Here is a 276,009-nt window from a genome sequence, read left to right on the forward strand (position 1 = left end):
TGTTTTTATGAATAACACAAGCGATCATCCAATTTTTTTTGAAAAGAATAAATAATACTATCGACATTTAACGTTGATTGTCGAACTTATTTTTTCTGCTTAAGTCTTCTTTTATTTATGAGAAATTCGACTAAGAATGAGGCTACCAGATTTGTATATCAATGTTGATATTGAGGAAATTTCATTTAAACTTGTTTCAAACATAAAATAAATGAAAATTTGTTTGTTTGTTGTGTAAGATGTCATTCTATTTTATCACGGGAACTTTAAAAGCAGTATTCTCACAAACAAACAAATATCTATCTATTTATATAAAGAGTGAATAATTGAAATAATGCAAAGTGTTTTTGATTACTCTGCCTTATCGTGATCTAAGAACATTATTCATCGCAGATAAGCTTCTATACACATCAGGCTCATATTTCTGTTTTGATATTTAAATCGAAATTATAAAACATATCTCTAGCGCAATAAAGTAAAAATCAAACAATTTCAAATCTCATTTAGGTGGCGTCACGAAAACTTGCGTTTATATATTTACCATCACAGACAATAATAGTATAACACGGCTGTTGTACTTCGTGTATAGATAGAAGGAATACACATAATAGAATAACGGAACAATAAAGGGCCAAAAATAAAAATAAATGAAATGTTTGTCACAAAAACGTGTTAAATATTATTATAGCTACAGAATTAGAAATGAGAAATTGACAAAATTATTGCTCCTCCTAGAATTCAAATTATCATGTGTTTATGAAAAACGTGCCGTTATGTTTTGCAATTAAAGGATATTTAGACTTTTTATTAGCTTCATTTATATGTGTATGATACTCCTTAAAACGTTGCATGTTTAAAGATTATCACATTTTAACTCAATATTATTGATGAAAGCCAGTTTGGACATTCAAGAAGACAGTCGTATTTAGCGACTTTTCAATAAAGATTTTCACACAAAAGTAATTTAAACAAAAATAAAGCAAACTTTGATCCACGACAGGAGTAAAATAACAAATTACGAATTTTGATTTAAAATGAAATTAAGGTGTTGCTTGCGCTTTAACACCCACTTTTATGTGCAAATATTTAAAGAAAATGAGACCTGCATTTTAATAGATATATAAAATGTAAGAAACATGATGCTTACATATTTTTCTATTGCGTTAAGTCTATAGTAGTTTCAATATATTTAATTGTCAAAACATCTTTCGTATAAGTATTTTATATATAGATAGATTGCATTCGATAGTATTTTAATTTAACGGTTTATAATACTTTTTTAATGAATACCAACGTCCTAGAAACGTATATTCCTTAGAAATGAGGTAGTGTGATAAGCAACATTTGTTCTGGTAAGCAGTCAAATAATGTACTTAATTAATGCAAGACATACACTTATAAATTAACATGGTAAAGGTATTTGTAAGGGAATCATTTATGAGAGTGTCTAACGGGTTAAGATTATTTAGCATGGTTTACTGTTCCCCCTATATCAGTCAATAATAAATTTCTACAAAAATGTATTATTGTCAATTACCTTGCATGTCCATATCATTTTAGCGTGCGAAATAGAAGTAGGTAATTTAACAGTTAATTGTCACAAGCTCCAATTAGATTTAACAAGAGCTCTTTCTGAATCTAGTGTATCAGATAAGATTTTGATTAGAATGCCTGATTAATATTTATAGTAATAATCAACTCATAATATACGAGTTATTGATGAAAACGTTTCTTCAATATTTCATATAAGTTAAATGATGTTTAAAGTAACGTGACGAGACGGTAAAATGAAAATACCATGCGACGGGCGACATTGAGGGTATTTTGGAACAAAAATGATCGAGGTCTTAAGGTCGTGATATTTTGCTGTTGAAAACACCCGAGATGCACCCCAGAACATGGTATTTTCTAGATAACAGTCAAGTTCGACCTGCCCTAACTGTTTGATTGCGTGAAAATATAGAAATAAGAGCTTCTTGGCTTCTTTTTATGGTGCATATTGATGACCGAATTTAATTTTTGTTATTGTTACCCTAAACATAAGAGCGAAACAGAAGTATGATTGATGTTCCTGGTTGGTTGAATTACCGCAGACATGAACAAAATATTGCTATTAAGAGTTACAGAGTGACGGCGCGTAAGCACTACGGTAGCAGTCGTTTGATAAGGATTTTCAAGATTTTTAATAGGTTGTCAAAAATATATTTTGATATTTTTTCTTAAGTGAAAACGATTAATTATTATTTTCTTTGGGACTTGCAATTGATAATATTTACAAGAATTGCGATACAGGAGCAAGTTAAGACAGGTTGTGCCTTATAGCACCAAATTACGTTCAGAAAAAATAAGATTTTAATGATAAAACGCAAAAAAATACTAAAGTTAACGGATATTTAACAATATGCAAAAGAGACTCAACTGTGATTTAACAGTTCAGTTTTTTTTCTTTATATATGAAAGGAGAAGAGCACTGTTTTCAGTGCAATTTTTAAATCATCATTGAAAATGTACTGGATACGGTTGAAGAAAGGAAAGAGCACAGCAATAATTCCAAGCTATGCAATAAAAAATATATTACACTAATGATTTAAAAATATATGATATAAGGTTTTTTACAAACACAAAGGATGCATTCATGGGATGAAAATATTCAAATAAACGTATACTCACAATGTTATAAATTTAAACTTTTGTTTTCATTCACGCTTTATACAAACACAGAAAAAAACATTCATGAGATAATTTATCGAAAGAATGTATACTCACAATATATATTTAAACATTTGATTTCATTCTGCCATGTTCTAATCCTACATCCTTGCATACAAAAGACATATATGTTCCTTTCTTTTTTCCCTTGTTTTCGCTATAAGACACTCACTAAAATACAAATATCAGGTTGAAACAGACTGTAGTTTATTAGCGAAACACTGCTGCTATAGCAATTGATATCGGAAATTCCGTAAGATACATTCACAGTGTGTTCAAACATCTGACATTTGTGCCTATGACAGGACATTCAATTGTATACTACTTTATTATTTTGAAAGACTCTAAAAACATATCGTTTAAGATAAACATATATATACGAAGGTTTTAAGCGCTAAAACAGATATGGGAGTTACACAATTTATTTTTGCAACTTAAGAGTCCAAAATGCTGTCGAGGTTATCAAACAAATAAATTTATCAAATTAATCAAAGATTTACACTTTAACAGATGGTTTATTTTTATTTTAAAAAATTGAATGATTAAGATAGAAATTACAAGTTTCAAACTTGAAAAATTAATACCGTTATTCACATCCGATACACTATTGAGCGTTACTTAATAGTTGCTTTGCGTACAAAAAAAACAATATTTTACAGACTGGTCTTACTTAAAGCACAGCATTTTCAAATGTTTGTATGTTTACTTGTCACTGTAAGATGAACCCTAATGGAACATATTTACATCATAATCTGATTATGTTGTTATCATACCAGAGTTATCAAAATTGCCAATTAAAGTTCATATCTTGTTATAAAAGTTTATGTTTAAAACCTAAAATTCCTTAAGTACGGTCAGGAATTTTACATGGTTATTAGGTTGCAGCATTTTTGCTGACTGTCACAAACATTCCAAATCCCAGAAATAATATAAAGGATATATGTTAGGTGATGGACTGGTGCAGTATAATAATAAACGAGATAATAAATCACATGTGGTAACTGCAGTAACACGAGCATATGATAAAGGTTTCCTGGATGGTTGTAGAAACAATCACAAATGCTATCATTGAAAAAATGTAGTAAATTATTTGACTTTGTTCACCTGTGTATCGTAAAAACATTAGCAGCCATATGTTGTTGTATTGATAGATGTTTATGTTTTTATTGCTTAAAGCAATTTCGGAACATAATTTTATCATGATAATAAAGCGGCATGTCTATTGTGTTTACCTAAGGTAATAGAAAAATATGTATATGGCCGTAGGCATAAATATATTTTTGCAGAATACTCACTGTTTGCGTTATAAACAACAAATAATGTAGTATATTTTAAGATCCTGTGTGTAGTAATTACCATTGTTTCCACATTTAAGTGAAATTTTATATATGTATATAATTTTGCTTCTAAAATATGTACCGCAAATCTTTAATTATCAAAATATATGCATTCATGTTTGTATTTGAAAAATTTACATAGACTTTATAGAAAATAAATTTCTAATTACCTCCCTTTATTAACATTAAATGTAAATTCGGTAATAATAATAATGTTTTGTTTGGAACAGAAAGAAATTGTAAATAATTTGAACATTATATTTATGATATAAAACCATTAAAAATGAGTCACAGGATTTTTAATTCAATACGTAGATGGAAGATGGAGGAACATTGTTTCTGCAGAAAGAAGACAAAACAGGCCATCAACAATACCCCTGTTTGGCATAAAATAAAAAAGACACATTTGATAATGATATTTCATTCAATCATAAATTACAAAGTAAATATGTTGTTTGTAACAAAAATCTGTTACTGTCGTACAGTAAAGATTGGCTAAAATCTAACAAATATTTTTTTGTTTCTATCTCCTGATTTATCTTTATAGCATTTAGATACATTTATAAAGTAGTAGAATAGCTCTTAACTACCAAATATAGTGTCAATAATTATGTCCTAATATATTTTTAAAATCCTTGACAAAAATCTTTTATATAATTATGCAATTCTTGTATACACTATTGTTTCATATGTCTTGTATATAAATATACGTATAAGTTTAGCTAAGAAATAATATCAACTCATTTGAATACATTTTATGACATTTTATGAAAGGATATCAAACTATTTCTTGTAGAAATATTGTTACAGTAGTAACATTTCGAACCAGTAAATTATGTTATTTCCATAACATAATATTAGAATCTCAAACTAGTTTTACGAAAGAATGTCTCATGGTTTTATATGTTTGGCATATTTTACATATAAATAAACCGAATAACCTGTCCTTAAATCTTAAATACCATATGCGCAGCTGTATATTTTTCCGCTTTTCAATTAATATGTGCGTGCGCCATTGGCTTCTATCGTGAACTTTAAACGTATTTTTTTCGAACCGGTATTTTGGAAATATTAGAAACAAGGAATAAAAAACAAAAAGGTAAACCATAAACAATTTGAATCAATACTGATGAAAACAACAAATCTGATATTGCTAATATAAAAAAATTATTTAAACTGAAACTGTTTGCAGGTTGCGGGTTGAAAAGATTACAAGTTTTGAAATGCGTTTTATAAAACCAGCTGTGCCCATGCTTTGGTGTTGTCAATGACATGTCCATAAAAACAGCCATAAAACTTTCTGTTCACATCCCGGCTTTTGATAAAATCGTTGATCTGAAAACTTGATGAAATGTAATTGTATACAAGTGCCAATAAACTGACAGTTTATATTATTGTGTACATACTATGTGGAAAAGGCTTTGTCGGATCTGAGAAAATTAATTACGTATTTGCCCTGATTCAAACATCCTCTTTACAAATTAAGACTGACAAAGTATATCCTTAAATATAATGTCAATAAAACAGAATACAATCTCATTTATATTTAAAGTTCAAAGACAGACATAGTTTATGTTGTAAGAACAAGTTTGACATTTTCAATTTTGTATAACGAAATTGATGTTTACTTTTAACTCCTTCGCACGTACAGATATCTGAAAAATTTATATTAAAACATAAATATTCTTTATATGCTTATCTCTTTAGAAATAGTGACGGTGTCTAAATGTCAGATTTCAAGAAAATGTTATATTGCGTTGATGGAATCATGAAAATAATTAAGAATTTAAAAGCTGAACTAGATGTGGTATCGAACAAATTGATAAATAGACAATGAGAAGGAAAAGACATTCTTACCGCTACAAACTTACTAATGGTCAAGCAAATATATAACAACAACAACTCTTCATATTACATTTGGACGAAAAATCTATATTGACAAAAAATGCAATAAAATAAATTACATAGGAATGACTCAAGGAATATACAGGAAATGTAGCTCAGATCAAGTACTACAGTAACTACATCACTGCTCGGAAGTAAAAAAAATGTTTATCGGAGCACTGTATCATTCTCGGCTACAGCATATTCCTACTAGAAACAGTGTTAATTAAATGAGTAAATTATAACAATGTTTAATAAACATAATATACTTATTTGTGCTAAACAGCATATTTCTTATAATCTATGTTACTTATAGCTAAATGAATGTATAGGTCTGTCAATTTTGCATGTTAATTTTACAGTTATTCAACAAACCATACAGATACAAACCAAATAATAAAATGTGTATTTTTATAACTTCCTATTTCTGCCGAATTGAACGCAACAGTAACAAGGCAAATTGATTTAAAACAAAACAAAAGAGGAATAAAATGTAATAAAACGAGACACATTGACAAAATGAAACGGCCTATGATTGAGAATAAATGGTTATTTAATCATTTTTCTGACTTCATATTAGCTTAAAGTACAAACATTATTAGATGTGAAGCTATTTTTGAATGTCAAACGTGATAAGAAAATTATTCTACGAAATAAACACATATGATTGCGAAGTTTTATTACACAATCTAAATAAAAAGCATATATAAATGGTTCAAGAATTCGTCATCATTTCATATAAAGTTTCCATTTAAAAGCATATTCTTTCATTAATAGGCGTTGTGAATATGTTGTATTCCTTGCCCCTCGCTGATAATATCGCCGTAATTAAAACCAAATGTAACATGTTTGGACTTTTCAAACAATAATAAATCTTAGATTTAATGACAGTTTGTAGTCTTGAACTTAATAAAGGTTCAGTCCAAGCTGTGATTAAGAATATTAAAATGAAATGAAAAGCATCAATGTTTGTGCTATTATAATACATTGTATTAAAAATCAAGTGTCCTGGACGAGTCGTAAAATTTATTTTAAAAAGAAATCATTTTAAATTATCAATAAAGAACCAGGGTGCGTTTGATAGAAAATCCTATGTCTAAAACATCAGGCTAAAATTAACAAAAGTTCTTAGTTGGTTGCACACATTGAAATATTTTTTTAGTTTTATCTTAACATTGCAAATAGGACTTTTCTTGTGTAGCCGAGTTTTTCACTAATGACTTATAAGGTCCTAAGTATTTTTATAAACGCACCACTGACTTTAACACAATAATAGGCATACACATAAACAGTATTATTATGAAAGGCAGATTAATTAAAATGATTATAATAACAATATTATTACAAAATATAAAAAAATAAAACCAATATTTAAAATTTGTTTTAACGGCTTTGCGTGTCATGGAATGACAAAATGTTGTTTATTTAATAAAATTTAGAAGTCATTATATGATGCGCCAAGACACAAATTCCCATTTGAGAGATCATAAACAACGGCACAGGATCATTATAATATCATGCAATAAAACCGAGATAATACCAGGAAATATAAGTGAGACAACAGACAATTTTATTTTTGTATATATACACATTGCCAATAAAATAAATAAACATGATATGCCATCGGCGATCGTACTGACTATTTTTCAAATAAATCTTTGTTTAACTAAGTACCATTTTTATGCTTTACTATGCGTTTTTATCACTTTAGGTAAACTCGTGTAATAAATTTAATACGAAAATACATAGATATAAGATCTCTAAACTAAGTTTCTAATAAACGTTACAATGTGTTTGTAATAAATAATAAGATTTACTTCCAAATGTATTCATTTAAAAATTGAATTCTTGTTTTTTCCTTAGACACTTAAACTCAGAGTTATGGCCCTTGATTAGAAATGCACTATGCATATAGAAAAATATTTGTTTCCGCGCAACTTCTCTGCAACCACTGTTTGGAATTCAATGAAACTTTATGGGAACCTTCAATACTAAGATGAGATATGTATATTGTCACCTTGTTCCGGTCAGATACTTTAAGTCAGAGCTATGGCCCTCGATTAGTTATGCAAAATGCATATAGAGCAATTATAATTTCCATGATACATTTTATGTAACTACAGGCTGAAATTCAACAAGACTTTGTGGGAATCATCTATAGCAAGAGAAGATGCGCATATAGTCGGTTTGTTCCAGTCAGACCCTTTAAAAACTCAGAGTTATTTCCCTTGATAAGTCATGCAGTATGTACATACGCAGAGCAAAAACCGTTTCCGCACTACTTCAATGCTACTACTTGCCTGAATTCATTGAAACTTTATGGGAACCTTCAATACCAAGAAGAGATGCTCATATCATCACCTTGTTCAAGTCAGAACCTTAAACTCAGATGGGTTATTTTGGCACTTGATTAGTTATGCAGTATGCATATAGAACAAAAATCGTTTCCGCGCTACTTCTCTGCAACTACTGGCTGGAACTATACGAAACTTTATGGGAATAATTAATATCAAGAGGAGATGCACATATCGTCGGCTTGTTCCAGTCAGACCCTTAAACTCAGAGTTTTGGCCATTGATTAGTTATGCAGTATGCATAAAGAATAATAACAATTCTTTACAATCATGCTTGAGATATCGAGACAATACAAAACAAACTTAGCTTTGACATATCAAACATATTGCTTTCAGATGCATGCATTAAATATTCAGTGTAGAAGATGAAATCAACCATCTTATTATAAAGTCAGCTATGAACATATGATGTTATTAACAGACTGGATGGTTCGGGCGTAAGTATAAATCATTTGTTAAAACGTAAATACATATTTCATTATGATCAACCTTAAGCAAAAACGTAACAACATATGGTTATTAGATAGATGTCTTAATTTGCACAAATATTCCAAACATATTGCCTCGTAAATTTATTCATAACAATAACATGAATAATTAGTTGAGAATGACATTCAATTATTTGTATCTAAAATATGATTTCGTAAATGTTAACAATTTACTCCATGAAATATAAAACATTAAACAATAATATGGAAATATTTAAAGACTATTAAAAATTAAATGCAACGTAGAAAAAGATTTATACTCTCAAAGGAAATCAACTCAAAGTCATAACAAATTTGTTTTATTACTTCTGTCTTTTAAAATCTGATCTAACAATTATAATTATAGTAGCTTTGGATAAACTACATTCAAAAAAAGATATTTCTCTAACTCTTCATTCATATCATCGATACCATCTACACCTTCTGCATAATTTGTGGATTTGAATTTGCATTAGAACATGCAGGTGGTCAGGATTAAACGTTTACTAGATGAATTATGATTATAAACATTCCATTCCAACAAAAACTAGATCATCAAATAATAAGAACCCACATATCAGCTGCTAAAAGACAAAAAATAAATTGAATGAATCTATCGCACGAAAATTATACTTATTAAAATATTTAGAGCATTAATTATGTATCATGTTAATGAAAAGGAACACTCTTACTAGTTAATATATCATGATGATTAAAATAAAATTTCTAACTCGTCCATAGTTTACCAGGTTTGCATGATGGATAGTGAGATATTATTCAAACCTGTTGTACATAAAAGAAACTCGCTAGGGAAGGGAATCAAGAAGTCACAGAAGTATCAGAAGAATAGACTTTCTATCGAACAGCACTTGATATGATACCAGAGCAGACAATAATACCGATGCAACTTCATGATGAACTAGTATTGTGGGTTTTAACAATTCCGAATCAGCACGTAGGATATAAATGATAACTCGATCCATGAGAATTTGAATCTTACTGGAAAATGCAGGATTGAAGGTCATGAATAATATATTGACTATCTTGAAAAAGTCCAAAGTTAAAGCAGATAGAGAGGATTTCACGAAAGTCGTAAACAAAGTAGTAACAAATCTCAATTCTTTTGATACCGCACCCAATGATAATTTGTATTGTCTTACGACTTGAAAACATCGTACTTTAGAAACACGCAAAGACTTTGTTTATTGATTTGCCATTGGTGAAAAATAAAAGTCATAATTTATCAATCGCTGCTTTACATATAAAAGTGAAAGTCACTTAGATTATTTAATATTAGGAAGAAACTAAAAAGGCGTCAAGAATTGGCAGCAGACACTATAGTTGCCAACCTTAAAGAGTATGATTGCCGACATATAGAGGCCGTGACCAGTAATCAAAAGATAATCGGATAAATATAGCCTTGCTGACACGGCTAGCGCTTCGGCTCATTTATTCTCATTCAGACCTTATTCCCACGTATATCCCGTCGACATTTTGTCATTGTAGAACTTGACTATTCAAGAGTCAGTTCTAATTGTTAAACAGGTTTTTCACAAAACTTTTGTTTGAAATACTATGCTAATCCAATACGAGGACAATATTTTAAATTTAATATCATGGAGAATATTCTGAAGGTTCACTTAAATGTAATAGATTGAGGACATTGAAAAAGGTATGATTTTTATGATAAACTACATTCCAGATATAGAAATCAATTTATTAATAAATGAAACCAATTTATGGGAAAGCCTGTTTCGATAAAGTTAAATGTTCTCGAAATAGGTGCAACTTACTTCTGTGTGAGTACAAATTGTATGTAATACTATGTTATTGAAACGGCGTGAACTTTGAAAGATATAAAACAATGTTTTAAACAAGATCTTTGTTACGTTTTAAACTAGGTAAAGTAACATGTGTATTCGATATATTGATAACAATATTTGATATTGATCTACGCTTTAATTACAAATATGATATTGATCAATAGATGTGCGAGTATACTAAAATTTGATATAAAATTAGCATTTCCTTATTTGATCTTGAGCATGGCCGTTAATAATACTCATTTTGTAATTAAATCAACCAAAGCAGAAACTCAATTATAACATAGCATTGTAATCAACAAGGAAGAGCGGCATTCAGTGAACACATCCCCATATTATACCGAATGATACTCAAAAACAGAATAGGGCATAAATGTTAAGCACAAGAGTATTATTTAAATTACTCAAAATATCTTTTGGGAAATTAAGTGGTCCATGAAAGAATAGTCTATACTTTGTTTTAGATGTTTTCATTATTATTTAATGTTAATACTTTTAATTATTAATTTCAAACATTAGCCATAAAATAGCATATTTAAATAAACACAATGAATATAGATTTATTAATTTAATGTATTAACACACTTGACATCTAACAGTAGCGCACTATTTTTGATGTTTAATTACTTTGATGTTGATGACTAAAGTTTCAGGCCTTATATTGCACAGTAACGAATTCAGGGTTGCTTCCCTTATATGTATACAAAATGGAAAAAAAAACAGAATCCCTAAAGAAAGCTCAAAACTGAAAAGTTGTAGGCTCGGTTTGATTGAGCCTGTCCTTGGACAGTACTTGAAAGTGTAAGTTACCACCCACGTCCCCTTAGCACCGCCTTAAGCATAATTCAACATTCAAACATGAAAATGGTGAAATTTTGAATTTAATAACATCCGCAGATGTGTTCATACGGCAGTTATCATGGAACCTTCTACAAAACCCACCCACTAGAATTAACAGCAAGTATTCCATTGGAAACTTTTCTTTTCTCACAATGGAATTGTTGTATTGTTTTTTCTTACGCTTCGATTATAAAAATAAAATCAGACTTTACAACTGTATGTAGTTGTTTTGATGAAGTTTGACGATTTTATTTTGTTTACCCTATCATTTAGATTTTTCTCTTCATGTATTTTCTAACTAGTTGGATTATTTGAAAAACATACCATCAACTTTTTAGTAAGTCAGAATAGCAAAAATAACACTTTGTTATTGACCACAATATGAACAATACAGTAATAAACCGAATTTCGGTTGCCTTCAGACTCACCTGCTTAGCTTTGTTTCAAGAGAGATGTAAATTTTTCGTGACTCTTTGGAAAAATAAATTGTGCATTGAATGATTTGTCGTCCATCTTTCTTCAATCAAAGACGTTGGCAGAATTTTTGGAGAAAGGTTTTATTGCTAGATAATCTGGAAACGCCAATTTGGTTAATTTCCCACGGCTATATAATGGCTAATTTTATCTTAAAAAATAAACGATGATATCTATATGATTAGGGATCTTTCAATATATTTCATTATACTAAGAACACAATTTTATCCATTCATATTCGCGGTGTTATCAACAATTTTTGTAGTATTTATGTATCAATATATACATAAATAAGCACTGCTGCTGTTCAGTTCTAGACGTTAAGATTAACAAAAATGATATATTTATTAATATCTGATTCTAACATCATCAATACATTGTCTTAAAATAGCTTATATAAAACGATACTGCTTTACAATGAAATAAATGTTAATTCAATTACTTCTAATCATAACGAAAACACGCATTTGGTGCTAGAATAAAAGATCTAAGCTTCAATATTTATGCACATTAAATATGAATTATTAGCTGCTGAGAGATACTGAATTTTTTTTATTCTCATTACAAAACCCCTTCATCAGTTTTATCAGATTCGATCTGCTGCACGGATTATACATCAGATGCTAAAAATAATTTATTCCAATTCCCCTTGAGAGCCTTGGGCATAAATAATTTTTATGAAAAGTTAGATTTAGTTTGTAAGTATCACGGAAATACAGATCTGATTGAAGAACTTAAAAGAAAAATTTGATTATTCTAGATAGTGTTAGAAAAAAAAGCAATGAAGTAAAAGTATTTTAAACTTAGAATGCAATTCATTATTTGTATATTTGTAAACGTTATACATTACTTTAGACCACCGTTATGATGATAAAATCATAAACATTATGTTTTATGATATATGATTATATTTTTGCAGTACATTATTTAACTAAGACACATTAAGAAGTAAATAAAGCATAATTCTAAAATGTAATAATGATTCATAAAAGGAATATACATGGCATTAATGATGACTTTTGTTTAGAAAGATCGAGATAAATTATTCTTTAAAGAATGCCCAAAACGGCAAAATTGAACTTTTTCAAACACGATTCTGAATGACAACAGTTTGTAAATCTGTTTCTCTCCCAATTGAAGAACGTACAGATGATGTACTTGCATATGCATATGCTGTTAAACAAATAAATTTCCCATTTCAGATAATAAAGCTTATCACATGACATTAAAAAGCGTTAAAAGACAAAATGGAATTCAGCATTAACCAAATGTATTTACAGCCACAATATTCTTAAAATGCAGAATTTGTATATTCACATGTAAATCAAACACACGAGGAATTTAAATGAGTAGCAAACGAGTGGTTTCTGTTCTAATATACTACCAAAACAACCCCTGTCTATCTGAAGATTGAAATATAATGCAAAAAAGCCAATAAAGTAGGTGAAGTCAGACAACCAAAACAACTGGGAAACTGACAATGTTCCATAGCTATACTTTAATTTATTGTTTCTTAGTTATAGCTATTTAAATGAGTATTGCAGTTACAGAAGATAAATGCGGTACAAACTGTAACATGATTTCACCAGCGTTGAATATAGCATCTTTGGTCAATGGAAACAATCTGTATAAGACTGTAGCGATAAAAAATCACTGAAGAAACCATATATGATTTTAGTTCAATAGCTTATTCATTGTAATAGGGTATCTTCATAGATAGGTATAATAGATTTTATTGTTCTTTGGTCTTCGTCTGTCAATATTTTCTGTCAATATTGTCTAAAATAATTTATAGTTTACATTCTAATTCTTCTATTTGCTTAATCTCGAATTACAAATATTGATTATCTAAATCGAACATGTTCTAACTTTAACATAGATAAGGTTGAATAACGAAAACTATATCTGGTCATAAGCCAGATCCAATAATATTTTGTAATTATTTCCCTTTGTTTTTTAGTAATAAGAAAAATTAAAGTGATTTATCGTTCTGCATGGAAATCAAGAAATCATACTTTTTACTGTTATTGTTATGATACATTACACTTGTCTTTTCGTGAGAGGAACAATTTTAGTAATTTTTGAGACTTAATGTGCCTTTTAAGAAAGAGCATAACTATCAATAATGACTATTTGACTCAATTGACACAAATTGCAAGTATATCAAATGAAACATGTTAAGTTATTCAAAATAAAATTAATGATTATTTGTCAAATGTATGTAAATTTAGATACAAACACATATTATTAGACTTATCTATTGTATAGATTTGCCTGTCAGTTTTTTGTGTTTAATCTGCATTTTATTAGTTCAAAAGAACCGTTGACATGTTCCTTCTGTGAAATTAACATAAATAAAAGCGTGCATGTTTGCCTTAAGTATACTGACATATTAGAGATTTGTCTATTTCTTGGTTAAAAGACAGATGTTTGAAATAACGATACTGTTCATTCCAAACATAAGGTAGGTTCATCAAAACAATATCGTGTCATTTTTATTTAGATTAATTGGATTTACAGCAAACGTTTACACTTTAAACAGCTGAAATTTGTTCATTGTGTTCTTCTGTCTATTCTCAGGGAATATGCTTCACTATAACTGAATTGTATCATTTTTTTCAAGTGCAGTTTGAAACAACAAAGATAGTACATTAGAAAAGAGAAATAACGAGTTCGTGTTTAAATCTGAAATGATTTGTGCCGGGTGATTCGTCATTTACAATCTTTTTTCCGTATATTACACAATGGTTTTGATTGATAACATGTCAAGTTTATCTTGGTAAATCATTTTATTTATTCATTGTTTCCAACATTTGTTCTCAGAAAGTGTTTGGTTGCTATGTTTTTCAATTCGTTAAACGTTTGTATTTCAAAGTTTTAAAAATCTTCAAATATTATTTAACATCTTTAAACTCTAGTAAAACAAAATAAAAAAAACTACCATCAGTTATTTAAATTCAGAAAGAGATAACAATTTAATAATACTACAAAAAGAAATGAAACTTTGACAAATTTAGGAAGGATATTCAACTTCAAAAGATACAACTCTTATGTCATGAAATCTTAGTATCTAATTTGAAAACCGACTCCATTGGTATTAAAATCTGGTAAATAAAAAATAAATTTCTTTTGAATTTTGATTTGAAAATTATCTAGAATGATAGTAAATGGTCTAACTAGAAAATTAAATCCAAACACCTACATCTTGAATTTAGGGATTAGCCCTGTACAGACATTTGAAGCGTTGTCAACGGGATGTCACAATAAATTTACACAGTCAACGTTTTCAAAATGTGCTATTCTCAAAATGTTAGTGCAAACGGCTGATGGAACAGTCTTTAAAGGATGCTTGGGCGAATATGTATTATGCCACTATGGCCAACAGTTAAAACATAATTATCGCGTTAACTATCAGACTAACAATTTAGTTGTTCGTGTTAATACGATAAACATATATTTACCAGACTAACTTGATATTTTTTCTGTTATATAGATTAATAACATATCTTACTTAAAGATAACACAACATTTAAAAAAGCACAGAACTAGTTAAAATTTATAACAATTATTCCTTTTAATACTGTGTATAAAATTTATTTATAAACAGTTATTTATTTGATACGAAAATATTTCAAACAAATTTTGAATTCCTAATTAAGTTTGCAGTCAATGTTATGGGCTTCTTTTTAGATAATAGTAAAGGATAGTAGTACACATTTAGCGATATAATAATTGTCAACAAGATCCGTTGTTAGAATATCAATGACATTATCAACTTCTCAGAAACTTAAACTAAATAAAGCAGACACCATCAGACTGTTTACTGTGCATCTATTTCTGTAACTTGTAATAAATGATGAGGATTTAAATTTAATTGTTAGCAAACTGTATAATAGATACATTTGCAAGGTATTTATTGTGGCGTTTTGGACGTTCTTTAGAGATTTAATTCCTTTATTCTCTATTTCATAGGTATTGCTTGTTGTGAGGTATAAACTAATGTAAATGGATATTCACATTCCATTTCTACCCCTATAACGTCGTATAAATGTAAAGAAAAGACCGCAAAGTAATTCAATAAAAATCGATTTATATTGTATTATCAGAATAATAAATTGAAAGAAAGTGGGTCATGCGTGAAAGTTTAACAATACTTCAAGGAAAGCAGCAATACAGTTTTTTCCCGAACATCTTGTTTTCCTGTTTACATACAACATCCATCTGCATTAAATTACGTACACATTCTATGTAACAAATCTTTCAAGAAGCATCAATCATTTTATAAAAGATGACATAGAGTAACACTTTCAAACGGAAACGTCCTGGTGCCAATTCATAATGTTCTATAAAAAAATAAACTCCTACGTAGGAGATAAAAAAGTCTAATTAGGAGTTTGTAACTCCTACGTAGGACTTTTAAACTCCTACGTAGGACTTTGTAAGTCCTACGTAGGACTTTATAACTCTTACGTAGGAGATAAAAAAAGCCTAATTAGGAGTTTATAACTCCTACGTAGGACTTTTAAACTCCTACGTAGGACTTTATAACTCCTACGTAGGACTTTATAAGTCCTACGTAGGACTTTATAACTCCTACGTAGGATTTTATAACTCCTACGTAGGACTTTATAAGTCCTACGTAGGACTTTATAACTCCTACGTTGAATACATATCAAAGAACTGAAAGCACAAAGTTCGACGGACATGTATGCTAGAGTATAACCTAAGACAGCATATTATGTAGGAAAATAAATTATATGAGCCGCGCCATGACAAAACCAACATAGTGCATTTGCGACCAGCATGGATCCAGACCAGCCTGCGCATCCGCACAGTCTGATCAGGATCAATGCTGTTCGCTTACAAACCCTATTACAAGTAGAGAAACTGATAGCGAATAGCATGGATCCTGATCAGACTGCGCGGATGCGCAGGCTGGTCTGGATCCATGCTGGTCGCAAACCCACTATGTTGGTTTTGTCATGGCGTGGCCCATATGTGTCAAGTTGTAATTGTGGCAAGCCACTTTAGTAAATACCTTTAGTCTGTAGCCAGAGATGATTTTGTAATTCTCTGCATATACATGTATTAAACGATGATACTGTATTATGTACGTTTAGTTATATTTGTTATACACATGTACACAAAATGTATGGGTTAACCCCCCCCCCCCTGCCCCGTATAATCATTTGAAACGGCCGAAAATGAATAAATTGCTCGTTTTGTTCAGCTAGTTCGTATTGAAATCGTAATCATTAAAGCCTTTTAAAATTTTGATATATATGCTTGATGTCGAGTAAGTTTTATTCCAATAGCTGTAAAGCAATTTTTTTGGATACATTGCCAATGCTTACAGACACCTCACCCTAAGACACTGTACACTCTAGAAGCCTGTGACACTTTATTAAAAGATGAAGTGTTGCGGCATGGCCGTATGACTAGTAGCCTAATGATCGCTAGCCGCATGGGTTCAAACCCCGTTAGGCGCAAGCCGTTGTTTCCTTGAGCAAGAACTTTACACTCATTGCTAAGTACGTACTGGTTGGTTCCAGGAACGGATTCGAAAGTGTGTCTATAAGATTATAGCTTCCTACACAATCAAACTTAAATAAATTCTGTATGAACCAAAATGTCCTCTATATTTAAGGGGGGGGGGGGGTAAGTGTCTTGTTCCTTCGCCAATATACCGGTCCGGAATGTTGAGATTTGCATTTCTTAGAAAGTCATAAAGTCCTACGTAGGAGTTAAAAAGTCCTACGTAGGAGTTAAAAAGTCCTACGTTGGAGTTTAAAAGTCATACGTAGGAGTTAAAAAGTCCTACGTAGGACTTAAACTCATAATTACGCTTTTTTATCTCATACGTAGGAGTTTTAAAGTCCCACGTAGGAGTTATAAAGTCCTACGTAGGAGTTATAAAGTCTTACGTAGGATTTATAAAGTCCTACGTAGGAGTTTAAAAGTCCTACGTAGGAGTTATAAACACCTAATTAGGCTTTTTTATCTCCGACGAAGGAGTTATGAAGTCCTACGTAGGAGTTGAAAAGTCCTACGTAGGAGTTAAAAAATCCTACGTTGGACTTTAATCTCCTAATTAGGCTTTTTTATCTCCTACGTAGGAGTTATAAAGTCCTACGTAGGAGTTAAAAAGTCCTACGTATGAGTTAAAAAGTCGTACGTAGGAGTTTAAAAGTCCTACGTAGGAGTTTAAAAGTCCTAATTAGGCTTTTTTATCTCCTATGTAGGAGTTATAAAGTCCTACGTAGGAGTTATAAAGTCCTACGTAGGACTTTGTTAGTCCTACGTAGGAGTTATAAAGTCCTACGTAGGAGTTTAAAAGTCCTACGTATGAGTTACAAACTCCTAATTAGGCTTTTTTATCTCCTACGTAAGAGTTTATTTTTTTATAGAACATTATGAATTGGCACCAGGACGCTTCTGTACTTTCATGGGATTTTTTGTTGTTGTGCTGTTTGTTTATGTTTTTGTGGTTTTTTTCATATTGTTATTTTTGTCATTTTTGTCTGCTGTTTATTTGTAATACTTATAGAATACAAATAATGTATTTTGTCAGATACAGTCTTTTGATTTATTATTGTTGTTGTTTTGTCGTTTTTGTCGCGTTATGTTTTGTTATGTTTATAAATTATATTTCATCAGATGTAGTTTTATACACTTGAATCATGTGAGAACTGAGAATGTCGTCTGCTACTAGATAATATAAATATCGAAGTGATGATATGCAAGTGCTAGACTGTTTTATATAAATATGTTAACAGCTATGCAATGTACTGTTAGATGCAATAATCTTCTAAATTGTAGGATTACTCGAACACGTTATAGTGTTTTTATGACCAGACTATTTACATTCTTCGCATCAAGGAGTGACAGAGACAGCAATTTAGATATCAGTAGAGACATAAATGTACAGGATATGATCAATTCTCCAGAACCTCCTGTAGGGATTGTCATACAATATTTTCAAATTCATATTTTTATTTATCAGTTTTTTTTTATTTTCATTTATTTGCTTTTTTTGCCGAAGGCCATTTTAAACAGTTTGACTTCCTCTTAAACTTACAGAAGAAATGAATGTCACTATACATTACCAATTGAAATCTGGGAATCTTATTGACCGTTCTAAAATAAAATGTAAAATGCACAATGTCTTGATAAAATTCGAAAATACATAGCCAACAAGGGTGTTTGTAATTGATGTTAACCGTTGGCATTTAATATATTTCTTTACTATTAACATTATATACCTTCAGAGAGAGGTGGTACATATATCTGTAGAATATTAAATGACCGAGTCAGAAATTGGACCCATGTCTCTCGGTTTAGAGACATATAATAGCACGGCCACTTTCTATACCATTTCTTCCGAAGTGTCTTGGTCGAAAACAATGAGTCGTATAAATTATAAAACAGTTAGATGATCAATTGATATATTGTTTGTTGTTTTAAATAATCAAATTATTTGAATTAAATGATCATATATAAGAGATAATTTACATGATTTATCCATGTAATATAAAAGCTATTCAATGAGTGTAGATTCGATTATTAGTCTATTAAACGAGTTGTATAAAATCATATAATGCGAGCCTCTGACGAGCATAATGTTGTTGTATTCAACGAGTTCAGTAAAATCAGTATTGATTATAGAAGAGTATAAAAATCGCCCAATCGCATATTTAAATGAAGAAAGGCAATCAAAATAGGTAATAAGTTAAACACATAAAACTGCAAGAATGTTGGCGCATTTTCTAAAATAGGTAATAAGTTAAACATATAAAACTGCAAGAATGTTGACGCATCTCCTAAAATAGGTAATAAGTTAAACATATAAAACTGCAAGAATGTTGACGCATCTCCTAAAATAGGTAATAAGTTAAACATATAAAACTGCAAGAATGTTGACGCATCTCCTAAAATAGGTAATAAGTTAAACATATAAAACTGCAAGAATGTTGACGCATCTCCTAAAATAGGTAATAAGTTAAACATATAAAACTGCAAGAATGTTGACGCATCTCCTAAAATAAGTAATAAGTTAAACATATAAAACTGCAAGAATGTTGACGCATCTCCTAAAATAGGTAATAAGTTAAACATATAAAACTGCAAGAATGTTGACGCATCTCCTAAAATAGGTAATAAGTTAAACATATAAAACTGCAAGAATGTTGACGCATCTCCTAAAATAGGTAATAAGTTAAACATATAAAACTGCAAGAATGTTGACGCATCCCCTAAAATAGGTAATAAGTTAAACATATAAAACTGCAAGAATGTTGGCGCATTTTCTAAAATTAAATCGATTCATGTACACTATCAATTAAAACGACAGCATAAGATTTTGTTTCAAAACAGTTTTTTCTGTTTACAGGTTTACTTAAAAAATATTCATGTGTGTAAATAACACAACAAAATTATTCAGAACGACCCATTGGACAATGATATTATCGACCGTAAGCTCATAGAATCAAATAATTTTACTGTTTTTAGATTATATATCAAATATAGTTGAATACGCTTAAACAAATTTAAACTAAGTATTTTTAATTTTACATAAGGACGAATTTACTATTCATGAAAAAAATACCATATGAAAAGGTTTTATTTAAAAACTGTTGAGACTGAGCATTCTCATTCGATGACTTCATTGAAACTTACTTTACTAGACTGTACATTTTAAAAGAAAAGAAAAGAATATTTTGTTTTTGTTCAAAGGGACGAAAAGTCTTGAAAATCTAGAACTGTTACAGAGGATTCAGTTTGCAAAGATGGCTTAAACTGTTTCACTGTAACAATAATATCAAGATAAAATACATTTATATAATGATTTATCGTATTACAAGATCGAGATCATGACAAAAAATCATAGAAAAACAATTAAATTGTTAAACAAATGACTTGCTACTTTCAATAGGATTTCCCCCCTTTTTTGTCATAGAATTTTATTATATTTGCATCTTTTTGGCATTCAATTCAAGGCAAAATTAACATGCCAAACTTTGATATATCTTTTTAATACGATTATCCGTGATGATACTTCTTAAACAGATAAAAATACATAAGATGTCCCATTATCATACTAAATCTAATCAAATCTGCGATTTTGGCTCATTTTTCGGCTTCAATCCACTCGAGGGAAATGCATTTCCCTGATATTATACATTTAATGAGTAAATTTAAAACTGTTGTCTGTATAAAATAAGATTAGATATTTACTGATTATAAAGTTCATGGGCAGATTTCAAAACCTTTGGTCATTCACAGGTCCAGTACACATGTAAAATTACATTTATTAAAAACTATAATTGTATTTCATATCAAAAGTTTTAATTTTCACACTGCAGTTTGTGATCATGTTTTCGTACACCACAACTTTCCATTTATGTGAGTTATGGTGAAACATCTCATGTTATTTTAAGATTCCACTGCGATTGAATTGTCTTTGCTTACAATTTGTTGTTTTGATGAAACATATCATAAGTAATGTACAGATAACAATCCATGATGGCATAGGTGATATACCAATCTGTGGTGGCATAGGTCTTGTAAAAATATCAATCTTAACGTAAGATATTACAACCTAAGGCGTTAAAATTATGAGAATTTGCATGTCATAGATTTAATAATGTAAACATGAAGACTGTGGGGTCGCTAACGACCTCATTGATGATAGAACGTCTAGTGTGAATCAGTATTGCCATGTCGAATATGTAAATGATTAATCATCATATTAATTTTTTTCGAAAGATTTAACATTGTTTTAAGCGTTTCATTTTTACAAAAGTACAATATGAAAAAAAAATAATTTTTTTCTAACAAAATTTATCATAAAACAAAAATACAATCATCTAGGTAATTGAGACAAATCGAGGGGGAATTAAGAGACATGAATTCAGTAAACCTCTTATAATCTATTATCATTATTATCAACATCAGACGATTCAAGTAATTTAAAGTGACAGTACACGCATGCAATGGTATATAATGAGCGAACAGGTGAAAGTTAAAATACGTTTGCATTTGCCATAAGTACTATCAATTTCATAATTTACTTTGCATGAACGATAAATAACTTACGTGGCTACGATATCTGTGCACATACACCAACACATGTAGCAGCTTATTGGTAAAAAGAGTAGACAGGTTTCATATATATTAGGAATATTTATATGTTATCATTTTCCTTATTTTGTTGCCTTTATATTTAGTTATCGTATATGAAGGAAGTTATGCAGCCAAAATGAATCAGCTGTATACCATGTTTTTTCTCATTCTAATTTCTTACTTCCGGAATAAATTAAAAGTTGTTTTAACGAATAAAACATGCTGTTTTAAATGGATTGTACATACAAAGAACATATAATCATTTCCTTACGATTTTTATTATGTTTGAAAACGCTTTTATTCCAATGCTTTTTCTTAGAATGCAATTGAAATTATAATTAGTGAGGCATTCTCAATGAAAAAAAAAACTGTTTTACAAGATACATTTTAATGATGTGGCAATGTTGGTATGGTCATATTATATAAATTAAGCAAGTATTAAGAACATACATGTTATCACTACACTTGTATACTATACAATCGCAATACAAAGGAGTCGATAACGCCATTTGAGCTATGTATTATTCAACATCATTGTTTATTACTCAATTTGTTTGACATCCATCGTGCAATGCAATGTGTAACGAGATAAATTAAGATCAACAATTTATAAGAAAGAAAAAAACATTACGTAAACAATTTTCAAATATATAGTTTAAGCTTTCAATCTTGTTACTTGCAATTTGATTTAAATCGTATAAAAATTGTTAAAAAAACTTAAATTTCATGCATTTTAAAACGAACTTGTAAAAGATATGTCATCTTAAGACAGTTTATTGATTACAATTCATTTATCTCCGTGTTTATTCAAATGTATTGGTAGTGTATCTGTAATGAGATTTCGTCGGCAGTAACTGATGTTGATTTGTAGGTGTTGTAGGAAAAACAACAATCAAGAAACCAAACAGGCTTGACTACTCTTAGGAATATTTACAAGCATACTTATCTAAATATAAAAAAATATATACAACAAAATTTCATCTGTTTGTTTATCGACACACATTGTGATTTGTTCTCAGCGTAACAAAAATAATCATTTTCGCTATTTTAAGAGAAATAGAACTATATTGATTTATAAAATGTGTAATTTCACATCATAATTATATTATCTTAGGAATATTTAAAACATACTTATCTAAATATAAGAAAATATACAACAACATTCCATCTGTTTGTTTATCGATACACATTGTGGTTTGATTACAGCATAACAAATATAATCATTCTCGCTGCTTTATGAGAAATAAAACTTTTTTCTAAACTGTGTCATTTCGCATCGTATTTTATACGTATATAAATCAAACTAATAAGAAACGAGTCTTACGGCTGTTAATTTCTAAGTCATCACGTGGGCGATTGTATTACCATGAACAAAGAAAATCTTGAGGACAACTAAAATGTAAAATGTGAAATTGAACAGAAAATGGAAAGAACGTTGATTTTCTTTATATATTTCATAATGTGTACATATATTTCAAGTTTTTATATACATGTCTCACAGTAATAACATAAAACAGTATTGTATTGTCTTTTCAGTGTTTTCTTCTTCTTTTTCATTTTATCTATTACATATCCACACAAACACAAAGGGTATCCAAAGTGTCAAATGTTTATCTAACTAAATTTATGCAAGAATAAAGAACATAATCATACCAGGATATTTTGCACATACATGGGAAAACAATTAATACTTTCACAAACACATAGTAGAGTGATTACCAAATGTGTCAAATGATTATTTTACTAAACTTATGCAAGAATAAACAAATTATTCGCAATAAATGCAAAGATACGGCAACACACAAAACAAAGAATAGAAAAATAATGGTAGAAGCGTACAAATTGAATATAAATGGGTTTATACACAACATTCTATTTCATGATTATAAACCTTTTGATTTATTATCATCCGTGTATCAATATATTTTCGCTGTGGTCATCGTAATGATATATGACGTATTGATCGTCCCAATGGCAAGTCAGTTCAGACATTTATGTTTTTTTATTGCTATGTTATTACTGTCTTCTCCTTAATGAAGATAATCCCGAAATAATGCAAATTCATCACGAAATGTTAGTTGTTAGTTTTGAATATGTTTGTGTCGTGTGTCTTATTGGTGAAACAATGAGCATTAATAGAATATGATTATTATGAGGAAATTGTATCTAAGAGTTTTTCTTACATTCAACGTTGAATTTCACAAAATAGAGACCATTGAATTAGAAATCTTAAATTTGTGCATGTATTAAATCATTCGTCAAGCAACCCTCTCTGATACATTTATAAGAAACTTGTAACAGTATTATTGGAATATGATAACATGTTCATGATATATACTTGTATGTAAATCATTTAAGACAATATTTATTGTGAATTACAAAAACCTTTTTTAAAGTACATGCACTTTCTACTCAACTCTTTCATTATTTTTACAATATTAATTTATTTTAAGTGTCATTTACTCCATTTTCTCAAACGTTGTGCTAAAATTTCAAAATGCAGCATTAACATAAAATGTTTCAATCAAAAGGTTTCCTTTGCACACATTCTCCAAATACTTTTGTTTTTACGAATTAATATTTTTCGTTTATACGATATATTTTTTCGTAATAACGAAATAATATTTCGTAAAAACGAATTAATAATTCTTAATCACGAAATAATAATTCGTAATTACGAATTAATAATTCGTAAAAACGAATAAATATTTCGTAAAAACGAAAAAAATAATTTGTAAAAACGAATTTATATTTCGTAAATACGAATTAATGTTTCATAATTACGAATTATTATTTCGTAAAAACGAATTAGGTTCCGTTGAAAAAAGTGTGAAAAATGTCACCTTAGAGGGGGGAAGTATTAAAGAGCTTATTAAATGTTAACTAAAGTTAGTGTTAACTGCAAGCTACCGTACATGATCTTTAGCTGCGGCTTAAAAATGTTTAAATACTGGTTACTTAAACTTCAATAGTAAAAGCGCAATGCTTTTTTCTCGCTCTTTTTTTTTTGGCTTATGTGTCCGGACCCTATGAATTGTGAATTTATTTTAAAGCGCCGTATAACGTCATTCAATTGTTTGTAAATACAGTCCTTATATCATACTGATAAAATGTAGCTGCTAAATAGGGAAACAAGTTTACATCATGTGCTGGGAAATCCCTTAATTAATCAGAAACACTTTATTTAATGCAGTTCTATGTTTTACTGTTTCTTTTTCTCCTTTTCTAAGGGTTTGCAAACGGGGGCCTTATTTCGGTCCCAAAACTGCGAAAAAAAATCAATGTATTTTTTAAACAAAACCTTTTTTTTATTGATTTAAAAATAAAGTATACGATAATTATTAATGTTTCGATAAAGGAGTCGGAGCATTACAGCTAAAGATAGTAGCACTGGATGTTCAGTTTTGTGTCGTAAAGGTAGAAAAATGTAAAGAAAGAAGTATTTTGACTTTCATACAAAATACTTATTCACTATAATTAATACACTAATTGCCAACAAAGCAAGAAGGAGCAAAAATAATGCATTTATACGGGAAATGAGTATTTATTTTGAAACTGGGAAAACATACCAAAACAAAGGAAATATTTTGTGAAATAAAACTTGAATAAAGAATGTTAAAAGCTTTCACTGTAGTTAAACATATGAATCTCATACAGACAGGTAATCAATATGCTTATCGTGAATAAATATTTGCAGATGGAGTAACAATGCAGTCCCAAAGAACACCAAAATCGTGATGCACAGACTATGCAGATCATCCATAATGGTATTATTAATTAAATAGATAGGTTCACTTTGTTTCCTAGACAGTCAGAAATAAAAATGACATTTCGTAACAATAAAGATATTTTAGGCAGAAGTATAATGATAACGTTTATGCATATCATGACGACAACGACCTATTTATTTCAATAATTTAAGACAGAAGTATAATAATGACCGTCTAGGGAATTTCATGTCAATATCGACCAATTTATGTCAACAACCCTTAAGTATTCTGCAAACAAAGTAAACGTTATTCCTGATCAGAAGACACGGAGGTAAAATGTATAGTTTAAAGTTGATTTTATGTCAGAACATTGTGTCTTTGAACAGTTACTATCATCATCGTTTCTGATAGCTTGACAACAGTTATAATATGAGCAGGAAAAACTAAATGAAGATTTTCGTTAGGATTACATGCAATGAATCAAAGAAATGGAAACTTAAAGTATATTGTAAAAATATATGAACATTTTTATGGCATTTAATTATTTCAAGGTTTATGAATGTTGCTGTACTGTTAAACAAGATTTGAATTATATATCTGACTGAAATATTATATATCATAGGATATGTAACACGCGTTGTCCATGTTAAATTTAGAACGGCCCATGTTTACTTAGTATATACATGTATTACCATTTAATAAGACAGTTAACATGGTTAAAGTACGACATATTATTAGAAGCAGAGAACATTTTGAAAAAAGTTGCAGAGAGGTTTTGACAAATTGGTTTACAAAAGTCGACAGTGCGACAATACGTTATCTTTTAATGCTCTTGTCTACCATTGGCATCATGTACGTTGAACAAAAGGTTATGAGAAATACGTGTATCGTATTTTGATAAATTTTGATCAATAAGAATTTATCGTTTTATTTTCTTTTTTGTGCAACATATAAAATGCCTATCTTGATATCTAAGCATGTAAATTACATTGGGGCAAAAGATGCTCAAAATTTTGTCACTGTATCGTTTACACAATATCTTGACGTAAGTTTGTTATATTTACTTGTGATACTATTAAACAAATTTAATTGTCGTTATATTAAGTAATAGTTTTATTATATTACACCTTCAACTATTTCCTCACTGAGTTTCTGATCAAACAGAAGAAAACTCAACGTCGGACGATAATATCTAATTATAATATCTTCTGGTTTTTATTTATATAATTATTAATATGTGAAAAAAAACTTCAAAAGCAGATGAAACTTTGTCGACATAATGACGTTTCGAATTGTGAGCAGCAATTAAAATTTGAATGAAATAATTTAACTTTTCTTTTTTGTCTCACTCACAGTTGATGAACGTCTACTGAAATAATAACATGTCAAAAACGCGGCAACGCGCTATATTACATTTACGCTTAAAACAAAATAAAAATGCCCCTGAAAGTGATAAAAAATTAAAATTTATCATTTGGTGGGAAGTTGTTTCAACGAATACTTGCCTACAGTTGGCACAAACATTTGCGATATGGAAATGAGTCTCTGGATGCACCTGCAAGGAAAAGCTATCCACTCGAGTCAGCAACACAAAAGGCCGCGAACGAAAGAATTGCCGCGCTACTCCGTAAATGTAAAGTCAAGGTACATCAGCTCAATGTATTGAGTATGCTAAATGCATTTCAAAGTGTCACGTTGCAATAATGCTATATTTAAAGATTTACGTCCATGGTGTCCTTTTCATCTGTAAATGTTTTAAATAGCCTTTTTGTTATAATACAAATATTTACATAATACACTATAATTTTATTTGTCAATATGTTAACAGCTTTGGGTACTGTTCCCAAAAAGGGAGTTATAAATTCAGTGAACAACTTATTTGGGTCGCTCATTGAACTTTATTCGTTATTATTCTAGAAAATTGTTTCAATAGACATATGTACTATTTATGTGATGTGTTTTGTTATATATGCCACTTTCGTGTTGACTACTAAGAAATAAACATTTTGCAAAGTTGCAAATTTTAATTATTCTGTCCAAAACCAATATGACGTTATTGTAACAGTAATAGGCTGTTAAAAGTCAAACTGCTACCCATAGGGATTATTCTAAATTAGAATTGTTATGAATTTTCAATTCAAAATGTGCCAAACGTATATTTCAATGTTAGGAATTAGTATTGGACAAGCACTAAGGGTATTGTTTTTGTCTAACATAATATTTGTATAGTCATCTATTAAATTTCGCCTTATTTCAGGTTAAATTGTCTGATTGAAGACGTTTGTCCCTCGAGGTAGCAGATAGTATCTAACCAATCGTTGTAAAGTTGCAAATCCTTAATTTCATTTATGCATGTCTGCACAGATTCTAGTATTTTGGAAAACGGATGCTTTGCGTGACTTTATAAATAATGATGTGGTGTCTGACAATCTCCGTCTATCATCTGATTATAGGCCACAGAAGAAAACAGTGGTATAAAAAGAAGACGCTTTAAATTAAGAATGATAACAACATCAGCCAGTAGACCCCCATTGTTTTTCTAAATTTAATTTTAAAACCTTCAATGGTAAAACTATATCAAATGATAGAAAACCAATTTAAGACAAAGCTACATTAAATGTTAACATCTTTCGTGATTTCAACTCGTGTTTGGATTCATCAATATCTACTCTATTTCTTCGGAACTGTCATGATTAGGCACTCTTAGATTGTGTTTCGTTTGCATTTAAACACTTATGTCTTGAATAACTTGATCTGTAACAGGTTTGTGGTTCATTTATCTAGTAAATTTTCTAATTGAATTGTCTACTCAGACCAATCCAAAACCCTTATCACTTTAAGGAAATAAAATGTAATTCCGAGATTTAAACTTACGTGTTTAACAAATTTGTAACTACATAATTCAAGCTTGTTTGGTGTGGTATGCCCAAAATATGTGTCATTGTGTAGTCAAAAAAAAAACAGTATACATTACATTATTCATATTCTTATAATTATTATTGTAGAAACCATATATGCCCTTAACAATCCTTGCATAGTTGCAAATATTTAATTTTATATTAGCATGTCTGCAGAGATTTTGGTATTTTGGACAACGGATGCTTTGCGTGATTTTATAAACGAAAGGACGTCTGAAATGAACACTCCTGATGTAAAGGTTACACATAAATTATTTTTACAAAATAAATTACGTTTCGAGACGGACATAATTATGCCTAAATAATATATATTAAAAGATTGAGTTACAAGTGCGTGCTTGGTATTTTCGTATTGCAGATCTTGTTGCAACTTCATTAGTTAATCCTTTTTGCGAATAGCAAATAATTATGCATTACCGTTTATTACATTGGGGCAAAAGATGCTTAAAATTTTGTCCCTGTCTCGTTTACACAATATCTTGACGTAAGTTTGTTATATTTACTTGTGATACTATTAAACAAATTTAATTGTCGTTATATTAAGTAATAGTTTTATTATAATACACCTTCAACTATTTCCTCACTGAGTTTCTGATCAAACAGAAGTAAACTCAGCGTCGGACGATAATTTCTAAGTTAAAGTTTCTTCTGGTTTTTATTTATATAATTATTAATATGTAAAAAAAACCTCAAAAGCAGATGAAACTTTCTCGACATAATGACGTTTCGAATTGTGAGCAGCAATTAAAATTTGAATGAAATAATTTAACTTTTCTTTTTTGTCTCACTCACAGTTGAAATGAACGTCTGCTGAAGTAATAACATGTCAAAAACGCGGCAACGCGCCCTATATTACATTTACGCTTAAAACAAAATAAAAATGCCCCTGAAAGTGATAAAAAATTTAAAATTTATCATTTGGTGGAAGTTGTTTTTCAAACGAATACTTGCCTACAGTTGGCACAAACATTTGCGATATGGGAAATGAGTCTCTGGATGCACCTGCAAGGAAAAGCTATCCACTCGAGTCAGCAACACAAAAGGCCGCGAACGAAAGAATTGCCGCGCTACTCCGTAAATGTAAAGTCAAGGTACATCAGCTCAATGTATTGAGTATGCTAAATGCATTTCAAAGTGTCACGTTGCAATAATGCTATATTTAAAGATTTACGTCCATGGTGTCCTTTTCATCTGTAAATGTTTTAAATAGCCTTTTTGTTATAATACAAATATTTACATAATACACTATAATTTTATTTGTCAATATGTTAACAGCTTTGGGTACTGTTCCCAAAAAGGGAGTTATAAATTCAGTGACAACTTATTTGGGTCGCTCATTGAACTTTATTCGTTATTATTCTAGAAAATTGTTTCAATAGACATAATTTTTATGTACTATTAGAGCGATGTGATTTGGTTTATATGACAATTTCGTGTTGCCTACTAAGTAATTAACATTTTGCAAAGTTGCAAATTTTAATTATTCTGACCAAAACCAATATGACCTTATGTGTAACAGTAATAGGCTGTTAAAAGTCAAACTGCTACCCATGGGATTATTCTAATTAGAATTGTTATGAATTTTCAATTCAAAATGTGCCAAACGTATATTTTTATGTTCGGAATTATTATTGGACAAGCACTTAGGGTATTGCTTTTGTCTTACATAATATTTGTATTGTCATATATTACATTTTGCCTCATTTCAGGTTAAATTCTCTGATTGAAGAAGTTTGTCCCTCCAGGTAGCAGATAGTGTCTTACCAATCTTTGTAAATTTGCAAATCCTTAATTTCAGATATGCATGACTGCACAAATGTCAGTATTGTGAACAACGGATGTTTCGCGTGACTTTATAAATAATGGCATGGTGTCCGACAATCTCCGTCTATCATCTGATTATAGGCCACAGAGGAAAACAGTGGTATGAAAAGAAGACGCTTTGAATTAAGAATGATCACAACCTCAGCCAGTAGACCCCCATTGTTTTTCTAAATTTAATTTTAAAACCTTCAATCGTAAAACTATATTATGTGACAGAAAACCAATTTAAAACAAAGCTACATTAAATGTTAACATATTTCGTGATTTCAACTCCTGTTTGGATTCATCATCATCTACTCTATTTCTTCGGAACTGTAATGATTAGGCACTTAGATTGTGTTTCGTTTGCATTTAAACACTTATGTCTTGAATAACTTGATCTGTAACAGGTTTGTGGTTCATTTATCTAGTAAATTTTCTAATTGAATTGTCTACTCAGACCAATCCAAAACCCTTATCACTTTAAGGAAATAAAATGTAATTCCGAGATTTAACTTACGTGTTTAACAAATTTGTACTACATAATTCAAGCTTGTTTGGTGTGGTATGCCCAAATATGTGTCATTGTGTAGTCAGAAAAAAAAAACAGTATACATTACATTATTCATATTCTTATAATTATTTTTGTAGAAAGTTACCCATATATGCCCTTAACAATCTTTGCAAAGTTGCAAATATTTACTTTTATATTAGCATGTCTGCAGAGATTTTTGGTACTTCGGACAACGAATGCTTTGCGTGACTTTATTAACGGAAATGGCGTCTGAAATGAACACACCTGATGGTACAGGCTACACACAGATTATAATTACAAAATAAATTACATTGCGAGACGGACATAATTGTGCCTAAATAATATATATTAAAAGATTGAGTTACATGTGCGTGCTGGGTATTTCGATTTTTATCATAATGCAGATCATGTTGCAACTTCATTAGTTAATCCTTTTTCGCGAAAATCAAATGATTATGCATTACCGTTTATTACAAACACACCTCTCACCAGGGACTTTGGATTTTTTTTCATGAGGTGCATGTAGCCTAATGAACGTCAGTGGTCCAACTGAGATGCCCGCTCGCACCTAGTGGCTTCCTGCAGCAGTAAAATATGGTAATCAAGATCATCAAGTAAAAAGTGGCATTTAGGCCATCCAAGGACATACAATGACTATAATTTTTTAAATGTAGCTTTTGTACTTATAACGATTATGCTTGCAAAAATTGTGACACAATGTTGAAGTATACTTTCAAAAATACTGTCGCATAGAAATATTTTGTATGAAGGGAAAAGTAACAAAGTTTCACTTGAAATTCATGCACCATTGGTATCTGCAATTTGCTATGCATATTATAAGTCATGTTAACGATAAAAGCCATTTCATTAAGAATAGTGATGTTGACTAAAGTTATACTTTTCTCATTTTATACTTACTAGTTTATGTTATACGTAAAAAAATGGAAATAAACAAATGACACTTTACAAAATAAAATATCATTCACATAATAGAAAAAAAGTATAAGCCATTCACAAATCTGAAGAAATAGAACACCTTCAATTAAATATACTTTATAAAGTTTCTTTTAATCATAAAAGAATCCTTTAAAAACTTTTTATAACATTCCGTTTTAACATAAATATATACTTTTTCAGATAGCTACTTTTAATTCCTCGACACGGGTCAGCATAATTTATTTACATACGGCACAACATGGAACAATATTTAACACAATATACTCGCACACATGTTTACAAGTAATACCAATAATATGACTCTTATATATATATAGAATGAAAAATAGTAATGTTTATGAATTTGAGAACACATTTGTATTGAATGTGATCCAGTGTAAGATGTTTTCAACCAAGATCGGTACATTATCACTTATTACATCAATGATTATATTCAAAGAATTCATTTGTCAGACCTATGGTAGAATATAAATAATTATATGTATCTTACTGACATGGATGTCGCATATTAGCGGAATGAATGTTTAGATGTGAAATTTACCTAAATGCATGTAGATTTACAAATGGTCATCAACAGGTAGCGATGCTTTAACTAAAGACCACTGACTCAAATCAGCAGAGTCGAGTATAAATTAGTATATTTAGCTAATATATTTAGCTAAGTGTTTGCATGTTGATAACTAAAAAGAATAAGTCTCAATCGTATGTTCAGTAAATACCACTAATCTCGAGTGCATTCATGAGTGGGAATACGCAAGTATTTTGACGTTGCGTTACAAACGAGCCAATTGTGTTTTTCAATTTTCCCTTGTTGATCTTTGAGCTTTGTTCACATGTTCTATATGATTAACTTTTCATTAGAATAACGTATCCGTTACCTTATGTTTCATGTTCGCAATTGTTGTTGTCAAGACAACCGTGTTGAATTTGCTGTCCGGACAAAGAGCAGGAACTGATATATAAATATGTAATCATTTGTCCTGTCTAACACTGACGTATTTGTGATTGATTAAATGGTCATCCAGTTATTTGTGAAAGATAATGACGTCATAAACGTTGAGATGTGACCATAACAGGAATTAACAAAGAAAAATGTCTAAATATAACAATTGAACGTTTAACGGATATACAAAAAATATTGCATCCGACAATTTATCTGAAAGTTTGGCATAAGAATCAGATTGCGGCCTTTATTTAATGCAAAGGAACGCTATCGAGATACGTCAAAATATAGATTGGCATGGTTTAGGTAAATATAGGTCGGCACCAATAACTTGCATGAACAATTTTTGGTAATTGGCTAAATACGTACGAATTATAGGCTTTATTATGGAAACACTTTTAACAAAAATCTAATTAGATTAAATCATGCGCACGTTCTTTTTTTTTTGAATAACGACATTCTTCTAGGTGATGTGAGAGATTGTCATAAAAAGACTCAATAAACCCGAATTTACATGTTACCTTCCATATCCTTGCTTTTGTAGGATGCCCTCCTTTTTCTGAGTTTGGTGTAATTGCAATGTGATACAAATTATTAATAAGTTTGATAATAAATTTTGTTATTTTTTGTTAGTGTTTGAAAGAACTGATAATTACTAAACAGTCTTTCTTTGGAATGTAAAACACCCATCTTCTGAATACTCACAGGGAAGATACGTACAAGTATATATTTAACACTCTGCACACTATAAAAAAAATATTTTTAAAAAACTGGCAGTTTTGACAAGAATAGACCAAATTATTTTGACAAGTAAAAGAAAATGCAACTTCCAAAATAGAATTTAATCAATTAATGCATTCAAGAAGAAATTACTAGGTTTCAATAATATAATTACTCTACCCAAAGATGAGCTATGAGATTATCTTCAATAGTTAATCTTCTGTTTCACTGAAAAATGTGGACCTTACATTTTTTATTGTAATAATCAACAATACATTGCTGATAAACAAATCACATTGTAGCCTATAAGTTGTCTCAACGTCTTATCATTATTGTAAAACAGTTTTCATACTTGACAGTTGTTGAGCAGAGTAATAATAAGATACGGAATTAATTTTCTTGTCAATAGGAGTGGACTCAATACATTTACATAAAATGGTAAAAAATATGGGAATATTTGTACAGTCAATCTTAATTCTTTGAAAACAAACTATTAGTACAAGATAAATAGCAACTTGCATTGAAGCGCATAACTCTTAACTTATAAAAGTAATATTAAACATAATTATTAACACTTATGTCTTGCTTACCTTTCGTCAATCCCAAGAGCCGGAATCAATATTAATATTCCTATGAACAATAAATCCATTTATTATTTTTCACACTGACTAGTACGCGAGCACTTTTGATTTGTACTTCGATTTTTGACCACCCCGTTGCTTGGTTAGGCCGAAAGATCTTCAGTCTTGGCCCCGCCTACTTTAGATAATCTATGAATGAAAAATCGTGCTTCCTGTGCGCCAAGGACATTGATAGTTAAAGTTGAAAAAAATTACTTCTCAACGGTGTATTGATTTCAGTTTGTCCCGTTAGATTTTAATTTACCTTTTCAATTTGTTTTTATATACGAACATACTTTATTTATTTAGAAATAACAACCTTAATACTACCTTTACACATTCTATCTTGTTAAATTAGTACATACGAAAACTACTGTCCCCACCTGTTTATTATAATACTTTCATTATAGCTATAGACATTATCTGTTATTGGATATAGTTTGAAAATATAACTTAAAGGCCCACAATTAGAAAAAAATCTTTTTGATCATGGTGTTGCATTTATGTGACCCGATTCTAAATAAAAGTATTTGTTGTTAAAAAAAAACTAAGTAGAATTGTAGAACATTTAATTAACATTAACATTTCAGATTATTACAATGCTAACATTGTCACAAAGCCATATAAAAAAATGTAATTTACCTGATAAGTAAATAAAAACTCAATATCATTAAAAATCATAAAATAATTTATTGTTAAAACATAAAATATCAAGATGGACTAGTAATATACCAATCAGTTCCAAATTTAGTTATATATTAATATACTTCAAATAACATAGAATTTCTAGAAATGCTTAATGAGGGTCCACAATATATCCAAATATATCATCCGCCCGTTAAGGCACAAGGTTTCGCCGTCGAGTACGGTCACGGGACATGTCACCAGCCATGCCCTTAAATGGTACATTTTGAAGCACAAAGTAGAGATAAGTAACCTCCATACAATTATCACGGATAATCATGCATGGATATGAATTTTCAGCCAGAAGTAGGTCACTGTACGGCGGCCAATGGGAACCTAATTGTGCAGTTACCTGAGATAATATTAGAAGCAGTCCTGATAAGGACTGTTAAGCCAGCTCAGTGCTTGCCTTTCAAGGCATCATTCTCTGTAGAAGGGACTCACGTATCCTTGCAAACTTACCCTGTCTTTGCCTTCTTTGTAGAGCCACTCCCCTTGACCCGTACCAGGACACCGGCAGCTTATTTCATGTAAGCTCAGACATGCATGTGAGCTGTAGAATAGCATTTTAGCTGGCCATATTATAGAGAGGAATAGAGAAGGAATTCTCGTTAACATTTCAAGCTTCCTTATATACTTAATAAATGACAACACAGACATAACCGTAAAGATGAGTCTAAAACTAAACTGTTACAATGAAAAGATAACTCGTTTGCTAAACAATAAACTTTGTTATCAATCATTATACAAAAATTTAGTTGACAAGTAAACTTACGTAATAATGAAACAATTATATCTGATGCATCAATCGATACTAATACAAAAACTTGCTTTGTCAATACGAATGAGTGCATTGCAAACTTAAGAAACTTTTTATACCAATTACATGAAGATGAATTGAGTTTGTTTGTTCTTACCTAGAGTGCTCGTGCTAATAAAAACACTAAAGAAGACGACTTATTGCAATATGTTAAATGATAATGATCACGATATCTTGTGATTTATAACAATATGAATTAAGATTGAGTACATGAAAACTTTCATATATGTCTGAAATTCGTTGATAAATTACACCACTCTTGCTGTATATGGATAAAGGAAGGGACTTATAAGAACAATGAAACAATATCTGATATATACAACAAGCTCTGAATCGTAAATACACTGTAAGCTAATTACACACCTCATTACGCAGACTTCTGCAGATGACAACAGTAAAAATATCAAGGACATCTGAAGCTGTTTTTGTACAGCAGTGATTGTGTTATTATCAAAATAACTTTATGTGCAATTCCATAAAAAGATTGAGTTGTGCTATAATAAAATCGATGTTTCATTTTTGTTGTGATGGCGTAGTATTTTGCTTTTACATTTAACGGTATTGATTTAATGTGTTTGATAACCGATTTCATTAAAAGCAGTATTACGTAAACTTACAATTATAACATTATCAACGGCTTTTTTTGCTATCTAACTTAGATATAAATGTGTTTAAACTAATTGCATTATCATTATCAAAGTATATCATGAGATAGTATTCTAAATTGATTAATACTGCAGGTAATATCTTCTATGAAATTGGAGATTTGTGAAAACCTATTTTAATTCCTAAGTATTTAGATACCATTTCAATAAATTATTTTTAATAAACAACAAATGTGCAATTTGATTGTATGATGTACAACATTTTCGTTAATAATATTAAATGTGGTAGGTAAGTTATGTCATCTAAATGAGCCTTGCTTTAATACTATCACATATATTTTTACCCTTGCACCTTGTTGATGTTTAACTAATTGATTTTCATGCTTACAGTTACAAGTTTTATACCTTTGCAAAAAACTTAATCATTAACTATCATAAAGTGCGCTTTGAAGTTTAACTGATTTTTATCTCAGCATTCCGCATGTCAATAGAAATCGTGTTTCCTGTTTTCATCATAGATAACTTTATCTTTCTTACATAAATGAAATACTCCTTCACCAAATACTAATCAACAGAATTATCATTTGGACTTGGCTTTCATAAACATGAAAGCTTTATGCCTCCGGATGAGCCGATATATCCATGAAAAGCAAACTTTGGACAAATGGACTTGGACCTCTGGAAAAGTAAATAATTTAAGATTTCAGTGATGATATTAATGTGTTTGTGCGATTTATTTCTTATTTTGTATTATCAACTACCAGTTATCGACTACGTCACCAACGCATATATTTACCTGTTGTTTTTATTTGGGAGTTTACTTGAATTATAAGTGCCGTTTGCAATGTGTTAATTTCTTTCTGTCTTCATATTCACAATATTTTACTAATATAATTTTCATAATTTCCAATAAATTAGGCATGCAACTTAAGATATATAAAGAAAAAAAATAGCGAGACCTACGTCATATAAACAATATGACATTATCTTCAGTAGTTTGGGAGATACCAACTTCTACACAAAATCAAAGTATGACGCCAACGGCGAGTAGAATATCTCTGCTGATTGTTTGAATACTAGTAGTCAAGGTAAAACTGAGCCACATTGTTAGAATCTAGGACAACTGATTTCAGAATTTGATTCAACATGTAACATTATATATTTTGTCAAATTTTAAAAACTGGTAACAATATTTGTATCTCAACATTGACCCCATCATGGACCACAGACTACTTCGAAGAAAGAGTGCTCAGTATCAATTACATACAAATGTGTACGCGTTATCTTGCTTGTTTTGATATAGGCAGTGTGATATTTTCTATTTGCTGTAAATAATGTAATTTAGGAATTTTCTTTTGTAAAAATGAAAACAGACAAAGCAAGATAAAGCATTGAAATATTATTTAAAAATTCTGGTAAAGGGGAGAACCCTGTGTAAGAGGCATAGTGGTGTAATGTCATATACATGTATCGATTTAAATCACAGTTTAATAAAATGTTTACTTAGAAAGAAAAATTCATAGCGGTGTCTGACGGAATAGATGACAGATAATACCCTCAATAAATATGACCGGAGGGTTGGGACAAAAGAGAAAAAGATCCAAGAAGGCAATATATTCCGCCATACATATTGTTGCAGCTAAACATAAATTTAATAACAATGCAAATTTTAAACTTTCCAATAGATAAACAATGACTAATTGTTGAAAATATTCTATCAAGATTCCCATTTGGAAATCCTAAAAAGAGGGTGATCCTTCGGACGCATTGAAAAGAACATTATTATACGAAAAGTCTCAAGCCTTGCTTAAACATTTAAGAGATTTGTAATTAAACACACCTTAAAACATCTATTACCACTTACAGATGAAATAATTGACAGCTTTATTGACCACATTAATGTTTATTAAAGTTCTACCCTGATCAATTTAAAGACCTACAAAAGGACAGGGGGAAGGGGGCAGAAGGACTGGGTAGAGGGTTTAAATTGAAACCATCTACAGGAAAGTGGATATAAAACATTTTCAGACACTAAACGATTATGCAATTAAGTCAACGAGAAAGTACTAAATGATTTACCCTTTATCCAACAATTACATGTCCGTGATCCTAATTGAAACTAAAAATGCCATCATCATACATTTTGTTAAAATTGTGTATTTTGGAAGACATTTATTTTACATTTCATTTCCATTTTTAAGACTTTATGACGTTTATGTGGTTTATGTGACATTTCATTTCTCATAAAATTCCCATCTTCATCTTGTTTGGAATTAAAACCTTCCGGAAAATAATTTAATAGTTCTATTTTTGTTATACATCTATAGTAATTGGTTTAATCTTATAAACTTGTCTATAATTTAAGGCAGTTTATGTAGTTTTAAAACTATAATCTAAGGGAATGGTTGGTTTTTGCGACTGCAACAGTAGATATGTAGTATGATATAATTGGCAATTTCATATCACATTTATGAAAGAGATTTTATTGCAAGCGATTAACTAGGTCAAAAACAACGAGATCCTAATGATTATTTACCTTGCCAAGAAACATGAGACTTTTACCATTATACTATATCTCTTGGTTACAGATCAAATGTGAACGAATAAAATAGGTCAAATGTTGTACTGTTGCAATGTATAGAGGAAAATAATTTGTCAAAATATATTAAAATCTTCTTCATCTTAAATTGTTTTTGAAGGCTAAGTCAATATTACCGATAAATGATGTGGAAGAAGAAATCCAGGTGATATGATAATAAAGTTTATTTCCAGAATTTACCTACCAAATATCTGTATCTAAATAAAGCGTTATGTGATGGTATGAAACTCGTCGTTTTCGCACACGAAAAGTCACTGAGCAATGTTCCTTGAAAGAACCTAATTTATATAATTAATTTACCTTATGTCACCTATGAATCCCATTTTAGAAACATTGTGTTTCACAATTCTTGAACAAAATATTACATGCACAGAAAACATGGCAATAAAAAGATACAAACATTCAATTAGTCTTATCAATTTAAAAGAAACAGTTTCTATTGATGCTACACTTGAACTAAATTCTCTCCTAGATATGGAACGTAATAATAATAAAAAAAAACAGTTTTTTATTTAACAATTTGCGACAACATTGTAGGGATTGCATGATACTGACATTGATTACCACATTAAAAGACATTTTCCGTTTATTGCTGTACATTTGCATGTGACTAAAAGCCTCTTTATTGTAAGACATACACACGCTTATCGAAAACTCGTTATTCTCATAGTTTAATAATATCTCTTTAAATTGGCTTGTTTATGACCAACTGTTTGGCGAAAATGTCGAAGGAAATATATAAAAATTGTGGGATTAAATTATTATCAAAATATGCGATAAATTTCCATGGTGTTAAAAAGTATTATAATTATGTTATGTGTTTGTTTCTATTTTTTCGAGATTCACTACGGTTTGCTTATGTGTTTAATATGTATATAGTAATAAGGTCAGGTTGTCAAATGTCAACGTTGAAAACTTTTTTATGTATGGAAACTTTCACAAAATCCACTTTGAACCGTTTATGAAAGTAAACTATTTTTATTTGGTTTTGAACCTAGGTAAACAAATCTTCGTGGAACTAGCCTTGAATTCCGGCGTTGTTTTGTTGTTTATCCATAACATACACGCTATTTAGAACTCGTTCGTGTTTTTATAATATCGATTTTAATATTTTACTGACCTGGATGTCGTATACTTAGTAATATAGTCTTTGTTTAAGAAAGGTTAATATGTGAAATGTACTATTATTCATGTAGATTTAAAATGATGTAAGATGTTTTCAATAAAGACCACAGCCTAAATATTAGAAGAGTCGAGTATAAATAAATATATTAAGAAAGGTTATTGCATATTCATACCTTAAAAGCTCAACAGTCAATATCTAGAAAAAGTGATCCATCGAAAGCATTAACATCAGCAATAATACATGAAAAATGCATAACTCGGTTTGATTGAATCTGTTCATGAGTGATAATGAAAAAGTGCAACACACCTCACACCCTCGATTGCCGGCTTGAGTAGTACTCAATTGTAAACACTTAAAAGTGTTGGAATCAATTATCCCGCAGAACCAGAAAAGTATATCCACACTAAAGTGAAGTACGGGACAATTCTCTACGACTGAAACATGGCAATGGCCACCTTCTGTTGTGATGAACAAATATCTGGAAAAACTGTGATCCCTCAGTAGCATTGAAAATCAGCAAAAAATACATGAAACTGCAATGTCGGTTTTATTTAGTCTTTAAATTATTACTCCAATTTTTAGCATATGCATACCTGAATATAGCCCAATAGTCAGATGTATGTTAGGTAAATACTACTACCTTCGAGTACAATTATGAATAGGCATAAACACAAACAAACTTACCCATTCTTTTGGTCTAGTTGTCCTTGTTGACCTTTGTTTTCATGTTCTTTATGATAAACTTTTTGATACAATAACCTATCCATAACCTTATGTTGCCAGTCCGCTACTTTTGTTGTCAAGACAACTGTGTTAAATTTGCTGTCCGGACAAAAAGCAAGAACAGATAAATAAATATGTAGTCATTTGTCTTGTCTTACACTGACGTATTTGTGACTGAATAAATGGTCAATCAGTATTTTGTTAAAGATACTGACGTCATGAGTATTGGGATGTAGCCACAACAAGAATCTACCATACAGATTAGAAAAATATGTTATTATAACAATTGTTCTCTGCTTATGTTTAAACGGATATTCAAAAAATATTACATCCGACGATAAATTGAAAGATTGGCATACGATTCAAATGGTGGCCTATATTTAATGAAGGAACGCTATAGAGATACGTCAAAAAGGATAAATTGGCATGGTTTAGGTATAAATCATAAGACTGTGGTATAATTTGTGTACCAGTTTACAAAGGCTGGCACCAATAACTTGCATGAGCAATTTCAGATTATTGGCTCACTCCGTCTTTCCAGAATAATAAGTTCTATTATGCAAACGCTTGTAACAAAAATCGAAAAGAGCCGCACTTGAATCATATTCAACTTAATAACAGACAACTACAATCAAAACGATTATTCCAAAAAATAATTTGTTTCTACATTTTAGTACATTAAGCCGTTCTCTTTGATAAATATATGCTTTAAGACCATCCCTGTATATCTAAAAACTATCACATAACTATGTTATTTTACAAAGATACATTTTATAATTATGGTGACGTTTTCTTACCTTTATACTTGATAATATCTACTCGTCTTAGACTTAAAGCTAAACTTGACAAACTAACACTTTTACATGTGAATGACTAAATGAAACAATGCTTAAAAAACAGTTAACAAATAAATATTACTTCACAAAAAAACGATCATTTAATTTTTTGTGAGAAATAAACTTAAATCATATGATAAAATCATGCGACCGTTCATTTTCAAGATAACGACATTAAAATTATAATTTAGAGATAGAAATAACCAAAGTAACTTCTTTCTGTTCTCATTGCCAGGGCAGAGACAATTTAATCATGAATGTGTATATCTTCTCCAAGTGTCACCACAGGTCAGATAACTAGACCCATTCTCAGTCGCAGACATGCTTATTTCTTCTCTAACTTTAAAAAGAAATTCCCAATAGAACTGAAATTCCCGCTATCAAAACTGACACATTTGATGACATTTATTCCAGTACGGTATCAGACAGATGTTTCCACAAATCGTATTGTAATTTTGTGCTTTAAATGATGTTTGCATTGGTTGGAATAAACAATTTTTGCAAAATTCAAAACATTGTACAAATATACCAGAAAAATGTTTCAAAAGTTACCAAATATTATATCCAATTTATCAATTTTACGACGCGAAATTTTCCAAACTGAGCTAGGTACTTATTCCAATGGCTTAGAAAAGGCGTGCTGTATGATTTACTTACATCTCGGAACATACCTAAAACAAAAACAAAATCAATAAAAAATACTATGGACAAAACATTTGAATACATATTCATCACAACAATTTATTATTAATTCTTAATTTTTTAGTATCATTGTATTTTTTTGACGGTCGCAGTCCAGAATTGTTGAGATTTAGCATAGCCAATGCAACAGAATAGCTTGTAATGTAAGTCTTAAAAAACTCTAAAACATATAGAATGTGGTTCTGTGTTTACATAATAACTACCTATACATATAATATGAAAACGCTATAAATGTCATTATAAAAAGAATTAAGTATGTATTCATACTTTGTTGCATTTTAAGACACTCAGACAATTGTTAAAATTACAGAAATTATAGTCATAATCCAGTTACTGTTACCATGAAAAAGAGAGTTGTCAAAATTGTAAAATGTAAGTTGTTTTGAGAAGACATGTTTTATTTTTAAAAAGTTTGTAAATGGTTAATGTGTATGCTATACTTTCAGACCGTCATGTTGTAGTATCGTTTATTCACTGAAAAAAGTGCGTCAGACCTAATATTTTTATGGAACAAAGATAGAATAATTCATCAACAATGATTTGCTGTCAAATAAATCATATATAGCCTATAAAGAGTCTCAACGTCTATCATAATGTAAAACAGTTTTCAAAATTGACAGTTGTTGAGCTAAGTAGTAATCACGTATGGATATAATTCTTGTAAACAGGAGTAAATAAAATACATTAACCTAAATTGCAAACAAATATGGGAATATTTGTATATGCTTTGATAACAAACTCTAAGTACAAGATAAATAGAAACTTGCAATAAAGAGTATAACTCTGTTTAAATGCAGGACTGTAATATACATTTAAAATTATTACAATGCGAACACTGTAACAAAAGTCATTTCAAAAAAAATTGTACGTTTCCTAATTAGTAAATTAATACCCAGTATCATTAAAAATCATTAAATATTTTATTGTTAAAACATAAAATATCAAGGTGAACTAGCAATATATCAATCATTTTTGGTTTCAGAATATACTTCAAATAACATAGAATTTCTAGTATTGCTTAATGAGGGTCCATATCATCCGCCTGTTAAGGGACAAGATTTCGCCGTCGAGTACGGACGCCGGGCATGTCATTAGCCAAGCCCTCAAAGGATTAATTTTGAAACACAAACTAGTGAAAAATAACCCCCATGCAACTACCTCGGATTATTATCCATGGTTATGAACTTTCAGCCAGAAGAAGTTCGCTGTACGGCGGCCAATGGGAATCTAAATATACAGTAACCTCAGACAATATGACATTTAGTCCGGAAAAGGACTGTTATGGCAGCTAAGGGTCTGCCTTTCAAGGCGTCATTCTCTGTAGTAGGGACTCACGTATCGTAGCAAACTTTCCCCGTCCCTGCTAAAAAACTAATTTAAAACTGTTATAATTATAAGATAAATGGTTTGCTTAAACACAAAACAGTAAACTTTGTTATCAATCATTATACAAAAATCTGGTTGCCAAATAAAATTACGTAATAATGAAAATTATATCTGTTTTATAAGGCGATTCCAATACAAAAAAAGCTTGCATTGTCATTAGGAATGAAGGCATTTCAAAGTGAAGATCTTTTTTACCATTTACGTGAAGATGAATTAAGTTTGTTTGTTCTCATACATAGAGTGCTCGTGCTAACATAAAACGAAAATGATTTATGATATTATTATGTTAAATGATAAAGATCACGATATCTTGTGGTTTATAACAATATTAATTAAGATTGGGTACATGAAAACTTTTATATATGTCTGATATGCGTTGATAATTTATACCACTCTTGCTGTTTATGGATAAAGAAATAGACTAATAAGGACAATAAATCAAACAATATCTGAGATATACAACAAGCTCTGATTCATGAATATAATTCCATGTAACCTAAATACACACCTCAATACGCAGACCTCAGCCGATAACAACTGTAAAAATATCAAAGACATCTGGAGCTGTACAGCAGTGATTGTGTTATTATCAAAATAACTTTATTTGCAATTCAATTAAAAAATGGTGTTGGCCCATAACAAAATCAATGTGTGATGCATCTCAGTTGATTGATGAAATAAGTATTTACTTTTCTTTTTGTTGTGATAGTATAGTACTTTGTTATAATTACATTATTATATTTAACGGCATTGATTGAATGTGTTTGATAACCGATTTCTTTAAAAGCAGTATTACGTAAACTTACAATTATAACATTATCAAGGGCTTGTTTTGCTATTAAACTGAGATATAAATGTGTTTAAACTAATTGATTTATCATTATCAAAGTATTTCATGTGAATGTTTTCTAAATTTATTAATACTGCAGGTAATATCTTCCATGAAATTGGAGATTTGAGAAAAGCTATTTTAATTCCTAAGTATTTAGATACCACTTCAATAAATTACTTGAAATAAACAACAAATGTGCAATTTGATTGTATGATGTACAACATTTTCGTTAATAATATTAAATGTGGTAGGTAAGATATGTTATCAAAATAATACTATCACATACAATTTTTACCTTTGCATCCAGTTGATGTTTTACTAATGAATATTAATGTAGGAGATTTAAGTTTTATACCTTTGCAAAAAGATTTATTTTATCAATTAACTGCAATAAACTGCAGTAAAATGACATTTTATCTCAGCATTGTTCTTGTCAGTATGAATCAATTTACTTGTTTTTATCATAGATTAATTTATCAATCTTACATAGTTCATGAATTAATCCTTCACCAAATACTAATCAACATAATTATCATTTGGACTTTCATATTATTAAACATCAAAGCTACGCCCTAAAATGAGCCGATATATTCAAAAAAGCAAACTGAGTTGACACATGGACTTAGACTTTAAGAAAAATAAAATTATAAAGATTTCAGTAACAACTTATTTTACATTTTTGGCAATGTGTCAATTACTTTCTGTCTTCGCTTCACAATACTTCACTAAATACATTTCCATAATTTTTATAAAAATCAGCATGAATCTCGAGGCATGCTGCTTTAAGGTAGCATTAGAAGCGAGATATACGTCAAATGAATTATAGGACGGACGTTCCCTTCAGAAGTTGTGGAGATCAACTTGCACACAAAAGCTAAAACAAAGTGTGACGCCGACGGCGACGCAGAAACCCTCGTGAGTAGAATATATCTGCTGATTGTTTGAATACTAGTAGTAAAGGTAAAACTTAGCCATACTATAAGAATCTAGGTCAACTGGTATCAGAATTTGATTCAGCATGTAACATTATATTTTTAAAATTTTAAAAACTGGAAATTATTTTTGTATCTTATCATTATCCACGTCTTGAACCACAGACTACTTCGAAGACAGTGTGCACAGTATCAATAATATAAAAATGTGTACCCGTTATCTTGTTTGTTTTGATATAGACAGTATAATATTTTCTATTTTCTGTAAATAATGTAATTTAAGACTTTTCTTTTGTAAAAATGAAAACAGACAAAGCAAGATTAAGCAATGAAATATTATTCAAAAATTCTGGTAAAGGGAAGATCTACAAAAGGACAGGGGAAGGGGGCAGAATGACGGAGTATATGGTTAAGATTGAACCTATTTAAGGGAAAGCGGAGAAAAAAACATTTTCAGACACTAAACGATTATGAAATTAAGTCAACGAGAAAGTGCTTAATGATTTACCCTTTATCCAACAATTACATTTCCGTGATCCTAATTGAAGCTAAAACTGCTAGTCATCATCATACAATTTGTCAAAATTGTGTATTTTGGAAGACATTTATTTTACATTTCACTTTCATTTTTAAGACTTTATGACCTTTATTTGGTTTATGTGACATATCTTTTTTAATAAAATTCCTATCTTCATCTTGTTTGGAATTAAAACCTTCCGGAGAATAACTTAATAGTTCAATTTTTGTTATTCAAATGTAGTAATTGGTTGAATATCAAATAAAATGTTCTATAATTTATAGCAGGCTATGTAGTTTAAAAACTATAATTTAAAAGGATGGTCGGTTTTTACTACTGCAACAGTAGATGTTTAGTATGATATAATTGACAATTTCATATCACATTTATGAAAGAGATTTATTGCAAGCGATTTACTAGAACAAAAACAAGATCTTTATGTTTATTTACCATGCCGAGAAACATGAGACTTTTATTATTATACTATATGTCTTGGCTACATATCACATTTGAACGATTAAAATAGGTCAAATGTTGTACTGTTGCAAAGTATAGAAAAAAATAATTTGTCAAAATATATTTAAATCTTCATTATAAGTGTTCTTTAAAGGCTTTTTAAGTCAACATTACCGATAAATAATGTAGAAAGTGAAATCCTTGTAATATGATTATAAAGTTTATTTCCATAATTTACCTACCAAATATTTGTATCTAACTTGAGCGTTATTTGATGTTACGACCCCTCACTTTTTCGTAATGTTAATTTCCAAGAGGCCTCTGGAAGTTATCCTTACTGTTAATGCAAGTGTACCACGTGACTAAAAATTGTGTACTGTTACATAGGTAACAGAATTTTTTAACAGAGTATAAAATCTGGTCACGTGGTCTATTTTCTAAATAAAATGAAATAAAATGGCCGCCATTTTGTTCTCGATTCATTTTTTGACAATAGGGCATCGCCAAGGTAACTATTACTCTCATAAAATTTAGTTATTTGCACCCTAGAGTTCCTTTCGCGTATAAAATATCTTTTTTGTTGAATAGTCAACAGGAAACATCCGTTTTCAACGGAAGTAATTGTAATGTAAATAATTTTGTGTCCAACTGGAATATGCAGACAATTAAAGCATGCAACAAAGGATAATTTAACAATTTTAACCATTGAAACGTTACAGATAGAGTTGGTGGACAGACATCAGTAGGATATCATCGTTATTTTCTAAATGCACTTTGTCAAAAGCCATGCGAAGAATATTCTGGATGAAGAAGGATCAGATTTCACAGATCATAACCTTATAAATGGGTTAGTGTTTGTTTATCTATTAAAACCTAGCTTATTGTATGTTTGTGATTTGTAGATGTCATAACTTGCCTAAAGAATTAAAGAAAAAGAGAACTTCTCAAGTAGGCCTAAAGAACACTTAAAACTTAAAAGGTAAGGACAGTTTAAAATTAGTTATTGTTACTCTTGGTTTATTTTTGTAACAGTTAGATTTAGTTGACAATTTCAGATCATCACAGTATTTTTGTTCGGGGGTAATAAAATAAACAACACATGGGTTTGTGTGTAACAGTAAAAATATCATCTCTCGTAAAAATACTGTTACCCTCGGCTACGCCTCGGGTAACAGTATTTTCCTCGGGATGATATATTTACTGTTACCCACAAACCAATGTGTTATTTATATAATATCAAACGAGTCGTTTTACGCACACTGAATCACTGAGCAATTTCCTTGAAAGATCTTAATATAAATTATATATCCTGCAAATCTCATTTTAGAATTACTGTGTTTCACAATTTCTTGAACAAATTATTCCATGTACAGAAAACATGACATTAAAGAGATACAAACATTCGATTAATCTTTCAAATTAAACGAAACATTTTCTATTGACGCTACTTTTGGACTAGAGTCTTTCCTAGATATGGAAGTTACCGTAATAATAATAAGAACAATTTTTTTTATTTCACAATTGGCGATAAAATCGTTTGAGCTTTTATGAGATTGCATGATACTGACACTGATTACCACATAAAAAGACCTTTTCCGTTTATTGCTATACATTTGCATGTGAATAAAAGCCTCCTTATTGTAAGACATACAAACGCTTATCAAAATCTCGTTATTCTCATAGATTAATGATATCTCTTTAAATTGGCTTGTTTATGACCAACTGTTTGGCGAAAATGTGTAGGAAATAAGTATATATAATGGGATGTAATTTTTATTAAAATTAGCGATACTTCCTTAAGGCGCTAATAAATATTTGGTTTATACAGAATTTATTTTAGTTCGATTGTGAAGGCTATAAGCTTATAGACACACTGTCGAATCAGTTCCTGGAACAAACCAGTACTGAGCCATATGAACGTGTGTAACGTTTCGTGCTACAGGAAACAACGACTTGTCACTGATGGGGACATGCGGCTAGCGATTACTATTCCGACCACTTTAGTTCATATCTAAAGTGTTATGTGTTTACTAACTTAGCTTCAATGCTTTCTAGGTTCATTAGAATTTTCTTATAGTTGTTTAATATGCATATATAAATAATGTCAGGTTGTCACCGTTGAATACATTTCTATAAATGGAAACTTTTACAAAAGTCAATTTGATCTGCATATGATATAAAACTTTTTTTTATTTTGTTTAAGCATCAAGGTAGACAAATCTCCATGTAAAGTTATACACTCAACCTCAAACGAATCGGTACAAGAAATAATGATTTCAAAAAGAAAAGCTAGTTATAGTGAAAATGGGCAGCATAGGGCCTAAACACTATCCTGCGAAAGGGAAAATAAGCGATGATCAGTAAAGACTTATTTCAACAAACAGACTAAATAATTGGTACATCAAGATTATTTATTTCTGTTTTTGAAATATGTGAAAGGCAATACACGTACAAGGAATTACCAAATTCTCAACACGCAAGTGACAAATTGCTTAATCAAAGGTGAAAGACCAGTGAACATTAGACATTGTCCTAGACCATCACTTGCTACGAAGAACAATACAAAACTTCCAAGTTATTAATTGCGCTTTTAAATTATATATTTCTACTTAGTATTAACCTAAATTACATGGAAAGAAAAATGTTACAAGCATTTCTTATTTTAAAAGCAATAACAATAGTTTATATCTGCCATATTTTATTCATAGAAGTATGACGCAAATACAATTTCAACCAATAATCATCATTCCGCTGCTGTTTCCTTTTGGTACACTGTAATGATATTGAATAAAATAGACAGATTACATATAAAACACAATTAATTTTAGTATACTTAGAAAATGCCGAACAGTAAACTAAGAAAAGTAGCTGACATTGAAATTGGACTTTTTTATGAAGCTGGATAATGTCGGGGACTACGGTCTTACCGTTCTGACTGTCGCCTTTCCTTGAGTCCGTTTAAACCCTTGGTGTTGCTCTCTTAAGTTAACATACAATATACGTCATGTCGGGCCGAAACAAGAAAGTTAATTTTGACTAACTTCGAGTGTTACAACACCAGGGGTCAAAACAACCTCATCTGCTTTAGATAAGATATGCAAAAAGTCCAGTAATTCAAACCAGAGCAGGGATAAATGGTGAGTGCAAGTAGGGGCTTTGAAGAATTCTTTTAAAAAAATCAAACAATTGTTTCTGAGCAAAAATATAACTTAATACACTTAAGCTTATTGTCTTGTCTATTGACTATAGAAACTAATATAACTTACTTTTTCTCGCATAATGGAAACCCAACTTTCCTACTGCAAACTCCGTCACTCCAACAGAAATTGTATGCTCCATTTAGTGCGAGACAATCTTCATGATTGTCCACAGCCGTATTTTGTTTGCTTAGGTATGAAAAATAATGCATAAGAAAATGACTTTAACAATAAAGAATATTCCAGTAATTTTAAGCTTTAAAAGAAGGAAAATTATGGAATAAATGTTGTGATGCCCACCATTTCTACTCATGTGCCAGTAATAGTTTTCCTTTATTTCCGTGCGGTATTTATTTTTTTTAAAGAATGGCGATAACGCCGTTTTTTTTGTTGTTGTTCAATTCAATATCAACTGGAATCCTACTTTGTCTTTCTGTTACCCTATAGACCTGTCTAGATTCGAAATTAAATTCAATTGTCTAAAACCTTAGTCAGATGCGAAATGTGTATGTGCAAAGATAAACAAGAGGAGTGTCGTCCGTAGAGTCAAGCTTCCGACAACATTCAAGGTTTTAAGAAAATACAAAAAATGGAACCACTGATGAAAATTTAAAATTAATACATATAGAAATGCAAACCTTTGACAACCATCTGCATTCCATGCAGTGTATAGTAATTCTGAATCAGTTGCTATCCACTTCCATATACCTTCGATATCTGCATCACTAGCCCCTGTCCAAAATGCTGTGATGTTACGTTTTATATAATCTGTAAAACACACAAACTTTTTTTTGAGAAATTAAAACGGGGAAATAAAATAAACAATAACACATAATAGTGGGGCGGGAAATTGAGAAAATAGTGCAAATGGTGATACAAGCATGAAACTTTCAGGAAATCATCTTTAGACTACATAGTTTTCAAAAGTGAAGTGGGCCCAAAAATATCTCTGCTCATTCAAGATGGCCGCCATTTTCAAAATGGCCGCCATATAAATTTAACGTACATAAATAACTCATTCAGTCAAATTTTTTGTAAAGACCTGAAACTTACACCGAAGCATGTATAAAGTGTCTCCTTTACAAAAATTTAAATTTTACAAACTTTTCGTACCTCTTCTCAATCCAAGATGGCGTCCAATATGGCCGCCGATTTTACACAAAACTGTTATATAATTTCTATAGTATAATTTGTAGCACAAATTATGTTTATTTCTATAAAAAGTGTTTAAATATATCAAAAATAATCAAATCATATGTTAATCATAATGAAAATAAAGTTTTTTAAGTTTATGTCTAAAATATCTTTAAAGATATCAAGAAAAAAATCTCGTTTTTTGCATATTTCTCTTAATTTGGTTTTCTAACTCTATATGCAAAATTAAAAAAAAATACTTTATTTCTTATTTGTAATTCAATTCAAAATAGGGTTTGTTGTTAACATATGAGAGAACCATAAAAACTGTAGGTTTTATATTTTGTCAAAGTGGGTGGGGTAAATTTATCCTATAATTACAATAGAAAACCAACAAAATTTACACTGACCGTAAGTTTTTTCTTCGCTTTTTCTCTTAATTATGATGCAAATGCTCCCTATTAAAAAGTATTCTTTATTGGAAGAGTGTATTTTTGTCTTTCTTTGGTTTATACAGAATTCATTTTAGTTTAATTGTGAGGGAAGCTATAAAATATATGTCTTTCTTTGGGTCAAGTAGGTGAGCTAAAATATCAATAAATGCACATACATTAATTAGTATACACTCAGTTATTAAATTTGGTTGCGTGATATTACTGGTTTCAATATCTTGATATTGTTTATTAATTGTTAATTGTAAAGATATATAAGAAGACAATAAGCCAACAAACATGCTTTAAAGAGCAAACATGCACATGAATAAGGTTGTCCATTGACGCATATTATTAACTCCTTCACAATTTCATATTGAAAATATGAAAATGGCTTTAAAGCTAACTCAATAAGATAATAATTTTTGCATATATAAAAAGGCTACTATCACAGCATCTCATTCTATGTGTTGTGAAACAGATATATCAATGATATCACCTGACCTACATACAGTTTTTGATGATTTAAAATAAAATAATTGTAATTCATAAATTAATTATATCGATTTTTTATTTCAATAACAGGGCAATGATGACCCTAAGTCACACACCATTGTTGGGGAAAGGTCACAATTCTTTATAAACGTAGGTTATTGGGTGTATCAATTTTGTCATAACATATATATGATTTGTGAAATATTGTAAGGATGCTTTAAAAGAAACAGCCTAATATCAAGTTTCTCAGAATTGTTTCTCATGAGAGGACTTAAATAAGTATTAATATTCCTATATGAGTCCATATAAACTTAGTGACCCCTGGTGCATGATCAATTTTGACCATCTTGTCCATGATTTTTTAAATATTTGTAGAGTATTACAAGGTTATGATGATACATAATTTATTCGGTTACTGTAGTTTTAGAGAATACAAATTTATTGTAAAATAAGTGATATCCATTTCAAAACCATTTTAACTGCAGGACATCATACAATTTTTATGCATTTAGTTTAACACTAGAAGTTCTCTTATTGTGTTTTCCTACACAAGTCTATATACCCGGGTGGCTCTATGAGCAAGATTCATGACACAAGATGATGGTATACGCTTAGTATCTATGCTCTGTGCATTCTGCTTTTTGAGAAGACTTTTTAAACATTTTACTATGTAAAATCTATGTTCACTAAGTGACGAACAGAGAGTTTTATGTAACTTTTAAAGAGGTCTTCTCTACTTGACAATGTTACTGGAATATTGAATATCTAAGTTCAAGGCATTGTAGTTCTCCTAAAGAGGACTTACCGGTACATGTGATTTCCTATATAAGTCTTTCAAAACTAAGTGCCCCTCATGGCAGCCATTGACAGGCCTTTTAATCATGCTCCTGCAGTCTAAAATGGCTCCCTGGTATGTTACTAATGTTTGCATAGACTTAAAACTGTCTTAAAAGTCTTCTCCAAAACTAAAGTTCCCAGAGCAGAAAAAATATGAAAATTCACCCTGTGATACTCAATAAAAATTATGAATTATTGGCATAGGACCAAATCACTAAGTTCATATGGACTCGTATAGAAATATAATTATATGAGTCTTCTTGTGTGAAACAGTTCCTATGATATTGGGCATGTTTCCTTTGAAGCGAACCTTCACAAATAGTTCATAATTCATAACTGTATGTGGTGAAAAAATTGATACTCCTAACATGATCTTATCTTACTTCTGTATTAAAGAGTTATGTCAATTTTCCTGCAGTGGATCTTAGGTGAGTGGTCTAGGATTGTTTAATGGGAAACAGAAATTTGAATAATCTTTGACAGACAGTTAGTTTATATTTCAAATCATCAGCAACTATATGTGGGTCAAGCGATACTATTGATATACTTATTACACTTCACATAGATCATATGATGTATTAGTCGCCTTAATTTTACTTTGTATCTTTTGAAAATACCATGTCTAGATATGTTATTATATAAACAGGGCTAATTCAATTATACCTATTACAGTGACATGAAAGTAGATATAACTTTGAATCGTACTGTAACAAGCCTTCAGTAAGACTTTGATATCTAATGCAAACTTCATTTTTCTCATTGTGTTGACTTTAAAGCGATTTTTATCTTTTCGTAAAGAAACTGTTAAGGATGTAATTGTATTCGTAATTAAGACAATATTTAACGCATGTTTTGTAAATGTATATTCAGTCTACTGTCGTCAGAATTAACTGATAATATTAAAAATATTGAAACAAGTCATATCTTACAAACAAATTTTACAACTGACTGTATACACATGAATGTATATGCATTTTAGCTCTAGACCTGAATGAAGACAATAATTCTTCCTAAAAAAAAAAAAATATTTTTAACAGTAAATACTTTCCTCAGAATTCATAGAAAGTTTAACAAAAAGCAAAGAAATAAAATTAACTTACAAACTTCGTTGTATTTGTTTTTCAATTATCAGATATATTTACCCCACCCACTTTGACAAAATATAAAACCTACAGATTATATCTTTACAATAAACACATAGTGTTAATTAAATATCAAATACACTATTAGAAACTAAGTAACTTTTAAGTTTTGTACAAAGACCTATTAGAAAACCATGTTAGAGAAATATGCAAATATTGGCACTTTTTCTTTAATATTTTTAACGATACTTTTTGGATGAATAACTTAGAAAGCTTGACTTACATTGTGGTTTACATAAAATTTGATAATTTTTGATATGTTTATACACTTTTTATCGAAATATGCATAATTTGTGATACAAATTATATGACAAAAGAGATATATCAGTTTTGCATAAAATCGGCGGCCATATTGGACGCCATCTTGAATTCTGAAGAGGTATGAACGCTGATTTTGTTCACGATTTGAATTTTTGTAAAGGAGAAACTTTATACATGCTTTGGTGTAAGTTTCAGGTCTGTACAAAAATTTCACTGAATGAGCTAATATGTATGTCAAATTTATATGGCGGCCATTTTGAAAATGGCGGCCATCTTGTATGAGCAGAGATATTTTTGGGCCCACTTCACTTTTGGAATCTCTATAGTCTAAAGATGATTTCCTGAAAGTTTCATGCTTGTATCACAATTTGCACTATTTTGACAGGAGAGACCTTATTTCCCGCTCCACTATAAGTGGAACAGCAAACGGAGCTTTTTTAAAATTGTTCCATGTCAAAGTAAGCAAATGCGTCCTTTGGCGCCGAATGATAACAACAATAAATTATTTTAAATCCATTGCTTTGTTTCTTGCTAGTTTTTATTGCGTTGGCTTTTTCACCAGCATAAAACTATCTTTTTGATGAAAATTATATATTTTTATCAATGAGTGTTTTCATGAACGGGCAAGATTCCCACTTCTAATATGTGCAAGGATATTGTTAATAAACAGCGGATGACGAAATAAACGAAACAATTTATACATGTTATAAATAAAAACGACATTAACAGATAAGTACCTATTTTGAATAGCTTGCTGGCAAATTATTTAACAAAAAGGTTTTCTTGCTCCGTCTCGATGGACACAAGGTCGCTATTTCTCTGCCTACAGAAAGTCTGAAGTTGTTCATATTGGTTAATAATTTATTATTCATAACAAAACGCTATTAGTGTAATAAATATCTAACCAACACAACACGGCAGATCGGAATTCACTGTGAATACCAACCTATAGTATTACTGACTTCTTGTTCGGCTGACATCTTTAAAATTTAATCATTTGAATGAATGAATGAATGAATGAATGAATGAATGAATGAATGAATGAATGAATGAATGAATGAATGAATGAATGAATTATTATGATTCTCTTCTTGTTTGCTTGATCACTTAGCATCATGTTCTTTGTATAGTATCAACCCTTTGGGAAATAAATGACATTTGAATATTAAAGAGTTAATCCTTATATCAAATTATTGTAAAAAATATTGGTGCTAAAAAAGTTAATACAAGACATATTTGTACAATCAACTGTTCTTACCACAGCTTCATTCCAGTCTAATTTTTGTTCGTCAGCAAAAAGATAGCAAGAATCTTTGTACATTACCCAGCCATCGTGGCAGCAGGAAGATGCTTGCAGCACAAATATAAATATGATATAAATATAATATAAATATGATATAAATATGATATAAATATATATAAATGTGATAAATGTGACCAACAAACAGTTATTGTTATTTTAAACCAAAGAAGACAACATTATTGGAAGTATAATCATTTTTAAGAATTATATTGTACATAAAGACGACATATGACACATTGTGAATTGACTTTTAAGTTATGTAAAATCGGAACAAAAATTGTATTACGTTATTTTCTACACATTACAATTTTAACTGCAACAAAGTGATCGCAAACGCGCAAATCAAAACATGAATATTTTTATTTTATATTTATTATGTTATATTATATTTTTTATTTAACGTTTTGTTAAAGATACGGTATGTTGTGATTAAAGTGGGTAACCACTGTTAAGTGACATACTATATGTGTATATAATAATGCTAAAAAACAATTTTAAAACATCAAAGAATATGTAAAATATGTACTGCAAATATTTGTGCATATTATATGCATTCATTGAACTATATACATTCATTTCTTATTTGAAAATTTGACTCAAACTTTTTAAAAAATCTAATTGCTTCCCTTTGTTTACATGAAATGTTAAATTCGGTAATATCTGTATAAATAATGTTTTTTGGACCCTACTAGTATATTGATTAATCCTTATTTTAATATCGTATTTATGATTTCAACCCATAAGAAAATAGTGTTATAGGATCTTAAATTTATAGCTGAAATGCCTACTCAGGATTTTCATCGATATAATGTATTAGTTAGCTAAGGTTTTAAAAAAGCAGTTCTTTATATTTTAGATCTTTACTTAAGTAAATAAAAATGACTGTAAAAAGTGAATTCCTACACAGAGTAAAAAATCAAACAGAATTAATAACATGCTTTCAAAAACTGTGGATACAATTGTATTAACTCGAGAAAAGGACGTAAATAGAATATCCAATATTGTTCATACCTTCGAGTAAGCTTATAATTGTCGACCCTAGAATTAATAAAAACAGCACAGTCGACATTTTCCTCTTGTTTTATGACGTCATTGATACAATATAGCAGACAATTACAGTAAAGTTAAGAAGATAAGATATTTGGGATATATATTTAGATAGCAAACTTGAAAAGTGAAATGAGATGACCCCTATTTGACATTTGTGACAGAATGGTTAAATTGGGACTTCTTCTTTGATATAACTAATTTATTTCGGAAACCATAGAGTTTTATTTCAGAAATATTCTATAGGGTAAATGAGGATAACATTTTATACAGTGTTATATAATATATAATCATAAAATATCTGTCAAAGATGCTTATAAAAAGAAAATGACTTTAAAATAATATTTCAGATATCATAACTCAAAATGAGTAGATTAACACGAGATATTTTAGTATAATAAGATAATTAATAATTATGTTTTTATCAAACATAAACGAATTCAAATATTATTATTATGAAATGTCACAAAGTTTCTACCTAAAGCTTTACAATAAACACTATGCTTGCGGACGAATATTTCGATTGATATATGTGTGAAATCGGTTGTGAAAGAAAAACTAAAGGGAGAATAACCCTACAAGTCGAAATCATTTAAAAATCTTTTGTTATCATTCTTTCGTTTGAACCATTTTTATTGATACTTTCCACTGATAAGGGAGACTAGTAAACACTTCATAAAGCTATTTTACAAGTTAGATTAGTTTCCTTATATTGCAGAAGTCTGAATATTTCCGCAAAATTTCTTTTACAAAATTATTCAACTTATTTAAAGTCAATCATGGGATGAAGTTCTAACAATTAACCACTATTGTTACATTAACATAATATCAATTACCTTTAAATATACATAGACCAATTACACCTGTCTTAAAGGTTGCCAAGGAAAGTAGCAAAAAGTGTATTTGTCAACATCTTTTTACGATTAATATAACCTTAATGAGATCACCCAAGAAAAGACATATGTCAATGAGTGTAGGTTAATTACTAAATTACTAAATTTAAACAAGTTGAATGGTCTCTTCTGGCGAGAATAATATTTTTTATTTATTATGTCCAATACATTTAATTTTGAATCTACACTATCACAATTGTTTTTGTTTATGAAACTAAGGCATGTTTACACGTTACATATATATTTTTTCTTTTCATCTTAGCTGTTTGCATTAAATTCTGTTAAAACGTGTGTACGTAGTTTAATGATGTCATAATATTTATTATCCTGTTTTCCCTATATGCAATATTTCATATGTAATTCTTTTAATATTGCTGCCAATATTGCATATCATTAGTCAAACAAAACAACAAGTAATTAGGACACCTAGATAAATACTGTAAAATAGAAGTTGTCCTACTTTTAACATGTATCAATGATATCAATAGCAATATGCTTGTAATTACGAAATGTTTTTTTTTCTTTGCAACAAAGAATTATTTTTTTGTAATGAAATCATTGCTAATATTTCTAAATGTATCGCAAACTAGGAAATAATGCGAGCTAACCAGTTTTACATCGACCGAAAATCTTTGTTAAAAGATATATACTGCAACTGTCTGTTTCAGTAATAGGAGTGGCGCTCGTGTTTTCTATTTTAAAGGGATTTCGTTGAGTTTTGTTTTTGTTGTTGTTTTAAATGACAGACAAGAACTTATTTTCAAGATTAATGTTCAATTTGATGTACGCCCGAGCCATTTACTTGTTCAAAATTTCAGGTTAATCGCTCACTCAGTTTTTCTAGAATAAATATTCTTATTCTGAAAAGTTTTGCAACGCTTTTCACTTAACTCAGTCTCAGAATGTCACAAAAATACAACGTTCAATTTATATACGAGTTTATTTCTTAATTTTACTTTGCATATAGTTCTCTTTTAAGCAGATCAATGTAAGTAATTCATTTTTTTTGTATTTTAGCTTTCTGGACATCAGCGTAGTTCCTTTAAGTAGTGTAAAGTTATAGTTTGGCATAGGTTTTATCAAAGTGACTAAATTACAGTCTTATATAATTTATCAAAACATCTGGCATATTATCTAAATTTTAGTTCGTTAAACGAATACACTAAATGATAAGGATTTTATAACTATAAGGCGAAGTTAAAACATGACTGTGATAATGAAGACTCATTTATTAGTTTATCTTGTTTTTGGAAATTATATATGTTGTAAGTCTGTCTAAATGATCAATCATATTACATATCTAGAATTAATTTTTATAAATGTAAGAAATATGTTTCATTGTAAAAGACTTATTTATAAAATGATTTCAAAAACATTAAAACTCCAATTCTTTCGTATAATTTTAATTTAATAAGTAACTGTGTTGGAATTTTACAATGAAATTGTGTGACTTAAATTGTGTTGGTCCGTCGTTAAAAACAAACAAACAAAAACAAAATATTTGTATACTTATAAATAGATATATGCATAACTTTATTTCAAGTTGCTAAAGATTGTCCGGACATGTGGACAGTTGATGGAAACTCGTGCTACCTATTTGGCCACCAGAAACTTTCGTTCTTTTCGGCGGAGGTAACCCTAGCTTATACTGTTATTTATAAAGGAAGGTCTAACTAGATACTATCTAATGAAAATGTTTAAATTATAATGTGTTTTCATTGTTTAATCTTCAAATTAATGTTTGAAAGTGCATGGTCTAATTACAATGATAATTTATGTTTCGTAATAATAAAAATCTGAAAGGATGATAGATAAAATACATTAATCACGACAAAATTAAGTGAAAATTTCAGGCTTTATTCAATTAACTGTACATGAGGGAGAATGAAAATGTGCAACATCCCTCATGCCCCCAAGCACCGGTTTGAGCAGTTCTTAATTTTCAGCACTTAAAAGTGCTGGAATCAATAGTCTCAAAAGACCAGGAAAATATTACAACACTGAAATAAAAAGTAAGTAATTGCATTTTATAGTCTAAGTTTCATGCTTACGCACGTTCACCGACTTTACAGCTATTACCCCTGGTCATCGGGTATCTATCTATCAATCTCCCTGGGGAGTCTTTTAACTCCGCTTAGTGCAGCCTCGCAGGTACCCATTTACACCTGGGTGAAGTGAAACAATCGCAGGTAAATTCCTCTCGATTCCTAAGCTCGCGTCCTACCACTGGACTACTGCTCTAAAGTACGGAACAATTTGTTACGGCTGCCATACGGCACTTGAGATTGCTGTTTTGAAAAAATAAAAATCTAGAACTTAAAAATAATCCATGATTTCTAAAATACTTCAGAGCTACTGCAATCAGCACAAGGCATACCTCGTACATATAAACGATGCAACTGAAGATTCATTTATCAGGGAACACCTAAGGGACATGAAAGGTAACGATAAAAGAGATATAGTGAGCGAATGATAAGAAATTATGCACACAAATGTTTGGGTAAGACCTACATTAAATTGAATTTCCAGTCTCGACAAGAGGAAAATATGTGAAAATAGGCGTTCCTATGTTTTACACGCAGTGGAAATATGGTGATAAATTCTATATAGTCAAGGAACATACTTAACATGTAAATGATTATGTGAATCTTGATTCTTTTTATTTCCCTGAACTTTGAATTCTTTATTTATTTTTGAAGGCATTTAGCTTTTAAGTATACATATAAATATAACTTTAATATCTTTTATTGAATTTTTGTCATTTGTAAAGATAACTCCAAGCAGTTTTACAGTGTATTTGTGATTAATTGTTCAACTGCTATATATAGATAAAATGCAAAAAATAGTCCCTCTAATGTACTCAACACGAGTATTAAATGGCGGCAACTATTTGACTTGTCCTTTTTGTATCTCTTGTTTTTTTGTAATACATCAGAATATAATCTTTTAACAGGATTAAGCTGGTGGATTGGTCTTACAGATGATGACATAGAAAATACATGGAAATTGTATGGAACAAACGAGATAGCTGACTTTACGAGTAATTAATTATTAGTGTTAGTAAAATTGAGTAATACATGTATAGGATAATAACCGTCTTTGCTGCTTTGTTTTTATTGTTTCTTGTAAGTTTGTAGTTTTGTACTTTTGTATTTTCTTTTCTTTGTATTTGTGTTATTGTCAGTGTTTTTTTTTTTTTTTTTTTTTTTTTTTTTTTTTTTTCATTAACTGGTTTTACGTCGCACCGATACGTTATAGGTGTTATGGCGACTTTCAATCCTTACTGTTAGAAGAATATCTCAGGTGACTTTCCGTGCATTATCGAAGGCACAAAGGGACACCTTGGTAGAACCACCAGCGTTCTGTTAGCTAGCTGAATAGCTTCTTCACATTAAAGAAGTCCCTGTCAGTAATTGGTTTGAAGTCAATGACCTTAACCGCCCGTCCATGTACGCCCCTGCATTTATTATACCAATGTTTAAATAATCTATAAACAAAGAAAAAACTTGTATTTCTTTTGTGTAGACAATCGGCTGAAGATTTGTTTTTATTTTTTTATTTATTCATTAATTTTATTCATCTTATTACTTGCATTTTTTAGATTGGGCTCCAGGTCAACCAAACGATTATGGAAGTAATGAAGATTGTGCAGTATTTGAAATGACTCCTGGATATGGCGAAAAGTGGAATGACGCACCTTGCAGCACACTTCTCTTGCCTATATGCGAAAGACCGTATGTTTAATATGATATTCTCTCAGATCTAAATATTTTCTTTTCGTACTGCAAAAACAAATCTCTGACAATGAGTAAATGCATTTTTGGTTGGGCACAAGCATTAGTGTGGTCTAAACAAACTTGCAAATTTGTCTTAGCGTCATTTTAACTTTGAAATCAATAAAAATTATCGATTTTATTTTCTAATTTGATTTTACCCCTAGTATCGCTATAAGTTAATTTTTTCGAAATTGATATATACATATACGATGCTAGTTTTAAGTAAAAATATTTTACTTGTTGAAATTTATTGACATCAAGGTGAAGGTAAATTAAACTGAATATGTCTAAAAAAGTCAAACTAAGGAAGTCTTTTCTTTAAATAAGCCAGTTTTTAAACGACACTATTTATTCGTACTGCGTTATCCTGTAGATCTATGCATGTCTAAGCTCCGGCAGATGAGGTTTTTATTCCCGGTGTTAATCAATATAATATTCCCTGTTTGCGCCCTGCAAAACCTTAATAAATCATATTACAGATCGTTTATTGTAGACAAATTCATCTGAAAGAAAACATTTTTATATATTTTTCAATTAATATATAAATTTAACAAAGAATGTTTCTACTTATATTTGGATCTCTGCTTGTAATATTTCTCTAAATTTTTGGAAGGGTGTGTGTTTTTTCCACAACCATTTAAAGTTTTATGGATGTCTGATACTATTTTTTAGCCTGACATTTACTTTTGTTTGTTTTCCTTTGTAATTCAAACAATATACGCTTTTGATTCTTGCCTGTATATACGAGTACAATTACGCATCACTTACAATATGTTATAACAATTTGTAACTTGATTGCTGAATCAAAACATTGATACCTGGTCGAAATTTCTTTGCAATCGACTAGCAATCGACTGACAAATAATGTAAAATATGAATGTTACAGAATCAAGTATTCATGATAGTCTGTTGTACCCCCTCTGGCTCCTATGACCTCCTAGCATAATTGCTTCACCGACATTTTCTACCCAATTTCTTTGAATGTTTCCACATTCCCAAATCATTGTATTGTGTTTGACTTGTAGGTAACGAGGAGCTCCCGGCTAACTTCTTACAAGTCTGTTTTATCACCCATTAAATGTTCTTTGTTATAAAGGTCCGGTGACATTAAAGACGTTTGTAACTGGTGAATATTCTGTTTCTGTGGTAGTACTTCGGTCGATGTAGCCCTGTGCGCCAGTGCCGCGCCTTGCACCTCTCCGTCCATAGGCTGTGTTATTTCCAAGGGCTGTAAAATATCCTGCTTCTTCTTACCTGCCTGCGCCCTTGATAACTTATCCTCTAGCATACTTACAAAGTATGATAACAGATGCGTTATCTCTGGCTTTTGGTGTACGTAAATGTCAATGTCACACCTATTTTATATCTTTACTTTATCGATATACATTTTCATTTGTATGAATACATTTACATTTGTATTAAGTAATTATGTTTAACTTATTTAAAGAATTACGATTCTAATGCATTACCTTCGCTTTGGACAGTATTCAAATAGGCTAGAACTACTGTTAACTTCATTGAAAATGAAGGCCGTGGGTTCAATCCCCAAAAGGGTCACCTTTTATTTCTTTCCTATTTTCTTTTTACATTATTTCTGTATCTTTCATGTCCCACTTAGAAAGAAAAAGGGTTATTTTTTATTTTTTTATTTATTGATTTATGGGTAATTATTTGCTAAATTATGCTAAATCTAGTAATAAATATGGAACCTGATATTTTCAAAGTGTAATAAAATCAAAACAAGACGGTAAATGTATTTTCAAGGTCAACCAATATACTTCTTTAGAAATTGAGGGGAATTTTATAAACAGGCACTCATTTTGGTAAATCTGAAAGAATTTTTAAATTAGGCTCCCTATGTAGGAAAATAGTCAGACACGTGGTAAAATGGGTGGGGTAGGTTAACATTTTTATACAGATTTCATAAACTTTCAGTAGAAACCATAATTTTGCTCATGTGGATTGTTAGCTGAATGGAACTATTTGTTTCCTCCTAAAAATTAATGGCAGAATATTTTTCAGTAGAATGTTATTGCAGATTATATAAAGGTTCCTCATTTCTCAAAAATGGCCCCATAACATCCTAGCTGGAGTTCAAAAAAGTGGTAACAACTTGATTTCGGTACGGTAAACTTTGTTTAAATGTTGCATAAAGGTGTACTTAAAGGTATATATCTGACCTATGATGTAAATCTTTAGTTCCTGATAGTGCCCATTAGGGTGGTAATACCGTAAACCTCCTTTCGACCCTCCTTGTTTATTTCTCTTATTCATTTTCCATTTTAGATTTGACGTTTCGGGCAGTAGTATAATTGGCTAAACTTGTGTTTGGCAATTTAGCTTTTCGTGTGGTTTTCTTCGATAGTGCGTGTTTGTGACATACCAAAATTCTTTCTTTTCTTCTTTAATAAACATCTGAAGAAAGTTATTTACGTTCTTTGTTTTTTATATAAATTTATAAACGAATTTTCTCTTAACTTATTTTATTACATGTTGAATCTAACTGAAATTGATTCACTTTTTTCTACTACTGTTACCAAATAATACCATATTATCACCTTTAGGTATGAATGTATATCCATCATTGTTAAAATGGATTTATGCTTACTTTTTCATTGTAAAATTGACTTTAATTGACTACATATTTCAATAAACTGGTTGTCATATGGTGATTGACCAACACATGCTATTTGAAAATGTAAAGGGTAAAATATAAATCTACCCTAATGTATAAAAAGACTGCCCCACTCTTTTTATAAATTAAAAGCTACAGATTACTTTCCCCATTTTAGAACAAAAATGAACAACTTCTCCTCTAAATGACGCAAAACACAAGGCACAAAAAGGTTAAAACTTTTTTGAGTTTGTACGTGTGCAATGACTGTGCTGTTAAAGTGATATTTTAAAGAAATCAGCTTATCATCGGATTATCGTATTAGCTTTCTATATTGATTCATTTGCGTTTTTGCTAGCACCTCCATTATTCACGGAACCATTGTAATAATCTTTTGACTTTTGTTTATATTTGACGCTAAGTATTTCCTCAACGAATTACAAATCCGATATTACATTTTCTTACCCATTTTGCTCTTATATCTTGTTCAAAGGTGCGTTTTAGATTATTTCAAGACGACTTGCATTCGCAGACAATGGCTCAGTAAATCTTCGGTAAAATGTTATTTGAGAATTAAATGGACTCCTAACGGATGTATTAATTTTGCTCTTTTGAACTCGTAATCTCGGTGTTTTTATCATTTGCATCAGTTATAAGATTTAAGAAAAAGATGATGAAAAGCGCAAAATTTCCTAGTATTCTAGAAGGACGTAGGCTGAAAAATAGGGCAGAGTGTTTTTTCACAAAAAATTCGTTTTCTTTTAACTTTTTAAAGTAAAGATGCGGAATGAATATTTTATACTTTTATAGGGCCTCTGATGTTTAGAAGTCAAATCGTCGCCCTACAAACACCAAGCCATCTATTTAGTATTCGCGCCTTATTTAGGTCATTACTATTGTTTCTCATTTGTCAACAGTGCTGGTTAGTTAGAAAGCGGACCTAAGATTGGTTTATTACTGTTTATTACTGCTGTGGTTTACATTCAGTGAAAGCTTCTGTTGCTTTATCATGATAAATCTTTATTTTATATATTTAAAATAAGCTACAAAATTTCTGTACAATCAACCTGTAATTATAAATGTTTAGTTAAATGGCCCTTTTGTTGTAGCAATGCTTTATTCCGTTCTCTCAAAAGTTTATTTTTGAAGTACAGTTAATAGTTTCCTAAAATGTTATTACCCGATCCATCTTTCTCTTCTGTTACTTATTGACAATTTGTTCGTTCGGTTTAAGTAATTCAATATATTGTGCGGAAGTCAAGTTACTTATATCTTCTTTAAGAAAAACATATTTTATATTAAACGTTACATTCTGCAAGTAACAAGAATCTGACATGTTCTTAAACCACTTTTTAACGCATACGAAATGTATACAGAACAAACAATTAATACAAACAACAAATGAAGATATGGGCCAAAATGTGTCCCTTTGTTTTTGTGTTTATGAACTGTTCACAAACCTATCAAAATGTCTTGTAATAACGAAATACCGAATTATGAACACTCAGCATCACGTATTTCTACCGAATAAATGATTGAGTAAAATATGTCGTCGTTTTTTCCTTCATTGTGTACGTAAATACTTAAGATGTAAAGCATGTTTTTACTTATTAATTTGCCTTATTTGAGGTGTTGTAGAACAGCCTAGGTCATTTGAAACTGAATGAAATTGTCATGAAAAAGTAAATAGTTAATAGCAAGAATACAAAGTAAATAAAAGAACATAATTACCACTTTGTTTTAAAGGGCTGTCAATCAAAGTAAATGCAGTTTTTAAATTATGTTATAATATTCATCGTTCTTTAAATATTCAATATTCCAAAGTTACATGTCACAAAATGGTCGGATAAAAAGCTCATACATATTCTCGCCCGGTTTGTTTGAAAGAGCGACATCAGTCAGACGCCGGAAAGAAACTTGTATTCAAATGAGTTGTTCTATTATGTTAATTATGACACTAAAACAATTTCAATGCATTATTCTGTCGACTAACCTTTTAAAGTGAGTGTTTTAAAGTATTAGAGGAGACTACCATTTTAATCATATTCAATATATATATATAAAGTTAGCATGATATAAATTCATTCATGTAACTTGTACCATCAAATTCACTCATTTTTATTTAGGTGTGGATTCCTCCTCTGCATCTCTAAATGCATATTGATAAGACTTTTCTCTATTGCATATTGAAAAGGCAATTTTAATATTGCATTTAGATATAAAGTATTTTCGTAAAGCATAATGATAAAGGTGTGTTCGTACTGCATATTGATATAAATAATTTTCGTATTGCACATTGACTAGAACAATTTTGTATTGCATATTGTTGAAAACAATTTTGTATTGCATATTAATACAACATTTTCGTAAGGCATAATGACATAGGGTTTTCATAAGATATTAACATAAAAAAACAGTCTATCCCTACAATAAGAAGAAGATTTCATTGATTAAATATACTTATATAAGACATCTAATTTACGCACAGATATTTTTCCATACATTCTGACTGGGATAAGTAACCAGTAGCTACTAATTTCTCTTCGAGTGGCCGATTACTAAAAGTACTTATCCAACATGATTTCTAAATCAACGAAGAGAGAAATGAAAATATTTTTTGAGACACCATAATTATTATCAAAATTGAAATCATGTTTAAGATGCATGTTTATAAACTAAAGAAACCACAGCGCAGAAAAGAACCTCATCGGCGACGAGCAATTGAGGGTGAAACTGAACTGATTTATTCAAATATGGTAATAGGGGATGAACAAAACAACATCAAATATTTTTTACGTTATGTAATACAAATAAATGGAAGAATTAAAATTGCAAATACAAACATATAAGTTAGATTACATGTCACATTATCACATAATCATTGTTGTTTTATCCTTATAATTAGTATATACGTTCATCTTGAATGTCTTGTTTATCTAAATCAAACAAACGTCGAAATATAACCATGACATCAAGTCTTCCTTAAAATGTGTATGTTGTTTTTGAGTTTTGTAAGATATGTTGTTTGAGGGGTTTGTTTTACATTTTGTGACACATTTATTTGGTTGTGTTTATTTCGATACGTTAAAATGTTGTTGTGTACGTGCTGTTTTGTCGTTTTGTTCCTACAAATTCTTTTGTTTGATTGTTTGTGCGTCCTTTCGTTTGCATATTTGTAACAATTGCCTAATAACACAGGGCAATAGAGTTTGCCTGTACAAAATGGTTTAGATAGAGAAAAAAATGTCAAAGGCAGCAACACATTCTACTTAGTGAAATAGAAAATCAGGTCTTACCATAAATGTCTTTCATTCATTAGAAATAAGAAGCACTTGTTTACAGAACGAGTGGAAAAGTAGTAGAATAAAGGCGGGATGAGTCCAATTTACTTAAAGTAACTTGCAAGTTAAGCATTGTTTCTACTGTACAATTAAACAACCAACAACAACGACAGCAGTAACATCCACAACAACGACAATAACTGACGACAACAATTTACTTAAAAAGAGAAGAACTAAGATTAAAATAAATATGTATAAAAAACACTACCACCCTCAACAACAACACTAAAGAAAAGGGAAAAAATAACAACCATTAATATTTCAGGATTGTATGCAATTACGAAATACATTTTTGAGAAATATTACTTCTTTAAAAGAACTTTGTGTACTGATATAAGGTATCTGGAAAATGAACCTCTCATGAACTGACTCCATCAAACCAAGTCTGTTATGCTCCTCATTTCTCTCGATTGGTGTTTATTTTTATTTTGATATGTTATTCTTAAAAACGTTTCTTGCAACTAATCTTATACTTCATCCAAATATACATTTAAACAATTTAACTTGAAATGTCTAACTTATGATTAATCCAAAGATGCTCTAATGCTGTGTTAAAAATGGGGAAAAGTGTAATTTAACAAAAGTTTAAGTTGTCATTATATAGACAATTATCGGCTAGACTTACTTCGTTTTAATAAAATTTCATTGAATTATTATATTCAAACAAAGATACGCATTTCTTTTTATTTCATAAGACACTCTGTCGTCAATTCTAAACATATTTTGTACAAAATATGTGGAATGCTTTATGTATTTAGTAAATTGAATAACTTTGTATTTCAGCTATTATATGCATTTCAGCTATTATAGTAAACATAGATAACTGTTAGTCATCTAAAAATGCATCTATCTAAGATGTTGACTTTAAATCAAATACTTCCTGACCTGACCCGGACAACCGAAAACTTAGGAAATAGGCAAGACATCCTTCCTTTCATATAGTCTTACTATTCTGTTGTAATCTAATTCATACAGAGTAATATGCGGTTCGATGAAATGTGTATCTTGTTATGCTTGCAATTTCAGGCACCTTGGCGCCGGAAACAATCTTGTTTGACAAATGTTAGTAAAATCAATAAAAAGTTAATTATAATTATAAATAGTATAAAATAGTAATAATATCATTAATTCATGAACTTCTATTACTTAAAATTTGGTGTAAACTCACAATTTCTTTGGCTAAGATATGATAAGTTATACAATGCAAAAGAAAAGTACATAAAAAGAAACGTGTTTAAGCAAAATGTGCTTCGAAAAGAATTTGTCAATATATTGACAAGCCGGTAACCGCAATTAACTTCATGTCAAAGTGTAGGAAAAAGATCATAACATAGATTTTGTTTTCATTGTACTATTAAAGAATGCCACACTATTTTTGCAGGAAACGTGCATTGATATGAAACAAGCACACTATGTTTGCATGACACGTGCGTTGATATTTAACAAATATTGACATGCATTTTGCCAGAAATACTCAAATGATAAACGCGGGATGAGGCGCTCTTTTTTGGGTTTTATATACAGTCATAATAATTTATTTGTGAATTTTATTCATATAATTTGTCTATCGTGCGTGTATGGATTATATTAAATGAATACAAATCACATATTTCTCTTATATTTTTACAGCTATAATACCGTTTTATGATGTTTACTTACGTAGGTGGGATCGGATTAAGGGAGTGGAATATTTAGCATATTGTCAAATGCCAATAACAATGATTTCTGTCTATTATGATACTGCATTTTAAACAAACCATTTTTATTATGTTTCTTTATGTTTAAAATGCCCATTTTGACCTAGAAATGATTTATTTTTAATTTTTAATATTTTTTTTTATTTTTACTGGCCTGTCATATTTTCTAAAATGCATCTCGTTTGCCAATTGCCTGAACCATCTTCGGCTTCTGTTTAATTTTTACAATAAGTGCAATTATGGTGTTAAAGAATTTGGATACAAGATACTCCTTTGTTTACAATTTCTATGACATTGTCAAATATTTCATATTCAACGCTACATTTTGCAGTCAGCTGATAAGTATCTAAATTGCTCTGAAACAATTGTCTACACATTATAAAACACATGACTATGAAAACTTTATTTTTTCTGACCTATTATGTCGTTTGAAGAATTATTCATTTAACATCTGTTAAGTTGAATATGCTATAAATACTTGATTTCGAAAATCCCCAACCTTGAGGAATTAAACAGAAATAAGACAAGAGGGCCATGATGGCCCTGGGGTCGCTCACCTGAACATAGGCCCCCAGGGCCGGGCCAGTTTAAACCAAAGGGCTTTTATTTGAACAAACTTGGAAGACACCCATTAAAAGATATTTCATGATGTTAAGTTTTTACTATACACAAATAATGAATAACAATGACTTTTGCCCCTCCCCCTTCTCCCTGGCAGGGCCAATTTTGACCCAAGGGCTTTTATTTGAACAAACTTGGTAAACATCCATTAGAACATGTTTCATGCTAAACATCTTAGCTCTAGCTCTTTTGGTTCTTTAATAGAAGATTTTTAACTTTTTAATCTATGTATATAGGGAAAATCAATAACCCCTGGGACAGGGCCAATTTTGACCCCAGGGCTTTTATTTGAACAAATTTGGTAGACACCCATTAGAATATGTTTCATGCTAAATATCTTAGCTCTAGCTCTTTGGGTTCTTTAAAAGATTTTTTTTTAAGTTTTTACTATATGCATATAGGGAAAATCAATGACCCCCTGGGGCGGGGCCAATTTTGACCCCAGGGCTTTTATTTGAACAAACTTGGTAGACACTGATAAGAAGATGTTTCATGCTTAATATCTTAGCTCTAGCTCTTTGGGTTCTTTAAGAGAAGATTTTTTTGAGTTTTTACTATATGCACATAGGGAAAATCAATGACCCCCTGGGGCTGGGCCAATTTTGACCCCAGGGCTTTTATTTGAACAATCTTGGTAGACATCCATTAGAACATGTTTTATGCCAAATATCTAAGCTCTAGCTCTTTGGGTTTTTTAGAAGAAGACTTTTTAAAGTTTTTACTATATGCATATAGGGAAAATCAATGACCCCCTGGGGCGGGGCCAATTTTGACCCCAGGGCTTTTATTTGAACAATCTTGGTAGACACTGATTAGAAGATGTTTCATGCTTAATATCTTAGGTCTAGCTCTTTGGGTTCTTTAAAAGAAGATTTTTTTAAGTTTTTACTATATGCATATAGGAAAAATCAATGACCCCCTGGGGCGGGGCCAATTTTGACCCCAGGGCTTTTATTTGAACAATCTTGGTAGACACTTATTAGAACATGTTTCATGCTTAATATCTTAGGTCTAGCTCTTTTGGTTCTTTAAAAGAAGATTTTTTTAAGTTTTTACTATATGCATATAGGGAAAATCAATGACCCCCTGGGGCAGGCCAATTTTGACCCCAGGGCTTTTATTTGAACAAACTTGGTAGACATCCATTAGAACATATTAAATGCCAAATATCTAAGCTCTAGCTCTTTGGGTTTTTTAGAAGAAGATTTTGTTAAGTTTTTACTATATGCATATAAGGAAAATCAATGACCCCCTGGGGCGGGGCCAATTTTAACCACAGGGCTTTTATTTGAACAATCTTGGTAGACACCGATTAGAAGATGTCTCATGCTAAATATCTTAGTTCTTGCTCTTTGGGTTCTTTAAAAGAAATTTTTTTAAGTTTTTACTATATGCATATAGGGAAAATCAATGACCCCCTGGGGCGGGGCCAATTTTGACCCCAGGGCTTTTATTTGAACAAACTTGGTAGACATCCATTAGAACATGTTTCATGCCAAATATCTTAGCTCTAGCTCTTTCGGTTTTTCAGAAGAAGATTTTTTAAGTTTTTACTATATGCATATAAGGAAAATCAATGACCCCTGGGACGGGGCAAATTTTGACCCCAGGGCTTTTATTTGAATAATAGACACTCATTAGAAGATGTTTCATGCTTAATATTTTAGCTCTAGCTCTTTGAGTTCTTTAAAAGAAGATTTTTTTAAGTTTTTACTATATGCATATAGGGAAAATCAATGACCCCCTGGGGCGGGGCCAATTTTGACCCCAGGGATTTTATTTGAACAATCTTGGTAGACACTCACTAGAAGATGTTTCATGCCAAATATCTAAGCTCTAGCTCTTCGGGTTTTCTAGAAGAAGATGTTTAAAGTTTTTTCTTTTGGTTGCCATGGCAACCAGAGTTCTGCATGGAATGGAATTCTTTGAACAACTTTGTTAAGGCTTCAAACAAGGAACATCCCTGTGAAGTTTCATTATGATCTGCCTTATGGTTTCAGAGGAGATGTCGTTTGAAAAGTGTGAACGGACAACGTACGACGGACGACGGACGACGTACGACTGACGACGTACGACGGACGACGGACGAAGAGTGATCCTAATAGCTCACCCTGAGCATATGCTCAGGTGAGCTAAAAATAAAAAAGAAAAAGAAACTTTCATCAATTTTAATATTTTATACAAAAATTCAAATATCATGTTTGATTTAATATTTTGAATATCAACCAAAAGCGTGTATAAGTAAAACAAAACGTGTAAATAATAACGAAAGACATGATATAGTCTATTAAAGCCTAAGATATCTAAATATGTATGCGAATGATACAATTTGAACAATTTCAACTACATCGAAACAGTAGAAAGGAACATTTCAGCTCGGAAATGCTGTTCGCTCTTTTTACAATGCACCACAATTTTGAAACTGAGCGTTAGTTTGTCGGGCGTTACATGAGCCGAGAAGGGTAGCATGCTTTTACAGAGTGCTGTTAATGAACAAGCTTTTCATCGTTGTCATGTTTAGCCATTAAACAAATGTTTGCCAATAAGTTGACAATTACTGTTGGCATTTCCGGAAATATCCATGTAAATGTTTACGTATTAAATTTCTCAATTATTCTTTTTGAACAAAAGTCTTATCATGTATTAAGATATAACTTGCTCTTTTATGTAATAATGTAAATCTTTATTCAAGTAAAAATAGCTTTTTTTACTTAATCTGATCATTGGGATGCCTAAATTGCATAAAGCATATCCAATAACAAAGGCCAAATAATTCCGGTTAAATATTATCCGATAAGAGTTTTATCAACGCTAATGGACTGCCATTTGTTACTGCTTGAAATTTTGCACCAACTATGGTTTAACAGATGTATGTGCAAACAAATGTGATAAAAGATCAAAACCTTAGATTTGGTTCAGTTTAAAGCATTCCGTATATTCTGTTAAAGACTTCAAAGCAAGGGTATTACAGTAACTGTTCATTATAAAGTAAACGCTTTTGGGTAACAGTTTTACTTTTTCGGAATGATATTTTTATGTCATAATTGTTATATTTTATGTTATGTTATATCTTTATCTACAAATAATAAACGTGGAAGAAAATTGTGTTGTGCCTACGTGTTATTATAAAATATAGCCAATACATAAATTTTATTTTATAATCAAATTATATGGTATTCTTATTTACTTATACCGACACGATATTTGATAAGCTTCAAGTTCTTTTCTATATAATTCGAATTTCAATGGTTATTTTGTTTAAATAATCCCTAAAATGTACAGACACAAAGTAAATGGATTTAATTTTGACATTTTATACGTGAACCAGACACTTATAAAAAATAAATTGACATTGAGAAGTTAATTTTAGATGGAATTTAGTAAAAATATAACAGCGGCAATTTATGTTTCTATTCAAGAAGGCAATGTATTGGGTGTATTTTTATGTTAGAAAATTAACAAATTCAAACTGATAAAATGAAATTATGTGGAGAAGGCTAGCTTTCCCCCTCATTATATGTATATACAAAATCAATGCTAATGTTGGTAGTATGACAAATTATACATGGTACTTGAGATATTTTGTTCTGTGTAACAATGTTTTGCTTTGTATTGCTTTATTCTATACACCTTAAAACAAGTTAAGCACATCCATTATGCTACCAAAAATAGCGTCTAATACGATTTTGATGTTAACTTTGCCATTCTTGATGCAGAGGTTCTTCCAGTTGTTACAGGTTGACTACAGGTGGTTCGTACCATTGCCCAAATAAAACTTAAAATTTCAGTTGTGGTCTTGTCAAATTTGGGGCAAAATGCCGGATGTGAGGAAAAGTGTTGAGGCTATCATCCGGGCAGGTGACGGTTATACACGATATTATAACAAGGGCTACATAATGTCATTTTAGGTTATGTTATATTCAACATTGACAAAAAATATCCACCAGTAAATGTTTTGTAAACGCTCCAACACCACATTTATAAGCACTTTCTTTTTTACAAAAAAAGCAAGACATTTGCTTATGCTTTGATAATTTGGTTAAGAGTAAACTAAACTTATATATTAAATGGTGTATAATATACTAAATTGGAATCGCTACTTATCAAATTACTATTTCTTAGCTCAATTCTGTCGTTAACTCATGACAGTGTTTTCAATCACAACCAATTTTAAATTTCCGGGATGTGCTTAACTTATTTCCAGGTGTATAGATTGTTTTTAGGATCCATTTGATCTGAAGCCGGCGGGGGGACATATTCTATTCATGACATAAGTGTGGACCATGGTCAACTGGAATATCAGTAAATGAACGCTTAAATTGATGAAGACACGATAAATATTAATTCCGCTTTAATTTGAAGTTGTGTTGATGAGGTTATGATCCCTCGTTGTTTGAGAATGAACAGTTTGTAAGGCTAAGGCTTAAAATTTGTCCATAGATATATATTAGTATAAAAAACACACAAGGTACATAATTTGTTTTCAATGTAGAAATCTTGAAACAAAGTGATCCCTCGGAAGCATTATTCACAACAAAATTACAAGAGAATTGCTAACTCGGTTTGATTCAGTCTGTACATGAGGGATAACGAATACGTGCAACATCCCTCACGCCCCTAGCGACGGCTTGAGCGGTACTCAATTCTCAACACTTATAGTACTGGCATCAATTATTCCAAAGGACCAGAAAAATATAACAACACTGAAGTGAAGTACGGGGCAACGTTTAACAGCTGCCACACAGCACTTGACACCTGTTGTTGTGAAGTATAAAAATCTAGAAACATAGTGATCCCTCGGAAGCATTAATCACAACAAAATTACAAGAGAATTGCAGACTCGGTTTGATTGAGTCTGTACATGAGGGATAATGAATACGTGCAACATCCCTCACGCCCCCTAGCACCGGCTTGAGCGGTACTCAATTCTCAACACTTAATAGTGCTGGCATCAATGATCCCGAAGGGCCAGAAAAATATAACAACACCGAAGTGAAGTACGGGGCAACTTTTTACAGCTGCCACACAGCACTTGACACCTGCTGTTGTGAAGTATAAAAATCTGGAAACAAAGTGATCCCTCGGAAGCATTAATCACAACAAAATTACAAGAGAATTGCAGACTCGGTTTGATTGAGTCTGTACATGAGGGATTATGAATACGTGCAACATCCCTCACGCCCCATCACACATCTGTTTTTTCTGAAACGTACGTTTTACTGCTTTATTTTAGATTTTAGGAATTTGTTGTGTTTTTTTTACTTCGTTGTAAAGTGATTCCATTAAAACGGCCATTACATCTTTAACCTATATATGCAAGCATATCTCTCAAATAGCATTGTCAAAATATCAAAGTCAATATATAAATTATTAATTTGCTAAAATGAATTGTACAACGAAAACGAAAGTATATCTTTACATGCCTCACTTCATTGAATACTTTTACACTTTAAATAAATGACTTAACGATTTTATGCAAAATCACACTAATATTTCAATGTCCTTATATCTCAAATGTATGTCCTAAAAGAACTAATTTGTATGCACAAAACTCAATATCAATTGTTACTGAACTTCCGAATGCGTAAAAAAGTTGTTTCAAAGCTTTTGTGTTGCATCCTAATGCAAATAAAGCAAACATTTCTCTTCAATGATACATCAAGATGCATTTATTTGTTCAAGAGTGTACAAATTGGGTACATATGTTTATGTGTTAAAATACTATATACTATTCCCTTTATATAATTATGAGCGGATTTTCACATCATGTTGTAAACCTACTGTCAGTACAAGTACATAAATAATTATGTTCAATAATAACAACAATAAATAGCAGTTAATATTACATTGTATAAGCTGCATAACATAAAATATAAATACTTATGATTTTTTTCACCAAAATTAAAACAAAATTATGTTCTATTGAGTGGGTTATTGGTTACTTTCTAACATATATGCATGTCTTGCAGAAATATTTGTAAGAATGTTATATATCTGTTTATAGGTTATCAAGGTCTCTTTATGGAAATAAACAATAATGATTTTTTTATCTTTAAGATTTAATTAATTTATTTTGGTTTACGTCTTGGATTTGATCAGAATAATTTTACATCATTTCATGCACTATATTTGTTCCTATTTTTATAACAATTGAATTCGTTAATATTATACTTTATCACTTAAATATTACTTTCAAGCTTTAAACCGGCTCCAAATTTAAAAATGAGCACAGAATATGATCTTTTATTTGGTCTAAAGTGAAATTTTCACGTACAATAATTGAATTAATTGAAGGAAATTGCATCATCCCCGGTAATTATTGACTAGAAAACGCAGCCGTTATTCAGCAAGAATAGTATTTTTAAATTTACCATATCACGTAGGTATAATGTCAAATAAATTACATGTAATATTTTCAGATTTCACCACTTGAATATTTTGAAATATGTTTAAATAAATGCAAATTTTGAAGAGTTACGGTTATATAATTTAATTATTATATAAAACCTGTGTTAAATAAAGCATTATGAAAGTAATTCGCACACATTTATTTAGATATCATATTGAATAAACGAAAATACTCTCGTTGAAAAAGGCAGGCGTTTGGAAGGGATTGTATAATCTATAAATATTTGTCCAAAAATATATCCGGGCACAATATTAAAAATCAAACGAAATAAGCCTTGATTCATCAACTTATATTCAAGTAAGAATATAGCATCAATAATCAAATTTTCAAATCCATAGTACTTCCATCAAAGGATACTTAATTGAATGCCATTAAACAATCTAAACATGTCTTTATGGACCAATTCCTTTGGAAAATATATTTCAACATAATATAGTTTATGATATATTGTTTCAAATATATTGATTAATAGATAGTTCGAAAGTTCGATTCAAAACATGAGTTGAAACCAATTATAACGCATAAGGATGAAGATTAAATACCAAACGATAATTTCTAGATCAATTTTATATTGGATGGAACGCTGAAGTCGAGGTACGCAGGTAAAAGAGAGATGTATGTTAAGTGTATCAATTTCCGTGATACAATGTTTCACTACACAGTTACATATTTTTAATGATGGCATTTATTATAAAAATGAATATCATGACATAATCAAATAAATTACATTTTCAGTTAAAAGCATAAATGTGTTGCATTTAAATGCCAACTTACTTTGCCTGCAAAACATTGGATCGAATTAACAGGTGAAACGTGCAAAGAATGATATATCTGTATAGATATTTTGTTATTGTTATTGTACATTTGATATGGTAGAAAACATATTTTGTCCAAATGTTAAAATATGTACAATTGGTGTGGCTGTTATTGATAATTAGTGAAAAATAAGGTCATTTGGTGCAACAAAATGTCATATTTAGATGAAAATATCACGTGCAGAGCTCGTGTCACACAAGTTTGTAGTACAGACCTACATTAACATAATTTCAGTCCACCCATGACAAAATGCAAAGTGGTGTATTTTAAAAGAAAATCAGTCATTAAAACAAATCCCGAACAAATACACAAAAAATACAAACACATAATAATGTATTCCAGTTTGTTGGCAATATATCATAGCAGAAGTGGTAATTGATGCGTTTATATAAATTTTACAACATATTCAGTTAAACATTCTTATTATTAGGCTCACCTTAAACATAAATGAAGTCCGTTTTATATAAACATCTACATAATTGCACATTTATGTCAAATAAGTTTTAAAAAAATGTCATTTTTATCGTAGAAATCATCATATCTGAACGTTTAGAAGAAAGCAACATATATAGTCTCATAAGCAAAATTAAAGAAATGTACAAAAGTGTGGGGAAATTATTTCGTTTTCTTTATTAGCATCCTTATATTATCGTCGTCATCGTTATCATTATCATTAATACCATCATCATTAAATTATATAATTATATAAAACTTCTATCTTCTGTCACAAGTGTTGTTGTTTTTGAAGATGTTTTTGGTTTTGGTTCATTTTGGGGTTTTTTTTTCGTTTGTTTTTTTTTTTTTTTTTTTTTTTTTTTTTGGGGGGGGGGGAGGATTATTTGTATCATTTTTCTAATCGTTTTTGACAATCAATTTCAACTTCTTCATTACACTATTACATGAACACAACTGTTGTAGTCATGATAAACTTTTTCTACATTCAGTTCAACGATGTCAAACACCTAACATTTCGTGTAAGCAGCAAAAGCACAATTCTATTATTGCTTTGATCAGATTCTTTATTAATGAATTAAATCTAAATGATATCATTTTTAAAGCATTTGACGTACATCATATCCATTTATTACATAGAAATTCAGTTTAAACACGCACTTTGCACACTTTCATTGATACTTTATGCCTTTAATTTCAATATCGTGAGGATTTTAGAAGAAATTAGAATATATTTAACATCAAAGATGAAGGTCGGCTTTTCCTTAATCTGGTTCAAACTATTCAACGTGCTCTGAAATTAGAAGAATAAAAGAATATATTAATCTTGGAAAGTATTTAGAAATACAAAATGACGTCCTCCGAGATATTGGTTTCTTGTATATGTAATCAAATAAGACAATGTATGCATACCAATACATACAATATATACTGTAAATCAACATCTTTAAAACAATTGTTTTTGTTACTAGCATTCTTTCAACAAGTTCAGCTTTCTTAGTTAGCATTATTTTATTTGTGTCTATTTATTTTCGAGATGAGTTTCATCGCGTAAAATATTATTTTGTTTGAGACAATGCACGAATATTTATTTTTAAATGATTTAATGATCAGTTTTTAAATAAGCAGTCATGTTGTTATTATTATTTCAAAATGTAATATAAAAAATAAACTTATTTATAAAAAGTTAATTTAATGTGAAAAAAAGTCTCTTGGTACAACAAATTGTGATATTCAGAAGGTACTAACATGTGAAGAACCCGTTCAAGAAATTCAATATGTATATGTCAGTCTCGATTATAATATATCCCTTCAATAAAACGCTTTTCATATTTCATTTGAAATGCAAGAAAATGCAATGTCATATGTTATCATTGAGCAACGGCAACAGCACAAATACTACTTGACGTTTAAAAAAATGTTCATCTACTCAGACTGTAAAGCCTTAAAACGTAAAAATTGAAATTATTCCATAGATCATGTCGAGCACTTAAATGGAAAAATCTGTGAAAAAACAAAGAAATACACACCGAGTCTAATTTTAAAAAAAAGTTTTTTGTCCGGTTTCAGTGAAAATTGTTTCTTTTTTTTCTGTTTCTTTTTTGAATGTGGATAAGTTCCCACATAACGGAGGACTATTCTAGGACAAAAAGGTAAAGAAATTACATGAAATTTTACGCAAGACTTAGTGTTGAATCCAGACCTACATTTAATGATACACATTTCTGGAAAATCTATTCCAGTTTCTTCATGGCGAAAACCTCAGTGGTGTCCTTTTATAGAGGAACTGTCGTTTAAAATAATTTTCTGTAAAAGATACTCAAAATGAAATATATAAGCATAGCTATTCAATTTTGTTGGCAATATACCATTACATCAGTACATAGCAGTTGGAGTAATTGATGTTTTTACGTTAATTGTACAATATTATTCAGTTTTACAGTCATATTATTAGGCCCATCCAGAACATAATCCAAGTCTGTTTTATGTAAACATCTTAATAATTTCACATTTATGTCTTAATAATGAAGTACAAACGAAATTCATATTTTATTATGAAATAAAAAAAATGTTATTATTAAAATATATCGCATACGCCTTCAGAAAAAAGGGATAGTTACATGGTATCTTGAGCGAAATAAAAGAATAACTTAATAGTTGGGTAATAAAATAATATTAAACTGTAATTATATTTCATGATATGCATTAAACAAATTTTCATATACTTTCTCTTTAACTATCGTATCGGTAATTATTATTATAATAATAAAAATTAAAAATTATTATTATTATTATATTATTATTATTATTATTATTATTATTATTATTATTATTATTATTATTATTATAAGAATAATTACCGATACGATAGTTAAAAAGACATAACCCTAAAGTCATCCTAAATTTTCATTGACGTTATCCTCATCATCATCGTCGTCGTCATTTTCATCATTATTATCATAATATTAACAATCATTATATCATATCATTATACAAAACTTGAATATCATTTATCACACGTGTATTGGCATTACCTTTTTCCTTACCGTTTATGTCAATAAATTGTCAACATCTTTATAACCCTTTGCACTACCATGAACTTAATTTTCATCTTCATGTTCATCAGTTCAACTGTTTCATTGTACTTCAACATGAATACGGCTGCTGTACTCATGATAAACTGTTTCCTGTTTCTTTTATTCAATACAACGATTTCAAACACCTAACATTTCGTGTAAGCAACAAAAGCACAATTTTATTATAGCTTTGATCAGATTCTTTATGAATGAATTAAATCTAAATGATATCATTTTCAAAGCTTTTGGCGTACATCATAACCATTTATTACAAACAAATTAAGTTTGAACACGCACTTTGCTCACTAACATTGATACTTTATGCCTTTAATTTCAATATCATGAGGATTCTAGAGCGAATTACAATATATTTTACATCAAAGGTAAAGGTCGGTCTTTCCTCATACTGGATCAATTTAACTTGATTTGAAATAAGAAGAAGAAATGAGTTATTTAATCTTGAAAAAGTTTTCAAAAATGTAAAATTACGCAATATCGGTTTCTTCTGTGTTCTAGCTTTTTTTTATTAATACTGTTGAGACTTTATACACCATTTAATAAATGGTAAACGATGTTCTAGATACTTATAATTTACATTCTTACAACAATTTCTGCTTTTTTAATTAGAACTATTTTGTTTATGACTGTTTATTTTATGATTTGTTGCATAACGTAAAATATTATTTCGATTGTAACAAAGTACAAATGTTAATTTTCAAATGATATGACGATCAACTTTTTAGATAAACTAATCATATTGATATTGAAATTACACAATATAATATAGAACTGTATAAAATAGATTATAAAATAATTTTTAAAAATGATAATTGAATGTGAAATTATAAATGAGCCGCGCCAAGACAAAACCAACGTAATGCGTTTGCGACCAGCATTGATCCAGACCAGCCTGCTCATCCGCGCAGTCTGATCAGGATCTATGCTGTTCGCTTATAAACCCTAAAACAAGTAGAGAAATTGATAGCGAACAACATCCGTGCAGACTGGTCAGGATCCATGCTTGCCACAAACGCATTATGTTGGTTTTGTCATGGCGCGGCTCAAATGTGCTGTGTCTACGTATAACTACATTTTTGACTGACGCAGATTGAATTGTGTACCACACTAATTTATAAAACCTTGAACGAATATTTTCTTTGCATTTACATTATCAAATATATCACACTACTTTCTCCAAGAGAATATTCCGTTAAAAGTGCGACGAATACTTGTACATTGTAAAGTGGTTTTAATTTGACATAATTTATTATAAGTAAGTCTGCCAAACAGCATAAACTGACATTGTAGGACGTTCTCCAAATTATTGAGAGAACAAAAAATATAACGATTCTAAGTAGGAGTTGAAATCTATGATAGTGCATAAGGATAAAGAATATGCAGTTAAGTTACAAATGATAAATTTCGTATTAAATAAATAACCAAATACTATCATTATTATTATATCCTATGGTTTCAGAGTTTTGTCCGGGACAAAAAAGGGGACGGGCGAATATCCGGACGCACTGACGAACAAAACGACGACTAATGCTCTCCAAAACACTATTGGAAGTACAAAATGGTACAAAGCATAGATTAAATAGTTTTCTATTTGTTATCGGACAGAGTCATTTTAACATCACAACAAATTTCAGATATGTTTGTCTTAAAACCGACACAAAGTTTTTGAAGGGATTTTTAAGGACATCTCCAGATTTTTCATGTTCATATTTTGACATTGAAAGCGTGAAAATAACACGATGTGCGTTAAAGTTTACAAGGATGCAGGTACCTACAACATATGATGATTATGTGTAATTAAGATCAGTTGTATTGCAGCAGAATATCTCTATACTATTGTTTTATTTCTTTTCTTTAATATGTTTGTTTTTAAGGGACATTACAACATTATAATACATTGTCCATACATTCTTTTAAAACAGGTTACTAAATGTATTAAAGAGCTTTCTAAGGAAATACTTTTCAGTGTCAGATTATCTTATTTTGGCGAGTTTATCTATAAAATATCAAATTAAAATCAATTTACAGTGTATTCATACTATTTACGAAACATTTCTTTTCAGAATTAGTATGAAACATTGCAATTATGTAAATGCAATTGATGAAAATTGACGTTTGTCATAGATATTATTCGTTTAAGCAAAGTTTTTATAAAAAAAGATCTTGCATAACATTTAAACTGCGTAAATAGATGGGCACAGTACCATCAGATTTGCATGTGTTTTACTACATATTTTTTTATAAATATTAAGTATATTGTTTATATACAGTTTTGTTATTACAATAACAATACGTCTGCTTATTTAAGAATCTGATAATCATATTTTTTGAAAATGATGCTCATTTTCTTGTAGAATTTTAAAGACAAGGAAACGATTTTACTATTACGTCATTTCGCATTAAAAAAAAACTTTTCAAGATTTACTTACTCTCTTCCTCTTCTAATTACAAAGCATGTTAAACAGACTGATCCGAATAAAAGAAGACCGGCCTTTACCTTTGATGTCAAATATATTCTAATTCGTTCTAAAATCCTCACTTTATTGAAATTAAAGTCATAAAGTATCAATGTAAGCGAGCAAACTGCGTGTTCAAGCTGAATTTCTTTGTAATAAATGGATATGATGTACGTCAAATGCTTTGATAATGATATCATTTAGATTCAGTTCGTTCATGAATTTCTGATCAAAGCTATATAAAACTTTTGTTTTTGTTGCTTACACGAAATGTAAGATATTTGGAATAGTTGTACTGAATATAGAAACAGTTTATACTGGGTACAACAGTCGTATCCATGGTCATCATCATCATCATCATCATCATTATTATTATGATTCTTATTAATATTATTATTATTATTATTATTATTATTATTATTATTATTATTATTATTATTATTATTATTATTATTATTATTATAATTATTATTATTAACTATAGATACATAAAGAGACAATATTTTAATGCAGATCTTGAAATATAAATAGCATTGTTTAAATTGCCCAACCATTTTTAAAGTTATTTTTATTTTACTCAAGATACTATATTACGATGTATGATTAATTCAGAATGTCAAGATATAAGAATTACACGTGAAAGATAACATTTTGAATATCATGATAAAATAGGAATTTCCTATGTTCATCATTAGAAGCCATAGATGTGAAATTAAGTAGATGCTTGGATAACGTTTTGGTTGAGCCTAACAATAAGACTGTTAAATTGAAAAATGTTGTAAAATTAGCGTAAAACAATCAAGTACTACAACTGCTATTTTCTGTTGTTAGGATCTATTTCCAAAAAAATTGAATAGATATGCTTTTGTTCTAATTTTTTAGTTTTATTTTCAAGCATTTTTTTTTAAAAAGTCGTTTTTTTTTCTGTAAAAGCACCCAAATGAGATTTTTAACACGAAGGGACTGGAATGTTTTTTTCAGACTTGTGTATACGTACCATTAAATATAGGTCTGGAGTTATGCAACGTTTATGCAACATTTCAGGTAACTTCCTTACCCCTTTTTTCCAGAATAATATGCCTGAACGTGCAAATTGATCTCTCCAAAAATAATGGAAAATAAAAGCTTTTCTTTTTTCAATGAAACCGGATTAAGAATTGTACTAAAAGTATTTTCAATTGGACTCTGTATAATTATATTTCTCAGGATAAATTCTTATTAATGATAAACATCTAACACATGTTTTAATGGTTTTATATCATTAATATGATGCTCAAATTAAGATGTATCAATATTGTAAGCTCCAAAAAGCATTATTTATAAAGATAATATCGAATTTAACATTTCATGTAAAGAAAGGGAGGTAATTAGAAATATGTTTTCAATAAATTCTAAGTCAAACTTTTCAATATGAAATAAATGCATATATTTTAATGATTGCATATAATGTGCACAAATATTTGTAGTATATATTTTACATATTCTTCGCTGTTTGAAAATCGTTTTATAAGCATACTTATAAACATATATAAAAGTTCACTTAAGTGTGGTTACAACCTCAATTACAACATACAGGATTTTTTTAATTTATGATTTGTTCTATGGAGTAATTTCAATTTTTGGGTTTTAAGGCTTTATAGTGACAGTGGATGTCTTTAAATGCTCGTAATTTCAAACAGCAAAAAGTATATTTGGTATTGCTAGATTCTCAATAATAACATTTCACAATGTATTGTCTGGCATTTCAAGTGATTTATAAGACACGTTTAAATTAGGAGAAATGTTATAATCGAACCTAGCATATACATATTCATTTTTCTTGAAATGGTTTTGTGCATGTTAGTATCATCTGAATATATCATATTGTTATACCTAACGCCATTATTATGTCGCTTATTTCAACAGCCACGCCGATCTCAAGACACCTTTAACATTTGGAATAATATATGTTTTTTCTACCATATTGAATATACAATAACAACAAAATAAATGAACTTGTGAATCGGACGAAAGACATCGAATCTGCGTTTGAACAGAAATTTGATCTGGACACATGCATTTCTTAAGGTTAATGTAACAGCAACATCGTTAAATGCTAAAGCACTATTTATCCAAAATTCAGTTCAGTCAATTGAACAAATAATTTAGATACACCATTCCTTGCACGTTTCGCATGTTAACTTTATACAATGCATTGCAGAGAATTTTGATACAACACGATTTTCTGGAACAAATTGCTTTATTTATTTGATTTTTTTCATGAAATTTATTTTTTGATAAATGCAATTGTCGTAAATATGTAACTTAGCAATTATGTAGTGAAATATCTATATTTCTTTTACCTGACGTAGATATTAATAAATGTGGACACTTTTGCATCTAAAATAAAGTTTAGAGCATTTACGTCGATAAACCCATTATAATAATATTATTATACCAACCGTACCATACTTTCAGATGGCCCAGTTACAAACCCGAAGGTTATTTTGTTTTTACATGCTATGACGGTATGCAGTTATAACCATGCTATCAATGGAACATCAAATTAAGGTGATTAGACCAAAAAGCCATTGATGACGCTAATCAGGTTACTAGCAATTTGATTAGCACAAGTCACTATAATTATATTCTTAGCACTTAGCACAACAAAATAGCAATTTTATGAATAGTATTCTTAAAATAACTGACGGTTGTAAAATGTAGTTTGAGCATCCATATCATATATATTGAAAATTTATTTAGAGGTCATGAAAGCTCAGTTGACTTAAAATATAGTTTATAGTTTAAATGTTAAAAATGGCATCACAAGAAATCTTAAAAAGTAAAAGAAAATAATGTCCTAGCAAAGAGAAACACGAAAATATCAAATATTTTACTGTTTCGTTTTTACAAGTTCTTATGGTAAATGTATGAGACAACGTAAATTTTGGTCATTTAAAAAACATTACACAATATAAAACATATAAATGGGGCACGTAAGCATATTATGCACAATAAAAAGATGAATTGCTGCAAAATGCCTAACCGTTTTAGTTGAAAGATCCTGTATGTTGTGATCAAAGTGGTTATCCTTTCTTTTAATGCGTTTATTTAAGGTCGCCGCCGGAAAGCCTATATGGGCGACTGGCCATCCTAGAGCGTCCCGCCGAGATTTTTTCGTCGATTTTTTTTCAGCTTTTATTGGTAGAGGAAGACCCCAGGTGCCCCTCCGGGCATTATTTCAGGCACGAGCGGGCACATGGGTAGAACCACTGACCTTCCGTAAGCCAGCTGGATGGCTTCCTCACATGAGATATTTCGACCCGAGTGAGGCTCGAACCTACAGCGGTGAGGGGCCTGTGATCTCAAGTCAGCGACCTTAACCACTCGGCCAAGGTCGCTGACTTGAGATCACACACTAAGTGAAACTGTATATATCTACATAATTATGCAAATAAAACTATTTTCAAATATCGAAGAATCTGTAAAATATGAACTGCAAATATTTGTGCATAATATATGTAATCATTTAAATATATGCATTCATTTCTTATTGTAAAATTTGACTAAAACTTTATAGAAAATAAAATATTTGTATAACCTCCCTTTATTTACATGAAATGTTAAACTCGGTAATATCTTTATAAATAATGTTTTTTGGAACCTACAATATTAATAAATCTTAATTTGAGTATCATATTTATGATTTAAACCCATAAAAAACTGTGTTACGGGATCTTTAAGGAAAATGATTTCTTTTCGTACAGATTAAAATAATTGACTTGTTAAGCCATGTCAATAATATGGAATCAATCGCGGACATACGTTCAATCGCCAAGTTTACACAAACGAATATAGCACATGTGTGAAAACAAAACAACGTGCATATATGTCAAAACCAACAAAAAAAATGTTAATAAAACTTTTTTTTTGCCAGGTGCACTGTACGACACTGACTTGTAAAATGAAGATGTTCAGTTGTTCTCTCCGTGCTCGCTCTTGCTTTAGTAAAAACTTTGGTATCTTGACATTATTAAATTCAAATGAATCATCTGAAGTGATCATTTTGACCCTCTTAAAGCAGGAATGTGTTGCTTTTAACGCTTAGTAACTGTCCGCTACAAAATGAGCATAATGAACTTCGGAAACGTGCCAAGAATATTAAATAAATCTAAATTGTGTTATTGATGGATGATTTGAAATTAAACGACTTGCAAGGATGTCATTACAACCAGTTGTAAGGCATACTGTATTTGTACACACTATTTGTTCATAAAATGTCCACTTGTTTTGTGTGTTAATTATACATTGCTGTTAAAACAATCTCTCCCTGTATTGATTTAACAACAGTTTGCTCTTCAAATAGACTTAGAATTGTTTATAACACTTTATAAAAACATCAAAATATAAGCATTCATGATATCAGTATCATCATAATCATCAATATTATTATTATGATTATCGTCAAAAGTATAATTTTTTATCATTATCATCAACATATTGTACTCCTCCTCTTGCATAAACTTAAATATTTTATTAACATGTTGTTATCATCATATTTTTGTAATTATCAATTGTTGTCATTTTCGTATTGTTAATATTATCATATTTTGTTTCTATGATATTGCTGTTATTAATATATTGTTGGAACCATCATATTGTTATTATTTATAAATTTTGTAAACATTTGTACTTGTATAACACAGACACAGACACACATGCACAAGCACACACACACGCGCGCGCACGCGCACACGCACACACACATCCATTTTCCAATTCTCATCGTTTTGTTTGGCAAGGAGCAATGATCTCAGAGAGCAAACGTATCGTGTCAGCAACAAAAACAGTTGTTTTATTACTTTGATCAGATTGTATATGAATGAATTGAATTTAAATGATATCATTATCAAAACATTTAGCGTAGATCAAAAACGTATAGAGGAATTCCTTTTAAACACGCACTTTGTTCACTTGTTATAATACTTTATTCTTTTTAATTTCAGTATCATGAGGTTTTTCAAATAATCAAAAGATAAATTCGTTTGTTGCATTAATAGATTTATCCTGCTTTGAAGTAGGAAGGGGAATTGAATAACTGAATCAAATGTACAAGTTTGTTTTATTTACATAAGAATCATAGGTGGCAACAAGTTCTAGACTATAAAAACGTAGGTCATTATACAATCATTTACTAGTAAGCCATTGAATATGATGTGATATTCATTTGCAGATGACATATTGAACGAGAAGATAGCCGAGGTCAATATGACTTTCAGTCGATGAACATCAGATCATATGCAATGACTCACACTTTAATAATTGTTTATTTATATTTATCTTAAATCATAGAAAGTCCAGCCTTATATAACTTTTGCATGATTCATTGAAGCGTGGGGGAAAAGACGCACGTGTCAGGCGTTCATCGACCTCGCGAACGCTGCGCAAACAGATGTGTAATTTGTTGTCGTAAAGTAACGATATTTTAATCGAGAAATAAGCCATAAAGAACAAAAACGTTACAATTATTTTAGTTTTATGCGCACTCGTATGAGTCTCAGTCTTTTTTTAGATTCGGAAAATCTAATTCAGCCAGTGAATATGATACTACACCCTGTGAACATGAGTTTATAAATTGTTCGTTTGACTATTGTTTGGACCAATGAGATTGCAGCTATATTTCGATCATATAATAACCTACGATAAAAGCCGATGAATCTTTCATTTATTGTCTTTTAAATAAAGAATGTTTATTTAGCTTGTAATTAGACTATTTTGATAAGCTTGTTCCAAAAGTGTAGTTTTATAAAATCACATCAAATTGTCAAACGACAAATAAGTCAACTGAAGAGGACTCAAGTCTGAGATTTGATTCAACCCACTCAATCATTTTCATACAATATTATATTGCTTCCAAGGGATCAACCCTTTTTCAGATTTTAATACCCATTTAATTATATTTTTATTGGATTTATATAGCAAAAATATAGTTAACAGACATAAAAAAGATCATTCTTTGTAAGAAATATTTCTTTTTACATTAGAACATTAAGTACAAAAATAAACATAAAATGGCATTGTGTTTTACATACTTTTTTAATCAAAGGCTCATTATGACTCAAATATGCTATCACTTTATTTTTTAAACTTTTAATTTTTGGTATGTTGTTACAGTTTTCAAAAAGATACTCATTTTTTCCATACATTGCACATTTGCTTAAGTTGCTGTGTAAGCAATTCATTATAGTGAATAAGTATTTTGTATGTAAGACAAAAAACTACTTTGTTCACATTTTGCTACCTTAAAGACACATAACTGCAGGTTCTTTTTTCTTCAGTTGTTTGACATCTAACATGCTTTAATTCCACTATTTGATTTAACTCTTACACATTTTCAACAGAAAGGTCCACAAACTATGATACAAATGACGCATAATGTGCCTTAATGAAGATAATGTTGTGCAGATAATAGTGTATATAAATTCAATCATTTTCATATCATTTTTGAGAAGCCTCTGTTTTTGGTGTGTGTTTTTTTTTGTTTCTACATGCTTTTGATTTCCATTGTAAATTTATAAATTGCACGTTAACAGTTTGCTAAATTTAGAGATGATAAATTGTATGTAAATTGACATTGCCTAGTGATTTTTATTATTGTTGTTGTTGTTTTATAACAGATAGGCCTTAGATTTACATAAAAGAACTACATTTACATAAAAACTAAATCAATTTACACTTCCATCAGAAGCATGAATAAAAGTAAATGTGGACTTTGAAGGCACAGTATGCCTCAGAAATCCACAACTTTTTAATTCTTCAGAAATGTTAACATGTGTTTAAAAGTATTTTATTTTTGATTAAGAGCATGTTAGATGTTTAAAAACTAAAGAAGTAGACCTGAACATGCAGTTATGTGTTGTAAAGGTAGGAAAATGTTAACATACAAAATACTTATTCACAATTATTATACCAAATGCCAACATTTCAAAGGCACAATGGGCTTTACGGAGCCTTATATTTGAATGATTTGAATATTCTGTAGCTAGTTTATTTGAAATTGGCATCAAAGTAAATACATAGAAAGTAAATTTCACCATTTTATTGTATTATGTTTGTATCCGAAGTAATTGATTTATAATAAAAGTTTAAATGACATTGGCTTTGGTTCAGTGAATACATTATATAACAGTACAAATGTGATTAAGATAAAATGATGTGTTTTCAGAAATAATATACAATATACACTTAAACCGAAATAAAATGTAACTTTACTATTTCATACTATTAATATAATTCGTATTTTGTTTGTTTGTTGGTTGGTTGGTTTGTTTGTTCGTTCGTTTGTTCCTGGAGTTATTTAAAATAGAGTTTGTCATATTGTTTGTTAGCATGCCAAGAGGAAGCCTTACTATACAAATGTATAAACAGTTTGTTATTAAAGTATCGTATGTTGTTTTAAAATGTCAACCAAAACAATTTTACCTCAATGATCTTTTAAAGCTAATTAATATAACCAGTACATGTACTTGCAAAAACTTTTTCTTGTCTAAGTGAAATTCCATCTTATGGATTATTACTTTATCATGTAAAATACATTGGGTAGTCATATTGAATTCTCTGATGAAGTATAAATTGTTGATATATATAATAAAGTAATAAACGAGATTTGTATGTGCATGGCAAATAGCCAACAGAATATAATTTTATTTTATAAAATACGTTTCTTTTCTATGGTCAAAAGAAGGAATTGGATTTAGACATTATTACTCAAATGCCGCTTTCTTGCATATCTAATACCTAAATGCAATTATATAAATAAATGTGATTTAGAAACACAAAATTGTTGTAATTGTATTACTATAAAAGTATTCAATTAAAAATCTATATATCAGTTTACTTAGAAAAGAGGGGCATTCTAATTTATTCTTAATGAATTACTATTAATAGATTTTTAATTAATTATTTATAAAAAAAATCGTTTAGAATAAACAGGTATAAAGTCATCTATCTCTAATATCAGGAATGTGATCCTGAATCCTATTTGCATTGCCTTAAATAAGGTGGGTACAGCGGACGTACGCAACTGCATTTAGTATAAGAATTGACATAACCATGAGAAATAAACACTTTCCTCTAAAAACATGAAATGTCTATTAAGACCGACAGTGATACAATGAGTATAGCGAATGTGTGAAAACGTGCATAGAATAATGTATACAACTCATTCATATAATTGGTAGTTAGATAAAAAGCGGACAATGAGAGATTAAACGACTTGCAAAAGAAGATCTTGAAAGTGGGTATGACTCTAAAGCATTAATCACAACAAAATAATAAAATATTGCAGGCTCGGTTTGATTGAGCCTGCAAGATAATCGTCACAATAGCATTCTAGCACATTACTCATCAAAATCTTTAAATTTGATAGAATCATCATTGATTTATACATTAAACGTTTATACTTTCGTATTTGATATGAGATAAAGAATACTTTGAATTTATAAATTGTCAAACAGATCATGATCATTTGGGTATAAAATATATTCTTAAGTACGTAAGACCGCTTTTAATGAATATGACCGACAAAATACTTTAATCTCTGACAAACTTCTAAACCACGACCACTCTTACATAAAGTGTTTAATACAATGCTTCTTAAATCTATAGAATAAAATTGTTTTTTGTTTGTTTGTTCCTTTTTTTCTTTTTCTTTTTGAAAGGGTTTATGAAAGATATTCTTCCAAAGCATTATTCCATAATATGTCGTACTAGAAGAAAACCTGTTGAATTTATTTAATAAACATTGAAGATACTTTGATAACCGTTGTATGAACACATCTTCGGATGTTTTGCAAATAACATTTTACCATAATGGTAAATGTTGAATTTCGCTTAAGCCGGTGCTAGGAGGCTCGGACAGAAGCCTGCACTTTCCAGTACCGTCCTGTTTTATCGTTTTTGGGCGATCCTTTTGGGATTCTGGGATTCTATGCTGTTCAATTTTGTCCAATATCTGTTTATTTATTCATTTATCTATCCATCCATCTATCTATTCATTCAGTCATACATTCATTCAGTCATACATTCATTCATTCATTCATTCATTTCTTTATTTATCTATTTATTTATTTATTTGTATATTATCAATTTTTCGGGTATTTCTATTAAATCTTCAAGTGTATAAAGTTGTATTTGATTAAACATTAACAGTAAAATTAGGTTGTACTCATAATTTTTATGATTGTTTCTAAAACTTTTTGTAACATAGATAGCCTATGTAACTGAATATACATGAAGTTGACTATTGTACGTGCATAAACATAATAAAAATTCCGGTGAACAGAATATTATGCTGTTATTTAAGTAGGTTCGTCTTTCATTTGGCTATGATTTCAGCAATACCACATCCGCTTGTAATAAAACGTACTAAAAAGTTTCTATCATTCTAGTTTGTCTGAAATCATTTTAATCTCATTATAAACAATAAATTTGCAATCCACAGACAGTAAGTATACAGCTTTAGCTTTGAAGTTCGTAAGCCAACAATGTGAAAATGGTACAAAAACTGAACCATTTCGGTTCCATCAGGTTTTGGGTTAAGGTATATGTACACAACCCAATTATACAATGTCTGATTGTATGCTTAAAACAATAGTTGTATTTTTTTCAAAATCAGTTGTAATATATGGCATTATTATCAAAATGTGGCAACATTATCAACATTATAACAAGCCCATCCTACTTTTTCAACAATATGGCCATTATTAGATTTGACAAATTTATATCATCTGTTGACATTATAATTTTTTAACGGCATTCCTCTTTAATTTCTCTAACATTATTGTCATTATCAATATTTGTGAAGCTATTCTTTTTTCAGATTGTCTGTAGCTTTTCCAAAATAAACATTGCAACCCGTTTAATATGGTGTGGAGGAGGGGGTTACTTAATGTTGCACTGCCCAATATGTATCTCTTCAACATACCCAAGAAGACCTTATAAACATTTGTTGGTCTATTTCTCACGATGGTTCTCTCGTTTCAAAAAGATTTTGCAGAACAACGATTTTAAATACCGAACATTTTGTGTCACCAACAAAAGAATCCCTTTATTACTTTGATCAAATTTTTATGAAAGAATTGAATTCAAATGATATCATTATCAAAGCATTTGACGTACATCATATCCATTTAAATTCAGTTTGAACACGCACATTGCTCACTTGCATTGATAATTTATTACTTCAATTCTAAATGCATAAGACATCGGAAAAGAATTAAAATATGTTTAATATCAAAGGTATAGGTTCCCTTCTGGTATATTTGATAAAGCGTTTAAATTTATTCATAATATATTTTTTGCAATATAAAAATGGTTTTTAATGTACATGACCGAGAAAATCATAAAGATCTATAAACTAGAGACAACTTTACTAGCAACATTTTTATTTTCTATTTATAAAAGTTTGTTTTAAGGTATTGCATAAAAAGCAAAATATTATTTTCTTAAAATAAGAACAATGTATGATAACTAAAAATAAAGATATAACAATGAGAGTGAAGCTTTGTTTAACATGTTTATAGTAGTACTAGTTTAAACCGAGAAATATTTAATAAAAAATTTAAAACTGCAAAATTGTTTGAAGATTTAAGATAAAAGTAAATCAAAAACACGATAATAAGGTACATCAAGTGGCCAATCATTAAATATGTTACCACTTGTATATTTACCTTATCAATTAAGGATTACATTAATCACATGACATACAAATGCCACCATAAAGTGATCATGGTATCCTTAAATTTGTCAATGACTATTGCCTCATAAAATTTCCACTCCTAATATATCACGTACACATAGCCGCCAACCTTAAAGGGAATGCTGACAGTAAGGCGGTGTTTTTAAAACATTATGCGTCACACGGTCACAGCTATAGAAATGACAAATGATTTATCTAAGTGTCTTTTCTCTCTAACAACCATGACGATGGCACTTTTAAACGTGATGAAACTTCCGGCGACTGGTCGTCTGAATTTCCGGAAGCTTTTCCTTAAAAAATTATTTTTGTATAACCTCCATTGAGAAATAAGCCAACTTATTATCTTTACGCAACTAATGTTTTGATATCAAGCCAAACAAGGATTGGTAATAGTTCTATTTTTATGACATCAAACCAAGTGTATTCCTATATCGTGTCCATACTTAAAAAACATAATATGTTAATAAATGGGAATAGTTTTGTTTTAATCCTACCTATCACATTGGACAAGAAAAGTCATACATGTGTCACATGAGTAATACAATTTTTATTTATTTTAGCCAATCATAACGTCTATAGGATAATATTCAGATTAGTTTGCTATCTTTATGCCCTGGATATTAAGAGAATTTCTTGAATGCATATTGTTCTGTAATATTTGCTTTCTCTGTAAAAATCTTAAACATTATAGTCCTTCTATCTAAAGCTTCCACCCTACAAGTGTTGCTACTTTCATAAACTCTACACGTCAAATCCTCTTAACGGTAATGGGGCGTGATGTTCGTTCAAACGTAACGCTTGTTATTTAGAACGCTTTTTGCAGTTTAACTTTTAATTTTTTAAGGCAATTTTGAATTTGAATTTGATAATATAAACGTTTAAAGACGTTGTCTTAGAAGGATTAAAATAACGTCTAAACATAAAAATCAGAATCAGAATTAATATCTGGTCTGTTACCATTCAACTATTTAAAGATATACTATGCTCATCTTTTAGTGAAAAAAAATTTAATCACAGAAATTGTTGAAGTCTATGTAATTCTAACTGAATATGTCTCACTTGAATAAAAGAATGAATAAACTATGTATGGGACGCTGAATTCCCAATTACGGGTCAAGTAAAGTTGCTATTTTCTTAAAAAAAATTCTGGCAGTTTTTAATGACACTAGATATTCATATTATGACAACCTATAGGTTTTTAGAATTTTAACATATCTACTTGGTATGAAGTCATACCCTGTTTATTTTTTTGTTTACGAAGAGACTGTGTAGCAATTATCAATATTTCGAATAAGAAATTTGAGCATAGTATATCTTTAAGGCATATATATCCGATGAATATACTTACCAAAGTCCTGTAAGTTCTGTGTGCGATATTTAATAATAATTGAAAGACCAACCCTATAAAGACGTTCGAAATAACAATGTGGCACATTCTGTTCGCTCTGAGCTCTAAATTTGATTCATTATCCCATATAACAGGTCCATAAGGATCATTGATTCCAATACATTTTTAGTGTTTAGGATTGAATACGGCTTGAGTCGGTCCTATGGAGCTTTAAAAATGTTGCATTTTCCTTTAATTAACATAACCATACTTGATAAAACCAAATCTGATTTTTATTTATCTTTGCATTTTCTCGCTGGCGGATCTGCGCTTTCGATATTTATCATGCCATTGTGTAAGTTGAATGTTGATTTAACAATAATTGACTTGCCTTAATAAATATTCACTTAAATTGTGATTACAGAATTTGCGTTACAGATAAATGGAAAAAGATCACCTAAAAAATCACACACAAAAATACAATTAAAAATATTAACAACGTTTCATACAAATCGCTGTTACAAGTTTTAACAATCAAATTGGATTTTTAACAAGACCTTTGTCTAACAAGAAACACAGGGACACAGCTTCACTATTTCACTTTTTATATTGTTTTAATTCTACGGGTTTTATTAATCTATATAAGGTTCTTTAATCCATTACTGCATGGGCATTTTGTGAAAAATGGCTATTTGCATTTAAAACCTTCTGTTACAAGTTCAAATTAATATGAAACTATAAAAAAGGCTTCAATACTGTTCAAACTTGACACACTTTAGCCTTTGTAACGGCATACTCAATCTTAAATTTCCCGTTACAATGACAACCAGGGGGCATCTCAAAATTGCCAAAAATCACTATTTTGCGTTGATTTTTTTATCAAACTTCTCTAACAAGAAACCCAGGAACATCTTCACTATAACTTTTTTACAATGTTATAATCCTACGGGTTTTATTAAGTTAAATAATGTTTTTTAATCCATTACTGCATGAGCATTTTGTGAAAAATGGCATTTAAAAACCTCCTGTTACAAGTTCAAATTAACATGAAACTATAAAAAGGCTTCAACACTGTTCATACTTGACACACTTTAGTCTTTGTTTTCAGTTTTTCAGTTTTCAGTTTTTTTATTAATTTTTTAACGGCATACTCTATCTTAAATTTCCCGTTACCATGGCAACGAGGGGCATCTCAAAATTGAAAAAAAAATCACTATTTTGCATTAATTTTTTTCCATCAAAACTGATTTCAAAGTGCTGTAACTTTTGAATTGATTGACATAGAGTCTTTTCAGCTTTGGTTACACGTTACCTTAAGGTCGACCTGAGGCTATTTTTGCCTTTCACAAGTCCAAAATTTTCTTGGAGACGAGGGGGTCTTCAAACCTCCAAGGATGCACATCCCCTCTGGCATCCCCTTGATGTATCTCTTTGAAAGGGGATGGCGCCGAAAAAGATATCAGTTTTTCAACAACATTTTTCAAACGAAAACAAGTGTAAGGGGTAGGGCATTTTTCACTATTGGAACTTAAAAGGGGGTGAAAAAGACGTCTATATGACTCAATGGGTTAAAATGTTGCAGTTTTAAGTAACAACACAAACAATATTTGTTAGTTAAGTTTATTGAACACGTAATTTTAAACAAATATGGCAACACTTTCTCAAAGTAAACATGTTATTATTCTCTAAATAAACTTCATGAAAATGTCACATGTTTGCAATTGGGTACAACGACATGTGTTCATATATTGTATGGAATTATATAATTATGTATTATATTATTTCTTTACTATTATTGTTTCAATTAGATGTAACGATACAGTCATAACTTTGTTAAGAAGTTGATTTAGTAAACAAGTTAACGACAACCAGCTAAACAAACATTTATTGTTTTATTACTATGACTAATAAATGTTTTGTGTAATTGCAGTAGTGTGCTAATTAGCATAATTTCCTTCAATGCCATGGTTATATAAGTCAAACAGTCAACTCTAAGGTCAATGCTCGCTACAGACACTTACGGCATTGATTTCTTTGTAATATATCATTTCTCTTTCTTTAACATTGCTCTTATGAAATACGATCTTAAACGCACACTATGTTCATATTTGAATGAAATACTTAAAATTTCAGAAATTAACTTAAAGATGGGAAACTGTTACAGATTATTTAAAACTTCTACGAGTTTTAAATTGTATAAGACACATTTCAAACATTTTTTATTATCAAAAGATATATTATAGATAATATACCTTTATTATGTATAATATCATGTCTGTCTTCTTTGTTTTTAAAATGAACTGAATGTTATAATCTTTATTTTTGCTTGTAATATGTCTATTTTTCCTGTTTATTGAGGGCCTTGTTGAAAATAAGATGTTGCATTATATGTCTTTTTCTGATAATTGATATATTGTCTTCATAAGCTACCTTCATTAAATTTTGAGTTTATCATTATTATTATTATTGTCATTATTATTAATTATTATTATTATTATTATTATCATTATTATTATTATTATCAAACATGTTTATTTCATATTAACAGAAAGACGGCCAAGCAGTTATCTTTAATTAATGTAAGAAAATTGTGCATAATATAAATCTTTGAACTATCTAAATCATAATTATACTAATTTCGGAGGGAGATTTTATAAAAGTTTTTTTATAGAAAGAGCATCGAAACACGAGGCTATCTGATTTGTACGAGGGGGGGGGGGCGTATTAATCAGATTGCCGAGTGTTTTGATGTTCTCTTTTGTATCATAGTCAAACATAAAAACACGTTCCCTGTTGTCACAATATGAAACCCCAGAAAAAAGTAACCAATGAACGAGCAACTGAATTTGATTTTTCTGTCGCATTCCTCTTGTCTCTCTGCCGTCACAGTTAGTAAACCCCAGCAAAAATGAGCCAATCACTGGGCATGCTCTGGAGTGTGGGTAACTAATATTTGCACTCCAGTGAACGCACTGTGCATGTATATGTATACGATTTAACTTTGACACATTTTCAACAGAAGGGGCCTCAAACTATGATACAAGATTGTTTTGATACAATTTAAGTTTCCTACACATCCGTCACATCCGTTAATCTCTGTGTATGTACTTTATTATGTTAATGAAAAGATTAGAAATAAAATAGTGCTTAAACTAAACATATTATGTATCACAAATGTAGTACTATGATTTTCTAGATCTACAAAGCTGTAATAGTTGCAGCATGAATGTACTCTGATATGTTCTCGATAGATTTCTGTCGTTGTTTTGTTATACCTTTGTTGTTGTTGATGATTTTTTTCTGTATTTGCTTTTTTTCTTTTTTCTGAGAGATATTATAAATTACATTATCCCTCATCAACAGACTCAATCAAACCGAGTCTGCAATTTTCATATGGTGTTGTTGTTTCCATTGATTCCGAGAGGTCAACCCTTTTCAAGTTTTTTTTTCTTTATTTTTAATTTAGTAAAGTGTCATACATTATGATTAGTAACGCATAGCACTTTGGAACTCAACAATTATAGATATCTACCGGTTGTCGTCAGTTCAATTTTTGCATACTGACTGATCATATAAAAGTCTGGAAACAAAGAGATCCCTCGGAAGCATTAACACAACAAAATTACATGAAAATTGCAGACACGGTTCGATTGAGTCTGCATATGAGGGATAATGAATAAGTGCAACATACCTCACGCCCCCTAGCACCGGCTTTGAGCGGTACTCAATTCAATGATTACGAGGAGTAAGCATGACCGTGGTATTGTGTATTATTACTGAAAAATTTATATAAATTCTAATGCATAATTTATTTTAACAAATTAATTTAACATCTTACTTGATTACTTGAATAAATACTCGTATATAACCACCCCCCCCTCGCCACCACCCCCTAGTCGTCTTATACTTAGACACTTGATACTATGTCAGATGATCATTATCTAAATACAAACCTGCCTCTAGACATCCTTTGTAGTAGTTTTAATCATAAAGTACCACATCAATGTCTGCCCAAAATTATTGCATAGTTATGTCGTTTATATTATAGATATTAAATAATCTTTTTACATTATTTTACAAATAGTTATAATTAAACCAAGCACAGACACGATTAATTACTATAACAATTTGTATATTATTCATGTTCTTTGTAATAAAACAAGTTTTCTCTCTTATTAAAATCGGTTTGTATAATCAGTTAAACTATTGAAATGTATTTTAAATAATTGAATAACTTGAAATATTATTCAACAAAATGCAACAAGTACATGTTCGTGTTAAAGTTAATGTGTATTTTTTTATGTTTTCAAATATGATATAATTTTCGTTAAACAAATGTCATTTGTCGTAAAATTCAAAGCAATCAGATTTTTTTTTCGTTGTTGTTGTTGTTTTTATTTTGACGCAATATCTATATTTTTAAAATTGTATTGGTCAATTTGATTGGTTAATCGTTGAGAGAATGATGTAGGAGCGACATGAAACAGCAAATACCAATAGTGTTGGCCTCGTGTTGTTGTTGTTTTTATTTAAATTGTATTGATCAATTTGATTGGTTAATCGTTGAGAGAATGATGTAGGAGCGACATGAAACAGCAAATATCAATAGTGTTTGCCTCGTGTTGTTGTTGTTTTTATTTAAATTGTATTGATCAATTTGATTGGTTAATCGTTGAGAGAATGATGTAGGAGCGACATGAAACAGCAAATATCAATAGTGTTGGCCTCGTGTTGTTGTTGTTTTTATTCAAATTGTATTGATCAATTTGATTGGTTAATCATTGAGAGAATGATGTAGGAGCGACATGAAACAGCAAATATCAATAGTGTTGACCTCGTGTTGTTGTTGTTTTTATTTAAATTGTATTGATCAATCTGATTGGTTAATCATTGAGAGGATGATGTAGGAGCGACATGAAACAGCAAATACCAATAGTGTTGGCCTCGTGTCAAACCACTACTTAACAATTTACGTCGGGAGATGAATCAAATAAAAGAGCAACAGTATCGCCTTCTTATTAGCTCACTGGAATTCTTGAATCGGGAAGTTTTGAAGGAGACAAGGTAGGGTGGCATTTTACATTTTCTTTATTTTCAGTATTTTATTTTATATTTTATTTTGTTTTACTATATATTACTTACGAAAAAATAACTATTTCCTGATTGTTTGATTTACATGATAATGTTTCGGGGTTTTTTTTTCAATACATAAATATTAGCTAATTCATTTTTTATTATTTAATGACCAATAAAATTGTACATAGATAATGTGTTTATTTAACACAACAACTTTTTCAAAGAAGATGATTATAAACCAACAAAAATATTTTAAGTTAGTATTTATAAGACAAAATGATTATATTTAACAGCCTCAATATTTGTAATTTCTATTTCTACGATTATTTAATAAAAACATTTAAGTAAAATGTTGTATAATTGATTTCTTTTCTGATTCACATAAAAACAATGGTTTACTTTTTAAATAAGCATATTAACACCACATTGCATTATATTCGAAATCAACTTTTGGTGAGAGTTTTATATCTTTAAATGGAGTTATATCTTCAGATGAGATGAAATGCTACAAACATAATCGCACATTTACATACCATTAACAAAACACTGTTTTAAGGATTCTTCATCTATAATTTATTTAGATAAGACATCATTGAATTTTGTTTTATGAAAGTTTCTGAAATGCTGGAATGTATGTAACATAGCCCAAACATATTTAGATTTTAATGTCTTAGTTTGTTAGATGAATGCTACAATATTGGTATGTCCTTAGTTGTTTAATTATTTTACGTTTTCACAACTTTTAAATTGACATGATCTCATCTATTCGATTGACTATTATAATGATGATTGACCAACAGTTGATATTGGAAATTGTTTAGGATGAAATTTAAATCTGCCTATTATTTAAAAGGACTGTCCCATTTTTTTTATAAATTGAACGATGAAGGTAAATTCCGATGGATATACAGAAACTTCTTTGAGTCGCGTGAGTTAATTATCATTCGTGCGAAATGAATTACAAAAATAAAACGAATCATTTCAAATTGTAAACTCATTTTGACTTTCACATGTCCGCTCGCTATATACCTTAGGATGGACATAATGTCATTTTAAGTATCCATTTAAATATAAAAAGATATGAAGCACATGCTTTAAAACTTTGTGAGGTTTGCACTTAACACTTTACATAAGAAAACAGATGTAACACAGCCAAGTTTAATTTAGTCTTGTTTATTAATTTTCAAAGAGTTCGCACTTTAGTGATCACAAAATGTTTCCACCTTTCGGTTCGCGAACCTTTTGGCTTTTTAAATCTATCTGTTGCCTGTACATGTTACTTTTTGTTTTTGCTAGATTGCTCTTTCTAGCACATATATTAAATGCGATAATTTTGTTCCACGCTGATATTGTTATACTATTTTTTCGTTCTAAGCCAAATCGATAAGGTATCGTAGCGTTTCTTTTGTTAATAAATAAAAAATAAAAAACGTTTATGAACACAAATGACAAAAATTTATTTTGAGAAAAAGAATTTAAAGTATGTATGTGGCATAATGTGAAATTTAAACATTTTTATCTGATTTATAGTGTATGACTGTTGTTGAAAATTCAGAAAAGATATCACATTTCAGACGAAATAGTTGAAAGTGCAAATATTGGTAAAGAAACCATTGCCTTTCATGTTGTCTTAATGTTTCTAAAATTAGAGAGAAAAAATATTGAAGAAATCAATGCTTTTCATGTTATGTTAATGTATCTGATATAAGTCTTAATAGCGTGTTAAATCAATTATACTTAGTTTTGTTATCTTAGTTAATCTTTATGGAAAATGGTTGGTTATAAATTGGACAATATTTATTTATAATTTACGTTTTAAAGTTAAAATTGCACAAGATGCTTCAGTATTTGGTAATAGTAAGAGGGTGAAAATTTGAAAACAAAGTGATCCCTCGGAAGCATTAATCACAACAAAATAACATGAAAATTGCAGACTCGGTTTGATTGAGTCTGTGAGTTATTTCATGACGTAACCATCAGTCCAATATTTGTATGTAAGATTAACTTCTTATTAATGTTGTTTTAAGTTTTTATTTCGTGAATATAATTTGATATTTTAATTCCATGCATACAATGTATCTATTTCTACTTACAAGTTTTTGAAACTATAACAAGAAGCCGTACAAGGCAACAAAACATATTTTGACTGGACAAATTAATCTGCCGCCAAATTCTATATTATTTCGTTTTTTCAATAGCGTAAAAAATTACTGTTGCCTCTTCAATACCTGGCAAATTGTTTTAACAAAACATCAGTGGTGAAATGTGGTAAAATGATTAATCGATCAAAGGGATAATTTTACACGACATCCACGTTCTCCGTTGAACATCTTAATGTGTTGATCGTGGTGCTTTTAAAATGGCATGAATTTGGTGATCAATGTATTGAAATTGAGAACTCTTCAATTCATGGTCTGGTTGGTTGGTTTACGCCAATAAATCATGAATTTTGCTTTTATTATTATTATTATTATTATTATTATTATCTTTTTTATATTCTGTTAGCTTTGCAAATGTATCAGTATGGTTAATTTTCAGGACGCTATCCATCAAATGTATTAGGTTTTGTATACATGTAATATCGCACACACGTGCTTTAAATATCATTAAGTTTCTAAAAAAGTTTTGTTTTTTTTTTGTATTTTTTGCATATCAGTTTATAAAATTGTATTTTTTTTACGTATCAACGATTTTTCTAATTAGATTATAAGATTATACATAGTCTAATAATAAAGAGGTGAGATAAAAAATAAAAATTAGCTGAGGGTAATGCGGTGTTGATAAAAGATAAATTGTCGACATTTTTGCAATAATACATAGGGGTTTGAAAATAATGCCATGCTTATTGTTTGTGACATCTGATATATTGAAAACTTATATCAATAAAAAAGGAAGTATTGTCTTTTATGGCTGACGGAACGTAATTTGAATGTTCAGAGAAATTAGTTTCTTAAGTTAATCGTATTTATCCTAAATATTACAAACAATTTTGCATTGTAGAATAATACATTTTAATATACTATAAGTCTGCCTTTGCAGAATTCCCAATTTGCCTATCTCACAGCTTAAAAAGTTTTAAACAATTTTCCTCTCCCGTTCATTTTTTGCCATCGAAGTACCAATTTATAAAAGTAATTTATATAAATGTTTTACGCATATAACGTTGCATGACACACTTTACGAGAAATGAATGTCATATCAAAATGTTAAATTTCTTTAAAGATATACTAACCGAATAAGTGGGCATTTAAAAATAATTGTATAGTAATAAGAAACTGATATGAAAAAATGAAAGCGTAAAAGTTTAAGTTTAATTTATTTCCAATTGACGTGTTAAATTAATAAATGTTGATAAGTTATTACTATAACAGGCACATTATCCGTCAGAAATGAAAAAAAAAATTCCATCTTTTGAAAGGGCAGACACGAGTTTTAAGATGTATAATAATGATTTAAGAGTATGTTAGACACTTATCACATGAAAACATAGCCACTGAATGTGAAATTATTTGTCAAAAAAGTAGCAAAATGTTAACTTCCATACAAAATAACAAATCATTATTACTATACTAACTAACAAAAGCAAGAGACGCAAAAACATTTTTATCTGATTTATAGTGTATGACTATTGTTGAAAATTCAGAAGAGATATCACATATCAGACGAAATAGATGAGAGTGCAAATATGGAAGATATCGTTTAGTGTATTCGGTGTCATATTTTTATAGCCGTTTGTTCCTTGACAAATGTAACTTCACAAATGTAACAAACTGATACCTTTTACAACATCGAGTTAAGATAATATAAAGCTGGCCAGAGGCTCCCAAAATATAAAATTATTATAAGTTTAAAAACTCTGTATTGAAAATATACTCATTCAAAATCCTCTATATATCTCAACTACATGTATTTGTAAATATCATAGCAAATCAACCATGTCCTGGTGGCAAGGGTTTCTGCCTCTACACCAAGGGCTTGTTGGTCTGAGACCTTGTACTGATTATTTCCAGAGAGCAGACCCGACAGGAGTTTATATAAACTACAAATGTTATTCAAATTCATGGTTTGAATTATAAAATGTTCATCTTATGGTAGAAAGTAGGACGAGTATCGTATACAAGTTACATACCTCATACAAAAAGTAACGGAAATGTTTCCCTAACAGGCAATTATATTTAATAAACGTCTAGTTATTTGTCAATGTCATTTTGAATTTCGATTGGTATCCAAAACGGAATGTTATACTTTTTGGAAAGTTTTACTGCTGTAAGTAATCTTCCTTAATTGGTATGCGAAGGCCGACTTGACATTAAAAGAAAACCTTCTTTAATTTTACTGAGAAAATAACCATAAGTTTCTGTTTTGAACTTGTAACCGAAACTTCTGATCATATAATTTGAATAAAAAGCAGGACAAAATTGCACTGAAACGAAGCTAGATTTCGGCGTTTATCATATATATTTACACTTCAATGACAGTATCATCTAGTGAATTGGATAAGATAATTATGTAATGCAACTATCAGACTGATAATAGATCAGGGCAAATTTATTGTATTTCATAAGATAATTGCAGTATAGCTTCGTTTATACTGCGTTCCACTTTTTGTTTTTCGTAGAAAAGAAATCGGTTAGGTCATGCTTCCAATGTGCTAGTTCGATGTCATTTTGCAGTTATGTTTTGATTAAGAAATAAACGGGCCGTCTTTGCATTTCTCTATTTTTTCTTTTGTTTACATGACGTTGCATATTAAAACACGTTAACATCAAACGTGTGTGTCCGCGTTATTGAATAGTACGTTATTGCTTGTGCAGTTTTTATGTAAGAATAACTGTTACAAAATTTTCTATAATAGATAACAAAAATGTATGTCTACAGAAAAAAACACAATTATGCAGATTACCTTATAATTGTTTTCTGCTGGACAACGTCGTATGTCGGTTCATTAATGTTTATTGTGTGCTCCGCACATAGGTCATTGCTAAACGTTCATTGTAGTTATGAAAGGTTTACAACTCGGACAATTTATCTGATATAAAAGAATGCTTTTTATTATGGGGCAACATCACAGATAACTTAACGTTTAAAAGTCACTTAATTGTAACTACATGTTATTACAAAATTTGTCCTCCACTTAATAGCCTGGAGAATATTCAGATCGTCATATTACTGAATAACGTATAAAGTCTTTATTTCACTGCATAACATATTACAAAAAGTAAATAACCTATTGTAAAAAACAATAGTTGGAAGCGAAATTCAGCTTTTATTACTTGGAGAAGAAAAGCTTTAATCGTTTTTGTCGTGGTTTTTCTTTTAATTAAAATTGTAAATTGTATATGAATTGCTAGATTAATTGATATAATTGACTTTTTTATGTTTAACATATCTTACTTTAAAGCATTATTTGGTATTTTATGTTCTAGCCTTATTTTGTGACCTTCCCAAGACGTACTATGGTAAGTACATCGTCATTGAATATGGACAATTATCTTAGAGATGTTAAATGCTAATTTGTCTGACCAGCAATTACTCTCTTTTCGAAAATTATAGGCAGCTTGCCCCATTTATATCTTATCTTATATGAAGCAACATGTATAACACGATCAGCGTTTAAAGAAAGACATAATTGGTTAAAACAAATTGTTTCTAGAAACTAGAAAACATGAACGTTTAAAAAGGAGTAAATTCACGGTTTCACACTTTTTTTTATCTAAGTATTCTGAACAAAACATGAACGTTTAAATGCATCTTTCTTAGATCTTTACTATCTGATCGTTTCAAGAAATACATAACTAACATTTCTTTTTATGTTACCTAAGATTTATTATTTCTGGTATTAAGTGTTGAGTGACTTTTGTATGAGTATTAACAAGGCAAAACTATTATACTTAACTAGTGTATGAATATACAATACGTTTTTTGAAAGTAAGAGTGCTTTCTTTAGCTTCATTATCACACACTGTCAAAGAAATATTTTAAAACATCTTTAGATGCTGTTATTTTACGATAAATGCAATCATTTTCAAATAGACAAGTTGTATTACAAATGATATGCCATAACACAGATATTGTCAAAACCTGAACAAGTGTCTGCGAGTATAAGTAGAATATTTTAAAACAGATACTTGCATTTTAAACCACTGTCACACTATGGCGGCGTTCTCACGGCTTCCAAAAAAATCTTCAGCACGCCGAGGTGAGCAAACAGTGAAAGCGCAGTCTAGTGTGACAGGGCCTTACTAAGTCTGCTTGAATTAACGTGAAAAAAAACCAAATTTACGCTGTTAAAACACTCTTTAAATTTAAAATGAAGGTGAGAATATTTTGTTCGTTTTTGCTTGCGCAATATTCAAATTTAAACATAGATTCTAATTTTACAAAATTCTGCATAAAGTTAATAAGGAATGAATGGGACTCTTAAGACTCACTTTCAACTCAAACGGAGATCAGTGTGTGAGAAAAATATGTTTCGTTTTGTTTGCGCGTAAAATGCAATTTTAAAACGTTTGTGAAATTCATGGAATGCTGATAGTTCATTTTCTCCAAACCAAATATGTTTTAAACATGAAGCTTTTAAACTCGTCTATAATGTGTTAATGTAAGATTAAATATTATGATAAAGGGGAAACTATCTTATTCTTTCAAGATAAAAGTTCAATATCTGACTTATACTGCACGACACTTTTAAATCGTATGTTATGTTATATATCATCCACTTATATCGTATGTTACGAGACTATTTTTTCACTTGTTTATATCCGCCTAGCCCAGAAAGTTCATTGTTTTCCTTTCAGTACTGATAAGCTTACAATAAACATTGCATGTTATTTGCCGTCAATGGTTTTTCTCAGATATTCAGTCAAATTTTATATATAACGTTTATAAAAAAAATTTAGGCAAAAAAAAAGATTTTGAAGAAAGGTAAATAAATGTCCCAATTATCTAAATAACCGACTAGAAATAAGTCACCGTTTTATATCACGTATTGCCTTTATCGTCTACTGGAGCATTTCTTTTTCTTTGAACATCAGCAGACCTTGAAATCCCACAAAGGGAATGGCATGTTAAAATCAAAGTAATGACAAAAAATACACAAAGTATAACAAAATCTGGAAACAAAGGGATCCCTCGGAAGCATGTATCACAACAAAATCACATGAAAATTGCAGTCGGTTTTATTGAGTCTGTACTTGAGGGATAATGAACAAGTGCAACATCCCTCACGCCCACTAGCACCGCTAGAAACCACTTTAAAGATGCATCCACTGACAAAATACCTGAAGTACGCATTATACCAGCAGTATCATAGTATACTGTGTCCATTGCGAATGTTTAAATTTAAAGTAAAAGAATAACAGTAATTGTGCAATGTGTCACTATCCTAGTTATTAAAGTTTGGAATTATATCCTACAATAAGTTCGCTTTTCATATTCTGACACACTTGAATTATTCACAGAATTATGAGAATACATTCTGCTTTCATAGTTACGTAACAAAAATGTAAAGTGATTGCTCATAAACTTTATGTAAATGCGTAAGTTTATACTATTCTTCAACAAGCCCGATAATGAAGAAAACTTATAACTTCGTCTCGAGTGCAATGTATGAAGTTATTTAGCCCTAACATGATATAACTGAGCGTTGCCGCGACCAAAACTGAATTCAAGCAAACTTTTCGTGTATATATATTTCAAAACCCAATCAATTTTGGCGATGCTCACATTTACAAATCGAATTCCCCGATATAAAATGTTTGCAGATCATAAAACTTATTATTTTTCAACAATGGTAATGCACATAAATCAAATAACATATACTTACAACGGGTCTGTTCAAAACATGTGTTTATTTTTACACAGCAAATACAGAATAATCTGTTTTTACAAAGCCAGTTTATTCAGTTATCACATATAATATTTTTCTAACATCTTTGAAGTAAACTGAAAATTTAATTCCAGAATTTTTTTTCTTTGAATATAGAAATGTTATGAAACATTATTCCCTTATTTTTGACTATCTAGAGAAATTAAACCATATTACAAACATCTTTCTAAAGGTCCAAAGACATGAAACGCCTTGGTAATATATATAGTTCTGTTTCAAACGTGTGTTTAAGGTGTTTTTAATAACGTCGGGATGATATATTCTTAACACATTAAAAACACGTAACCTTACTTTATAAAGTTTTAAAAAGAGAGGATGTATACAAATCAGAGTATTATTAAGATGTTTAAAAAAGTTGATTGTTTTAGTTGTTGGTGTTTTTGGGTTTTTTATTCATTTAGTCCGTTTATTCATTTAACGTTTGTTTGTTTTATTTGTGTTGTCTCTATCATATTTGTAGGAGGAATTAGTTTTTTATCGTAAGAAACAAAACTAATAAATATCATGATAAAGTAGCGATGCAAACCAAACAATTGTTGGAGACGAATACATTTTTGCTTATAGTGGCCTTCATTTTTTCTAAATTTTAAATGTTTTTTGTTTTTAGATAAATCATTTCATTTAATTGTCAAAACAAGAGAATTTAGATGGCAAATGGTATATGCAGACGATGAAATACATATACAGTAAGAAAACCCCTCGATACCTCTAGTCTACTGCTTCGTTCTCTATACATAAATGAGTTTTCAGATCGTCTATTTTTAGAAACGAAGGTCATTGACGCGTTATAAATAGCTCTTGGGACGCTGTGTTGAAGAAGACTTACCAGTGATATGATGCACTTTTCCGAGATAAAATTACTGAAAAACTTAGTTTGAAACAACACAGAATTATTTTTCCAACAAAAAATAAAAAACTGGAGGCCACTTTAAGTGTCTGACTCAGAACAAACGATTTTTTTTCGCAGCCATTTGAATCATGAGCACGCTTCCTTGAATGAAAACAAAAACATAATTCTTAGAAAGAAATGGAGATTCTTTTTAAAATGTACTCCTTTAAAAATGGATTGTGCTGAGACTGGTTTAAATGCAAGTTTCTATGGATTGGAACCTAAATCAAAATAATTCTGACCCCTTTCATTGCAACGATTATATATTATATGAAACGAAATTTAGAAGATCGAAGCAATCGATTAGATCTGTATAAGGTATGGGAGTGTATGATTTAGATCTACGGTATGGGAGTGTATGATGATAAAAAAAACATTATACTCTTGTGAGTACTTTTTATGATCTTCATTCATGTGTAAAGTCAAATCAATGCCAATTCTCAGCTTTATATATCATATACTGTACTTTGTACGCCGTAAAAAACGTCTGAAATGCTGTCTAAGGGAGACTTTTTAAGTAATGATAGTTGTACTTTTACCTCTCTATCTGGCTTGTACTGTAGCAATACAACAAAATTATTAATACTATGAAAAAATTTTCTGCAAATGATTTTTGTTTTGTTTGTCAGAGGTTGCTTTTGCTTCTTTCGTTTCCTTTTGTGTTTTTTCTTATAAACCAGTATTGTAGTCAAAATTTTCTTTATATGGACTTCCTATTTTTAAGACATTTAGATTAACTAAATGTATATTTAAGGAAGTAATGGAAAATGCATTTGGTCACATTAATACAATGGTATCATGAACAGAAGTTGCTGCTGCAGTGTGGATTAGGATTTTACAGGAATTCAGAATATGTTGCACAACTGACGGAAATAAACATCAATAATATCAATTATAACTTGTATCATACAGACCACAATATATTTGATTGTCCGTGAAACGCGTATTTATTATGTTAATATTTGCGAAATGAACATAATGAATAGACAGAAGTCGTTTGATTTAAAGTGTGTTATCAAAGACTCTTTCAGCTTGTTTTAAGCTTCCAAGCATTCCATTAAAATGTCTATAGATTGTGGCAATTCTAGAGAACACTTTGAAGGGAATGAAGAATTGAAAGTATTTTAGCCATTAAAATTACTAATTTTTTTTTTCTAAATATTTTATTATGTTCAACCGTTTCTAAATAAATAATCACTAAAGAAACAAGTAATTAACAACAATCTCTTGCACAACATTGTCAGTATCAGATTTTTTGAGGCCTTAAACCCCTTTTTGTCAAGAAATTTGCTGTTATTCTATGAACCACATATTAACCTTTTTCCATTAAACTAAGTTATTAAAAAAAACTTCATAACAAATATTTATCTGTTTATGTAGTAATTACTTGGTGTTATGAAAAAAGAAGGTTACTGCATGTACGTGATTCATAAAATAAACGGCAACTCCATGAACAAGAGGGATTTAACCCCTCGAAACATCAAAGATTATTGATATTAGGTGCAAGGGATAAATGAATAAAACCAGACGTTTTATCTAGGATGGGTATGATATTTAAATTGCTATTTATAGTACGATGACAGTTGTCTTCTTTCTTTAATGTAATTCAAACATTTATTGCGACAAAAGATGTTATTGTTATAAAAACAACTAGGAATATAAATTGGAGGGGAAAAAACTTGTTAGCAGAGTTTTATGCTATATCTAGAAAAACTCCAGCACCAATCGAAAAAAGGAATAGGCATGCTTATTTTATGTAATTCAATTAAAGGGACGGTTTATTGGATTTCAGACAGTTAAAAGCTCTTTTTTGTTCAAAACCCATGATTAAAATTCACATGGATTAGTCATATACACAGAACAGAAGTGGTTTTTTTTCACGATTTCCTCAAGGTTTATATAAACTTTAAATAGATAATTGGTGTGAAAATTCTCACTTTAAAGAGGCAACAAGACAGATTTAGCATATAATACATGCGCACACTGTTTTTGCTGTATCTTAAAGAATGCAAAATAATAATCAAATATACAAACAGTAAACAAATGGAATTCAACTGTTTGTTTGCATGTTTTCGATTTCAAAATTTTTACTATTGGCCAGTTTGAAGGACTGACGATAAACATTGGTATTTAAGAATAATTTGAGAGCTTCCAGGAGAGAAATCATGATGATAGCAGCATAGAAAAGAGAAGAACACTCTTAAATACAACACATTATTACGATCCTGGTACATTTTTGTCTTTATTTTGAAAGTTTTGTTTCTTGGGAGATCTACAAATAAATGTATATGCAAAACAAAATAACGTCTGGCTTTTTATAAATATAAAAATAAAACTTTTCAATAAGAAAATAAATGCCTGTTAGACAAAACTGATATTAAATGTCTCTTTGATTATTTTCCCATATTCAGACATAAAAATTAGAACTGTATTTAACACGTCTAGAAAAGTAGTCTAAACATAGACAAGGAAGTTATACCAGACGATTTATTAAACTTATCAAATGTACACAAAATAATAAAGGGTGTTAAATGTCATCTATTACATTATCAATTAAACAAAGTCTGTAGTGTTTAGCAATCAAGCTCAGCTTGCAATGTTCAAATACACATTGTTGCTGCCAATGCTCTTGCCGGTTTTCCCCTTTCTAAGAATTTGCAAATCTCTTTTTATGAACTTTGCTTTTGTTTAAATTATTTAAGAAAACTTGCTCGAAATCCAATAAGCGGATCAAAACTCATTTTTAAGTAACCTGGTATCTGCCTCTAATTTTTGTTTTAGTTCTTTTAGTTTGAAGCGCTCCTTTTACACGCTGTCTCCAACTCTTTTTTATGTCATAAATCGTATGATCACAAAAACTCATCCTTCTTTAAAACGGAGTTTATTGCCCACAAATCAAATTACACATATATAAAAGAAGGAATGTAAGAACCAAAACCAGTTTGATTTTACACAGCAGGTTATTATAAAACTGTGGGTTTTCTTACATATTACATTTTTTCTATTAAACTGAAAGTAAGAAATTTAATTATTGTTCTAGACTAATTATACAAATTTAGTCCAATTATTAACACCTTTACAAAGAAAAAAAAATAACTTTAAAATATCTTCCCTAACTTTAGAAATTTTATTCAATATTGGAAAAATATACTCTTATATATTTTGTTTCTATCTTCACTGCTACTACTAGTAGATTAACACGGTGTTAACATGTGAAGTTTTATAATACTAGAATAGAACAGCCTCAGAAAGTAACTAGGAAAATGATTTTTGCAGTGGTGCTAGATTATATTTTGTAAAATTCCGATGCATGAGAAATGCCCTGATTAAGAACAGAGCTGGACTTTATTTTATCTCAGTTACAAGTTGTACAACATAAAGAAATGAAAAGTTTTATCTTCATATCAAGACACCTCAACAATAAGGTGAAAATAATATCTGTTTCTACTATTCCTAAATATAGAACAGGTCCCTCCTTATATGAACGTATATATACTTATAAAATTGAGTTATTGTAGAATGTGTTATTTATATATAAATATATTGCCAATCAACAAAAGGGAAGGGGAATATATAGAGGATATTTGTTTGTTTCAGTGTAAGATCGAAAAATATTTCACCGAGTGAACACCAGATGCAATATTTTCCACGAGTGGCGTAGCCACGAGTGAAAATATAATAGCTGGGGTTCACGAGTGAAATATTATTTGATCTCACATGTAAAACAAACAAATTTTCTGTTTATTTCATAATTTTTTAACGATTTTTACACCATTTTACTGATTTTTGCCGCGTAACGTCATGCTCTTATCTTCATGACGTCATCAAATAATGACGTCACAATGTTGAAGCAAAATATAATTCCATGATTATTTTTAGATTTTAGATGTTTTTCAGCACAACGTTCGTAAATATTTACGAACTACAGTTATCACGTACATTTTTTATTATGATTGACTACATTTCCGCTGAAAAAACATTCATTAATGATAAATATTTTATTTTTACGCCAAATATAGTTCGGCTAGAAAGTCTACTGTGAAATTATATTTGGTAATCATTACTGTGAAATTATCAGAATATAATTAACCGTTATAATTCAGTAATCTACTGCAAAACATGTAATAAAAGTGAATATTTTAAATAGTTTAGTATAAAGTCTTATTGAGTGAGTGTGATAACTGATGAATCAATTTGATATATGACTTATGTATGTACTTGAAGAAGCGATATGAAATAAGTTGTGCTGTTTGAATTGCAACGCAAATGCAAAGACTTTAAGAGTTGTTAAATGTAGATTATTTCGTTTCCCCTAATTTCTGCTGACTTTAGGCCTCCTGCCATTAGGTTATTCATGTTGTCTAGCATGTTCTTAAAATGTTATGCAAAGCATGTAAACTGAGAAGTAAAACTGAATTTAACACGAACAGAAGGTCAAATTTCCCATATAAAGCCTTGCAGACACTGGCGACGGTTAATAGTGTAAATAGAAGAAATCAAATTTGAATCATATGTAAAAATCCAAATTTTAAAAGGATGGTTTTAAAAAGTTTAAATTTCTAATAACGCATTTAATAAGAGACACTTCAGTTTGAGCTACGAAAGCTAGTTTACCAATTTCTGTAGTGGTTAGCTTAAATATATGAAGTGGTTAGCTTGAAAATCCTTAAAAATCATCAAAATGTAATATTCATAATGAACGTTTTTACTAACGAGTATAGTATACGTGTTTTGCGAAATTAAATGTCAAAATTCTTATTTTACTGGATTCCAAATTATTTTCGCACCACACAAATTTATTATTTCAATCAACTGCACCAAACTTACTTATGCTCATCGTCATTGAATCATTCATTCCTCAAGTAAAAGTAGATAAATCTAAAGATATAAATATACAACACACATATCTACTGGCTATTACATATATACGGAATTCTTCATGAGAAGAATGGTTGTTGGTCAGACAAACTAACAATTTATGTCTCTTCGATTATTTTCCCATGTTCAGTGACACAAAGTGGAACTGTATTTATCATGTCTAATGAAGGTCGTCAAAAGAGGCTTCAGCACTTAAAAGGAAGTAATTCTGGATGATTTGATGAAGAAATTAGCTTACATAATAAAATGTCATTAGTACAAAAATTATTTTTTTTAGGAAATTTTAGGATATATCAAACTCATTTCTTGGTTGTTTCTTGGTAAGCCAAATAAGCTTATGTAAATTGTTAACTTAAAATTCATCTTTAACATGAAAACAACAAATAAATGATTATTCTTTAACATGCAAATTTGACCATGTGTTTAGTTATATCAAATCTTTGTTTTAAGTGCCCCTAGATGATCTCTATTTTAGGTTTTAGACTTTTGTACCTCAGTTGATTTATAACATTAACAATCCCTAGAAGACTGCCTTCAAACATAAAAGTTTTTTTTAATACTTACAACTTTTTAAACATGTTTCGTCAGATCATAATAACAACAAATGATTAAACAGAAGAAAAAAATAATTTAGTGAAAAGAGCGATACAACAGAAATCGTTCCATTGCCAATGTTTCTAACACAATGTCACTTGATATTAATAATTAAGAAATAACATCGGCCTGAGAGGTGTATATCGGCTATTTAACACCGGTTTGGAGTTTTGATGCGTAGGAATTGACCACGAAGGCCGTAGGCCTGAGTGGTTAATTTTTTCGCATCAAAACGACAAAACCGGTGTTAAATAGCCGATATACACCTCTCAGGCCGATGTTATTTCGATTCTATCACGATAAAATAAGGAAGATCACTAATGTTATTTTTTCAAGCGGAAATAACTTCCGGTGCCGATTTTCGTATAACGCTGTTCGATTTTCGCACCCTACTGTTGCAAAGATATAGAAATTATTAAACAAAATAAATAATAAGAAAAAACGTTATTTTATCAAGTTTTCAACAATAAAAACTTACGTCGTATTGTGTTTACATCAGTGCCCCATTTATCATTCTTGTCAAACTCCTCACAGTGATTACCTCCCTTGGCAGAATTGTACGCCGAAGAATTAAGGGGAGATCACTGTGTGGAGATTGCATTCTTGTATGTATAAAATAACGTCAGCTTGTTTATAAATGAGTTGTTTACTTATGATGACGGCATTACGCTGCTTACGGATTGGCGCCGTTTTCTCAAAAATATTTATTAACTGATATGGATCAAATATGTGGTGTTCGTGTATGTGAGATATCATTTTGGTATTGTATGAAAAGAAAACATTATAAGAACTGAAAATATAAATTAAAAACGCTTTTTTATTGTTTCTTTAAAAAGCTTTGTAAACTATATAATCGAGAGAGAAAACATAAAAGCCGCCTATACAAGTAGTCTCTAACCAGTGTTTATTGGCAGTTTAACACCGTTTTTTTTCTTTGCTTCTTTGTCTATAGTGACAAAATCACATGGAGTGATAGAATTAATTATCAATACCATATTTTTCCAGAAGAACATAAAATATCTAAGTAGAGTACTTTGTATTAAACAATTATCGTGTTTCGTTACTGTTAGACGTAGCCTTAATGTGGTTGGGGGGAAAGAAAACAAGACACATTTCAGTAATTTTTTTTCATGCTCTTTTGATTCAGTTTATTTATAATCAAACACATCGGTTACCCACTCAAACAAAACTTTTACATTGCAGTTATCTCCTCATTATGTTATGTTTCATTACCAAATGGTCTTGTGTGCTGCAGGTATAACAAATACGTAAAGTTAATTCTAGAAAAGGGGACTCCAATTGCTTTCAACACTGTTGATAACCTGTTTGTAGTCTATGACTTATTTGTAATGCTTCCGCCGCTAGATACGATTGGAATTTCGCTGAGTTTTTTCATTAAAAAGGGGACTACACTAAGGACATTTTGACTTGACGGGATTGGATATATTTACAGAAAAATTTATACCATTTGAGGGTATTTTTTTATTTCTTATGTGCAAAATTCCAGATTATTCGCTCACTTATTTTTCCTGAAAAAGTATTCCAATTGTGACAAATGAGCTTAAAATGATAAGCGTTTAAATTGCTCAAATCGGGTTAAGAATTGTGCTAAATATCGATGAGTATATTTAATTTATGATCTTTTTAAATCGTTTTTAGGTTCAATTTCATATCAAAAACGCCTAAAAACATAAAATTTGATTATTTTATATATCTCAAATGAAGCACTAGAAATTGAAATTTATGCAAATTATATTCAAAGGATAATATAGAAATATACTCAAAATTTAATTGAAAATCGATTAGTGCAGGTCTTGTCCCATTTTAATTGAAAACGCGTTGCATATTTCCAGTTGCGTCATGTCATTAAACCTTAGTTAAGTCCCCTTTAAGTGCCCCCATTTAATTGACTAATGTCAGATTATCAAATCTTATGTTTTATGCTTTTTTACCTCAATGGACCTTAATATTCTGTTAATGCTTTCAAAGATTATATTTTGCTACTCATCCTTTTTTGTGTAAATGACAGGTTAGATTTTCTTTCCAACTTCAAAGAAGCTTCCAAACGTTTATGATTTTGCAAGTAATGCAATTAAACGACGATATAAATTATTCTCAGTTTTTTGTTTTGTTTTTTTTTAAATCACTTTTAAATTAGTTTACTAACGATTTTTCCCTTTTTTTTCTGGCGCCTTGTTAGACAATACGTAAAAATAAGTAGTGGTTATTGTTCATTAGTAAGCGTTTACAAAATTAAATCGGTCAAGACTCTAGAGCGGCGTAATTAGTGTTTTGAAATCATTCTACTCGATTTACTAGACTGATTAATAGTTGGAGGCTTTGTAAAGTCAAATGTGTTACGATTCATTTGAAAAATTGCAATCGTTTTGGATAAAAAAAGTTGTAACACTGAACGTCATAAATATAAACAGGATGACATGATATGAAAGTGGGATTTTTGTGTGTGTTTGTTGTTGTTGTTTTTCATGGGGTTCAATATGCCTTTGATATGGATTGTTTTACTCTCGAAATGAAAACAATACTTACATGTTAAAATAAAATCAGATCCAATAATAATTTCTGTTGGAATATCATGTGGTGCAATAGCTGAATGTTCATTGGTTATATTTCATAAGGTGTGGAATATTAAAATATGCTGTATATAATGAACCATGGCATTTTTTTCAAATGCGTTGCGTGTTTAAAATGAATATAATTAATAATTTGACTACTGATCTAATTTTAAAAATGGCAAATTTCTAGCTTAATCAATTCCCTATAAAACTTCTATTTATAATATGAATTACGCATATAACAATGATTAACTAAAATCTAAAATTTATATCAAAATTAAATTAATTCAAGTATAGAATTTAAATTTCAAGCTTTTCTTAATTTTTCTAAAAATTATAAAATCTTTTAATGTATCAATTATGCTGAAAAATCATCACCAGAGGAACGCAATATATCCTTCTGATGAAGACCTTGCTTTTAATATATAAAGTTTTAAGGACCAGTAATAGTAGGGTATGAAAAAGCAACTTATGTAAGATGTCTAAATTTAGAACCAGATAAAAATGAAATAATTAGCTGAAAAACGAGAAAGCAATTCAATATAGAATACTACTTACCTCTTCACACACCATGCTCTGATCGGATAGTTGTTTTTATCACAGAATTATCGTAGTTCATTTCCTAGATATGCTTTTTCATGGAAGTCTTTATGTATATATGAAAATAGCAGAAAAACGTGGCGCCGTTCAGTGAAACGAATTCATGCTCGTTTTGGTTTAAATCATTTGATCAAAAATCCTCGGTAACACGTTCAAACAGAAATTTTTAACTTTATATAATTCCAGTCTATATAATTTCCGAAGGCATTCTTTCAATGGTTATTCACCCTGTGCACAGTGTTTTAGATTATACTTACACAGAGACATCTTACTGTTTCTCAATTTCAAATGCCATTTTATTACATTTGATCTTTCAATAATGCTCGATCCGATAAACAAAATTGATTAAAACTAAAACTAGTAAGATATTAAAATAAGCAAAAACATAATTATTGCTTGTTTCCAGCGTCTTTATAATGTAACACGTCTTTTAAAAGAGCTTAAAAGGGCGGACGTAGGAACAACATTTAAGAAATATAAATTAAAAATTAATAATACATACAAACATGAATAGCTTCACTGTCATAAGCAAACGTGGGCAGTGCCTTTTGCTCGATCCAACAAGATATTAGTGTTCATTATATCTTTGTTAGTTCAACAAAACACAACAAGTATCTGCTACTTCGCTCAAAACCTAGGCGTTATCAATAACAGCAAATGAAATGCTATTATTACATGCTTTTCGGTGGTTTATAGAAATATATCAGTGATATAAAACTGGTAATTTCACTGTTTGAAACAGTGAAATTACCACTTTGATAATTTCACTGTTTTGAATTTAAGCCCCTTACGTTGTTTCAGTGAAATACCAGCGTGCACAGAACTGGGTACCAACTTAATGACGTGACGTCGTAAATGACGTCACGTTGTATTATTATTTGGCGCGCTTTTCATTCAGTATTAGGTTTATTGTCTTTTAAAAACGTTTCTTTGCATATAATAAAAAGAAAATTTGTTTAGTTTAGTGTAAGATCGAAATATATTTCACCTCGTGAACACCAAAAGCTTATATTTCACTCGTGGCTGCGCCACTCGTGAAATATACCTTTTGGTGCTCACTCGGTGAAATATATTCCGATCTTACACTAAACTAAACAAATATCCTCTATTTAATAGTGCTATTTCGTCAAAATGTTCTAACGTTATTCATAAATCAAAGTTATGTTAAATTGACAAAATTACATTATACCCGTTCAATAGTAAGCAGTGAGTAAATAGGTGAAGTCAAAATAAGTATACATTTTTGCCACAATTCCTTTCAATTTGATAATAAAACGAACAATTACTCTCTTGACAAAAAAAATGTCTGTAAATTTACATCGGAATTTATCTGTAATGTTCAATTCATAAAAAGAGTGGAGCAGTATTTTGATACTTATTGAAAATACCCACTTTAAGATTGTTGCTTCGAGTAGGTTTTACTGTATGTACAAATCATTGAATTCTTCTCCCAACAATATTATTTAGATAATTCAAAGTTATATGATATATTACGGCGTATATAATACCATTAAAGCAAATGGATTTACCAATAAAAGTAACGGTCATATAATATTACAAAGAGAGCTTACGAATCATTAGAAAAAGTGAGCTTTTATGTGGATGACTTTTAAGTCTCATAAAATGTCAAATTGTTCTTGCATAATCGTGTTGTTATGATCCATTTCTGGGAAAATTGCAAAGATATAAATGTAATTATAGGATAATGAGAAGCGTCGTTGAATATATATTTGGTACTCATTTATAAACGGTCTGTCCTTTGTTACACGCACTGTATACTACAGATTTGTCGTACTTTGGTATAGTGGATGTGTAGTGTAAGGGGACTGGGCCTTATGCTAACGATAGATGTTCTATAATTGTTTTTGTTTTAGTTGTTGTTTTTTGTTTTTCGTGGGGGGCGGTTGAGGAGATGGGTCGCTGCCACTATTCAAATGGTTTAATTGAGGTGATAAGTAATTAAGACGGTCATTGCGGCCATGCATCGCTCACCAAAATTTACAAAAAAATTTGCAGTTGTCTCATTAAACATATAAGGGGGCACAACTTCTCCCTCCTTACCCCCAATCCCCTGTAACACCTCAGTCTAACGAACAGATCAAAATAATTCTCTTTTCTCACCCTAATCTCCCCCCTACCCCACCATACCCCCGCGGCCGCACTCTTCTTTGTCTAGCTAATAGACTAACAGGTTATTTTTCAATATTTCTCTATGCAACTATCTGAAAACATCCACCACATAACTGTCGTATTTATGATGAACTGCAGGTATTTGAACAAATGTGGTAGTCACCCAAGAACTATTTCTGCAAACAAAAACAACTATTTTTAAACAGATTTGTTTTCAAAGCGTTCTCTTTTTACATATAGGGTAAAATTACGAAGCCACCAGCAACCTTTTTGCATCAAACCAAAGTCATATTATAAAAAAAATCATGTTGGTGGTAACCAACGGTTTGTGAAACAGTATTAAAATATAAATAAAAACTGAAAAAAAAAGTTTTCCCGATACTCATACGAAAACAATACCCCGCAAGCGGTTATATTTTCAAACGAATAAATAATATTTGAACTATTTAAGAAGATGGTAACACGAGAATTATTTCTTTGAAATAATATTAGGATATAAATGTTTGCCGTCAATATACATGATATAGGCAATGTAGGATATGCTCCTTGCTGCAATGATTTTTACAAATCAAAACTATACTTATAGAATTATAGTAGGCGGTCACCTGTAATGATTAATTCGTTGAAGAACTATTTTTGACAAAAAGAGTTCCATTTGATTTTCGTTGGGTTTTTTTTGTTGTTGTTTTGATTATTATTATTATTAAAATCATTATTAAAAATTATTATTATTAATTATTATTATTATTATTATTATTATTATTAATTATTATTAATATTATTATTGTTTATTATTATTTATTATTATTATTATTATTATTATTAAAATTATTATTAAAAGTATTATTATTATTATTATTTATTATTAACATTATTATTATTATTATTATTTATTATTATTATTATTACTATTATTATTATTATTATTATTATTATTATTATTATTATTATTATTATTATTATTTATTATTATTATTATTATTATTATTGTTATTATTATTATTATTATTGTTATTATCATTATTATAATTATGAAGTATTCATTGTGTTTATCTATATCACTGATGGATTTCAGATAATTCAAGAAATTTTCGTTCTATTATTTAATGGTTATTTTGGGGAATTACATATTATTTATATCATAAATGTACAGTATGGTACTTGCAATGACGTCATAGATTCTATTTTTAGATAATCGTATATGTGAGATAATTACCATTAACTAAGATAATTACCCGGTTGATTTATTATTTATACATTACATACATAAGCAGTTCATGTTTCTAAATCCAGCAATTATCACACATACGTCTTACGTCATCAGAAAGGGTCAAAGAATTATGTTGCGAGGCCATTTTATGACGTGTACAAAAGTGACGGTAACAGTGCCTGTCATAAATAAAGCAAAACAATTTTATGGTCATAGTACACTAAATCTGTAGATTGCCGTGTGGTGATTTTTATGACTTTACACTCACCTATGCTAACAAGCCACAAACAAAGTTAACACTTAGTTCCAATTTGGGTTCATTAATATTTCACAGAGTAGGAACTATCTTATTGTATGGTCACATGACATCACCTTGAAGTTAGCCCACAGTTACAATATATAAATAAGAAAAATAGTCCCTTGGGATATTAGTCATTTTCAAGTCTTACAAAATCAGTTTCTGAGATAGCAACCGCGTAGGTTAGATAAAACAAAAGAAAGAACAAAGTTTGGATAAAACGTGGATATTTAAGCCAAAAATCAAATCAAAAGGTAAACTGTTTATTGTTATAATGAAAGAACAAAATATTTTTAAAAAAACAATTAACTATAATCTATAAACAAAACATAAGAAACGTCATTCAGTTTGACGTTTGAGTATGACGTATTTCAGTGTTGTTCATGATGTCGGAAATATGGCGTCATGCACGCAATACAAATAAATGTTATTTCTTTTAAACCGTATGTTACTAAAGATATATTTTGGCACATGAACACCCTTGCCGTCCGAGAAGATAGCCAGAAAATCAATCCCTACTTATGAACTTAAAGATGCATGTTCACGAAATGTGAAGAAATTAATTAAAAGACTATAGCCTTTAAAGTAAGGCCTATATAAGGACATGTTATTAATCTTTGGTATTTATTTTCTTGTTATTTGTCCAAATATTGAACAGAATTTATTTTTATAGCTATGTTTTACTAGAATCTAGTAGTCCTAAATGCTCTGTTGTCAACTTGGTTTAAGACTTTGTCAATTTCAAATATTTGACTTCAAAGTCAGACAAAAATACTCACACTGAAGTTCTGAAGACAGAGAGCAATGACAGGTTTTATTAGATCATTTTATAAAGGTCATAACTAGATCACATCTCTAGACACCGCTTCCAACGAAATTCTTCAACATTTTGAGAAAATTTAACGATGTGATTGGGACATATATAAGACTCGTAGAAGATAAATTATATACTTATACTGCAAGACGAATGGTTCCTGTCTTTCGTAACAAACAGCCAATGCATAGAAACATTATTAAATCAAAAGTGCCATTTATTATCAATACTATTAACATCATCATCAGTTATCTATTTCTTTATTTCTATCTTTCTTTATTTATTTATTCATTTATTTATTTATTTTTACAAAAAATATTCCCCTCAGATAAAAGAGCACTTTACCGATCCATTTGAATTTTAGTTTGCTTGAAATTTCCCATCGGGGAGACAAACTTTTTTAAGCAAACACATTCTGAGATAGAAAAAAAAGAACACATTGCAGCCTAGCTTTTGTTCCATTTGTGACCGTGTCACATTTTGTGTTCATTCTAACCTGCTAAATTTATGTAGTGGATTTGCCCTTAGTTTTGAATTTGAAGGTCAATTCGAAGTTTAATGGATATCATTGGTAAAATACAAAAACTGAGCTATCAGCAGCAAAGAGCCTAATCCAGAGCGCACGATCGCACAGGCTGCCATCACTGACACTATACCATTGGCAAAGGCTAACCAGTTTCGGTTCAAGCAAAGTAAAGGTTAAGCAGGATAATTTTTCTGAAAATTGGCATTGAATTACATGATTTTATGTTAATGAAAGAAAATAAAAATACTTTTCGCTTTCTATTGTATAGGTGATACAGTGATCGGAAAAAATAATTACCGGGATATTTTAAAATGAAAAACATATAGATATCTTTTCTTATTCAAAACGTACGAAATATCTTATCATATTTATGTTTATACTACAAAGAAAACTTTAACTGTGTAATGTGTCTTTCATTTTAGGTAAGTGCAGAACATATCTGTTTGATTTGATCTCCTTTTATGCACAAAATATCGCATACAATTATAATTTGATATTTATCTATACGAATAGATTGAGCAATTTTGATGACGTAAGTTATAAAGATACAAAATATACTGTCTTACAAATTCTGGCATAAGCTTACCATATAAGGTAAGAAAATCAAGCAAACCTTTCCGTTCGGAAATTAAAGTTACCGATCTAAATCTTTGTATGGCAACTGATGAAACTTCATCATTGCTTTATTCTCTTATTTGAATAAAGAATAAAACACAAATTTCAGCAGCCGTATATATTTATATAAAAAAAACATTATGATTATCCAATAAAAATCGACTTGACAAACATACAGTATTATATAGTCCATATAATTATATGCACTTGTTAACTTTGGCGATGATCTATTATTCATGTTTCACAAGTAACCGTATAGACCGCAGCGAAAATTAGTGATGTCCAGACATCACCATTGCGTTATCATAGAATACATCTATATTCAGGGCTGTATTTTAATGTCCAATGTTATATCATAATATTATTCTTCCAAAACAAGAAAGTTTTGTAAAACAGTCTAAACAAACTCGAACTTGAATTTCTGTCAATAATAGCAGTAAAATCCGATTTTACATATTTTACGTATTTACGTTGTATATTCGATTTATAAACGTGATGTGTGTTTTTACGTTGTATATTCGATTTCTAAACATGATATGTGTATTTACGTTGTATATTCGATTTATTGACATGATATGTGTATTTACGTTGTATATTCGATTTCTAAACATGATATGTGTATTTACGTTGTATATTCGATTTCTAAACATGATATGTGTATTTACGTTGTATATTCGATTTCTAAACATGATATGTGTATTTACGTTGTATATTCGATTTATAAACATGATATGTGTATTTACGTTGTATATTCGATTTCTAAACATGATATGTGTATTTACGTTGTATATTCGATTTATTGACATGATATGTGTATTTATTTTGTATATTCGATTTATAAACAGGGAATTAGTATTTATCTTATATATTCAAAAATACTACTTGTCAAACACAAGAATTATCAAATAAAAAGTCACATGACAAAAATAGTTGTTTTTTTTTTTTTTTTTTTTTTTTTTTTTTTTTGTTTAGTTTTTTTGACTGTCGTTACGACGGATTGATTGCGTCGGCTATTGATTTTATGAAAATTCAGTTTTGACAGCAATGAATCCTTTCTCTACCTGGACAAGAAAAACACTATAAAGTCTTAAACGAATTGTTCGTGTACCTAGTACCTACATATTGGCCAATTTTCTATATAAAAAATGTAGAACAATTATACCGCAACTGCAGTTACTGGTAATTCAATAAATAATTGGATAATGTGTGGACCAAGTGTCAAGGGAGGTGACTGGCGAAACAACTGGTTTCCTTGAAGAATAAAAGACGATGCTTACTGCCTAATTTATTAATAAGTATAGAGTGATCGATATACATGTAATAAAATAATTCACTGATTTTCCGTAAGTCAACTTCACAAATGGGTTTTTATGTACCAGATAATCAACAATAAATGTTTGTATTATAAGAACAGTTGACATGAAATTATTACGCTAGTCGTTATTCATCAGGGTTTTTGTTGCTGTTGTTGTTGTTGTTGTTGTTTTGTAATGTATTAAATAGCTTAGAGAAAGTTTCGAGTTTAAGATTTTCTTGCAGCAATTTAGGCCATGAAGCCAGTTGAAATAGCACTGAATTATAATTCATAATACGTGTATGTCATTTAATAATAGACTGTATGAATTATATTTAGCTGCAATCTCATTAGTTCAAACAGTAGTCAACAGAACTTTGTAAAGAATCACTGGGTGTAGGCTGAATTGGATATTCCCAGTCTAAAAATAGATTGAGATTCATATTCATTTACCATATATCGTACACTGTTAATTATACGTGCTTATTGAAACAGATAATTGTTGCGTTTTGTTTTTTTATGGTATATTTCTCGATTAAAATATCATTACTTAAAAGGTAGACCGCATATCGCCTCGGTCAATATGTCATCTGCCGTTGAATATCACATCATATCCAATGGCACACTAGTCAATAATTGTGTAATGATATACATAATGAGTTATATGTATCAACAGAAAACAGTGTTCTAAGAAATTTTTGTAACAAGAAACGAAACTCAGTACACGGTAGTTTTCAGAATCAAAGCTAAGAATTTTTGACCTTGAAAAAAAATGATTAGAATTAAAGATTTCATTACTAATAAAAATTCAGATTCTGGTTACACTAACGAAACATTTTAATGGAGTTTGAGACAATGAAATTTTTTCATTATTAGCTAATTTAAATACCGGATAACACGAGGAAAGTTTTGCATTCTGATTAACAACTCTATATGATGTTAAAATTAAAGGAAAAAATAAAATAATGGAATTATTTTTAGAAAATAGCATAATGAGTTTTTAACATTGGCTGATAACCCTAATATGGGCATATGGGTGATGAATGTTAATACTGTTAAGTGAGGGAGTTTCTTGTGATGTATAACATACAATTTATCACCATTTATCACCATTTTTTATAAAAACGACATTACGCTAGTGTAACAACACTATGAATTATTTTTACACATTTTGACTTTTTTATTTTAGTTTTTAACTTGTGGATTGTAAGTGTTGTTTTTTATGTGTAAATCATTTTAGCTGTTCACTTCACAATATGTTATCCTTAAGTATGTTTTCAAAATTTTTATTAAAAAATAAGTATGAATCTGCAGGCATGCTGCTTTAAAAAGAGAAGAAGAAACACCTCGAATTAATATATTTTTGCTGCTGTTTTTGCTTCAAGAGAAAATTTTTCTTCATGAGTATTTTTACATCAAACAAAAACAAAGTCCATTACAAATTTAGAGTAGTAAATTCAGAGCCAGTTAACGATCTGTTTTCAAGAATCCTACGATCGTTTAGCAGATTTTTGTCGTTTTTAAATGCATACTTTAACAGAACAGAAACTACCTTTTTTTAAAGGCACGTAATGTAAAGTAAATTGTAAATGTGTTTAGGCTACACCAGAATTATTTCACATACTCGTTGGTGCCAAATTCAATCCAATATTTTTGATCTCACGTGTTACTTTTTGCGATGCCGAAGCATCAATGCTCTAATGCTTTTAAAAAGTGGTGAATAACGGACATTACAATTTTTCTTCATTTTTATTTTTCATTTTATTTATTTTTTTTATTATTTTTTTCCAGATGACTACGAAAACCTTTTCTCTCGTCTGCTTAGCAACCTTGACTGTATTTGTATTCGTCCACACCGTACAAGGGAAATGCTCCGTTTTTAACTGTCTTATTGGAATGATGAGTTGTTCCCGGAAAGCCGACGCCGACGGGAAGGATTTTATAACGGAGCAATGCTGTGATATTTATTTTCAATGCGTTGAAGAATGTAACCTCGAGACTGTTTCGTAAGTAGCTTATGACGTCACATTTTTGACGTTTGACATATCTGAAGTAATTATCGTATTTTTTTATAATGATCTATTATTTGCTATAAATTCTGGCAGAAATGTTAAAAGGAAAGATGGTATGACAGCAATTAAGATTTATTGGGATATTTCATGAATAAAATAGCTTAGATAATATATTTTATATAAAAAAGTTTTTAATTTCTATTAATTGCTTTGTTTTATTCACGAGTGAAACTTAAAATCTTGTTTTAACGTCTCGTTAAGCAATTGTTGTGCCGTTGTATGTTGCAACCACGCTAAATGTCACATTCGCCGCTAAATGTCGCGACGTTGCCCCTAAATGTCCGAAGGATGGTCCCGGTCAATTTTTTTGATAACTTAAACATGGTGTTTTGAAAGAACTAGAAACGTTTGATATTTCTCTGTCTTTGTAATTATTCCTTGTGTGCAGGATAAGTAGTATTTTTGGGTCATAACCCGAAACTAAGCATTTTGATAGCTTTGTATGTATTTTTGACTCTCCGAATGGAGGTAAAAAAGTTCAAAATAAAGCCGAAAGTATGTATATTACCATAAATATTTATGCTGATTGTATTAAAAAAATCATTTGTGATAACCAACCATGAAAAAATTATGTGTAGATGTTGATAATATGATGTTCTAGAACAAAATGTTAGTCATCATATAAATGACACATGAAATCATGTAGAACTGTAAAATAAACATTTTTTTTCTAAGGATTATTTTGTAAAAATATACGAATGATACGTTAATATGTTGCTTTTTTATAATATTTTAGATATGGCTTGAAAAATGTGACCATTGTAACAAGCATTTTTCATCTTGAGTCGGCAGATAGATGGACCGGTGCATTCTCAATGTTGATTGTTATTTAAGACCACTAGCTAACTAAATTTTATCATAAATATATGTGTCTTGCGACATTTACCAGAGTATAACGACATTTAACGGTAGTGTTGCGACATTAAACAGTAAGGGAACATTGTTCGACATTTAACGTTACTATTGAGACATTTATCGCCAGAAGATTTGGCGACATTTAACGGCAAGTGCGATATTTAGCGGCGTTGCGACATGTACTATGTACAAATCAAAGAAATAAAAGTTCTGTTCTGTTCTGTAACGGCCACACAGCTCCGGGACTTAAATGATTAATGTTGCCGATCTCGAGCCGTTTTACCCTCATATCTCGTTTAATAATGTATGAGTTATGATGCCATTCGGCTGAGCACTTTGCATTTGGTTATTTGCGCCCCCAATGAGAACTGAAATCTTGCAAAATAGTGGTGTCTGCGTGGCTTAACTAACCGATACCCCAAATAATAAATTGTCTAATAACACTATTCAAGCTTAGAAGTTATGTAATTACAAACATGAGTGCTTGGTTTAATCAATGGTTATATTTTAGACTCTATGCATCTCTTAGCTCCAGTTGGTAAGATGGTTTTGACTCCTGGTGCTGTTCTTCAAGTTTGTAACACTGGAGGCTAGCCAAAGTCATCTTTCCTGTTTCGGCGCCATATGACCTAGATTGTATAGGTGCGCCGTAAAACAAACCAAAATAAAACAACAACAAAATCAAAACCATTTTGTTTGATTTGTTACCCTATTGTGATATATAATTGTGTAATAATTGTTATAATATTTTATGTTGTGATCTACCTGCAGGCTGTTGTCAAGGTAAATATATTGACGGACCATTGCAAGTGTAGTTAAACTACTCATTGTTTATGTTCACAGCACTATTATGATCACTTGATAATGTTCACCCAATGTTCACCCAATTTTAGAGTAGTGTGCACTGAATACTTGTGTTGTCCATGTGCCGTAGGTGTTATGTAGGAAATTTAGCTGAAGTGTGTACCAATCACTTACCGTCTGTGTTAGTTACCCTTTTCCTTGTTGTGTTCACTTCTGCAGTTAAATGTTTTATGTTCACTTTATCGTTCTACTGATAAATGTTGTTATGTTCTTTTTATCGTTCAACTTTCAAATATTTTATGTTCTCACCTTATCGTTCTACAGTTAAATGTTGTTATGTTCACTTTATCGTCCTACAGTTACGTTATTTCTTCTACTGCGTGACTTACGCAGTAAGTTTTATTTTGGCATATTTTGACCTCTTTTTTGGTAATTTAAATGTATTTTCAGAGTAGTTTGCAAAATGCAAATTACTTTTTTTGTCCACTTCACACACAGTCAAACACTGAATTCTATTTTAAATACATTTTCAACATTTCAAAGACAAATCTGGAGGCATGCGTAGTTATACCTGTAGGACCTTTAATTATCGTAATATTTCATTAATTCATACGCGTTAAACTATTGAATCTCTTTTTTATGCGTTTGCCTCGATTAGCAATAAAGCGTCTAATACAAAATAAATCTCAAGAGGGAAAAGGGGCATATTATAAGAATGTCAAGAGTAAAGCTTTTTACGAAAATTGTTTCATTTTTGCGATGATTTTCGAGGAATATTATCGATTATCATTTGATGTGTAAATTCACTACGGTATTAGAATCACACTTAAAATCAGTTTACCCTCTCCTTTTTTCTTGTCTTGCTTATTACATATGTTTAATTGAAGATACATGAACTAGAATATTGTCGATTTGTGAACTCATTTATCTTGTAAAGTGACCTAGTCTATAATCATTCATCCTGCATAAAATGCTCTTCTAACTCTAAACATAAGACATGGCGTCAATATATTCGCTTATCATAGAAAGGACTTCAGGCTGACAAGTCATTAATTTAATTGTACAACTATGTAAGTTTATATGGGCGACTTGGCCGAGTGGTTAAGGTCGTTGACTTCAAACTACTTGCCCCTTACTGTTGTGTGTTCGAATCCCGCCAGAGACTTTGGATTATTTCATGCGAGGAAGATATCTAGCTGTGAGGATGCTACCTAGCTAGCTAATAAAACGTCGGTGGTTCTAATAAGGTCTTAATTCGTGCCTGAAATAATTCACGGGGGTCACCTGAGGTCTTTCGCAACCAGTAAAGCTGGTAAATCGTCATATGAACTTTTCAGTGTTGGTGCGACGTACAACGCAACAACAGAAAAGGGAGTGTAAAATACACTTGCATGACCAGTCATTCATAATACAACATAATTTAATATAAGAAAATTGGTATGAATTGGCTAATCAAACAAACGTTTAACTCTAAATGTGTCTATGCACGCTTATCAGACAAGATATAAAGATTTAACGTATAAGAAGACACACTTATGAACTCGCTTGAAAATCATGTTTTAACATAAAATCTACGCTTATTGTACTTGCAGGTCATACATTTCGCTTATTTGCACGCTTGATTATGAAAAATAAAACGTCACGCTTATTAGATTAGTTAAAAATAGTATACGCTTAAATGTATTAATCAAGAACTTCACAATGCTAATAAACTTAAATATATTAAGAAAATACTCTATGTTCTGTGGCCTTAGTGTAATTTCACTATCATAATTGCATTGTAATTTATTTATTATGATCGCATTTGATAATTTTATATGATCGCATTGTAATTTACTTTACTATGTTCAGATTTTAATTTGTCTACATCGTAATCCATTAAAATTTGATGGCATTGTAATTTATTGACTATGATCGCATTGTAATTCATTATAATTTGATCGCATAATAATTTATTACACTATGATCGCATTGTTAATTTATGATCGTATGATTGCCTTGAAATTTATTTAGTATGATTACATTGTAATTACAGTATGATCGCATCTTAATTCAGTATACTTTGATCGCATTATAATTGGTCATACTATGATCGCAGTGTAATTTATTTTCTATGATCGCATTGTAATTTATTTTCTCTGATCGCATTGTAATTTAATTATTCTGATCGGATTGTAATCATTATCCTTTATCCGTGTAATAATTTTTATACTGTGATGGCATTGTAATTTTATTATATCATGGTCGCTTTGTAAGGTATCAATTATGATCGCATTGTAATGTTATTTCTATGATCGCATTGTAATTCATTATTCTTTATCCGTATAATATTTTTTATACTATGATGGCATAATAATTTTATTATACTATGATCGCATTGTAATGTATCAATAATGATCGCATTGTAATGTTATTTCTATGATCGCATCGTAATTTATTATACTTTAATCGCATTGTAATTTTTATACAATGACGGCAATGAAATTTATCAAACGATAATCGCATTGTAATCCTTACTATGAATTTACTGTATTTTATTAGACTCTGATCGCATTGTAATATATATTTATTATTATCGCATTGTAATATATTTATTATGAACGCATTTAATGTATCAGAGTGGGTCTAGGTCGTGCTATTACTGCGAATCATTATATTATATCATTTGTTACTGATTTGTTAAAATACACATAAATGTATGATATATTGTTAACGAACTGTGATGAAAATGGGAAGAAATCTTGATACGTTTCCGGCACGTGAAAGACGTTTCGGTACATTGGGTTAAGTATATTACAACATACATCACGTGACGGGTTGTCTCTTTTTCATGATAATGTGGCAGCATTTCCGGTTTTTAAGATAGGTCTTTTCGAAAATGAACGAATTTAAATTCACAAATGACCTAATTAGAAAATATCTGTTGTAAAGGAACGATTTGTTTCAGGCTGTTTTTTATGCAGATGCGCAAAATTTCGAAAATAAATGTACTCTTTTAAACAAATATATTTTTGCATTCATTTAGTTTTAATTTGCTTAAAACGTACTTTTTCTCCTTTCATTTTTCATTTTAATGATAATTAATAGTAAAATCTATTGCCTCAAAAATATTTTGAGTGACATGTGACAATGATGCAAGTCTTGGACACAAGTCCACTCAATATTGATTAAAGGAACTCCACTTCGCACTAAAAGCCTAAAACATAAAATTTGAATTTTTACAAAGATTAGCTAAGGCACTTTTGCGCCATTCTTAGCCCAATTTGAGTAAAAAGCGATGCAACGCTTTTCAATTTTGGGTCATTTTTTTACAAATAGAATAATCATTCTGGAAAAAATGAGTTAGCGAATGAACTGAAATTTTGCACACATGTTATTTGTTTTAGACCTATATCAAATGGAACATTAATCTCGAAAAATTATTTCCTGTCCCCCATATGTTAAGGAACCTCAGTGGAGTCCCTTTAACATGCGTAAAAGTTTTATAATAAATCGCAGCATGTAAAAAATAAATCAGAAAACCATTAGAAATTGAAACAGAGGTCTCAATTTAAGCGGAAGTGCAATCTAAAATGTCGTCTGCTTTCAGGTGCGGAAACGAGAGGAGGGGATACGGATATGATGACGATAACGAGACTGACAAAAGAGGAAGTTGGAATAAACGAGGAAGTTGGAACAAGAGAGGCAGTTGGGATGCTTATTTTGACAAACGTGGAAGCTGGAACAAACGCGGAAGCTGGAACAAACGTGGAAGTTGGAATAAAAGAAGTTGGGAAGCTTTAACACCCGTTGAGGAACAGTTATTGTAGATTATAACTTATCTTGTACCAAAACGTTTTGAAGTTTGTTTAAAAAAGATGGTTCAATACATTAAACGTCATAGATGAAATAATTCAACAATTTTGATAATTTCGACTTTTCGACATTGTTTTACCTTTACATTATTCAGCGGGTTTTTTTCTTTTACGACATTATTCAGCGGTGTTTTTGTTTTTTTTTACAACATTATTCAGCGGTTATTATCTTTTACTGTCACGACATTATTCAGCGTTGTTTAACTTTTACGACATTATTTAGCATTTTCTTTTTACTTTTACGACATTATTTAGCGGTTATTGTTTTTACTTTTAAGACATTATTCACCGTTGTTTAACTTTTACGACATTATTTAGCATTTTCTTTTTACTTTTACGACATTATTTAGCGGTTATTGTTTTTACTTTTAAGACATTATTCAGCGTTGTTTTACTTTTACGACATTATTTAATATTGTTATACTTTTACGACATAATCTAGCTATGTTTCATATTGTCAAGCATAATTTTAGTTTTGCTCATTTAATAAAATAAGTCAAAGATCGAATAAGTATATACCTCATATTTTGTTTAAGCTTACAAAAACTTCTACAGTAGTAATAATGGTGAAATAATTGATTTTTACGACACTTAATTTTTTCTGAATAAACTTGATTATAAAATTACCTTAAAAAACATAACAACAGGATAAAACAACGTTTTTTTTTTCCGAAGTACGAAAACATCGTATTTTTTATTGGAAATCGGAATATTATGGACTTTTATTTAGAATTTATTTAGTCACTTTCTGTTATTTTCAAATTTATTCTCCTATCATTTGATTATTCAATGACCTTATCTTTTCAAAAATCGAACAATATGTTTATCAACAATGTTAGAGATACGCAAAATTATACAAACATTCCGAACAACCCTCGTCTATTTATAGTACATGTACTTATATAATTCAAGGAAAGAATATGTCGGCTATACATGTATATCACTCTTTATTTAATTTATGTACGACTATATTTAGCCGTCCTTAGAATTCTCAAATATCTATCTTAATTAGCAAATTAAGAGAAACCATTTCATAAGAGTTTTCAAAACTTCAGGCTATTTAGGATAACGTAAAGGAAAGAAGCCACGTGCTTTTAGCAGACGATAAATCTTATCTTGATTTCATCCTTAGGGAAAAATCAAATATGACGTAGATATTCAAGACTTTGATATGGCCTTCAACTATATTTCCATATAGTTCTACTCTCATGTTATAGCAATTTATGTATACTTATAGCGAAAATGAAAATCCTGGCTACCTCCCTGTAAATGGCATGAACAAAAAGTGAAAAATAATATTGCGAATTCCGAATATTGATAATCAGAAGTAAAGAAAGAAAAAGTCAAATGAACACATCAGCAATAATTTGTCACGAAACTGAAATCATTTGAATTTTTATTTTGTTGATTAGGATTGGGTCCATTTCAAGATTGTTGGAATATTTTTGTAATACAAAACAGTGTAATATTTTTCTATAAATGTTCTCTTTATGTTAACTCGATATGTTCCAAAATGAGTGCAGATGAACTTCATGACAAAGTATAAATTGAATATTTTGCTAAAATGATATTAAACTCTTTATAAGTCGGAAATAAAGAAATGAAGCTTAATATCTCTTGATTTTTATTACTATTTACCTTTTAGTCCGAGGCCGAGTGGATAAGGTCGTTGACTTCAAATCACTTGTCCCTTAATACTGTGGGTTCGAATCCTGCTCTTTCATATGAGCTAGCTTATAGAACAACGGTGGTGCTACAGGTGCCCGTTAGTGTCTGAAATAATGTTCGGAGAGGCGCCTGATGACTTCAACCACCAGTAAAGCTGGGAAATTGCCATAAGATCTTTACTTTGTTGTTGTAACGTCAAAACCTAACCAAAACAATCAATTCGTCGTATTACCATTTAGTTATTTTTATATTTAAACGTTTATCAACCCCTAGCTTATAGTAACAAATTCTACTACTGTGATCAGTACAGTCTAAGATCAGCCGACACTTCTATGGTCTGCACTGTTTGCCATTTAGTTAGTCAATAGTTTGGAACTTTCACTAAGAATGGCGAAATGGTTGGTCCGGAATGAAAGAAGGACACGTTTATTTATGACATCTAGCGTTGCTGTGGTTGATATTTAATTCCACAAATGCTTGGAACGAAATAAATTGCTTCTATAACGCAATTTTGTGATGCGCTGATACGTTTCTAGTTATATATACGTTTCCTGTTTGTTTGTTTGTTTGTTTGTTTGTTTGTTTATTTATTTGTTTGTTTGATTGTTTATTTGTTTGTTTCATGTTTGTTGTGAGTTGCATAAAGGTCTTAACAAGTAGGCACTGGTTACGACGTATATAGCAACATAATTGCACCGAATACAGCTTTCAACGTATACCAATTAACAAAAGCAACAGAAGCAAAAGATGTTCCAGGTGCTTGGCCAATTGGTAAAAAAACTATAACAGGGCACCAACAGTAAAAAACAAGTTTTTAGAAATAAATTGAAAGCATTTCAAAGGCATAATGGACCTTTAAGACAATATAGTAAACCGTAATTTTTAAATGTATATTAATATAACTCAGGTGAAATTATAAAATGATCACTTACCACCAACCGTTGACGGAAAGGCCTAATAAAATCCATAAATAATGTGAATGTTTTCTATCACTGAATTTCACATCTTGTATATGTCACCACACATTGAGAATTCTCCATTCTAATCACATTAACAAGAGATAAATAACTTCAAAATTATATATACACATGTACATTGTATATAGCACTTACACAACCTTCCTCACAAAAACATCAATTCATAAAGTCTAGACCACGTGCGAATATCCGTTATATCTGCATGATTTTCTTGCAATTTTATAGCATAAAATTATGACATAATTTGTCTGACCGTGTAATACTGATATTTACACAAAACGCGTGCCATTGACAGACAAATTGACCAATCAAAAGTCTTATTAATTAAATAATTGATAAATATAGAGTATAATTCTTTAGACACTAAAACAATATTAATTGGGCCAAAGTTTCAGTACAGAAGTTGACAGATTAAATTGCTTTTCGTTATTTTTTCTTTTATTACATAAGGTGATTTTTCATCAGCCAAGATACATTTTGGCATTTAATCACATACTTTAATCCGTGATCTAATATATTCATACAATGTTGCTGATTGTATATTATCATTTATTATCACACATGTATTTGTCTTATGTTTTTGTATTGTAAAATTACGAACTGGGATATATTGGGATATATTGAATAAACTTGAAAAGGCCAACAGGCCAGCACAGAAAATGATCTACATATAAAAGCTATTCATGAATTTATGATGATCGTTTCTTTTAACTTTGATGTAGAATAGTTTCTTCTTTCTTCCTTATATGTTCGAATTATGTCTTGAAAACTGAAGTGTCATAGATCTATATTGAAACATTAATTTGGTAAAATAAAAACACTCTGAGTATAGAATAAAACATAAAACATCATATCTTTTCATATATTTTATTGTTTAAGCAGTAACATATGAGCTTACAATAAATGCATTGTTTTTAATGACCAAACACATAGTAAAACTCTGCTAATTAAATATGAAAAAGTCTGCTAATCAAAATAGTTCAGATATTTCAAAAAGTCATAAAACATTTAGAAAATTTAAATAAACAAAATCGTAGTTTATGAGAAAGGAAAGATCCGCCATTAATGCAGTTATAATGTTTCATTTGTAAACTTTATCCGAAATTGGCGAAAGGGTCGAAAAGTTGCGACTTTTTACTGAAGACCACCGTTTTCCATTAGAAAGACACATTTTTAGAGATTTTTTCACTGATATTTCTTGATTGTAGGCGTTTTGTCGCAAGATAATGTTGTATAAATAAAAACGTTGTCTGGCTCCCTACTTATGTTACTGCGGAAAATGGTGGAAAGAGCACCAGACAACATAAAATACTGATGTAGAACATAAAATACTAGATAAAATATTGATCTAATCAGCTTGATAAAGAGGGGTTTCGTTCTGCGTCATCTAACTTTTAGAGAATTTTTGACAACACATAGTGGTCCCGCTTACATAAGTTTAGTTGAGCCATTTTTTGTTTAAAGAGACGAACAAACAAAACTGGTTTCTGGTTTACTTCAAAAGGCGAATGCACAAATCTTAAAGTTGTAAATGATAAAAATAAGAAATATAAACTTTGGAATTATTCACCATATTTATGAGATAAAAAAAGAAACTCTAAGCTTTCGAAGGTTTTGGTGGTACTTCCGGGGGTGTCTTCTGCGACTCAGGTTGAATATCCGGTATGTCGTCATCCTTCTTGTCACGTGATCCATGTTTCAGTGTACGCGTGAATTCGTTGTAGTCAAAGCGGCCATCTTTAATTGGGGCCCCGTGAAAGAGTTCATCAACCATATCCTCAGACCACCGATCGCCCATGGACATCAAACACTCGCGGAGGTATTCCTCGGGCAGATAACCTACAACAAGAATGAAACTTGTACAACCAATATTTAAATCGGCACTCTCAGCGATGGTTCGAATTTTTCTGTTCTTTTGAACTCTACATGAAAATATAGCTCTTTTAAAAGAAGAGTAAATTATACTTTTTAAATACAATTGATAGCTGTTTGTAGTTGATACGACATCTCAGTAACAAGACAATGTATTTAATGGAACGAAGTACAAGTTTTTAGCTTAACCATATTTCTATTGCCTACATATACATGCAAATATACACACAAAATTTATACAATTAAACAAAAGGAAATGCGTTGTGGAACAAATTCTAACAGCATTAGATTAAGGCCTTCCAAGGGATTCAAGTTTATAGAATAGTATGGAAAACGTACAAAATAAAGACACATAGTACATTTTTGTAGATTTTTGTTAAATATCGAACCTCAGAATTGAGAAGTGCCGCAAGATTCTTTTTACTTTATTAAACTAAAATACATTCTTTTTGTATTAACAAAACGTAGACTATTCTATGTCATGTTCAGTCGCTTATCAATACTAGAATTTGTTTAGTCTACTTTTTATATCAGAACTAACGATATATTCATGGTTGCAAGTTTTCTTAAAATCTGAAAGCCCTGAATTTAGCAATATTTTAAAAGTGTGCTTTCAAGAGTATAAAAAACTGAACTTCAGGCAAATGCTTGAAATTTTGTGCCAATGTATATTTAAATTAAAATAACCTATTTTTCATTTTTCTTCATTTCACTTCACAATTAATATGAAACGTTTTTCCATGGGTAAAACTAAATGCATTAGAAATTGTGGTAGCCTTCTGGGTAAAGTTTCTTTCATTCATTAAGAAAGATTGTTGATTTTTTAAAGCCGTCGGGTGGAAGAAGCGCAAAATATAACGAATAGAAGTAGCTTATCATACGTATAATAGATAAAGAAACTTTCGGTAACGTACCGGAATGTTTGTCATCGAAACAAGTAAAGGCGTTCCGAATAACCTCTTCCGGATCAGTTCCATTCAATTTGTCACCGAATAAGGTCAGGAACATGGTAAAGTTGATTGGTCCAGGAGCTTCAGCGATCATCTTCTCTAAATAATCGTCGGAGGGATCCTTGCCTGAAAAGATATTTTCGTTTAATTTTTAGACGTTTAATCATATTTCGGGATATTCAGCATTATTTCAGGATAGGTGACGTTATTTCAAGATCATTGGTATAATTTCAGGATCATTTTCATTTTTTAGGATCGTTGGCATTATTTTATAACCATCTTTTTTATGTTTGGATCATTATAATTCTTTCAGGAATCCTCGGATTGTTTTGTGATTTTTTCTGGATCATTTGTCATTATTTCATGATCACTTGCATTATTTCATGGTATTATTTCGGGATCATTATGTCATGATAACTGGCAATATTTCATGGTATTATGTCAGGATAATTATCATCATTTCATGATCACTGGCAATATTTTATGGTATTATTTCATGATCATTACCATTATTTCATGAACACTGGCAATATCTTATAGTATTATGTCAGGATAATTATCATCATTTCATGAACACTGGCAATATCTTATAGTATTATTTCAGGATAATTATCATTATTTCATGATCACTGGCAATATTTTATGGTAATTTTTTTCAGGATAATTATCATTATTTCGTGATCACTGGCAATATTTTATGGTATTATTTCAGGATCATTATCATTATTTCATGATCACTGGCAATATTTTATGGTATTATTTCAGGATCATTATCATTATTTCATGATCACTGGCAATATTTTATGGTATTATTTCAGGATCATTATCATTATTTCATGATCACTGGCAATATTTTATGGTATTATTTCAGGATCATTATCATTATTTCATGATCACTGGCAATATTTTATGGTATTATTTCAGGATCATTATCATTATTCATGATCACTGGCAATATTTTATGGTATTATTTCAAGGATAATTATCATCATTTCATGATCACTGGCAATATTTTATGGTATTATGTCAGGATCATTATCATTATTTCATGATCACTGGCAATATTTTATGGTATTATTTCAGGATCATTATCATTATTTCATGATCACTGGCAATATTTTATGGTATTATTTCAGGATCATTATCATTATTTCATGAACACTGGCAATATCTTATAGTATTATTTCAGGATAATTATCATCATTTCATGATCACTGGCAATATTTTATGGTATTATGTCAGGATCATTATCATCATTTCATGATCACTGGCAATATTTTACGGTATTATTTCAGGATCATTATCATTATTTCAAGAACACTGGCAATATGTTATGGTATTATTTCAGGATCATTATCATTATTTCATGATCACTGGCAATATTTTATGGTATTATTTCAGGATCATTATCATTATTTCATGAACACTGGCAATATCTTATAGTATTATTTCAGGATAATTATCATTATTTCACGATAACTGACAATGTTTTATGGTATTATGTCAGGATCATTATCATTATTTCATGATCGCTGGCAATATTTTATGGTATTATTTCAGAATCATTATCATTATTTCATGATCACGGGCAATGTTTTATGGTATTATTTCATGATCATTATCATAATTTCATGATCACTGGCAACATTTTATGGTATTATTTTAGGATCATTACCATTATTTCATGATAACTGGCAATGTTTTATGGTATTATTTTAGGATCATTACCATCATTTCATGATCACTGGCAATGTTTTATGGTATTATTTTAGGATAATTATCATCATTTCATGATCACTGGCAACATTTTATGGTATTATTTTAGGATCATTATCATTATTTCATGAACACTGGCAATATTTTATGGTATTATTTCAGGATCATTATCATTATTTCATGAACACGGGCAATGTTTTATGGTATTATTTCATGATCATTACTATTATTTCATGAACACTGGCAACATTTTATAGTATTATTTCATGATCATTACCATTATTTCATGAACACTGGCAATATTTTATAGTATTATTTCATGATCATTACCATTATTTAATGATCACTGGCAATGTTTTATGGTATTATTTCATGATCATTACTATTATTTCATGAACACTGGCAACATTTTATAGTATTATTTCATGATCATTACCATTATTTAATGATCACTGGCAATGTTTTATGGTATTATTTTAGGATCATTACCATTCTTTAATAATAACTGGCAATGTTTTATGATATTATTTCAGAATCATTATCATCATTTCATGATCACAATATTTTAAGGTATTTTTTCAGGATCGTTATCATTATTTCAATGTTTAATGGTATTCTTTCAAGATCATAATCATTATTTCATGATCACTGGCAGTATTTCATGGTATTCTTTCGGGATCATTATTTCATGATAACTGGCAATATTTTAAGGTATTTTTTAGGATCGTTATTTCATGATTTTATGGCACTAATTCAGGGTCGGATAGTATCAACATTTCATTAACACTGGCATTATTTCACTGTATTGTTTCATTATTAAATTAATCATTATTTTAGAATATTTGTCATTCTTTCAAAATACTAGTAATTGGTATTATTTCAGGGCCGTTGCATTTGTTCCCGGGTTTAATTTAAAGTTTAGATTTTAATGTTTATAACATACCTAGGGACACCATGACATCTTGCAGATCGTCTTTATCAACATAACCATCTCTGTTTTGATCAATCATGTTGAAAGCTTCCTAAAAGTAAACAAATGACGTTATACAAAATGTAAGACACGTACATTTATAATTCATTACCAAGACCAAACGAGTCATGACGGTCATATATACATGTTCCCCTAATTACAATTAATTCTATAGTCATGTTGCAAAATATAGCCAAATCCATTCTTGCTAAGCGAGCGTGTAAACCCCTCGACCATGGGGAGTTATAAGATAACAGCCTGAAGAATACCATATTATTCTAAATAAGAGTTTGTAACCCTTATTAAGAAATCTTCGATCAATCGGGAACTATTTTTTCGTTACGAAAATTAATGCGGCTGTCATTTGACAATCTTTACGCAGTGATCTCCCCTTAATTTTTCGGCGTTAATGTACATATGAAGGGAAGTAACCGCTTCGAGGAGTTTGGACTACTTTCGGTATTTGCAAATAAGAACATCAGGGTCTGAAATTTCGCTATCATTATTTGTTTGGTCTGACGACCCAAACAAATAAAAATTACTCAGTCATACTTAATTAGTAATATTTGTGAACATGTGTAGATCTGTATGTTTTTATATTCTCATGTTCTTGTGCTGTGCCTTATGTAAACGTAATTATGCTCTCCCGCCTGGAGGAAATAAAAGTATCAATCTATCTATAGCAATATTAACCTTGAACTCTTGTATCTGTGCCTGGTCAAACATGGCAAATACATTTGACGTAAGACGCTGCACGCGCCCACCCTTCTTCCGGCGTGATTTCATGCTAGACATCTTGGATAATGTAGCTTATCTGAAAAATGGAGAAAAAGTATAAGGTTGTCCGTTTCAGCTTTTCATACGTGAAGTTTACATATGCAACGTTTTCATTTTCTTCTATATTTACTATATAACTTTCCTTTTTTGTATTTATCTGAAAAAAATGGCAAAACATGTTTGTTCGTTCATGTCTGCTCTTCATAAGTATACATAAGCAGCGTTTTTATTTTCTTCTAGATCTATATCAACTACATTTCTTTCCTTTTTTCCCTTAATTCCTTTCTTTATTTCTTTCATTTTACTGCAAGCGTTTAAGTAACATGAATTTTCCTAAACCTTACTTTATGTTTGGCGTCCGCGCCGAAGCGCGACGACCCTTATGGAATGAAATCAGATTTTTTTATAAATTGTAATATTACAACAGTTTACGACATGTTTCTCCTTATAGGAACTCTACTGGGGTCTAAACGCCTAAACATATATAATTTGAATTTTTTCCATAGATCAGATGGGGCACTTAAAACGGAGCGATTTGCAAAAGATTATTAAGAAATATACTCAGAAAAAAACTGAAAACCGTATTTTTGTGACATTCTAAGCCCAATTTGAGAGCAAGCGTTACAACGGTTTTCTATTTTGGCTCATTATTCACAATCAGAATAATCACTCTGAAAAAAGAGTAAGCTCTGAGTGCTCTGACATTTTGCACACAAGTTTTTGGACTAGACCTACATCAAAATTATGGACATTCATCTTGAAAAATTATCTCCTGTCAACTAATATTAAGAAACATCAGTGGTGTCCCTTTAATATAAGCCAAATCAATCTGTAAGATATATCAAAATAAATCACACTCAGGATATCAACAGCTTAGCTATTAGTTACCACAATTTAATCAGCCTATCCATTTGTTTGATTTCTTACTTCGCGCACGTTATTAAAGGGGCGCATCTGAGCTTGTTTGTCTTTTTGTTGTTGTTGTTGTTGTTGTTGTTGTTGTTTTTACATGACGAGACTGGAAATATATTTTCCGAGATTTTTGTACCAATAGATGTAGGTCTGGACCAATAACGTGTGTGTCATTCCCATACCCCTTTTATCAAGAATAGTCTCTTTATATAATTGTAAAATGGCTCAAAATGAAAGGCATCACATCTAACAATCACACCAAAAAAAAACGATTTTAGATATTATTCTGAGTATATCCCTTTGTAATTTTTTTGTAGAGGTCTGTATTTTGAGATTTGTAAACTTATCTATTTTATGTTTGAGAGACTTAACGACATCAGTGGAGTTACTTTAATAAGCGACGGACTAAGTAAAATATTTACAGCAATCAAGCTTTTTGGTTCCTCACCTAGCTGGGGTCAGTTATTGATTCTCAACAAGGCAAAATTAATATAAACGATACATAATCATGGTTTTAAAAGAAAAAAAATCAAACAAACAAATGTATTAATACATTTTGTACATCACTTATTTAATCACACATCACAAAATTTACTTATACAGTGACGTATATATAGGATATTACTTCACAAATTCAGTAACTTTCATAATATAAGTGGTACTTAAGAACACATATATTTCAATGGTAAAGAATCAATTATCGAATTTACTAGTAAATCATATGAGAGCGAAATCATTTTATCACATATTATATGTTATGCCATCGTTGCACTTGAGTCAACAAAAACAATGACATTTGATAGTTCACATTACTTTGGAGGCGAAAAAATGATGAATTTGAAATAGATTTTAATTTTGAGAGTATTACTATCAAAATAGATATCTCAATTTTTCATATGATGTGCCTGTGTGTAAAATTTCGCTTATATCTTACTAGTTGCACTAAAAAATCAAAACAAAATTTTCATCCCTAGCATACAAAATATATACTACACCTGGGGAGTGGTCGTTTTCTGTTTAACTCGGATAAACAGTTTTACTCATGAGAATTTAAGAAGAACTATTTATAAATCAAAACTAACTAACCTGTATCACACTCAATTTATCAAAAAAATTCTTCCTTAGTTCCTCTACGAAACAATTTGAGAAAATATTCCAAACAAAATGGACGCTGAGAAATGACTATTTCTTTCTTTATAAATGAATGTTTCCCTGGCTACAGACAATACATTTACCGCTGCTAACGTATCATATCTGTGTGAGCGAGGAACCATAAACCAGCTGATAAGCCTGTATGGCTGACTCAGCGTGAGGAATGCATTCTGCGTGCAGTTCTAGGCCACTGAAAAAATAATTGGTTGCGCGTCGTCTGCAGCGTCTTAATCAAAAACATTTCTGCCGTTCTTTTCTCATAATCATCACTCGAAATACATGCATGTATATAATTCGCACACTGGCTTCTCCTTACATTTATGTACGGCTGGGTTGAGCAGAGTTATATATAGGGCTATACTGCCTGACTCACCACCAAAATTAATAATTATCGATACTCATATATTAGAGCTATATACGTACGTTTCCAAGTCCCCTTTTTCTACTTTCTCTTCCTCGACACGTAATGCTGGTCACGGCGGGTTTATTATGACTAGTTAAAAAGAAGAAAGAAAGAAAGAAAGAAAGAAAGAAAGAAAGAAAGAAAGAAAGAAAGAAAGAAAGAAAGAAAGAAAGAAAGAAAGAAAGAAAGAAAGAAAAATATGATGAAATCATAGGGTAAAAAAGTTTGGTGTTACAGAAATAAACAACAAATGGAAAAAAACTTTAAAAAATACACACACAAAAAAAGAATAAAAGACATGAGGTCAGTTGACATAGAAGATAACAGAACTTTACAAAATTGTTATTACTAGAGATAATATAAGGTCTTCCAAATAGGTTTGTACAACCATGCTCCATATGTGTGTTATCTTTTGCAAAATTTTCATTAATCAGACCATCTTATCTTTGTAAAAAGCTCATCTGAACAATTTATAGGTAATACTCCACAAGAAACTCATATATTATGAAAAAGGCAAATAGAGAATTACACAGAAAACACCTTTATTATCTTTATGGCGAGGTAATAAAATGCAGAGCAAAATTCTACTTTATTTCCGTGTAAGAAATGACTATTCCACAGGTGCTTGAAACAAACCTTTTTATGTTCTATATGTATATACTATATTAAGATATCTTGATATACATATATAGGCCGATTATGTAAAATATGTGATTATGTGACTAGCGCCTGTGGTCTATTCAAAACAATTGAATTGTGCATAAGAATGTGGATGGGGGTGCGGGGGCGGGGGGCGAAAATGGCAGAAGAAATTGGACTGCTTTTATAACATAATAAAATGCATTTATAATTTATTAATTCACAATTAAGGTGAACAACGTTGGCGAATCATTATTTCTTGTTTCTTATCTTAACGTACATATACAATACAATATAATCACGTACTTCCGCTGATATCTGCTAAACTCAAATATGGCGGCGTTTTTTCCCTTATGTTTGATAATGTGGTGTTTGGCCTATACAAGCTGCGAAAGCTGTGTGACCGAGAGCAAAGTCGCTGAACTTATAGACAGAAATGGCGTGGCAATTAAAAGAAAGGTATTTGACTCTTGAGAAAGAAAACTTGATGCCAAGCCAAGCAAAGAGAAAACGGAAACGGAATTTTTACCAAAATTGGGTGGACAAGAATCAAGAGAATGAAAACGGAAATTCCCAAAAACTGGCTATCCAAAGTAGGAGGAATAAGGAACCCCGGACATGCGAAACTTCGAAAAAATCTAAAATCCAAATTAACGGTTTTAAAAAGATAAAAAGTAAATGTTTTAACTATATGTTTATACTAAGTATCGATATCAAATTTCTTGGAAATTTACTATAGTGTTTCCAATTAATCTATGCAGAAACCACAATTCGACTAAAGTTTAGATCTAACTTATTTCTGTTACCACGCATATGGTTCGCCTTAATTCATTATGATTTCGGAATTTCCCGAGAAAGCTATTTTCAGCCATGCAATCAAACCGGTATGCCAATATTGTTTTTCCAAGTTTAAACCTGCAAAGGGTATATGGAAAGAACGCCGTGTTTGGTCTCTGCGAAATCGTGAAAATTACTACTACTCCGTAAATTGGTTTTTTCCAGCGGTTAAATAAAGAAAACGCCCGTTTTCAAAATTGTGAAAAAACGGCACCGATGATTTGGCTGTTTTGAAAAATCACGAAGACAGTTTCAGCATATTGGTGACCGGTCCAGATTCCTAATGTATAGCTGGCTTTTAATCAGATTGTTGTGCAGAAAAATTAATTTCATTTGTGTGACTCATGACTTTTTAAATAAAACATTATGGTTTACAACTTTAGAGGAAAATTACTTTGAAAAAAAATTAACCGTGAAATATTTTTTGCATTTTCTACAATTAAATTACAAGGACAAGAGGGTTCAACAAAACGTTGCCTTTTATGTGTATTTAAGTGGAAACCGTTGCTATGGCAATCACGAAATCTTCATTTTTGACACAGTGGTAATTATTGACGTTTAATTATTATCATCGGTTTTCATTTATTTGGCTTGCTTACGGCCATATTTAAAAGCCCGTAATCCTCGGGCTTAAGCAAACAATGTTTCAACAGCCAATAGCACTTTAAGATAATAAAAATCCGATAACCGGTAACATCAACGATGTGATGATTATAATGATGATGATGATGATGATAATGATGTTGATAATGATGTTGGTGATTATTATGATGATGATGATGATGATGATGATGATGATGCAGATGTTGCTACGAATGATGGTTAACATGATGATGACGTGTCCTTTCAATTTTATATTCCTTCACATGCATGTTTTTTGATAATATATGGAAGACTATCAAAATAATTACTCGCGTCGAGTCGAGTAGAGTAGAGTAGCATAGCGTAGAGTCGAGTAGAGTCGAGTCGAGGAGAGTGGAGTCGAGTAGAGTCGAGTCGAGTCGAGTCGAGTAGAGTAGAGTAGAGTAGAGTAGAGTAGAGTAGAGTAGAGTAGAGTAGAGTCGAGTAGAGTAGAGTAGAGTAGAGTAGAGTAGAGTAGAGTAGAGTAGAGTAGAGTAGAGTCGATTAGAGTAGAGTAGAGTAAGTCGAGTAGAGCAGAGTAGAGTAGAGCCAGGTAGGGGTAGGTGTGTACTTTAAAATTCTGAATACTTACTTTGGCAAAATATTGGCAAATTCGGTATCAAAATTTGCAGAAATTTTAATGCACTGACCACGCAATAATTGACTTTGTATTGAAATTTGATGATTATAGAAAGATTTACCAATTTTTTAGGAGACTAACGTCGGCAACGGTTTACAACTCCACGACGGCATTTTGATGCTCCTATCACTGGTGTATACGTGTTCACATATACTGTGACCCCAGACTTTTCACAATTTTTATTTATGCAGAACTTATCGTAGACGGCGTGATAAGGGATGTCATTATTGCAGATTCTCAGAAATCCACGATATTCATCCAGCAACGGCCACTGCTGTTGTCCACAGTAACTGGGCCGGACAGCACGTGTATGTCCGAATAGGGAACGAGCAGCCTCTGCAGCATCCTAAGTAACAAAATCTCTAAAACAACGTTTGCTGGATGGCTGTTGTTTTAATTCTCTTTTTGAGTGTAAAAGATAATAAATTTTAATTGATAAAAGCAAACAATACGTGTCCTAAGTGACATTCCAATTGATCAATGATGTATATATGTTATTGGTATATATATATATATATATATATATTAATATATATATATATATATATATATATATATATATATATATATATATATATATATATTATATATATATATATATATATATATATATATATATATATATACAATATCCAAATGCGACATTCCAATACCATTTCTTTTTGTATAACTTAACCTAAATCGAACTCATGATCTCTTAAATATTATACGAGTGATTTGCCACACATCTGTAGCCGTGACCAAATAGCTTGAGAAAGACATACAATCCACCAAAGGTGTCTTAAACCTACAAAATATATCTCAACAGCCTTAAAAACTCGGAATATATAATCATTAAATTATCCCAGTTAAATGCTAGTCCCTAAGAAGCAGCACCAAGAAACATAAGTACATGTATTATTCCTTTACGAAGGAAAAACTTTCAATACTTTCAATATGTAAAGATCTATTTTTATAATGAATTCAACATCACACTCAAATTCATAAACACAAGAGCACTATATGCGGTGTTAACACTCGTCTGTTAAGATAACCACTTTTTTTAAAAAAGGGGCAATAAGTCCAAAAATATAGCTTTAAGAATTATGCCACTTGTCTAACAACTGCACCATGTCAGGATAAGCAAGTATTCCAAAATCTGGAAACAAAGTGATCCCTCGGAAGCAATAATCACAACAAAATTATAAGAGAATTGCAGACTCGGTTTGATTGAGTCTGTACATGAGGGATAATGAAAACGTGCAACATCCCTCACGCCTCCTAGCACCGGCTTGAGCGGAACTCAATTCTCAACACTTAATAGTGCTGGTATCAATGATCTCGAAGGACCAGAAAAATATGACGACACTAACTTAATATGTTTGAAAAATTGGCTACATTAAAGCTTTTGCACGACAACAGATATTCATTCTTCGAAACAAGCTAAAAAACATGTTATTATTATTATTACTTACTTCTTCCTTATTATCATTACTTACTTCTTCCATGTGCATTTCAAATTGAAAGAAATTCCTTGTTTGGTTAAAACATATTTATATAAGCTCGATTGTGAAACAAGTTTTTGCGACTTGGAACCAACCAGTATTGGTGTCATATGAAGAAACATGTTCGTCCACGATCAGGGCTCGAACACATGATTATTGGGTTTAGAGGCAGACACCTTGACCACTAGACCACGGCTCCCCTAAAAGTCATTGTTTAAAATACAACTTGGTAAAAAAAACAATAATATTCTGTGTTCTTGTTTTTTTTTTAAATTTTTTTTTAAAAAAAAAAAAAAAGGGTTTTCCCAAAAAAAAAATTTTTTTTTGGGGCCCCCCCGGGGGGGAAAAAATTTAAAAAACCCCAAAAAAGGGAAAAAAAAAATTTTTTTAAAAAGGGTTTTTTTTAAAAAAAAAACCCTTTTTTAAACCGGAAAAAAAATTTTAAAAAAAAAAATTTTTTTTTTTTAAAAAAATTTTTTTCAAAAAAAAAAATTTTTTTTTAAAAAAAAATTTTTTTTTTAATTTTTTCCCCCAAAATTTTTAAAGGAAAATTTTTTTTAAAAAAAAAATTTTTTTTTTTCCCCCTTTTAAAGAAAGGTTTTAAAAAAAAAAAAAAAAGGGTTAAAAACCTTTCCCTTTTAAATTTTTTTAAAAAAAATTTTTAAATTTTAAAAATTTAAAAAAAAAACCTTTTTTTTTTTTTTTTTTTTAAAAATTTTTGTTTTCGTTTTTTTAAAAAAGGGGTTTAAAATTTTTTTTAAAAAATTAAAAATTTTTCCCAAAAATTTAAAAAATTTTAAAATTTTTTAAAAACCCCCCCTTTTTTTTTTAAAAAAAAATTAAAAAAAAATTTTTTTAAAATTTTTAAAAAAAAACCAAAAATTTTTTTAAAAAAAAAAAAGGGAAAAAAATTTAAAAAAACCCCTTTTTTTAAAAAATTTTTATTTTAAATTTTTTTTTTTTTAATTTTTTTTTTTTTGGGAACAAAAAAAAAAAACCTTTTTTTTTTTTTTTTTTGGGGCCCCAAAAAAAAAACCCCCAAAAAAATTTTTTGGGAAAAAATTTTTTTTGGGGGGGTTAAAAAAAAAAAAAAAACCCCAAATTTAAAAAAAACGAAATTTTTTTTTCGGTTTTTTTTTTTTCCCCCCCTTTTGGGCCCCCCCTTGGGGGGGTTTTTTTTTCCCCAAAAAAAAAAAAAAAAAAAAAAAAAAAAGGAAAAAAAAAAAAAAAAAAAAAAAAAAAAAAAAAAAAAAAAAAAAAAAAAAATTTTAAAAAAAAAAAAAGAAAAAAAAAAAAAAAAAAATTTTTTTTAAAAGGGGGGGGTTTTTTTTTTTAAAAAAAAATTTTTTTTAAAAAAAATTTTTTAAAAAAATTTTTTTCCCCCCGGGGAAAATTTTTTTTTTTTAAAAATAAGGGGTTTACAATTTATAAGGTTTGATTTTACTTTAAAATTAATTGAACAATTTTTTCAAAACCATAAAAGGGAAATTTATCGCAAAACCCCAAATTTTGCTCAATGTGCATTTTGATTTTTCCGCCCAATTTTGTTTCCCAAAAACGGGGAAATTTTATAAATACCTTTTTTTAACTAGTTTTTTAAAGTTATTTTTTTTTTTGTACAGCATTGGAAAAACTTTCAAAATTTTTTTGATAGTAGCAGCTTTTAGAAAAATTTACAATTTTAAAACTTTTACTAAAAAAAAGCTTTTGTAACAAAAGAAAAAATTGAAAGCTTTTTATTCATCTGCAATTTAATGATTACTGTATGTTTTGTGCAAATCACACTTCACAGTTATATATGTCTCAGACCCATGCTAACCCGTTATATTTTGGAGGGGTGTCTATCCATTTCATATTGATAGAAATTATCCTGAAGCGGCACTGCTTTCTGTTAAAAAGGAAGGACACTAAAACAGATTGTTTCTTTCAAAACGAATCTAAGACATATTGTTGTCATTGGAATATATGTGTGCCTTTGTAAGTATTAGTTTAAACTAAACTTGTATATAAATTTAAATTCAGTTCTTCATTAAATCGTCATTATATTCAGTAAGAAAAAAAACTCTTATATAAATGTTAATAAATCTAATTTCAATTCGTAAAGACATTCAAAGTATATTCGTTAAGAAATTTAAATTCAATTCGTTCAGAAATCTTAATTCACTTCGTGAAGAAATTTTAATATCGTAATGTTATGTGTTTATGTTTGCACCATAACTATTTTACCAACATTCAAGGGGGGAGAATCACGCCGTTCGTTACTCAAACAAACAAGATGGCGGATGCAGTCGAAAAATAAGTTTTTCCTTTTCTTCTCTGAAGTTCGTGACGTTCTTGTGTAAAGGTACATATAATAACCTTCTTCGCAATTTTTCTGGCACACAGGATTTTATTCCATGATGTTTCGTCCCGTACTTCATCTGAAATGCGCGTCACCAGATTCGAAGCGAGAGAATTTTCCACCCGTTTGATCGTGGTAACGTACGGCTTCTTCTCTCAAATTCACTGTTTCTTTTACATATATGTATATTATCTGAAACCACTGACTTTAAATGTTGTAATTTGTTGTCAAGTGAGTATCCATGCCTATTCTGGCTAGATTTACCGCTGTAAATATTAATATCGGGGCATTTTCCGGAAATGAAAACGTATGGCGCACAAAATATCAATGATAACGTACGGCGCATTTTTCTACTTGGTGTTTTTCCAATTGTCCTGTCAGCTGATAATGAATTATTTGTATGTAGGAAATGATACATATCTGAAAAAAATGTTTGTCAGTCCAGACATAAATAATTAACAAATGCTTCCCCATCGGGTATTATATTTTTTAGCTGGTGGCATAATAGATATTCGTTGTTAATATACTAACCTTTATCTACCTATTAAAACACACATGTATAGTTTGAGAATACTTTTGTATAAAACGCAAAACGGAAAGAAAAGCTCCAATTTCAGGAAACATTTGTGTATTGTTGTCTTCACATTGAATTAAAAGTGATTGAGACTAGCTTACATCCAGATGAAATAAGATTCAATCTGGTCTCTCATTAAAAGAAAAAAACATAACAGAGAATAATGAATGAGTGTAGGTTCTATATTGAATTTATTGAATGAGTAAATAATAATGTTATGCGAAAAAGTTCAATAAATTTAGTAAATAAGAAATTTCCTTCTGTTTTGGCGGGCAGTTAATATTTGAACGTGAACCTAGCCTTACAGTTTATTTTTTAATTTCAAATAAAAGAATCGTCATAATTTGATCAGAACAGTAACATGCAATTCATGAATTTGCCTATCATATTCTGGCGTTTTTTCCACAAACGTCCCAACAAAAACAATCAATTTCTTAAGAAAAAGTATTGTAGGCATCAACAATAAAAGAATGACATTGAAATCTGTTTATTAATTTCTAGTGGTATAAACGTGAAATATAAAGTTTCAAATTGAGTTTTTATCCATGCCGGAAAACCCGTCTGAAACCTTTAATGACAGCTCATGCGCTCGGATGACATCATTTTCTGTATGAAAGAACGGTTATAAAAATTACTACGCTACTATGAAAACAGTATTTACGAAGCATATGTAAGTGTTCATTCGTTCTACAGGTTCTACAGAAATTAGAAACTTCGACGGGAGCGATAGCGACAAATTTATAGTAAAACGCAGTTCTGTGAAGCACTATAAAAAATAGAAGACGACTATGAACGGAATTTGATATAGTATCGACTTTTGTTCTTCTATGAAAATAAACACACATAATTCTGAAGAAATACAGCGTTTCCATTGGATGACAAATAAAGTTGGACACTAATTTTATACAGATATTTGAAACTTGGGATCAAGTATAACTTTTGACGACACTTTATCTAAAATAATGTTTTAACCACCAAAAGTGGGAAAGCTGCTCTATATTCGAGTATGATATGCAAGAAAACATATCACTCGTTATTACTTATCGGATTTCAATAGTTCTATCCAATACGAAAACACATGACAGATATTATTATGTAAACACTAAATAATATTCAATTCCTTTATTTAGTTCTACACATCCTGTTATGTCTGCAAAAACCTGAGCGATAACTTTTCTATTCAAAACTAACTGATATATAGAAAATTCATTAAGCAGAAAAATGCGCCGTACGTTATCATTGATATTTTGTGCGCCATACGTTATCATTTCTCGGAAATGCCCCGATATTAATTTTTACAACGGTTATTCTTGACAGAATGGGCAAAGTTTTTAAAGTCAGTGGTTATATATGTAAACGAAACAGTGAATTTGAGAGAAGAAGCCGTACGTTACCACGATCAACCCGGTGGAAAATTCTCTCGCTTCGAATCTGGTGACGCGCATTTCAGATAAAGTACAGGACAAAACATCATGAAATAAAAGCCTGTGTGCCAGGAAAATTGTGGGGAAGGTTGTTGTATGTACTTTTACACTAGAAATCACGAATTGCAGAGAAAAAAAGGAAAAACTTACTTTTCGACTGCATCCGCCATCTTGTTTGTTAGGGTAACGAACGGCGTGATTCTCCCCCGCGTTATTTCTTGTTTCTTATTTCAACGTACATGAATCACGTACTTCCGCTGATATCTGCTAAACTCAAATATGGCGGCGTTTTTTCCCTTATGTTTGATAATGTGGTGTTTGGCCTATACAAGATGCGAAAGCTGTGTGACCGAGAGCAAATTCGCTGAACTTATAGAAGAAATGCGTGCATTAAAAGAAAAGGTATTGACTCTTGAGAAGAAACTTGATGCCAACGCCAAGCAAGAGAAAACGGAAACGGAATTTACCATTGTGGACAAGAATCAAGAGAATGAAACGGAAATTCACAAAACTGGCGTATCCAAAGTAGGAGGAATAAGGAACCGGACCATGCGAAACTTCGAATCTAAATCCATTAACGGTAAAAAGATAAAAAGTAAATGTTTAACTATATGTTATATACTAAGTATCGATATCAGATCTTGGAAATTTACTATAGTGTTTCCAATTATCTATGCAGAAACACAATTCGACTAAAGTTTAGATCTACTTATTTCTGATTACCATCGCATATGGTTCGCCTTAATTCATTATGATTCGGATTTCCCGAGAAAGCTATTTTCAGCCATGCAATCAAACCGGTATCAATATTGTTTTGCCAGTTTACCTGCAGGGTATATGGAAAACGCCGTGTTTGGTCTCTCGAAATTGTGAAAATTACCTAATCGGTATTGGTTTTCCAGCGGTTGAAATTTTAGAAAAAATGTGAAAGCTCACCGATGATTGGCCGTTTGAAAAATCACGAGACAGTTACAGCCTAGCTGATTTTAATCAGATTATGCAGAAACAATATTTACATTTGTGTGAGTCATGACTTTAAATAACACATTATGATTTACAACTTAGAGAAAATAACTTAAAAAATTCAACCGTGGCATATTTTTGCAATTCCTCGTTCATATTACAGGACAAGAGGTCACAAACGTTGCCTTTTATGCGTATCTAGGTGGAAAGCGTTGCTATGCAATGCACAAAGTCTTCATTTTTGACACAGTGGTAATTATCAACGTTTAATTATTATCATCGGTTTTCATTTATTTGGTTTGCTTCTGACTTTTTTCTTACGACTATATTAAAAGCCCGTAATCCTTAAGCAAACAATATAATGATGATGATGATGATGTTGCTACGAATGCTGGTTAACATGATGATGACGTGTCCTTTCAATTTTATATTCCTTCACATGCATGTTTTTTTGATATCATATGGAAGACTGGAAGACTATCAAAATAATTACTCGAGCCGAGTAGAGTCGAGTCGACTCGATTAGAGTAGAGTCGAGAAGCGTAGAGTCGAGTCGAGTCGAGTAGAGTTTGTTTGTTTGATTGGGTTTTACGTCACACCGACGCAGTATAGGTCATTTGGCGACGTTCCAGCTTTACTGGTGCAGGAAGACCTCAGGTGCCCTTCCGTGAATTATTTCAGGCACGAACGGCACCTGAGTAGAACCACCGACGTTCCGTAAGCTTGCTGGATAGCCTCCTCACATGAAAGAATCCAAAGTCCCTGTAGGGATTCGAACCCACAGCGGTGAGGGGCAAGTGGTTTGAAGTCAACGACCTTAACCACTCGGCCACGGACGCCCCTGTAGAGTAGAGTAGAGTAGAGTAGAGTAGAGTAAAGTACAGTAGAGTAGCGTAGCGTAGAGTAGAGTAGAGTAGAGCCAGGTAGGGGTGTACTTTGTTACTTGGAAATTCTGTATACTTACTGTGCCAAAATATTGGCAAATTCGGTATCAAAATTTGCAGAAATGCACTGACCACGCAGTAATGCACTTTGTATTGAAATTTGATGATTATAAACAGATTTACCAATCTTTTAGGAGACTAACGTTGGCAACGGTTACAACTCCCACGACGGCATATTTGATGCTCCTATCACTGGTGTATACGTGTTCACATATACTGTGACCCCAGACTTTCACAATTTTATTTATGCAGAACTTATCGTAGACGGCGTGATAAGGGATGTCATTATTGCAGATTCTCAAGAAATCCACGATATTCATCCAGCAACGGCCACTGCTGTTGTCCACGTAACTGCCGGACAGCACGTGTGTGTCCGAAAAGGGACGAACAGCAAATGCAACATCCTAAGTAACAACATCTCTAAAACAACGTTTGCCGGATGGTTGTTGTTTTAATTCTCTTTTGAGTGTAAAGATAATTTTATTGATAAAAGCAAACAATACGTGTCCAATTGATCAATGACGTATATATGTTGCTGGTAGTTACACAACAATATCCAAATGCGACATTCCAATACCATTTCTTAAAATTGTATAACTCGGCCTAAATCGAACTCACGAGTAATTTACCACACATTTAAAGCCGTAACCAAATAGCTTGAGAAAGACATAAAATGCACCAAAGGTGTCTTAAACCTCCAAAATATATCTCGACAGCCTTAAAAACTCGGAATATAAAATTATAATCATTGAATTTATCCCAGTTAAATGCTAGCTCGTCAGAATCAGCAGCAAGAAACATTAGTATTATTCCTTTACGAAGGAAAAACTTTCAATACTTTCAATAAGTAAAGATCTATTTTTATAATTAATATTATAATTAAAATCAACATCGCACTCAAATTCATAAAAAAGAGCACTATATGCGGTGTTAACACTCGTCTGTTAACCCATTACTTCATGACCATTTTGTGAAAAATGGCTGTTTTCATTGAAAAGCCTCCCGTTACAAGTTCAAATTGCTATAAAACTATAAAAACTGCTTCAATACTAATCAAGCTTGGCACAAATGTTGACTGCATCGTTGCCTTTGTAACAACATGCTCAATCTTAAATTTCCTGTTACCATGGCAACGAGGGGACATCTCAAAATTGCCAAAAAATACTATTTTGCGTTGTTTTTTTCTATCAAAATTGATTTCAAAGTGCTGCAACTTCTCAATGGATTCAGATAGAGTCAAAGGCTTTTCAGCGTTGGTTACACGTTACCTTAATATCGACCTTGAGTCATTTTCAGCCTCTCACAAGTCCAAAAATTTATTGGCGATGAGGAGGACTACCACACCCCTTCAACCCCCCCCCACCCCCAAACAGAAGGGGGGAACATCCCCATTCTGGCAACCCCTTCATGTAACTTTTGGATAGGGGCGGCGCCGAAAAAGTGCTCACTATTTTATCAACATTTTTCAAAAGAAAACGTGTTTTGGGCCCAGGACATTTTTTCACTATTTGAGGCCTAAACGTGTGTGTGTGTGGGGGGGGGGGGGGGGGTCGAAAGTGCGTAGTTTCGCATATATATGAGGTAAAGGGTTTTGACAAATCACTTTTGACAAGAATTCTAATCTAAAAAGGGTCAATTAGCCTAAAAATATAGCTTTAAGAATTATGCCACTTGTCTAACAACTGCACCAGGTCAGGATAAGCAAGTATTCGTGTTCGTAACTTTAAATGTTTGAAAAATGGGCTATATTAAACAAATTTTCACGACGATAGCGATTCTTCGAAACAAGCTAAAAAACATGTTATTATTATTACTTCCTTCTTATTATTACTGACTTCTTCCATGTGCATTTCAAATTGAAGGAAATTCCGTGTTTGGTTAAAACATATTTATGTAAGCTCGTTTGTGAATCAAGTTCTTGCGACTTGGAACCAACCAGTATTGGTGTCATATGAAGAAACATATATGGTCGTGCTCGATCAGGGCTCGAACACATGATCCCTGGGTTGAGAGGCAGACACCTTATCCACTAGGCCACGGCTCTCATGAAAGTCATTGTTTAAAATACAAATTGGTAAGAAAACAATAATAGTCTGTGTTTTTGTTTTTTATTTTATTTTACTCTATATCTTTTTGCTTGTTCGCCTTTTTACAACAACATAGCAGTATATGATTTAACACAAAATTACCCAAATAGATACATATATCACCCAAATAAATATGAACAAGTTATGGCACTTTATTTAATGCATTGCCTAGAAGACAATGCAAAATACGTAACAGAATATATTTCCCAAAGAATTTATATTTCTATTAACAACTATACATTTAAATAATGATTCACAATCATAATCTTCAGAGGAGCAAAATAACAATATTATAATGACCTCTTTATTTCACACCACCATTTTTAATTTGACAGAAGTTCGAGTACATATTCTAGTATTTGTGATAAGATGTTTGCTGCACCCTCTTATAAAAGTACATAAAAATTTCAGCATCAAAGAACGAGTTGTCAGTTTGACAGCATGCTCAACTATTCTCAGTGCTTGATAATAAAAAAATGTTGAATTTGAAAAGTTCGAAAAAAGGCCAATAACTCAAAAATCCATCTTAGAATTAAGAGCCTTGAAAAGTGACCTGCTATTCGGCTGTTTGGTGCGAAAGGGTTGTAACTCCATCTTTATGTCATATGGGTTACGACCCTTTTGCATTAAGCCTGCATATTATGTTCTCAAATAAGTGTATAAAGTTTTACCCCATCCCCTTCAGTAGTTTTGGAGATACCAACTTACATGAAAAAAATTAACTAAAGTGTGAGGCATACACCTAAGTGAGTACAATAGCTATCCCTATTCTTTGAAAAATCATGCTCAAAATGGGAAATCAAACAAATTATGTCATATAAACAAGAACTAATTTTTCAGAAATGTACATTATGTATTTTATAGAAGGTTGTAATGTATCTCCATGGTTTTGAGAACATAATACATGTATATAACTGGTGTCTTTTCACACTACACATCATATAATCTTATCATGTGTTGGTCAAGGTCAAGTTCAGTTAAGCATATCTTTACTGTCATCAAAAATAAACTTGTAACCAAATAAAACAATTAATAAATAAAATAATCTCAAATTGTTATACAAAATACTATAATCTAAACTTGTATATCTAATTTTCCAAATGCCTTTACAATTGACAATCATATCTGATGAATGTTTTCTCTTTTCGTTGGGGCTTTTACTACATGCCAACACACTAGAGGTCATATAACAACTTTCAAGTTTTCCTGGTGGAGGAAGTCCTCAGGTGCCCATCCATACATACTGACGTTCGTTCGCTAGCCTAATAGCTTCCTTACATAAACAAGAGGGCCATGATGGTCCTAAATTGCTCACCTGAGTCAGAATACTTGTTAATTTGGTTTTTTTTTAAAAAGACTATATGCATATAAGGAAAATCAATGATCCAAGGGCCGGGCCAATTTTTACCTCGGTGATTTTATTGAACAAACTTGCTAGACACTCATTAGAAGATGCTTAATGCTTAATATCTAAGTTCTAGCTCTTTGGGATTTTAAAGAAGATTTTTTTAAGTTTTTACTATATACATATAAGGAAAATCAATGACCCCAGGGCCGGGCCAATTTGACCCAGGACTTTTATTTGAACAAACTTGCTAGACACTCATTAGAAGATGCTTTATGCCTAATATCTAAGCTCTAGCTCTTTGGGTTTTTAAAAAAAGATTTTTTAAGTTTTTAATACATGTATATACATATAAGAAAAATCAATGACCCCCACTGTGGACAGATTTGACCCCAGGGCTTTTATTTAAACAAACTTGGTAGACACTCACTAGAAGATGTTTCATGCTTAATATCTAAGCTCTAGCTATTTGCGTTTCTTAAAAGAAGATATTTTAAGTTTTTCCTTTGGTTGCCATGGCAACCAGAGTTTTGCATGGAATTAAATTCTTTGAACAATTTTTAAAGGGGACCACCAAAGGAATGTTCCCGTGAATTTGGTTGAAATTGGCTTAGAGGTTTATGAGGAGCTGTCATTTAAAGTAAAAGTTTACAGGTGGACAGAAGACAGACGCCGGACGAAAAGCGATCACAAAAGCCAACCATGTCAATTTGTGACAGGTGAGCTAAAAAATACAATGTCCCTGGTGGGACTCAAACCTACAGCCCTCAGGGAGCAATGGTTTGAAGTCAATTACCTTAACCACACAGCCACGGACACCCCTTTGATAAAGGTATTGAATTCACGAACAAATATATAATATAATATTATTGAGATTCCATTAAAAAACAAATAACATTATCAAAACAAGGAAATATTGTCCATTTAGCTTTTACATCGCCAAGTTCAAACATTCTAGGTCGTCTATGTGCTGATGACTAGCAATTCATTACTGCTCAATTAAAAGCCTGTTTGACCTAGTACTTTCTTACACTAAACATTCACAACCAAAAGAACATTCAGGGAAAATATGTAAGAACAATTTAAATGAATGGAATTGAATGGTGTTCAGTGATGTTGATGGACAATGTAAATTATTTTGTGCACGTCATTGTATAGCAAATAAGAACACAGGTTATGCTTTAAACTAGAAAAATTGAAAGCCCTTAAAGGAACTTCACTGAGAATTTTAGATATGATAGGACTGGAAATAATATTTCAAGATTAATGTTTCATTTAATGCAGGTCTAGATAAATAACTTGAGTGCAAAAGATATTTCCTCACACTGTTTTTCCAAAATAACTCTTCTAATTGTGACAATTAATCCAAAATTGAAAAGCGTTGCAACACTTTTCACTGAAATCTGGCTTAAATAGCACACAAATTCGAGTTTTAATTTATTACTTAGTATATTCCTACAATTTTACATTTTTCCTATCTTTCTGTTTTAATATATAAATATAAGAAATTCAAATTAGAATATATATTATGCTAAAGTTTGAAATTTCACAATATCAATAATTGCTACAGTTATTATGTTTTACGTAACACACATAGTATAAATGTCATGTTTAAAACTCTACACACTACCGGTAAACACAGTTTGAATGTAATGCCCTTAAAAAACTGGCAGTAAGGACAATATTTAAGCAGAATGCCTCCAGATTTATGCAAATTTTCATGAACATTTGGAAAATGCATTTTAAAAGTGCAATATTGTGAAAAGAACAAAGTTGGTTATTTGCACATTGCCAACAGCACTTTCAATCCATGTAATTTACCTAAACGAGGTCATAATATGCACAAATAGCCCAATCTGCGTTAGTCACACAGTAGAAATATGGTGATAAGTACTACAAATTCAGTCATTAATTGCACATAACATGTAAATTATTAATTGAATCTTGAATCAGTTATTTAAAATCTTAGTACATTTTTTTCTCAAATTTGATTTCCTGGGAATATTTTGCTATCTCTGGAGGCGTGCATTTTTAACTGGTTCTATAATAAGGAATACAGATATATTTCAGAAATGAATTTTGCATTCTCTTATTCAAATTAGAAATATTCAGTGACAATTTCCTGGATTTCAATAAATTTTTGCAATAAGAGTATTTAACATAAATAAAAGCATAGTACATGTATATCTTAAACAAAGAGGACTTAATATAAAAATATATCTAATCATATTTAACTTATTTGCGATGTTGTATGTACAGTTAAGTGCAAATTGAATACACTTAAGCACACTGAGGGCCCAATAAAGTTTATTCTATACAGTTTCATAATGAAGAACCCAAAAGAATTATTAGCCCTGGAAATGTATATCTATAATAATCATAAAGGTCACAGTATTGTGATTAGCCCTAGATAATGCATATCTAAATGTACGCTGATAATGAAGCATACAGAATTGCAGTAAGCCCTGGAAATGAATAATCCAATATCTACATGTATATGTGTTTGAACAGAATTAAAATAAGGCAATCATATAAGCCTCAGTAATTCTCAATATATTTTGCATAGTCATGATATGTGAAATAAGATCATCTACAATCCAAGCAACATAGAACAATCCTGTCAGCTGTTGTAAGACTTTGGTAAAACTATCAAATTGTCTGCATCTGAAATACAAAACACAAAATGTGTGATATATGATATCAGATATGTGCCACTCAATATAATATTTCAACTGCAAGACTGACCACATTTACAAACTTATATTTCATAGATGTTGGTCTTTTTGAAGCGTGACTATTGTTTATATAATACAAAAACCCCGGCACACAATTCGTTTGGGCTAGCAACACACTCATCTCTCCTCTGTGTTAAATGGTAAAACCTAGAGGTGTTAAATGGTAAAACCTAGAGGTGTTCAATGGTAAAACCTAGAGATATTCAATGATAAAACCTAGAGGTATTCAATGGTAAAACCTAGAGATATTCAAAGGTAAAACCTAAAGGTGTTCAATGATAAAACCTATAGGTATTCAATGGTAAAAACCTAGAGGTGTTCAATGGTAAAACCTAAAGGTATTCAATGGTAAAAACCTAGAGGTGTTCAATGGTAAAACCTAAAGGTATTCAATGGTAAAACCTAGAGCTGTTCAATGGTAAAACCTAGAGATATTCAATGGTAAAACCTAGAGGTGTTCAATAGTCCTAGAGGTGTTTAACGGTAAAACCTAGGTGTTCAATGCTTAATCAAAAGCATTTTCCTAAGGATTCTAAAACATTAATCAATAGCATTTTCCTTATCAATGGCTTTTTTGCCAAAGGATTCTAAATAGTTTAATTAATAGCATTTTCCTAAGAATTCTAAGACTAATGCCACATACAATAAAATTTATAAAATTTTAATGTATCAAGATTTCCATTTTCCTTTCAAAAGATATTAAAAAAAAAGGATTTTTACCATTTTCATATAAAATATTTCCCAGCACCAATCCAAAAAATGTGGCATGTTCTTTATCATTTACATCCTGTGGTATATATTCCCTGAAAATGTAAAAACAGAAAATATTCTATGAAAAATACAATCCCTGTTTATTAAATTCTAGAATATGTTTATTGAAAAACATTTAATGATATTATTTAAAGGTCATTTTTATTTCAGTTGTTTAAAAATCCTGTAACTCCTTGTTTATGGTTTTATATCATAAATATAATGCTCAAATGAAAATTTATCAATTTTGTAAGTTCCAAAAAGCATTATTTGTAAAGATTATACCAAATAAACATTTTCATGGTAAGGGAGGTAATTAAAAATTTATTTTCTATAAAGTTTAAGTCAAATTTTTCAATAAGAAATGGATGCATATATTTTAATGATTACATATAATGTGAACAAATATTTGCATTACATATTCTTCAATTTTTGAAAATTGTTTTAGAAGCATAATTATATACATATATAAAATTTCACTCAAATGTGGTAACAACCTTAATTACAACACACAGGATCTTTAAATAATTTACAAAACAAATCTAGCTACATTTCTACATCACAACCAAATTATTACTCAAATTCCACGACAATTTAGTTCAAGACCAGGAAAGAATAAGGGATGACATTTAAAAACTTTATTTCTATTTTTAGCTTTAGCATTCATCTTGCGAAGCTGATGAGTACATTTTAAATTGCTGTTTTCATTCAGTGCCAACAAAACTTCTTTCCTGTAAGTATCAAGAGGACATGTCATTTTTTTAAGCTTATTTCTATTTTCAGTGTCAGCAACCATCTTGTTCAGTAGAGTAGAACATCATAAAACTTATATTTATAGGGACTACTCTAGAATTATTCCCCTTGAGTTTCATCAAAACTACTCAGCAGTTAACAAAACAAGAAATCATTTTTTTTTTTAATGTTTCTTTTTGAAGCTCAGCAGACTGTCACAATTTTACCTATGTATTATATTTGTAAAGGATTTCGACAAACGATCATTCCTATTGAGTTTTATCAAAATCTGCTCAAATCAGAACGAATTTCCTTTTCTTGGCTCTTAGCGGCAGATTGAAACAATTCTAGCTATCCTTCTAAAGGAGCACTAAATGACCCTATGGCTTAGTGGTAAACGAGATTTTGTTTCAGATAGACAAGGGTTTTATCAATTTACACAGAAAGCGGGCTGGAATGTTTCTAGGCTAGTGATATAGGCTACCCAAAGCCCTGAATAACTGCCACAGAGTAAACAGGTAAAGTTTACAGAGGGCTGATATATTCTTGGTACATGTACTTAAAAATTAATAACTTTTTTTATTTCATTGCTTAAATAACCTTCCTATCCCAAACTTTGTCAATTTTCTTTTCAATAAAAAAATTGTAATTAACTAGTTTTACAAACTAAAAATTTCTAACATCAGCCAATATCATAATAAATGGGTCATTTCCAGGAACATTTTTTTTACAATCTTCGGTATTCAATAATTTTTAACCGTATATAACTGGAACTTAGTACATAGTGATAAAGGATGAGTAATTGTAAATTATCTAAAACCCAAGATTTTGAAAAAATATCAGCCAGGAAATAACCGATTTGCTACGATATTGGCCAATGTAAGAATTTTTTGGCGGGAGAGCACTACAGTAAGACTACCTGGTTTTTTTTTTTTTTTTTTGTAATGCGTTTATTTAAGGTCGCCGCCGGAAAGCCCATATGGGCGACCGTACACTCAAGTCAGGCCATCCTAGAGCGCCCCGCCGAGATTTTTTGTCGATTTCTTTCCAGCTTTATTGGTGCAGGAAGACCCCAGGTGCCCCTCCGAGCATTATTTCAGGCACAAGCGGGCACCTAGGTAGAACCACCGACCTTCCGTATGCCAGCTGGATGGCTTCCTCACATGAAAGATTTCGACCCGAGTGAGGATCGAACCTACAGCGGTGAGGGACCTGTGATCTCAAGTCAGCGACCTTATACTTTAAAGATCCTGTATGTTGTAAATGAGGTTGTATACGACAATAACCGTAAATGAAATTTCATATACATATATAATTATGCTTATAAAACAATTTTCAAACATCGAAGAATATGTAAAATATGAACTGCAAATATTTGTACATATATTTAATCATTAAAATATATGTATTCATTTCTTAATGAAAAATTTGACATAGTCTTTATAGAAAATCAATTTTATTACCTCCCTTTATTTACATGAAATGTTAAATTCGGTAATATCTGTATAAATAATGCTTTTTTGAACTTACAAAATTGATAAATCTTAATTTGAGGATCATATTTATGATATAAAACCATAAAAAAATTGTGTTACAGGATCTTTAATTAATACATGTACAATCTACATATCATTTATCAATAATATTATTAGATACATTTTCATTATTCCCTACCGGTTATAAAACACTTACCAGCCAATATGTTGCCTACATCCAGGGCAAGCCAAGATGATCCAGTTAAATCCTGGCCACCAGGTGTCACCACCAGTCTCCTATAATACAAGCATATCTGGATATAATCTGAAAATAACTGTTTATGCAAATCTTGAACATTATCTGGAAATTACAGTTCATATACATGTAATCTTAAAATTATTGTTAATGCTCATGTTAAATATAATCTGGAAATCACAGTTTATGCTAATGTGAGACATGATCGGGAAATCTCAATTCATGCTAATGTTTGATATATTGTAATCTGTAAATTAATTGTTCATGCTAATGATATAATCTGGAAATTACTTTTATGCTAATGTTGGATATAATCTGGAAATTACTATTGCAAAATTTTACACATAATCTGGAAATCTCTATTCATGCTAATGTTGGATATATTGTAATCTGTAAATTAATTGTTCATGCTAAATGATATAATCTGGAAATTACTTTTATGCTAATGTTGGATATAATCTGGAAATTACTATTACTAATGTTGGATATTATCTGGAAATCTCTATTCATGCTAATGTTGGATATATGTAATCTAGATACATGTATTAACTGTTTATGTTTGATACGTATAATCTGGAGATCTTTGTTTTACTTAAAGCTTATGTTAGATATAATCTATCACTGTTCAAGGTTATGTTGAATATAATCTTAAAATTACTATTTATGCTTATGTTTGATATAAGTTGGAAATAATTATTTCTGCTAATGTTGTATATAATGTGAAAATTATTATTTATGCTACTGTTGGAAATAATCTGGATAAAACTGTTTACTCTAATGTTGGTTCAAGTCATAAACATAACATTAATTCAAGAAAAAGTTTATAAGTACTGTGTCAGTCAAGAGTGAATGATATTATGGTATCATGTCAATATATGTGGACAACTTACTGGACTGGCTCGCATTACATTAGCTTTTGTAGATGTTACCACTTCATACTGCGCACCTGAAATACAACATGGAAATCAGTAAAGATATGCCATATTTACAGTACCCAACAAATGATTGTATGATGGAAAGATACAAAATGTGATAAAACTGATGATGGTTTTCACAATAAACTTAAGAGTTCTTGTTGGCAATAAGTCTTCTAGCATTATGGAAGAAACAGTATTCCACCGGACCAGTGGTTATAATCAGGTAATTTTGACACAGAAACACAATTACATTGCGTGCACACAATATAACTATCATGTGGGCACAATAGTACATAAAAGATTTCCTTGTGTCCCATTTATGCCAACTTTATCTCCTTTATGCCTAAGGATAGAAGATAATCTAATAGCATCAAATAAACAGGACATCGAGTTTTACCTCATATTACACCAGTATTACTTAGTTCTAGAAAGCTGACTACAAAATGGTCCAAATATGATATGAGCCGTGTCATGACAAAGCCAACATAGTGAGTTTGCGACCAGCATGGATCCAGACCAGCCTGCGCATCCGCGCAGTCTGATCGGGATCCATGCTGTTCGCTTACAAACCCTATAACAAGTAGAGAAACTGATAGCGAACAGCATGGATCCTGTTCAGACTGCGCAGATGTGCAGGCTGGTCTGGATCCATGCTGGTCGCAAACCCACAATGTTGGTTTTGTCATGACACGGCCCATATATGCTTTCTTCACAATGGAGCTTAAATAGCTAATAGGCTTTGGTTTCCCTGGCTATAGACTATACATGTGTATATAAAAGAAAATCAAATGAAAAACAATTAAAAATATATAGATTTCTATACTTATCAGTAAAATTTTCAGTGTCATAGGTTAAAAACAGAACCGGTGCATGAAATACCAAATGACACTTTAAAAAAATAAATATATTTTTTATATGACACCCATAGGCTTTGTCTACTTTCATATTATTTTAATGCAATAGTAAAATATGTACTAACTTCTTCCCTAAACAACAATACGCATTACCCACGGCCGAACCTATAACATTTGATTAAATGTTATGTTACATGTTAATCAACCATGGGTGTCTTATGATGACTTAATTCATACATCAAAACCAATACCATGAGGGTTTTTAAATCGTTGTATCAACACTCCTCGTTTAGTTCCGAAAGTGTCATTCCTCTGCCTCATAGCAACGTTACTGGGAATATTCACCATGTCCGATAACTGGAAGATTTCTCTACCACACCGTCGGCACAGGAAAAAATCTGGAAATGTGAGAAAATCAGCTTTAATAATACAGTTCAAACAATGCATGCCCTTTCTATATTCAACACAATATTAATGGTCATATCAAATGACATATGTGTGTTCTATACTTCAACACGATGATAATAGACAAATCAAATAAAGTATGCTTGTCCGTCTGTCCGTTCTCTTTTGTGTTGCATGTAACTCAAAAAGTATTTGACCTAGAGTCATGAAACCTTACAGGAATGTTGATCAGCATGTGTAGTTGTGCACCTGGGTATTTTCGTCTGGATTTATTCAGTATTTTTAGAGTTATTGCCCTTGACTTAGTAAAAATTTGCAATTTTCAACTTGTGTCGCACGTAATTCAAAAAGTATTTGACCTAGATACATGAAACTTTACAGGAATGTTGATCAGCATGTGTAGTTGTGCACCTGGGTATTTTCGTTTGGATTTATTTAGTATTTTTAGAGTTATTGCCCTTGACTAAGTAAAAATTTGCAATTTTCAACTTGTGTCGCACGTAATTCAAAAATTATTTGACCTAGAGTCATGAAACTTTACAGGAATGTTGATCAGCATGTGTAGTTGTGCACCTGGGTATTTTCGTCTGGATTTATTTAGTATTTTTAGAGTTATTGCCCTTGACTTAGAAAATTTTTGCAATTTTCAATTGTGTCGCATGCAACTCAAAAAGGATTTGACATAGAGTCATTAAACCGTACGGGAAGGTTGCTCAGCATATGTAGGTATGCACCTTGGGTTTCGCTTGTGGATTTATCCAGTATTTGTAGAGTTATTTCACTTGACTTAGTAAAAACCGTTTCATTATGTAGTGTTATTTGTTCCTTGAGTGCTTGAGTTAGAATCAACCAACTTTACAGGAATAATGATCAACATCACTAAATTACAGGAATAATGATCAACATCACTGTGAAGCTATGCACCTGGGACTTTGTATGTGGATTTTTTCTGTTTTGTTAGAGTTATTGCCCTTGACTTACAGTAGTATAAATTTGCAATTTTCAGCTTGTTCATGCATAGCTCAAAAAGTATTTGACTTGTAGGCCTGAAAGTTTACAAGAATGTTGGTCAGCATATGTACTTATGCGCCTTGTGGTTTGCTTGTGGATTTATTCAGTATTTGTAAAGTTCTTGCCCTCTACTTAGTAAAAGATTTTTAGTTTTCAACTTGTGGCACATGTAGTCCAAAAAATATTTGACCTTGAGTCATAAGATTGACAGAACAGTGGCGTGTGGGGGCAACCGTGTCCTATGGACACATTTCTAGTTTTGGCTTATTTTACAGCCGATATTTGGTCATATTCCCTATTGAAAATAGTATATTATTTTCCCAATCCACAAAAAAATATTAAATAACAAATTCTAAAATCTTTGAAAATAAGGGCCTCTTCACTGTTATGGTGCTTAAATGTTTGAAGATGCCATCCTAGACATTAATAATGATTAATTCATTTAATCTTTGAAAAATTTATCTTTTTCCCAATTTTTAACAAAACAACGCTGAAGTTGCCAATTCCATGGGTATGGGTCATGTTCCAAAATCCTAGAAAAAAAAAACCTGGCCAAAAGTATGCTAGAGTTTTCAATAAAAACTCTGAAGTGCATTTCATATAGCAAATTGAATAAATCAATTTCTACCATTTTAATTTATATTATTCTTTTGATTACTTGATAAAGAGTACTTTTGATATCCATGCTTCCTCAGAAAAGTTACAAAATATTAAATGCATAGAACTTATCTGAAAGTCAAAATACAAACGTGTCCATACTGTGCTGATGCCCCCCCCCCCACACCCACTTATCCCTCATTACACTGTTTTGTCTGCTGACATACAGCAGGACAGTATGACAACGGAATTTCTACATGACTCCTCTTAGCCATGAGTGAAAGAGATACACACAAAAAAAGTTGAAAACTGCAAATGTTTTTATTTTTTTATTTGATTTTTACTTCTCAAAACATTTTTTTAACAACTAAGCAAAAAGCATCCAACTGATCCTATTTGAAATAGAATAGTTCAGATTTTATATAATTTATAGGCAAGTGCAAATCTATTTTCCACTAAGGTGAAGCATTTAAACATTAAGTTCATGATTATCCGAATACTGTGTTATAGTCAAGCACTAATCCAATTAATTAAAAGTTAAAATTGCAAACTCATTGATTTTTTTCTTAAATTCAAAGTACTGTTTGTCATTTTACCATGAAGATCGACAGATCCAGCAAACATGACATTGTTGACAACACTTAAAATTCCAAAAAGTACTAAAAATTTCAGAATTGACAAAATATTTCCATTCATGGGCGCTGACATTTTTGAACTTGCATCATGGGATTTGCTTACATTCCAAAATTGCATGACAGTTGTCACGTGGATTACCCATTTTCTGACCAATCGGCTGCAACTTGGAAATTGGCAACCGCTCTTCCGTCCATTTATTTTACCATACGTTACACCAATCTTTACATTAAAGCTATGCAACAATCAACAATATTTGTACATATTTTGATGTAATAATCTTAGTAAAATTAACATTAAAGTTACCGAGGCCTGAACTTGACGAAAGCTCAAGCACTTATTTTGCAAACTGCTAGAAAAACAAACAGTTAAAAATAGACCAGAAGTTAATTTATGCGACCCACAAAAACAGCTCTTATTACGGATGATTGACATATTGTCATTCCTGAAAACAACAGGTCAAACTGTGAAATTATGCTTTTCTGGCGTTTAAAATGATGGTGTAAAGCTCTTTTCGTCAATATATTAAACAATTCATTAGTCAAGTTGCGTAATACTTCCACCTAATGCCGTATTTCGCCAGATTTAGGAAATCAACAGCTGATCTAAGCAACCTTCACCTTCAGCAGCTACCGGTTAGCCAATTAGAATCGGAAGGCGTTTGCCGCTAGACCAATGAACGTTGCCAATTTAGATCACATGGTTTTGTTGATATCGTCAAGAAACCCCGCCTACAAATAGATCATCAAAACAAACCGGCTTAATTACCGGCATATGTTTGTGAAGGAAAAGTTAAATTATAATGCTAACTTTTGAGATATTTTTTAATTTCAATGTGTCAATCAGTGTTTAAAGTAATATTTTGCGAAACTTCATAAGCATCGACTCAGTATGTTTGGAACAAGAAGGCTCGCAAAGCGGTCGATTGTGGGCACCCAGGTCGCTGCGAAATTGCAAGATGGCCGATATTATCCCGGTGTTATTGAAGGAATAATGCACGAAGAAACTATGTTTACAGACGCTATATACACTGTTAAGTTGGAAGACAATGCACAAAAGAATGTGAGTGTAAACAATATAATCGGTCATGGATTTCAACCAAACAGCTCTGCAGTGCTTAAATGTGATCAAAAAGTATTTCTGACTTTGAACGGAAGAGAGGTCACCGGTCTTGTTGTAGACCACAATCTTGATGACGATGAAGTGTTGATCAAAGCTCAACTAAGTAGCGGAGAATATGTTGATGTCACTAAGAGGATAGAGGAAGTTAGACTTATGAAAAGTAGAAAGTCAGCCCGATTGGCAGAGGTCGATACAGACTATTCAAAGCTAGCTGATCTCCAGTTGTCCGAGGCCAGAAAAAGGCCGGTATCATCTGGAATTGATGTGCCGAACAAACAAATGTAAGATTGTATAACTTTTAGTAATTAACTGTTACCTGTTATCTCATATACAAGCATCCAGAACTGATAGCACCGCTGCCTTGCCTTTTTTGAGTTGCAAAACACAGGCGACTGTGATATATTTCTTTTCAACCTATAACTTTTATATATACATGTATACCCAATTCAATATAAGGATCTTCCTTTTTTTTATTTTGAATGTTTCTATAGAACTTCTATGCAGTAACTAACAGAATATACATGTACAATTAAGTACTTTTATATTCTTTATATCTAAATTGCCTTTTTGAATGAGCATATGTATGCATGCTCAAAAAATCATTTAATTAATTGTGAATTGGCAATTGCTGACACTAAAAGTTACTAAAACTAATTTACCATTTCCCTAGTTCACATTATAATTTGAGTATTATCTATTGCTAGATATGTTGCTTTAAAAGATTTGGATTATCTTGTTAAAACTTTATAAGATAGTAATAAATATAGAGAAGAATGGATAATTTTTTCCAAGCATTAATTGATTCAATAAGGTTACATTTATAATTTATATTTATCCAATCAGAACTGTCAAACATATATGATATCAACAATGATCAAGATATTGTAAAGAATAGAAATAACAATGAATTTTATCATTTCAATGATATAATGATATTTGTATATATGATAATGTTATATAACTTTATAGTGTTCAATTTTGATTATAAATTAAAATGTGTACAGGTCTTAAAACATTTTATGTATGCCCTGAAAAAGGGTTGATTATCTTTTATAGAGTAATAATCTTAAAACTTTAGTGTTTAGCTTGAAACACAATGAAGTACTACCAATAGATTGAAGTACTGTGTGTGAAGATAAAATTTATCACCTATGTACCACGTTGACCTCTTGTTTGACCTTTAAGATTAGAAGTGGCCAGTCAGGCTTGTCCAGTAAACCAGCAATACACAAATATGTCCTGGTCAGTGTTGGTCAAGTGATGTAAGAGAAGGAGAAAGGATAGCTCCTGAGGGCATTTTGACCAATTAACTGTATCTGTCTTATCTATCTACCATTTGTTTACTATTAAGTGATAGAACAATTCAATTAACAAATGCTATGTAATTAATATTAATTAATATTTTAGATGTTGTTACATTTTGTTAATAAAAACCAAATATTTTGATTGATTTGGTAAAGATATGAAAATTCAAAAATTAATAAAGCCTGGTTAACAAAATAGCAATAACTGAATGTTAAAATATTATTTTTTTGGGGGGCGGGGGGGGGGATGTTGCTTTTTCAAAGAGAATTTCCAGTGGACTTATATAGAATATAACAACAAATGTATATTGTTAACAGACAAAATAAAAAAAGTGAATTATATTATAATATCATTATAGCTATATACATGTATATACATGTAAAGAAAACATCATATTTGTCTAAAGTTTTGCAAACACCTAACTTACTACATACATCAAGTTATTTGTGAATTCATTTTCATGTTTATACAATTCTAAAGTATTTAATTCAATATCGATATATAATTCTTATATTTCTGCACAGGTGAATAACACTTCTTTCGATTATATAACTGGTCAATGGTGAAATATTGGGCACTGACCATTGGTATTTAATCTGGCCATTCACCAGTAAATAGAAGTGTAGATCATTTCAGAACATTAAACTTTTAGCATGAAGATATACACTTTGTATTGACAACAGGTTTAGTGTTTGTTTACCTAGAAATAATGTCTTATTAAATTGGTGTACACTGAGGAATTTCTAAAGTATTGCACAACATTTGGACAGAAAGTGTGCATTATAAATGGTAAAAACCGATAAATAAATCAAATAGGGATTCTATTAAATCAACCAGGTTTTTTTTTTATGGGTTTTCTTATTTCTGTTCATAAATTATGAAATGCACATTGAAAGGTTACTTATAATAAAGACACCCTCATAATGTAAACATTTCAAATTTGAAATGGTAATTTAAATTAAAACCAATTATAGAATGTTATATCATAACAGGATGTACAGTCAATAACAATGGAACTGAAATTAGCTAAAACTGACCGGGTCTAAATGCTGTTTATCTTAATTTTAAATGACCCCAAACTGACTATTGAGTCTCTCATACCATTTTATCTTTAAAATACCAGAGTTTATCAGTAAATCCTAAGTAACATATTACATAACCATTAAATCTAAGTGCGTAAATTTTATTTTCTGAGTGCAAGTTGCTTTAAGTATAAATATATATTCACATGATCAATATTATGCTGATGTCATAAAGATCCGTCAACCTGTATATATAGTGACGGGAATTCTCTTTATTTAATTTTAAACTATGTACAGTGCTATAAATAGCTTGACGTTTATACCTGTACAGGTAAAATGCGAAAGTAGGTCACTTTACGACCTATATTTCTCGAGCATGATCGCAATCTGTCATTCAAACATTTTTATCATGAATAGGCAATTAGGCGGCCTATTATTTGCGTCCACATTCTATTTGTGTAAGAAATTAAATCTTTTGGTGTTAAATAAAATATTGAATATGAATTTGAATTGTTAAATTTGTATAATATATTGCATCATATATCAAAACTTGGTTTAATAAAAATTAAAGTGTAGGTGCTATACTTTTATGTAACATTGTAGTACAATATATGAATTTTAGAAGAAAAAAAAAATGACATAAATTATGTTTTGAATATTTGCATAGAAAATTGGCTGTGTAAATAATAATAAATAAATTATTATTTATAATCATACATATAAAATTCATATCTTTAAAAGTTTAACTCAATATATACAAATTAAACATTACCAATACAGGACAGGCAATTTAATGTAATGAGATTTTATAAGTAGCTTTTAATGATTCTTATATATCCTAAGTGATATAATGAAACAAAAATGTAACACTTTTAGACTTTGGATTAGCAAAAAACAATTAATTTTCTATTTACCACAAATGTCATTTAGGCATATGACATATTAAGTATTATTATTATTATTATTATTATACTAAAAGTGTCTGAGTGACCTAGTTTTCTGGTAATGATATCATGTGATGTGTTTAAATTTAGAATATTGTTTTTTATATACATTTTTTTTATTTAGGTATTTTTTATCTTCTTATCAAAGAAGGCCAGATTTACTATTTATATGAATTTAGGTAATTGGCCAATGAGTTAAATTCTCAAATCTATAATTAAAGCAGCATGCCTCCAGAATCATGCTAATTCTCATAAAAATTTTGAAAATGTATTTAAAAGTAAAATACTGTGAAGTGAACAAATTAAGTAATTGACACATTGCAAATGGCTGACTTACAATCCACGTAAATTACCAAAAAGAGGTCAAAATATACATAAGTACCTCTTACTGGGTTAGTAATGCAGCAGAATCATAGTGATTGATACTGCAAAATCAGTCATTAATTGCACATACCATTGAATATTGAATCTTTTTACTTTTCTTAAGATATTACATGTATTAGTACATTTTTCTAAAGATTGAATTTCTTGAAATATTTTGGCTATCTGGAGATGTGCTAAATTTAAAGGTTTAACAGGACACCAAAAAAAAAGCTTTTTAGAAATAAAATTTAAAGCATTTCTGGGGCATAATGGGCCTTTAATGTTTTAAATTCATTGCACTATAAAGAGGGGTTTTTTTTTTACTCATTGCACTTAAAAAAGAGATGTTTAAACATGTTCTGAGTGAATCACCTGATATGTATCTTTCAGACGTCATAGGCATTCAGACACGAGAGACATACATGTACGCGACGATCAAGACAACAACAACATGACTGTTGACGAGGACGATAGCGATGTTGGAGATGATGGACGAGAATATTGCCGCCATGGTTCTGACGAGTCTAAGCTGTAGCCCGCAATCACCACAATACCAAAACCAGGACTTCAAAGGTATTTATATTTTTTAATTCCCAAGTATAATAAGTCTGATAGTTGAATTCTCCTTAAAGTGGTACTATATTTTTAACAAGCTGGCTTAATCAAAATCAGAGCTATCTGTACTGAAGCAATGAAAATCAATGACAGTGCCGATACATTTAGTTTTTGTGGTTTTGTGTGAAACAATAAATTAAATTGAAAGTAATTAATTGACTATTATTGATCTGCATTACTTTGATGTGATTTTCATCATAATACAAAAAAATACAAATAGAGAAATAAATGAAAGCTGATCTTTATAATTGATCTATTAAAACCAAACAGATTGCATTGTTAATGTTTTAACCTGAAAACAATAGCAAATATTAACTGCAGATTTAAGCATTTTTAATGGGCTCGCTTAAGAACACTGTAGAATGGATTATAAGAACTGAACCCTCGCCTGATTGATTTTCAGGGATTTAACTATATAATTAGATCAATGAATATTTATATATTTGTGCAGATTTTACCAAAAATGGCCTACTATCCTCAAGTGCTTCCAGTAGTGGTTTCTATAGCAACCAATCAGAGAGGAGTGACCCTTCACCTCCATCACATAGCCACCTGAGCGAGAGTGCCCCTGTTGATTCCGGGCTGGTATTCAGCTCATTTCATCATGATGAGGGTATTGAACTTAGAGAGGGGAGATCAGAGGGGGATATTCAAAAGGTATGGTAGTGGTTTTTATTATGACATATATGTAACTATTATGCAATTGATTTAAAACCTTATTGTCACAAATACTAGCAGAAATTGTCCAAGAGTAAAATTATGCCAATAGTTTGTGATTCTGTTCAAGAGGAAATTAATGTTAAAGTTAATACAGATTCTTCACTCAGAATAAAGACCATTTCAATCTCAAGAAAACTTTTCTAAGTTACAAATTTTGTCCAAGATAAAATGTATAAGTATGAAATTTTGCACATAAGAAAAGACAAAAAACATTTTCCTTGTGAGAAGGATGACACATGCAGGATTTGCATTTCCGTCCAAAGTCAACCAAGAAAATGACACAGTATTTGTATTTTCTTCAAAACTCTGCCAAGAAAATGACACGGAATTTGACTTTCTTTCTAAAGTCAGCCCAGAATTTGAATTTCTGTCTAAAGTCTGCCAAGAAAATGACATTGAATTTGAATTTCTGTCTAAAATCTGCCCAGAAAATGACACGGAATTTGAATTTTTGTCTAGAGTCTGCTCAGAATTTGAATTTCCGTCTGATGTATTCTGCTCAGAAAATGACATGGAATTTGAATTTTTGTCTGAAATCCACCCAAAAATTGACATGAAATTTAAATTTCAGTCAAAATTCCACCAAGAAAAATGACATGGAATATGAATGTCCATCAAAAGTCTGCCCAGAAAATAATTCAGAATTTGCAGAAATTTGAATTTCCAATATTTGCCCAGAAACTGACATGAAATTTGAATTTCCCTCCAATATCTGCCCAGAAATCACTTATTCCATGCCAGTTCTGTCCATGTTTCTGCCCAGTTTCTGTCCCAAAATTTTGTACAGGTGTAATTACCTATATATTCTGATATATGATTTAATTTATTATAGACCGTTACAAAGAGGACAATGTACCAATGTACTTGGCCAGGCTGTAATAAAGTAAGCTCAACAACATCAGCCATCGAGAAACACATAAGAGATCTCCATCTTGGGTAAGTGCAAAGAGAGACAACTCTGTCACAAATTTTTGTAGACATATAAAGTTATCTCTTAGTAATTATTATGTTATACTTTAAGACAGCCAGCGTTTATATGGCAAAAACAATGTCTGATGAATTATTTTTCTGTTGTTATACTTAATTAGCTTTTTATACCCAGTATAATTTTGTTAGAATTATTGATACATCCTAATTTTAGGTACAATGCTGTTTGAATGATTGCTAATGAATTTTTCTCCTATGAATAACATAAGAACGATATTTTGTGACAATAGCAAATAGTACTGTATATCATATACTAGTAGATATCAAACATTCCATCATATATAATCTATTAATCTAGTTATGGAACAGTATTGAAACATAAATGAAGCAATTTCTTACTTCTATACCTATAGAACTATAAAGGCAGATAATTAAAAATGTACTTTGAAAATTACTATTGAATGATGCTTTGAAGCCTAAGGTTACTAAGGGTGTGACTGAGAGAAGTGTTTCAACATGAACAGACTGTCTGTAATTTTAACCACTTTACTTTTGTTCTAAGTGCTCTTTAGTAAACTCTAGATACTTTTCCATATTTTTATTGACATGTACATGTGTTTCTTGCTCATGGAATTTTGTTAAAAGCGCACATCAGGAATTTTTTCATAAATCTGTCATATTTTCAGACCTGATGTTGATAGTGACACAGACTCCTGTGGGGAGGAAGAATTTTACTATACAGAGATAGAAGTGAATGTTGAAAATGTCACTCAGGGATTTTCAGACATGTCAAACATCTCTCCGTCAACTGCTAAAGCCGAGCCAACCAATTCTATAATACCAGACCATGACTACCAGAAAAAGGTAATATACCTTTAATATAAAGGTTCAAACCTTCCAGGGGCAAATGGTTGTTTCCTTAGCAAGAAATTTTACATTCATAGCTTAGTACTGGTTGGTTCCAGGAATAGATGTGAGGGTGTTTCAATAAGCTTCTTATAAGCTTCCAACATGTACTTAAATAAATTTTGTGTAAACTTTTAAGGCCAACACGTTTGGTCCCAGCACAATAGCAATACTCACCTGATGCTTGTTGAGTATAATGAAGATAATAGTAGGAATAATAATTATGTTGATTAAGTGTAGTGATCATGTCCTTATGTTCTTTTACAAATATTTCAGGAATTTCGCACAGTGTGCCTTCTGCATGTACATTTCGTGGTGATCATTTATTTAACATTATGTTATCTAACAAATATTTCAGGAATTTCGCCATGGTTTTGCCTCCAGTGTGCCTTCTACAAGTACGTTCCATGGTCAACCAAGGGCAGTGCCAATACCAATCAAAGTCAACGAAATTCAGAGATCTCTTTCTTGGCAAAATACTCATTCATATGCAACAAGCGTAAGTTTATTTGTTTTTGTTTCTGCAGTTAAAGAATTTGAACATTTTCTTTAAAATAATTTTTTTTATAATAATGATTTAATGCGAATTCGAAACAATGCAATAATTACCATATCATTGTTAAATGATTGTATATATTTACATGGGATTACTGTTTTGAATTTATGTAGCCTTCGCCACCAATCAGGATTTCGAACAAGCCGTCACCGCAGGAACGATTGCAACAACATCAGGCACAATCTCCGAAAATCCACATGATCTCCACGTCCAAAACCCTCAGCATTCACAAGAAACCAAGAAGTGAAGTACGCAAGTGCCGAAAAGTTTACGGCATGGAAAATCGCGATATGTGGTGTACACAGTGTAAATGGAAAAAAGCGTGTACACGATTTCTGGAGTAAATTTATGTAAAAACACTATGTAAGAGCCGGTGTATATGGTATCTCAAGTTAATTTTGCGTGAACAATGTAAATGTATGCAAGATTTGAGAGTAAATTTGAGCAAGAATGAAAACATACATAAGCATGCTTTCAGAAGGAAATTATGTAAAATTGTGTACACAGTCGCTTGAGTAAATTTAAAACGGTTAGGTGCTTTGACCTTGATTTTGTAAGGAAATTGTGGGCATTGTAAGTGACTATGTACAAAATTTTTAGCAAAATACAGTTAGACCATTTGCATGATTTTTCAAGTACATTGTTGCCACTTTAATAATAAAGGGGTGACAATTGCACACAATGTCTCAAATACCAGTAAATTTATCAAAACATGAAATTATTTTAAATAATTTTTCATCAAGTATTATTCTCTATTTTTTCCCACTAAATTGTAAATTAATGAATATAAAGCTATTGAAAGATGATGAAGAATTGTAATTGTTAGGAAGATTTGTAACATAACAAGTAAATACAGTCAAACCTGTGTTAAGAAACCATCTCTGAATAAAGTTCACCCTGTAAAAAAAACCAAGGCCAATTTTTCGACAATCATTCATTCATTTATTTATAAGAACATAGCAACCTCTGTATAAAGACCACTTGTTTATAAAGGCCATGTATGGTCTCTCCTTTGGATGGCCTTTATTCACAGCTTTGACTGTAAGAATTTCCTGATCAGGATATGTGTAAAGGACTTTAGTGTGTTTAATAACAGTGTGCTAGAAATTATATAGGGTATTGCATATTAAATTAGACGTTATCCGGGGTTTTCCCAGCTAATCTGTAGGTACAAACTAACTTCCCATCACAATAGATTTGTCAATCTGTTTCGCCTATTTTCGAAGCTGTAACTGTAAAAGTTTGTTTGTACCTACGTTATTAGCTAGGAAAAACCCAAAATATTCTTAATTCCGGAGTTAGTCTATTGTAAAATGAAATCTGAATTGATGTAATAGTGTACATTGATTGATACATGTAGTAATTACTCACCTTTTTTGTTATCACGAATAACCGTTTAATGCTAACATCAACATTGGGTAAAAGGGGTATCAAGTTATTTAATTGGCATGTAAGTATTTCAGTAATTCAGTATAATACATTTGCCATCAAAAACATTTTGAAACACTGCTCAAGGATTATACCATGAAAATCATTATGACATGTAACACAAGTCACTATTGTCACTTATAGGAAGGGGCACATCAATTTTTAGTTTATTCCGTAAGGAAAATATCTTAATTTTTATCATGTTCATTGGCAATGTCTTTATTATTCCCCAGTGTGTTGCCAGATTTGTAATGCTATTGACAATTATTACTTGCGTATGTCATCAGTGTGTGACCAGATATTCTTTCACGTTTGTTAGACTCATTATTGTAAGCTGGGTAATTTTTGCAGTTTGATAGTAATATATCCTATTGAAGTCAATACTGTCTTAATTTGAAGAAATATTTCTATTATAACATGATGAAGAATGGTCCGAATGTGTGAGTTAGAATATTGCCACAATAGAGATGATAAAAACAGATCTGATCCTTGAACCCACAACCTCCCAATTATTTTTAGAACTGTCCTTCAATTCAGGTGATATCTAGATTTAATTTTGAAGTTGGTCAGGCAAAATTTATAACCTGGTCAAAATGCACAAATGGACAGTCTGGCTATCCCGTGGCTCGATACTGGTAGGAAAGGTTTTTTTTTGGTTTCGAGCCTGGTCTGACTATGCAGATGTCTCAGCTGCCTGGTCCGTGACCCTAGATATATACTGGTGGCAAAAGCTGTTTACAGTTTGATTTCAGAAGGGTAATGGTTTAAATTATATACTGTTAAATGCCATCATGGTATTAATTTGTATTGTTTTAAAATTTTAATAGACAAGGGCTAATAATTATATTCTGGTAATTGGAATCATGGTATTGATTTGTGTGCTGCATGTATGTAATAGACAAGGGCAGTAACTCTGCCTGTTAAGGACCATGTATTCATTTTTGACTTATTTTGTACTGTATACACAGTACACAGTTTTTCCAAGGGCATTATGATATTGTTTAATGAATTTTGCTCATTTAAAAAGCGCATTCATTGGGACATAATATAATGAATAAGCGTTCCATAAGAGAAAAATGAAGTATGGAACATATGCAATTGAATTTATGATATAAATGCATTCAACTTTAAAACAGCTTTCATAACAGAAAAACATATAAGCAATTAATTTAAACTTTATTTATTCAATAAATTGTACATAACATGACATTTACAAACATTGCACAACAATGTAATTCAGACTGGATTAGAAAACAAGTAAAGCAATTAATTTATAAGATAAAATAAAAGCATGCAGCTTTAAAACAAATGCATCACAATATTTCACATAATGTATAAATCAGAGAGAAACTAAACCTATTATTTTAGTGATGAAACCAAAAAAGTTGGTGTTTTTTTTGTTGTTGTTGGGGTGGGTGGGGCGGTGTAAATTTGTTTTCTTTTTAACTGTTGCCATAGAAATGTTTCATGCAATATAATCCAAAATCAAGTCACCGGTGTTGTATGTAAATAGCCATGTAAATATGAGAGAGACAAATATTTTATCATAAATCATATTTTTATCAATGTTGTCATATATATTACAATAGATGATTAGTCATTTGTGCATTTTTTATTATTGTTTGTTTTCTCTTGTTTTTTTTTGTTTTATTTCTTTTTAAATCCATAGCCTAAAATTGTATTAAAATATTCTGCGAGTGTTTTATTATATACTATAATAATTGTTGCAAAATTTGTATTTCATGATTGAAGAATTTTTTTTCTCACAGAATGTGTTGTTAATTTATATGCGTCAAAATGCTATCTTGTTTTTGACTATAATGTGCTCTTTTGATGACAAATTGTCTATTAAATTTAATAGGACTTAATTTGTTACTGCACTAATGTGACGAAATATCCTGTATTTATTTCAAACTTTTCTTCCCTGCTAATATTTTAATATTGGAACGCTCCGAAATTACATTCTAAAAATTCACTTCTTGATTATAAGATATTATTATTATCATTATTAGATATTATTTTTATTATTATCATCAGTATAATAGAGTGAAACATATCTTTTACAAAGATCATGTTAAATTGGATTATTTTGACAGATTAACTTGCAAAAAAATTTTTTTTTCACCAAAATTGTTTTTGGACTGTGATTATAAACCATATTGGTTTCATTTTGGATTATGTGTTAACTCAATTATAATCAGAAATGATTGCTGCTGAATTTTGAAATGAAACAATATCTTAAAGCAGCATGCTTCCAGATTGCTGTTAATTTTCATGAAAATTTTTAACATGTATTAAAAAGTAAAATATTGTGAAATACTGCAAAATCAGTTATCAATCGCAGATAAATTGTAAATCATAACTTGAATGTGTTTAATTTTCTTAAAATCTCAGTACATTTTTCTCAAGTTTGGTTTTCATGAAATATTTTGTCTCATCTGGAGGCATGCAGCTTTAAAATGTTACATTACATTGATACAATACTAGAACAGTATTGGACCACTACTTTGTTGGTTTTTATAAATCATATTATGATTCATATTAAATTTTACAACTTAACTTAGAAAAATTGAGATTGTATTCAGTGGTTCAATTTTAAGACTTTCTAAGATTTGGTCCTTAGTACACAATCATGAACATGGCAAGCTGAGTTGGTTACAGAATCTACATACCTTAATAATTAATGTATGGAAATTTAAGAATCACTCAGATTCCAGGTTAGAAATAATCAACTTCAAATCTAGTGCTTCCATTTTAAGATAATATTAGATAATTATTCTTTTTATAATCACTTCAAGAATTGTTTATGGTGAAGTTTGAAGTAACTAGTTAATGGAAGTTTGTAAATGCTATTTAAAGACTCATTTTGCCTCAGAGACGAATTAATATTCATTCATGGAAGCAGACAAAAATGAAGTTAATAACATTTACATAATAGTTTAAGAGCATATTAGATGCTTATCACCTGCAGAAAGATCAGTGCTGAAAGTGAAATTATTGGCTATAAAAGAAGAAAATGTAAACAAAATAGAATTTTGACTTCTATGCAAAATACTTATTCACTATAATTATTGCCAAAAAGCAACATTTTTTGCATAAAAAAAAAAAGAAAAAAAATAGTGTACGCATTTCTGGGGCATATTAATGGGACTTTTAAAGCAGCATTGGTGAAAATAAAACACCTATAAGAAAACTGTCAAATGTTGAATGACTGTAAAACTGCAAATTCCAAAAAGAATCAAATGCACAGATTTACTTGTTGTATAAATTGAACATAATTATGTCATATGAAAATAGATGGATTTTGTTTTTATAAAAGAAATTCTTTAAAAAAAAGATAATCTCAGGGGTATTTTTTGTGATTATGTCTTTCTGTTAGGTTAGGTTGAAACATGAAAATGATATTTGAAACTTAGAAATAATGGTCTTTTTGAAATGTTGTAAATATGTATAGGCTTAAAGATTGAAGTAATGTAGATACAATAATTTAGCATGAATGATTATTTTACTTTATACCATGTGCTGATTGCATGTATATGTATTGTTTTTGTTTTTAATATTATTGTTACTTTAATTACGCATTATATTGTTATTATTTTAATAAAGAAACTGCAAAAGTAATATTCACTTTAAACCTGCGGAAAAGAATTGTTAGTATTTGTATAGAAAAAGGGAAAATAACTGCTGACAATACGGGGTATAGTTTCGCGAAAATGTAATTGGTTCGAAGCGTTACAGATCACTTATAAATGTGACACATTTTCCTAAGCTAAGACAGTTACACATCACCTTAGTGCAATAAATGGTTAACTCCTTTCAAATATAGAAGGACTTGGCTTGTACTGCACAGAGGTGACACACATTAGTAATAAAACAGATTGTTTCAACATTTTGTGACATGAACTTCTATGTCTTATTCAGATGAAATACCAGAATTACTTAAGTGTTTTGAATGTATTTTAATACCTGCTGAAATATTTATTACTTTGAAACATTTATTAAAATGATAGTGTCTAACTTTACAATGAGTGCTAAAAATGGACTTGAACATGTATCATAATTTAGGGACCTTAATCTGTTGAAGATTCGTCAGAATTAAATCGTATACACATAGATTACATGCACAGTGCGTTAACTGTAGTGCATTTACTAGTTACCCCCACTCCAGAGCTTGCTTATCGACTGGCTCATTTTGTCTGGGTTTTACTTAATGTGACAATAGAGAAAGGGATTCCAATAGAAATATCATATTCAGATGTTCGTTTATTAGATACTTTTTTTTCTGACGTTTCATTTTGTGATAACAGGGAACATGTTTTTATTTTTGCCTATGATACAAAAAAGAAAGAACGCCAACACCCTCTTGTACAATTCAGATAGACTGGTGTTTCGATGCTCTTTCTATTAATTGTTTCGATATTTTTATGGTACGCAATTATTACTAAAGTGATAATTCTTTCGGAAACTACCGGATGTATGTCCATGAATTTTTTGAATTAATGATTGACCAACTTTTCGTTCTTGCCTATGCATCTGAAAGTGAAAAAATAGGAAATTACAGTCTAACCTGTGTTAAAGACCACCTCTAAATAAAGAACATCATGTGTATAAAGACCGCTTTTCGACAAACTTTCATTTAATAAAAAAGAAAAAATACCTCCAAATAAAGACCACTTGTAAATAAAGGCCAAGTTCTAGGATGGCCTTTGTTAACAGGTTTGGCTGTACTACAGGTATCCTCTTGAAATTTAGTACATGTCTTCAGGATAGTAATTGTTACTTTAGAGAGTTTTTTAAACATTGTATAAATAACAAATAATAACTTCAAGTGAGGCTAAAAAGAGGTGTTGGAGCACCACACTTAAAGTACCGTATTCTGATATATACCAGACAAGGCGCTTGAATGATTCTGCTTAAATCCCTTTTTCACCCACCAAAATGCACTTGAAGACGTCTAATTCATCTCTTCACACTGATTTATATATGATCATGAATGAAAAATTGTAAGAATTAATCGGGGAAAAAAGTGATATTTGTCTACTTTGTGATCATGATTTCATGCAAGCATCTAGAAGCACTGCAGAGGTTTAAATCCTTCTATTTTTATGTTAAAGTCATGTGACTAGATCAGAATATTTAAATTTCCAAAAATATTTTGAGGGAACGTTTGCAAAAAAATGTATAGCCATGATGTATACATGTGCAGCATATTAAGAATGGGAAACTCATAATTTTATAAGTGTCTTAGTTCATTTTCTAGGTCCAGTAATTTGCACAGATGAACAATATAATTTAAGCATTACATAAAAATGATCTCAAACGTTTCATAACCTGCCACTCACTGAATAAATGTTATTCAATTTTGAACAATTTCTTGCAGACGCATTTCTATTTCATTTACAAAATGTAGGTGACTGTTTTTTTTTGTTTTTGTTTTTTTGGGGGGGGGGGGGTCTTTTCTAAAAATCAGAAAAAAATAAAACAATATATGATACTTGTGCTAATTAAATTAAAGTCAAAACCACTACTTACTTAAAACATGTGTACCTATATAGATAATTTCTATATATTTTCATCTTGTTTAAACTTTGAATGCCAGTAAAAGTTAAGCTGTAAAGTCAAAGGGAGGTAATTTAATTTTTTTTCTAGATATACAGTATTCTTAAGAATATTTGATAAGTCAAAGTTGATGTTTAGAAATTCCGTTGCCCAGGTGGCAAAATGTATATTTCTTTTTTTTAACTATGGTTTGCTTTTTTAGCTCACCTGTCACAAAGTGACAGGGTGAGCTTTTGTGATCGCTTTTCGTCCGGCTTCCGTCTGTCCGTCCGTCCGTCGTCCGTCCGTCGTCCGTCCGTAAACTTTTGCTTTAAATGACATCTCCTCATAAACCACTGAGCCAATTTCATCCAAACTTCACAGGAATGTTCCTTTGGTGGTCACCTTTAAAAATTGTTCAAAGAATTTAATTCCATGCAGAACTCTGGTTGCCATGGCAACCGAAAGAAAAATCTTTAAATATCTTCTTTTAAACAACCCTAAGAGCTAGAGCTTAGATATTTGGCATGAAACATCTTCTAATGAGTGTCTACCAAGTTTGTTCAAATAAAAGCCTTGGGGTCAAAATTGGCCCCGCCCCCGGGGGGTCATTGATTTTCCCTATATGCATATAGTAAAAACTTAAAAGATCTTCTTTTAAAGAACTGTAAGAGCTAGAGCTAAGATTTTTGGCATGGAACATCTTCTAGTGAGTGTCTACCAAGTTTGTTCAAATAAAAGCCCTGGGGTCAAAATTGGCCCCGCCCTGGGGGGTCATTGATTTTCCCTATATGCATATAGTAAACACTTAAAAAATCTTCCTTTAAAGAACTGTAAGAGCTAGAGCTTAGATATTTGGCATGAAACATCTTCTAGTGAATGTCTACCAAGTTTGTTCAAATAAAAGCCCTGGGGTCAAAATTGGCCCCGCCCCAGGGGGTCATTGATTTTCCCCATATGCATAAAGTAAAAACTTAAAAAATCTTCTTTTAAAGAACCCAAAGAGCTAGAGCTTAGATATTTGGCATGAAACATCTTCTAGTGAATGTCTACCAAGTTTGTTCAAATAAAAGCCCTGGGGTCAAAATTGGCCCCGCCCTGGGGGGTAATTGATTTTCCCTATATGCATATAGTTTAAACTTAAAAAATCTTCTTTTAAAGAATTGTAAGAGCTAGAGCTTAGATATTTGGCATAAAACATCTTCTAGTGAATGTCTACCAAGTTTGTTCAAATAAAAGCCCTGGGGTCAAAATTGGCCCCGCCCAGGGGGTCATTGATTTTCCCTATATGCATATAGTAAAAACTTAAAAAATCTTCTTTTAAAGAACTGTAAGAGCTAAAGCTTATATATTTGGCATGAAACATCTTCTAGTGAATGTCTACCAAGTTTGTTCAAATAAAACCCCTGGGGTCCAAATTGGCCCCTCCCCAGGGGTCATTGATTTTCCTTATATGCATATAGTAAAAACTTATAAAATCTTCTTTTAAAGAACCCAAAGAGCTAGAGCTAAGATATTTAGCATGAGACATGTTCTAATGGGTGTCTACCAAGTATGTTCAAATAAAAGCCCTGGGGTCAAAACTGGCCCCGCCCGGGGGTCATTGATTTTCCTTATATACATAGCAAAAACTTAAAAATCTTCTTTGAAAAAACCCAAATAACTAGAGTTTAGATATTAAGCATGAAACATCTTTAAGTAAATATCTACAAAGTTTGTTCAAATAAAAGCCCAGGGGTCAAAACTGGCCCTGCCCGAGGGGTGTCATTGTTTTTTACTCTATGTGTATAGTAAAAACTTAAAAAATCTTCTTTTAAAAAACCCAATGAGCTAGAACTTAGATGTTTTGCATGAAACATCTTCTTATGGGTGTCTACCAAGTCTGTTCAAATAAACAAATAAAAGCCCTTGGGTAAAAATTGGGCCCGGGGGGGGGGGGGGGGGGGGGGGGGGGGGGGGGGGGGGCTATATACAGGTGAGCGACCTCAGGGCCATCATGGCCCTCTTGTTTCTTTTCAAAATTGTTATTTTAAATTTCTTACAGAAAAAAATGTGATACAATTTTCAGATGTGCAATATTGAAGTTTGTTGAACTGCTTAAATGCAGGTTGTTTTCTCTTTTACTTCATTACGATTAGCAAATAGTATGTTCCAGTTACTGGTAAAAATACAGAGTAATTTTTTTTTAATATGAAAGTACTGTGACTAATACTTAATTGTGTAAGTATTGAGGTTTTTTTTGCAGGATTAATGCAAAAAATATTTAAGTATTAACTGTTCTATATTATTTTCCATGTACAAAATATTTCTCACACTGTTAGACGGACATATATTTTTTGTCTTGGCCAGTAAATTTATAAAAGTTAGATATTTGATAAAATATTTCTATTTTTAATTGTTAAATAGCTTTTTTTTATAGATGTTTTTTTCTGTTACTGTTATTTTTTTTCAAACCAGGGCTTTACAAGACTGAAGACTAATTCAGGTAACTTAAAAGTCTTTAGACCAAAGATTATTAACATTAAGAAAGAAATGGCAAACTGATATATAAAATTTACCATACAATGTTTTTTTTTTCAATTCAAGGGAGTTTACTTCTGATACAACTGTGTAAAAATGAATTACTTCCCCTTATTTATAAACTCAACAATTTTAAAATTAAAGCATTTATTATCAGGCAAGTTAACAAATTATGATAATCATTAAAAACTTACTTGAATGCTTTGATCATTGAGAAGAGGTCGCTGACGCTCAATGAGTGTTTTTTTTAGACAGCTCACAATCAAATTTCTAAATGAGGATTTGTTGAATTAGTTTAACTTGTAGTTTTTATGCGGTTTTACTTTTATGTAAATATAGTTATACCGGTATAATTATTTTCTAACCAATATTTCCTGTAATGTGCTTGCAATGTGATGTTATAAATGTTATATAAGCTATGAATGATTTCATGTGTTAGATTTCAGTTGTTTTAAAAATTATATGGGTTATTACGCTAATAAATCAATAAAAACTGTATTCTATTTCTTGTTTTTTCAGTTTGTTTAATGATATTTATTTAATAGCCCATTATGCCCCACCCCTTCACCATATTTTTTTGTTTTGTTTAATTTCACAAAATCTTATTATTGGTGTAGTTCTATATTTAATAAAAACTGCATTTTGTTTATTGTTTTTTCCTCTTCAGTTTGTTAAATTCTATTTATTTAAAGGCCCATTATGCCCCCACCCTGCAACATTTTTATGCCCCCACTTAGTGGGAGCATATAGCGGTGCACTTGTCCGTCCGACCGTCCCGAAATCTTGTGAACGCAACTCCTCTTAAACCGGATGACAGATTTTGCTTAAACTTCCAGGGATGAACAACCTTAATGTGTAGAATCTACATCTGATGGTAGTAAAGGGAGGAATATTTGCTGCGACCAAATTTAACAGAATTATGGCCTTTTGTTGTTGTTTAGTTTTCAACTTGTGGCACATGTAGTCCAAAAAATATTTGACCTAGAGTCATAAGATTGACAGAACAGTGGCATGTGGGGGCATCCGTACATGTCCTATGGACACATTTCTAGTTTTTTTTTAAATTTCTCAAAAGCTTATTTTTTGGTGTACTTTTATAATTAATAAAAACTGTATTCCGTTTCTTGTTTTTTCTTTTCAATTTGTTAAATTCTATTATTTAAAGGCCCATTCATCCCACCCCAATTTTTAAAAAAGAAATTCAAAAGCTTATAAGTTTTTGCGTACATTTATAATTTCCTAAAAGTTGCTCATTGGCCAATCATTTTTTAACCTGCTTCTTCATTTCTTCAGTTGTGTTTTGGAAATAAGTTCACTTATAAAGATTTAGTATTTTGTATAGCAGTCAAAAAACTATACGGAACCAAAAAAGAAACTCGCAAAGTATGTGCCAGTTGTTCAAGGGTACCACTTAGATGTACACACTTATATACATGTAGTAGCTTGTAAAACTCGTTTTGTTTGCAAAATCGGTCAGCTAATCCCCGTATAAAAGCCTGATATGTTTATTCAACGTAAAAATCGAGTTTCAAAAAGATTGAAAAACTGTACTAACATATCTACATTCAAACTTGGAGAAAGTTTCTTTTTTGTTTCAGTATACTAAATTGATTTACATTTTGCTACTTTTATGACAAAATGTATTGCCACATATAGCACCACTTTCTTCAGGTAACCTGCAACCAACATGCTCTAAAACCATTATTCAAATGTTACAAAATTCATGTTTGTCACAATATTTCTTTTGTTTCTAGAGGCTTTATGTGCCTTTAACCTTAATTACCCTGCTGGAACCGAAAGTGATTTAGTCTACATAGCAGTATTAGTTCTGACCAGGCTCTAAACTTAATGTTGCTACCCCAATTTTGTATCTGTATATTGAAATCGATATCTAGCTCAAACAAGAGCTCCAACGCTCGTCTATTAAAATAACCACATCTGACAATAATTCTAAGTTGAAAAGGGCATAACTCAAAAAAAATATAGCTTTCTTATTAAGCCCCTTGTTGAACAACTGCACCTTGTCATGATAAGCAAGTATTCCAAGTTTCGTGTTGAAAACTTTAGAAAATGTTTGATAAATGGGCTACATTGTTTTGCACCCCAACAACAACGACTACTATGCAGGGATCATAATAGCTTGTCAGCTGACTTTTTTCTTTGAAACAGACAGGCTAATAATGAAATGCCAGACTACATTGGACATATATGAGCCGCGTCATGACAAAAACCAACATAATGGGTTTGCGACCAAACCCAAACCCATTATGTTGGTTTCGTCATGACGCGGCTCATAAATATTACCCATTAATTTCTATAAACTGGCTCCATATAATCTGACTCCATTCTACAGTGATGGCAATTTCTTTTGGAAATTGAAATCCCTGTAGGTAAACTAATGATGTGCAGCCTGACGGGGACTCGAACCCAGGACCTAGAATAATGTTCCGCAGCTCTACCTAAATAGTCAGTTCTGAACAATGACATATTCTATGGTAAGATTTAGGGATTTCAGTTACCAAATGCAAATATAAAGCGGTTTACTGCATATATCAACCAAGTATAATTATCAAGCGTTCAACAGCATTTCGGAGACCAACATTTACATTAACAGAATTATCATTTAAATGGACCGAAATGTCTAAATCTGGAAAAATGCTGATTTTTTTCTTTATATTACAAGTTGTTTTTTTTCTTTCGAAAACAATTTTTTTAATTGAACTACATTGTTATAATATATAGGTATAACCTATAATAGGCTATTTTAGTTTTTGAAAAAATAATTGAGAGAATGTAACAAAGGTTCTTAAGAAAACCTTCTTTAGTTTAAAAAAAGGTAAATAATAATAACAATTTTAAATACCAGAAATAATTAGAATAATTACTACAAGTATATATATATACTAAGCTTGTTCTGTCATTGATCTTGTTTACAACTGATTGAAATATTTACACTTGACTGAAAATTATTGTTAAATTTTATCCCCTGCTTATGAATAATTTAGCACAAAAAACACAATTGTTACAAATCTAGGATTTAGGCCAGTGCTAATTATATATTAACTTTTTTTTATCATATAGGTACTTATATACGAAATATTGAGAAAATTTGATATTGATAAAAATAAAATGTGTATTTTTATTTTCCGTATTTTCACTGTAAGAATTTATTTTTCACTGCAGTGAAACATATTTTCTGTATTTTCATTGGTGTCTTGCCGGACTACTTTCTTCTAAATTCAGCAAAAACACAAAATTATAAGGGCATTCTTCCTATTCATACTTTTTTTTCTTCTATTTATCATAATACAGGATTTATTTTCATCTTGTGGAATGAAAATTATCATATTTCACTTGTGGCTAATGCCACTCATGAAATATTTATTTTCATACCACTCAATGAAAATAAATCCAATGAAAATAAATCCTAGATTTATAGTTCTGTAATCAAATAATTCTGCCTCATTAATTTAAAATATTTTGAGATTTTGAAGAAATTTGCTTGAAGTATCGAATAATGTTTGGAGTAAAGTGTACTTAAAATCTTTCTGCCTTATGAAAAAATATTTTGATTTTTGAAGAAATTTGCTTGAAATAATATACTACATTTAGGGCTTCAAGGCTTTGCTAGATAAACACGTAAACACAATTTTTAACACTATTGGCCTTTAACAATTACAGTACACTAAAACAGTAATTTTCGACCAGTAACAAAAGCAAAACATGTTTATTGTAAAGGATTGGGAATAATTGTGTTAAATATTTCCAACATTATTTTCTACAGTTTGTGCGATACAGGCAATATTTGATGATGTGAGTATATTTTATGCATATTTCATTCTTTAAGAAAGTTGTCAGCATTTACTATTAGAGCTATATTGTATTTACCCTGGCATCCAAATATAATGTCACACTTTGGTTTAGTTTTTGCATACAAGATGGTATCTCCAATACTACTGCTTGAAACTTCGCACACTAATATTTGAGAGCATAATTTTTTTAGGATTCGTCACTGTTTTTAAGACCAAAAAAATGTTTCAAAAAGGGGCTGCATAATTCTGTGAAATTCCATGTAAGGGTTATGGGTCTTGGTCAGTGACCTCCTATTATACTCTCAAATAAGGGTGTGAAGTTTTAAACCCCCTTAAGTACTTTTTTGAAATACCAATTTAACCAAAATGTGAAGCTGACACCTGGGTGAGTACTATAGCTCTTAACATCCTTCAGATAGTCAAGCTAAAACTGACGAGAGTGGTGGCTTAATGGTTGTTTGCCTCTCCACCCAGGGATCATGGGTTCAAACCCTAATTTGGTCATACCCATGTTTTTTATATTAAACCAGTACTGGTTGGTTCCAGGAAGCGGACTTGAAAGTGATTTAATACACGTTGCAGGAACTAAAGCTAAAACTGTATGCAAGTTAAATTTCATGTTTCACACAAGTTCCTCTTGCCACAGCATGTTGGGTATGTATCAATTATAAAATTATGTCTAAGAATAAATGGTGCCGATTAAGTTGCAATATGTACAACACTCTGAGTCTGTAATACAATTTTCAAAGTCATTTGACATAGATAATAATGTTTAACAAAAACAAACAAATTTTTGAGTTACTGTATTTCAGTGAGTGGGGAATTAACTGCATTTTAGTAAGTTTGGATATTTACTGTATTTGTGTAAGTGAAGATTTACTGTATTTCAGTAGGTTGGAGTTTTACTGTATTTAATTATTTGTTATCAAAATTAGCATTTTTTAGCCAATAAAACCTGTTATAATTATATTATAAAAATTAAACATTTTTTTTGCTGTCGAATAGAGATCTGAGAGATCAATAAATAACATTGAAAGAAAACAAAAAGAAAGAAAAAAAGAAGTTGACCCTTCAAGGGTTTGAACCCAGGACCCTCAGTTTCAGTACAGTTGGTCAACAGAAGTTCTAGCCTATTTGAATTCTGTTCAAAGCGGAAGTACTGCAGTAGGAAAACTATACTTTAATGAAAGAATAAATCAATAAAAGCTTGTACTTTTTTAATCACTTTATTTAAAACAAAAAACAATAGGCACCAAATAAAATTGAACCATATTTTGTCCTTAAAATACTTACTTCAAGTAATAACACTCTTAAAGCAGTTATTAAAAATTTGAAACAATATCTAGAAACATCAACAACAAGAGTCAATGTCTAGTGGGGACCACATCGAAAACATATAATACATTGCCAAATAAAATATTGCAATATCCAATATATACGGAATATACTGCACAACCCTATAAATGGGTGAATATCATAATAAAATTCAAACATTTGACCTTAAAAGTCAAGTTCATTAAAGAGTAAAGGTCAAGTTCAGTCCAGTATATTTGAGGGTAAACGTGGCAAATTTTCGTAAAAATTTTCATTTTTACGTGGTAAAAAAAAGTGGCAAACGTTTAAGTTTCTGGATGGTAACAGCAATTGGTTAGAGAATGACAACCTGACTCAGTAGCAATAGCTCAATATTTTTATTTGTAAAAGTCTAAGCTAAAAATGATAATAAACAAAACTTGTATCAGTAACAATATTTCTAACATCAGAAATCAAAACCATAAATATTTTTTAACTGAATTAGATAAAATAATAAACATTGTAATCTAATTTTTTGTGATACAGAGTTATGTGTCTCTGTATGAGTATTAAATTATCATACGTCACTTTTGACTATCATTATACATTTGTAACAGGGTTGTTAAATGAAAATCCTCATTTACAACTTGTACAGTGGAACTTCTGTAAGTCTAACATGAAGGAACTTGGGCACATTGGGACTTCAACACATAAAATTTCGAGTCATATACAGGTTTTTATGAAAAATATATAGGGGGAAAATCGGGACATTGATTTTACATCAGTATATTGAGAAAATTCATTGATTTATTCTATATAGACCACTAAAAAACTTTGACACATCAAAAAAATTCAACACATGAAATTTTGACTCATATATAGGTTATTATAAAGAATATAAAGGGGGAAAATCAGAACTTTCATTTTACTTCGGCACATCGAGAAATTTTATCAATTTATTTCTGTATGGACCACACAAAAAATTTGACACCGTAAAATTCGACACATAAAAATTTGGCTCATATATAGGTACGCATAAAGAATATGTAGGGGAAAAAATTGGGACTTTCATTTTAACTTCAGCACATTGAGAAATTTTATCAATTTATTTCTGTATGGACCACAAAAAAACTTCGACACATCTAAAAGTTTGACATAAAAATCTGGCTCATATATAGGTTTTTATAAAGAATGTCAAGAATGTGAAGTTCGACTCATAGACATTCTATTGTATTTAACTCAAGAAATCTGTGCTTGGCCACATTTGCAGAAGTGTACAACACAATCCACTCTTTTACTATATAGGTCAAATATAAGTCCCAGATCAAGAAATTCTTACAATGATTCTTTTCTTATAATTATGTACTTTATATCACTGAAACAACAGTTTCAATCTATTGTAACGCAATTCTAGGCCATCAGAACAAATACACATAGTGACAATACAGTATCAAAAAGATGTAAATCTAGTTGTGTCACAAGTTACAATATATACTTGTACAACACAATAGCATATTCCACAATCTTGAACACTGTACAACAAGGTAGAGAATAATACATAGTACATAGCCATTAATGTACAACACATAGTTTCAAAATCAGGAAATAAAGCAATATCAATACATGGAAAAAAAAATTTAGTTAACATTTACATATTTTTCTGGTAAAAATCTTTTGTTAATTTCTATTAATATGAAACACTATACAATAAACATTTATGCATGAACTTTAGATTACAGTTAAGTATTTTTCTGGAGAAAAAAAATCTTTTATCATTTTTAATCATGGTTATATACAATGTTTAACTTTTTTAAAGTAAGCAATGCTCGGTTCTCATTAACAATGAGAACAACAATATGTTAACATTCCACAGTCACTGTGAGTTTCATAATGATGTTACATTAGTTATATCAGAGTTTACACATATACAATACTTTTTAACTTCCAATTATATCATGTAATATCATTTTTAAGGGACTCCACTGAGGTTTTTTGACATGATGGGACTGGAAATAATTTATCGAGATTAATGATCCATTCAATATAGGCATAGACCAATAGCTTGTGTGCAAAATTTCAGATCATTCGCTCACTTAAGGTTTATCCAAAATAATAATTTTATGAAAAATGACAATAAAGCGTTGCTACACTTTTCAGTCAAATCGAGCTAAGAATAGCACACAAATATGATTTTCAATTTATTTACGAGTATATTTCTCAATAACCTTTTGCATCTTTTCTGTTTTAAGTATCCCAACTTGGTCCCTTGGCTGGTTATCTTGGATAACCAGTAATTATCAGTCTCTCCACTCAATGAACCACTCCTTATAATGATAAATCCCAAATGATTTCTGAATTGGCAATGACAGACCAATATATACTGTATAGGTGTAAGTGGTTAAGTTAGCAAATGAATGCAGAAATATTGACTAATTTACCTAATCGGCAAAAATCGCTAACATATCCTATAGCGTAAATATAAAAAACCTGTCATTGAATTCTACCCTTCCACGATTCGCTTATATTTCCTCATGATAAATGTCTTTAGTTTTAAATTCGCTAACTTTTCAACATGAGGAAATATACACTCATACAGTAGAAGAATATTAATTGACAGGTAAAAAATATATTATTAGTGTTACAGTTTGCTTCCACTTAAGGTCATATACATAGCAATATTGTAATACCATGCAAGTAAAAGCTCTTATCATTACAACATGACTTTATCCTTCTTCACACATGCATTTCAGTTATGAGGTGGTGGTATTGGTAGTTTTTCACACTGGACCATGGCAGTAAGCCACACTGAATTGACATACACATCACTTACAAATTTACGATCAAATAACTGTAGATATAGCACTAGCAAAAATGATATAGAAATACAAAATATACTTTGTTAAATTGCTCAGTTTTGCAAGTTTACACATAGACCAGACTTTGTTTAAGTGCTCATTTTCGCAAGCTAACACATACTAGACTTTGTTAAAGTGCTCATTTTCGCAAGCTTGCACACAGACTAAGCTTTGTTAAAGTGCCCAGTTTCACAAGCTTATACATAGACTAGGCTTTGTTAAAGTGCCCAGTTTGGCAAGCTTACACATAGACAAGGCTTTGTTGAAGTCTTCATTTTTGCAAGCTTACACATAGATTAAGCTTTGATAAAGAGCTTAGTTTCTTAATCTTACAAATAGATTAAGCTTTGTTAAATGCCCAGTTTCACAAGCTTACACATAGACTAGGCTTTGTTAAATGCCCACTTTCAGCAATCTAATACACATAGACAAAGCTTTCTTTACGTGCTCATTTTTGCAAGCTTTCACATAGATTAAGCTTTGATAAAGAGCTTAGTTTCTTAATCTTACAAATAGATTAAGCTTTGTTAAATGCCCAGTTTCACAGGCCTACACATAGACAAGGCTTTGTTAAATGCCCAGTTTCACAAGCTTACACATAGACTAGGCTTTGTTTACGTGCTCAAACTTACAAGCTATCAAACTGTAATGAACGATTAACAATCTGGAATCATAATATTCATTTCAACAGTGTCAGGAAGACAGCATGAATTATGGCCACAAAGAAATATTCAATTTTCACAAAAAATCTTCTACATTTCTTAACAAACAAACTCGCACAATAAACACAAGATTTCATCTGAAAACATAATCAGTTTTACACTTTTGGTAATTTGGATAAAATGCTTAAATGCGTTAAAAGTCCCCAATGATCGCTACAGAATCTTTGACAAGATTTTAATCTTTCTATTCCAATCAATTCAAAATAAACCGGTTGGATAACTTCTGGTTTAGAGTTGCGAAGGTATAAACGATCGAAGCGACATTTGGGCTTGAACTGATGACTCCATTCTAAGTTGTCATTACGCTGCATGTCCCAAGTGAATTTTGCCTCAGGACGTTTGCCAGTTTTTTCCCAGATGTCAGTAATACCATCAGGAAGGCCCCCTATTTCAGCAAGCTGGAATATCATAAACATGTGTGTTAATAAAGAAACGTGAATTTAATGTGACATAATGCCCATCTAAGTAGGGCTGTTATTGCATATCGCAATATCAACATATGATTAATATTCATCATCCGATACGATATTGATACAAATTTTCATACATCAATACAAGCTAAAATTTATTTATTTCTGTTAGTGAATATACCTCTCTATTTTGCCTAATAAAAGAAGACACTTTTAACCAGTTTTCTTGGAACTTTAAGCTCCGTTTTCAAATGTCAGTGGCAAAAATAACAAAAAAACAATTTTTCTGTTAGTTTGTAGTATTTGTAATGTCTGATACAAGCATGCATAACACCATGATCCCAATTTATAACACAAATGTTTTTCAGTGTATCTACTGTCAAAGTCGACATATCGCTATATCATCAATATTTGTCTCTCAATACATCAATACAAAATATTACATCAATGACAGCACTACATCAAAATGTAAATGGTGCGTGAACAAGTAAACATTAAAAAAAAAACTTTACATTTTGCAATATATGTGTCAGATTTTATATTTGATAATCAATTATCCATGTGACCCATGGACAGTTCTGTAAATATCATTCAGAATGTATGATTAATTTCTATAAAGAGTGGGGCAGTCTTTTTATAAGGAGCTTTTATATCATGAACACTTTGTTATCGATTATTCCTCAATCACCATTCAATATATGAGTTAATCTCTTGAAATAAATTACTAATGTAACTCAACTTGACAGCAAAAAATTGAGCATGTCACTTAAATCAAGTTAATAACCTTAAGCTGTTTATGACACGTGTACAAATATTAAACATGTTATGCCAACATTAGACCGAGAAAGATAGCCAAACAATTCCTCGATACATTAATCAAGTTCGCAACTCGTTATAACATGTAAAATCTTCATCTAAATAAAGACATGTTACATAAATTTTGTATAAATCATGTGTATAATTCAAAAGAAGATTAATATAATGTTTCCTGGTTCACATAAATTTTGTGTACAACTGAAGAGAAAGATTAAGATAATGTTCACCGGTTTTCACATTAATTTTGTTTACATCATGTGTACAATTGAAAAGAAGATCACGATGTTTCTCGGTTTTCACAAAAATTTTGTGTACATCATGTGTACAATTTTTTAAGAAAATTACGATAATGTTTCCCGGTTTTCAAAAATGACTTTAATAAACAGTTCAACTGGAAGCTTGAGACATTACAATAGAAACTCCAGCATGAGGAAATGGTCCCAACATCAGTAACTTTTTTTTTTTTAATTGACATATTGAATTCTTTAAAGAATTTCAATTCTATAGCTCTCGAAATAACTGGAAAAAAACTTTTAACATTTGCTTATTGTTATCTATTCATGCTTACCTTTAACATTTCAAGGGTAATTCACTTTTTCATTTTTAACTTAATGATTAATTAAAGTTAATGACTTTTGACATCATTTTGTAAAATGATGATGAGGGTCGATTTCTTATGCCAGCGATCATAGACTTCTTCTGATTACTGCTGTATAAAGGTGGTATTTTTATTTGGTAGTGTCACATTTTTAAATCTATTGGTAAATTAACCATCATACCCCTGAAAAGAGCTATTTATTTCCTTGTTGTTTTATTTGGTAGAGTCACGATTTTAAATCAGTCAGTAAATGTTACCAAAAACTTAACCCCCCTGCTCCAGAAAGAGCTTTTTACCTCCTTGTTATTTTTTTATTTGGTAGAGTCACGTGTTTAAATTGGTCGGTAAATGCTACGTACAACAAATCCAACCCTCACACCCTGAAAAGAGCTTTTTACCGCCAACAAATCTAACCCTCACACCTCTGAATAAGTAGCTTTTTACCTCTTTATCTCTTAGATTAAGATCTCCACCAAACACAACGGTTCTGTCGTCCTCTCTTTTTTGCATGTACTTCAAGCATTGTTGTAACTGCTGCTTTCTTTCATTCCCATAATCCTTGGTGCTCTCCAAATGTGACGTCATCAGAGACATTTTCTCTCCCTTTACAGTACACTAAAATACGAAAGCCAGGGATTTAGCGAACCCAGAATCCTGCATCAAAATATACTCAAAAAGTCCATTTTGATGCACAATTCTTTACCTCATGCACCCAAGTGGATGCATAAAAATGAAATACTGGCTTATTAGAATTTGCTTAAAATCATATAAAACCTTGAAGTACAAGTGTTTGCTACATTTAATATATGATTGTTATCTAATTGAATATAGTAAGGAAATGGTCTTCCTAAATTAGTGTTTGAAAATCTTGAATTAGCAGTTGTGTGGTTTACCACTTTGATCACAACAGGATCTTTAAATTAGTGGTTAGACCCCTTCAATTAATGGTTGAACCCTTTTTATTAGGGATGGCAACGAGTACTCGGTTAACCGAGTACTCGATCGAACGTCGAACGGTTAACAAAATTGATATTCGATTACTCGAAAAAAAAAAAAAATTCTATTTATTTTAGATTTAATGAGATTGGTGTCTAATTAGTTCAGAAATTCGGAGATATACATGTATCTTCATAAATACCTGTAAAATACAATAAAAACATCCTTGAACTCCCTTTTCTTCTTTAAGCATATAAATCCAGAAATATCATTAACTTTTTATATCTTGATAAAGTTTTTGCTTAGAATAAGATATTAAAATTTCCATAAGCAAATGTGATTCAGAACCACTAAACTGGTGGAAAGAAAATGAAAAGAACTTTCCGAGAATCGCGGTAATCGCGAAACAGCACAGCGGTGCCCGCAACATCAGTGCCGTCAGAGCGTATCTTTTCGGCTGCTGGGTTACTTGTGAATAAACTGAGAAACAGACTTTCATGTGAACTTGTTGACAAGATTATTTTCCTCAATAAAAACAGAGTCAGTGTTGTTAAATATTGACATGAAATACATTTAAAAGAAACTGATGTGTAAAATAAAGTACAGCGTAGTGCTGTGACACGTATGCTTGTATAAACTGTATAAAAGATGATAAGATGAACTCAAAGAAAAGTGTTTAATTTTCGTTGAATAAAGACACTGTATTAAGAGAAAAATACGAGAATATTGTTCTTGAATTATTAAATTTATAAAACATATATACATGCTGTCACTGACGATCTCTTATGATGTTTATGATGTTTATATTCATTACGTATTTGCTATATATATTCATTGCCGCCGATCAGGCTATATGATTTCTAGAAGGTAAAATGATATATGAACTGTTACACATGATTTAAACTTGATATGCATTAAATAAAGTTAATAAACATATTATGCTGTTGATTTAATTTGTTTATTGGTTTTTTCTAAGTTACCTCCCTTGCAGTCCTATTTATAGATACGAATTCTGTGAATTGAAATAGAAACCGAAAGTAGCCTGCAGACGGTGTTGATATTGTGTGATTAAACTTTGAAGATTGTTGGAAATCATCCGAGTAACCGAGTACTCGATCGGAAAATTGACCGAGTACTCGAGTATTGATTTTGGTACTCGTTGCCATCCCTACTTTTTATTACAGAGCCTGCATCCATTGGACCCCTTAAATTTGAAAATGACGTAAATCTCTAGATATCTCTACATGTCCAAAAGACATACAGATCAAATGACCTTGACCTTTAACATGTAAACTTGAATAAAAAAGTCATGTTGCAAATGTTAAATAATGAAAGAAATTAGTCATTGAAACTATTGTTTGACAGAAAATCATCACATTAGATAGACCATGAAAATTATTGTATGCTCTAAGCTTAAAAGGTCAAGGTCAAATTGACCTATATCAAACTTTTTGGATGAAGCGACTTAGTTAAGTTTTAGAAGAAATCTCTGAATCCATTAATGAAAGAAAATCATCACATTATATTAACCATATAAATTATCATATGCTCAAAGGTCAAGGTCAAATTGAGTTATGTTAACTTTTTCGACTTAGTTAAGCTTTAGTTTTACTGAGCTATACTTGTATGTGTGAAAATTGCATTAATTACCTTTACAGCCAGTAGGTTTCTCAACATTTTAGTGTTTGGGAATAGTAAAATCTTCGTCTCCTCTACTTGAATGTGACCCGTCTTTAACAACATCGCACAATAATATTCCTCGTCATTGGCCGGTATCATGTGATACATGGGACATTTTTCCTGAATAATCTCCTCCGACTCTGGTACAACTTCCTGCAGGTACACCACATGTGGATCTTCTCTTATTATTGAAAAAGAAAGAAATCCACTCATTATTTTTGCATATTTCTGAATTTTTATAGTTTAGACAAAATTTGGTAAAAAACTTACAACATATTGTATACATCAAGTAAGACAAAGATATCAAATATTTGGTTCATTAACCTCCTTTTATATTCTCCTAATTAGCACATATTACTAAATTTGAATGTAAGAAATAAAATTTTCTATGGCACAGTGCAACAAATTGACAATAATTTTACTTATTGTATTTTTTGTTCTTTAAAATGGGAATTTCCTCCTTGAAATTGGGAAAAAAATCTTTTTGGCTTTGGGATTATGACCATGTATCGGTCATCAAAATAAGCCTGAAAAGAAAAACCTTTAAACAACAAGATTTGTGACACAGAAAGTCCTTGTCTCAAAAGACAATCCATATTGAAGTGGATTGGTCAACAACAGGACACAAGTATTTTAAATATTGATAAAAACTATAGAAAGTTCAGGCTGGTCTGGAAAGATGATTTTGGCTAACCTCGGGTGTTTCATATACAAACTTAAAGCAACACCAGGCGTCAAAATCAGCTCACCTGCTGGAGCTTAGAGATGCATCGACTCCAGTAATTCAAACCCATTCAGTCGCCTCTTAAGACCACACAGGGATAAAAGATGGCTGCAATTCTGATGCGTCAACCCTTTAAGGCAATCCCTAAGCCACTCTTTAACGAGTACAAGTCAAATAGAGAATTTCAGCTATGTAAAACAAGATTGCATTTGAGAAAAATGCTATGCCACCGCATTAATACAACACTAAATAGTAGTGTTGAAACAGATTTTTTTTGTTTCTATACAATTTTGAAGATTGTCATAATGCATAGATCCCTGACCTATCTAATTCTTATTATCAGATTAGTGGTTAAATCTGTTGTTAACTCAATAAAAGATCAGAGTAGGAATATATCAATGCACTTGAGTCTAGTGAATTTGATGGTCATATTTCACACAGCCTAAATTTCATGACTACATCAAAGGACAACACAGTAAGACACTTTGTCAAAATCTAGGTCAGCTGAAATCAAAGTTCACTTAACATCTTAATCTGTACACATGGTTCAAATTTTATAGCTGTACATAAAAGGACAAGAAAGTAGGTCACATCATCAAAATCTAGGTCACCTGATATCAAAGTTCAATTTTACAACTAAAACTGTGCACAATCATGGTCAAAATTTCATTGCTGTACATCAAGGGACAAGAAAGTAGGTCACTGTCCCCTTGGGCAAGGCAAAATTTTGGACCCAAGGGTTTAATTCAAAACAATCTTGATACAGGTCCACCAAACAACATTTCAAGTCAAATATCTAAGCTGTAGCTTTCTCCCATTCAGAAAAGATTTGTTTTATTTTCTGTTTTTACTATGTGAACATAATGAGAATCACTGCCCCTGGGCAGGGCCAATTTTAAAACTAGGGGCATAATTAAAACAACTTTAGTAGAGAACCCATAGATGATATTATATAGCAAACATCAAAGCTCTATGCCTTGTACCTTCAGACAATTTTTTTTTTTTTTTACTATATGTACATAGTGAAAATCAATGACTCCTGGGGGTGGGGCCAATTTTGACCCCAGGGCTATAATGTGTACAATCTTGCTAGAGGTTCACTACATAATGTTTTATGCAAAATATCTTAACTGTAGCCTTTGTAAATTTAGAGAAGATGATTTTTTAAGTTTTTACTATATACATATAAGGAAAACCTATGGCCCACGGGGCGGGGCTAATTTTGACACAAGAGGCAAAATTTGAACAACTTTGGTAGAGTACCTATAGATGATATCATTTAACAAATATTCAAGCTCTAAGCCTTGTACCTTCAGACAGTAAGATTTTTTGATTTTTTACTATACATGTATGTATATATTGAAAATCAATGACCCCAGGGGCAGGGGCAATTTTGACCCCAGGGCTATAATTTGAACAATCTTGCTAGAAGTTCACTTCACAATGTTTCATGCAAAATATCCAACCTCTAGCATTTGTCAATTGCTAGAAGAAATTTTGTTACTATAAAGTTTTTACTATATACATACATTTGTATAAGGAAAACCAATGACCCCCGGGGCAGGACCGATTTTGACCCCAGAGCTATAATTTGAACAATCTGAATAGAGGTCTACCAGACAATGCCTTATGCAAAATATCTAAGCTCTAGGCCTTTTGGGTCTTTACAAGAAGGTATTTTAAGTTTTTACTATATGTACATATAGTGAAAATCAATGACCCCCGGGGCGGGGCCGATTTTGACCCCAGGGCTATAATTTGACCAATCTTGGTAATGGTCTATCAGACAATGCCTTATGCAAAATATCTAAGCCTTAGGCCTTTTGGGTCTTTACAAGAAGTTATTTTAAGTTTTTACTATATGTACATATAGTGAAAATCAATGACCCCCGGGGCGGGGCCAATTTTGACCCCAGGGTTATAATTTGAACAATCTTGGTAGAGATCTGCCAGACAATGCCTTATGCAAAATATCTAAGCTCTAGGCCTTTTGGGTCTTTACAAGAAGATTTTTTAAATTTATTCTTATAATTCCTTTTGGTTGCCATGGCAACCAGATTTCTGCATGGAATGAAATTCTTTGAACAACTTTGGAAGCCCTTCACCCAAGGATCAATCCTGCCAAGTTTGGTTGAAATTGGACAAGTGGTTTTTCACAAGAAGATTTTTTAAGTTCACTATATAATCTATATAACACACACACAAACACACACACAAACACACACACACACAGGTGAATCGCTATATGCCACCGCATCGCAGATGCTGCGGTGGCATAAAAAATAAAATGTTATAGACTAACTATATAACTTACTTTAAGATAGTGTCACACACACCAAGCGTCCTTGACCGTAAATTTCTTTTGTCCAGACCATCTATGTTCCAGGACATCAGCCGGATTCTAAACGATGGATCCCCTGGTGTCGTAGATCCCGAGCTTTAACAGAAAAACTTAAAGCATGATATTGTTACCTTAGTGCAGTAATGGGTTAACTCCTATTAAATTATATAAGGAGTTAACTGGTTTCTGCACTAAGTTGATATAATATAAAGAGAAAATGAAAAGTTTTCACTACATGCTTTACAAATTTTGAGAGAGACACAAGGTTTTTTCTCAAACATAAATTATTGTTCCACACAGAAATATATTGCATATCCTTTTCAACAAAAAAAAATATTGGATAATCATTTTTAAAACAGAAAAATAATGGATATCTTTATCCACATAAAATAAAACATTAAGATATTTTTTTCCACACAGACAAATATTGGGTAACATTTTTCTACACAGAAATATATTGGGTATCTTTTTTTTTGAGGTGACCTAAAAATTAAGAAATCCAAAAAAAATGAAAGACTTGATGTAGATCTAAGGTTTTTTATATCATATAATAATTTCTAAGTTATTTTGTATCTTAACCCGAAATGCCTTACCAAAAGAATCAACACAACTTCAATATTATCATTTTCATACCTGTTGTTATTATTACTTGTAACTTCAGCAGTATCGACCACATCTGATGAATGTGAGGCACCACTCTCTTCAAAGTAAGAATTTAGGGCTCTCTGATAAATAGAAAATGGTATGCTAGAAATCTGAATGTTATTTTAATGAAAACAGGTACAATGTATTTTATACAGGACAAAATAGCAAAGATAATTTTTTTATGCTTGCAAGTTTGGTTTTAATTTTTTGGCATCTGCAAGGCATTTTTGCCCCCAAAAAAAAGCATATTGTATAAACTAAGACGACCACTGTTTTGGCTAAAATACCTCCACATGCTTCTTTGCCAGGGACATTTTGTTACAGGTCAGCTTGGCTCTTAACCAAGATTAGATGAATCAACTTGCAGTGTCTATTCTAGGACTTCTAAAACGGGGGTTTCTTTAACAGAAAGTTTATTCCATTTGTTGATCTTTTTCCTTCTTTCTCTATGTAAAATTTCCCCCCTGCCTCTAAAAAAATAGGGGGGAGTGAGTCCCCCCATTCCCCCAATCTAGAATAGACAATAGAACTAGGCAAACATTTAATAACAAATCCTAGGTATCCTTCGCTTACAAATATGTATGCATTTCTCAATAAAACTTGTATCTCCATTATTTTGTATATTAAATGTGTAATGGACATTGTTTTGCAAATGCTTGATAAAACAAAATGTGTTTGGTAAACATAAATGTCCCCCCCCCCCCCCACCCCCTTCCCACCTTTTGTCAGTAATACATTTTCCAAAATGGTTTACACATTCATTTTATAGTTAGTGGGGGAAAGATTGCTAAAGATATTAAAACATTTACAGAACTTGATAAAGGTCATTATCTTCAAATTGTTATTGTAAAAATAAATGTAAGTAAGAATGTCATTGCTATTTTCAACTTACACATAAAAGTTAAATCAGATATAGATAAATGTAAGACATTGAACAAAAACCCAGTGACCCCATACTACATCCAAAAATAGAGAACCTATAAAATATGAAAAACATTGGTCAAACAATTAAGTTGTACAGTGACCTTGACCTTGTGACTCCCAACCCTGGACTATCTTAGGTATATTCTTTCTACATATGAAATGACTTCAGTCAATGAACAAAGGCTGTAGGAGCAAATGTGTAATAAAAACACTATTTTTAGCACCTTTGTCCTTCACCTGCTGACCCCTAACTCCACTCAGAAAAGAGGACTACTATAGTTTAACATATAGCTGAGTAATACCATGTACTTTGTACTGAAAAAAAGTATGTCAATTATGATGCCACTAGCATAGGTAGAACTTGACATACATATCCAAATTGCAGGTTTTGGTTTTTCAACGTGCTTTAACAGAAAACTTTGGAAAATAACTTTGAAAAGAAAAAGCCATTGTAAGTAACTAGCCAAGAATCATGTATGATAAGTGTGTAAATTATGAAGCCATATTTATCCAATTTAAAATACTTAGAAAATATCAGATCAATCATTCTACATGTATTTATTAACTTAAACAAATTTAAACAGGACTCTGCTTGTTTGTTTGTTTGATTGGGTCATACATCGCAATGACACAGTATATATAGGTCATTAACTGGTGGAGGAAACCCTCAGGTGCCCTTCCCACCTTCCGTGAATTATTTCAGGCACAAACAGGCACCGGAGTAGAACCAATGATGTTCTGTAAGCCAGCTATATAGCATCCTCACATGAAAGAATCCAATTGTCTTTCAGGTTTCGAATCTACAGCGGTGAGGGCAAGTGGTTCGAAGTAAACAACCTTAACCACTCGGCCATGGATGCCCCTAAACACGAGTCTTCCAACCTGCTTTAAATTTGGTACAGTCCATAAAAATATACAAAATTTAGAATCTGGCAAAACTACATACATGTAAAAATATATAATAATTATGCAATCTGCATGGCCCAACATTATTAAAGGAACTCCACTGAGGTCAAAAAACATACAAAACATAACATTTGATGTTTTACATATATAAAGTGGGACACTTACATGTATTACAGAATGCTATGTAAAAAATAAACTTAAATTCACAAGTAAATAGAAAATCATATTTCTATGCTATGTGTATATTTATATGCTAAATTGAGAAGCATTGCAATGCTATTCAATTCTGGGCTATTTTCGTGATTAGAATAATTATTCTGAAAAACCGGCAGGAGCAAATGATCTGAAATTGTGCACACAGACTTACATGTACAAAAAAAACATAAATCTTGTCATGTCAAAAAACCTCAGCAGGGCCCCTTTAAATGAAGGTATTGCATGATATTCACAAGCACCCCAACAAGTTCAACAATTATATTTAAATTCAATTATTTGAAAACTATTTAAAACAGTTACCTGACTCATATTTGCAAATCCTAACAAACATGCACAAATAAAAATGAATGAGATGTACTAAAGACGGATTATCATAAATCAAACTTAATTTTACTGGCTAAATACCCAGTATTTGAATGATAACACTATTTGCATTTTATGCCTTGCAGAAGAGATAAAAATTTGATAGGAGTACGAATCATTGACATGTATACATGTACATGTAGTTTAAAGTAGAACCCTTCTAATGCATTATCTCCCCTTTGAAGAGTATTCAAATAGGCTACAAACATTGTCAACTGCATTCAAGTGTGAAGTCATTCCATTTGAATACAAGTAAAATGGTTTCCTGCGGGGAACATTTTTAATGATATAAAGATATTTCATTTAACTATTTTCGACATTGTTTGGGGGAATAAATAAACGGTTTTATCAGGAATATAGTTGACAATAATCGATCAATATAGAAGAAGGTCTTTGGAAACTGGTGACCGTAAATGACCGGAGAAGGTCGAACATAAAACAATTATTTCTTTTTAAGAAAATGATTAAATAGGCCTACCATTTTATGAATAATTACGAGCAAAAAAAAAGTAAACACACAGTGTTCGAAATTAGCAGTAGTCCGATAGCCCCTGACTACTAAATTTCTCCTCGGGCTACCAATTTTTCACAGTAACAAGCCCGAACAGACTACTGTATTTTCAGAGGCACTATAAACAACTGTTTTGAACAAATGAATCGTGCTAGTGAAATGTCTTTTGGGCTAGTGTTTATTCCAATCTGGTAGTCCGACCAGCCTAGTGGATTCAAATCCGAATTTCTTACACTGAACACACAACTTTACGCAGAAAATATCTCTATTTATTCTGGCACATGCCACTACGAATATTTTAATTTTGTAGATGTTCAGTATAAACAATTTATTGTTTGTAAAATTTGAGATACATATTAAAGAAACATTGATAATTTTCAAACACATCATTCAAGTTTTTCCACCTTAAACAGTAAAATAATTATAGAAAATTAGAAATATCACGTAAAAGTTTGTTGTTTTTAATTAGGTGTCACTCTGACTAATTCCCTAGAGGTAAATCCGTAACGTACCGGCAAACGGTATTTAGCCAGGTTTTCGAAAAGGTCAATTAACCAATCATGTACGGTTAACAGATCACATGCTCCTCCATGTACCGAAAACAGGTCACGTGCTCCTCCATGCCTCAAAAGTTAAACGCGTACCAATACCCTGCGGTCTCCAGACCGCAGGGAATGAAGTTGTAGCCATGCGCAGTTATAGCAAAAAAACTGGTAATATAATAATTTGACCTTAAATGTCAATTTCATTTATAGTTCAAGCAAAAGTGACATTGGTATCCTTAAAGACATTGTCCTAAAGGTACAGTGGTTGTGCTCTGAGGTATGAAGACAGTCCATTCTGGAGTAACACAGTTATAGCCAATTACAGCAAAATTCAAGCAAAGTTCAATAATTTGACCTTGAATGTCAAGTTCTCATTGATGAGTTAAGGTCATAATCAATTTAGTCTGCTCTTGTTTAAAGGATTGTTGTGCTGAAGTATGAAGACAATTCATTTACAAATAAAGAAAGTTATAACCAATTATAGCAAAATCAATCAAATTTAAACAGTTGACCTTGAATGAAGGTCAAGGTGACTGGTCATTTAAGAGTCAAAATGAAAATCAGTCTTGTCCAAAGGGTTGTTGTGTGCTAACATAAAAATCTTTACCAGAAAAAAAAAGGGGGGGGGGGGGTGACTTGTGGCCAAATCAACTAATTTTGGTCTGGTTTGTATGGTGGCAAAGAGGTGATATGTGTGTGTTTTTATTCATCTCATGTGCACGAGATACTATGTCTTGGCCATGAGTTACTAAGTCTTGGCCACAAGATAATTAAGTGGTGTACACAAGATACTTTGTTGTGGCCATGAGCCACAGTCATGGCCACAAGATAATTAAGTGGTGCGCTTGAGATTCTATGTCATGGCCATAGAATTGTCCCCACAAAGGGCCATAATTTAGTCAAAATTAAATTCTGATTTATGGGCCTTTGGAGGTGATTTTCTTAAATGATCCTAAAGGCATGTATCAAGTTTAAATTGAATATCTTCAGTATTTTGCATGTAAAACTATCAACAGGAATTTTCTAAGTTTAAAAAATTCATATATAAATTGTGTAATTGATTGGTTAATTAAATGTATCTGGTGCCCATAAATTAATTATCTCAGTCCCATGACTAAGTAACTTGTGGCCACAACATAGTCTTGTGTGCACTACTTTAGTATCTTGTGGCCATGACTAAGTAACTCTAGGCCATATCGTAGTATCATGCTCATTACTTAAATTATACTCATGGCAACGATATAATAATAGTATCTCGTGCGCACGAAATAATTAAAACCCACAAATGTCACCTTTGTGCCAACGTTCTTGTTACTGAATCTGAACTTATGTTTTTGTGTTTGAAGAAAGTCTGTTCCAGTTGCATATAGTTCTGGGCAAAAATCTGACGTTCAGAAATATATTAATTGGCTTGAAGTTTAATTCTTGAATAAATAATTGGTTTTGATCAATTTGCTTTTTGGAGATTTGTAAATAGGTTTCTTGAAGGTAACAACAGGACTTGGGACTGGTTTGACTTGCACGGCAACATTGACCGGTAGTTACATATATAGTTGGTTGTGATAAATTATAAAATAGCTCATGTCATGAGCTCTGCACTGTAGTGTAAATTGAACAGTTAAGAATGACAATAGAATTAAGAATTACATCTAAACTCCAGTCCCTATCCTGTAGATAAAACATTGCAAGTGCAGTATCTGTGCCTGTTATTGCTGCAAACTCCTGGCATCGTTCCTCACATTCAGCAGTAGAGGGCAATTTACTTTCATCAACTTCTGAATCACTCATCCTGACTTTCCCGCAATTCGGTGAGGTTTTACCGTATCCTCCGAAACGTTCCGAATAATGTGTATATTGGTATCCGGTCTTAGTAATAAAACTAAATTAAACTCCCGCACCTCAAATCGGGTACCAGACTCCAATAAACACATTTTTATTTTAGACATTTGATTGTTTTGGAATTGCATTAAAGGTAATTTGTTAAAAATAGTGAACGTTTAACTTTTTGTTACTAGAACGATAGTTTTCTATAAAGAAATGTAATATATCAATAGTCATTTACTGGGAAAACGGTTTGCACCATATTTAACTAGTTTTCGCGACTTGAGAATTCTGCATAGACTATCGTGGTCCTATAAATATGATAGTGCTTGATCTGACATAAACTGTAAAAAGCCCGTTACTTCTGATATTTGGGACTTAGTCCATCGAAGAGGTAAAAAAGCAAAATTTTTAGTTTTAAGAATAAATATTTAACAAAATTATTTATGCATATGCATTTATTATGATGAATTACCAACAAAAGTTCTTCAATATTGTGCAGAAGAACTAGCACCAGCAATCTCAACTATATTTCAAACATCTACCGACTCGGGAAATTTACCCTCCGATTGGAGAAATGCCTTCGTTTCACCGGTCTTCAAAAAAGGGGACAGACACCTCCCAGAAAACTATCGACCTGTATTCTTTCCAAACTACTGGAACACATTATTTGTCGGCACATCTTGAATCATCTGGATAAATACAAAGCACTTACGTCATTGAATCACGGATTCCGAAGCGGCTTCTCATGTGAATCACAACTACTTGTCACCACTGACCACTCATGATCTTTTATCCATGTACGATAATAACGCACAAGTAGACACCATCATTTTGGACTTTAGTAAAGCTTTCGATACTGTTCCCCACAAAAAGCTTCTTCATAAACTTCACTCCTATGGCATCAGAGGAAACTTACATACTTGGATCGCCAACTTCTTGATGCAGCGCAAGATGAGTGTAGTCGTTGAAGGCGAACAATCATCGTCGGTAAATGTGGGTTCTGGAGTCCCACAGGGTACAGTGCTCGGACCATTGCTCTTCTTACTACATATTAACGATCTTCCGGACCATGTTAAATCACAAGTGAGGTTGTTTGCTGATGATTGTTTACTATATCGCCAGATCAAGTCCCAAAAAGACCATCTCCAACTTCAAAAAGACCTAGACAATCTCCAAACCTGGGCAACTACATGGGGGATGAAATTTAACTCAAAAAAATGTTACCTGCTGAGTTCGAAGTCAAAATCGATGCATTTCTACAACATTGATAACAACATACTTCAACAAGTTCAAGTTAATCCTTACCTTGGTATCACTTTCTCGGATGACATGAAATGGTCAACGCATATTAGTAACATCTGTAAAAGAGCTAACTCATCTATTGGATTCCTAAGAAGGAACTTACGCCATTGTCCTAAACCATGCCGCAAAAATGCCTACCTAGCCCTAGTCCGCTCCAAATTAGAATACGGATGCACTATCTGGGACCCTTATACCAAAAACGAAATTGATAAACTTGAACGTATACAAAGGCAAGCCGCTCGATTTATTACCAATAACTATACTTCTAGGGATCCAGGATGCGTTACATCAATGCTGGAACAATTGGAATTACCAAGCCTCCAAGAGCGCAGAAGACTACACCGGCTTACTTTCATGTATAAGGTAGTGGAAGGGCAAGTACCGGCAATTAACATACGGGAATACCTAACTCCTCAGGGCATTAGACGATCTGTAAGAGCTAAATCATATAAAGACTATATAAGTGATAATATTGTGGAAAAATCTGTGTGTAATAATCAAAAGTGTTACAAACCAGTATATGTAAAAACAGAAAACTATAAAAATTCTTTCTTCATCAGAACAGTGTTAGACTGGAATAAATTAAGTGACTCTCAAGTGTGTTCATCAACAGTTCAACAATTTAAAAACTCTATAAAACTTTGTGACTAAGGCGCACTCCCTTCACCGTCGTGTTAAAGCCAGATTTTGGTCTCTACGACATACCCTCACAGATACAGATACAGATATTCTTTTATCAGTTTGCCCAGTAAATTTTTGAATTGAATCAATTTTAATCACAGGCACGAGTATCGGACCTTGGATGAAAAAATATGACCAAAAAAAATGTAAATAATGACCCCCTTTAAAATATACTATAAGTTAAGTTAACTTATAGTATATTAATTTTTAAAGGGGGTCATTTTTTACAATTTTTTTTTGGTTTTTGACACTTTTAAGATGAACACAGGTTTTATTATCAATCTGGTCATATTTTTTCATCCAAGGTCCGATACTCGTGCCTGTGATTTTAATCACATTTATACATAGAATCAATGACAATGAAATTTATAAATGTAGTCAATGAATCAATGTTGTGAGATGGACTTTGTAGTTAGTACTTTACTTTACTTGTCCATAGTCCTATATATTTGACGCTGCTTTGAGATCTTTTCACTTTTGGCAAAGCAACCATTTATCAAGCTTGAGCATCTTAAACTTTAAGAGTCTTACGATCTAATATCTCAGACTAATTCCTCCTGTGATGTGTTCGAGAATTGTTGGTCAACTCGTCCATTAACTGGTCACGTATTTTTCTTCATTCTATTATTACCATTCAAAAAATGCCATTTGAAGAAGTGTAAAAATTAAGTGGGTTTATACTTGAAAATTCACAAATTGACACCCAATGGAGATACATATGTTTCTATGCTTTATCATATTTCACAGCTTAGAACAGTACACTATTTAGGAACGAAAATGTGTAAAAAGCTGGATAGCCCAGCCAGCGAGGACCATCATGACTCTCTAGTTAATAAACTATTCTATTAAGCAATTTCAATTCAATGAGACATACATTTGTATTTCAGATTAAATTTTAATGTAAATCTTTTCCTTTTATTCTTCTATTTAGAAGCATTTTAAAAAGTGACTTGTTGACAAAAATGACAGGTTGACCAGTTCAGGAGAAGTTGACCAAAGAAGGGATAAGATAACCGAAAAGCTGACTAGTTCACCACAGAACGAGTTGACCGAGAGATGAAAAATACAATACATGATAAGATAATGATTAACCTTTTGTTTTCGTATGTTTACAGATCATGGCTGAAAACAATGTGGATGAAACGGTACAAGAGGAGTATTTCAGAAGCTATGGGAATATTGGGGTTCATGAATTGATGATTAAAGACAAGCCAAGGACCCTGGCCTACAAACAGTTTATGGAAGAAAATGTTAATCTTATAAAGAATAAAGTTGTGCTTGATGTGGGTGCTGGCACGGGTATACTGTCATTATTTGCCGCCAGATCTGGGGCCAGTAAAGTATACGCAGTTGAAGCGAGTGATATAGGTATTCTGTGTGAAAACATAGTGAAGGCTAATAAATATGAACGGGTAATAACAGTGATTAAAAGTGTCATGGAAACTGTAGAATTGCCTGAAAAGGTGGACGTTATCATATCAGAGTGGATGGGATTTTACCTGCTTCATGAATCAATGTTAGAATCTGTGCTGTATGCGAGAGACAAATGGTTGAAAGAAGATGGCATTATGTTGCCGTCACATGCAGCCATTTATGCTTGTCCGGTGAACATGACCGATTTCTGCAAGGAGAACATCGACTGCTGGACTGATGTGTATGATTTTGATTTCACACCGTTATTCGAGCAGAAAGTTGCGGCTCTTTTGCAGCAACCAACAGTGTCAAATTTAAGTGAAAATCAGTTATTATCGAAGTGTGAACTTATGGCACGATATGATATGAAAAAAATGGAGGTAACGGAAATTGAAGAGATTGAGGAGCAAATGAGTTTTGTGATTGATAAGGATTCGGAAATGCACGGATTTGCGTTGTGGTTTGATGTTAGGTTCACACCAGACCTTAGTGAAGAGCAGTATGGGTTGACTTGTATGGAAAAATTTAAATCAGAAAAGGAGGATGAGGACAAAAAGAAAACTGTTGAAGCCCTGAATGGGTCGCACATCTGCCATGTTACATTAGACACATCTCCTTTTGTTCCGGAAACACATTGGAAACAAACAGTGTGTTTCTTACCAGCTACAATATCGGTAAAAAAATCTGAAACAATTTATTGTAGAATTTCTCTAAGTCAAGAAACCTCTAACAAAAGGCATTATAACATATCTTTAGAAATGCTCGAAGATTTCGAGTCGAGTGGTTCCGATCTTGAGGAAGAGGATGAAGATCATCCAGTGCCGTGTAATTGCGGCTCTGGTAGGTGTAATCTCATTCTCGCAATCATGGAGAAGTATGACGCTGAGCAGACGGAGCTTGAAATGGAGGCAGAGTTTACGGATGTTGCTGCAGAGGTGCATGCAGCACAGACTTTAGACAATGACTCCTCAATTTTAGAATCTGACGTGTCCACAAAAGATGATTCATGTTCCAACAGCATGAAGGAAGATAAATAAATCTGGAGTTTCATTTTTTGTTAGTGTCAGTTTTTATCATTATATATTATTATTTATCAGCAGAAAACTTGCCTGTCTAAAACAGTTTCTAAGATTGTGATATTGAAATGGTTCAATATAATTTTATTCATACATGGAGTAAATGACCTTTAACTTTTAAGAAGTGCATTTATTCAATATTGAGTTGGTGATAGCTATGTAAATGATTGCATAGTAGATGTATTCAAAAAGAATCATTTACCTAGTTCATGATGATTTAGAAGAGTATTTAGTTAGCTCATGACATTCAAGAAGAACATTTATTATGTTTATCATATGTTTAACTTTAAGAAAAGCATTTATTGAGCTCATGATATACATGTATGTACTTTAGAAGAGCATTCATTAAATCCATAGTTGTTAAGACGAGCATTTTTTGAGCTTATGATATTTAAGGAGAGCATTTATTATACGAGTTCATGATATTTAAGGAGGGCATTTATTGAGTTTGTTTAATAACATTAAGGAAAGCATTTTTTGAGCTCATGATATTTAAGAAGTGGATTTATTAAGTTCATGACATTTAAGAAGAGCAACATTTATTTAGTTCATGATATTTAAGAAGAGCATTAATTTATTAAGTTCATGATATTTAAGAAGATTATTAACTTTAAGAAAAGCATTTATAGAGCTCATGATATACATGTACCTAAAAAGTACATTTATTGAATCCATAGTATTTAAGAAGAGCATTTTTTGAGCTTATGATAGTTAAGGAGAGCATTTATTATATGAGTTCATGATATTTAAGGAGAACATTTATTGAGTTTGTTTTATATTTAGGTAAGCATTTTTTGAGCTCATGATATTTAAGAAGTGCATTTATTAAGTTCATGACATTTAAGAGGAGCATTCATGACATTTAAGAAGAACATTTATTAAGTTCATGATATTTAAGAAGAGCATTAATTTTATTAAGTTCATGATATTTAAGAAGATTATTAATTATATAAGTTCATGATATTTAAAGAGGGCATGTATTAAGTTCATTATGTATTTAAGGAGAACATTTATTGAGCTCATGATATTTAAAAAGAGCATTTATTGGGCAAATGATATTTAAGGAGGGCATTTATTGAGTTCATGATATTTAAGAAGAGCATTTTTTTAGCTCATTAAAATACTGTTTGAAAAAGGCATAGAATGAAACAAAAAAAAATTGAGCTCATGATATTTAAGAACAGCAGTTCTTGAGCTTGTTTTATATTTAAGAAGAGCATTTATTGTGTCAATGATATTTAAAAAGTGCAGTTATTAAGTTCATGATATTTAAAGAGAGGATTAATTAAGTTCATGATATTTAAAAATAGCATTCATTGTGTCAATGATATTTAAGAAGAGCATTTATTGTGTCAATGATATTTAATAAGAGCATTTATTAAGTTCATGATATTTAAGAAGAGGATTTATTAAGCTCATGATATTTAAGAAGAGTATTAAATAAGTTCATAATGTTTAAGAAGTGCGTTCAAGATATTAATAAAGAGCATTTATTAAGTTCATGATATTTAAGAAGTGCATTTATTAAGTTCATGATATTTAAGAAGTGCATTTGACTGATTACTACGTAGGAATTCTTATTTTATTGCACTCTTTTCTAAGATTTTTTCTCTTCTATTAGAATTATTTTCTAATTTTCTTCTGGATTCAACATGCTGCATGGTAATAAATCGTAGATTTTTGTAGGACTTGGACATTTGCATTCATTTCAAAAGAGATTAATTTACTAAAATTTTGTTCCAACAATTTGATTCATATAAAAATCTGAGTGGTTAAGGCCTTCAACTTCAAACCACTTGCTAGCTACCTTCAAAGCACTTGCTCCTTTAGTCCTTACTAGGGTGGTTTCCAATCTAGGCACGTACTTTGGATTGTTTAATGTGAAGATACTGAACTGCTACATGTAACTTACTGAACATTGGTGGTTCTACTCAGGTGCCTGTTGGTGCCTGAAATAATGCACAGAAGGGCACTTGAGGTCTTCTTCCACTAGTAAAGCTGGAAAGTAGCAACATAACCTATAAATACTGTGTTGGTAAGACATGAAACCCAACCAATCAAAGCAAATAATCACTTAACATGAATTGTGCAAATGGGTCAAATTTCATAGTATAACAACATTTGCAACATCCCTCCCTACAAACTCTGAATTTATATTTATTTTGAAACTCTTCATGTTTTTACTTATGGCACATTACTAGTTATTAAAGATGTTTATGCTAGGGGAATAATTATATGGAAAACTCTTTGCCAAAAAATAAAGATAATGATATTAATGATTATGTTTAAAGCTACAATAATTGATTTCATGAAAGAGAAACTTATTACCAATAACCAATAATAATTATTAGTCCCCTACCGGTTTACCGGAGGGGACTTTAGGTTTACCCTCCGTCCGTCTGTCCGTCCGTCCGTCCGTCTGTCTGTCAGTCCGTCAGTCCGTCCGTCCACCAAACTGTATCCCGCGATAACTTGAAAAGAACTGAAAATATTTTTATGAAACTTGATATATGGATAGATGGCAGTATGGAGATTATGCACGTCTTTTTCTTTTCTTCCTATGTTGAAAATTCTGGTTGCTATGGCAACAAATAGGCTAAATTTATGGCAAATTTTACACATAAACTGGATCCAGTGATAACGCAAAAAGTACTGGAAATATTTTTATGAAACTTAAAATATGGGTAGATGGTAGTCTGGAGATTATGCACGTCTTTTTCTTTTCTTCCTATATTGAAATTCTGGTTGCTATGGCAACAAATAGACTGAAAATATGGCAATTTTTACACATAAACTGGATCCAGTGTTAACGCAAAAAGTAATAGAAGTATTTTTATGAAACTTGTAATATGTGTAGATGGCAGTCTGGAGATTATGCACATCTTTTTCTTTGTAAATTCTGGTTGCTATGGCAACACATAGACTGAAAATATGGCAAATTTTACACATAAACTGAATCCAGTGATAACTTAAAAAGTACTGGAAATATTTTTATGAAACTTGACATATGGGTAGATGGCAGTCTTGTGATTATGCATCTCTTATCTGTTCTTCTTATTTTGAAAAAATATTGGTTGCCTTGGCAACAAATAGGCTTAAAACATGGCAAATATAACAATATTTGTGATGAGTCAAAAAGAGCTGAAAATTTTTATGAAATTGCATCTTTAATTCCAGAGTTATCTCCTCTTTAAGAATTTTGCTTTTTAAATTGTTATATTTTGGTAACGGATGTTTCAAATATTAAATTTAGAGTGTCCTTCAGTCTGTCTGTCTTTTTAACAAAACTGTTTCCTGTGATCACTTTTAAAGAAATTTTCCAACAAATTTACTATAAAAACATCAGTGAATGGCCAATGGCCCTTCAGAATGTTGATGGGGTTCCATCCGGTAGGGGACTTATGGATTGCTTGCAATACTATGATAATTGCTTGTTCTACATTGTATTTACAAATTTGTAAACAATTGTTAAAGCTGGTAAAATAGTTACTGTGAATGGTACCTTAATGTCATAAAGAATATATCTTTAAACCAGGATAGATGTTTGTTTTGTATATCTTTTCCACTTTCCCTGATGATTTGAATTTTCTATTTTTTGAAAGACTGTTATCATAGTGACCGTTATCTTATAAAACTGCATAATGCTATTGTCACAGCTTTGTGCATTTCTTTGTCCACACTGACTGGAATTCTCGGAAACTCGCCATCATGTTCATCTGTCTGTCAGTCTGTTTGTTTTTCACATTCTTGTCCAGAAAATATTTTTTTGAAAATGTTGCAAGAAATTTGAGACAGGTTCTACCTCTACTTTTCAAAGAAAAAGTTGAGCTGTTGTCATGACTAACTCACTGGCATTTGCGTTGGTTAATCTTTTTGCTTTAGTTTTCAATAAAAGTCATAGATTTCAAAAGATATACAGATTTTTTATTTGATGGGTTCTACATTAAGCACACATATCCAGTTTAATTAAAAGGTCAAGGTCACAAGTACTTGTAATCACAAAAAAGACTACATTACTGGCCAAAAGGTCAATGTACACTGATGTAGCTTCTCAAAACTTTGCATGTAGATGCACCTTGATGAGTTCTACCTCCAACACCCATTTTCAGGTCAAACGGTCAGTCACAGGGACCTGGAATGATAAAACTGGCTATTAAAGCAAAGTACATTTACCTAGAAAATAAAATTTTAACTTTGTAGCAAGTTGCACATTGGGAAGTTCTTCTAGACTATTTTTTCAGGTCAGCGGGTAAAGCACTCGGACCTATAATAAATATTGAATGAACTGGTCATTAAATCAAACAACATTTCCGTAGGAAACTTAAAATAATGTATGTATCTTTATAAATTCTATCTGACAGCACATTTTCGGGTCAAAGGTCAAGGTCGCATTGATTTAAATTTTGAGATGTTATTTTAAATTGCACTGACCTTTGAACTAGAAACTTTGTATGTAGGTGTATCTTTATGGGTTCTGGCAGTCACAACAATTATCAAGTGCAAAGGTCAAGGTCACTGGGATTTGTTTTAATAAGACTTGAAATTAAGTCAAAGATTATTGACCTTGATAGCATGAAACTATGTTTGTACTGGGACATAGGAAGGTTTGTAGATGTACCGTGATGAGCTTTATGTGCCCCCACCTTATTTCCGGTCACAGGCAGAGACTTAGAAACTTCAAACTTTGTTTAACAAGTTCGTATAGCCTTTTTAAAAAATGTAGGTCAATAAGATTTGATATAACTAAACATAAAACTGGCCATTTAATCTTAGAGCATTGATTGGTCACTTATAAATTATTCAACATTTAAAAACGAAAATGGAGAAATTTCGAATTAAGAAACATCCGCATATGTTCATACGGTTTTCACTGAAACTTTAATATGACACTTTCGTGCCATGATTCCATGAAAAGCGGTGTATTGTCCCCAAATAAATGAAGGTGTTCGACATAAATGAGAAAACAATGGACAGAATGGAATAAAATGAACTTTGAGTTTTAAAGTCTGCATACATGTATATCACGTAAGACGTAAAAAGACAAAATCAAAAAGTTGGCTTGATCATACAGCATAAAAGTAGGACTTTGAAAGACCCATAGTAGGAGAACTGGAACCACGTATCCAACTTAAAAAGGTCAAATAGGGTGAAGCAGAAATACCACAAACATGTTCGAATACAACAATAATGGCCTGTTGAACGATCTTCAAGGACCGAAAATATTACATCTTTTATAATATTCACGGGGCGACATTTACGGTCTTCACGCGGCACAAATAACATTGATGTGGCAATAAAATAGAGAAAACCGAACTCTCCAAAGAACGCCCGAAACAATAAAATTGAAAACTTTGCAGACTCAGTTTTAACACAGATTTATATTACACAATACAAATCCGGGGTTTGAATGAGCGTACTGGAAAAGTGCAAGTTAGAAATCTACCGTCATTTGACTAATTTTCAGACAGTTATTGAGGTTTAACGAAAACAATTCACTTGTCAACAGTTTGAAACACTGCAGTGACAGAATAAACTTTTTTCAGCAAGGATTTTTATTTACTGAGTTAATAAGATACAAGTAGATAATACTATTTTGTCGAACAATTCAATTGTTTTAATTACTAGCATATAATTATATAAACTTATTACATGCTCATCGCAATGGCCGCGGTCCATATATATACATGATGTATAAGTAATATAAGTACAACAAATCCTTTATTTTCTTAAAACAATTGACATAAATGTCATATTAAAAAAAAATAATAACAAGTCTGCTAGGGTACATGTAACTGTGCATATACAGACATGTCTTGTTTTCAAATCATACCGAACACGACTTATTATTATTTTGCGTCCAGGGGAGAGAACTAGAACCTTACATTTTTAAGTCTTCCTAGAATACTCGCCCCTTGTGAAATATTGCAAAAATCATGGTCACTTTAGTCTATACAGAGAAAGGTTTAGTATTGAAATTTATCAATAATAATGATTATATCCAAAATATACCCCCTAAACAGTGTTTATTTATACTGTATAGGGGGTATATTTCGGATTATTATCATTATTATTGATAGAATTTCAAGTTCCTGTGGTCTATAGTACGGTGGCATAGAGGTGACATTTGCAGTTTTATTTTATCTCGTGGCAACGACTTATTATCTTGTGGCCTCAAGATATTATCTCGTGGGCACGAGTTATTATCTTGTGGCCACGACTTATTATCTCGTGGCCTCAAGATATTATCTCGTGGCCACGACTTATTATCTCGTGGCCACGAGTTATTATCTTGTGGCCTCAAGATGTTATCTCGTGGCCACGACTTATTATCTCGTGGCCACGAGTTATTATCTTGTGGCCTCAAGATATTATCTTGTGGCCTCAAGATATTATCTAGTGGCCACGAGTTATTATCTTGTGGCCACGACTTATTATATTGAGGCCACGACTTATTTTCTCGTGGCCACGAGTTATTATCTTGTGGCCACGACTTATTTGAGCCAATGAAAATGGTCGTTTCATCTTGAACAAAATTTAATATCACACTGGCAATAGCAGTCACAGGAGGGGCGTGTCAATCACCACCATATATTTACTTAAGTTCACGCATTTTCCCAGAGACGTGCTGAATTTCAGTAAGGCTTATCAGCTAGTATATCACTATTAACTGTATTGACCACATTAACACGTCCACTGAGTAGAGTCTGCTCATCACTAATTGGTCCTCTGTATTCTTATCTTATGGTCCTAACGTTTAAGGATCAAGTTTCTATAGATGCAATTTTTCATAAAATACACTCACTTTTATAAGTGGTCATCACCAGTAGGAAGTTAGCAGTAGCATTGAGCAGTAGCAGTAACAAAATTATAAAACATGAAGTTGGCAGTAGCAGTAGCACAGAAGTAACAGTGAGAAAATTATAAAACGTGAAATTGGCAGTAGCAATAGCACAGCATAAGCAGTACCAATCTAAGAGAAGATCTTAAAAGAATTGACATATGTCTTTGAAACTTGTATACTAGTATGTCAGTTTTTATAATAAAAAAAAAGAAAAAGATTCAGATAACCCGTCAAAGTTAGTCATTTATCATTGTGACATTGTAGTATATCTTCAACAATATTCGAATCCACAGGGAAAAGGGGCAAGTTATTTCCATGAACGACCTTAAAAGTATACATCAACCGCATATATTTCTTAATTAAATCTCAATTAAATTAGATATACCGTGCTCATCCTTGAAAATTAAAATCACAGATTTTTTTAAAATCTATGGTATTCTAACTTAATGCGTCTAACTTGAATAAAGAAATCAATAAACTATGTACAGGAAGCTGCGTTCCCTATAACAGGTCAAGTAATCTTTACTTAAAAAAACTGACAATATATATATTCATGGTGAACACCTATACTGTGTAGAATTTTAAACATAACATATCTACTATCTTTGAAGTCAAAACATGTTCATTTTATGTTTACATGTACAAAGGGACAATGTAACAATTATCATCAATATTTTCTAATATTAAATTTAAGCAAAGTATATCTTTAAAGAAGAATGAAAGAAACACCTCACCATACAAAAAAAGAAGAATAATAATTATAAAACGTTCCCTTTCTTCACCGCCGCAGCGCTTGACCCGCCGCTCTTGTGAAATGATATAAGGTCTTATTGATATTAACTTTTGTTCAAGATGAAACGACCATTTTCATTGGCTGAAATAAGTCGTGGCCACAAGATAATAACTCGTGGCCTCAATATAATAAGTCGTGGCCACAAGATAATAACTCGTGGCCACGAGATAATATCTTGAGGCCACAAGATAATATCTTGAGGCAACAAGATAATAACTCGTGGCCACGAGATAATAAGTCGTGGCCACGAGATAACATCTTGAGGCCACAAGATAATAACTCGTGGCCACGAGATATTAAGTCGTGGCCACGAGATAATATCTTGAGGCCACAAGATAATAACTCGTGGCCACGAGATAATAAGTTGTGGCCACGAGATAATATCTTGAGGCCACAAGATAATAAGTCGTGGCCACGAGATAATAAGTCGTGGCCACGAGATAAAATAAAACTGCAAATGTCACCTCTATGCCACCGTATCTATGCCACCGTACGGCGCATATTTTCGATCGTGTAACGGTTTTTAAAAACGTTTCTGCTACATCTCAACATCTTTTAGTATTATCCGAGTGTTTGGACTCAAAAAATAAATTATCAATTGAACCCAATCTGTCTCTTTTAAAACTGGTCAAATTTTACGGTATTTTAAAAAGAGACAAGGAGTGACATCCGCCATTCGCCGCAACGTTTTTCAATATACCGTAAATTTGACTGATTTTTAAATGTACAGATTATATTAAATTGAGATTAGATAATTAAAGACCATCCGCTCGCATGATATGAAAAGATATTCAAAGGTCGGACAAACAATATGTAAAGCCGGTACGGATTCGGATTTATGCGCCGCAATATGCGGTCCTGTTCCAGAGTTCCTATGAAGTTAGTCAGATAGCCGGTGTAGACGAAAATGTGTTCCGGCTGTTCCGGATGTCTAACATCATTTAGGTGACCACTAAAGCTGCACAAACGCTAGACACATTGTCGTTTGTAAGATTATAACGACGATCGAGGTTGGTTGTTTATGTAGTCAATATTTTCTTGCATATCAGACTGATGTTACAGTTAGTGATAACCATGCCGGGAGTGCGTGCTTTAGGATGACATACTTTCGCCGTTTTGAATGAAGTTGCAATTTCATACGCTCGTGAAAGTTTGTTTTTGTGTAAGATGAAATTTAATTTCATCTTATGGGCTTTAAAAACAGTATTCTCACGAGTGGCGTAAGAAGACACTTTTATAAACAACTTTACCTTCAACGTGGATAAAGCTAGTGCAGCTCAAATACACGGTGACCTGTCCGGGCCAGTTGACGGAACTCCACTGAGGTCCAAAGGCCTAAAATACAATCATTTTGAATTTCTTCCATAAATTAGATGGGGAATTTAAAACAGAAAAATATGCAAAAGATTATTAAGAAGTATACTCTGAAATAAAGTAAAAAAATCGTATTTGTGCTTTTCCTAGCTCGATTTGGGTGAAAAACGCTGCAACACTTAAATTTTGGGTTATATTTCACAATTAGAATAATAATTCAGGGAAAGCGGAGTGATCGAATGATCTGAAATTTTGGACACAAGTTATTGGTCTAGACCTTCACCGAATAGAATATTAATCTCGAAAATTATGTCCAGTCCTTTCATGTCTGAAAACCTCAGTGGAGTCCCTTTAAATGATACCTTTTGACGCACAAGATTTATATTGAAAACTTTTGTGTTGCCCTTTTGTAGCCGTATAGATAAAAAAAAAACGAGATTTTACATTATCTCATGAATCATTTAGCGCCATTCAACAGCGATTATTCATTTTTATTCTCACCTGTCTCTTTCTAGAATTGTAGCTTATTTGCAGCAATAAAAGTTTTTTTAATATAATTTATGAACTTACAAGCCAGTGCGTTCGATTATTCGTAAAGAACAACAAAAGCCAGGATTTCTTAGTTTAAAAAGGGCCAAAGTTCTATCAAAATCTAAATTAGAGTTATGGGCCTTGAAAAATGCCCTTCCTTCAGTTGTTTAGGAAATACCAACTTACACATAAATACTTAAAGATCCTGTAACTCTTTTTTATGGTTTTATATCATAAATATAATGCTCACATGAGGATTTATCAATATTGTAAGTTTCAAAAAAGATGTTACGGAATTTCCATTTCATGTTAATAAAGGGAGGTAATTAGAAATTTAATTTCTATAAAGTCCAAATCAAATTTTCCAGTAAGAAACGAATGCATAATATTTTGATTACATATAATGTGAACATATTTGCAGTACATATTTTTTCATATTATTCGATGTTTGAAAATTGATTTAGAAGCATAATTAAATACATAAATATAATTTCACTTGGCTGTGGTAATAACCTGAAAGATCCTGTATGTTTTGTGATTGATACTGTGTGTATATGAATGAATGAATGAAGTTATCACATTGCAAATAAATTAAATATGTATATACTTATGAAAATAAAACAATTTTCTAATATCAAAGAAAATGTAAAATGTGTACTGCAAATATTTGTGCACGTTATATTTAATCAATGATTTTTGTTGTTGTTTTAGTTTTATTTATACTGGGTGCCGGTAAACCCAAATGTCACAGACTATCGGCCTCTGTTGCGATTGCTGGTCGTAGAGCCTGCAACGGAGGATTTAATTGGCCTGCAACGTCGTCGATCGTAGAGCCGCGACGGAGGTCTTTTCATGCTGTCGTTCGTCGTAGATCGTCTCTAGAACCCATTTTCACGCTTCCTGAACAATGGTTGACAATTATAGAGGAAAGGCACCTCTTCCGGGAGCAGCAGCTCTCTTAAGGGCCACACCCTTCGCTTTTGGTTAGGTCACACCAGCTAAGTGACCTAACTATAGGTCACCCATCTGGTGTGACTTATGCCTTCCGAGCGACGTGCACGCCGCGAAAAGATGTCGGAAGCTAATCAATAAATTATATGCATTCATTTCTCATTGGAAAATTTGACTGAAAAATCTATAGAAAATAAATTTCTAATTATCTCCCTTTATTTACATGAAAATGTTAAATTCAGTAATATCTTTATAAATAATGCTTGTTGTTGACAAAACTTAATTTGGGCATCATATTTATGCAATAAAAACATGAAAAAAGTGTTACAGGATCTTTAATCAAAGTGTGACGCTGACAACGACGCCTTGGCAAGTACCTCTTCTTCGAAAAGTCGAGCTAAAACCTTAAATCTTTTCAGGCGATATTTTAGCTGCCTCAAACAGGACACCATAGAAACGGCAATTCGTTTTTCCCCAGCAACCTGACTTCGTATGTCTGTAAGAAGAAACTTTTGAAAAAAAATCGTACTGTATCCAGTTTGTAAGTTAAGCATAAATTACAACGCCGCGACTAGATCTATTGTAAAAGCTAACCTTAAAATATACAATGTCAGGAAAGCTGAGAGATATTAATTTTTTTTAATCATAAGCTGTGACAACGATATTAATCTCTCCAGCAGACGATATCTTAACACGTGGCGTTGATTTTGTTTGAATGTTATTACAGAAATTTCATTGCGGTCTGTGTTAAAGAAGGATATACAGCCGACTCCACTTATAACGAAATCGCTTATAGCGAATTATCTTTTATAGCGAACTTAATCAGTATCCGGATTAGGACAGTTTGTAAGTTCATCAAAATACGTACTTTTTATCCCTTTGTGTTGTTTTCGTTGCTGTTGTTTCTTATATTGTCGCTTTTTTGTATTTCATATATCTATTAGTCTTTTTTTAAAGGTATAAGTGATTATTTTTGTTTTTGTAAGACGATATGCCTCCATCGGTTCTTGGCCGAGACAAGGTTTTCATCAACAAGGCTGTATGGGAGCTTTATATAATGTATGCGATATTAAAACTTCAATAGTCTCACGACTAGGTAAAACTCCATGGTGGGATTCAAACCAACCCCGGTGAGATGCAATTGGTTAAAAGTCAGCGAACGTAACCTCTCCGCCTCTATCATTACCTTTAAGACATTTAAAACTACCATTTGCTCTAAACCATCTCATTACAATGCTGATAGGGGTGTCACGGTTAGAAAAAATGCCAACCGTTTAAATGGCGACGTAATAACGGTGTTAAACGTTTACCCGACTGTACTAATAAAATCCTTCGATATTCAACATAAACTTTGTTTCTTTATGACAAGATATGCCATTTTGTTAATATTTTTGTACTCAAAATGATAACGATACACATCCAAATACGGAATAACTATTTCCGCAAGTGTCGTACCGTATTCGATCAGATCGGAAAAAAATACATTGTTGAGTACAACTTAAGTACAAATAACTGTCATATATTGTCGGTAATATTTAGAAACAATTTTAAAACTTTTCTGGTGGCTGATTTTGAACGCTTTTGTGCGTCGTGTTGGCGCTAGCGACAATAGGACAAAGCACCAAACGGCGCGTTGTCGGACTTTCGACTTGTCGTCCTGTCGCTAACAATGTCGTGTGGCGTGATGTCGCGATGTCACATTTTCGCTCGGTTCAAATCGAAGGATTGGCTTATAAACCAAGCGACAGGGCGACATCGCGACAACGCGCTGCACGACAACGCGCCGTTTGGTGTGTTTCGCTAGACACAAGACGACAGCGCCGTTTGGCGCTTTGTCGTGTTGTCACGCGCAATGTTCCAAATCAGCCACCATACTTTTTGCACTTTAGTTTTAAACTTATCTCGGTTACAGGTTACTGAAATTTTCTGACCCGTTTTTAGTACAAAAACTGACCGTACTGTACCCGTTTAAACGGATAAACGTGACACCTTCAAAAGTACATCATGACAAGATTTTGTTGCAACGAATATTCCCACCCGGTGTAAGTTTCATGATACAAAAACTAATTGAATTATTTAAATAAATGTAAATTATTCTTATGATAACAATCTGTGATACGGTAGCTTCATTATTTATTCAGAAAGGTAAAAAGAAGGTAAATTAGTGTGCGTCTGTATTAGTGTGTGTGTTTTGTTGTTGTTGCTGTGCGCGTGAGCATGTGCGCGCGCGCTTATGTTTATACCTGATGTGTTGTAGGCTCTAATTACAAGCAGAGAGTAAGGAATTTGTTGCAGAAAATAATACTAGAATTTTGTTTTAAAATTTAACCTTGCAATCGATTAATTAGCAATTTTGATTTTGTTTGCGCTAAATAACATGATTATACAATGAATAATGTTCCTATGAATATGATTAAACATCAGATATCAAGTGGAGTTATTGTTTTTCACACAGACAAATTTCATCTTAAGATAACATAAAACATGTATCTTAACAATGTATATAACCTATAACAAGATTTTCTACATTTTCCCTTTCAAGCTATATATATTTGCATCTCAACCATAACAAGATTTTCTAAATTTTCTTTTCCAGCTATATACTTATATCTCTAACAAACGAACCATGTCACAACAAACAAAAGCGACAATACCAGTCATTGACCTCGAACCAATAAGCATCCGTCATGATTCCGATGAAATAGACAGAGATACTTTGGCAGAAAAAGGAAATGAGATGAAAAACGCTTTACAAACTTATGGATTCTTTTATGCTAAAAATCACGGCATTACAGCAAACCTGGTCGACAATGTACTGGCATCCGCGAAAAGCTTTTTCGAAAAGGATGAGCAAAGTAAAAAGCGCCATTTCCGTGGAGCGAAAGGTGAGCTTGGTTGGATTAGAATGGAATCCGAAAAGTCAGATCCTGATTCACCAGGCGATTTAAAAGAGAGCTTTAATTACCATCCTACAGACGATAGGAATATCTTCTTGCAATCAGATTTTAATCAAAATTGTAAAAGTATGTATTCATTGTGTAGCAAACTGACGTATAATGTAACAGACGCTCTCTCCATTGCACTTGGTTCTGGACACAGAATTTTAAGAGAAGCATATCAACAACTCGGTCTCAAGGGTAACCAAACTTTATTCCGAAGTTTAATGTATCCACCAATTCCTCCCAACCATGACGTGAAACCTGGCCAGATTCGACTCGGAGAGCACACAGATTACGGGATGGTCACTTTTCTTTTCCAAGATGACGCTGGGGGCCTAGAAATGAACACACCAAACTTAGGTTACGTACCTGTTACCCCCATTCCTGAAACAATCGTTGTTTTTGTCGGTTTGCAAATGCAAATCATCACAGGTGATGCACTGGTCGCTCCAAAACATAAAATTCTCTTTCCTGTATCTGAGGCGGAAGCTAGAAAGCGTCGACAATCAGCAACGTTTGCTCTCCGGGCAGACGACAATTTCGTACTTAAATCCCTAGACGGATCGCAGAAATATAAACCAGTCTATTCTTCGGAATATTTGGATCATCGCCAAACGGAAGTTATTGTATAGCATGTATTGTTACAACAAGTATACACCTACAAACAGTCTACACGTAGTTTTCAAAAATAAATGACATCTAAGAGCCAGTTGGTTTTGACGTGTAAAGCTGGAAGTATATCAACAATAACCTTGTTGCATTATTTTAAAGATCCTGCAACACAATTTTTATATGGTTTAATATCAAAAATATAATGCTCAAATGAAGATTTATCAATATTGTAAGTTCCAAAAAGCATTGTTTGTAAAGATATTACCGAATTTACATTTTCATGTTAATAATAATGGGAGGTAATTAGAAATTTATTTTCTATAAAGTCTAAGTTAAAATTCTCTATAAGAAATGAATGCATATTTTTTAATGATTGCATATATAACGTGGACAAATATTTGCAGGACACATTCTACATATTCTTCGCTGTTAGAAAATTTTAAGAAGCATAATTATATACATATATATATATATAGTATATAATTATATACATAAACAACCTTAATTACAACATGCAGGATCTTTAGGTAAATACCAAATATTACCATTGAATAGCCCTTGAAGCAAATAATCTAGATTTCTTTTATTAGTTATTATCTTGCTATATACTATAAATATTTTTTTCTACAGTCATAATCATCGTTAACATATGTTCAAAAAGTCAAAATTTAACAATTCAAACAATCAAGAAACAAGCAAAGAAGAAATTATATCGACTGATAGCACGCTTTTTATTTGTTAAATTTTGATTTAATAAACATTGACTTTGTGTATTGTTGCTGTTTTTAGTGCCGACGCTGGTGGTGGGTTATATAGATGACAATAAGACAATAACCAGATGACCATTACTTAATAATTCATTTGACACAATTCTAACTGCATTACTTTATAGTACATTAATTAAGTTATGAGTGACACTATTTTCAAGTTTAAATAGAAAGACTAGATCAATCTGAGTAAAGTTAAGATCTGCTTATTTTAAAATGCAGATCTGATGACGACCGTATATGTTTAGCGTTCTTTATAATTTGGATTTTCCGAGAAAATTATTTTTAGCCATGCAATCAAACCGGTTCTTACATAGGCATTAGAAGAAGTATCAAAATACTGTTATCCGTGGTAGTTAAACAAAGTTTTTAACAAATAAACTTGAAATAATAGTCCATTTTTAATGGGCAATATTGTTTTCCTGAACGCCATGTTTGATCTCGAAATCGTGAAAATTACCTTCTCCGTATTGGTTATCCCAGGGTTAAAATAAGAAACCACATCGCTTTCAAATTGTGAATGCTCGCTGATGATTGGCTGTGTGAAAGGTCACAAGAAATGTTTTGGTACTTGGTCACGTTCAGATCTCAAAGCGGAACGTATGATTTTAATCAGATTGTAGAAATAGATTTTATTTACACAATTCACATGCTTAATTGCATGGCATATAAACATTACAATATCTGTTGATAACATGAACGGCACTTTGAAAGAAATGTATTTTATGCTTACACTATCAAGTTTATATATATATAATTTATTATAAAAGTTATAATAAACAGACTAATATTGTTGTTGTTGATGTTTGGGTTTTTTGCTCATGGAGTATCACTTCGTCCTTGTTCTAGTATAGCTACAATATATTGTTAAACCTCATGTTGTATACTTTGAGAGAAATAAAGTTATCTGTCTGTCTGTCTGTCTGTCTGTCTTGTTGCAGATTGGCCATGCATATGTGATTTTGTAAATAAAAATTTACAACTTAAGCTAAATAAGTAACACAGCTGACTGATCGTGAAAGGTGCACACAACAATCCGTTTTATCGGGTAAAGACATCATTGGAATTCTATATCTATCAATGAAATTTTCAGTTTCAGTTCTAATTCGGCGCCGCGAGGTTAAATGTAACTCAATAAGCGGGGTACTAGAATACATGTAGCTAGTTTTTTTATTGATATGTGGCATTATTGGTTCAGCGACAACAGAAAATCTGTGAAAGATTACCTCGCTACGCGCTAAAAAAATGAAGCGTGAAAATGAACGCTTATGAGTATCATGCAATGACAGATGTAGGTATTCTAAGGTATGTGCAGTTATGTGTATGATGTGTGCCTAGAATGCTTTGTTTAGGCATAGACATTTTAGGGTAAAAAATAATGTAAGTATATATAGTGTCACATTTAACTGTGAAAAAAACGTTTTTTCATGTCATTTGGAATACCATTTTGAGTTTCAAAGAAAATTGAACACACTCCTAAGGTACCTTTCAAATCTTGCCAATGTTGCCGTACCTGCTATTCAATTGGAGTTAAACTTGGACGGGCTTTACGAGAAAAACACCAAAAGACCGATATGTCAGGATTTAAACCTTCATCAAGATCACTTGCTAGTTTATGATAAACGTGATTTAAAGCAAATTACGAGCGATTTAATTAATAGAAATACGGAATCACTTAAAAATGCCTAAAAAGTTTGCCATCACTGGAATAACTTTTTTTCTAAAATTATTTCAAGAAAATGCGTGTAGCTCTTTGGCTATTAAGTGCAACATTTTACACAACAAATCCACTTCTTTTTATTAAAGAATGAGTCATATCAAAACAAACCTGATATATTTTTTGTTATAAGGATATCCGGCAAGTTAAATGGCTCATATAATAAGATGCAATTAGAAGGGAGACAACCCTTGTATGTCACAATATCAGATTTATACTAGTTTTCTCCATTTACAAGTCAGATTAATAACTGGTTGCAAGGTTGTATAATTGAAGCCTTTAGGCGACGGTTATATTGCAACAATCCGTTTACATTATTAGTTATAAAGATTGTTGACAGGTTATATGACCCTATATAAACGGCATTTTGTAAATAGCGGATCGGGTTATGTTGCGAATAGCCGATTATATACGGCCATATAACCTTTCAGCAATCTTTATAACGAATCTGTAATACAGCAAGCATCATTTTTTAGAGAAAAAAGTCAGATTTATTTATGAATCGACAGTCGTGTATATAAAATTATATAAACGTCACGATTATCAAATGAAAAGCGACGGTACAAACGTGCAGTATTATAAATGGCCAAATATCATGTCAAACACCCTTAATAATGACCAATTTAGAACACAGCAGAATAACTTTTTTAAGGGTAAACAAAACATTATTTCGTATATAAACCCGTATATAAACGTCACGATTACCTAATGAAAAGCAACGTAACAAACGTGCAACATAATCAGCAAATAAAAACTATTCTTGCAAGTAACTGATTCCGTTGAAACATAAATAAAAGAAATCTCGCATTAACAAATTAATTTAAAAGATATGGTTTACATTAAACATAGTCTTTTTTTCTCTCACCCGTTTATACTGAAAAGTAGTCCACATAATTTTGCAGATTTTGTGTATTATCGTCAAATATTTAAATCTATTCGTTAAAACATTATTCATAATATTAAATAAGACAAAATCTGTAACACAATTGATTTGAAAGTCACGATAAGGAAATAAGTATTGTACCACAACGTATATTACACACTGATATCTTCCAAGGAGACATTGACTTGTACGATAATTGGTATCATGCACAAGTAAGATCTAAATGATTCATTATCTAAAATCTGTAAATGTCTATCTAAAAGTATAGATGTACACAAGGTCACTTCTTCCCACTACAACCATCTTGTTTCCTCTTGGAGATACAGCGACGTCTAGCGGCGCTAATGGTGACGTCGAGATCATTCGGATTCGCTCTCCCTCGTTCGTTAACTGCAGAACTCCTTTGTTTGCGTGTGAAGCAACGTACACGTTACTTTGACGATCTACACACATTCCGCGAAAGTCTCCGCATCCTGTGTAAGTATTCCGGAAGAGGATTCGACCACGGCCGCTGTAACATTCAATGGCGTCTATATCAGTAGCTATGAATATTTTATTTGTTGCTTCATCAAACGCAATACCTTGGACGTTTTCATGATTAGCGGTGATATCAACTGCGACTTTGTGATGTAGCTGTTTATCTGACTGACCTATCTGCACGCGACCTTTTTCATTTTTCTCCATTTGGTGTTGAATAGAAATGTATTCTCCCGAAAAGTTGCTCAATGCAAAACAGCTTATATTAGTTTCTATCGTCTTGTAATCTTCAAGGGTCCTTTCGCTTAAAGATGACTTTAAGATATGTATTTCTTTACTCTCCGGTAAAGACACGCACGCAGTCCGAACCCCGAGAACAGCCACTCCCCAGGGTCGCGTTTTGAAGTTGGTATGACACACAAAGTCGCCGTTGTTATGGAACAATAATACTGATTTACTCATTCTATCGCCGATAATGATATCGCCGTTGGGAAAAATGTCGACCGCTCTGAGATCATCAAATGGCCCTCTGGCTCCAAAGATTCCAGTTTCACGAATAGTTGCATCTCTGAACGACATAACCTTGGATGGATGATGATCATTCTCGACCGATAAGTGTCCAAATTTACGTACTGTATTTGCTACGGACTTTAACCGCTCGTCCATTTTGAATGTATAAACGATTTCCTTAGGTTCTTTATTATTAGTCACAGCAAGTTTCTCAAATCTACGGCATTCTTCCTTTATCTTTTCGAATGTGATAAATAGTTGTGAGTCAGACCCATGTGTTATTGCAGCCTCAAGCATTGAGATCGTGTCTAAAATAGCCTTTACCGCCCTTTGTCCTTCTTCTATCGTATTCAGAATCTCGACAACACGAGATTGGTGTAAAGAATCAAATTCGTTCAAAAATGTATTTTCCATGGTACCAAGAAGCTCGATTAAGCTTGTTTTGAGATCTCTAATTTCTTGGAGAATGGCGCTCTTCTTTTGTCCGAGAGCATCACGTGCTTCGGTCTTCCTGGAGAGTACTTCCTGTTGAGCGTCTACGCATGCGTGTAAGCGTTTTAACAGCTTTTCGCCTTTCTGTTGAGTTCGGATGTCCTTACCAAGTTTTGCCATATCAAATACGTTCTCACACCTACGATGGACGGCAACTGCACAGACAGGACAACATTGCTGCTTATGGTCTTTGCAATAGTATTGCATAAATTGGTCTTCGTGATCTGGGCATTTTTCGTCCTTTATAATGGCGGCTACAGGTTGCGACTTGATTCTATTTATATCAATGAGAACATGACTTCGTGTAAGACGCATTCCCCGGTGGCTGTTAGAGCATGTTGGACACAGTGCTTCACGACACGATGTACACCAAGTGAATGCATTGGCTAACTTGTGCGTATTCTTGCATGGGTCGCACTTCCGCTCACCCTTCTTCAAGTCAACGGCGTCCATTACTGAATCCACTAGCGTGTTTGATTTAAAATGTTTTGCCCATTCTTCCGGTTTGAGGTTTGTGTCCGGTGCAGGTGTTGGTTCCTGGCATACAGGGCAGAAGAAGCAGTTGTCTCTTCTCTCTGACGTAATGATATGAGCGTTCAAGCATTTTAAGCAGAAGGAATGTAGGCATGGTAAACATTTAGGCGCTCGCAAAGTTTTCCGGCATATGGGACAGTTAATGAAATTGTCCGGAAGTCCAGGGAACGGGCGAGAATCCTCAAAATTTACTTGTGCCATTTTTTTTATCTGACGTTTGATTAATTTTCTACCCACAATGTTTCTGTTAATAATTTTTTTATATGTCTTCACTGTTGTTGACGAACTTCTCCTATTAATATTAAATAAAATACAATTTGTCCATCGCTCGTTTTCTTTCCTGTCTTACATAACGAAACAAAATACAATTGCATTTATTAACTAATGAGTATTCCTCACGAATTGCAAAACTCACAGATAACACTATCACTTTTTACTCTTTTTTTCGTTAAATGCATGTGTAATATTCCTTTCAGAAGGAAGCTCAGTGCTATGCCTTGAGAATGGTTAACATTTGTTAACCACAAAGTCACTCTACCAGTGAAAGTATGACTAAATTACTCTTTTTTAAATTCATATAAGATTTCTATATCGCTTATAGAAATAAAAGTGTCCTACCGTAACTTGATCTACTCGTGTATTGTTTTTAACACAAAGAAAATAAACGGGACCTAATCATCGAATGATAAGAAAAGTTCATATATCTAATCAATATCATATTTTCTAAATTGAAGTACATGGTGAAACACAATACAGGAATTATTTTATATTTCTACTTTAAGTACATAAACGCAAATGTATATAAAATAAATGTCACATTGAATTAAAAGCCGATTTTACATGTGATTTTTCTATGCATAATTTCCCGCTCATGACTTTCTTTCTTTTATACGAGCAGACATAGTATTCTTATTGAAATTCAAAACTGAAAAATGAAAATGTACTCGAAAATTTACTTGTTTTAAATATTTATACAAGGGGTTATACGAGTACATGTAGATGTTTATGTAATACTATATTGAAGTAGGCTTTCATATTGAAAAGAAAATGAGCCGCGTCACGTAAGCGAACAGCATGGATCCTGATCAGACTGCGCGGATGCGCAGGCTGGTCTGGATCCATGCTGGTCGCAAAACCATTATGTTAGTTTTGTCGTGACGCGGCTCAAATATTATACAATGTAGTAAATTATTTCATTTTTTTTATTTCTTTACTACGGTATTAACTTACATGTTGAAATTATACACGGCCAGTTTTACTATCTTGGGTCATTCAATAACTAATATACTTTAACTACGTGGCTTACATAGTAAGTTAAAAAATTCTTAATTTAAAAAAGCTAAAATTATTCTCTTTTAACTTGCTAATTAGTTAGAAGAAGACACATGTACTCTTTTTCTTTTTGATTAATAAGATGTAGACTATTTATTACCTGTAACTTTAAATTTAAACAAGAGACTTTAATTAAAAAACAAATATATACCTCAATGTGGCCATACCACGTGACTTTTCGGGTGCGGAACACGCCGATTTTTCACCCGATTCAGGTATGTTTTTTATTCATAACTTATTTATTACTCAACCGATTTTGATCAGATAAGGCGCAGAGTACCCGTAATTATATCAGCTTTCCACGGTATATCAAAATTCTGAAAACCCCTGAATGGTTTTTGAGAACATTCGAGTACAGTTTTCTTCTCATAGCCGGGGCCGAGGGGAACGGTACACACTCATTTGTCATAACAAGCGATTTCTAGCAAGTTATATGTTTTTTGTCACTATTTCATAGAAAAATACATGTTAAATCTGATATATTTACTATGTCTAATGTATCGAGTGAATGCGGTGATGTTTTAGCATATTTTCGTAAAGTTATGTTGAAATGGTACGGAACACACTGTTATTTAAAAAGATACGGTACACACACAATTTCTGTCTTTGAAATAATTCTAAAATAAAATATATGAAAATTTAATTTAAATTATAATATGAGTGATTTTTTTTCATAGTTATACATTTTATTAATTTAAACAAGAACCCTGGGACATGTTTTGCAATGTATCATTATGCTTTCTTCAAATGTTAATATGTATTTGTGCATTATATTTCAGTAGTAATTGTCCTATACTAGTACTTAAAATTACCTGGAGTATGTTAAACACTTCCATCTTCAAAGAATCATGTAGTTGCGTTTCAAATGATTGTTCTGTAGAAAGAAATGTTGTTATAATGCTGTGTTTATTGTTGTTTATTGTTGTTTTTTTATTTCTTTTAGTTTTAGTGAAGTGTAAGATATGTCTTTTTGCTTCCTCCTGAAAAAAATAAAATAATGTCATGACCTAAATCGCCTGAAAAATATCATTACTTGATAACATTATATATATTTATATTTTGTTAATAATAAGTAAGTCACTAGGTACAGTTTTGCAGTATCATGGTCATGTTTAATTAAATCAAAACACAGAAGGCGCTGAATTTGTTTGGGTCTCAGAATGTCAGAAAGGTGAAGGTTATGAGATTACAAACCAATTTGTTTTTGTATTATTAGTGACACCAATGCTGTTTCCAGTGTTATAAATGATAGTAAATTGGCTATAATGCTTATTGCAACACTGATATTCATTTTCAATTGTTTATTTGGCTTGAAAAAAAAACAACAAAAAAAACAAAATAAATGAAAACATGAGTTGCCTTAAATGGGATTTGAGCTCAGGACATCTCTCTTTTTTCTTCTTTCTAAACGAGCGTGTAATTATCCCCTCGACCACGGGGAAGTTACACGATAACAGCCTGAAGAAACCATATCATTTCTAAATTAAGTTTGTAACCCTTATTTATTTCGTTTAACACTGGTGTAAATAATCATGGAGCTTATTATTGCATGTATATCTGTAAAGAATGACACAATATTTTTGAACCTTTGACCAATCGGGAAGTACTTTTTCTTCCCCTGAGAAGGCTTGAAAATTAATGCGCCTGTCATTTGACTACCTTTACGCAGTGATCTCCCATTATTTTGTTCGGTGTTAGAGTACTTATAAAGGTAAGTAACCGCTTCCAGGAGTTCGGACTACTTTCTGCATTGTTTGCAAATAAGAATATCAGAGTCTGAAATTTCGCTACAATTTATTTTGTTTGGTCTGACGAACCCAAACAAATAAAAATGTAGTTGCCATGCGCTTAAATTTTTTTATGTTTTAAAGGCATGAAGCTTTTAAGAATAACTTTACAAGTGCCCTTTTAGGTATATATAAAGATATACGAACGGGCCACCTGAGTAGAATTGAACCGACGTTTTCTTTACGGTAGTTAGAAAAAACTTTTCTCACATAAAAAATCGAAACATCGAAGTCATAGGTTGGTCTCGTACCAACTTTCATGAGTATATTTTAAAAATAGAACGCAGCCTCCATTAGCATTTAATTTACAAAATGGGTATTAATAAGAATAATCAAAAGTGTACTTGGAGTGCACTATCCTCGTAAGACATTGTTTAATCATTTTATTTTTTTAACACAAACACGTCAAGCACACATAACTCCATGAAATCATGTTTTTAATAGCATCTTTAAATGAAAGTCCAAGATAGGCACTAATTTCACCCAAAATTTCTTACATGCATATGTAACAAGGTTACCTTGCTGTAAACTTACGTTACGTTTATATAACAGACCCTTGCTTCCCATATGCGAGTTTCTTCAATTTATCCGGGCTTTTTATTTTTTGACTGCACGCTAAAACTGCGGAAATCTTTGTCCATATGTAGGATAATTTGATAAATTAAATTACATGCAGTTAGTTTTTGGGACCCTGGGCAGATGAATCATTTACCAAATATCATGCTTTAGCAGAAAAATACTTTTAAAACTTTCCGCTGATTTAAATAATCCACTTTCATTCAAAACAGCCGTTTTTTTTCCAAAATTCTCCAGATTTCGATAACATTTTAACTTGCTTGTTTGTTTTTTATATTCATACTCCGGTTTTATTTTTTGACATTCATTTATATATTCGAACAAAAAATAATGGCAAAGAATAATCGCACATAAACAAGATTGTCACATGAATTTCATAATTTGTTTTATAATCCGAAAAAAATACATAATTATTTCAAAATGAAAAACAAAAACAAACACAGTTTTGAATGTATTCCGTATCCCTCCCTAAAATATTAAACATTTTGTAGCCAAATATTAATTGTTTAAAAAACATTTAAAATCGAATTTTTGCGCTACGTTACTCTCAAAATGTTCTCTTTTTTAGTCAAGTAATCCGGTGTGGTTAGCATCAAACTGTTAGGCATAATGATACATTGCAAAACAGATCCCAGTATTCTCGTTAAAATTAATAAAATGATATAAAACTATTGAAAACCAAATCACTCACATTATTAAATTCAAATTAAATTTTCATACACTTTATTTTTAGAATTATTTCAAAGACCAGAAATTGAGCCCCGAGAGTGTGTACCGTATCTTTTTTAAATAACAGTGTGTTCCGTACCATCTTTTCAACATAACTTTATGGAAAATATGTTAAAACATTTCACTGCATTTCACTTGATACATTGGACATATATAAATATTATGCAGAATTTACACGTGTATTTTCTATAAAATAGTGACAAAAAACAATGACTTGCAGAATTCGTTGTTATTGGACAAATGAGTGTGTACCGTCCCCTCGCACCCGGCTTATGAGTAAGAAAACTGTACTCGAATGTTCTCAAAAACCATTCAGGGGTTTTTCAGAATTTGTGATATACCGTGGGAAAGCTGATATAATTACGGGTACTCTGCGCCTATCTGATCAAATTCGGGTTGAATAATAAATAAGTTATGAATAAAAAACATACCTGAATCGGGTGAAAAATCGGCGTGTTCCGTACCCGAAAAGTCACGTGGTATGGCCACATTGTACCTGTTTCTTTGTATTTTATATTGGGTACAAACGGGAGATAGTCCTGTTACAGTAACTCCCAAATTATAACTACAGTTACCTCCCTTTTTATTCCCTAGTGCAGTTAACACTCAATTTTCTCCGGACAATGTTCAGTCAATTATTTTTGTATAATCACAAGAATTTGAAACATACATTTAATGCATGCAGTCAGGACAGAACAGGGACTCGTTACGCGGGACAATTCGCTTCCAGACTGCTTCGGTAATTTCTCGATGATGTGGTGGGCTGTTGCATTAACTTTGATTACAAGACATTTTTTATTTATTTATTTATTATTTGGAGGGGATGGGATACGTCGCACCAACACGTACAGTACATGTCATATGGCGACATGGCGACTTTCCAGCTTTACTCGCCAAGGAAGAGACCTCAGGTGCACCTCCATGTATAATCATCCGACCAATGCGAGCATCTGAGTATAACCACCGAACTTCCGTAAACTAGCTGGATAGTTTTCTCACATGAAATAATCCAAACTTCCTAACAGGATTCGAATCCACAGCGCTAAGGGGCAAGTGATTTCAACCCAAACATTAACTACCAGACCCCAGACGCCCCTTAAATCAATGTCGACCTTAACTGCTATATAACAGCGGTGTATTGAACGAAATATGATTTCTTTTTCAGTCTTAATAATATCACAATATATATGTGCAAATACACTTTAATATCCGATGAAATGCATTCCTTCAGAGTAAAAGATTAAATGGTACTTTAACAGATGTTTTAAATAAATGATTTATTTTTTTATAAAATAAATGTTCTAAACTTTCAAAAGATTAAAATTCTTTGTTCCCATTTTCATTGTTGTAACCATTACACCTGTATTTCTGAATACCAATAATTGCTTCAGTATTGTTAAAAAAGCTATAATTTTAGAAAAGTTTATGTTATTATCATTTTCAATATTTTCATAAATTTAAACGCAGATTTGAAAAATTAATCGCGCTTTTTAATTTAATTATTTGTACTGTAAAATGAAGTGTTATTTATAAAAGAAAGAAAGACAGGTTTTAAATGGCTGTTCCGACTTAACATTGTGTAATTTGGACTGTTCTTTGACCCGGATTTATTTTTACTAAATTAAAGACCATCGTAAATTTAAAGTGCTCATTATTATAAACACATATTAAGAACACATGCTCCTTTCAATATTTTAGTACAATAAAGCGCTTAATCTCCAAATAACATTTTTTGTGAGCCGCCATTGATCGATAAGAATTTAGGATTTATTTACAAAATTTAAAACTCTTTGTATTTTAAAAAACTGATCATCAAAATTGAATGGAGGCCGATTAGAATAAATAAACAAAAACCTACAACCGGTTTAAAAAGAGTGTGCTACTTATGTTTGAATAGATTTAAGTTTAAAGACCAAATAAGCTTTGTTAAGAAAAACATTTTTTCGTCCCATGTTTTACTTTAAAAACATGAACTGAAAGTACAAATGATTTAGAAGACAACTCTAACACCTCTTACACTAAGAGCAAAAGAGTGAATTTGAGAAGAAACGAAAAGAAAAAAATCAATGCCAGTTTATAATAACCCTTCTATCAATTTATTATACCCATGCAACCAGTGCAGACCATGATGTAACGTCCATTTGTTCGCTTTGTAGTAAATACACTTTTTTTTAAATAGCATTGTACAGACTGAAATATGGAATATGGACAATTCATTTTAGATATTAGCGTGGTAAATAATAAGTAAGGCCGTAGATCGAAGATAACCAATACAGATCGAAGATAACCAATGCAGATCGAAGATAACCAATTTAGACCGAAGATAACCAATACAGATCGAAGATAACCAATACAGATCGAAGATAACCAATACAGATCGAAGATAACCAATACAGATCGAAGATAACCAATACAGATCGAAGATAACCAATACAGATCGAAGATAACCAATGTAGACCGAAGATAACCAATTCAAATGGAAGATAACCAATTCAGATTGAATATAAACAAATTTAAGAAGACTGACGATAACCAAAGGAGACCAAACATAACCAAATCAGATCTAATTAACATAACCGATTCAGATCGGACAAAACGATACAGATCGAACATAACCAACTGACATTGAACATAACCAATTCAGATTGGACATAACCGTTCAGATCTAACATAACTGTTTTAGACCGAACATAATCAATACAGACCGAAGGTAACCAATACAGATCGAACATAGCCGTTTTAGATCGAACATAACCAATGCAGACCGAAGCTAACCAATTCATATTGAACATAACCAATACAGATCGAGATCGAACGAAACCAAAACTGGTCAAACATAACCAATACAGATCGAATACAACCAATTCAGATCAGACATAATTAATGCAGATCGAACATAACCAATACTGATAGAACATACCAATACAAACGAATGAGCAGCTAACGCGCAAGAAAACTGCCCAATGGATTTCCAGGTATAGATTTTTTTCAATGTAAAGTTTAAAAAAAGGTAATTCGTATTGTTTTCTTATCATGATATTTTTTTAAATTATACTGAAATATATATTCATATATATATTCATATATTCGTAATGTTTAATGTGACATAATACCTGAAAATTTTACCGATAGAAGTGTTTAAATTTTTCAAATTAAAGGACTGAGAAAAGTCATGTTTGTTGAACAAAAATGTTACAGAAAGGAAGAAGAAAATCAACAACAAAAAACAACACCAACAATAAATAAAAAGAAAACGAGAACATTTGGTGCAAGCGACGTTTGTATAGTATTACTTCAGATTTTATTCCTTATTCCGAATTAAATTAATTAGATTAAGTTATATTCAATTAAAAGCTGTCTGCATCTTAAAATTCACACCATTCATATTAACTTACTTTGTTGTAAAGAAAAAAAAAAGCTTTATCTCTATATGAATTGATTATCTTACAAAATTCCTAAGTTTATATGATATTCGATGTATTAAAAGTATAAACTGTAAACACTTTTGAAAGTGGTTGTACAATTTTAATAAAATGAGTAGGTAGGATTAGCACTAAAATCCGTTATTGTTACGTTCTAATACAGATTTTAAAACTGTTTCTAAATATGGCGATTTTTTTCATTTGAAGAAATCTAAATCATGTATGTAAGTGCCAACGTGGAGAAGCATATAAACAATATCTTCATAAGTGAGTATATATTTGAATTTCATGTTGAAAAAAAAATTGTTCATTATTATGTCATATATACATTTATTATATACTTAGAAATGAAATATTGAAAAATATTGATGAAATAAAATGCGTATTTTCATTTTCCGTATTTTCACTGTAAAAATTTATTTTTCACTGTAGTGAAACATATTTTCCGTATTTTCACTGGTGTCTTGCCGGACTACTTTCTTTTAAATTCTGCCAGTGCACAAAATTTAAGGGAAAGTCTTTCAAATTTAATGTCAAAAAAGAGGAAAATGTATATAATAAACAGAAAATTCTAGCTTTTTCTATAAATACATGATTTATTTTCATCTTGTGGCATGAAAATTACCATATTTCACTCGTGGCTACCGCCACTCGTGAAATATTTAATTTCATACCACTCGATGAAAATAAATCATGTATTTATAGACAAAACTTGAATATCCTCTATGTATTAATATAAAAGTTATCATATTTTTGTTATTTTTTATGTCATATATATTTAAATAAAACATATTTTATATCGAAGAGAAGATGGTTTGTGCCAATGATTAAATATTGAAAGCATGTAAACAATGGATTATCATTTGTCATTTGAAATATAATTCACATAATAGGATTTTTAAAAACCATGCGATTCTTTCCTATTTTTAAAAAATTAACAAATAAATACATGTAAATAGATAACTTTAAAATTTCCGTGGTAAATTTGTACATTTTTTTGTAATAAACACATAAATCTATCTGTGGATGGAAATCAATTGCAGAATTCATCAAGTGATACCAGTAGCGATGCCTATCCTGTTTATGCAAAGAGTTAATCTTTATTTCTGTATTTCTTTTATTTCGTTTTAGGAAGTGCGGGCGTTCAACAAAAGCAGACGATATATGAGATATGGCGCATGATGCAAGTTGCAGATGTTCATACATGTAATGGAATGATGCATAGAATAAGATATTAGTAACAAGATAAATATATTTGAATTAAAGACATGGCAAAATTATCTGCTGAAAACAAAACAGAGAGAAAAAATGGAATTTAAACGTGCTTTTATAATGCCTTCATTAATCATCATATATGGTTAGATTCCAAAATGTAAAAAAAAAAAAAAGATTTGTGAATATATGGACGCTCAGATATAGTAAAACAACATGTCAAACATTACTGTAACAGACGAGATTTTGAACGAGTTAAATGATGAAAAAGCACGAACGCTTATACCCGCCATGGTCTTCTGTGCATTGCTGATGGCCATTGGAACGCTGGGTAACATCCTCGTTGTCTTTTTTTACGGGTTCAAATCCAAAACCACGTCTGCAACATGTTTCATCCTAGCTCTAGCCATTTTCGATCTGGTGGCTTGTCTTTTTGGAATACCGATAGAGATTACCGACATGCGACTTTTTTACCTGTTTAAAAGTGTAACTGCGTGTCGTCTGCTTGTTTTCGTCAACCACTTTGCTGTCATCGCATCCGCATTTACATTATGCTTCATAGCAATCGATCGTTACAGAAGAATTTGCAAACCATTCGATAAACAGATGTCGGTAAAACGCGCGAGAATCATATGTGGGATTTGCGCGGGACTTGGAGTTATTCTAGGTTGGCCGTCTGTCGCCCTTTACACTGTGGAGAAAGTAGACATTGCTACGATCTATAATAATGAACCGGTAGTGATCACTGGGTACGACTGTACTTCCGTTAAAGCGGAAGTCTATTCACCCTATCTTTGGACATACAGTGTAATACAGTTTGTTGGCTTTCTTGGAATCACCACAGCTTTAATCGTCTGCTACTTTCTCGTGGGACGTCAATTATTCAAACACAAGAAGTTTCGCTTCTATGTAGCCCAGAATGGCTTACGGCGAACTGCAAGTGGCACTGTAACGACTATGACGACATCTAACACTGAATATTCATCCGACAACGCCGTGACCTCTATACCTATCGCCGCGATACCGGAAGAAGACGAGGAGGAGCTGGAGGAAGTGGAATACGAAGGTCCAGATGATGACCCACCAATGATGCAAGAATCAATACCGGATCTACGCGAACTTTTAGAGTTAGATGCCAAAGGTTTAACGGATGTTGATGAAGACAGACCACCTTCAGCTATACGAGACATTCTCGGCGGAAGTGCTCCTAACTCTAGTCGACTAAGCAGGCCTAGTTCGATTCTAACTGACGTAAGTTTGAGATCTAAAGGTAGTATTATGACAGTGAGGAGTGTTATTATTTGTGACGAAAGTGAAAACCAGATTTTTGATATTGAACCTCGTGACAAAAACGCTATTCCTCATTGGCGGCCGAGAAGTGCTTTAAGTGACTCCACGTGGTCTAACAGCATCACGCGGCCCGGAAGTGCTTGTAGTATTAATACTATTTCCCGGCCTCCTAGTATCACATCTATTCATAGTTTAACTGAGGTCGAGAGCAATAATAACTCTCAAACAAAAACACATTCGCTCGGCGGTTCAGATCCTGTACGGGCACCAAAAGAACTCAAAAGAACGCGAAGTGAAGGTTTTGTGGAGTCACGTCCGGTAAGACGAACGGGCAGCAATAGAAGTATTGGAAAAACAGGAGGTATAAGAAGAACACTTAGTGAAGGGAGTGGTTTAAAAAGAACCGGAAGTAATACAAGTACGTCATCACGTTTACGACGCACCGGAAGTACTGAAAGTTCAAAAATGAACACTGACACGGATACGTTAAAAGACATGCGCATGAAAATGCTAGATATAAATACAATAAAATACACTTTTATAATGATTGTAATTGCAGTTGTGTTCGTCTGCAGTTGTGTACCATATTTGGGATTGGCGGTTTGGCGCGTTTACGCACACGAGAATTTAGTGTACGAATTCAATGACGTTCAACAGGTATTGTTTCAAATTGGAATAAGATCGTATTTTCTAAACTGTGCTATAAACCCATTTATTTACGGATTTTTCAATTCTCAATTTCGTGCTTATTTCTACAAAGCATGCTGTTCGTGTTGTGACGCCAGGGACCAAGTTTCGGATGCAGATTGAAACTAAAATTATTATTGTAAATATATAATTTATACCATATTTTTTTCTCTTAGACTGGCCAGTCATGAAGTACAATAATTATACACTATATATACATGTATACTTTCTTCCCAGCCAGCATTTTTATTGGGCGGATCAGTTTTGAAACTTTGAATCCATTTTTTATACATATTATACTACTAGATTAAGCAATCACACAGTTATGTGATCATGCTTGTCGGGTGGCATTTTATCATTGACCAGTAAGAATAACCAAACTGGTCTGTTATATATACAATCGGACTAAAATAAATGTAATGGGTAAATTAAGGTAAATTAAGGCTATGTATTTGATATGCGCATTTTAATTTCATACATTACGTTTCTATTTTTATGGATTTGTTGAAAATTGGTTTGAAATATTGATTTGGTAAAGCTAAGGTGGCAGTATTCCTTAAGTTAAAATTCTGTAAGGACTGATAGCAAAAAAAAAATGAATGTACATGTATTTAATTACCACACATTCCATCACTGTTTTGGTAAACTGGATTGGGTAAAAATATAATTGGTATCTTTGGTATTTTTAGTTGTGAATAGAATATAATATGCATGGTCACATATCGTGATTGAATAAGGCGACGATCATTTTCAAGGGGGGGAGGGGAACCTAATCGGCAGGACAGTAATATTTGCAACAGTTACTGCGCATGTCTGAGAAATAAAACATTTAAACTGACTGTAACAAACATTTCAACCATGTTTTACAGGTTGTAAGATTGGAGATGCCGGCGGGCGGTTGTCTAAGCATAGACACTTTCATCTATTCCCTACTCCTTCATTTCTCAGGGGATTTAAAGGCACAATATGCCTCAGTAATCCATAATTTATTAGATTCTTTAAAAATATCAATCATATTTAAATATAAAGGAGTCAGAATATATAAAATTGTTGACAACTGCAGAAAGTAACATTGAATGGGCAGTAATGTGTCGTAAAGGTAGCAAAATGTAAAAAAGTAGTATTTTGACTTCCATTCAAAATACTAATTCACTTTTATTATACCAATTGTTAACAAATCGAAAAAGGCAAAGATAGTTTATCTATATGGCAAATGTGTATTTTTTTGGAAACTGTTACAAGATTAAAACAATGGTAGCATTTTGAGGCATATATAATGAATATTTAAATAAACGTTTACAAAACTATCGTTATTAAGTGTATAATAAGGCATATCTACGTTGTTGTTGTGTTTTTAACTGAGGAAAATTGAAAACTTGGTTCCTTTCATTTGTTTTTATTACATGTATTATTTATTCGACTTATTTATTTCAAATAATTGAAACGATCATCCGTTTACATAAATGGTGTTACGGGTAGTTATTGTAAAAGTATATAATCTGTCAAATATATTGATAAAATAAATAAAAAAATTGTTTACTCGTATACAAGCATATTGTTGATTCTTATCATAACTGGCAGGTTCCTAATTATCAGTATTTTCGCTGAAGACCACAATATTTTGTCCATGTCTATCATATATATATACCTAAAAGGCTTGTTCTTATATATTAATACACATCTTACTTTCACGCCGTTACAAAACAATAGTATATCGAGCAAAATAAACTCTTTTTTCTGGGTTTCATGATTGTATTTTATAATACTGAACGTTTGTAACGTCGCTTTTCATTTGATAATCGTGACGTTATCAGATCCACATGCAAAACGGACATGTGTGTACATAAGATCAAAATTCGTTGACCAATACTAATAAACCGATTTTTTAAAAAAAATCCAGGTTAGATAGATAAGCATTTCGAAATATACATAAATCATTCCTTTGCTTTAGATTAGATAATAGATATAGTACACGAACATACGTTTTGTTTAGTATTTGTCAGTTTTAAACAAAACACGTCTATAATGACATATGTCATGTTTTTTGTAGTCTTATCTTTTTTTGAGGGCAGCTGATAAATGTATTTAAACTATATTTAGATATAAAACAACAACAACAACAAAAAAAAACAACAAACACAACTAGTGTACGTTAAAGCTCCGTGCCTCCAGATGAGCCAGAATATTTCAAGACAAATAAACTTGAGAAAAAATTTACTAAGATTTTAGTAAAGTAGGTTCAAGTAATAATTGACATCGTATGAGGGATTATGGACTGATTAGTGATTATGCAGTATTGATCACCTTATGCCTACTGCGTTAGTAACGCAGTAATGTCTATTTTGACCTCTTTTTATTTATAATGATTGCAAGTTCTGCTTGCAATGTGTAAATAATTTTCTTTGTTCACCTCACAATATTTCACTTTTAAAGACATTTTTAAAATGTTCATAAAAACTAGATGAATCTGGAGGTATGCTACTATACATTTATATTTTACTTATGAAATACATTAACAATTTCTTTCTCGTGTTGTTCAAAAGTATACAAAGCTTCATAATTAAACAGTTCCTTATATCAATCATAAGTTTATGTCACAAAAGGATTAAAAACTACGTTTTAAAAATCGCTAGGGGAACTGGAGAAAAGGGGAAAGGCCAAAAACAATATCTATTTTAGTTTTCTGATTTTTTAATTTTGATTTTTTTTTTGTTTGGGTCGTCAGACAAACAAAAGGTGGGAAATTTTTCAGCCCCTTTGATGTTTTTTATTTGCAAATGCCAAAATTTATTTCCAATTCCTTTAAAGCGGTTATTTTCCTTTTCAGGGTTCCCGTTTTAACCCCAAAAAATTTAAAGGGGGAGGCACTCCCGAAAAAGATTGAAAATTGGACGGGCCAAATTTTTTCGAAAACGAAAAAAATAGTTCCCTTTTTGGTGGGAAGATTTTTTTAATATTGTGTTTTTTCTTATAGATATCCCATGTTTTAATTAGGTCCTTTGATTTTTTATTTCAGTTTTTAAACAACGGTTTTCCCCCGGAACAAAATATATCGAAATTTAATAAGGGTTACAAACTCTAATTAAGAATAATATGGTATATCTTATAACATCCCCGTGGTCGAGGGGTTTACACGCTCGCTTTAGAAGCGACAGGTCCGGAGTTCAAAATGTAATGCGTAACTTTTTTTATATTTGTTTTTTTTGTTTTGTTTTTGTTTGTTGTGTTTTTTTAATTGATTAAGAATTGAATATCAGTGTTGCAATTAGTCTTATAGCCATTTTATTATAGTTATAACACTGTTAACCGAATTTGGTGACACTTTACAAACAAATTGGTTTATAATCTCACAACCTTCACCTTTCTGACATTCTGAGACCCAAACAAATTCAGCGCCTTCTGTGCTTTGATTTATCTTTATTTTTTAAAGGCAATTCGCTTATAGTTATAATATTTGTATATTATAAATAACAAGTAGTACGTATCTATATTCTTCAAATTTTGCATATTTTATATATTTTATGTAATCCAAATTGAAAGAAAAACTAATGCAAAGGTTTTAGATGGGCCGTAAACAATAGTTTCATTTATATTGGCTTTACATATTTTTATTAACCTGATTTCTGTCAGTTATTTATTTAATCAGCTTTGTAGATCAGTCAATCCCGAGAGAAGATAAGCTTAATTACATTAAAGCTACAGCTGTACAACGAGTACAAACGTTAAAGGAACTCCGCTGAGGTCCAAGAGTATAAGAAAAAAAAACCCATGCAACATTGGGATGTTTACATAGATAAAGTGAGACACTTCAAAACAGAAAGATATGCAAAAGATTATTAGAAAAATACTCGTAAAATAAATTGCTAATTATACATGTGTACTTTTCGTAAAACTATTTCAATTTGGATTATTTTTCATGATTAGATTAATTACTCTGGAAAAACGAAGTGACCGAATAATCTGAAAAATTTTGCAAAAAAAATTATTGGTCCAGACTCACATTAATAGGAATATAGATCTCGAAAAAAAATTCAAGCCCCGTCATGTAAAAAAAACTCAGCGGAAGTCCTTTAAAACAAGCCGTATTGATCGTGAGATCAGTCAAACTGGCAAGCCGCCCAACCAGGTATAACGTAGCGGACATTTCCCTGTAATAGTATTTCTACATTTTCTACAAATTATCCCCATTTTTTTAAATATTTTAATATATATTTTTATTGTTAACGCTAGTAAGGAATAACTTATTATTAAATGCTTATTTTATCGAGTTTTTTAATTAAAATCTCAAAAAAGCATGCTGTTTTTTGGCCGGTTTGGGGATCCTTTGAAACAAAAAAGAATTGGTGTTTTTCAGAAAAAGCACGCCGAAAAGGGAAGGGTAGAAAGGTTTTACTTTGGCTAAACACACCCCTATTCCGGCCAGGTGATTTCAATCACTGCAGTGATGGCAATTCGGAAAAAATTTCCCCATCGGGACATGGGAGGGTTTTAAATTTGAAAATTTTTTTATATATTACCAAAAAAACGGCCCCTTTCATTTCCCTTTAAAATATTGGGCCATTGAAAGGAGTACGTAAGGTTTTTGGACTCGTTTTTTCCCGTTTTCAGAATTTTTAGCAGGTTTTTAAAATTTAAAACCTTAGGAAAAAAACCCTTGAAAATGTTGTTTTTTGTTTTAAATATCTCAAGTTTTAAGTAAATGGCCAGGATTCCTGTTATCCAATATAGACGTTCATCCATGGGGTCACGCAAGCCAAATATCTACCCCGTTGAGTCTTTTCTTGAAAGTTTTACAGACGCTTAATCTTGTCCGGTCGAAGAAAAAAAATGCTGCCGTTGTAGGCAGATTACATATTATAAATGCTGCCGTCGATGGCAGAAATACCATGAAAAGTGGCTAACATTCTGACAGAAAATCAAGTTTCAATCTTTTATCAATTCCTCTTTTCTTTGCGTCCTTTTAGTCGGAATTTGAGACGTTAAACTATCATTTCTAATATTTTCTCAAGATAGAAAAGTTATTAACCCATTACCCCATGAGCATCTTGTGAAAAATGGCTGTTTTCATTGAAAGGTCTCCCGTTACAAGTTCAAGTTGCTATAAAACTATAAAAACTGCTTCAATACTAATCAAACTTGGCACAAATGTTGACTGGACCATTGCCTTTGTAACAACATGTTCAGTTTGAAATTTCCTGTTACCATAGCAACTAGGGGACATCTCAAAATTGCCAAAAATCACTATTTTGCGTTGATTTTTTCCATCAAAATTGATTTCAAAGTGCTGCCACTTCTCAATGGATTGAGATAGACTTAAAGGCTTTTCAGCATTGGTTACACGTTACCTTATGATCGACCTGAGGCCATTTTTAGCCTCCCACAAAGTCCAAAGTTTTCTTGGCAATGAGGGGACTCAGCCCCCCTTCAAACCCCCCAAACAGAAGGGGCATATCCCCCTTCTGGCAACCCCTGATGTATCTTTTGGATGAGGGTGGGCGGCCGCGCCGAAAAAGTGGTCAATTTTTTTAAACAACATTTATCAAACAAAAAAAAGGTGTTTGGGGCCTAAATAAGGCATTTTTTCACCATTTGAGAAAGCAAAAAAGGAGGGGGGGGGGGGGGGTGGGGGGTGAAAAAGGCGTAGAAAGGCGTATATATCTGGTAATGGGTTAACAGAAACTGATAAAGAAAAACGAAATTACCCAAAAACGCGTTTTTCCATGTTAAAACATGGCCTCACATATAATTTTGAAGAAAAAATTGCTGTTTTGTAGATTTTTTTGATTTTTTCATTAATGCGGTATGTGCATCGAAAAAAAAGCTTATTAGCAACATGCAGTTACAATACAAAAAGTTATGATTTAGTACCACAAAATTTCACTATAAATAGAGAAATGAACATGAAAAACTTCATTTTTTCTATATTCATGCATGTGTGCTTGATCTGTTGTGTCTGTCAGTTACATGCATACAATACTATATGTGTCTTAAGTTTAGCAGCGCACTCCCTTTTTAAGACATAACGCCAATTGCATATTACAGCAAGTAACTTCTGTAAGTGGATATTCATTTGCTAGCAATATGACATTATTTTCTCGAGGTAATAATGTTCATCGCTTTATGACAAATAAAGGCTGAAATTTACTTAATCGGCGCAGATTATAAATTATTAAATTGATGTAATAAAGGGGAGACTATTAACCTCGCAACTGGCATCAGTGTATCATAAAACAATGTATGTTAATGTAAAATGGAAAAATAATATTATTGACAGTTCAAATATTTTCCTATATTATTATAAAACACGACAACGATTTCTTAAAATTTTCATGTGTGTAATAGCGTTGTAGTTTGCCTTTGAATTACATTTTCTATGCTAAACTATTAACAACAGTTCTAACATCACGCGCTCCCATTTAACTATATATTTTTTCATTCATTTTAGTTGTAACCATGACAACTTATAAAGATGAACCTTTCGATGATTCATATCACAAGATGAAAATAAATCCTGTATTTATAGAAAAAAAACTAGAATTTTTTGATTTGTTATATTCTTTTTCTCTTTTTTGACCTTTCAATTTCATATGAACAGATCAAGCGCACATGCTTAATGAATATAGAAAAATGAAGTTTTTCATGTTCATTTCTCTATTTATAGTGAAATTTTGTCGTCACTTTTTGTATTGTAACTGCATGTTGCCTAAAAAGCTTTTTTCGATGCATACACCGCATTAATAACTTTTCTATCTTGAGAAAATATTAGAAATGATAGTTTAACGTCTCAATTCCGACTAAAAGGACGCAAAGAAAAGAGAATTGATAAAGATTGAACTTGATTTTCTGTCAGAATGTTAGCCACTTTCATGGTATTTCTGCCATCGACGGCAGCATTTATAATATGTATCTGCCTACAACGGCAGCATTTTTTTCTTCGACCGGACAAGATTGAGCGTCTGTAAAACTTTCAAGAAAAGACTCACGAGGTAGATATTTGGCTTGCATGACCCCAATGGATGAACGTCTATATTGATAACAGGAAATCCTGCCATTTACTTAAAACTTGAGATATTTTGAACAGAAAACAGACATTTTCACGGATTTTTTTCCAATGCTTTCACTTTTAACCTGCTCAAAATAGTCTGAAAACAGGAAAAAAACGAGTCCAAAATTACCTTACAGTATCTCCATTCAATGGACAATAGTTTTATAGCAATGATATGGGCCGTATTTGTGTTATATAATTAAACCAACCAAATTTATAACCTACCTGTACCAATCGGTAATTTTCAGATATCTGCCATCACTGCAGTGATCTGCCATCACTGCCGCCGGTAATACGGTGTGTAAATATACGTCGGTTATAGTGCACTGTTCGCAACAACCATCCCTCATATCTCATATCTCCCTCATGTATATCTCATTCCAGCCTCATATCTCTCTTATATGTCCCTCATACCTCCTTCATATCTCTCTCATACCTCCCTAATACCTCTCTAATACCTCCCTCATACCTCCCTCATATCTCCTTCATATCTCTCTCATACCTCCCTAATACCTCTCTAATACCTCCCTCATATCGCCCTCATATCTCTCTCATACCTCCTTAATACCTTAGTAATACCTCCCTCATATCGCCCTCACATCTCTCTCATATCGCCCTTCCTTCTTCCTTTATCAAACAACTAAACCCTCAACGCTGCTAGAATCCCTAAAAATTATATAAGTTTACCTTACAGAAGATTAGGGCTCATACCTGCATGTGGACCTGCCCCGCATGTCTCGATGCACTTAATCAATTAATCCCAAATATCTGGAAAAAAAAGTGTTCCCTCGGAAGCATTTAAAACACCAAAATTACATGAAGATTGCAGACTCGGTTTGATTGAGTTTGAGCATGAGAGAATCAACATCCCTCACGCCCCCTAGCACCGGCTTGAGCGGTACTCAATTCTAAACACTTCAAAGTGCTGGACTTAATGATCCCGAAGGACCAGACAAATACAACAACACTGGAGTCGCCACATATAAACATCAAAATCCATATAGTGAGTTTAACTTACAGATGGTCAAGAGTACTCTCCCTTCTAAGTATGATTACAGCACATTTAATTATTATTATTTTTAGCGGACATCAGTATGGTTAACGGACTGACAAACGTACGTTCTTTCCGAGTTGTCATTGTTTTTTTTTTTTTTTTTTTTTTTTTTTTTTTTTTTTTTTGATTTCTCAAATCAATAAGGAACCTATTTTGAACTTCTTTCTTCAAAGGTTCAGTCTGTACGGAATAAACACGTACATTCATCCCGAAATGACACCTATATAAATGCGCGCGGATATACGGACGGAAAAGCGCACCATAACCATTACCATACCACGATACGACCCAAATAACCTTTTGGAGGGCGTATCTATTAAAAAGCAATTTAATGTCTGCCAATAAAATATTAATAATAAGTAGACAATTAAGCACGCCGATAACACATCCTGAGTTAAATTGTTTCAAATAAAAGGAAAAACCAATACAAGGAAAAACAAATGAATAACCAATGCGACAATATGCACATGTGATGAACAATCCAAATAAAATTCATTACCAAATAAGACAGAACATTTCCGGTTAACAAGTATCTCGCGAGGACATAACCACTTAAGAACATTCTACATGAATTATCTTATTTGTCAATATCCGAAAAAAATAAGACCATTACAAACTAATATGTTGGTTGTTGACCAGTGACCCTAACTCACCCTGACCCTTATGCAAAATAGGATGTTCCATCTTTAATTACTTTTTGAAATGATTGTATAGTGTAATGTATAACACAACATTTCTCACGCTTGACACGCGGCAGTTATTTTTAGACAGCTTTTAATACTGCAGTGTCTTACATTGAACAAATGTATTATTTTGCTTCTTTAACAACGGCCTAGAATATATATAATATTTTATTGTATGAATAAACGGAAGTAGGTGTAGGATTTGTTAATCATGTGACCTAAATGTTTGAATTTACGAAACTTGCCAAATCACTTAACTTTCAATCACGCACAATGAAATTGATTGGTATTGATTTCTGTGCATTTTCTTGGAATATAGTGATTTATTGCTTTTGAAAAAACATAATTTGACGTGAACAATAATAAACTGAAATTGAAAACTCAAAATTTGTTGCGATAAAAGAAAATGAATACTAAAACTATTTGAAAAAAGGGAAGGTAACGAAATATTGCTTCTTAAAACACAGTTCCGGAAGATCTTGACCGGAAAATACTCCGGATAAATCACGTGCACATCGAGACCGTGTGGATTTTATAACTTTGCTGGCATTTTTTGAAATTGAAAAAAGAAACATATTAAAGACTATTCACAGAAAGTCAATAGAGTGTATGAAGTGTTATAATGTATTCTCAAGTAAATGGCGTTTACAGTACCAATGTAACAGTACAAAAACTCAATGATGATTTGTTTCGTCTGCACATCCCCGCCTTAATTTTTGTCGCCATTTGTATTGTTGTTGGATGTATTGGAAACATTTTGGTGCTTTTGGTGTATAAGAAAAAGTTCAGGAGGTCTAATCACCGTTATTTTATTTTATTTCTAGCAGCTCTCGACTTCATAGCATGCGCTTTTGGAATGCCATTTCTTGTTGCCAGTCTACGATTGCCATACATGATGACGTCATCAGCATTATGCAAATCAATGCGTTACATTCATTATGTCGTGAATAACAGCTCTGGCTTGCTGCTATTGGTGATATCTGTCGAGAGATACCGAAAAATATGCCATCCATTTAAAACCCAGCTGACCGCCAGACAAACGCTTTATTTATGTTATGGAACTATTTTCTTTAGCGGCATTCATAGCCATTCAGCAGGTGTTTATACGGTGCAAGTACAATAGAGGACGGGAGTAGAGAATGTAACAGGACGCCAGTGTTACGTTGATGAACGATCTCGATCAAAAAGTTATTATTTGAAATCTACCAAAGTGTCACTTATGGCTGAATCAGTGATAAGTATTGTTATATTTTTAGTTTTGTATGCGTTTATCATTCGGAAAACTTTTGGATAAGTGATCAATTTATTCCAGGCATGAGAAACATGCAAATTCGTTTCAGCAAGTAATACCAGCCATGAAACTTCTTTTTCGACAGGGACTGTGACCGAGATGGAGACGGGATAGATTCAAGTTACACGAGTAATCCGACTAGTCTAACCGGAAGTAAAGATACACAAGCGCCATTCGTGAAAAATGGAAATAATTTACGGACAATGCTTGAAGGTGATGTTACTCATAAAAGTTCTTCAAGTCAAACATTAAACACCGGAAATGGAGAAAATGAAAAACGGCCACGAGGAAAGGAAAAGTCATTATGGCGAATGTCACGTGAACTCTTCAAAAGGGGAGATAACTCGAACAGAAAACCTCGTCTAGCAAGAGCTGCATCGGATACTAGACTAAAACAAGGTGAAAGACACGCGTATGCAAACATACAAACAATTTTCTACTCTTACTCCAGCTGAACGGTCATAGTAATGGGAAAATTGCCTTGAAGGAAAAAAACAATCTCTAGAAAAAACAAAAAACGAGTAAGCAAAACATATGAAAACAACCGCACGAGTAACTCTTATGCTATTCACCGTTTTCCATGGTGTTGCCGTTTCCTTCATTCCCCATCATAGCTCTTATGATAGCAACAGTTGAGAAAGAAGGTTTTCTGGAAAAAATATGAATGAAGGTGAAATAATGGTTTATCAAGTGTTCCTCAGAAGTTTCATTTTGAACAATGTTGCTAATCCAATTATTTACTAATATTTTGTGAATCCAAGTTCAGAAATGAGTCTAGAGAATTGTTTAGGAAATGCTTTTTATGTCGTTCTAACACAGTATAGAAACAAGTTCACAATAATGACTCAAAGACGCAGAACATAGCCAAAGAAATAATTGAAGAAGTTACTTCGATTACTCAAACATAAAAAATGTTGTGCACAAATTCTTGCTTGTTTTAACAACTGTAAGAATATTAACCAGAGACGACAACTAGGAACCTTGACGTTTCGTATCCTTTTCACTATTACACCACTGTTTTTCAAGTCTTAACAAATTTTTGTATACTATTGATGTTGTTACATCAACAACTCTTTATAACCTGTTTAAGACATCTTTCATGTTCAATTTCTTTTTGCGCTTTTAACTATTCAGACTAATGATAAACAAAAGTAAAATCTTGTTTTCGCTTTGATATAAATTTAAGAAATAGCTTCGAAATAAGTTGCATTAAATTTTATCACAGTTTATTCTGAAAGTATGGACTGTAAGTAATTTTCACTATAGTACAGTATCGTCCTGGACAAGATTATTTTGCGGTTTGTTCTGTCCATTTTTTCAACGACAAGAATGGTTGTTAGTAGGTACGTTTATTAAAATAACAAATTTCAAAGGCCCATCCCCATAGTTGTACATCCGTGCATTAGCTTTTAACACAAGAGGACACTTTATCCCAGAATAGAATTCAGTAACTGTCGGGACTGGAATCCCTGTCTTAAAGGGACTCCACTGAGGTTTTTTTTTACATGATGGGACTGGAAATAATTTTTCAAGATTAATATTCTGTTTGGTGTAGGTCTGAACCAGTAACTTGAGTGCGAAATTTCAGATCATTCACTCACTCCGTTTTTCCAGAATAATTATTCTAATTGTTAAATATTACCCAAACTTTTAAAGCGTTGCAACGCTTTTCACTCATTTCGGGCTAGGAATAGTACAAATATACGATTTTTTAAATTTATTTCTGGGTATGATTCTTAATTATTTTTTGTATATCTTTCTGTATTGAATTCCCCAGCTGATGTATGTCAGAAATTCAAATTTTATGTTTTGAGAGTGGAGTTCCTATTACAGACAACAGTGATTTTGAGTCAGTTTAAAAATTTAAACCCTTAAGCAGCTGGAACCAAACATATTTTTACGATCGGTATAGACCAGTCATTTTCGTGCAGTCTGGCCAAGCTCTTTTGCTGGTAGCTCAATTTATGTAGTCTTGAAATCCCTTAGAATTTGAATGGACTGTTACAAATTAAAAAAAAAACGGACTGTTCCAAATTCAAAGCAATGCAAGGGAAATCTGTTCCAAAAATTCTGTAGGTCATGAGTTTATGGTGGTATTTAAAATGCTATGCAGCACATGACTGTGGACGCATCTTATTCCAGTATCGCTATGCTATATACTGCTATTGGCTCAATATTTTATTAGTAGCATAGGGTTCTATACTATCACGGTATTTAACATTTATCAGAAAGTATTTAAATAAAAAAAATAATTCATAATGAGAGTCTTCTTCTATTTGATTCTAAGTGATCCTTTTCCAAAACTGGTTTGTCAAAATTGTGGTTATTAAAATCTCTTGGACAAATAATAGACCGTTCAAAATGAAAAAGAGTGAAGCAATTGTTAATCTTACCTGTTTGGCAGGGCACAAGTTTATACATGTCCTCCCAGCAGATATACTTATCATAAAAACATATACATTTGTACAAATAAAAAATAAATAAAAATAATAATAATATAAGCTAACTAGAACACTAGAACATCCTGTATGACCCGCACAGTTAATGACTCAGAATAAAAACGGAAAAAATGTATTTATTTCTTTTATTTTATCTACATAACAATTGTTATTCATTACTTAAACGAAATTGTTTTTCAAAATTACAGTTTTTTTCATCCTATTATTTCCGTCTCGGTGTTTACTTCCCTAAAACAAAAATATCATTGTACATTTCAAGAGTTCCATCTATGTGGGGAATAACGTTCAATCTGTTCTGCATTTATATACTTCGTTTCAACAGAATGACAATTTTGCAACTTTAAAGTGTACGCATGGATTTTATGGAAACATTAAAGCAGCACGCCTCCAGATTCATGCAAATCATGAAAATTTTGAAAATGTTTTAAAAAGTAAAATATTGTCAAGTGAACAAAGAAAACAATTTTCACGATGGATACAGCACTTACAACCCCATGTAAACCAGTAAAACATAGGTCAAAATATGCCCAAAAAATAGCCCTCACTGCGTAAGTTACGCAGCAGAAATATCGTGAAAAATACTGCAAAATCGGTCACAAATCGCCGATTACATATAAACTATAACTTAAGTCTTGACTCTTTTTATTGTTCTTATGAATTGGAAGTACTTTTTCTCAAGTTTGATTTTCTTGAAATATTTTGATTCATCTGGAGGCATGCAGCTTTTAGGGTAATTGCAAATATTTTATTCGCAGTGTTTTGTTTTGAACTGCAATTTACAAGATTTAGGAATTATTATGTGACAAAAACAACAAGAAAAATCACTTAAGGTGACAACGGAGTCAATTATTACTGAAAATACCTAAAATGAGATTCTTTGCTTAGAAGATTTATCAACCTTTTCTGAACACATTCGTGATTTAATTTTGGAAGCAGTTAGTCCAAAAAACGTGTTTTTAAACGTTTTAAAACGGTACCTGTACCTTTTTAATCTGCTATTCGCGTAACCTGTCAATTATCGATAACGCTCCGCCCCCTGTTGAGGCGTCAATGAGGGAAATCGGTAGTTCCATATATCCGTGAATTACCCGTCCATACTGGTCCATACTACTCGTAATTCATGTATCGTACAAATACCGTACATCTTTTATGAATATCGTCTACCTTTTATTAAGCATTTTTATAAAATAAGAAATTGTCGGCCAATGTACGTAACATAATGTATGAAACATAAATAATTAAGCATAGCGGCAAATCGCACGACCACGGGTTGATTTAAAATATAGTTGCTAAAATATCCATAATGTGTGAAAAATAATTTGTCTGTCCCGTTAATCTGATAGATATTACATTGAGTTTATATGGACTTTTGTACGGATTCATCGGCTTGCTTTACATTCAACCTCGTTTTCTAACAATGTCAAGTAAAAACAACAACAAAAACAGACAACATTTTTTATGTGAACGCCTATATGACTTGTGGTAAGGTGTCCCTGACAAACCATTTTAGATTGTTTAAGGATGATCATTTCTCTATGAATCAATAAAAAAAGATATTAATATATACTATCAGTGAATGCTCTGAATAAATTGTTCGCCAGTAAATCGAACACAGTACTAATAAACCTGGGACAAAGTATGGAATTTATTGTATATCCCAGTAGAAACTGGATATCTATGCCGTGCATAGATGATTTTCATGATAAAAGAAGTCATAAAGGTCAGATCATAATGATCGAGTGATACCATTTATTTCTATTATAGTATGTCAAGCATTTATTTCAATTTAGAGGAAGAAATATATAATATCTCGTTTTTATTTTTACATTTACCATGGACTTTAAAAGACCATCAGAAGCTCAGTTTTTTGTTATTTTAATTTATATTTTAACGGAATTTCATACACGAATACACAGACAGAGTGACGCTGGTATAATATAATAATAATGCTGATGATAATAATAATAATCTTCAAAAGTGAAACAATTAAATACCCCGCTAGCGGGTGCGCAAATACGTTCCATTTCCCCCCACCGAGTGCCTCAAATTTTACCGAAAGTCACGTGACATGTGCGACCGACAGTAAATCACGTTAAGATTTGAAGAAATTTCTGTTATAAACTGATATTAATCAGCAACTTTTTAATTGGTCAGATGTCACTGGGTCATAAAATGTTGTTAGAGTATGTTAGCGCAACTTGTGACCCTCTCTGGTGCGATATTTGTGTATTATGCAATTATTTAGCGTGAAACGTAGGGGTCCGAGAGAGAACAGCCGATTTATGACACTTCGTTTGATGCGGGTCGGACTAACTTTGAATCGGCATAACTTTTTTAATAATCAAGCAATTAACATGCGGTTTAAAGCACATGAAAGGGAATTTATTTACGGAGGGAACCGTGTCAGGGATTTTTGTTTGCTCAATCAGCGACTTAATTATCTTTAATTACGTAATATGTATGGTGAAAAAAGTCGCATAAAATGTTTGACGTTACGTAATATTTTTTTGAGAAAAGATAGAAAATTTGAGACACGGTTTTCCAGATATTATAAGTATGTTTATTTTCCAAAATTTCATGACAAAAAAATAAAAAATGACTTTGATATGACGATTTTAAAATTTTAGGATTTTTATTAAAAATCAAACATTTACAAAGGCATTTTTTTTCAAATAATGTTATTTTTTATGTTGATCAACGACATTTAATGCACAAAGATTAAATAAATAACAATTATTACTAAAATAAGTTGGTTTAAATGACATTTATGTGAGTACCACGGAAAGTGTCTGTTGTCACCTTAATGTTTGATACTTTACCTGCTTCAATGAAGTTAAAACATGTTGTGTCGGTATGTACTTAAAGTAAAGAAAACACTTACGGAAGTTCACAGATTGGGTAAAAGTTGCCAAGGCAAGGTGTGTCTACCCATGCAAAGTCAAACGGCGAGTAAAACATGACACAACTCTCGGCCATCCCGCCATTAGGTTCACCTGGATGCCAATCTGTGTTTAAGACATGCTCATTTTTATAAAAAAAAATGATTGATATGAATAAAAAGGCACGGGCATAAGGCCAAATCTAGAAGAATACTTAAATAGGAGAGCCCGCATTTTCATATTTTTTAAAGGAAAAAATCTACTCAATCAAAAATACAAAAATACAATAATCACAGTGGTGTTTACACAATATGAACATATAAAAATATATCCCATATACATCCCTCACCAGATTTGTTGAATCTTTAAAACAAGAATCTTCTAACAACACTACTTAGTATATATTTATGGTCCGGTTATACAGAGCTTGCGATTTGCGATGCGATCGAGTTGCGATCGTAAACAAGCAACAATCGCAGCAAAATTGCAAAGGTCGCGGGAAAGGTTTCAATGAAAAAACGCCGACAAGTTGCGAGACAAAATCAGTCGCCGCCAGTCTTTTGAACATGCTAAAAAACCTGGCTGCGACTATTTAGTCGCAACGAGGTCGCAACACGTTCGCAGCTGCATCGAAGAATGTTGCCGACTGTTCGGCTATCAAGTCGGCGATAGTGTTAAACGAGATATTCGCCGGCTTTTCGTCGATAAGACGGCGACTTAGCGCCGTAGATGCGGCGATTTCTTTACGAACTTGTTGCAACGTATCGGCTATCAGTCGGCAATGACAGAACACAGTTCTGAGCATGCGCAGACCAATCCTTCTGCGCCTCTGTTTATAGATTTTAACAGGTTCATTTTACCTCAGTTGCTTCAGCAGTTCACATTGAAATGCTTTGGTCTTCGAACGAGCCAGTGCTTAATCCAATATTGACGGCGCCTTTTTCTCAACAATCTTCTGTGTTTCATCATTGCATATATATGGCTGTATTCTGATTAACAGTTTGTATCCGAACAACTTGCATTTGTGTAGACCTGATGTTGCCATCCCCACAACTAGCAGATAAATGACTGCTTTCTGCATTTTACAACATAAACTCGCCGATAAGTCGCTGATCTGAAAGAACGGATCGCCGATCATTCGCTGACTAGTCGCAGAACATTTATAACAAATCGCTGACCGATCGCCGTCTCTGCGCCGAATTATTGCTGACGAGTCGCCGAGCAATCACAGACTAGTTGCAGAACGAACCGCCGACCGCTCGGTGATCATATTTGTATTCCATATATTGGCATAAATTTGTTTCAATTGAAACTTAAGTCGCCGACAAATCAGTCGCAATGAAGTCGCCTTGCAGTCGCATCTCTGTGTAACCGAAGCTTACACAAACAAATTGGAAACAAAACACATTACTCCAGAGAGAAAAATAAATGTCTATTTGAACAGAACATTATGCACATAATTTCACGAACCGCTCTAGGGAGGCGAAATAATGAAACAACAATGGCGAAAATCGTAATTTCGTGTTTTCGTTGTTTCGAGTTATGTGTGTGTCGCGATGGCCCTTACGAGACAGCGGTGGCCCCTACGGGACAGTGGTGCCCTCACGGGACACTATAAGAATGTTGATAATATCAAGGCAAACCTGTTAAAGTTGGCAGCTTTTTGTCCGTTATCAACCATTTCCATGTGCCTTCAATTTCAGCTCATCTGTTAAACCCATCCACCAGGAATATGCTTACAATTATAAATTCAGAACCATACGGTCGGACCGCAAAGCGTGATCGGACTTTGGCTTGCGCGGCTAGGATAGACTACACATGTAAGAGGAAATTAAATAAAGAACAATTTAAGAATTTCTATACCTATCAATTAAAATTTCAGTGTCAGTTTTAGCTGGGCGCCGCCATTTTCAATGTAACACAATGATAAAAGGCGGGGTATTCCGATAGCGGCGGAAAACGCAACTTTTTCGGGATTAATAATAATCCGGTGAATGTTCCGAGTGTAAATGGAAGCGTTGCATAAAATACCGAACGACACATCTAAAACGGAAAAATGAACAATTTTTTAACCGACTTCCCCGTTCACAGGTCTTGCCTAATTTCATATTCATAGTAAAAAAATAACTGTTCAATCATATAAAACTATAACAAACCGTTTTTCCGATATGTCAAATTCAAAATCGTAATCCAAGTAATGGTCCTGCAGAGTGATCTCCTCTTTATTTTTTTTGTACGGAGTATTTTATTTGGTCTAAGGTTTTCACGCGACCAAATCAACGCGCCGAACACCTATGGGACAAAACATGCGCAAAACAACAACAACAACAACAAAACCCCACAAAACAATTAATAAATGAATTGTAAATTTCCACTTTTTTATCAATAAACTTTGTTATATAGTTCACCTGTATCACCACAATAGATCTCGACTTCATTGATGTTGGGGATGAGTTCCATTATGAATAATAAAGAACACTCACGTTTAAACATCCGTAACCTGCTTTTTGATGAAGTCATTTTCTAGTTTACTATCTACATGTATAAGATGTCCACCATTATGTTGTCTACAGAAATGCTAGCAACAAAACAAACATAAAATATAAGAACTTTCTAACACTTCACTTGCTGAGCTTTTTTTTAATGGACTTGTCCAGTCGTCCATTATCAAAGGTTATATTGTTTCCGGATAACAGGCCAACGGTATATAGCATTTCCAGACTACCCGGATGACGAAGGATATTCATGCACTTCCGGTTCCGTCATGGCAAAAGCTAAATTACATTCTGAATAAGTCGTAGGATTTTTACAAAGGGTTTACAAAATGTATAAAAAGACATCGAATAAACAACTTAAACGTCTTATTTAAGGAATGAGTTAAACAGTTATTGTAGAAATGCAAATTAAATTTGCCGCATTAGTTCAAGTAATGCATTGATTGTCCATGCTCTGGCACATTGTTGGCTCTGACTTTTTGCCTATTTTATGTCTCAGATTTACTCAATGTTTTGATCTGCTTCGTTTTTAACATAGAAGTCATAATGATTTTTAGTGTATCAGTACTCGTGTATCATTTAATGTCTCCAAACAGAGACATAGATAACAGAGGAGATAAGCAACTTCCTAGCCTGTTAAAATATCGCGCATGCTTGTTAAACTTCAAACTTGTAGCAAGGAAATCTTATTAACCAGATGTCAAAATCAGTAAAGTAATACATTTTATGAAAGCTTATGCATTCGTCTATGTCTGGCAGGTAAAAACAATTTACAGTTTCCATTAAATAAATGAGAGAATTCTTGTAAATTTTTGATACAAAACATTCATGGCTAAACTATGGCTTATTGGGTATGTTCTGGCTATGTTTTTTCTAAGTGAAAGGCATAGAAAGTTACCAATATTTTAACATGCAGCAATAGATAAAAGATTTACCTTTCAATGGTGTATAATATAAAAAAGATCAAAGTACATCCATTAAGTTTTATTTGCTACAAAATGTCTAATTTTTTCACTTTCATAGGCATGGTTTGATATTTCAATGTAGTATACAGGAGCTGCTTATCTCTGTTATCTACATCTTCTCTGCTCCAACTACTCATTTTTTATCTGCTTACTTCATAGCATGCAAGTCATAGTGAATTAATTAGTACATGTTACCTCGGCTTCTGTGAAATGAACGGCGTTAGTTCCAAAGTAATAGCACGATCCATCAAACGCGAGCCATCCATCATAGCAGCCCGTACTGTGTATCCTTAAAACATAAACCTAATTGTTCTCAAACGCACACAAATAAAAATCATAATGAAATAAAAGAAAGCGGCTTCAAGAAAAAAATTCGACTTATCAGCCAAAAAGTTTGTTTTTTGTTGGTTTGGTTTTTTACGGCGCATAAAGAATAATTTAGGTTACATGGCCCGAAACAGGAAAGATGAATTAGTCAAAGAGAAATGTAAAAAAAAAATTCCAAATATTCTATGCACAGTGTTGTTTTGAACTTTTTTGGAAATACGTGCACTTTAATAACTCAGATTCAATTTTATTATTATATGTGGCAAATAATTCTAATTTTATTTGAATGTAAAAAACAGTACGAATTACAGATCTGTACCAGTTTAAATGAATGTAGAAGAAATTTAATTTACCTGTAATGCCACATAACAATCCGACAAAAAATTCAATACAAAAATCATTTTGTTTCATCTATATATATACATGTAGATATACATGTATATGTCTAGATATCGTAAATTTTCGTACCGTTCTGAAAAGACATGCATGCACTTCAAGTTTATACGCAGTCTTATCAGTAAAAATTTTGGGCAATAGTTTAAAGGGACTACACTAAGGATTTGTGACACGATGGACTGAACATAATTTGTCGAGATAATTGTTCAGTTTAATGTAGATAAAGACAAATAACTTGTGCGATAAATTTCAGATCTTTCGCCCCACTCCGTTTTACTAAAATAATAATTCTGTGACCAGAATGGAAAACGTTTGCAACGCTTTTCACTTAGATCGGCTACGAATTGCACACAGAAAACATTTTCAATTTGTTTTCTAAGTATATTCCTTAATTGCTTTATTGCACATACATGTATTTTTCCGTTTCAAGTGCCCCCAGCTGTTCTTTCGTAAAAAATCAAAGTTTATATTTAAAATAGCCAACACAAAGTTTTTATAAAGTTTTAAACATAAAAAATTCATTTTTCCTCATATGTTAAGTAATGTTTTAGTAATAGATTTAGAGCATATTTGATGTTTTTAAAAACTGAAGAAAATAGCGCTGAATGTGCAGTAATGTGTCATAAAGGTAATGAAAATGTGAATAAAGTAGTATTTTGACTTCGATACCAAATACTAATCCACTTTAATTAAACAAATTTCCAAACGAAAAAATACGGGTTACGGTGGCACAAAGGTGACATGTGTGTGTTTTTATTAATCTCGTGCGCACGAAATACTATGTCGTGGCCACGAGTTATTAAGTCGTGGCCACGATATAGCTAAGACGTGGCTACGAGATACTAAGTTGTGGCCACTAGTTAAGAAGTCGTGGCCACGAGATAGCTAAGTCGTGGCCACGAGATACTATGTCGTGGTCACGAGTTACTTAGTCGTGGCCACGAGATACTATGTCGTGGTCACGAGTAACTAAGTAGTGGTCACACGATAGGTAAGTCGTGGCCACGAGATACTATGTCGTGGCCACGAGTTACTAAGTCGTGGGAACAAGATAGCTAAGTTGTGGCCACGAGATACTATGTAGTGGCCACGAGTTACTTAGTCGTGGCCACGAGATAGCTATGTCGTAGCCACGAGATACTACGTCGTGGCAACGAGTTACTAAGTCGTGGGAACAAGATAGCTAAGTAGTGGCAACGAGATACTATGTCGTGGCCACGAGTTACTAAGTCGGGGGAACGTGATAGCTGAGTCGTGGCCACAAGATACTATGTCGTGGCCACGAGTTACTAAGTTGTGGCCCCGAAATACTATGTCGTGGCCACGAGTTACTAAGTCGTGGCCACGAGATAGCTAAGTCGTGGCCACGAGATACTACGTCGTGGCCAGGAGTTACTAAGTCGTTGGAACGAGATAGCTATATAAGTCGCGGCCACGAGATTAATAACCAATCAGATTACACAATTTATATGAATTCCCCTAATTAACTAGACATGTGCTATAGTACAAGGATGCACCTACTTCACCAGTCTGTAAAAGTGCCATTTATACAACTTATTGACTGGTCTTATCGTCACTGTGACCCTGGTTTTTGACCAAATGACCTCGAAATTATTAGATAAGGTACAATGATCTTTCTTGGTTATATAAAACATGGCTTATCCCTTCTAAATTATTCATCAGAGAAGGATTTTACCTAAGAGGCTATCTAATGTCCATGGGCAAATGGGCAATGCCCCTTCCAAATAAAATAAACCTGAACTTATTCCTTCTCATGTTATCGTATAAACAAGGTTAACAGGCCCTAGTACGTACAAACTGACCAATTCCATCACAAAATTTCCCAACAAAGAGCTATAGTCAAAATTAATGTCTGATGAGCCTTGGAAGGTGACTTTCTAATATGATCCTTAAGACAAATTCAAAGTGAATATCTTAAGTATTTTTAAAGATTGATGTTGCATGTAAAAGTAAGTTCTTAAGTTTAAAAAATTCATAATATACATAGTGTATTATGATTGGTTAACTTAGTAACTCGTGACCACGACATAGTATCTCGTGGACACGACTTAGCAATTACAAAAACTTGTAAAGCGTTGCAACGCTTTTCATACAAATCGGGCTAAGAATAGCACTAAAATACGATTTTTAATTTATTTCTGGGTATAATTCTTTATTTTTATACCTTTCTGTATTGAGTGAAAAGCTGATGTTTGTCAGAAATTAAAATTTTATGTTTTGAGATTCTATTCCAAAAATTCTGTAGATTATGGGTTAATGGTGGTATTTAAAATGCTATGCATATGTAACATGACTGTGCAGCCGGATCAGTACCAGTCTCGCTGTACTATATACTGTTGTTGGCTCAAATTAGTTGCCCGTGGTTCTATGATATCACGGTACGTCACGTTTATCGGAATATATTGAATACAAAAATCATTCATGAATGACTCTTTTAATATTTAATAATTGATCCTTTTCCAAAACTGTTTTCTAAAAATTGATGTTATTAAAATCTCTTGGACAAAATAATAGACCGTTCAAAATGAAAAAGAGTGGAGCACTTGTTAATTTTAAGTGTTTAGCAGGGCATAAGTTTAGGTTTTGGATGACCATTATTGATCATGCTTAATACCTTAGTTGAACCAGAGACATAGATAGCTTTAACATATCTGGTTGAACATGTCCATATTTCACTTTTGGCAAAACTATTTATCATTCAAAATAATTATTGACTAAAGTGCGAAAAGTGCAGACCACGATCAGACGGACGTGCAAGCTGATTAAAGATCTGTGCTACATGGTCGCATTGGTTGAATATGTTGCCTGTAACATAATATACATGTATTATCACATAAACCGCGGCGCAGGAGTGTAATAAAGCCATTTAATAAAAACGATATTACACTAGTGTAATAACACTTTGACGTGACGTCATTTGCGCTATATAAAAACATAGCGTTAAAGCGCGCTAATGTTAGCGTTACACTATAGGCGCGTCGTTGAAAAATTACTCATTTTTACATTTTATTGTTCTTTTTTTATATTATGTGATAAATAGAATATTATATTCGTGTAGATTCAATACTAAATTTATTGAACTCGTTGAATAAAACAATATTATGCTCGCCAGAGGCTCGCATAATATGATTTTATTCAACTCGTTCAATAAATTTAGTATTAAACTACACTCATTCAATATCCTCTATGTATATTATAAGGATAAGTGTCACAGAAACGCTTTAAAATTGAAATAAAATGTATTTTTGTCAATCCTAGCAGATATACATGTATTTATCATAATATATATTATAAAAGCCGGTTTACATTTGCTAACTTAAACACTAGAATATCCTATATGGCTCGCAGAGTCAATGCAATGCCTCAGAATACTCAGAATAAAAACGAAAAATGTATTTATTCATTTTATTTTATTTACATAACAATTGTTATTCATTACTAAAACGAAATTGTTTTTCAAAATTACAGTTTTTTTATCATCCCACTATTTCCGTCTCGGTGCTCACTCCCCTGAAACAATAATATTATTGTACATTTCAAGAATTCCCAACATGTTGGGAATAACGTTAATTCAGTTTTGCATGTAAACTTCGTTTCAACAGAATGACAAATTTGCAACTTTAAAATATTGTATAGGTGTACCTTGAATTTGTGTGCATGGATTTTATGGAAACATTAAATGGCAAAGTTAAAAATCATTGCAAATATTTAATTCGCAGTGTTTTGTTTCGAACTGCAATTACGAAGAGCTAGGAATTATTTTGTTACTAAAAATAAAAATCAAGTTTTTTTTGTTTGATAGTTTACCTGCTTCAGTGAAGTTAAAAAACATATTGCGTTGTTATGTACTTCAAGTAAAGAAAACACTTACGGAAGTTCACAGATTGGGTAATTGTTGAGGAGGCAAGGTGTGTCTACCCATGCAAAGTCAAACCCTATGTAAAAGACGGCACATTCCTCGGCCGACCCGCCATTAGGTTCACCTGGATGCCAATCTGTGTTTAAGACATGCTCATTTTTATAAAAAAAATGATTGATGTGAATAAAAAGGCACGGGCATAAGGCCAAATCTAGAAGAATACTTAAATAGGAGAGCCCGCATTTTCATATTTTTTAAAGGAAAAAATCTACTCAATCAAAAATACAAAAATACAATAATCACAGTGGTGTTTCCACAATATGAACATACTAAAATATATCCCATATACATCCCTCACCAGATTTGTTGAATCTTTAAACAAGAATCTTCTAACAACACTACTTAGTATATATTTATGGTCCGGTTATACAGAGCTTGCGATTGCGATGCGATCGAGTTGCGATCGTAAACAAGCAACAATCGCAGCAAAATTGTAAAGGTCGCGGAAAGATTTCAATGAAAACGCCGACAAGTTGCGAGACAAAATCAGTCGCCGCCAGTCTTTTGAACATGCTAAAAAACCTGGCTGCGACTATTTAGTCGCAACGACGTCGCAACACGTTCGCAGCTGCATCGAAAAATGGTTGCCGACTGTTCGGCTATCAAGTCGGCGATAGTGTTAAACGAGATATTCGCCGGCTTTTCGCCGATAAAACGGCGACTTAGCGCCGTAGATGCGGCGATTTCTTTGCGAACTTGCTGCAACTTATTAATGACCAATCCTTCTGCATTCAGAAGCCCCGCCTCTGTTTATCGATTTTTACAGGTTCATTTTACCTCAGTTGCTTCAGCAGTTCACATCGAAATGCTTTGGTCTTCGAACGAGCCAGTGCTTAATCCAATATTGACGGCGCCTTTTTCTCAACAATCTTCTGTATTTCATCATTGCATATATGGCTGCATTCTGATAAACAGTTTGTATCCGAACAACTTGCATTTGTGTAGATGTTGCCATCCCCACAACTAGCAGATAAATGACTGATTTCTGCATTTTACAACATAAACTCGCCGATAAGTCGCTGACCTGAAAGAAACGGATCGTCGATCATTCGCTGACTAGTCGCAGAACATTTATAACAAATCGCTACCGATATCTGTCTCTGCGCCGGATTATTGCTGACGAATCGCCGAGCAATCACAGACTAGTTGCAGAACGAACCGCCGACCGCTCGGTGATCATATTTGTATTCCATATATGGGCATAAATTTGTTTCAATTGAAACTTCAGTCGCCGACAAATCAGTCGCAATGGAGTCGCATTGCAGTCGCATCTCTGTGTAACCGTAGCTTACAAAAACAAATTGGAAAAAAACACATTACTCCAGAGAGAAAAATAAATGTCTATTTTAAAAGAACATTATGCACAAAATTTCACGAACCGCTCTATGGAGGCGAAATAATGAAACAACGATGGCGAAAATCGTAATTTCGTGTTTTCGTTGTTTCGAGTTATGTGTGTGTCGCGATGGCCCTTACGAGACAGCGGTGGCCCCTACGGGACAGTGGTGGCCCTCACGGCACACTATAAGAATGTGATAATATCAAGGCAAACCTGTAAAGTTGGCAGTTTGTCCGTTATCAAACCATTTCCATGTGCCTTCAATTAGCTCATCTGTTAAACCCATCCACCAGGAATATGCTACAATTATAAATTCAGAAACCATACGGGGAAGGGTCGGACCGCAAAGCGAGATCGGACTTTGGCTTGCGCGGCTATAGACTACACATGTAAGAGGAAATTAAATAAAGAACAATTTAAGAATTCTATACCTATCAATAAAATTTTCAGTGTCAGTTTTAGCTGGGCGCCGCCATTTTCAATGTAACACAATGATAAAAGGCGGGGTATTCCGATAGCGGCAAAACGCAACTTTTCGGATTAATAATAATCGGTGAATGTTCCGAGTGTAAATGGAAGCGTTGCATAAAATACCGAACGACACATCTAAAACGGAAAAATGAACAATTTTTAACCGACTTCCCCGTTCACAGGTCTTGCCTAATTTCATATTCATAGTAAAAAAATAACTGTTCAATCATATAAAACTATAACAAACCGTTTTTCCGATATGTCAAATTCAAAATCGTAATCCAAGTAATGGTCCTGCAGAGTGATCTCCTCTTTATTTTTTTTGTACGGAGTATTTTATTTGGTCTAAGGTTTTCACGCGACCAAATCAACGCGCCGAACACCTATGGGACAAACATGCGCAAAACAACAACAACAACAACAAAACCCCACAAAACAATTAATAAATGAATTGTAAATTTCCACTTTTTTATCAATAAACTTTGTTATAGTTCACCCTGTATCACCACAATAGATCTCGACAATCTTGCATTGATGTTGGGGATGAGTTCCATTATGAATAATAAAGAAACACTCACGTTTAAACATCCGTAACCTGCTTTTGATGAAGTCATTTTCTTGTTTACTATCTACATGTATAAGATGCCCACCATTATGTTGTCTACAGAAATGCTAGCAACAAAACAATCATAAGATATGAGAACTTTCTAACACTTCACTTGCTGAGCTTTTTTAATGGACTTGTCCAGTCGTCCATTATCAAAGGTTATATTGTTTCCGGATAACAGGCCAACGGTATATAGCATTTCCAGACTACCCGGATGACGAAGGATATTCATGCACGTCCGGTTCCGGCATGTTTTGATCCTGCTTCGTTTTTAACATAGAAGTCATAATGATTTTTAGTGTATCAGTACTCGTGTATCATTTAATGTCTCCAAACAGAGATATAGATAACAGAGGAGATAAGCAACTTCCTAGCCTGTTAAAATATCGCGCATGCTTGTTAAACTTCAAACTTGTAGCAAGGAAATCTTATTAACCAGATGTCAAAATCAGTAAAGTAATACATTTTATGAAAGCTTATGCATTCGTCTATGTCTGCAGGTAAAAACATTTACAGTTTCCATTTAAATAAATGAGAGAACTTCTTGTAAATTTTTGATACAAAACTATTCATATGATGAAAAAACTGGCTTATTGGGTATGTTCTGCTATGTTTTTTCTAAGTGAAAGGCATAGAAAGTTACCAATATTTTAACATGCAGCAATAGATAAAAGATTTACCTTTCAAATGGTGTATAATATAAAAAAGATCAAAGTACATCCATTAAGTTTTATTTGCTACAAAATGTCTAATTTTTCACTTTTTCATAGGCATGAGTGATATTTCAATGTAGTATACAGGAGCTGCTTATCTCTGTTATCTACATCATTCTCTGCTCCAACTACTCATTTTTTATCTGCTTACTTCATAGCATGCAAGTCATAGTGAATTAATTTAGTACATGTACCTCGGCTTCTGTGAAATGAACGGCGTTAGTTCCAAAGTAATAGCACGATCCATCAAACGCGAGCCATCCATCATAGCAGCCGGTACTTGTGTATCCTTAAAACATAAACCTAATTGTTCTCAAACGCACACAAATAAAATCATAATGAAATAAAAAGAAAGCGGCTTCAAAAATTCGACTTATCAGCCAAAAAGTTTGTTTTTTGTTTGGTTTGGTTTTACGGCGCATAAGAATAATTTAGGTTACATGGCCCGAAACAGGAAAGATGAATTAGTCAAAGAGAAATGTAAAAAAAAATTCAAATATTCTATGCACAGTGTTGTTTTGAACTTTTTGGAAATACGTGCACTTTAATTACTCAGATTCAATTATTATTATTATGTGGCAAATAATTCTAATTTTATTTGAATGTAAAAAACAGTACGAATTTACAAGATCTGTACCAGTTTAAATGAATGTAGAAGAAATTTAATTTACCTGTAATGCCACATAACAATCCGACAAAAATTAATACAAAAATCATTTTTGTTTCATCTATATATATACATGTAGATATACATGTATATGTCTAGATATCGTAAATTTTCGTACCGTTCTGAAAGACATGCATGCACTTTCAAGTTTATACGCAGTCTTATCAGTAAAAATTTTGCAATAGTTTAAAGGGACTACACTAAGGATTTGTGACACGATGGGACTGAACATAATTTGTCGAGATAATTGTTCAGTTTAATGTAGATAAAGACAAATAACTTGTGCGATAAATTTCAGATCTTTCGCCCACTCCGTTTTACTAAAATAATAATTCTGTGACCAGAATTGGAAAACGTTGCAACGCTTTTCACTTAGATCGGCTACGAATTGCACACAGAAAACATTTTCAATTTGCCGCATTAGTTCAAGTAATGCATTGATTGTCCATGCTCTGGCACATTGTTGGCTCTGACTTTTTGCCTATTTTATGTCTCAGATTTACTCAATGTTTTGATCCTGCTTCGTTTTTAACATAGAAGTCATAATGATTTTTAGTGTATCTGTACTCGTGTATCATTTAATGTCTCCAAACAGAGACAAAGATAACAGTCCAAACAGAGACATGGATAACAGTCCAAACAGAGACATAGATAACAGTCCAAACAAGAGACATGGATAACAGTCCAAACAGAGACATAGATAACAGTCCAAACAGAGACATAGATAACAGTCCAAACAGAGACATAGATAACAGTCCAAACAGAGACATAGATAACAGTCAAAACAGAGACATAGATAACAGTCCAAACAGAGACATAGATAACAGAGGAGATAAGCAACTTCCTAGCGTGTTAAATATCGCGCATGTTTGTTAAACTTCAAACTTGTAGCAAGGAAAACTTATTAACCAGATATCAAAATCAGTAAAAAATACATTTTCTGAAAGCTTATGCATTTGTCTAAGTCTGCAGGTAAAAAAATTTACAGTTTCCATTTGAATAAATGAGAGAACTTCTTATAAATTTTTGTTACAAAACTATTCAGATGATGAAAAAACTGGCTTAGTGGGTATGTTCTGCTATGTTTTTTCAAAGCGAAAGGCACAGAAAGTTACCAATATTTTAACATGCAGCAATAGATAAAAGATTAACCTTTCAAATGGTGTATAATATAAAAAAGATCAAAGTACATCCATTAAGTTTTATTTGCTACAAAATGTCTAATTTTTCACTTTTTCATAGGCATGAGTGATATTTCAATGTAGTATACAGGAGCTGCTTATCTCTGTTATCTACATCATTCTCTGCTCCAACTACTCATTTTTTATCTGCTTACTTCATAGCATGCAAGTAATAGTGATTTAATTTAGTACATGTACCTCGGCTTCTGTGAAATGAACGGCGTCAGTTCCAAAGTAATAGCACGATCCACCAAATGCAAGCCATCCATCATAACAGCCGGTACTTGTATACCCTTAAAACATAAACCTAATTGCTCTCAAACGCACACAAATAAAATCATAATGAAATAAAAAGAAAGCGGCTTCAAAAAATCGACTTATCAGCCAAAAAATTTGTTTTTTTGTTTGGTTTGGCTTTACGACGCATAAGTATAATATAGGTTACATGGCCCGAAACAGGGAAGATGAATTAGTCAAAGAGAAATGTAAAAAAAAAAATCAAATATTTTATGCACAGTGTTGTTTTGAACTTTTTGGAAATACGTGCACTGTAATAACTCAGATTCAATTATTATTATGTGGCAAATAATTCTAATTTTATTTGAATGTAAAAAACAGTACGAGTTTACAAGATCTGTACCAGTTTAAATGAATGTAGAAGAAATTTAATTTACCTGTAATGCCACATAACAAACCTGACAAAAATTAATACAAAAATCATTTTTGTTTTATCTATATATATATACATGTAGATATACATGTATATGTCTAGATATCGTAAATTTTCGTACCGTTCTGAAAGACATACATGCATTTTCAAGTTTATACGCAGTCTTATCAGTAAAAATTTTGCAATAGTTTAAAGGGACTACACTAAGGTTTTGTGACATGATGGGACTGAACATAATTTGTCGAGATAATTGTTCAGTTTAATGTAGATAAAGACAAATAACTTGTGCGATAAATTTCAGATCTTTCGCCCTCTCCGTTTTACTAAAATAATAATTCTGTGACCAGAATTGAAAAACGTTGCAACGCTTTTCACTTAGATCGGCTACGAATTGCACACAGAAAACATTTTCAATTTGTTTCTAAGTATATTCCTTAATTGCTTTACTGCACATACATGTATTTCCGTTTCAAGTGCCCCAGCTGTTCTTCGTAAAAAATTCAAAGTTTATATTTTAAAATAGCCAACACAAAGTTTTATAAAGTTTTAACATAAAATTCATTTTTCCTCATATGTTAAGTAATGTTTTAGTAATAGATTTAGAGCATATTTGATGTTTAAAAACTGAAGAAAATAGCGCTGAATGTGCAGTAATGTGTCATAAAGGTATGAAAATGTGAATAAAGTAGTATTTTGACTTCGATACCAAATACTAATCCACTTTAATTAAACAAATTGCCAACGAAAAAAATACGGGTTACGGTGGCACAAAGGTGACATGTGTGTGTTTTTATTAATCTCGTGCGCACGAAATACTATGTCGTGGCCACGAGTTATTAAGTCGTGGCCACGAGATAGCTAAGACGTGGCCACGAGATACTAAGTTGTGGCCACTAGTTAAGAAGTCGTGGCCACGAGATAGCTAAGTCGTGGCCACGAGATACTATGTCGTGGTCACGAGTTACTAAGTCGTGGCCACGAGAAACTATGTCGTGGCAACGAGTAACTAAGTAGTGGCCACGCGATAGGTAAGTCGTGGCCACGAGATAGCTAAGTTGTGGCCACGAGATACTATGTAGTGGCCACGAGTTACTAAGTCGTGGCCACGAGATAGCTATGTCGTGGCCACGAGATACTATGTCGTGGTCACGAGTTACTAAGTCGTGGCCACGAGATACTATGTCGTGGCCACGAGTAACTAAGTAGTGGCCACGCGATAGGTAAGTCGTGGCCACGAGATAGCTAAGTTGTGGCCACGAGATACTATGTAGTGGCCACGAGTTACTAAGTCGTGGCCACGAGATAGCTATGTCGTGGCCACGAGATACTATGTCGTGGCAACGAGTTACTAAGTCGTGGGAACAAGATAGCTAAGTAGTGGCCACGAGGTACTATGTCGTGGCCACGAGTTACTAAGTCGTGGCCACGAGATAGCTAAGTCGTGGCCACGAGATACTATGTCGTGGTCACGAGTTACTAAGTCGTGGCCACGAGATACTATGTCGTGGCCACGAGTAACTAAGTAGTGGCCACGCGATAGCTAAGTCGTGGCCACGAGATAGCTAAGTTGTGGCCACGAGATACTATGTAGTGGCCACGAGTTACTAAGTCGTGGCCACGAGATAGCTATGTCGTGGCCACGAGATACTATGTCGTGGCAACGAGTTACTAAGTCGTGGGAACAAGATAGCTAAGTAGTGGCCACGAGGTACTATTTCGTGGCCACGAGTTACTAAGTCGTGGGAACGAGATAGCTGAGTCGTGGCCACGAGATACTATGTCGTGGCCACGAGTGACTAAGTCGTGGTCACGACATAGCTCAGTCGTTTCCACGAGATACTATGTCGTGGTCACGAATTACTTAGTCGTGGCCACGAGTTACTAAGTCGTGGTCATGAGATAGCTAAGTCGTGGCCACGAGATACTATGTCGTGGCCACGAGTTACTAAGTCGTGGCCGAGAGATAGCTATATAACTCGTGGCCACGAGATACTACGTCGTGCCCACGAGTTACTAAGTCGTTGGAACGAGATAGCTATATAAGCCGTGGCCACGAGATTAATAACCAATCAGATTACATCATTTATATGAATTCCCCTAATTAACTAGACATGTGCTATAGTACAAGGATGCCCCTACTTCACCAGCCTGTAAAAGTGCCATTTATACAACATATTGACTAGTCTTATCGTCACTGTGACCCTGGTTTTTGACCCAATGACCTCGAAATTATTAGATAAGGTGCAATGATCTATCTTGGTTATATAAAACATGGCTTATCCCTTCTAAATTATTCATCAGACAAGGATTTTACCTAATAGGCTATCTACTGTCCATGGGCAAATGGGCAATGTCCCTTCCAAATAAAATAAACCAGAACTTATTCCCTCTCATGTTATCGTATAAACAAGGTTAACAGGCCCTAGTACGTACAAACTGACCAATTCCATCACAAAATTTCCCAACAAAGTGCTATAGTCAAAATAAATGTCTGATGAGCCTTCGAAGGTGACTTTGAATATACCTTAAGAAAAATTAAAAGTAATTTTTTAAGTTTTTTTAAAGTTTGAGTTTCATGTAAAAGTAAGTTTTAAGTTTAAAAAATGCAAAAATAACAAGTGATTTGTTTGGGTTTAAAACTTAGTAACTCGTGACCACGACATAGTATCTCGGGGACACACTTGCAATTAAAAAAAATTGTAAAGGTTGCAACGTTTTTCATACAAAATCGGGCTAAGAAAAAGCACAAAAAAATACGATTTTTAAATTTTTTCGGGTAAATTTTTTATTTTTATACCTTTCTGTATTTATAAAAGTGATGTTTTTTCAGAAATAAAATTTTATGTTTGAATTCTATTTTAAAAAAAATTTTGTAGATTATGGTAATGGTGGATTTAAAATGCTATGCATATGTAACATGTCTGTGCAGCCGGATCAGTACGCACATCTACTTCCAGTCTCGGCGTGCCATTTATTACTCTGTTGACTCAAATTAGTAGCCCGTGGTTCTATGATATCACGGTACGTCACGTTTATCGGAATATATTGAATACAAAAATCATTCATGAATGACTCTTTTAATATTTAATAATTGATCCTTTTCCAAAACTGGTTTCTAAAAATTGATGTTATTAAAATCTCTTGGACAAAATAATAGACCGTTCAAAATGAAGAAGAGTGGAGCACTTGCTTAATTTTAAGTGTTTAGCAGGGCACAAATTTAGGTTTTGGATGACCATTATTGATCATGCTTAATACCTTAGTTGAACCAGAGCCATAGATAGCTTTAACATATCTGGTTGAACATGTCCATCTTTAACTTTGGGCAAAACTATTTATCATTAAAAATAATTATTGACTAAAGTGCGAAAAGTGCAGACCACGATCAGACGGACGTGCAAGTGATTTAAAAATCTGTGCTACATGGTGCATTGGTTGAATATTTGCCTGTAACATAATATACATGAGTATTTATAAGGGGTAACGTAAAAAACGCTTTAAAATTTAAATAAAATTTTTTTTCAAAACCTAGCAGATATAATGTATTTTCAAATATAATTAAAAAAAAGCCGGTTTTTCATTTTTCTAACTTAAACATTAGGGAATATCCTATTGGCTCGCAGATCAATGCAATCCTCAGAATCTCAGAATAAAAACGAAAAATGTATTTATTTCTTTTATTTTATTTACATAACAATTGTTATTCATTACTAAAACGAAATTGTTTTTCAAAATAAAAGTTTTTTTTTCATCCCACTATTTCCGTCTCGGTGCTCACTCCCCTGAAACAATAATATTATTGTACATTTCAAGAATTCCCACCATGTTGGGAATAACGTTAAATTTGTTCTGCATTTATACTTCGTTTCAACATAACAGAATGACCATTTTGCAACTTTATAATAATGTATAGGTGTATCTTGAATTTGTGTGCATGGATTTTATGGAAACATTAAAGCAGGACGCCTCCAGATTCATGCAAATTTTCATAAAAATTTTGAAAATGTTATAAAAAGTAAAATATTGTCACGTGAATAAAGAAAATAATTTTCACGTTGGATATAGAACTAACAATCCATGTAAACCAGCAAAAAAAGAGGTCAAAATATGCAAAAAATAGCCCTCACTGCGTATGTAACGCTGTAGAAATATCTGAAAAATACTTCAAAATCGGTCATAAATCGCCGATTACATATAAACTTTTACTTAAGTCTTGAGTCTTTTTATTGTTCTTATAAATCGGAAGTACCTTTTCTCAAGTTTGATTTTTTTTAAATATTTTGATTCATCTGGAGGTATGCAGCTTTAAGGGTTACGGCAAATATTTTATTCGCAGTGTTTTGTTTTGGACTGCAATTACGAAACGTTAGGAATTATTATGTTACAAAAGCAATAAAAATCACATATTTTTTGTGTTTGAAAGTTAACCTGCTTCAGTGAAGTTAAAAATCATATTGCGTCGGTATGTACTTCAAGTAAAAAAACACTTACCGAAGTTCACAGATTGGGTAATTGTTGGAAATGCAAGTTAGGTCTGCCCATGTAAAGTCAAACGCCGTGTAAAAGACGGCACAATCCTCGGCCTTCCCGCCACTAGGCTCTACTGGATGCCAGTCTGTGTTTAGAAATGATTGATGTGATTTAAAAAAAAGGCAAGGGCATAAGTGCAAAGCTAGTAGACATACTTAAGTAGGAGAGCCCGCATCTTGATATTTTTAAAGGAAATAGTTCTACTCAATCAAAAAATATAATTACCACAGTGATGTTTTCACAAGATGAACATATACAAACATAGCCCATGTACATCACTCACCAGGTTTGTTGCATCTCGAAACAAGAATCTTCTAACAACACTGCTTAGTATATGTTAACGCAAACAAACTGAAGTAAACATGACTCCAGATACAACGGCAGAAAAATAAATGTATATTTAATACATTTGAACGAGAAAATTCTGCACAAATTTTCACAAACCGAACTAAGGTGGCGGAATAACGAAATCACGATGGTGAATTTCTTAATTTTGTGTTTTCGTTGTTTCGAGTTATGCGTGTGTCGCGATGGCCCTTACGGGACAGCGGTGGCCCCTACGGGACAGCGGTGGCCCTTACGGGACACCGTAAGATTGTGATTGTGACAAACCTGTAAAGTTGGCTATTTGTCCGTTATCTAACCATTTCCATGTGCCTTCAATCTGCTCATCTGTCAAACCCAGCCACCAGGAA

At 31.6% G+C, this 276,009-nt stretch overlaps 12 protein-coding genes, 1 long non-coding RNA gene and 1 pseudogene across 19 annotated transcripts; 7 read left to right on the forward strand and 7 right to left on the reverse strand.

The window, feature by feature from the left end:
* The first annotated feature begins 58,330 nt into the window (after nt 1-58,330).
* LOC132716021 (C-type lectin domain family 10 member A-like) lies at nt 58,331-63,334 on the forward strand. Its single transcript, XM_060699157.1, has 6 exons — nt 58,331-58,439; nt 58,718-58,806; nt 59,525-59,615; nt 60,128-60,214; nt 60,776-60,908; nt 63,237-63,334. The coding sequence occupies exons 1-6, from the start codon at nt 58,379-58,381 to the stop codon at nt 63,268-63,270; spliced, it is 495 nt and encodes a 164-aa protein (XP_060555140.1). The 5' UTR covers nt 58,331-58,378; the 3' UTR covers nt 63,271-63,334.
* A 35,604-nt stretch (nt 63,335-98,938) lies between these two features.
* On the forward strand, nt 98,939-131,907 carry LOC132716004 (uncharacterized). 2 transcript variants are annotated; one of them, XM_060699137.1, is made up of 4 exons: nt 98,939-99,080; nt 125,193-125,407; nt 127,100-127,111; nt 130,722-131,907. In XM_060699137.1, exons 2-4 carry the CDS (start codon nt 125,193-125,195, stop codon nt 130,939-130,941), a joined length of 447 nt encoding a protein of 148 aa, XP_060555120.1. In that variant the 5' UTR covers nt 98,939-99,080; the 3' UTR covers nt 130,942-131,907. The 2 variants fall into 2 exon arrangements, with proteins under 2 accessions (XP_060555120.1, XP_060555121.1); XM_060699138.1 differs by lacking the exon at nt 98,939-99,080 and adding an exon at nt 120,302-120,406.
* A 2,575-nt stretch (nt 131,908-134,482) lies between these two features.
* LOC132716011 (myosin regulatory light chain 12B-like) lies at nt 134,483-232,499 on the reverse strand. The gene is made up of 5 exons (XM_060699148.1): nt 232,489-232,499; nt 139,833-139,953; nt 139,113-139,191; nt 136,418-136,579; nt 134,483-135,470 (listed from the first exon to the last, which is right to left on the reverse strand). The coding sequence occupies exons 2-5, from the start codon at nt 139,932-139,934 to the stop codon at nt 135,229-135,231; spliced, it is 585 nt and encodes a 194-aa protein (XP_060555131.1). The 5' UTR covers nt 139,935-139,953; nt 232,489-232,499; the 3' UTR covers nt 134,483-135,228.
* On the forward strand, nt 151,207-153,335 carry LOC132716022 (complement C1q-like protein 4). Of its 2 annotated transcripts, none has more exons than XM_060699158.1 (3): nt 151,207-151,538; nt 152,070-152,158; nt 152,985-153,335. In XM_060699158.1, the coding sequence occupies exons 1-3, from the start codon at nt 151,223-151,225 to the stop codon at nt 153,303-153,305; spliced, it is 726 nt and encodes a 241-aa protein (XP_060555141.1). In that variant the 5' UTR covers nt 151,207-151,222; the 3' UTR covers nt 153,306-153,335. The 2 variants fall into 2 exon arrangements, with proteins under 2 accessions (XP_060555141.1, XP_060555142.1); XM_060699159.1 differs by having other exon boundaries at nt 151,207-151,523.
* On the reverse strand, nt 154,945-167,278 carry LOC132716005 (protein cereblon-like). Of its 4 annotated transcripts, none has more exons than XM_060699141.1 (6): nt 167,211-167,278; nt 164,253-164,399; nt 163,121-163,176; nt 162,192-162,271; nt 159,738-159,820; nt 154,945-158,946 (listed from the first exon to the last, which is right to left on the reverse strand). In XM_060699141.1, the coding sequence occupies exons 2-6, from the start codon at nt 164,347-164,349 to the stop codon at nt 158,903-158,905; spliced, it is 360 nt and encodes a 119-aa protein (XP_060555124.1). In that variant the 5' UTR covers nt 164,350-164,399; nt 167,211-167,278; the 3' UTR covers nt 154,945-158,902. The 4 variants fall into 4 exon arrangements, with proteins under 4 accessions (XP_060555124.1, XP_060555125.1, XP_060555123.1 ...); XM_060699142.1 differs by having other exon boundaries at nt 167,205-167,271; XM_060699140.1 differs by lacking the exon at nt 167,211-167,278 and adding an exon at nt 166,753-167,164.
* Nucleotides 167,378-177,366, forward strand: LOC132716006 (zinc finger protein 704-like). Its single transcript, XM_060699143.1, is given in 8 exon segments — nt 167,378-168,050; nt 171,818-171,875; nt 171,877-171,959; nt 172,465-172,675; nt 173,571-173,674; nt 174,352-174,529; nt 174,930-175,070; nt 175,241-177,366. Coding segments are annotated over 8 exon segments (1,518 nt in total). The 5' UTR covers nt 167,378-167,538; the 3' UTR covers nt 175,472-177,366.
* Nucleotides 188,311-214,743, forward strand: LOC132716008 (uncharacterized). Of its 2 annotated transcripts, none has more exons than XM_060699145.1 (2): nt 188,311-188,426; nt 209,833-214,743. In XM_060699145.1, exon 2 carries the CDS (start codon nt 209,836-209,838, stop codon nt 211,165-211,167), a length of 1,332 nt encoding a protein of 443 aa, XP_060555128.1. In that variant the 5' UTR covers nt 188,311-188,426; nt 209,833-209,835; the 3' UTR covers nt 211,168-214,743. The 2 variants fall into 2 exon arrangements, with proteins under 2 accessions (XP_060555128.1, XP_060555127.1); XM_060699144.1 differs by lacking the exon at nt 188,311-188,426 and adding an exon at nt 206,777-206,882.
* LOC132716009 (tyrosyl-DNA phosphodiesterase 2-like) lies at nt 190,103-206,801 on the reverse strand. Its single transcript, XM_060699146.1, has 6 exons — nt 206,558-206,801; nt 201,438-201,525; nt 200,774-200,897; nt 197,706-197,916; nt 195,564-195,734; nt 190,103-193,693 (listed from the first exon to the last, which is right to left on the reverse strand). Exons 1-6 carry the CDS (start codon nt 206,696-206,698, stop codon nt 193,391-193,393), a joined length of 1,038 nt encoding a protein of 345 aa, XP_060555129.1. The 5' UTR covers nt 206,699-206,801; the 3' UTR covers nt 190,103-193,390.
* Nucleotides 222,343-225,287, forward strand: LOC132716023 (probable iron/ascorbate oxidoreductase DDB_G0283291). Its single transcript, XM_060699161.1, has 2 exons — nt 222,343-222,482; nt 224,233-225,287. The coding sequence occupies exon 2, from the start codon at nt 224,263-224,265 to the stop codon at nt 225,205-225,207; it is 945 nt and encodes a 314-aa protein (XP_060555144.1). The 5' UTR covers nt 222,343-222,482; nt 224,233-224,262; the 3' UTR covers nt 225,208-225,287.
* On the reverse strand, nt 227,788-231,082 carry LOC132716010 (protein PML-like). Its single transcript, XM_060699147.1, has one exon. It carries the CDS (start codon nt 230,766-230,768, stop codon nt 228,807-228,809), a length of 1,962 nt encoding a protein of 653 aa, XP_060555130.1. The 5' UTR covers nt 230,769-231,082; the 3' UTR covers nt 227,788-228,806.
* Nucleotides 232,500-239,543: 7,044 nt separating the features above from the next.
* On the forward strand, nt 239,544-242,031 carry LOC132716012 (uncharacterized). The gene has a single exon (XM_060699149.1). The coding sequence runs from the start codon at nt 239,842-239,844 to the stop codon at nt 241,723-241,725; it is 1,884 nt and encodes a 627-aa protein (XP_060555132.1). The 5' UTR covers nt 239,544-239,841; the 3' UTR covers nt 241,726-242,031.
* Nucleotides 242,032-254,245: 12,214 nt separating this feature from the next.
* On the reverse strand, nt 254,246-261,181 carry LOC132716017 (C-type lectin domain family 17, member A-like; annotated as a pseudogene).
* Nucleotides 261,182-264,608: 3,427 nt separating this feature from the next.
* LOC132716013 (C-type lectin domain family 17, member A-like) lies at nt 264,609-269,094 on the reverse strand. The gene is made up of 6 exons (XM_060699150.1): nt 268,938-269,094; nt 268,461-268,555; nt 267,525-267,618; nt 266,689-266,775; nt 265,089-265,212; nt 264,609-264,727 (listed from the first exon to the last, which is right to left on the reverse strand). The coding sequence occupies exons 1-6, from the start codon at nt 268,981-268,983 to the stop codon at nt 264,694-264,696; spliced, it is 480 nt and encodes a 159-aa protein (XP_060555133.1). The 5' UTR covers nt 268,984-269,094; the 3' UTR covers nt 264,609-264,693.
* A 5,357-nt stretch (nt 269,095-274,451) lies between these two features.
* LOC132716024 (uncharacterized) lies at nt 274,452-276,009 on the reverse strand. Its single transcript, XR_009623762.1, has 3 exons — nt 275,927-276,009; nt 275,276-275,399; nt 274,452-274,566 (listed from the first exon to the last, which is right to left on the reverse strand). It is a non-coding gene; the product is annotated as an uncharacterized LOC132716024 (long non-coding RNA).

Source organism: Ruditapes philippinarum, unplaced genomic scaffold (genome assembly GCF_026571515.1).
Source record: "Ruditapes philippinarum isolate M1 unplaced genomic scaffold, ASM2657151v2 ctg50_1_1_1_1, whole genome shotgun sequence".
Classification (NCBI taxonomy): Eukaryota; Metazoa; Mollusca; class Bivalvia; order Venerida; family Veneridae; genus Ruditapes; species Ruditapes philippinarum.

Excerpts from the sequence above, each read along its gene's own strand:
- LOC132716010 (XM_060699147.1), bottom strand. The coding sequence starts at position 230,768 with ATGGCACAAGTAAATTTTGAGGATTCTCGCCCGTTCCCTGGACTTCCG.
- LOC132716008 (XM_060699145.1), top strand. The coding sequence starts at position 209,836 with ATGGCTGAAAACAATGTGGATGAAACGGTACAAGAGGAGTATTTCAGA.
- LOC132716021 (XM_060699157.1), top strand. The coding sequence starts at position 58,379 with ATGACTGTGATAATGAAGACTCATTTATTAGTTTATCTTGTTTTTGGA. Across the intron at positions 58,440-58,717 it reads TTTTGGAAATTATATATGTT|TTGCTAAAGATTGTCCGGAC; the intron begins GTAAGTCTGTCT and ends CTTTATTTCAAG. Across the intron at positions 60,215-60,775 it reads CGAGATAGCTGACTTTACGA|ATTGGGCTCCAGGTCAACCA; the intron begins GTAATTAATTAT and ends TGCATTTTTTAG.
- LOC132716022 (XM_060699158.1), top strand. The coding sequence starts at position 151,223 with ATGGCGGCGTTTTTTCCCTTATGTTTGATAATGTGGTGTTTGGCCTAT. Across the intron at positions 151,539-152,069 it reads TAACGGTAAAAAGATAAAAA|GACAAGAGGTCACAAACGTT; the intron begins GTAAATGTTTAA and ends TTCATATTACAG. Across the intron at positions 152,159-152,984 it reads TCTTCATTTTTGACACAGTG|GAGACTAACGTTGGCAACGG; the intron begins GTAATTATCAAC and ends CCAATCTTTTAG.
- LOC132716004 (XM_060699137.1), top strand. The coding sequence starts at position 125,193 with ATGACTACGAAAACCTTTTCTCTCGTCTGCTTAGCAACCTTGACTGTA.
- LOC132716023 (XM_060699161.1), top strand. The coding sequence starts at position 224,263 with ATGTCACAACAAACAAAAGCGACAATACCAGTCATTGACCTCGAACCA.
- LOC132716012 (XM_060699149.1), top strand. The coding sequence starts at position 239,842 with ATGTCAAACATTACTGTAACAGACGAGATTTTGAACGAGTTAAATGAT.
- LOC132716013 (XM_060699150.1), bottom strand. The coding sequence starts at position 268,983 with ATGATTTTTGTATTAATTTTTGTCGGATTGTTATGTGGCATTACAG. Across the intron at positions 268,556-268,937 it reads ATTGTTATGTGGCATTACAG|GATACACAAGTACCGGCTGC; the intron begins GTAAATTAAATT and ends TTATGTTTTAAG. Across the intron at positions 267,619-268,460 it reads TTCATTTCACAGAAGCCGAG|CATTTCTGTAGACAACATAA; the intron begins GTACATGTACTA and ends TTTTGTTGCTAG.
- LOC132716005 (XM_060699139.1), bottom strand. The coding sequence starts at position 166,722 with ATGTCAGCGCCCATGAATGGAAATATTTTGTCAATTCTGAAATTTTTA. Across the intron at positions 164,400-166,610 it reads TGGATCTGTCGATCTTCATG|ATTTTTTCCTGTGCCGACGG; the intron begins GTAAAATGACAA and ends TCACATTTCCAG. Across the intron at positions 162,272-163,120 it reads ATGTAATGCGAGCCAGTCCA|GAGACTGGTGGTGACACCTG; the intron begins GTAAGTTGTCCA and ends CTTGTATTATAG.
- LOC132716009 (XM_060699146.1), bottom strand. The coding sequence starts at position 206,698 with ATGAGTGATTCAGAAGTTGATGAAAGTAAATTGCCCTCTACTGCTGAA. Across the intron at positions 201,526-206,557 it reads ATAGGGACTGGAGTTTAGAT|AGAGCCCTAAATTCTTACTT; the intron begins GTAATTCTTAAT and ends TCTATTTATCAG. Across the intron at positions 195,735-197,705 it reads GAAACCTACTGGCTGTAAAG|TGTACTGTAAAGGGAGAGAA; the intron begins GTAATTAATGCA and ends TTCGTATTTTAG.
- LOC132716011 (XM_060699148.1), bottom strand. The coding sequence starts at position 139,934 with ATGTCTAGCATGAAATCACGCCGGAAGAAGGGTGGGCGCGTGCAGCGT. Across the intron at positions 139,192-139,832 it reads CACAGATACAAGAGTTCAAG|GAAGCTTTCAACATGATTGA; the intron begins GTTAATATTGCT and ends GTTTACTTTTAG. Across the intron at positions 136,580-139,112 it reads AGATGTCATGGTGTCCCTAG|GCAAGGATCCCTCCGACGAT; the intron begins GTATGTTATAAA and ends ATATCTTTTCAG.